This window comes from Vulpes lagopus, chromosome 9 (assembly GCF_018345385.1).
Source record: "Vulpes lagopus strain Blue_001 chromosome 9, ASM1834538v1, whole genome shotgun sequence".
Classification (NCBI taxonomy): Eukaryota; Metazoa; Chordata; class Mammalia; order Carnivora; family Canidae; genus Vulpes; species Vulpes lagopus.
The window spans coordinates 42,058,329-42,301,997 of NC_054832.1; the positions used below are offsets into that span (position 1 = coordinate 42,058,329).

The 243,669-nt window shown below is 38.3% G+C and overlaps 1 long non-coding RNA gene across 6 annotated transcripts; it reads right to left on the reverse strand.

Moving 5' to 3' along the window:
- Positions 1–40,220: 40,220 nt before the first annotated feature.
- LOC121499025 lies at positions 40,221–230,509 on the reverse strand. Of its 6 annotated transcripts, none has more exons than XR_005989971.1 (7): positions 230,396–230,499; positions 192,413–192,493; positions 192,229–192,315; positions 189,172–189,274; positions 66,472–66,623; positions 64,635–64,791; positions 40,221–40,913 (listed from the first exon to the last, which is right to left on the reverse strand). It is a non-coding gene; the product is annotated as an uncharacterized LOC121499025 (long non-coding RNA). The 6 variants fall into 6 exon arrangements; XR_005989972.1 differs by lacking the exon at positions 40,221–40,913 and adding an exon at positions 44,950–47,700 and having other exon boundaries at positions 64,659–64,791; XR_005989973.1 differs by lacking the exon at positions 64,635–64,791.
- Positions 230,510–243,669: the final 13,160 nt, after the last annotated feature.

Consider the following 243,669-nt stretch of genomic DNA (forward strand, 5'->3'; position numbering starts at 1 on the left):
TTGTAGTTAAGTTATATGCATTTTTTTGGGAATTAAATTATATAGGTGTAAATCAAATATAAATATATAAATATACACATATGTTTTTAAATTAGATGATCTTGTGCTCATTTATAGGCTGAAGAAAATGAGTTCAAAAGATAAACTATTTAAGAAGAGAAAATAAAGTATTTGAGAATAATCATGAAAGTGAATAGTAGCTACAAGAGTTACAGGACCAAGGATCCCTATTAGTGTGAGGCTGGAGTGAAGGAATAAAAGATAGGTAGAGACATAGATTATTTAGCCTTTAGCTGAACAAAAAAGAGAGGAATAAATAAATGTGCTATTAATTCTAGAAAAGTTTCAGAATTCATATCAGAAGAACTAAATTCTCAAAAAGAAAATGCCTTGATGACCTCTTGGTATGAAAAACATAGAAGTCTATCACAATGTGGCCTGGATGGTTCCCAAACTCTGTAGCCCAGGGATCCCTTTATATACTTAAAAAATTTCTGAAGACTCCAAAGGGTTTCTGTTCATGTGTGTTCTAAGTATCTGTGTTTACCAAATTAGAAATTAAAACAGAAATGTAAGAAATATATATTTAAAAAATTATTTAAAAATAACAATACACCAATCAAAAGCTAACAAAATGACATATTTTTATGAAAAATAATTATATTTTTTAAAACATTAGTGAGAAATGTTTTACATTTTTGCAAATCTCTCTCGAGTTTCTCCTAATGGAAGACAGCTGGATTTCTATACCTAACTCTACATTAGTCTCTGCAATTAGTCCCCTGTCAGGCAGCTTCTAGAAAACTCACTGTACAGTATTGAAAAGATGACAGTGAGAAAGGCATATAATTTCTTAATTACATTATTAAAACAGTTTTTCCTTACAAACCCCTTTAAAAGGTCATATTGACCCTGCATGTCCCCAGAGCACACTTTAAGAACTGCTATCCCATGGTTAAACCAAGGTTAAGTGGAATTACTCTGCATCATACGTAGAGAGAAGGAGGAATGTGGTTTCTGGAAGAGGCATTTCTGGAGGGAAGAGTTAGAAAAATATACCAAGGAGGGCTGGTGCTCAGGATCTGAGGAAGTATTTGGGAGAAAACCCTGAGAAAGTGGCATCCAGCTGGGTGGTTAGAGGGCTTGTGGCCAGGAGGAAATTCCAGGTCAGAGGGAATGGTCAGTGAGTGGTTAGGTTAGTAATGCCTAACACGCAATTTTAAGAATAGCTCCTATTGTTCTGGTTCCTAAATCCATGAGTCCGTGTTTGTTTTAGAACAAAGAATGGCAGCCGTGGGAGTGAGAATAAGGGTTTTTGCAGTAGAAAGTAAGTTTTCGTGTGAACAGTTTCAAGGGAAACATAAGCCATCATCACCACATTGGTAAAACACTTTGGTATTCATCACAGATGTATAATTATGGTTAAAATATTTTTCTTGAAAGGTCAAAGAGAAATATTACCTGGGCAGCAGACATCTGGGTATTAAGTAATCAGAAACAGAATGTTCGAGAGTTAAGTCAGGTCAGGTTGGATTGCTAAAACTTCCTTGGATACCAAGTATGGTATCCTGAGAGCGAGAGAGATGGTGCTGAGAGAGTAGCTGAGGAGAGTAACAGATATTTTTAATAGTTGCGGAGGGATATATCTAGAGGTATATAGATATATATACCTCTAGAGGAACAGAACCAATAGGATATATATTTTTTTTATTTAAGAAATTGAATTAGGTAATTGTGGGGAATGACATGTCCAAAATCTCTGGGGTAGACTGGCAGGCTGGAGATGGATGGGAGAGTTGATGTTGTAATCTAGAATCTGAAGGCAAGTCTGCAGGCTTTATTTCTTCTTCTTTGGGAGACCTCAGTCTTAAGGTTTTTCAATTGATTAGTTGAGGCCCACGCACATTATGGAGGAAAATCTGCTTTACTCAAAGTCTGCTGATTAAACAGTTAATTACATCTAAAGAATACCTTTATTACAACATCTAGACTAATGTTTGAACCTTGACGAGCCAAGCTGACACATAATATCAACTGTCACAAGGGGTATTGATAGGTTGGGCCAAGAACCAAGAATAAATAAAGAAACGCCAAGTAATAAGAAAGGCCCAGATGAGGCTGGATGCTAGTTTTCGTTGTCACTACTCTACATGGTTGCTAGGATTTTCTCAAGCAATGCTGAGGAGTCTGGATATAGGAGCAGGGAAGATGAATTGTGGAAAAGTCCCAAGGAGGAGGGAGCAAGGTGGTTAAGATCTGACGGTGTAAGGAGTATGAGGAAGATGAGCGATGGCTTATTTATACAATAAGGAGTCTGTATGACTGACACAATGAAGTGGTCGGGAGATCTGAGGGCTCTATGGCATAAAATACAGGGTTGGTGGGAGTGAACATGTGAGAGAATTGACCAGCTGGAAATATAGGAAACTACTGTCAAAGAATTAAATGCTGAAGTTTGATATTATGTGTGAGAAGGATGCAGATGATGACAAATCTGAGCAGTGGAGTGATTTCGATGGCCCCTGGAGTTGGAAATGATAAGGAGCTGCGGGATTTAGATGTTGGATGGTTCTTCCCCATATTCATTGGAGCCACCCAGCAAGGTGGCCAAACTTGGGTGATTGAGGAAAGTTGTGAGTCTCATGTCGATATTTAGAGTTAATGAGGGGCGTGATAAGAAAGTAGGTAGAGACAGTGATGAGAGGTAGTGGTCTGGGACCAGATGCCATGCGGCCTCGGAGTTGGATTGTGGAAAGTATTATGATTTTGCAACAGCCACATAAAGCAAAAATAATGCCAAAATCTCATGAGGCTTGTGGGGTTATGAGTTTCAGGAGAACGAGATGCTTCCACCAGAGAGGGTGTAGGGAAATGGCATAAAGGCCTTTGATAAAGGCCATGATGCGGGCAAAGTACATTCTGATGACGTGGAGGACGTAATTTGTTTTCTATGAATAGGAGTTGGAGAAGTTGCCACTAAAATTTGTCAGGGCAGTGGAGGTTCAAGAATTCATATATAGGAGACTTTGGGTAGAAAATTGGTTGGAAGTAGGAGCTTGGAGACTCATCTGTAAGCTGCCTTTGCAGAACAAGTACCTTGTTTCCTTTGATTGCTGGATGCAGAAACCTCTGTCATCCATCCATTGGCTTCTTGCTCATTTGGATGGAGGTGGGTACGGGAGGCCAGAAGAGTTTGCGATGAGAGAATGGAAGCTCTCTGGGGATAGTAGTTTAGCTGGCGGTGATGAGAGGTCCCCTGAAATGAGCTGGTATCCAAGTAATGACAGTATTTGAACAGAATCACAGCAGATGAGCTCCTGTAGCCGTGCTAAGCTAGAGTCGGGCGTAGGACTGGCGCGTCCAGGGGTTGGACACTTGGTTCATCCTCTGCATCTTCTAAAACTCAGTTCAGAAGTCACTTCTTGGAAAATGCTTTTCCCGACCCTCCCTCTCATATGGAAATAGTTGTTTCCTCCTTTCCCCTGACCACGTTTTTGTCAGAGCACATGTAACACTTTTTGGTTTATGTATCTATCTCCTATCCTCAAGTCCAGGCTTCTTGAAAGCAGGTGCTCTGTGTTACATGATGTTGTTTTGTCTGCGATGCTGAGTGGCCGGTACACAGCGACAGCATGAAAGTCGTCTCATCGCACCATAAGTGGCAAAGGTGAGGTAAACTCTGTAATTCACCTGCTCATGAGATAAAAAAATGTATCGAATGCTTAACTCTGTGCTAGGAACATGCTGACTCGGAGCTACCAAGGTGATCGTGACAGAACTTGTTTGTCCCCTCAGCGTGCTTAGGATTTAGGCACATTCTTGATTTCTTGGTTTCATTCGAGTACAGCAGGCACTAAGGAGAAGCATGAAAACTTTGATAAAGTCTCAGTGACAATGCCATGTGAGCTCAGGCCTCACTGGGCACACCGGACAGGATCTCCTGATGTCACAACTCCGTTGGTCCCTTTCAAGCAACGTTATGTATTGCCTCACCTCTCACTCCCATCTCGTGTATCTCTCCTGATATGTGCCAGCAAAACCATGACGCAGGGCACATGGCCCTTTTCCATTCAAGGCTAGGCTAACTGTCAGGACAGCAGGCATCACTGGGGCTGGAATCATGTTCTAGAAGTAAGGGGAGCTCTCCAGAGAATGGAACAGGCCCAGATCATGGTAGTCAACATGCTTCTAGGTGAGCTGGCAAAAGAGGAAGCAACTGTCAGCACTCGGGATGAACATGGGAGAAAACAACATGGCGCACGTCGGACAATTCAGTAAGTATGCAGAGGTATTTAAGCAGCGTCCTTCAGGCAGTTCATTTGATGAAGGAAAATGAGCCTCAAGCCCCGTGAGGCCTGAGACAAGCAATTACCCTCACTGCTTCATTGATTCTTCTCCCCTCTCCACTGTTCTTTCTCTTCCCTTCTTCCACTCAACACTGGAAGATCTTACCTATTTCTTCTTTGTCCCATATGAAGAAATACTTCTAAGGCTGACCAACTCTTCTGTCTTTCCGAGCCAGGCCACTGTGGCCTGTCCAGTCTCCTTCATCCAGCCAAAAAGTGACGCTAAGCCCAGAGCAAGTGCTCCTTCTCAGTCCCCTCAGGAAGCGATTCATCCCAAGAGACTCTTAAGGGATAATCTTTACACTCTTTTCTGCGTGCCCTTCATCATGATTCTATTGTCAGCCATGTGAGTTCAGCTGTTAACTGCTCACTTAAAAAAAAATGATCTCTCCAGACCCTCATTTTTCCCAGTAACAGCCTGACAAGCAAACAGCACCTGCCATTGCTCACAAATACAAGAAAATGGAAAACTAAAGGCGCGAAGCATGAGAATCCCACTAATGCTCGATGACTGATCTTGTTAGCACGCATAGTGCGTCCTCAGATTTTTCCAGAACCTTAGATCTCTCTACTCAACAACCACAAACACACACAAAAGCACTTTGGAGCAGGCTGCCTAGCACACCCCCCCCCACCCTCTGCCTGGAGCTTGATTGTCAGTCTCATACACAAACCCAGACAATGCTCTCAATAGGCGTCTTTGGGGGAGACAATCGCAGAAAGCATGATAACGGGATTTGTCACTCTGATGTGGCTGCTGTTTCAGCAAGCATTTCAATAATGAAAGAAAGTTTTACTAATTGTAAATGTGAATGAATTTCAGCTGTCTCTTAAAAAAAAATCTTTTGGAAGAAAGCCAATTAAGATCATCTGTCTAATGCATCTATTCACCCCCACTGCAACAATATGTCAGTTATAATAGATGTCTCATAAACTCAGACTTCTCAGGACAGGCTGCTGAGCATGCTGAAACAAGGCAGGGGTGAGAGCCTCTACCTGCGAAATGTTTGGAGGTGACTGATGAAACTTCTCTCTGTAAAATTTTATCCATAGGGAGGTAGAGGTAGGGGGCGTTTATGAGATGCCAATGCACCGATATGGAGTGGGTCGCAAAACATTGATCTACGGTGTCCAGGGTCAGTCTCTTTCCTACTGGCAACCTGGTGCACTAACTGTCGTCTTGTCAGGGAACCATGGAAGTTAGTTGTCAAATCCCTGGCCTGGCTACTGGATGCCTACTGTCTTCCAGGCAGAGGGGAAGCATTCACATTGAGGAGAATGCCCGAGTGCCTCCAGGAACGGAAGCATTGGCAATTGTGCTGACACATTCTCTTTACATGAAAGATCTTCACCTGCAGGGATGGGACTTCCTCTCTCACTCCCTCAGCTACTCCTCTAGGGCCGAACTAGCTGGCATTACCTGTTGAAGGCCAAGCTGTAGGTAGTCCAGTTAGGGCACGCTGGTCTGTTCTCTAGGGTCACGGTCAGGGTGCGCTATGCTGTACGTGTGATGAACTGAGCCTACTTCACTAATGTCCCCGGTCTTGTCATTCTGCCTACATAGCACTACTATTGCCTTTGCCAGCATCAACATCACCTCCACGAGCACCATTTGTACTAACACGACAACACTTTGTCAGCACTGTGGCTACCACCCACAATCACACCGTTGCCATCCTCATCACCTGTGCCACCAGAACCTTTAGCATTCACGTGATAACCTCCATAATGGCCCCCAAAGAGATCCAGGTTTTGATCCCTGGAACCTGGAAGTGTTACTTTATATAACAAAAGGCACTTGGAAGACGTGATTCATGATCTTGAGCTGGGGAGGTTATTCCAGATTATCCAGGGCTTCCGATCTAATCACAAGGGATATAGAGTTTCTATTTCCTAAATGACATTGTCTCTCTACCAGGGAAAGAAAGAAGTTAAGATTAGCAGCCTGGATATTGGTGCAGAAGTCCTAGATAGTAAGGCCCCTTCTCTTTTCAATCCCAGAGTGTTCTATGAATATGGTATAGAATTGACTTCAAGTTTACAGAAGGCATCTGTTCTGGAAGAAAACTGTAAAGAGGGACTGGCCTATATTCTTACCTCAGCAGTTCAAACCTCAAACAGGAGGCAAGGTATCCTTTTTCACCCAATTTCCCTCGACTTAGGGTCTTAGCCACGTACGGCCTATGCAGATGATTTTGAGAATATTCGGTCTTGGGTAGCTTACATGTATAAAAATCAAATAGATAGAGGAATGTTTTCTCAGTCTGTTTTTCTTGAAAAGAAACCTACTGAGGAAATTATCTGATGCTTCATACTCCCACGCATAAAAAGAAAGCAGCTAAGATAGGAAGAAAATCATCAATTTTGTTTATTACCGTTGGCAGGGTTTACTAACCAGCTATTTGCACTTGGCTGGGTCCTGGGCAGGGTGGCCTTGCTTTTTTAGAGCTACAATGAGCCTGAATAATTTAGATTAGGTGACTACACTAATTGAATTTACCACATAATTAGCTCACGGTTTTCACTTCACTTTGCCATGCAAATCCTTTCTAAAAAGTAAAACCCATTCTAATTTAACTGTTGTATAAATAATTCAAATCAAAGTTTGGTCAATCAATTTATATATTTATATAAAGAATATATCCCTTTTGAGTTATATTTTTGAAGATTAAATGTAGTACTGATGTGATCATTTATTTTTTCCTTTATAAAACTAATAAGATCACATTATAAACAAGTTGGAGGATTGACAAAAAATATATATAATCTCATCCCTTGGACAGAACCACATGTAGCAATTTGACATTTTTCCACTCATTTTTTCCTTTACTTAAGACTGTCACATACTTAAAATTAGAGTACAGAATAGGAAGAATTTAAAACACTTTAAGTAAAATATTTTTAAATGTTTGCATTAGTTTTCATTGAAAATTATGAATAACCATCATAGTGTAGACATATATTTACCAATTATGTAACAGAAATACTAAAAAATAATATTTAAAAATGTAACAAAATATTTTTAGCAATAACATTCTAAAACACAATCTTAGAAAATTGAAGTTACATCAAACGTGACTTAATTTGTCTTTTCCTACGCAGCATACTAAATTTACTTATTACCCATAAGACACGTATAACCATCATCACCGGTTAGGTGTAATGGAGTCTCATATGAGTGAACTGGAAACTCCACACTGACAGGAAATACCTGTCAATAGAGGTCATGTTTAGTACACATCGGTTCAACCTGAGAAATGTCATTCTTGAAGTTGAGCCTATGAGCATCACCATCAGTTTTTATATGATGTTTAAATATGCACGTGATGTAATGAGCACTGGGTGTTATGTAAGACTGATGAATCACTGACCTCTACCTCTGACACCAGTCATACATTATATGTTAAATAATTGAATTTAAATAAAATTTATTAAATATATATACATGTACAAATATATATATATTTATACACACACACACACACACACACACACACACACATCATACTACCAACTAAGCCTAGGCCTCTATAAAGGGGCTTTGATATTTTGTATGGGAATCAATGATGTTAAAAATTAAAAATGTTATTTTAAAATATAAGTTATTTTAAAATTTAAAAAATTAAAAATGTTATTTGTATGCATGTGAACAAATACTCTTGTCCTTTAAGATAACTCACTGAATATAAATGGCCCCACTTATTCCCACTTCTCGTCTTGCTTGCCCAGCTTTACAAGGTCTTCAACATAAAGCAGATACAGAATTCACTGCAAAGGCTTTTTTCTCTATGTTTCAGTTTCTCCATCAATAAAATGGAAACATCCCCTTAATACTTGTATAAAAATTATCATTGGAAGTGATTATCTATAAAGCATTTGGAATTACAAGAGTTCCTTAGGAAGCAAAGCAAATGCAACAAAATTCAAATTGATACACACAGAAATAGCAAACATATTATCCAAATAAAAAATACAGAGATTATCATCAAATACTAATCTCTGTAGCATCTTGGAGTCAGAGGAGACCACTGGAGGGGACAGAGTTTGGAATTAGCTGCTTGGGTTTATTTGGCTTTTAATCCTGGCCCTGTGCTCATGTGGTGTTTATTTAACCACTTTGAACTTGATTTTCTTCATCTGCTGAAAACAACATGATTGTTACCCAGTGGTTTACAGAAATGTATGATCTCTTGTTCTAGAGCTGTGCTGTCCAATCTGGCAGCCGCTAGCTACCCAGGACTATTTAAATTTAAATTTCTTAAAATTAAGGACAGTAAGAAATTTATTTTCTCAGTTACATTAGCCATAATTCAAGGGTTCACTGTGTGGTGAGTGGCTACTATATTGGACAGAGGACAGAAAAGATTTCCAGCACCACAGAAAGTTCTACTGGATAGCACTGGTCAGAGCATACCTGGTATGTGATAAAGAAAGCCGTATATCAAAACGTGTTGGAGGTAGTGAATTAAATAAAGTGAAGCATAAATATTTCTATACGGCAACGCACCTCGGAGCCTTTGGTCTGTGGAACGTGGACATCCCAAAGAGTGACTGACATTCTGGTTCCTTGTGTACTTAAACTCCTGCCTCTCATCCTTTTGTGTGTTTTTAAAAAATGACCCAAGTTTTGTTATTTGAGATTGTGTTTTCTCACTATTTTAAGAATTGTCTGTAATGCGAAAATATCACCCATGTAAGAAAAAAAATAAATTATTTATTTGGAAAAGATTCTTTGATCTCAGAGAAGGTAGGTCCAGCTCTTGGGGCTGACAGTGTTCCTTGAGACTCAGTTCTGAAACGCTAAGAGAAATATGGTTCATGTCTGGAAGATTTTTAATTCCTGATAGAAGAGATGGGCCTGCCGTCAATACTTGACGTAAGCTATAATAATTATTTGTGACTGCCCATTGATAGCATATGGAAATACTACTGCACGGCCTAGGTACTCAGTGTGGGCCTTCCCTGCTGGTGGCCCAGCCCCTAACGCCTCCCAGTCTTGGGTGGGTTAAACTGTTGCTGTTTCCCCACCATTGTTCACTGCCTGGGCTGTTGGAGGCTCACCGCGGGACTGTGCACATGGATGTTCAGCCAAAGACTCAAAGGGAGTCCTGTGCGGACCTCTGGGACCTGTCCTCTGTGAAGCTCCCTCCTCTTTGCCTCTGCATCTGCCAAGCTTGAGCTTTCTCATGCTCATACCTCTGCTCCCACCCCTCAGTGGGACTTCTGTCCTGGATATGGGCTCCCTTCCTCCCCTTCCTTCCCTCCTTCTTTTCTTTCCTCCCTCCCTACTTCCTTCCTAGTATTTATTTATTTATTTATTTATTTATTTATTTATTTACTTACTTACTTAATTTATTTATTTATTTGAGAAGGGGAGAGTGAGTGGGAGGGAGAGGGAGAGAGACTGTGAAGCAGACCCCATGCTGAGCCCAGAGCCAGTGACAGGGCTCGACTCCTGAGATCATGACCTGAGTTGAAACCACGAGTTGGATGCTTACGGAAGGGACTAAGCCACCCCATTGTCAGCCCCCCCACCCCAGCCCTCTGTGCACCACGGTTCAGAAAGTGCCTCCATCCAGAGCGTGCAGGGGCTGCAGTCCCATGTCGTGGGCTCTCAGCAATCACAGTCCTGCACCGCCCTACTATCTGATGTCCAGATCTGTTGTTTCCTGTGTTTTGTTCAGGCTCCTTGTTTGTAGTAAGAAAACAGGTTCGGTATCAGCTGCAAGCAGAATCACTTGTCACCTTTTACCACAAAGGGACACGTGCTGTGTGTTTCTCAAGTTGTTCATGCCTCTATAAAGGGCTGTTCCTGTTCTAAGGGAACTGGTTATCAGAGACCCTATTACCTATGTGATGATGAGGCGTTATTGTTAGTATTTGGCATTCTAACATGATTGTTTTCACTTCTTTATAAGTGCTTTATTATTTTGTTGGTTTTTTTTTTTTAGTGAACATGGGGAACTGGTTTGGGTTTTGGTACCAAAATAAAATGCATTATCGTTTTGCCTACTTGAAATAATGGGAAATAGTTTCCTTGGCCAAATAATGCGCAAGGTCTGAACATTGGCTGGCAGATGGCTTGATGCAGATAGGGCATCGGCTGTTCATGCACATGCCTTATCTGTTATTTTCACAATTATATCCTAAGGACCTAGAATAGTTCCTGGGGCATCGTGGGGGACCATGAAATATTAGTTGATTAAGTGAATGGTAGGTTTTCAAAATGGAATCTTCTATGATGATGATTGTAAGTCTGATTATTATATAATTTCTTTTGGATACTAGTTGCTATTTTAATTAAATAAATCCCATTGAACTACTCCATGTGCTGGGCTGAATTAACTAACAGGGAGCCATGCTCCTTCTCCATGAGATATCAGGGATTGAGAAAGAATGATATCCAGGAAATAAACACATTTAGCAGGACTTAGTAAAATATCAGTCGAGTTAGGTGGGCTATTAATTTTATCATCTAACTAGATATTTAGGGGAGTGTCTAAGCCACAGTCAGCTCTATCAGTGTCAGCTTTCTCAAAGTGTGGATGTATACTAAATCAGTGCTAACTTAGAGATGAGGACTCATTTTCTCAAAGCCCACGAATTTCTGACCAGGTCTCACCCCTAACATTTGTGTAGCTGAGGGTTAAGAGTACAAACCGGAGCCTACATATCACAGGTCCAAATGAGAGCTTTAAGTCAGTAACTAAACAGTTCAGTAAAATATGTGTTGTCCCGCTACCTTGATAAGTATATTTTTATAATGACTGGAACATCATGTTTGAATTTAGAATCCTTAGACTCCTCAGTGTTCATCTCCCAAGGTAGTGGGTCCATCTGTTCCCATCCCACGGCCTGTCCCCTGCTTTCCCCCCCAGCCTTTCTCTGTCCTGCCCAATGAGGATTGTTGGATACACACTTGTATACACCCCACCTACATATCTAAGCTCTGGCCACACTCTACGCAAATATTTCTCCTTTGGTCACCCCTCCCACATAAGGGCATTTACATCAGTGATGAATTGAGACATCAGAAGCACTGACCCAAGGACTCCTTAGTCATTCGGGCAGATAATTCCTTGGCCTAAGTGTCAGACATGATCTGGGAGGAGTGGAAATATGGCCTCTGTGTACACATCTCCCCTCAGTCCAATAGTCTTTTCCCTTAGAGAGAGGCATGGCACTGGAGATCCAAAGCAGGCTCTCTAAAGACCCAGGGCCAGGGCCCCTCTTGGCTGGACCTAATACACTGGGATTATAAATATATGGGAAAACGCAGAAGTTGAGAAGCAATTCACATAGTGGTTTCAATGGCAGGCACTTGTAGTGTCTGACCAATATCCGTATACCCTTCTTTCCTATAAATAGAACCCCGATTTTGTTTAGTCAGCAATATCCCTTGCAAGAAGCTATATCTCCAAGATGCTCTTGCAACTAGGAATCATCATGCACTATGGCTCTGGCCAACGAAACATAAGCACATTTTTTTCTGGGGATTCCTGTGAGAGTTTTGCTCTCTTTGGAATAGTCTCTGCCCTTCCTTCTTGGTGCTTTCTTTTTTCTTATCTGGAACACGTTCATGAACTTGCAGGTGAGATGGCATCTTGATGATTATGAGATGAACTCAAAGATGAAAGTCACATGGTAAAGCCGACACAGCAGAAACATAGAAGAATCCTGCAACGTCAGTGACATTCACCAGCCTTCTGTTAACATAAACCCTTATGATGCTAAAGCCATTATAAACGTGTCTAATAAATGAGTCCAAAGCAACTACTAATAAAATGCAATCAATTGACTTTATGTGATCCCTACTTGCAAAACTGTGTGTGTTTGCATGTTGCTTGTTAGCTTATGTCAATAATTGGGGGAAATGATCAAATTCATGAATTGTCTTTTTGTCTCTCCACTAGATTTTAAGCTCCTTGAACACAGGGGCTGAGTTTTACTTCTTATTTTCTCCAGTGCTTTTCATATAATGTGAAATAAAATCACATCAATGATACAAAGATAGAGATGTGTTAAAAGTTTGGATAAAAAAATTGTTCACTTCTGCAATCTGAGTTCTTTCCATTATTCAGAATTTTAGTAAATATCTTAGCTACTGTCTTTTTGGTGATAAAGAGGCCCTCAATATTTAGAATTATAAGTCACGTGCATTTGCATAAAATAAGTATCATAGGTACGATTTTCTACAAAAAAAAATAGGACCTTATGGAAAGAGCAGCATACACAACGGCAAAATTTGGAATCTGATAAAGGAGATTTACCAAGAAATATAACTTTCTTCCACTTAATTGTATATTTTATCTTTTTTGAATACTTTAATCTTTGATTTTTGCATCAAAGTCCTATTATATATACATACACAGAAAATAAGGAATTTCAAAAACATACCCATATTTTCACTTTCCTCTGTGTCTACTCAAAGAGCCAAATCACTTTGAAAAAAATAAAGGTTATTTTCCCTGGTTTAGAAAGTCTTAGATAGTAGCTTAGCAAAGAGACTGGGTTAGAAGTTGGTCAGACTTCGCATTTAGACCTTCTTAGCAAGGGTACTTGAATATGAAATCATCAGTCCTTTGTAAAAAGAAAGGTTTTCTTTTTTTCATCTTACTTTTCTTTGAATGGAGCACAGTTGGTCCATCAGATTCTGGTTCCTTTCTGAAATGCACTTTGTGAACAGCTGCCATAATACCTCAACATATTCAGCATTGTACGCTCAAGATGATACCAACTTGGTATGGTGTTCTGCTTCTGTTGACATCCACAAGTTTCTTCTCCCTTTTTCCTCTTCCAAATTAAAGGTCTAAGAAATAGTGTCAAATATCATCTATTACTTATTTCTTCAGAGGATCTGAACAGAAACTATTATCTCCTTCAAATCTTTTGTGCTATCTTTATTGAAAATTTTCAGGGAGAACTGAACCAGTGTACTTACTGTTGACCTCAGAGCTATAGTAGGACAATTTCTGCGCTAGAAAAATATAAAAAATAAAAGGGCTAGAAAGAAACACATTCAGGATTACAAAAGAGAAAAAGCCTACAGCATGTTCTGAGTAATGAGAATTCAATATCTGAGAATTCATCACCTAAGGCACAGTTAAAAAAAACACTGTATAAATGATGTAATTTCATATTTCAGTCACTAAACTCATGGCATGACATAAGAATGTTTTCAAAGAAGAAAAATTAGAATAAAAATAAGCTGTTTTCCTATAGGCTTAAGTATATTAGCATTCATAGGAATTTAAAACTAAAGACGGGTTAAATCTTTTTTTTTAATTATTTATTTATTCATGAGAGACACACAGAGACAGGCAGAGACATAGACAGAGGGAGAATCAGGCTCCCTGCAGGGAGCCCGATGTGGAACTCAATCCCAGGACCCCGGGGTCATGTCCTGAGCCAAAGGCAGACGCTCCACCATTGAGCCTCCCCGGGTGCCCCAATGGTTAAATCTTATGGTAAATATCAATCTTCATTTTTAAGCTTCAATTACTTAACTGGACATTAATTCTGCATCATCCTAAATGAGGAAAGGGAAAACCTAATTCTGTTTCCTCCTGCTAAGTCTGATTGTTCATTTAGTCACATACTCAATAAGGGTTTTCTCATTGCCTCTCTGAAGAGGGTCCTACAAATAAATGCCAAGCCGTGATCCATGAAATAATATCGGTACATGCTGCAGGGTGTCAGTTTGCTCTGAAGAAGCAAGAGATGACTCCTTCCACTGAGTCCTGGGTCAGGATGTTCCAAAATGAGCTGTAGCAGATGCCTGGCCAGAGTGGAGGTGTTGGAGACGAGAGGTGTGAAGAGCGTAGAAGAAATAAGAAGAAATCAATGGTTGATTTGCTGTTAGGGTTGAGGGAGAGAGAGACTTCTGGCCCCAGCAACCTGGTGCGTGGTGTTGCTATTTGTTGAGAGGCAAGAGTCTGAGAGAGCAGATGATGGACTTTGCTGAGCTCTAATTGCCCGGGACCCATGTGAGAGGAGGTTCCACGGGGCAGCTGGAGCCACAGGAATGGAGCTCATGAGAGGTGGTGCTGGAGATAGAAGCCTCTGAGTGACGGGCTGCCTTAGGAGAGGGCAGGGAGGAGGAGAGACATGAAGACTGGGACCGCCCGGCTGGCTGCTGGGCTGGAGCCTTGTGTGGGCAAGGAGAGCACAAGGAGGGGCTGGAGTCAGGAGGTCTTTGAATGCCAGGCTGAAGGAACTGGGTTTTGTCTTCTGGGTTCTGTGAAACAATTGGTGGGTTCTGTATAGTTCGGTGGCTGGGCCAAACCTTGGTTTCAGAGGATTCACCTGCAGCGCAAAGAAGCTAATGGCTGGTGACCCAGTTTGGAAGCACCAGTTGAGGTGAGGCAGTGAGGACCTGAGTGGACATCTGGAGAAGGTGTGGGGTCAGACACATTCCAGTGGTAGATTCCATAGGACTGGGCAACGGATAGGATGGGGGGAAGACCAGACCCGGCGACTGGGAAGACACTACGTACCAGGGAAAGGAGACAACGCTGGGCCTGACAAGAAGGTTTTAGGACTGATGTTGATTAAGGCTTCCCACTCGCACAGGTCGACTCCTGACCACAGCTCTGACGGGGACAGCTGTCGGGGGGCAGGCTGGGAGAGTCGGGAGTCACCTGAAGAGAAGCCCTATCCGACGCTGGGAGAATGTTTCCTTCCAGAGACTCACTGCCCACGTGGCGGGGTGTGGAGTCAAGAGACACTCAGGACACAGCAAGTGGTTTGTGTTTCAGTGGGCACCGCATACCCCTGGTGTCTAAGAAGTGTTAGGAGGATAAGTGACTTTTGGATTTAGTGGTAATGGGGTTAAACTGAACACCAATCCAGAACCTTGTATGGTCTCCTCCACGCATGCTTTTATGATAAGTACTTTAAAAAATTGTTTTCTTGTGTGTGTGTGTGTGTGTGTGTGTGTGTGTGTAACATATTATTTAACTCAGGTGTGGCATTCCAAACAGATTTCTGGATAACCCTGTTTCTGAGGACAGACTTATCCAAAAGGCTGGAGCAGTCTCCCAGCCATGCCAGTTCAAGGCTGCCAGTTTCCCACTCTCACTGGGCTCGTGCATGCACAAGGCCTCCTGCACCACTCACCATTCAAAGTGTCCCCTGGCTCCTGCCGCGAACATGGAACCAGGGTGGCGGCCTGCACTGCTTTGCAAAGAAAGCGCCTCTCAAAACTGGCTCCCAGGTTTGACTTACCTGCTGACATTTAAAAATAACTGAGTTGTTTACTCTGTTTTCATTTCTTGGAGGAAATCAAAGTAAAAAAAATTAAAAAAAAATTTAAAAAAAGATACTGTTAACATTTGAGATTTGGGTCCTGGAGCCCCACTTGGAGATGCATTTTTTTCTCTCTCTTTCCTTCTTGACTGTATTATTATTATTATTATTATTATTATTATTATTATTTTAACGAAAGGTTGTTATTTTTGTCGATTGGCCAATTAGGGGAGCCGGGGCAGGGGCCGCGACCTACTTCTAAGACTTGATTCTATTATGAAACCTCGGAGGCTAATGCTTCTTCAGTCTTGCCCCAAAGAGACATAAAAGGATACACTTGCAGTGAAGTCTCCCGGCAGATGAAGGAGCATAAACCATTGATCACAATGCGCAATGCTGAAAACTGAAAAGGAATCCAATTTATTTTAAATAAAACTACTCTGTTCTCCAGTGACAGATTCCAGAATCAGACAACAGAAAGGAACTGACAGCAGATGTTTTAGAGCCAAGACACAGAGAGACTGAGTAATAGTATAGAAAAGAAATTGCTTTGAACTTCACCCCTGCTTTAAATACTTCAAATCAATAGGGTCACAGAGCTCTTTAATAGAGTGATGAGGTCTTGCCCTAGCAGATCTGCACAGTGACAAGTTGATGTGCGTCCTAGCAGCAGGGTCATAAAAATGGCAGGCTTCTCCCTGAAAGGGGGCTTTGTGTGAGCGGGGTCCATTTGGAGTGACTCCCCTGTACGGCCACTCTCGAGAGCCAGGCCCTAATAGTCTCCATCTAAATGGGACTGACCTCATGAATTACCTCAGGAAACTTAATCTATAAACTGGCTTCTTCTCATGCAGACTGATGAATTCTTGTTTATTCCTAAATGGCTGTCACAAGACCTATTCATCAAACTCTTAAGGGGGGAAAGGAGGCTCACAGAAGCCAGCCTCAAGTGCAGCACCGTTAAATAATCATTAGGCTTCACGGCTGGTCTTGAGACCCACTCCAAATCCACAAAGCGGGCTTCTTTTTTATTTCTTAAACTATTCATCAGAACTGCATTTAGATGAGATTCTGACCTGATAAAGAAAAAAAAAAAAAAAAGAGTGCTTTTTGTCACTATCAGTTTCATGGCTGTGTTCTTTCTCTTTTGAGAGGTTCTTTTTTTTTTTTTTTTTTTTGAACAAAAGTAAAAGAAAATAAAGGCAGATGGCCAACTCTTTTCAATATCCGTTTGCTTTATTTGAGCAGTTTAATGTAGTGAAACAGAGTGAAATGTTGCTACTTGCTAAATGGTAAACAACACCATTACCCAGAATTCTGCTGTAGATTGGTACAAAACAGGGTGCTGGTGATTAATTAAACTGTTGTTGTAATTGTAATGCATGATACATAATAGATAGTGTGCCATGTATTTTAAAAGCAGCAAATTAGCAAATAATAACTTTCCTACATAGCACATCTCCATTGCTTGCCGCTAATGCATAAATAATCAAAAATAAAAGGCTATTATGCAACTACCTAATAAAACGAGTGTTTCTGATGTTCACCAGTCTGTAAACATGTGCTAGTCAAGCTACATACCATGGGTGCTGTGGGTCCGATGCCCCTGGAGGCAAGAGGCAGGATGTTCCCCCCAGTGGACTTTCCAGCACCTACTGAACAGGATGGTCCCCGTCCTGGTAACAGGCCGCCACGTGGCCGTCCGCATCCAGAGACCACGCTTCCCTGGGACGCCAGCCTGCTTTATGGAAATGGCTGCACAAATAGCTTGGATACAGAAACTATACAATGATTTTTTAAAAAGAACAATTTTATTCCACCCTGTTTGTATTTTGTCTAATATTTCGCTGTCATAATTAAAAAAAAAAGTGAAGTATTGAGCTGATCATTTCTCCTTCCTGATTCTTTCTATCTGAAGTTCTTTGACACTCAGGAAGCAAAGAAAGAGGCCCAAGAGGGTGTAATTTAGGTGAAGGAGGGCAACCTGGCCACTCATTTGGGATGACGGATAAAAATCCGTGATGGAAAGAAGGGGCTGTGGGATTCCCGTGAACACGAGGAACTTTCAGCACACGGTCTTCACTCCCTTCCCCAGTCTTAACTTAGGCTGAATGCTCAACCTTACATTTCTTTCCCTCTAACAGCTTCATTGAGATGTAATTTAAATACTGTGAGATTCACCCATTTTTACCGTACAATTCAGTGATACTTAGTAGATCTACAGGGTTTGGGGCAAGCACTGCCACAACTCAATTTTTGAGCATTTCTATCGACTTCAAAACATTCTATGTGCCCATTTGTGGTCAGTCCCTGTTCCAACCCCCAATTTACACAATAACTCATCTGGTCTCTGTCTCTACAGATTTGCTGTTTCTGGACCTTTTATACAAATGGAATCATACAATAAGCAGTCTTTACTGTCCGGCTGCTTTCACTTAGCACGGTATTTGCGATGTTTACCTATGTTGGAGCACACATCGGCCCTGAATGCCTATTTATGACTGAATAGTATTCCATTACACATCATGTTTCTCTGGCCACCAAATGATGAAACTTGAACATACTTTTTCATTTATTTTGAGTAGATTCCTAGCAGTGGAGTTGTTAGGTCATATGGTAGATTTATTCAACCTGGGATTTTAGAATTATCTCTATTTAGAAAATGATATCGGATTCTAAGACTGAAGAGCGATTAGTCACTTGTAGCCTGGTGGGACTGGGAGCTTCTGGATCTGCTTGCCTGTCCATCATTTCCAGCTGGGGGACCACAGCCACAGTCACCTTGCTCACTCTGCTGCTCCCCGCTGTGTGACTTCCCTTGAAATCCCAAAGGCAAAAGAGAACTGGAAACAACTAACTCAGACTCGGTGAGCACTGTTGTTTGGATGATGCAGATGAGCAGATCTGCGTAGACAGTGTAAGGATGCAGATCGGAGGAAGGACATCCATGTCTGGAAACAAGGAGAGGTTGGAACTGGTTGAGCCTCTTCCTTTTGATGTAGGAGCAGATGGGGCTAGGGAGGGAAAGATAAGGGAAAGGCCCCTGAGTCAGGCTCCTACGCATCCCAAGGAGACAGATATAAGACAGTAAAAACAAATAAATAAATAAATAAATAAATAAATAAATAAATAAATAAACCTGGCTCCCTAGCTCCATGATGTTAGGGAGTCTCCCCATTTAATGGCCACCAGGCTCACAGAAACCCCAGATGTAGAGGAATTTTGGGGAGGAGCTAGTAACCAGAGGAGGGAGCACCTTGTTGGTGCTCAGGATATGTCAGTCCACCTCGTTTGTCCTAACCCCCCCCCCCCCCTCTCCCCCCGATATTGACAAGAACTTTCCCGAGTTCCCTGGTCAGTTTCCTATAATAAGAGGCCTATCCTACAGCCCTTGGGGGCAACCCTGTGGACCCCTCTGTCTCCCGAGAGCTTCCTCTGTATCTCTGCTTCATAGGCCTCTCTGGCTTTGCTCACTCTCTTGTGTCCATGAGATTCATCCTTCGACTCCGTGAGACAAGAACTGTGCTCCCCGTATCACCTTGGCCCAGGGCTGCTCCACGAGGCCCCCTGCATGAACCACGCCAGCACATTGCCAATACGGAAGCCCCCTTTCTGTGATGCTGTTTGAAGGAGCTTTTCCCTCTCAGTTGCCTAAATATTTCCCCAGGAGGTCTGGGGCTCCGTGGCTCCCCCCTTGCTCTATCATTTATTTATTCCTGGTGATTAAGGAGGCCTCAGCCTGGTCCCAGTGGCTGGGGATTATTTTAGGGTAGTGGCCTCCTCTGTGCTTTCTACTACCTGCCTTTGGCTTGGAATGCTGGTCAACCTCACTTCGTCCTACCTACACTCCCTGTAAGTAAACACAGATGATAATTTCCCTAAGTGTAGTCTAGTAAATCTCTGATCGATGCTATAAAGCAAAATGTAGTTGATTGCTGCCTGGCATATAAGTGATGTTTTTCAACGCTCACTCTCTCCCTTTAATAGTGCAGATAGCATTTAGTCGATAAGAACTTGGGGAGTGTGTGTGCATTTGTGTGCGTGTGTGTGTGTGTTTATCCTTCCCTTCCTCGCCAGACACAAGATTCTGCTCTCTACCCCACAGGGGGATTCAGTAGAGCTCAAAAAATTAGCCAAGTGAAACAAGGACATCCTGGGAGCTGGAAGCGGTGTAAATCCCGCAGAGTGAGCTTCCCAAACTTCTGCAGGATATTCCGAAATTTCATGGAGCATAGACACTTCTTGGTGGGAGATGAGAACATTATGTACACAAGTAACTCTGTTTGCACAGGGTGTGTGCCACACGAGGTTCGGCCTGCTGTATTTGTTGCTTCCCTGTGACAGCATGAGTTTTAGAGTAGCATAAGGGCAGAGTGATGCTTTAGTTACCTAAGATTGTCCATGCTGGGGAGCTGGGCTGTGGGTGGCAGGGAGGCGGGGGGCACACATGCATCCAGAATAGTGAATCAGACAGAGGGCAGGGGTAGCTCAGTCACGGTGAAGCCAGGTTTGCAGCACAATTGCTCCAGATGTCTTCCTATCACAGCCCTGGCATTGTAACCAAGGGCTAGGATGTGCTTGGGGTGAAAATGGTATGAAAAAAGTTAATTAGTTTGATTCTTTGGGTTGGCTGGATCTGTGACTCACATAAGCGACTCTCACACAAAGGAGATTTATTTTAAGAATAAATGTGATGAGAATTGGAAGTCAAAGACCATCCAGAGGCCAGGAAATGCTAAGGATCTTTTACTTAGGGACAGCACAGTATCTCAGTCTTACAGAAGGTTGATCAACACTCGTTCTGTGTGCCCCGCCCATTCTCCACCTGTGCTGATTGGTCAGTTTGTGTGTCTTCTGCAGGACTGAGGAGGACAGAACTTCCCTGATTGGCCACATGAAAACCATCACCCTTGGGTTGAGTGCTTTGCTCCAGGTCACCTCATAGATTGCTTGCCAAACTGTGGATGATTCTGGAGCTCTTTTCACCGCTCTATATTCGTTGGACATTTCTGCACAAGGGGTGGGCAAGCACTACTTCCATGAATTTATAGAGATAAAGCTGTTCTTTGGAGAGGGAGAAATAGAATTAGGGTGGGAAGTGGATTAATCAGATCAGTGTAGAAAGCAAACGAAAGGGGACGGTTTGCAGTCTTGTGGCAAACAAGTAAACCAAACAAAAACAAGAAAGGATTTTGACTTAGATTTGTGACAACTGTTTAAGAATAAGTTCAGGACACCTGGGTGGCTCAGTTGGTTAAGCCTCCCACTCTTGGTTTTGGCTCAGGTCAGTGAGATCATGGGTCTTGAGATGAAGTCCAGTGGGGGCTCGCTGCTGGGCATGGAGCCTGCTTAAGGATTCTCCCTCTGCCTTTCTCTGCCCTTTCCCACCCTGCTCCCCCACTCGTTTGTACCCTTTTAAAAACAATTTAAAAATAAATAAAAATAAATAAATACATTCAGTAAGTGTGAACTGAGTTCTTACTTATATAAAATACTGTGTAGGTCCTGACTACCAAGAAAATAATAGGGGAGCATTAGTTGAGTAACCAGTAGTACTAGGAATTATCTGCTCATCTGTAAATGAAACAAAGGTCAGAGAAATTGATATCTGTTCAAAACTGAACGGCCACGACCTGTGGTGTCTGAACTCGAACCCATATTTCTAGAGCTCCAAAGTCTGTGTTCTCTACCAGACTGCCTTCCAAGGATGGATATGGCTGGTCTTCTCCAACTAGGAGCTTAAATATGATTAGAAAAATAAAAGGTAACTTTTCAGAGAAGAAGATTCGTATCTCTCCTGAGAATGCATATGTCAGAAATATTTTCTACATGTGAATTTTTACACTTTTCACTTTGTAAGTATAGGATGCCCAAATGCTCAGCATAGAATGTAGAAATTATGTATTTGGTATTTACTGTATATAGTTTTCAAATTTGTTTTCTCGGTGTAGCTGCGGATGAGCAGAGCCTCTGATCCAGATGTCATCAACCTTGGGGTGGCCTCCATCTAATCTGCATGGATTCCATGACTCTACAAAGCTCTGAGAATTTATTATTACATTTTTATTTGTTTAAGAGTCACTTCATTTAACAATAACCATCAATGGCTTTTACATTATCTGAATAAGACAAAATTCTATTGCGCTCCTTATTAACTTAGCTAATGAGACAATTTCTAAATGAGAAAATAATTCAAAGCCCACTAAACTGAAATGACTTTTTGGTTGTTTTTTTCCTCTTAAAAACAAGAGCTATTTTCTTTTAATAGATATGCAAAACTCAATTTTTCTGAGATGATTCAAAGAACTTGTGTTTAGACTTAACTCATAAAAAACAAAACAAAATAAAACAAAACAAAAAACTCTTAATATGAATTAAAAAAGGAAAAACCTGCAAACAACTGATGTGAACCCTCAGCAGTGTGACCACCACATGGGGGTGCCCAGATAAGCCTCCCAACATGAGTGCCAACAGCAGCTTCACACTCCATCTCCACCCCCCTGGAAGTCCAGTTTCTTTTCTCATCCTGGTGGCTGGGCTCATCGGGGTCTTGTTCTTTTTGAGAGAACTCTGCTCACAGTGGATGTGATGACCGGGGTCCCCTCTTCACCAAGTGAGTAACTCACTCAGGATTTAGAGCTAGTCTTTCAGTGTCATTGATCTACTTTGGTACAATCCTGTCCTGCGGGCAGAAGGTGTGATTCCCTAGTCTTCCCCCTTCCTGCGCTAAGTGCTGTGGCTCTGCTTGGAAGAATGTTGGAAAGAATTGGGAGGTTTCTTCACATGCTTACATCAACAGTGAACTAATAATGACCAATTTGCCCAACAAGAAAGAAAATATGTCTTTCTTATCTAGAAGAAGCCGTGCTAAGTGTGAGGTGCATGTCGCACACATATTTTTCCACAATTCTCAGCCTGCAATAGTCAATTTTCTTTATCTCCTTTTCCAGTTATGATCAATCAGAATGTGAGATTCTCCTAAATAGTTTCTGTCTAGGGAAACTGTGGTATCCTACTAGAAAACTAGTAACCCTCATGCTTTGTTCATGCGCATGGAGTTGCTTGATCTCAAGTTCAGCTCTCTCTCTCAAAACTCTTTGCCCCAACGCTGCTAACTTGAATTAACTTATTTTACAATATTTTGGTAGGTTTATTAATGTCATTTTGATTTATTTTTTAAGAATTTTATGACATTTTGGGATATTATAAAATCTTGAAAAATATTTTATTTGAATTATTTGTTCTCATAAACCGTGAGAAATAGAATGAAAGTCAAAATGAGTATGGAATGGAAATATGCTTTCCTTGGAGACCAGGTTTTCCTCATAACTGTTAGCTGAGGATAATTTCCTGTATTCACAAACGTGTTGATGTAACATCCCTTAACACTGCATTAGTTAATAGAAGTTCTATTTAAATTGTATTCCTTCCACCAGTGATGAATTTGATAGGCATGGTTTCTAAATTACTTTTACTGGTTTTGACTCCTAACTATAATCATTTTGATTGCAATTATTAGGCATTATAAGAAACTACCTCATTTTGAAGATTCTCCAACTTCGAGTTTTAAATTTCCTTAGAAAATATGAAAATTATTCTTCACATTAGTTCAGTTCATTATGGTTTATAAAGCTGTTTCAAATTCAGTATGGTATCTGATCCTCAAACCAATCATTTGAGAGAAGAGGATGGAGAGCTTCTGACTTTCAATCCATTGGAGAATAAGTGTTGAAGCTGAGATGAAACCTCAGGTCTCCATTCTCTGACTTTTATGCTCCTCTTTTCTAAGAGTCAATATTATTGGAAAATAGCATCTCAGAGGCAAGGAGTAACTTAACAGTTCCCATCTCAGTCAAGAACCCAGTGCATAGGGAAAGTTATACATACCAGAAAGTCTGGGGAGTTATCAAGGGAGTAACAGCTTGTGTTCCCATTATATGTGTGCAAACTCATCATTTTTGGTCAAAGTTATAATCCCAGCATGATTTCCCCTGGACACTCTGGCTCATCTCTCTTTGCTCCCAAGTGGTCAGTGTTCAAACATCAAGTAATAAGAATAAGCCAAATATAGTTAGGAAAAGAAATTTGCTGTGAAGAAATATAAAAACCTGTGCCACAGAGGTCCTTGTCCAGAGCTTTGGCAATATTGACAGGATTGATCACACTTTTATTGGTTTCTGCTCCCCCTTTAAAGCTTATGAAGTCTATCTCATGGGATGTCAGTCTTCCCTATTCACCGTGATTCAAGCATAAGTTAATAAAGACTTTTTCATGGGGAAGATGGCTAGGAGGAGTATTGCCATCAAATTCTGTACTCTTGGGATCCCTGGGTGGCGCAGCAGTTTGGCGCCTGCCTTTAGCCCAGGGCGCGATCCTGGAGACCCGGGATCGAATCCCACGTCGGGCTCCCGGTGCATGGAGCCTGCTTCTCCCTCTGCCTGTGTCTCTGCCTCTCTCTCTCTCTCTCTCTCTCTCTCTCTCTCTCTCTCTCTCTCTGTGTGACTATCATAAATAAAAAAATAAATATTTAAAAAAAAAATTCTGTACTCTTCCATGATGAAGTCTTTTATGGTCTTAGGGACACCAGGTGTAGGCTGAACAGATAGAGCCTAGTAGAAACACCCTCACCTCCCACCAACACAACCCAATAAACTTTTAGCTCCCTGTATTTGATTAGAAGTAAGGAGAACAAGATTGAACCAAAATACAAATTTCCATATGATGAATTTTGACCTGTTAAACAATGAAGAGTCATTGTAGTATGGCCGAATTGGATTTTGGGATATTAAATAATGCATATGTTTAGAGTTCACCAGGACCCCTGGGCTTTTGAGGTTCAGAATCTTAAGTCTCAAGCAAATAGGAAGGATTTGTATACTTAAGCATGACTGTGGGTGAATGTATGATAGGGAAAAGCAGGATTTACCATGTACCTTCTCCCTAGCTTCCAAGACTGGCATCCAGTTATCCCAGATTTTTGGGATGGGTGGGAGGAGAACATAAATGTGAAACAAAAAGTGAAGATATATTGTGGATCCCTGAGAAAGGAGATCTCTTGGCCTGGTTCCTCTATATCCTGAAAGCAGTATTTTAGAAAGATTAAATATGGCAGCTGTGAAAGGGAAGATTTAGTGGGAAGTGAAATTGAAAACTTACTTTTATACAGCACAGGAACCCTTGAGAAGCTTATAACAACCAATAACACAAAAATAAACAACTGTTGTTGAAAATAGACCTGGACTTTGCTGAGCTCACTACCTGGACCAACATCACATAGATTAGATTAGGATGAAGGATGTACTATCTGAAAAGGATGATAATGTGCTTAATTATATTAATCTGTATACAACTCTCTTTTACTTCTTAGGTCAATGATCAAGTATGCTACCACAGGGCAGCTACTAAACATTAGGGTTTTTTTTCCTGTATATTTTTCAACCCCAGACTAACCAAAAAGTAAGAAATTTTTATCAGTTAGAATTTTTGGATGCTAGCAGTAGAAAGCAGAATCTCGCTAATTAAAAAAAGAAAAGGCAACTTATTAAGATTATGGGAAAATTTCAAGACTGAAGACAGGGCTGAAAACAAGGCAGGGAGAGGGCAGGAGCCAGGCAACCTCCAGGGACTCAGGAACATCAAGTTGAGAGAATCACATGACTGTCTTTTCTAGGCCCTGTGGCAGGAATGAGTCACATCCAAACATATTCATCCTGTCATTCGGCTCATGATTTGTATTTTAAAGAGAGAACTTGGGTCACACGCTCACCACTCGGATAGGAGGAGAATGAATTGCCCTGACTGGCAGTACCACTAAGCTGTACGCGATGGTACAGAGGGAACGCCCCGCAAAGGAAGCCAGGTCCAGTCTCCAAACAGGAAGAAATTGGCGCCACAAAGCCAACTAGCAACACATGTTCCTGTGAGCTGTAGGCCATTTGGACATTTGCGAATCAACAGCAGAGGTACCTCTAGTAGCTATGCAACAGTTCCACCTGTTCCTGTACTTTCTGGCTCGCAGATTCCATTTGCACAAAGGATGTCGGAATTGCTCTCAAGTGCCAATTGCCTTTCAGAAGAAGGAATAACTTAACAGATCCTGAGATGCTAAGATTGGGTCTGAGCCAGAGATACTAAGTGCTGAACATTAACATTTGGCCAGTGACCATGAGGTCTCCTATATGAAGTCATATATCTCCTCTTAAAAGAGAGAGTGTCCTTCCCAATCAACTTGAAAAACAACCCCAACACACCCATTATTTAATGGGTGCTTTTGTAAATATCTTCTGCTGACAGCATGTTCTTCTGTTGTAAGGGAAACAGCTACTCCTCCGGTTGTTGCTGAGATCAGGACTAGGAACCTCAATGTCTGGAACGTCTCGGTCCTCACAATTCACAATTAAGTTATCCTCACATCTAAAGTAAATTATATGTTTTATTTATCAAACTAATCACCTGCATTCATGATCAGAGTAAAAGAGGTGCATTTTTCATGACAGTCTAAAATTTGGAGTCCAGAATGATGACCTTCTGACGTCAACTGTGCTTAGAGTCCTGCTGGATGTGGTGCACCCATATACCGGGTCTTTCAGTGGCACTAAAGACCTATCAACTGCTTTCTATATCGATGCATTAATCACTCATTTATTTATATCATTTATTAGAAACCAATTATTATAGAATACTCAAAACTCACTTAGGGACCAATTCATTTAAAAAATCAATTACGCAGTTAGGTAGTATAATGTACCAATTAGCCTAAATGATTTTAGGCTTTTGGAAACTATTTGTAATTTACAAATATATCTCACGAAGTTAATAGGAATGATGCATAAATAATTCAGCAACCTGCATTTTTATCCACCTCATTTCTTGTGACAGTACGAGCCATAAACACAGGATTGGAAGGGGTGGAGACTATAACTCATCACTTCCTACCTACTTCACTGCCAAGAGTACTTGGGGTAGGTGGTAGAAATATCACCTGCTATGGGCTCCTGCCTTCACGTAATCTAATCTGGAGGAGGCATAAAACCAGAACAATTGATTTCAGGCCCAGCTGGAACACAGACATAACATACAGACATATACAGACACAGCCTCAAATGGTCATGTGGCGTACACACATGCGTGTAGACACACAGAGAACATCGAAGATCTCATCACACCAGGCCAAAGGGGGGGACCCCTGAGTATCTGTAAGGAAATGCTGATAAGATCCATATGACAATGCAGTTCTCTGTTTCAGTCTTCTGTTTGTATTTTCTTCCACTGTGATGTTCTCCACTGCACTTAGCAGTTGTTCAGTTGTGTGTGTGTGTGTGTGTGTGTGTGTGTTTTAAATAGAAATATCAGGGGAAAAAATCCACAGGGTTTAATATCATTTTATAGTAGTTCCTACTATGTCCAATTCTTTTCTTTTTGGAGGAAACATAGAAGAATTCATTGTTTTATTTGGTCTTGCCCCGCCCCCAAACTTATTCCATCTAGTAGAAGTGTTAATAAGAAACTTCGAGCTTCAGAGCAGGTGCTAGTGCAGAAAGGCAAGAGTCCAAAATCATTCACAAGCTAAGCCATCAGCTACTGGACGGTGGAGTATAAATTCTCTGCTGGGGGAATATCCGAGTCCTGCAATGTCCCACACTGTTCTTCCTCCTTTAGGAGGAATCTGAAGTGAAATGTAAGCCACAGCCAATTTGTAGGAGAAAATAATACCAGATTTATTCAGTGTGTGATAAAAACCACATGTATGTCGAAGACAAATTTCATGCTCAGAATCCATGACATTCCTGGTATTTTGCTCAAATAGTCCTGTGAAATTTCTGGAATCTTGGATATTTAAACCACTTTAGGGCAGAAGCTACCGTCAGACACATGGGTCTTGGCACTAATTACACCTCTTTGATTTGTCTTTAAATGTTCAGTGCTGCAGAACTCCAAGGGAACATTTAAATAGATTGCTGGCAACCAGAAAATGGAAATACTAACAAAATAATCCCATACACTACTATATTTCCAAAGTAAAAACTTGGATTGTTTCAAAATATATCATTTTCTCAACTTTATAACATAGACAGCAGCAGAATTTCATTTTGAAACAGTGAAAGTGTATGAGGACAAAACACATCTTAGAGACAAATGATTATATTTGCATACACACATTTTTAGAATCATCATCATTCGTTAACAACACAGTTGGAAAGCCTTTTCTAAGACTCAGTCCAGCATTATTTTTCTACCTAAGTGGGTATTTATTTTCAGAATTTCAAGGTTTTGTTTTGTTGCCAATTTTGTAAAGCCAGTTGTTTCTTTTGTTCTTTCTTCTAAAATAATTAACCAATAGGAATGACATTGGATTTCACATCTCTTGGTAATGCCACAGATACGGTGGAGTCATCCAGTCCTAAAGAGGTTTGTCTCATAGAGCGTCCCTTCTAGAACATGGTTTCATGAGATGATAGCTCCTTCATTTTCAGTGGGATTAATTTATAGGGATGACGGATACTGTTCAGAGACATGATGATTGGGAAAATAACCCAGTTTAGGAATTAATAATCTGCTCTTGGGCAGCCCGGGTGTCTCAGCAGTTTAGCGCCACCTTTGGCCCAGGATGTGATCCTGGAGACCCGGGATCGAGTCCCACGTCAGGCTCCCTGCATGGAGCCTGCTTCTCCCTCTGCCTGGGTTTCTGCCTCTCTCTCTCTCTCTCTGTCTCTCATGAATAAATAAATAAAATCTTTTAAAAATAATAATAATCTGCTCTTAAATTAAAAAAAGCGGGGGGGGGGGGAGAAAGAAAGAAAGAAAGACACTTTATGGCCAATTAAAGAACTAGGAGGTGCCAGATCCATGCCCTTGTTCTTCTTAAATGTTTCTAATGAACATTGGGCTTAGAATCTCCCCCCATTCCAAGAGGAACTTGTCACTGTGGCTCCCAAAATAGAGTGACAATGTCCCCATTGAACAATATTGAAAGCCAAGAAGGAAGGAGGACCACTGGGGAGAATAGCAGGTGAGGGGCAGGGAAAGGAAAGGAGAAAAAAATGGGTCTCAGTTCTCAACCTGCAGGTCCTGGAGCCTCTGGAAATGAGCTGCTGACTCTTTTTCAACCCTATTCAACATGTGTAAGCTCCCTGACTCCTCCGGGGTGCCAGGGTGAAGACTGCAGTCAGCTGAGACCAGGTCGGGGACTAGCACTCCCTTCCTAAGATCCATCTTTGAAGGCAGTCTGTGCAGGGGGAACACCAGAAACATAATTAGCTGAGTAATTCAGGTGCAGGCAGTTTTGACTGAACCTCAAACGTTCAGACAAATCTGTCCATGGCAAAGAGCAGCCATTCCCAGAGGCAGGGAGGGAGCCTTGGCTCTCTAAAGTTCCTCTTCAGTTCAAAGACCCTGTGGCTTCCTGCAGAAGACCAGACAGGTGGCAAGAACACAGGATGATCCATGGTTATCAGGATTTTGCTGTTGTTGTCATTAAGATTTTGAGTGGAGACATTATATGCATCGTAACTAGGACCCAATTTCCTGTTTGTCTTGCAGGATCCATGAAGTCAACAAAATAAGTTGTTGCCTGTAGAAGAGGGTTTAGAGCATTCTAAAGAGGGTAGAGAAGGTAGAAGAGAACCCTCTAAAGAGGGTTTAGAGCACTAAGTTCTTACTCTGTGTGTATGAGAGAAAAGTACAAAGAACTTAAAATTCTTTTTAGTTAAACTACTTTCCCATAGTTTGAATGGTGATAATTCAGACTTAAAATTTCTAGGTTACCTGGGTGGCTCAGTCCGTTAAGCTGCTGACTCTTGCTTTCAGCTCAGGCCATGATCTCAGGGTCCTGAGACTGAGCCCTAAATTGGGCTCTGCACTCGATATGGAGCCTGCTTGGGATTATCCCTCTCCCTCTGCCCCTTCCTATCCTCTCTCTGAAATAAATACATAAATAAAAATAAAAATAAAAATAAAAAATGTTTAACTTTTAAGTTGGTCAAATTTACTTGAGCAGCAGTTCTGATTTTCAAAAGAAGGACAGAAACATTCTTTCCTCCCTTCCTGGTTTACAGTTCAGGTCTGTACTTCCAAAGTACCTCAGAAGATGGAAGAGATGTGCTGCAGCCTTAAGGTTGTCAGATTTAGTAAACAAAAATACAGAATGCTCAGTTAAATTTAGATTTTATATTAAAATACATGCATCTTAAAAAAATTTAAAAAATAAAATAAAATAAAATACATGCATCTTAGTATAAGTATGTTCCATGAAATACTTGGGACATACTTATACTAAATTTTTGTTTGCTCTCGTATCTAAAATTCCAATGTAATTGGATGCTCCTTATTTTATCTGGCAATTCTGACCATATTCTGTTCCGGTGAGTGTCTGAGTTGACAGGCGACATTCCCAGTGCTGCTTACAGGGCTAGTGCTTGTCAGACCTTTACCCCCATCCAAGCTCCTATGACCTCAGGCTTCTTTCAGACACAAACCGTTTTGCTTCTGGTGACAAACCCTAAAAACCAGGGGAGTTTAAGATTCCAACGATAAACATAAGGCAACCTGCTGCACTGATATCTTGATAAAATTCCCATTGTTTAGAACTTGAGGAACCAGTGAAACAAGAAGAAAGATCATGGGTACTAAATCCTCCTCACGACAGCTTGGCCTCTGAGATCGGATAGCCTTGGAGTTGAGTCCCTACAAGCCGTGTCAAGCAGGAGCCAGCTACTGAACTCTGAGTCTCAGCATCCTTGCTATCGCATTGGAGATAATGACAGATGATCATATTTGCCACCTCCAGAGGAGGATTAAATGAGATAAAGCATAGAAAGTATGGAGCACAGTTCTCGGATCAGCTGTCTCTATTATGACTTTTGCCGTCACTACCTTGACAACTATTACTATCACTAACATCGTGTGCAAGGCCTCGTGGCAGACAATAAAAAGCAACTGTTAAGGAGCTCACAGGCTGTTTTGGAAATAGACCAACTCCTAAAGAAATAAAGAACAATACAAGCCAGCAGGTCCTAAGTGCCAAATGAGGGTCACAGATGGGATAAACTACAGGAGCTCCGAGGAGCAAGGGACATTGGTCACATCCCTGGGAGCATATGAGGATAGAATGGTTTATGTCCTACCATTTTCCCCTGGGATCTTTCCTTTTAATGGACACCTCCAAATGCAGATAACGGATTACTTGTTAGAGCTCTCCCAGCTGCCTCTGTCTCCTCCGAATATCTCTGCAATGCCTCAGGTCTTCTCACTGACAAACAGAAGTGTTCTCCCTAGAATCACCAATAACTTTCTCCAGGTTAAACTCAAAGGCTGTTCTTTCTTTCTATAGCCTTCCAAAGAGTTGTTTGGACCATCTGTTGATCATGCATCATTCTTCACATTCTCTTTAAAGTATACTATATGAAAAAAAATAAAAAAATAAAATAAAATAAAATATACTATATGCATTTACTTGCTTGGCTCTCTCTTCTCTACCCTTTGCTTTGAATGTCAGTTCTGTGCCTTCTCTTTTTACTCTTTTCGACATGTCTTACCTTTTAGCTCATTTATGCAAGTGGTTACTGTCGCTCATTTTACAGGAATATTTTGTCCCTCCTAAAACAACCCCTTCCCATAAATGACTAAAGCAGCTCAGTCTCCATTATCTACACTCGTCATAATTGCACAGGGTTGAAGGGAGTATATCCTGGTAATGTGATACACTTGTGAGGATATTGGCAAGACTATATGTAGTCTTATACCAACGATGAATTCATAAAATTGGAATTGGTATGAAATTACCATTGTGCTGAACTGAATAAGGTTGACAGATGTCTACTAAACTAAATTAATATTTCCAATGTAATTGAATCATTTGGCAAGTTTCCTGAGCTGACACAAAATTCTCTCCCCCTGTGCTGCCCCAAAAAGTGTATTATTAGGTTGTCACTTCGATGAACATTGAGAAACAGTAAGTTTTGTTTTTCCATTTTCTTATTTTTTTGCAGTGACACCTATTGACCTGTTCTTGTCATTTTGTGAAGCAGGCATGCACCAGGGACCATAACATTAGGACAATAGAAGGAGGTGCGATATTCGAGGTGGTGGAGACTCAGAGAAGGAAAGTTGTGGGGAAGTTTTCTAATTTATCAACATAGAAGTCCTGGAACATTTTTTAAAAAGATTTTATTTATTTATTTGAGAGACTCTGCACACCAGTAGGGTGACGGAGAGAGAGAGAGAGAGAGAGAGAGAGAGAGAGGGAAAAGCAGATTCCCTGCTGGGCGTGGACCCCTCCATGCTGGGCTCAATCCCAGGACCCTGAGATCATGACCTGAGTCAAAGTCAAAGGTGCTTAATCAACTGAGCCACCCGGTGCCCCTGGAATATTTTTTTAAACAAAATAAATTGTGCAGCCTTAACAATAGAGAATAGGATGTTCTACTGAAGGGCAAAGCCTTTCCATAGCACCAATTATGTGTCTGTTTCTCCTGGTTCAAAAATAACTAGAATTCGAGTCATGACCTTCATCCGAGGTCTCACATGTAGCATGAGAGGATCTTAATGATATTGGACTAACACATCGGCCCATCTAAGCAAGACATCCGTTGTTTTAGAAAACTAACAAAGCAACAGAAGTGAGTGATTAAGGTAACCTACACTAGAAAAACATTTTAAAATGAGAAAAGTGAAGTATATGGCTCTGCCTGGGATTAAAGAGGATTTGGACATTAATGAACAATAAAGTCAAACCAGCTACCAATCAACTGATTGGTTATCTTTTAGAATTGAAGCTTTACTCAGAGACATAGTTCATGAGTCACTTTCCTCAGTCATTTTCATGTAGAAGGATTTTTCTTTCTTAATAGGAATAAAAAAAATGTCTCTAAGTCATATAAAGCTTTGTCATTTGCAAAGAGTTTCCTCACATACATTATGAAGGGAACAGGGTCAGCAGTCAGAGGATGTAGGTTTTGGTTTACACTTTACTATTTTCAAGGTCATCAGTTTTCCCAACTGTAAAAAGGGAATGCTGATACTACCCAGAATTATTGAAAGAACTCCCTGAATTTGCCTAAAACACTTGTCCATTGAGATGCATATGAGCATAAGGAATTAACACCTCAAGTACACCAATTATATAAAAATAATAATTATTATAATAAAGGATACTAATTTTGAAGGAAAAACAAAATATAGCATACTAGTTTTGTTTTTTTTTAATATTTTATTTATTTATTCATTGAGAGATAGAGACAGAGACAGAGAGAGAGAGAGGGAGGCAGAGACACAGGCAGAGGGAGAAGCAGGCTCCATGCAGGGAGCCTGATGGGGGACTTGATCCCAGGACCCCGGGGGCACGGCCTGGGCTGAAGGCGGTGCTACCGCTGAGCCACCCGGGCTGCCCAGTATACTAGTTTTGAAGCAAAACAATTGATAGACACATTTGTCTATCATTCAAGAATGCCTGTATAAAAAGGATTATCAATAAATTACATTAAGATATATGAACATCTTGAATATGGCAATCAACAAATATTTGGGGAGAGATTTTAAGAAGACACTGATGAATATGGAGATAAAAAGTTTCATCAAGTAACTCTGAAGTTTTTGTGGATGAAACCAAAGTTTCATCAAGTAACTCTGAAGTTTTTGTGGATAATATGAAAACCAAAGGCAAGGCTCTTCTTAACGTCGGGCTGCCTGTTGTGATAGGGCAGATTTTGAGCCAATATACCCCAGAACAGGCCTGTCATTTAAGGCCAACAACCATTATGACTAAATGATGTTCATGCCATAGGTGATAAATATTTTTAATTTCACCCCCATTTATAGTTCTATAAAGATGTTTTCAAACTTGTAAATAGTTGGCTGATATCTAGTTCAATATCACGATACTTCATCATTAAAGAGATTCACTATTATTTGTTATTTAATTACCTCATGAGAAAGATCTGTGCTGTTCTTTTGTCTCTTTTCTTTTCTTCTTTTCTTTTCTTTTCTTTCTTTTCTTTTCTTCTTTTCTTTTCTTTCTTTTCTTTTCTTTTCTTTTCTTTTCTTTTCTTTTCTTTTCTTTTTTCTTTTATTTTTTTCTTTTTAAAGATCTTATTTTTTTATTCATGAGAGACCCAGACAGAGAGAGAGAGGCAGAGACACGGGCAGAGGGAGAAGCAGGCTCCATGCAGGGAGCCCCATGTGGGACTCCATCCTGGGTCTTCAGGATCCTACCCTGGGCTGAAGGCGGCGCTAAACCACTGAGCCACCCAGGCTGCCCCCCATTTCTTAAACAACATGCATAATAAACGTACACAGAACAGCTGTAGTAGTTAGTGGTCAATATTCCCATTCCACGAAAATTTTTGGATCTTAAATGTTCTTGTATCTACATGGTACTAAACATCCAGATGAAAATATAAAAGATATTAAATTAAAAATCATTCAGATGCTCAGAAACATGTCCTATATTTATACCTTTGTTTATTAGTGTTCTTCTTTGTATATATTTTGGGAATGTCTTGAATAACAAATTAATTTTCATCCCCTGTTAGTAATTTGTTGATTCCCAAATATTTGTGGTGTGTTGACTGATTAGCAAATATCCAAGCAGGTAGTTGTTCATATTGACGATTGGAAGTCAGCAGAGGATCACTATCACTGATTTTTTTCCTTTTGCCTCAGGCTCCATAATGGTTCACCACAGCACTGTTGCTGATCCTGTGTCATTTGCAATTTTGTTACTTTGCTTGTAGTGGATTATTTTAAGATTTATTTTGATGGTGTAGCATTTATGAGGGGGTAGACAATGGGTCTATGAAGCAGAATAGAGAACCCAGAAATAGAAAAACATAAATATCTTCAATTGATTTTTGACAAAGGTGCAAGAGCAATTCAAGGGAGGAAGGACAGGCTTTCAGCCTTTTAGATAAATAATGCTAGAGCAATTAAACATCACAGGCAAAAATAAATGAACCTCAACTTAAGTCTTATAGCTAAAGCAAAAATTAAATCAAAATGGAATTAAATATAAAGCTACAAAACTTTTTAGAAAAAAACAGGAGAAACCTTTGGAATCTAGAGTTAGACAAAGAGTTCTTAGGCTTGATACCAAAAGCACAACCCAAAAATGATAAATTGGACTTTATCAAAATTTACAACTTTTGCTCTTTTAAGACCCTGTGGAGAGAATAAAATGATAAGTCAAGACTGGGGGAAAATATGTGCAAAACACATACCTAACAAAGTACTGGTATCTAGAATATAGTGAGAACTCTCAAACTTGGGCAGCCTCCGTGGCTCAGCGGTTTAGCGCCATCTTCAGCCCAGGGCGTGACCCTGGAGACCCAGGATTGAGTCCCACGGCGGGCTCCCTGCATGGGGCCTGCTTCTCCCTCTGCCTGTATCTTTGCCTCTCTCTCTCTCTCTCTGTGTGTCTTTCATGAATAAATAAATAAAATCTTAAAAAATAAATAAATAAATAAATAAATAAATAAATAAATAAATAAAATCTTAAAAAAAAAAAAAAAAAAAGAAAGGAACTCTCAAACTCAACAGTTAAAAAAAGAACCCATTCCAATTAGGAAATGGGCAAAAGACATGAAAAGACGTTTTTTCTGAAGAGGATATACAGAGAGGATATATGGATGGCAAATAAGCAATGAAACGATGGTAAGTGCCATTAGGCATTGGGGAAATGCAAATCAAACCTCCAAAGAGAGATTATTGCACAACTCTCAGAAAGGCTAAAACAAAAAACAGTGACAAAGCCAAATGCTTTGCAGGTGATGATGAAGGAGGTGGATCACCACAGGTTATGGATGGGAATGTATGATGGCACAGCCACTCTGGAAAACACTTGGGCAGTGTCTCAAAGAACTAAACATGCGACTACCATATGATCTAGTCATTGCATCCCTGGGTGTTTATCCCTCCAAGGCGAAAACTATGTTCACACAAAACCCCGTACATGAATGTTTTATAGAAGCTTTATTTGTAATAGCCTCAAACTGGAAACCAGTCGGGTGTCCCTTGATGAGTGAATGGATACACGGCCGCACATCCACAGCACGGAATTCTACTCAGCAATAAGGAACAAACTATTGATGCATGTAGCAACCTGGATGAATTTCCAGAGAATTACGATCAGTGAAAACAAAAACAAACCCCACAAAACTGAAAAGGTTATTTCAGCTCTTTTGACCGGATGGGGGCTCCCAGATGCGGGGCAACTATTGGGTGGAAGCAGGTGGTGAAAGGATTCACCTGAGGCAGATCAAAGGAGATAGAAGTTTACCGAGTACACCACACGGGAGGGTGTAGGACAGCAGAGGAGAGTCTGTCTGCCATGAGGCGGTGCGTGGGGGCTGTTTTTAAAGGAGGAAGTTGAGGAGATATGAGGACCTATGGACTTTCCCCCTTTTTGGCAACTGTGCCTGGTTGTAAGAGCCCATTGATCAGTTAGGGCCAATGGCTATTTTGAGGTGGGCCGCCCACTGGGCCTGTCTTCAGCCTGGGGGTGGGGGGTCACTGTGATCACTTGATCAAGTTTCCATTGCTCAAGCCTATGGTCCAAAGGTGACCTCTACAGTTCTACCCAGGTAGGATTCTATTGCTAAAACACCTTAAAAATGACAAAATTATTGCAACGGAGAAGATACGAGTGATTACCTAAGACTAAGAATGGGGTGGGGGTGGGAAAGAAGTGAGGGTCACTATAAAGGCCCAACATGAGGGACCCTCATACTGATGGAAATGTTCTGTCTCTTGACAGGTTCAATGGCAACATCCTGGCCGTGATCTTGTACTATATTGTTCTGCAAGACGATCGACAACCATTGGAGGAAGCTGAGTCAAGGGTAGCGGTGGGGGAATTTCTTTCTTTCTTACAACGGATCTCAAAGTTGAAAAAAATATAATTAAAAATAAACTTTAAAAATACCTGGTGTCGAAAAATTATTTATCTTGGTCACTGAATTTTTTGGTGTCCCCTTAAATTTGCATCCGAGAGGACCACCTTTCTTGGCACATGCCAGTGGCAGCTCTGCAAAGTCACAGCACCTGAGGGTGAGAGCCGGATGGATGGAAGCCAGAAGGAAGGATCCAGAGTGCCCAGGAAGGACTGTGCTTGTTTATAGCGATCGAATGCTTTCAAAATCTTAGCGGAAATAAGGCAAGAAAGAGAGAGTGGAGAGGACTGGAAGCCATGCATATAGTTCAGGAAAAGTTTATAGGCACCGGAAAGAGAATCTTCCTGGCAGCCCTTCCAGGGGGGCACAAAGAGAAAGGGCTATTATGCAAACATGGATATTTAGAGGAATGAAACAAAACACGGTTTTTGTTGTTGTTGCTCCGCTTCCATCACTCCCCCCCACTCCCGCTGTGAATCTTGCCAGGAGGAATCTCCGAATGCTAATGTCTTGGTATCTGACACAGTGAGTGATAATTGCACGGTGGCCAATTGATTTCTGACTCGCCCCTTGCAGATCAGCCCTGCGACTTTGCATTCATTCCAAGCCTCTAGGAGTTGAGCACAGCAACAGCAGAGCCCACCTTCACCCGTCAGATAATAAAGTTTAGTCATGCAGCTTAAAATAAAATAAGCAAGAAGCAGATGGCAAAAGGACAGAATGCAGTGTATTTAATCTGTCTGTGTTTGCAAGGAAGCAATTGTCTCCTTAGCTCCAGAAAACAGAGCAAGACAAACAGTAAAGCGCCCCTTTCCTGGGCACATATGACAAGCATTGAGATAGGTGATCCGGAGTTTGGGATAGTGTGCCCCCCTCCCCCCATCTTGGTGAACTGTTTCTCAGAACTGGGAGACTGGGCTGGCCCACTTCTCCTGGTAGGCGATCAATGGGGGTGAGGGTGGGGAGGTGGGGGGAGTTAGTGGCAGCTGGCTCAGTAAACACGGATCCAAATGATCCTATCCAAATGGAACCAATATGGGACCAGAGTGAACTTCCCAAGACCCGAGCTGGTCATCCATAACAGAAGGGCAGTCAGGGCAAAGGGGCAAGTGTAGGCTAGTAGGCTGCAGCTGCTGTGCAAACACAAGTGGGGAAGTAGCATCTCAGAGGTGTTCTTCCAATTTGGCTGGTTCAGAATCACTGCTATGTTGGGAGCAAGGCTGTGGAAAACACGACTTTGCCTCCTCCGGACAGAGATCTGGAAGGCTCGCTTGAGCCCTTTGCCCGCAATTTATTCTTATTCCACCTTGAGGATATTTCGTGACGTGTGAATTAAGTCCTACTGCTGACTGCTGGCGTGGAGGCATCGGTAGGAATCTACATACAAGCATGACCTAGAGCTGGGCAGCTACACTGTATGAGGCTATGCAGAAATGGAAAGAAGGGTGAAAAAATGAACAAAAAGGAGGTTCAGGCTCCTTAGGCTTTCCATTATGTTTAATCATATGACAAGGGAAATATTCACAAAAGCTGCATGCTTTCACAAAGGATCCATTCACATGGAGGGAACTTAGGAATGATCAAGAGGGGAACTGGTGGCAGTAGGTCTGACTCTCACCCATTGTTCAGCATCTACATCCTTGGAGAGTGTGAGCGAGTTCCAAGGATTGGGAAATGCCATGTAACCTACTAGTAGGGGAAAGCCATTCCCCTTATCCACACAAGCTGGGTTCGTGCTTGTGTTTTCGTCCTGGGCTTTGTGATCTACCACTGGGGCAGGAGCTGAAAGAGGAAGCCAATAAAGAACTCGGCTTCCCTTCTCATTATAGATCTGTTGTCAACTATTCCAAATCTTTGCCGAGTCCAATCCATTTCAGTGTACTTCCTTCTCTGAGTTTCTATCCCACAGAACGGGTAGCCCACATCTCAACACTGAGCCTTCTCATGTCTTCATTGTCAGTAACCTCATTCGTTCATCTCCTTGGCCAACTTTGCCTTGGCTCTATAGGAGTAATATAGTGCACCAAATAGCCATGGCGGCTAATTTTGTGGAATCTACCATTGGGCAGATTTTCATCGAAGTTCCTTCAAGACAAATATCTCTCCTGCATTCCCTGCACGATTTCTCAAAGACCATGGAGTGTATGTAAGTGGTCTCATCTGAAGATAAGTAATCTCAGGAATGCACTGAACTCATCAGGAGAGTGGCTCCTGAAGCAGGCTTTTGTTATAAAATTAGAGAGGCTGGGCACATAATCCTGATTATTTTCCGAGAGCAAAGAATGAGACTTTTTAAAATAAGGTTATTGGGAACTATAGTTACATCACGAGCAGTAAGAAATGAAATCCCACATGTCGATAACAACATTAGAGATTGCGACTTGGCCACTGACTGTGGTTATAACCATGCAGACAGGGGAGAAGGCTGGTGAGCACAGGGAGCAGAATGACCTGGACGCTCAGAGGAGCACAGCAAGGAGGGAAGGTGACCAGGTGTCCTGAAGCATCTGCACTAAGCAGCCTCCCAGGGCACTGACTTCCAGTGCTAAAACCAGGAAGGTTCTAGGCAAACAGGGATGAGTGGGCCACCCTAGTACTTGTTTCTGGAATCCAGCTTTGTTCCAGCACTTGATTCTATGAGAAATTCCTTTCTTTGTTCACACTTTCCTGATTTGGGTTTTTGTCACTTTCTTGCAAACTAGAATCCTACTGAAAAATAAGTAGGTTGCATTTTCCAGTTTCTAAAGAGTTTTGGATACTCTTTAAGATGAGATAGATGACATCCCAGCTCAGTGTGGGGGGAATGGACTTGGAATCCTGGGAATATGTATTGTGATCATACGGCTAATGGGTCAGGGGGGGAAGCTGGGTCCTGTCCCTCCCAAGGGAGGTTTGTACTTCTGGGAAGGCTCTTTCACGGTGCACAGGAGTTTTAGCATCCTGCAGAATGGATTCTGCAACGTGTGGGCAATCCATCCGTCACAGCCTGCCCTTTCAGAGAGACACCCACCCGCACCCCGACTTCGTGAGGTCTGGTGGTTGCGTGCATTTTCTATACCCTACACGTTGTTGTCAATTCTAGCATCGTCCCTGGTCTTTACTGGAGCTTCACTGCATGAAAAAGCATGAAAGTAAGAGTAACTAAAGCTCAGAGATAACCTCTCTTGGCGGCTCTACGTACACTACCTAACTTAACCCTCAAGGTAGTTGTGTAAGGCAGGCTTTTATTATTTCTTCTTACAGCTAAAGAACCTAAAACTTTGAGATTATGGAGTGGCTTTTCCAAGGCCACACAGCTATAGCCAGTGGAACCATGATTCAAATCCAAAGCTTCTGACTTCAAAGCCCATTCTTTTTTCCCTCACACATAATGCAACTTCTGGCTATGTACGTTGCACTGTCTTGGAAAATATAATTTTATTTCATGGGAGGAGAACTAACGAGAGTCTTTGCAAACTTTCAGGATGGAGAAAGGCCAGGAAGAATGTGGGGTGACCCTGGATGCCCCGTCTCTGGGCTGTTCCATGCAGTACAGCTCTAGAGGGGCTAACACAGGAGAGGCCCCAAGATGCTTGTTAGTTTCTGTTCACAGTTCATTTATACTTACTCTGAAATTTTCCCCTTTAGGTATTTGGAAGGCCCTCAGAATGAATAAGAAGTTCTTCCAAAGGAAATAAAACATTGCAAAACAAGGGAGAAAAAGAAATAGGCACAATCTTTTGATTAAGGTCTATCATTTATTTCATAAGGAAGAGGTGTGTATTATAAGATCGACATAATTGAATTGTAAAATTATTAAAAATACAGATGAATGAAAGAAATTGCAAAAACCCATCTCTGGGAAGATTTTGCTATTTATTCTTTCAGGTTACACACACACACACACACAGACACACACACAGAGTATTTAACCAAAAATAATATCCTATAAATCTGGTTTCATAATCAGTTTATTTCTCGCTTGACCATAAATTGTGAATATCTGTACACGCCAATGAGTAAAAATTTTTATTGTTTTTTCTAACAGCATAGAGCATTCACAGCTACCCGAATAGATGCCAGTAGTTATGTTTTTGTATCTGTTCTTTCCTCTTTCCCCTCCTCCTCGCCCAAATTCAGGCCCATCCATGAGTCATGCAGTGTCTGATGAGCTGAAGTATTTAGTAAGCTAATGTTCACTGTCCACAGCAGGAGGCCCGCACAGCTTGGCTGATGAGAAATGAACTGCCTGAAGCTATCTTTTAATGGCAACTAATTTCCCATATTTGATTCTCAGCTTAGCCAACTAATATCTAGTTCAAGCGTGACAAGGCATTCGCAGTTCCTTTTAAAAGTTCTCTATCTGAGAAGCCGAACAATGTGTTCAGGGCCATCGTGACCTTCTGAGATCTTGTCCTGGCTTTTCCAAGCCAAACTTTGATCAGCCGGAATCAGTGATCTTATACCAAAAAAAAAAAAAAAAAAAAGTTTAAGGATGGGTGTCTTTATATTGAGCCCCTTCTCTTTTAAATTTTATTTTCAGAGATATTACTGATGAAAATTGCTAGGTGACAAAGTTAGTAAATGTCCCCCAAGACTATTCAGAGACACCGTATTTCTAACCCTTAAAAATACTGTCATTTTCTCCATTTCCTCCCAACGGTTTGGTATCAATCGGTCTTTTTTACTCTTAATGCATTTAAGATATCTAATGTGGATTAAGCACCTCTATCCTTGCCTTAAACAAATCCTATTACTCTGTGAGTCTATCCCATTACACAGTGATTACTGAATAGAGCTCAACGTAATTGGATCCGATCATGTCCTAGTATGTAGAATTATCACTCAGGAAAGTTAGTATTTTTAGTTGTCACCAATACCTGTATTTCTGCTGTGTTTTACATTTAACTTTCCCCCTCAAATCTAAGAAGGTTCCATTAGCATTTTTGTAAATGGCCGTAAAAATTCTTAATGTTTTACTAGTGATAGTATGACCAGATTTAGGGGCGAGGACCACTTGGTCACACGTTTTGTAGGGAGAGAGGGAGGGAAAGGGTAGCACGGTGAACACTGACAGGACTGATGTGTAGGTGCCTGCGTGTGTGCAAATGTGCAGACATGCGTGTGTACACACACCTGCTGAAGCTTTTATCATCAAAGGGAAGTGCCACCTTCTGTGCCCCCCCCTCCTCCAGCCCATGACCTCTACTTCACATCCCTGGCTTCTGGAAACCAGAATTATGAATATTTTTATTTTGGACTAGATCACCATTTTTCAATTCTGAGACAGCCTTGCCACTTTATTTACACTTCAGCAAGAATGGCAATCTCAAATGGTACTATAAATCATTTGCAAAAGCCCAGACTGAAATAAGCAGCATTGCAAGCCTCCTAGAAGGGGAAAAAAAATCAGGAGGCTGACGGGGAGGGAGCGTGATGGGACGTGGGGCCTCACCCTAATTGGTGAAAGCATGACTGTGTTCGTGTCAATGAGCTGTTCTGGGGCGGTTCCCTTCAGAGAATTCACTTTCCCACAAAACTAGATCCAAGGGGTTCATTCCATTGCAGCCCCTTAGGGAGAAGTGATATCATTGTTTGCCTTCAAGAAAGGTCAGTCCCTACACTCATTCGTCCCCTGAAAGTGCCCAGGAAGCAGTTCACCTCTTCGCAGACTCACTGATACTAATCCATTGGCAGAATGGTTGTCTAGCGTGAAAACTTTTTGCTCTTCCGTGAAACCTAAGAAATTCCATCCTTTTCCTCAAACAGCCTTGCCTTGAAGTGGTACAAAACCACAGCACACAGTGGTTACGGGAAGCAGGCTCTGGAGTCTCCCTGCTCTGGCTCTGAACTCCGACTTTGCCATATGTTCTTGCCATGACCTTGGACAAGTTACGTGGCCTTTTGAAGTCTCAGTTCTGCAGTCAGTAAGATGGGGAAAATAATAAAAACCATCTCATAAGGCTGCCGTGAACAATAAATTACATAAAGAATGCAAAATTCTTAGGTGAGTGCCTGAGACATAATAAATTATTAACTGTTGTAGTTCCTATATTACTATTGCTACGTTGGAGCAATAAACTATGTTTATGTTTTCAGAGCCCAGTCAAGTTAGGAATAACTTTTAGATTGTAAGATTTTAGACCCTTGCTTTCACAGGCTCTGATTCCTCAATAGTTCACCTCAATTAGATGGTGCTCTCATAACTCATGCCCACCAACATTCAGACTGTAGCTACTGAAGACTTCCAAGGGAGCTCTGCCAATTTCCTTGTTTGCTTCTTTGGTTTTGTTTTGCTTTGGGCTGGATTCTAATAAGAGTACATTAACTACAGTCTTTAGATCCCTGTGCATTTTCTTTCTTAGCTTATTTTGGTGAGAAGGAAGAGACAGAAGAACGGCTTAAAAAGATTGCCATGGAAAGCGAAGATTGGCACTGACTCTTTGTGAAGAGTAGGAGTAATCAACTGTGGACAGAAAGTGACGTCCACAGTCCACTTATTGCTTGACAAAATGTCTGGTGTTAAAAAAAAAAAATGTCTGGTGTTTTCCTTGCTACACTAATGGAGTGGTCTCTACAGCAGTCTCTCATATATCATTAGCCTCATGTGATTCTTGAAACTTCAATTAAATTCATTAAAATAGAATTTAAAAAAATTTACTGAGTTCCCAGCAGCTACACTTCAAGTGTTTAGTAGCCACGCAGCTAGTGGCTACCACGTTAGCGAGGATTATGAGACCTTTCTATCAACATGGACAGTTCTACTGGAGCTCTACTTTCTAGAGTACTCTACTGTGTTCTACTTTCTAGAGCTCAGGGAGAAGAAGGCCATCTTCTGAGTAGGTGGAGGCTCATGTGCTGATCCTCTCCTCTGGCCTACAGTAATCACACTACCTAGGCTCAGTGCCTTGAAAATGCACCCACTCCTCAAATTTAGAAGACTAATCTACTTTTGAGGCAACCACTGGACCTTGGACTAGCCTGGAAGGGAATCTGTTAGATATGGAAAAAGTCAGGGAAATGGGCTTTAAGGGTGATTCTGTCCAGAATAACTTCAGTCATCTTACTTGGTGGTGAGAGAGATGAGTCCCAGATTGTCGGCCCCACCAAGGGGAGGGACAAGATACTGAACAGACCAATAGGAACAGGTGAGATAATCCTCCTAGGGTTCACCTTGACCGCACCATTTATTTAAAATCAGCATAATGTACTTAATATTAGTACTAGTAATACAAGACCCAATGAATAATAATAATCGAATTCAGTGTCCACATGAACAGGAAAGCTATCTTCATTTTGAGGAACCGTGATTTCATGTTTTGTAGTTAACCTAAATTTGAATATCTGGAATTGATGTGGAAGTTTTAATCCAGGTTTTCTGATGACGAATCCTAGGCTTTCTCCCCATAACTAGGATATGTTGGAGCTTTAATAATATAAAGTAACCGGTATCTTTGCCAGCGCGATCAGAGGATTTATTTTCCTCTTGGACTAGTGACTTATCTTTTATCAGTTTGAACATCCCATCCACACACAGAGACACAATTCTAATAAGAATGTCACAAATGTAATAACTATTATTTTATTTGTTTCAAACTAGGGTGCTCTGGGTGCCAAGCCAAAGTGTGTTTGTCCTATATTTCTCAAAAGCTCACCTGGCATATGCCAATCAGGTAATTGCTTGTGCAAACGCATCATTAGGTGCACAATTACCTCATTTGAAACACAAATTCAGGGCTGAGTGGAAGCAATCCCTGTATGTGCAATTTTGTGAGTGTACTCATCATTACACCCAATATGGAAAAATTAGCCCTTAAATTCTTTTCCCACCTATGGCTTTCTGTTTCCTTCGCTGATGATATTCATTAAAGTCAAACAAACATGATGTGTTTTCTGGACATAAACAATTAGTCACTTTCCATCATGGCTTCTTGAGTAAACATGTACATAAAACCAAGTTGTGTATGCAAACGTCACCTCGTTCTAGCCAAGCTGGGGAGCTCTCCTTTTACCCCAGGCTCCTGCTGACATTCTATTTCATCACTGTTTGCATGGAAACGATGAAGGCTTTATTTTATTTTATTTTTCTTTCCAAATACATTTGGCAAAATCTTCCAAGCTGTCTCCTTTACCGCAGAATATTGTCCCCGGCCCATTTATATGCTAATTGCTGAAGTGTTACCTTTTACTGACAAGTATTTACATGTTAATTAACTTTGGGAGGAGGGTTAGAAATACTAGTTTGCCCTGTTTAAAGTGATAAAGGGGCTGCTCTTTCCTTTCAAGAAGAGAACAAAGACACTATCATAAAAGGAAATTATTTAATTACCTCCTCCTAAGAAATAGAAATATGTTTTCCAACCTTTCTCTCTGTGGAGGAATTCTCTAGATTGTGACCTGAGGTACAAAAGGAGCAGGGAGTGAACATTCTTCCATTTAATCGGAGTTCCAGGTGAAGACATCTGGTGTGCAGAATCTAGGTCAGTGATAGTGGAGAAGAAAAACAAAAGGAAAGAAAGAAAAGGAGGCTTGGAAATGGTATATACTTTAATCAAAAATAACTCAAGAATAAAGAATTCCATGAAGTAAATAAATGGAATAAAGAATTTCATGAAAACCTCTGCAAGGGGATGAGAACGAGTCTCCGGAGCTCACACTGGTGTGTGTGTCTGTCCTGAGATCCCTGAAGGGCGGGGGTGAGGTGGGCTGTGATAAAGATGATGTTAGGTGAAGATACTGGGGTCAATTACAAGAGGTGATAGGCGTAGGAGTCCAAAATGGTAAAAGAACCAAAGCGAAGGGCACTTCCAACTTACCGAACAAAAGAACTCTTTTCTGTAAAGTGCAGGCGATCAAATGGGAGTGTTTAAGATAAACTGAGGAATATTACAGTTTTTAAGTGTATATTTGAGCCAAAGTCTGCAGGAATAGGGCAGTGCCAAACCTGAAGTGGTTAGGAGGCTCCCAACCCCCCCCCCCCGTGGCAACTCTGGATGACACTTTTATAGACAAGAGGAGGAAGAAAAGCAAGGAAACCATTCGATTGGTTATGGCTTAATTAGATGCATTATTTGGGAAAGTTTAGTTGGCTGTTTGTGATGGGTTGTCCTTAGGGTTTAATTACAGGTTAGGTTTTGGTTTGCTTGTGCCTACTGCCCTTCTTGTTTAATTAATTTAGTAGGATCAAGAAGTAGAAAGACACAGAAGGTCACCATGGGGAAGATCACATGGGGGGAAGATGACTCGGTAATGGTCAGTACTTGTAGTCTCTAAATCTAATAAACACATAAACATCCATGTTTGCCAGGCATTCATGGAGTTTTTTGAAATGTTCAGAGTTTCAGGTGAAAATCAGCTGGCATCAGGATGTATGTGGAGAACAGAGGCAAAAGAAATAGAGAAAATGGAACTTCCTTACAGCTTACAGCCTGTTGGCAAGTACTTGAGACAGGCAGAGCGACCTTCCTCTAGGAACTCAACTGCCTCAATGTTAATACTTTGCTAAGGGCAAAAGGCAACCCTAGCTGGACATCAGCCTGACCTCCAGGATCCTGTAGGTCTTCTTCAACACACACACAAAAAAATCCCTTTGGAAACCTCTTTTATCTCTACCCCTCCAAGTTATATGAGAACAACCATCCTCCAAATATATGGCCCAGCGCTGGCCATCTGAAGGGTCTCATAACTAAGGTTCACTGGATGGTGTAAATGACCCCTCGAACATTGCTGGAAACCTTGCTTCTAAACTCCTTAGACACTTACACATCCCTAACCCCTTCCCAACTTCAAAGTATATAATCAGCCACTCCTCCTGACCCCAATGACACTCTTTCTGCCCTTCAGACATATTCCCATGCTTTAATAAAACCACCTTTTTGGAACTAAAGATGTCTCAAGAATTTTTTCTTGATTTTTTTGCTCCTGGACCCCAAACAGTATCTTACACCAGGATGACTTGTCTTTGGTATCTTCTGCACATTAGCTCCAAACCCAGGGAGCAAATCCTAGAGATTCTATCTCCTGTCTTTAAAATAGGCTAGCGGAAAAAAATTTCCGCTCCCTTTTTAGATCCTCCTCACTGCCTTCCTCAACATCCTTAAAAATCTAGCTGCTCTTCCCGGCTCCAGCCGGCCCAGTCTCCAACTCATCTTCCATACTCCAGCCAGAGTGATTCACTGACTCTCCAGTTCACCAGTTTATGTATTTACCAGCCATTTATTGGGATTTCATCAGATCACAAGCGCAGTGCTGGATATATTTTACATGAACTCTTCCTCTAAGATGTTTGAATGGATTTGATACATGAGTTTCACACCCCTTCACCTGCTAATTGGTAGTCATTTTCATAAAATATAATAAAAATGTAAGAAAATATGCTGTTAGCTATAAACTTTGGCTTTAAGTTCCTTTATGTGCTTAATTCAATAGAGAAGATGGAAATGTTTTTGGTTTTAAGTATGTGAAGTTTACATTATTCTTCTCTAATAGCTTAGGTCTGTCTTACTGACAGAGCTTTCTCTAGTGAGACTACTGTAAAGGAGAAATGGGAAAATAGAAAGTTGTGGACCATCCTGACTTCTCTGTTCTTCAAAAGGTGAATGATGTAAAAATGGTGAGGTCAGTCTGGGGAGCAAAGCAGGAACTTGCGGACATTAATGTATAGAGGAAGGGAAATAAGTGGAGTAGACAAACAGTAAGCCCAAGGAATAGGGTGTGTGGGAGGCAGACAGTGGAAGGTGAGACAAGGCAGGCTATCGAGTGCAAAAAGACAACAAAATTCTGATTTCAAAACAGAGAAGTAGTCCCTGACAAAGAACATGAAGAAATACAGAGTAAATGTTTCATTTATTTATTCAAACACGCTTAAAATTAAACTTTGGTAATAGAGATCACTTTGTAGCTGAAGGTGATATGTTCACTTAGAAAGACTCTTTGCTATTAGGAAATCCGGTGTGCTAATAGGGTTTTAATTGTAAGTCTGAGCATTGTACGAAATCTCAAACTTCTAATCAAATGAAACAGTTTACATCAGTATTTGGTAGAAAGAATTTTCTGATTATGTACCACACAGAAGAGCATTATTGCCTTGTTGATTTCTTTTTTATTCCTTTCACATTTTGTTTGATCTTAAGCCAAAATAGGAAATAGAGTCTGAGTGCCAGAACTTGGAAAGATAATTAGGGCCTTTCCTCCAACTGGCTGGCTGTATAAAGGCAGTGAGAGCTTTTTCTCTAGGAAGTAGCAATCTGTAACAGAAAAAAAGACCAAATGTTTTTTGTTTTTTGTTTTATGCCAAATGTAGCTCTAGTTCTAGCAGTATTTACACTTCAAAAGGGCTCTTGTCTAGACAGAGGTATTCATGGTGAGATGACATAACCATCCTACCCAAGCCTGGTAGAAAGCCATGGGCAGAGAAAGATTAAGCAGTACTTGGCCATAGTTGAAATTTAGAGAGAATGCCATGCTGAAAAAATGTATTTATATATGTATTCAATAAATACTTGATGACATATTAGGTATTAGTGACATATGGCAGGCCCCGTCCTAGGTGATGGGAATCCATCAATGGACCAAACTACCCACCCTCATGGAGATACAGGCTGTTGGAACTATAATAAGTACTTGTTTGGTTGGTTTTTTAAATCTTGCTTTCAAATAGAAGTTATTACTACTTACTGGTTAGATTGGGAAAACAGTAATTTTTCCCATTTAACAAGGGGTAGAAAAGCTTGTCTGTCTCCCAAAGCCCTGATTCATCTACACCTCTCAATATATATTTGCTAGAAGTATATTCTAATTACGGACAATATATCGAGGAGAAAAGGAATAAATTCATTCATATTCTGCTTAGGAACCCACATCTAACAGGTAAGACTAAACATAGGAACAGACTCTTGGGGAAAGTTCTACATTAAAGAAGAATAAAACGTCTAGAACACTTGATATTTTGTTAACATTCCTTCATGATCCACACACACATAAGCAGCACATTGGAATCTTATTTACTGTTCACACTTACTTGAAAATTAAATATAAAAAGGCAAAAAAAAACAAAAACCCTTCACTTTTTCCAAAACTTCAGAGGCTTTTATATACAAAGGACAGAAAACAGTTTGCAGTGTGCCTTGTCAATAACTACAGTAATTATTTGGTATGATAAAAATGCTTGAAGATATGAAATAAACAAACAATTGTCCTAATTTTCAGTAAACATTATTATTTTGGGGTCTCTGTTCCTCAAGTATTTTATTGTTCAAAATGTTATCCCTCTCTCCTTTTGAATACCAGAGTTAATGACTGAAGTGCTCAAGACAGAATTTTCCTTTTATGTCGCCTTCTCAAACCCCACCGTTCACATCCACTTGAAACACACATAATTATAAAAGATGAGAGCCCAATTATTATCTTCTCTCCACCCCCTATCCTCACAGGTGCCTGGCTACTTCAAGAGTGCACGCTAATCACAGGGAAGATTCATTCTCAGTTCAGCTGTCTCATTTGATCAACTCATGACAGAGTCCAACAAAAGTGGTGTATCTAATGAAACCGATTTTCATTTTCTCTGTTTATAAAAAAAAAAACGAGGATATGAAGGGATAGAAGAAATAGTGAAGAACGACAGTTAAAAAAATAATTCTCTGACCTTTTATTTTCTTCTTTTACTTATTATGTGTGTCCCCCCCCCCCCCCCCCCATTGTCTGGGGCTTGTCTTCCCCTGCTTTTCTCCTTTATGAAAAGGGAATTAAAACGAAGCATGGTCTGAGTACTGAGATGACCTGATAGGGTTCCAGGTTTTCGGCTCCACTGTGGATCAGAATACTATGCTCCATCAAGGAGGCTGACATTGGCACTGTCGTCCAGGAAATCCAGGGGAGCCTTTGCATAAGGACAAATGGAAGGAAGCAAAGTCAGAATGCGTGCGTGTGTGTAAAATTGTGTAATTGGGTATTTTTGCTTCACATATAATAATTATACATTGCTGCCAATTTTTCCTCTTAAAGACTGCTATTATGTTATTCAAAATCCACTGCCTAGTAAAGCTGCAATTCACCTTTCTAATTCACCTGTTTTGTTTACCGTAACACAAAAGAGAAGAAATTGAGTAAACCTTCTCTCCTTTAACACCAGAATCAAAATAAAGTGATGTTGGAAAGAAAACAAGAACCTTGTGCCAGACAGATCTTAATTGCAAGTAGTAGAAAATCTGAGTCCAGTTGACTTTTAAAAAGGCAGGGTGGGGGGGGGGGTGCGGGTATCTTATAGAACCAAAACATCCTTAAATAGGCGAAGATTAATCCCATGGATCAACAGTGACCCTCCAAGAATACACTTCTTCCCTTGTCGTCTGTCTTCTCTAATCATAAGCTGGCTGCCCAGCTAGTGGGAACTATTTGTTCCTTATTCACATCCAGCAAGAAAAGGAAAGGATTCCCAGGGGAATCAAGTAAACTTGTTAACATAAACCCTAAGCAAATGTAACCAAGTGTCTGGTCCACTGGGTCACATTCTCTGAACCAATCACCACGATGAGATCTGAGTGGTGGTTAGCTGAGCCAATCAGGACCTGCACACACAGGTGGAGATTTAGAGTCCGTGCCCCTGCTTATAAGGGCGAGATACTGAAACCTGAATGATGGAAAATCCAAGCAAAAGGGTGAATGGATTCTGGGAGGTTCAAAATAGAACATCCTCTACTCAGAGCTGAAAATCCGGCAAGTCAGGCAATTCTCAAAATGTCACTCACAAGATGATGAACAGTGATGCAGTAAACATTAATTGAATAATACTTTGAAAATCTAGTAAAATGAGTTTTACATATATATAAGGTGAATTTTTATAGAAGCTGACTTTTACATAGGCACAGTGAATGTATTACACATGTATTTTTTATTTTCTGTACATGAGATCTTAAAAAAACCTTTGTGAGGAGGGACTGGCTCTCCCTGGACTAGCAAATTCCCAGAAAACGCAAAGTATGTCCTTGATTAGCCGACTTACCAATCTAGAGCCCACGTCACCTGTCTGACCCACACACCCAGGGAGGGAACAGTCCTCTCCCTTAAGCATCCCAGGGCACGTAGCAGGCACCTGGGGACCACTGCTACAGTGCGGAGCTTGCCGAAATCATTCTGCTTCTCTGCCCTGCCTTGCCTTTCCCACAGAAACCCCAATAAAGGCTCTACCTTCAGCTTTGCCCTTGCTTCTGTCACCTGACCAAACTCTGGTGCTTCCCTTTTGAGCCTGCCTGGCAGGACCTGTGACTGTAATGAACTGTTTTCCTAGACCTCTCCTGTGTTTCCTCCTTGTGGTTGCATTTGACTAACCATCATGTAGGAAAACACAGAATAGTGAATTAGTAGACTGGTTTTATACTTCAAAAAGAACAGGCATTCAGGTATGTGGATTATGTAGAAATTACATTTTACTCAATTATGCTCAAATTATGTAATGACTAGTCGAGTCACCGCTGTAATAAAGGTCAGTCTGCAGGTATGAAGCATCGGGGGAGGGAGGGTTGGGGACAGCAGGCTGGCAGGGCCTCCTGCCCATGGTAGAGTACTAGAGATACTCTAACGTTGACCTGCCACTGTAACACACTGACTGTAGGTGTTGACTGTAAGGTGCTGACTGTAACACAACACGGGCCCCCCTCTGTATGCCTCTGACCTGCCACTGTAACACACTGACTGTAGGTGTTGACTGTAAGGTGCTGACTGTAACACAACACGGGCCCCCCTCTGTATGCCCCAGAGAAAGCTCTAGATAGTGGAGATGTCAAAAGATCTTCAGCTTGAGCAACGACTTCCTCATTATAGTAGGTAGGGTGTGTGAATCTTACTCTACAAAGCCGGAAATGCAAGAACAATCACATTCCTCTGTTTTCTTCGAATAAAACTAAATCCTATTTTTCAGTGAGGACAGACAATGTCACCTTAGCTATCAGAAGATTCCTCATTCTCATTTTCCTTCTCCTCCTCACCTTTCTTCTATCTTTACCTCTACCTTAGACCAACCGTAGTCCCTTCAAATTATTCAGTCCACAGCCACCATAACCATAGTCCTTTTCCACAACCAGTCTCTTCAAATTGTCCAGTCGTCCAGGATTCAGGTCCCAGTAAGTTTTTATGCTTTGAAACAAAGACCTTCAATACAGTAATAGAATGTAAGAACCTAGCTCCTTTGATAGGAAAGGAGGAAATGCAAGGAGAATGAAACACAAATGGGGCCCTGGGGGGCTCAGTGGTGGAGCATCTGCCTTAGGCCCAGGGCGTGACCTGGGGATCCTGGGATCCAGGCCCACGTTGGGCTCCCTGCATGGAGCCTGCTTTTCCCTCTGCCTGCGTCTCTGCCTCTCTCTCTCTGATGAATAAATAAATAAAACCTTTATTTATTTATTAATAAATAAGTAAATTTATAGTAAAATTATTTATTTAAATTTTATTTATGTATTCATGAGAAACCTTTATTTATAAATAAATATATAAAATTATTTATTTATAAATTTATAATAAATAAAATTACTTATTTTAAATTTCATTTATGTATTCATGAGAGAAACCTTTTATTTACAAATTCATAAATAAAATTATTTCCTTATAAAATTATTATAAATTTCATTTATGTATTCATGAGAAACCTTTAATTTATAAATAAATTTATAATAAAATTATTTATTTTAAATTTTATGTATTCATGACAGAAACCTTTATTTATAAATTTATAATAAAATTATTTTAAATTTGATTTATGTATTGAGAGAAGCCTTTAATTTATAAATTCATAATAAAATTATTTATTTTAAATTTGATTTATGTATTCATGACATAAACCTTTGTTTATAAATTTATAATACATAAAATTATTTTAAATTTTATTTATGTATTCACGAGAGAAACCTTTATTTATCTATAAATACATAAAATTATTTATTTTAAATTTTATTTAGGTATTCATGAGAAAACTTTATTTATAAATAAATAAATTTATAATACATAAAATTATTTATTTATTTTAAATCTTATTTAGGTATTCATGAGAGACCCAGGCAGAGGGAGAGGCAGGCTCCCTGTGGGGAGCCCGACGCGGAACTCGATCCCCAGACCCCGGGGCCACAGCCTGGGCCAAAGGCGGACGCTCCACCGCTGAGCACCCCCGGGGAGGGGGCCCTAAGTACACACATGAGTAAGGCAGAGCGCACCGCCCCTCTCGCCCCCTGGCCCCGCCCCTTCCGCCCTGGCCCCGCCCCCTCGGCCCCGGCCGGGACCTCCCCGACGTGTGTGCGTCCGTCCTCGCGGGGGGGCCCCGGGCCAGGCCGGAGCGCGGGCGTCCTGGGGGTCGGGGGAGCGCCCTCAGGCCTCCTGGGCTGTCTGCACGGCGCGCGCGGACTGGCGGGGTCCAGCACGGTGCCACCGTGCCTCTCGCGAACGGACGGACGTGCTGCCCACCCGACAGACCAACGTCTCACGGCGGGAGGACGCCGGCCTCGCAGGAACAGCAGCGGGAAACCACCACCTGCAGCGGCCACCACGACCCGGAAGCTCCCGTCGGTTTCCGGGCAGCCTCGCCGTCGGCCGGGAAGGGGTCTCATCCGGGGAGCTCTGCCCCCAAGTGCGGCCGCCGGAAACCACGTCAGCGAGCGAGCTCCGCCGCCGCAGCCCGGCTAGGCCCGCACGAGGGGGGATTTCCGCCACGTGCGTATTTCCGCCACGTACGTACATATGTACGTAGGCACGCACTGCGCACGCACGTCGGCACGTCGGCGTTCGCTGACGCCCGCAGCTTCCCTCCAGGGCTGGTGCAGAGCGCCTCGTGCTTCAGTCAGCGTCAGCCTTTCCAGCAGACAAAAGCATCTTTTTTTTTTTAATTTTTATTTATTTATTTTTAATTGGGTGCCCTTGTCAGCTGTTTCTCTCTGAATGGGGCCTTTGATAACATCCAGGAGAAAAAAACAAAAAGAAAGGAGTGGTGCCGTGGCCGCCGCCTCATTTCCGTAACTGAGCTGGAGGAGGGAAGCGCAGTGCTCCGAGTGCGGGAAGCCGGGCGCTTCGGAGCAAGCAGGACGCCGCCCCGCGGGAGCTGCCCGGGGTCATTGCGAGACACACGCCTCCTGCCTCCTGCGTTCGTGCTACGGCCGCTCTTCCGCGGCGCGAGACCAAGCAGTTCGAAGCGCCGTCCGCTGTGGAGACCACGGGGGAGGGCGAGGGCGGAGGCGCCCGGCGTTTGAGGAGGTCCTGGGGAGTCTGAGGCGACGGGCAGGCGGCCTGTGTGCGCGGGGCGGCGTCAGACGCACGTGAGGACCGCGCCGTGAAAACGCAGAAAAGCCGAGGGGACGCCTGGGGGCTCAGCGGTGGAGCGTCTGCCCCCGGGTCCTGGGATCGAGTCCCGCCTCGGGCTCCCCGCAGGGGGCCTGCTTCTCCGTCTGCCTGCGTCTCTCACGGTTTAAAAAAAAAAACATAAAAGCCAAGGGGGCCACACTGTAGGCAGCGCGAGGAACCATGAGCGTTTTGGGAGCAGTCGTCAAGATAGACTGAAGAGGAACAGCCTTAATTAAAATAATCTTTGTTTTTTTAGATTTTATTTATTCATGAGACACGCAGAAAGACAAAGAGGCAGAGACACGGGCAGAGGGAGAAGCAGGCTCCATGCAGGGAGCCGGACATGGGACTCGATCCCCGGTCTCCAGGATCACGCCCTGGGCAGATGGCGGCGCTAAACCGCTGAGCCACCCGGGCTGCCCAAATAAAATAATCTTTACGGAAATCATGGAAACTACGTAAGCAACGATCCCCCGTGCGTTTCACGGATGCTATTTCTGCTCTTTTTGAAGGCCCAAGACCCACATACACGCAGAACGGCTTCCCGTGGTTCCAGGACACGTTTGAGAAAGCCTCGGGGAGCCCGAGTGATGGTGCTTGTTTCCTCCTCCCCAGGTGATTCTTTGTCCGGGATCCACACGCCCGTTTGGTCCCTTGGAGGCTCTGCCCGAGTCTCGTCTTGGAATGGGGTCAAGGAGACCTGGGTTTCTCCTGGGCACCCCCTACCCTCACCCTGTCCTAAGCTTCTCTTCCCTCCTCAAACACTTGCTAAACCTTCTCCTCCGTCCTGCGCCGCATCAGGTTGCACCGATGGATTATATTCCCTCAACGAATGTGCCTTCCACAAATATTTGGCCGCTAAATGAAAGAACGCTTTGCTTTCCTGAGGCTGCTCTGACAAACTGTCACACACATGGTGGCCCCAAGACAAAAAGCGTCATTGTCCTGCAGCGCTGGAGGCCAGAGGTCCAAAACCAACGTGGTGGCCGGTTGGCTCCTTGTGCAAGATGTGAGGACACGACTGTCTGGTGGCTTGCTCGCAGCTGCTGGCGGTTGATGGCAGCCCTTGGCGCTCTTCGGCCTACAGACGACGGCTCTGCCTCTGTCTTTGCAACGCTTTCTTTACGTCCTTGTTTCCCCCCTTTTTCTGTGCCTTGAAAGGATACTCTTATTGGGTTTGGGGCCCGAGGTAATCCAGTGTGACCTCAGCTTGAACTTCGTGTTGATCCTATCTGCCAGGACCCTTACTCCAGGTTAAGTTGTATTCTGAGGTTTGGGGGGTGTACATGAGATTTTGGGAAACACTATTCAACCCGCTACACAGATGAATTTGGACTTGGCTTGAGAGAAACTATCAGAGCTTTAGGGATCCTAGTGCACAGCTTATTTAATGCACCACAGATGTCTAACACGTTAGCTGTCATGTCGAAGCTCAAGACGTTTGGCCAAATCTTCAAATCGTGTCCGGGGAATTCTAGGTTATGGATGAGGCATCTGGGGGTAGAAGTAGGACCGTTGGGGAGCCCCTCTATGCATGACATTTTAACTAGAGCAGCTGGACTTCTTCCTGTTTCATAGATTGTGGTTTCATGTAGGAATGCATTTGCAAGGGAGGTTCCACTTCGGCAGTGATTGAAAATCAGTGGCTAAGAAATCCATTGCCCCATTTTTTTTTTTCAAAAGTGTGTTTTTAAGTCAAGAAGCACAGGTTTCAAAATGTGGCACAACAGCAACTCCATCACCTCTGAAGTATGGGAGGTACAGCCCACGGGCTGGTTAATTTCAAGAAAAAAGGTGGCTGTCAGGGAAGGTCTAGACCCTAAGGTGCTCCTTGGGTGGGGGAACCTCTTTTCACCGCTCTTTTGAAACCAGCAACTTCAAATAGGACCGTAGACAGTATTCTGAGAACAGAGCAAAGCACTTCATAAAAGGCTCCTCCCCCAATGCTTAGGGAGTGAATGTTAGTGAATGTTAGAGTCAGGCTCATTCATTGCCCTCATACTAGCAACTGGCTAGTAAGCATGAATAGTATGGGGTTGAGAGAAGTAGACTCAGGCTGAGGTACAGCGGTGATTATTCAGGGAGTTGGGGAAAGCTTCTTTAACTCACATTCAGGCTTCTAAGCCCTTCAGCACCCTCGGAGCAGTGAGATTGTTGAAATTACAGAGGCTTTCTGGACTCTCACATCTGTTTATGAATAACCCCAAACCCTAAGCTAAGCAAATCTATTTAACTCAATGTAATTATAAATATGAGCCTTTATTATTCAAATGACTTCTTCATATGCCAGGAAAACCACCTTGCAAAGCTTATTAGGAACCACAGAACAAAAATCTTTGTTCGCAGAAATGGCAGATGTCTTAAAGCAAAACAAAGCAAAATAATAATAAAATACCCAACCTCCCCAAACGGCAGCTTTTTATGCTAGATGAAGAATAGATATTTGACCTCCAAACCAGTGAGATGTCTGGAAGGGAAATAATGGTGGTTTGGCCACTTGCTGCTACGTCTTGATTAATAGGCTTCTATTTCTGTTGGTTTGGGATGCTCATTATGAAGTATTTCCTCTGAGATCATATGGAGTCAACTCCGAAGGTCCCTTTCCCCACTCCCTCCACCTCCCCACCCCACCATTACTACCAAGTAAAGAGTAATTCTAAATTTTACATTCTCTGACATTACTTTGATCTTAAGGGTATGCTGGATTCACATTCTGTAGTTTCTAATTAGGTTTGTTGCTTCGATTTAAATTTGTTTCTTTGGAGATAGGACTGGAAAGGGGTAGGGGCGGGTAAAGCACATGTTTTCATCAAAGCATCCTCTGTTTAGACTGATTTTAACTATGGGCCCGAGTGGTTTGGTCAAGGGGCTGTGTGGGAGAGTGATGGCACAGAGATGAGGGCTTGTTTCAAAAAGTCGGGTGCTGGTCTTCGGAGAGAGTCCGGGTAACTGGTAAAAGGCACAGTCTCTGGGTAAATTCAGCTGTCGTCAGTTGGTGATGTACGTTCTCAGTTGTGAGAATTATATAGATCCGTATGTGGACCCGCACCTGGCACTTTGTAAATGTTAGGTATGAAACAGGTCAGACAAGGGCACTTTCCGCCTCATCTCCATGATCAATCAACCAATCAATTGGTTAATTTCAGATGTCGGCATGAAATAAATAGGGAACAGGAAAGGGGCAAATCCCAGTTAGAGAAAAGAACTTGACTTGAGAGGATTGGAAAGTAAAGTGCGGGATCCCTGGGTGGCGCAGCGGTTTGGCGCCTGCCTTTGGCCCAGGGCGCGATCCTGGAGACCCGGGATCGAATCCCACGTCGGGCTCCCGGCGCATGGAGCCTGCTTCTCCCTCTGCAGGGAGGGAGTGTCTCTGCCTCTCTCTCTTTCTCTCTGTATGACTATCATAAATAAATAAAATAAAATAAAATAAAAAAAGGAAAGTAAAGTGCATAGCTGCTGGAATATTGGCGGGATGGCAGAGGGTAGGAGATTAGGCCAAGGAGGCAGATGGGGCCATGTGATGAGGGGCCTTGCAGGCCATGTAAGGGGGTTAGATGCTCCCCAGATGTAATGAGAATCCACTGGAAATGACATGATGAGATTTATGCTTTAAAAAGATCCTTTGTTTATTGTGTGGATTATGAGCTCGAGAGAGGCAGGAGAAGAATCAGGAAGGCCAGTTAGGGGGGTCAGTGTCATGGGAAAAGCACAAAATTTACAATTGAAAAATCTGTGTGACAGCATTGTGATCGTGGGTAAGCTTTCCGAGACTTGCTTTGCTCGTGCACAAACATGGGAAACGGTAATACCTGCTTTGCAGAGTTGTTATGAGGACGAAATGAGATAATATGTGTGGAAATGTTCAGTGAACTGTAACAGTAAAGAAATAGTTTACTATTTGTTACTATTTGAAATAGTTCTATGACTATTACCGAAAACGGTGTTTTTCAATATGGTTCTCAGACCATCTGCATCAGAATCACCTGAGGTCCTGATTAAAAGCACAGAGGTTTTTAGTTCAGACTTCGAAATTTCCGCCCACTTTTTCTGATCCTCCGTACTGTTGTGACTTCATCACCGTAGCGATGAAACGTTTGCAGGTTGGGACAGGACGGCCTGCTTTCCAATTCTAGTTCTGCCTTGACAGTTTTATTTATCTCTCTGTACCTCAGTTGTACCATCTGTAAAATGGGCATGATTAATTAGAGCACTTCTTTTATTGGATTCTGACAAGGGCAAGTGAATTCATTCCTTCATAAAGGGCTTAGAGGAGAGGTCAACTCATGGTAACCACTAAGTGCACGTGGGCTGTTGTTAGTGTCCAGGAAGGGTCTGACAGGGAGCAGATGTTAGTGTTGGACAAACCCACTCAGGACTAACCTTCTGACATGCAAAGACATGGTCCCTGTTTGTGAGGTGCCACAGGCTTGCAGAGATAGCAGACATACAAGCATGTTGATACATGGTGATGTCATAATTGGCACAATAAACATTAAAAGAAAGAACCGTAGATGATAGAAAATTCATGCTGGCGACTTTGGGTTTTAATGAGCATTCCGTGCTGATCTCTCTCTTTCTCTCTCTCTCTCTCTCTCTCTCTCTTTAATAGGCCTAGTTTAATATTCTTCTGTCTTTAAAACTGTTAAACCTGGCCAGCTTAAATGCCAGTTAAAATACTATTTAAATATTTGGTCCTGAGATATGAGCCTTGGAGAAGGAAGCGAATTACAAAAGCTTTATTCCCTTTACTTTTCTCATAGGCTCCTCCTGGTTTGTGTTCCAGTAAACATTTGTATTTATAGCTGACCGAATAAGCTTGCTTCAGCTTTAAGGAATTCGGTGCAGCCTGGCTTTGGATGTGGAAACACTGGGAGAGCTAAGAGCATGAGTATCGAGCTGAGTATAAAATGAAGTCTTGGATAAAGGATCCTTGGGAGTTTTTACTTTGGGTGTGGACTTCTTAATTTGGTGTTGGATCTTTGATGTAGTCCACGAAATAATGTATTAAGTACTCATTGTGGTAGAAGACATAGAAAATTTAACAAGATGTCCAGGAGGCAGAGCAGACACAAAAATGCAATATATGTACCAAGTGCTCTATGGTGGGGCACGGCCCATGAATACTGCAGACATTTAGAAAAGGAAGAGTCAGGAGCAGCTTCATGAAGGATGTGGTTCTTGAGCTGGGCCTGGGAGGAGGTTTAAAAAAAAAAAAAAATGTTTGATAAAGAGATATTCTAGTACTTGGTTACTATAGTGTACCTAACCAAAATAAGTGACTTCCCTTTATAAGATTCATCATACAATGAGAGAACATTTTCGAACTGATTTCTGGAACTGATTTCTTCATTTTGGACAGACCATATTATATGCTTATTATTATTTGCTTTTTAGGTTTTTTTTTGTTTTGTTTTGTTTTGTTTTTAGATTTTATTTTATTTATTCATGAGAGACACAGAAAGAGAGGCAGAGACACAGAGAGAGAAGCATGCTTCATGCAGAAAGCCCAATGTGGGACTCAATCCTGAGATCTGGGGATCACACCCCGAGCCAAAGGTGGACACTCAATCACTGAGCCACCCAGGCATCCCTGCTTTTTAGGTTTTACAGGGATGACACACATGGGCATCAGGAATGGGGGCTCCAGCATATTGTTTGGGGATTAAATATGGGCTCTACGGTGTCAGTATCCCCTAGGTAGGTTAACTGAACTTTCCTAACTCCCATTTTTTTTTAACTTTCAAAATGAGAACAATAATAGTACTTACCTCATTGATTTTTTGTTTGTTTACTGGTGAGAGTATGGATGGCATGTTTAGACATAGGATTCAGTAGCAGTTGTGTTCACATCAATACAAATGTTTTCTTTATATTGAAGAGCTCCACTCAAGAGAAGAAGTAGATTACATTTTTTAAAAATACCATCAACATAAAATTGAGACTCAGGTAAGTAAATCCCTTCACAGATTTACAAACTGAGTATTTAGCCAAGCCAGAAATAATATGAAAAAGGATTCTCATTCTATAACACCATATTTTCCTTCCAGATGTGGTTCGTGGCGATCTAGATCATGTCTACCTCCTCACTGCCAATTTAATCCTTGCTTAGTCTCATTTCCATCCACATCTACTGTGGAAGGCTCTCAGAGGTCAGTGTGTCCTTTGAAAAACCAAGTCCTTTTGACCTGTTAGAGCACTTGACATAATTGTCCATTTCTCCCCTGGAATAGTCTCTCATATAGGCTTCCTTGATGTGACACAGTTGGCCTGTGGACTTTTTTCCTAAAGCTTGGCTGTTGATATAACACCATCTTTTGTTTTTGTTTCCATTTCTGCACTCTGCCTCACTGTGACTTAATCGACAACTTTCTTTAATATTCATTAAAAAAAAAAACTAAACTAGATCTATTTAATAATTAGAAAAAATTCCATAAACAAGATGGGTATTAAATAGGATTTGAACAAAACAGATTCTTAAATTCTAGACACATTTCTGCTAAAAACTTTGATACTGAAATCCTCACTTTTTTTGTTGCAGAGGGATGCTAATGATTCTCAAAGAGGTGTTTCAACTCTTAGTGCTGAATGGAAACTTTCTCCTTAATGCAATCCCAAGGATTCCAATAGAGTTCTAATCCTAAACTAAATGTTACGCAAAATCAAATGTGTGTACTCTTTAAAATAATATTTTAACCACTAATCATCCTGGCCTCACAGTTCACAAAACACAAGCATGTAGAATGAAACAAATCCCTTAGCCTGGTGTGGAAGCCATAAGTAGATCTCAATTCTCTTCTTGAGCATTGCCATTATCCTTCTGCATACACCCTGTCCTGTGGTGAAATTGAACCACTCCCCCTTCCTACACATATCTGGAACTTTCCATATCTTGTTCATACTTACATGTTCTACTTAGAACATTACCTCAAATATTCCATTCTCCCTCTATTCTCAAATGCTGCTTGAAGCCTTTCTTGATTTCCTAACTTGAACTTGAAGTATTTGCTTTTTCAAAGTTTCAAAAACTTATGCTTTCCTTGGGCTACTTCATCATTAAACTTATAATTCAATATTGTGATTATTGTTCTCCGGTAGGGGAGGCTGCATTCCTTAAGGACTTAAATTTACTCATTCCCAGCAACTAGCAGATGGACTAGTATGCAGTAGGCATTTAGGAGGTATCTATAGAATTGCATTATTGGGTTGGGTTTGGGTGAATCTGGCTTATAGTAATCAACTGTGTGTGGTATGATAGAAAGGAAACTTACCTGGGAATCCAGATATCTGAATTTTCACTGTGAAATTGAGTGTGAATGGACTATTGGTTTCTCTGACCATTCATGATAATATTACATCTGTCTCTGTTTGGATAGCGGAAGGATAGTTTAGGCCTTGGGTATGTGAAAGGGCTGGAAAGAATGCCAGTGAGGGAGGCAGGAAGATTGTATGGAGTTCCAAAGGTAAATTCTGCCCTCAAGGCCATCGGTCATGATTTTCCCTGAGTACCCAAGGCTCTTCATGGCCGATACCTCTTTTATAAGAACAATGGTATTATACACTCTCCCTTAAGAGAAAATAACACTTGTATTCTGGACTCAGTTTAACTGCACTTCTCATTCTTAAACTTCCTGTTCCTCATCTATAACAAATGAGATGCTGTGTGAAAAATTTAATCAGTGCTGAGTAGTAGTCCCATAAACTACACCAAAATAAAATTTCTTTTCATAGCAAAGGAAACCATTAACAAAACAAAAAGGTAACCTAGTGAGAAGAACATTTGTAAATGATATATCCAATAGAGGGTTAATATCCAAAATATATAATGAACCTACACAATTTAACACCAAAAAAAAACTCCCCCAAAAATTCAGTTAAAAATGGCCTGAAGAAAAAAAAAAAAAAAATGGCCTGAAGATCTAAATAAACATTTTCCCAAAGACATACAGATGGCCAACAGACACATGAAAAGATGCTTAACATCACTGATCATCAGGGAAATGCAAATCAAAACCACAGCAAGGTGTCACCTTATACCTGTCAGAATGACTGAAACAAGAAAGACAAGAAATAAGAAGTGTCGGTGAGGATGTGGAGAAAAAGAAACACTTGTACACTGTTGGTGGGAATGTACACTGGTGCAGCCACTGTAGAAAACAGTAGGGAGTTTCCTCAAAAAATTCAAAGTAAAAATACCATATAATCCAGTAATTCCACTACTGCTTATTTACCCAAAGAGAAGGAAAACACTAATTGGAGAAGGTATGTGTATCCCTACATTTATTGCAGCATTATTTACAATAACCAAGGTAGGGAAATATATATATATATATAATGGCATATTATTCAGCCTTTTAGAAAATGAGGTCTTGTTACTTGTGACAATGTGAATGGACCTTAAGCGTACTATGCTAAGTGAAATAAATCAAAGATAGATAATCTATGATTTCACTTACATATAAATCTAAAACAAAACAAAACAAAAAACCAAATGAAATCAAAGAACAAAGAGGAAACAGATGCATCAACAGAGAACAAACTAAAGGTTGCTAGTGGGGAGGGGAAGATGGACAAAATGGGTGAAGGGAATGGGAAATCCGACTTTCAGTTATGAAATGAAGAAGACAGGATAAAAAGTAATGCATAGGGAATGTAATCAACGGTATTGTAATAGCATTGACCGGGGACAGATGGCAGCTACACTTGCGGTAAGTGCAGCGTCTTGTATAAACTTGCCAAATCACTAGGTTGTGCACCTGAAACTAATGTAACATTGTGTGTCAACTATACTTCAATCATAAAACAAAAGAATAAAATGGTTCAAAAAATGAACCATTTACTCTTGAATATCAAACTGCATCTGAAAAACATATGAACAATTCGGATCAAGCACAAGACCTGTAAGTCAAATTTTACCTACTTCCTTGGAATGAATGAGATGAATTTGGTTGCTACACTTTGCCTTTGTCCCTATTGCTGTAAATCTCTGCCTTCCCCTCTCCCCATCCATGTGACTGTGTCTCTTTTCATGATTTCTGATATCAGTGAACAAATGACCCCCAAGCACTTCTCACTGCAATCAAAACATTACTTTCCTTCATAGATTTCCATGGAAACAAAGCCACAGGGAAAGGGGAAGGAGCGGCTGGGAAGGGAAGGGGAGCAGGGGGGACAGGACGAAGACAGGCTGGAAGTGATATTTCCTCTGGACCTTAGGCACCTGGCTTGCACTTGGATTGCTTCACTTACTTGATCATTTTCATCTCACCGGGGACTATATTTGTGCCTCTCTTCTAAACAAAACTAAGTATTTAAGATCTTTTTGGCCACTCAGCCTCAGGTACATATCCGTAGAATGAAAAGACACAGGACTCATCATCTGGGTTTGATTTTGTCACTGCTGTCCCCTTAGTGTTTTGCTTCTTTCTGTTGCTGGTCCCCTTTCTCTCTGTTCCTGCTCCACCCCGATCCTCCTCCCTTGGCCCCTAACCATTTAGATTTATTATCAGTTCCTTGGCTATTTGTTCAATTAGGTCTTCAGTTCATGGTCCATGCCGAAATTTGATCCATGAGTCTTCTTTCTTGGTCGTGTCTGATTTCATTCCGTGATACCTTGCCCCCACTTGGGATTTCTCTGATATCATCTCCTTCAACAGCTTCGATAAAATGTATGGCTTCTTCTTCCATTTGCTCCCATCACTTTTAGGCAGTCATTATGCTTAAATATTTAGCCTCCATTGATTTTCACTTTGCACATCACCGTTTAGTTAAGACTGTGATGTCAAATACCCTTTACAGCTTTTTTTCATTCCTATGTTTTCCTTGCCATGCTTCTTTGCTCTTGCATAGAATTTCCCCAGAAATTTCCCTGGAGTGACTTTCTAAGATCTGCCTCTATTTTTTCTTCTTCTTCTTAGGTTGCAGACTTTTGTTTCAGTGCTTAATATTTTTTCTTTTTCTTCTGCTATGTTAACTATCACTTCTCTCATTTTTCCCCCTCCTTTCACTCACTCATGACCACAATTGCTGATCTTAATACAGTCTTCAGATTTAAGAAAGCTGATGAGATGGAGGGCAGGGTGGTTTTCAATAGCAGCTGCTCTAAAATTTCTGCTACATGTGGCAGCACGGAACAGAAAGGAGAAAATGTCAGGTAATATATCAGAAGGACCAATATGGTAAGAAAGCAAAATATTAGTCTTTTAAGCAGAATTCTGGACATGGGATTGCTAGGGAGTAAAGGTGAATGCTGGGGTGTCTGAATTTGAGATGGTGGTGTAGTAAAGAGCTTTGCTACTCAAAGTGTGATTTGTGGAACAGCAACCTTGACAACTAGATGCCTGTTAGAAATGCAGGATCTTTGGTTCCATCTCAGATCTACACAATCAAATCTGCATTTTTAACAGATACATGCATATTACAGTTTGAAAGCACTGGCATGAAGTAAAGCTTCCTTAAGATTTTAGGCAAATTTGGAGGTAGTGACTTGACTTCTTTGAATTTCTGTTTCACTCGTGAGCTGTGAGTAATAATATCTAACCTCTAAAGTTGTTGTAAGGAATAGAAATAATGTACAATTCCAGCAGTGGTCAATAAATAGTGACGGCTATACTTGTGGATTTCCTAAAAGATAGAACGGGGAGGAGATTTTAGTTTAGGGGATTTTAGGGGATGGAGTCTGACTACATTTTGAGTTCAGAGTCATTAAAAGGACAAAGTGCCCACTTCCCAAAATATTCCCATTTTTCTCTTTGCCATCTGAAATAAAACCCAACATTTCTCAAGCCATATAGATGAAAGCCAAATTATTTTGTGAATTATAAAGGTATGAACTCATAAGCAAATGTTTAAAATTGTGTATACAAACCAGAAAAATGGGTGTAATGTTCACCTTTGATATCATTTCCGAACTTCTCCTTCCCAACAGCAGTAATGACCGGACTTGGCCTTGAGTTTCAGTTCACTGACTAATTCTGTATGCTTGGCCAAGTCATAGACCCTTTTAGGGCCTTCTATTTTCTTATCTGTAATATATAGGAAATAATAATTCAGAAGGTTGCTTTGAGAATCAGATACAAATAATGTGATAGATTTATTATGAATTTGACCTCCCATTCATTTACCAAGTCATTCAACAAACGTTGACTGGCTGCCCATTAAATTCTGGGCACTGGGAAGAGCACCGGACACGGTTCTTCTCTCGAGGAGTTCACTGTCCTCAAAAGTAGACATGTAAAACCTAGCTCTGACCAAGAAGTAGTGAACACAGAAGAACTATCAGGCACCGTACTAGAAACACAATGGAATATACTTGCTTCTCAGGACAACTGAGGCTTTGAGAGGCTGAGTAACTTCTCCAGGGTGTGCAGTTAGACAGTGGTGGACATGAACTACAACAAAGCCTCCTTGTGTAAGCTGGACAGAGCAAGCACTGTGCAAAAGGTAGAGGCTAGGATCCTGGCAGAGGGCAGATTTCAGAACAAGATGGCTTTATCGGAAACTCCACTGCCCCTGGGGTTCCCTGTTCTGCATCTTTTCCTGAGAAATGAATTCCTTCCACTGTGTGATATTTCTCTTGTACAGATGCATCCCAGCTGGAGCTGGGACTGAGAAGTCACCTGCAGAATACTGTGTCTCACTACTCGCCTTCCATCCCCGTTAAAAAAAAAAACAAAAATAAATAAATAAAAATTCTGTGGTTAATGTTTTATGTACCTTTTAACTCTCCAGCAGCCATTTGGTCTCTGCTGTTTCTGTTTGGTGGCTAAATTTATATTTATTTTATGTGTTATTTCCTCTTAAATTTTGTAAGGACATGTATCTTCATGAAAAGAACAAAGGAAGAAAAACAACTTGTAAATTATCACAAGAAAAACCCCTGCTAAAAACAATAAGTTTGCTGACAGATGGCAAAATCAGTTGAAAAGCGAGTACCATATTTACTAAGTCTAACCCATTTAGTAAGCCAAAAAAGTGTTATCTAATTCTATCCCCTGTGTATGTGTGTGTTTTGGAATAAACAGATGCCTAATGAGCAATGTGTCTAGTGTAGTTTTGAAGGAACCTGGATAAACCCAGGTTCTGATTCAGGGTTTGATTTTGACAAATATAAAAGTGTATGAAGTCAAATCTATTGTAAATAAAGTTGTCAGAGCAAAAACAGCATTAAGATGCTGTCAAAGCAACATTATTTTTTAAAAAACAACACACCCCAGAATTATTGTACCACATAAATTCGCTTTCAGAAATCTCTCTATTATTTATATAGTCTCATAACAACTACAAAATACTTAAAAGAAGGCCACATGCCCTGTCAGCATTAGGAAGCCTGGATGTGAGCCCGGCCAGTGTAACAAGTTTGAATATTATCAAGCTTTTTATAAAACTATATTAAACAACGTGGGAACAACTCATCAAGACATACATTTGCTTATATCGTGTAGGGCATGGCTGAGACACAGCCTTCCCACCCTCACTTTCTTCCCTCCAAAGCCCAGTTTTCCAAAAGAAAGAAATGCTAATCCTACTATTGTCTTATTTTGAATTATGAGTTTTGAGACTATGTATTCAGATGGTTTTTCAGGATCCAGTCTAAACCGGGAAGAATAAATAAAGTCTGGGATACTGTATACATAAGAAGAACTTAGAATAGACTCAAATTCTAAGTGAACACATGTACCATGGTTTCTAGAAAGTGGACTTACAGGTTATTATTTAATGCTTCTGTGAGTTTCTTCAGGTGAAAACATCCCGAGCAATGATTTGCACAGGGTCGGTGTGGCGTAGATATTCCTCTCTGGGTAGGTAACAACATGGAGATAAAGCCGAAGAATTTCTTTTCTTTTTGGCCTTCTCTCTTTTTTAATAAAAAGTATGGAAACATGAAAAAATGATTAATCAAGTAATATCACACAAAGTAAACTTGAAAACAAGGAGTATTGTTAGAGATAAGGAAAACATGTCACGATGATCAAAAGGTCTATTCACTGGGGACACATAATCCTAAATGTGAATGTATCTCAGAACCTCCAGGTACATGAAGCCAAAATGACAGAAATAAAAAGTCAAATGTAAAAAGTACCCAATCATAATTGATGATGTTAACAATCTTCTCTCAGTAATTGATAGAATAAGTAAACAGCAAAGCAGAAAAGATGGACACCAACAATCGTCAACCGGACCTAATTGGTTAGTAGAAACCGATACCTAAGGATTGCCGAATGTACATGGGTTTCAAGTGTGTATGGAACACATGCTCTTACTGGGCTATAATTTTCATTTTTGTAAATAATGTTTTTTGGGTATTTGGCTGTTGCTATAGATGCTCTCGGTGCCTTGAGCAGACCTTCACTTTGCTACTATTTGCTAATAATAATAGCTTACAGTTGCCTCTTAGAGGATTGCCATTGGCTGATGGGAGCCACCTCAGCCTGTAGAAGCCACCCTGCTTGGGATATATAGAAGGACAGGCCACCCTACCAGAGGTAGCCCGTAGCTAGTGACCAGCTCATGTGGGGGTACAGCAGGTCAGCTACTTTGTGTCTGGGCAGGTCAAGCTATGGGGTGCAATTCATGTTCCAGAGCTCTTTATGAAATCGGGCTGAAGCTAGACTTAAAAAAAAAAAAAAAAAAAGAAAGAAAGAAAGAAAAAAAGGAAAAGAAAGAAAAAAAGGAAAAGAAAGAAAGAAAAGAAAAGAAAAGAAAAGAAAAGAAAAGAAAAAAGGAAAGGAAAGAAAAGAAAGAAAAGGAAAGCAAAGAAAGAAAAGAAAGAAAGAAAAGGCACAGAGCTTGGCTTTTCCTCTTCCTCATGCTTGCCAGGGACGGGAGCCGTGTATGTGGAGGACCGCAGGAAGGCAGTGGGCCCTGCCAAGACTTTCATTTCGGGTCACCCAAGAGAAGTAAGGAAACAAGACTCAAGTCTGCTCACTTTGGTCTTTGTTTCCTTAAGACATAAATCACCAAGAATAAAAGGAGAGAATCTGTCGGCTGTTTTTTTTTTTAATTTTTTTTTTTTATCAAAACGATGATAAACTGAATTATAAGAACAGAATAGCTTTAATTTCCTTGATTTAATTTCCTTGATTTAACCCTTTTTAAATCCAAGGTTACCAACAGGGTTGAGTTACCATATTAAAGTAGGCAGAGCTAATCCTGTAAAGCCACTCAGTGACATGCATTTTCCAGATGGTAGCTAGTGTTTTTCCCTTTCCCTCTAAAATACAAAAAGTTCTAGTTCATGGAAAGGTCCCAGAGAAAATTCTTGACTCCCTTCTGGGTAGGTTCAACCAAGATTCAAGTACAGAGTTCCCTCTTTTTTTCATTCCAGTAATTTGCTGAGCTGTGCTGTGCTGTGCTGCTTGGCAAGCTACTTAACCTTTCTGAACCCGATTTCAGAAAGCTCCAAAATATTTGACACATTTCTCCGGAGGCGCCAGTGGAATTAGTAAATGATTCAGCAAATGTGTTTTATGATTCCTGGAAAAGTAAGCTCATATTTTTATGTAAGTACCAAGTAATGTCAAATAAGTCTTATCATGCACTTTGCCCATCTATCCTAATGTACAATTTTAAATGAATTCTCTAGCTCTTCTTTATTTATGTGCTTATTTTATTTATGCCTGCCCTCTTTTTCAAAAGTCAATCTAATAGCCTTCATTTGGAAACAAATCTTGGAAAAGTTAATCATTGAGTATACTATACTAGTTAGTTCTTTCTCATTTTTGTTCTTCTGACTGAAAAACTAAAATATATTTGGTTTTTAGGAGAAGCTTCGAATATACAAATGTATGGCTTAGATCAGAGGCCAGATTTGGCTTACATGTAGCTGCCAACCTGTGATTTTGCCTAGGACAGAATCCACATTCACCCCACCCCATATACAAACTCTCTCTCATCCATTATTTATTCATGATTTGGTTTATATGCTTCAGGAGTTTTTTTCTTTTTCCTATATTTATTAGTCAGCAGAATAACCTCACAGAGAAATTAGCTATATATAACATTAAGCTGTAGGATAATAATAATAGTACGAGAGGCAATTTTATCCATCTGACCCCTCTAACCCACTGTTGCAACCACCCCTAAGACAACCGAGTCTTCCTATCTTCGTTTTCAAAATTTAAAATTTTATCTTTAACTTTTATCTTACGTTTACCTTCTTTTTAAAGCTGTTTTGCAAAGTTTTTATTTCAAACCCACAGCAAAGTACCATGCATACCCATATAACATTCACCTGACTTCACCACCTGTTAACATTTTGCCACCTTTGCTTTATCTCTTTCAAACACAATTACTTTGCTGAAATATTTGAAAGTAAGTTGCAGACAGGCAGATATTATGGCTCTTGACTTCCTCATACCTCAACATAAATCCCCTTAGAACAAGGACAGTCTTTGACATAAGCACAAAACCACTGTCACACTTCCAAATTAAGTGATAGAAGGATATTATTTAATACACAACTGTCCCCAAATATCTTTCAGCTGACCCTCCTCCACTCCCCAGCCCCAAATCAGAATCTATTTGAGGATCACACTTGGTATTTACTTGTCACATGTCTTTAGTTTTTAAAATATAATATGTCCCCTTTGATTTTTGTTTTTTATGACACACTATTTTTGAAGAGTATAGGTGTGTAGAATGTCTTCAAATCTGGATCAGCCAAATAGTTTCCTCATTACTAGATTCAAATTAAATATTTTGGCAAGAATATTACATAGGTGCTTTCTTGGACTTTGTATTCCATCACATCAGAGGCATGTCTTGTTATTGGTGATGTTCACTTAGATTATTATATCTCCCAGCTCTTTTTGCAACCAAGAAGTACCGTGTGGTACAATATTTTGAAATTATGTGAATATCCTGTTGCTCAATGATGTCCCAATCTTGGTGTGTGAGCAAAATGATTATTTTCTAATTTTTTTATGTCTCCCATGTTTATTAGTTATTCTTATTTACCTATTTATCTTCTCTCACACCTCTTTTCTTTAAATATTATTATGGTCTTATGGATTTTTGTTCATTTTTGATGCTCAAATTGTTAAGTAGTTTGACCAGTGAAGCCCATCTAGTTGACCTTTGTCTTTTAGACATCTCTCCATCCTTTGAGCACTTCAGAGCAGAATTTTCCAGGCTTACCTTGTGTTTTCCCTGCCTATACTTGGAATCAATCATGTCTCCAAGGAGTTTTGTTTTCTTTTAGAGAGATAATATTTAGAAACCAAGATTTGGGAACCAGGTATCCTTGTGGCCAATTCCCCCAGTGCTTCAGAGATGGCAGAAATCATGTAGGATAGACTTTTGAGGGAATGGAAAGGAGCTGTAAGGGCCCAGAGGTTGAGAGCCTAACACAGTTCCTGATGGCCCAAGTAGATTGGAAGGAGTGGATTCTATGAGCAACAAAGCTACTCAGTCTCCAAAATACCACCCAGGTTTGGGCAAGTTTCAACTCATTGATGGTCATGATAAAGCAAGGACAGAGGGTATTCTCAAAGTTTCATGACTTTTAAGCTCTTGTATAATCTTATGAAAAAAGAGAAACACTCAAACTGAGATTAAACTTTCTACCAGCCAGGAGAGACAGAGAAATAAAGATACAGGATGCTTCTTTGCCCCCACAGTTGTGAAGGAAATCCATTCCTATTTTGCAGCTGATTATGCTGCTCTAAGAAAGTTTTAGCTCTAAGAAAGTTTGCATTCATGTTTTTCATAAGGAAAATAATTATACAGTGTTCTTTGTATTTTTTCAACATTGACAGATGGTAAGTGAACAGCCTGGGAGGAGGAGAAATGACCCAACTTGCTTCTGCAGCATTAGAAAAGATATCAAAGCAAGAGGCAGACACTCCCAGTGCCAAAGACTTTGTTTTCTTTCTCCCTCATCTTATTCGAACTGATCACAAATTGCTTTATTGCATTCTACTGTGTCAAAGTAATTCCTTTTTACTTTCACATTGAAGAAATGTCTTAGCCTACCATAAAATGATTTCCTCAGATCACTTGAGGTTGGGAGTAATAGGTAATGAAAATTGTTCAGAAATCTGTCACAGTCATAACAACAACATATGGAAACACATAATATATCAATGTACTATTCAATATGAGAAGGCAAAAGAAAACTTTCCAATGAGCATTGTCCTGTGGACTGCAGACGATGCACCAGCATTAGGTTAGGGAAATTTTTTTTTTAAGATTTTATTTATTTATTCATCAGGGACACACACACACACACACACACACACACAGAGAGAGAGAGAGAGAGAGAGAGAGAGGGGGGGGCAGAGACACAGGCAGAGGGAAAAGCAGGCTCCATGCAAGGGTCATGATGTGGGACTCGATCCAGGGTCTCCAGGATCAGGCCCTGGGCTGAAGGCAGCGCTCAACTGCTGAGCCACCCAGGGATCCCAGGTTAGGGAAATTTTTAATGTGATTCCCTCTGACCTATCCAAGTGTATATAAGAATTATAATGCTTTACACAAGGCCAGATTCAGGTTGTTGGTTGATTAAACAATAATATTGAGAACATTCTGCATTGCCAATGAAAATCTTTTGTCCATTTTTATTTTTTGTTTAGCACATTTGTGGAACCAGTTAATGTAACAGCCCTCAAGGTAGAAAGTCTGGTGCCTAATCTACATATATTCTTTTTTTAAAAAATATCTTATTTATTTATTCATGAGAGACACAGAGGGAGAGGCAGAGGCACAGGCAGAGGGAGAAGCAGACTTCCTGTGGGGAGCCCGATGTGGGACTTGGTTCCAGGACCCTAGGATCACCACCTGAGCTGAAGGCAGAAGCTCAACCACTGAGCAATCCAGGCATCTCTAATCTGCATATATTCTTGAAGAAAAAACTCTAAAGCGTAGAAAATGGCTTTTACGTCATGTAGGGGTGGGCACAGTCGAGCTATACAGAGATAGCCTATGAATGATAAATAATCCATATATATAACTCCTGTTTTCAAGTATCTCAGATATCAAAATGAGAAGGGAAATGTGGACAATGACAATGACCAAAAGCTGTTACGTAATAAAGTACATGGACTAAAGTCAGAACATTTGAGCTTTGGTTCTAATTTTGTCATTAACTATGTGACTGTGGGCAAGTCACTTTCAGCAATGGTATTTGACAAAAAGGGTACATGTGTGGGAGTTTTGGACAAGATGACTAAGTCCTAATAATTATTTTTGCTTCTCTTGGCAACAAGCTTCGCACAAAAGTAACATGTGTTTAAAATAATGGAATATGATTTAGCAGTCCAAAAACTTCTGTAATATTATGTAGTTCTTTTTTTATTGATTGATGGCACATTCTGGGTAATAGGGTATATTTATTTCTATAGTGTAGCTGATGAAACTGATAATACTCATAAACGCTCACTTTTCCTCAAAGATCAGTATGTATGCTATACATATATAACTAGAATCCAGACTCTCTGAATATTAATTTTATCCACAAATATTTACTTAGTGAGTACTAGAAATGGACCAATACGTATTGAGTATTCACTATGCTAGGAAGTTTGAAAGCAAGGATTCTGGAATCAGAAATGCCTGAATTTTAATCCTGACTGCAATTTCCTAGCTGTGACTTTGGATGACTTCTGTGACTCTTGGGTGGCGGAGAGAAGTTTATAAGGAAAGGCTCAATTTTCTAAAGGTGAAACATATCTACTTTAATGCTTTCAGTGATCCTATTTCTGGTGCAAGTATACTACAAAATATTTATGAATCTGGATAATAAAAAATTATTAAGTAAAATGTCATTTATAACAATCAGAATATATATTAAACTTATCTTACAAATTACCTAAGTTGATGGCAGAAAAGCTCATTAGCTCATATGATGAGTATACACTGTGGACTAATATGGTCCTTAGGAGGGAAAGATATTTGAAATAGTAAATAAGAACCAATTCTCAAGGTAGAGAATCTTAAGCATTGAGTGAGGGATTTGGAGTCTCTGTTAGTAGATGATGAACGGACAGGCCATCCAACCCAAGATTCCATTGATGGAAGAGTCCACAGTATATTACACTCATTGTAGCAGATGGAAACCTTGAAGAGCCACCTCAAAAGATACTATTCTACGAGCCTCTGCTCCTGGAGATGCCGCGGGAAGCATTCTGACTTCACAGATCTGCCTGGGAATCCTGGATGGCTGCTCAAATCGTTTTCACTGGATGTATATGAGGGTCTCTGTCCTTCAAGCAAAGAAAAAGCCAGGCACCTTTTCAAGCAAAGAAAAAGCCAGACCTCCATTTGTCTTTTTGTTTCCTCTGGGTAAATAAAAATGGAACAAATAAACTTTTAACACTAAACCTGTGTTTTTTGTTTTTTTTTTTAATTTTTAGTTCCTGGATAGTTTTGAGATAGAAAAAAAAACAAACAAACAAACACTTGAGTATTAGAAATTTAAATCTGACAAATGATTTAATTTTAAGTTGAAATGTGAAATGGCAATATAGGAGGGTCTCCTGCATGAGACTGTGATGTGAATTCAATGGAATAATAGATGAGCAGCTAAGATATGACTTAGTTACCTTGAGACTGATCTCCCCTTTGTCATACATTCAAAAGAAAATAAAAGTGAATCCACATAAAATCTTCGAAAGATCACGGATATGTTCTCTGAGAGTCTCTTGAAAGCATTTTGGAGAAGGTTAGACAGAAAACAATCATCTTTATCTTTCTTCTCAAAGTCAAAACCCCCCACAGGGCAGCTGCCCCAATCTTTTATAATTCTCCTTAAACACCCTTCTTTAAACTTCTCTTTCTTTGCTTCACCTTGGTTCTTTTCTCTGTATCCCACTCACCTACTGTGGCCCACTCCTTATCCCATAAAGCCATCTGGTCTTGGTTCCCTTCAACGGAACTCCAATTGAGTAGTTTTTTTCCCCTAGTGATCTCCTACAACCCCATGACCTTATATAACATTATGTAACATATATATACTAATGACTACCAGATTACCCTATGCAACAAGCATCTACAGCATCTGATAATCACTACAGACTCGTATCCAACTACCAACTTAGATGTTATCTCCAATTAATATGCCAAAAATGTGACCCTTGATTCTTGTCATCCCAAATGTTTTTCTCTCCCATTTTTCCCCCTATATCAACAAATTGCACCATCATCTGTCATTTTCTTAAAGGGAAGAGTTAACTTAGCCTTTCTCTTAACCCATGCATTGAGTCTCTCAGGAAAGCCTTTCACTTCTAACTCAAAACATGTCACAAATCTACCCACTTCCATCGTCCTAGTTCCAGATGTAATCACTTCTCAAATGGTCTCCCGTAACAAACCCAAAACTAGACTCATGATCATTGACACTTGACAGTGGCCTTTTAAAACAGAAGTCAGAGATTTTTTTTTTTTTTAATTTATGTCACAGAGTTCTTCTGCCCAAAACTCTCCAATGGCTTCCATTGCCTGAAACTCTCCAATGGTTTCCATTCCATTTGAGCAAACCCAAATTCCTGCAGACCATAAAGCCTTACAATACCTGGTTCCTGCTTCCTACCTTTCCATCCTCATTGCATTGCATTTCCCCATCTCTCGCTACCTCTCAGACATCTTAGCTTTCCTTTTGTTTCATGCTTCCAACAGGCATGCTTGCACTTGCTCTGGACTCCTCCTAGTTTCAAATGACTGTCTTCTTTTTTGTATGGGTTTAAGTCAAATATCACATCCAGCAAGAGCTTTCCCTTAGCATGTTATCTTCCCTCAAACCAGGTTCCTCTATCTTATTTTATTAACATTAGTCAAAATTCTCAGGAATAATTTTGAAAATATGTGTATATGTATATTTGTTCATTTTCTGTCTTCCATTGGTCTTGCATATGTCTTATTTGAGGGTAAAAGCCAGGAGGACAGGGACCATAATTTTTCATATCTACAGCTATACTTCCACAGTTTAGGACACTTCATGGCAAAATAGATGCTTAGTAGTTGATAGTTGAGTGATTGACTGAATGAGGATTTTAATTTTTTTTTTTTTAATTGTTGCTTGCTTCTTCGGTGAATTGTTGTGTCTTCTAAGGACCCAGAGTTTTCTCTAGAAAACTTTTCTTCTCTATCTCCTGCTGCAATCAGAGATATTCAGATGGCCTTAGGCATACTGTGGTCTCTCTTAACTGCATGGTGTTTATCAAAGGTTCTTCAATAGTGCCTTGAAGCCAAGGAATTAAAAAATGTTTTTGGGAATAAATCCAGCAGCTTCAGACTTAATATTTCCAGCATTCTTCATGGTCTATGTCTATAATGAGAAAAGGAAGATGAGTGCTCACTAAGTTCTTTTCTTTATGTGTACACGGCTTGCCCCTCGTGAAATAATCTCATGAGTGTCACCAACCCCTAAGCACTGGACTATTCTGCATTTGTTAGGGAATTGCATAATGCATCCTGAGATCTATGAAGCACCAATAAGTCAATGGCTGGATCTGTACAGGAATTCCATTTGGAACCAAATCTGGTACAAATGAAAGCAAAGAAGCCATCAGATTCGTTCATTCTATTTCCTCTCGCATTACCTTCTTCATATTACTGCCATCCCTTCCCCAACTCCTGCAATAGCCTCTTACCTGGATTCTCAGCATGTACTCTTGTCCCCGTCAAGCATGCAATCATCTTTTCAAGCCTAAAATGGGATCATGTCTCTTACTTTCTTAAACATTTTTAAATATTTCCCATTGTTAGGAGTTAGGAGAAAGACCAAAATCTTTAATAAGGCCTTTGAGTAGGGCAATCGCTTAACTTCCTCAGCACACTGGAATGCATTTAAGAGTGAAAGGGTATGTTACAATTAATTATACTGGACAGCAGGCATCAACAGAGACATTTTAGACTTACTGGGGTGTATGTCATTTTACTCAGCCTTTGCATTTGTTTGTCCCACCTTTCCCTCAAGCTGCATGTCTCATCATACCTGCTCTTGCTTTCTTACCCTTCCTTAGCCACATCCATCTTCTCCAAATTTCAAATTCTGTGCCATTCTGACTACAGAAGTACTTTTCCCTCTGCCTGGATTATTCCTGCATCTTCAGCCCACCCTTCTCCTTCATAGTTATTTACTTTTCTCAAGTGGACCCCAACTCTAATAATCATGTGTCAGCTAATGATCATTTCCTCAGCAAACTTCCCCTGTCTGCCTCATTTAGCTAGTTCCCCCATTCTTCACTCACTGTACTAGATTGTTCACTGAAAATGTACTCACACTCCTTGAAGTTAACATTTACTGATGTGGTTATTTCATCCAGTCTGCACCCACCCGCCTCCAGACTATGGGAGCAACAGGAGACTTGGCATTTTTTTATCTCTGCATCTAGAGAAGTGCCTGAATCTCTGTATGTGGAAAGTGCCTGACACATCGTAAACCTGCTTACTTATGAGTTGAGTAAATTAATTAATACTGCCCTTACGCTCATGGAATTCACACAGGGGGTCTAAGATATATAGATACTTGTATCTATCTGTATATATACTGTATATCTATGCCTACATATCCCTATATTTATCTACTTATATATACACAGTACACTGGTAGGAATGATTGCTATTGTAGGTGATTTTTTAGAGTATATTTTTCTTTCTCTTTTAAAAAATGTTGAATGGAAGAAGTCTTAGGTGCTTGTCTACCTCTCTTATGAAACCATTTAAATTTTTGCTTCTTTTAGAGGAAAAATGGAGGAAAATGAATGTTTAGGTCTGCATAAGACGAGGTGACCAGCATGGGAATTAAAGATTCGTGGTTCAATGACTGTATTCCACATTCATAAAATGAATCGTCTTTAGCATATCCAATATTTTAATTTCAGACACATTCACAATCAATACTGATCATCACAGTCTAGTCAATTGTTCAGTGATCCATGTCAATCATGATGACAGCTGAAATTCATCGATTGGGTATGTCCTACACAGGCGGAGTTGCCACTGGGAAAAGCATTTTCCAGGAAGCAAGATCAGGCCTCCCCAGTTTGTAAAATAACTGGCAGTTGTCACATGAGCCCCCAGGTGGTCATGTCCCCTCAGACAACTCCTGCAGTTGAAGTGCCAAATTTCCTAGATGCTCTCCCATCCTTTCCAAAACTTTCTGAAAATTATCAGATATATATATATATATATATATATATATATATATATATACTATAAATATATTGTAGGGAGAATTCTAACTTTAGTTCTAGAAACTTCAGAATTTTAAGCATCATCTCTTAATATGCTAAAGGAATATTATGGGATTTGACATGGAACTTATGGGCCATCCTAAGCACCTTAAAAATAAAACCTATTGAAGGCTGTGATAAAGAATTAGTCTCACTCTCCAGGAAAGGTTACTGTACATTAGTAATTTCACAGTCAAATTTAGAATACTGCTTCCATTCCTTCTTAAGATTTCAAGAATCTCTTAGTTAAAAAAAAAATTTTTTTTTCTGCATGAGGAAGAATGGATAGGTGTAATATGAGAAAGCATCAAATAGTAGACAGCCAATATTGTTTTCAGTGCAAAATCTTACAAAAGAAAATTTCAAGAAAATCTTCAATAGACACAGAATCTGCTTTTAATAGTTTAATCATTACAATTCCTAAATTATTCCCTCCTAGACTTGGTTACAGTCAAACTACATGGAGTCAGTCTTGGCATAGGCCATTTGATCAGAGAGAGGGGGTGGTGGGGGGAGTCCAGATGAACTTTTTATCATCCCCTTCTTTCATCTCACACTGTGCATGAGCACATATACATACACAGGCACACATACTACCATCTGTTGCATTAAGTACAAGCTTTGTCCTCCCTTGTAACTCAGAGGAAAAGACAGCTAGGTAGAGATCAGTAGGTCACAAATCATGGAGGTTCTATCATACTTTGTCATCTTTGTCATAGCAAATAGCAGCTATCAAAAATGTCTGGCAACAAGGAAGGTTTCTTTGGGAAATATAATTTATATATTTATATATATATATTTATATATAATATAATATAATAATATAATACAATTTGTATGTTTTAGACTTTTGAGATCCCTATCAAAGCCCTACAGAGAATCTTTAATAGTCAGTATGTTTTCTCATGCTAAGTATGGAAAGAACATAATAGCATTAAAACCCTGCAATATGAGAATATTGGTTCTGAAGAAAAGTAAAAAGGAACATAATATGCTTCATCCTATGAAATACAATCAGAATTCAAAGACAAAAATCAGTAAAACAGTAGAATGAGATGAGAAGGAGATTGAAGAGGCAGGAAAACAAATTGAAAGCCAATACACAAAATTAGAAAGAAAAGCTAAGACATGAAAGAAAGAAAAAAGGAGGGAAGGAAGGGAGGAAAGGAAGGAAAGGAAGGAAAGGAAAGGGAAAGGAAAGGAAAGGAAAGGAAAGGAAAGGAAAGGAAAGGAAAGGAAAGGAAAGGAAAGAAAAAAGCAAAGATAAATTGATTCATTACAAAAAATGCAATTTGCTAACTCTTGGGATCATCACAGTGAATACAAAGGAAAAAGGCAAAGGGAACAAAGCAATAATAGCTATGAGAAAAGAGAATTCAACATAATATGTCACTGGTATCTTCAGAATAAATAACCCAATGAAGCATAAGAATTATACACAGAATGAAAAAAATTCCCCTGCGATGAGGAGATACATTGAATCTCCATAGTGAGAACACCTCTGCATCTCAGAAACCCAGAAAAATCACACAGAACCACATTTTCGCTGATTAAAATGAATGGCAAAAAATAGGGAAATGATATCACAGGCACACAGAAAACTCTTTAACTACATGGAGGGCTCCCCCACCTCCCGATCAGCCTGCTTTTGGATTTCTACACAATCAGTGTTAGAATATGAGGGAGCAATGTTCAAACAGTTTGGGGGAAAATAATTTAAGTATGAAGGCAATAGACAGGTAGTTCGCCACAAACTTGGCCTCAGAAAAAGAGAAACAATGATCTCCTCTCAGGAAAAAAAAAAAAAAGAAAAAAAAAAAAAAAGAAAAAGCCCATGTGCATTTAAATCACACAAAAGAAAAAAAAAAAGAATTCATAAATGTTAAAACTGGTAAAAGAACTATAACTGTTTCTTATTATTAGAGACTAAAGTATAAATTATGAAAAAAATTCCTAAATAATAATTATTATTTTAAACAGCATAATATGAATTACTAAAGTTATTAAAAGTATAAAATTATTAGTATAAAAATAATACTCCAAATATCCCAAGTCAGGAAGTGGTGAAGTGGGGAAAAAGTCTGACTGTTACCTTCACATATGTCATAGGAAGCAGCTAAAATGTAAAGTGCAAGTAAAAAGAATTGTCCCAACAGCTGGATGATTTTCATAATCTTTTTTTTTTTTTAAAGCATATAAGGACTTTTGAAAAGTAGTTTCCCTTGTGATTAGAATTTTTTATTTAATTTTAAGAATTATTTTAATAGTCATGTTACCTTCAGTTGTTTCTATTAAATCATGTAAAATTAATTTTAATAAGTTTTAATTTAGAGATGGTATGTATAATTTCATCTCATCTTACAAAAAATATTTTTTTTCTAACTCCTCATTATTCCTTTGGTCCGTGTGATCGTCCAGTGTCAACAATCATTGTTTCTGGGTAGTGGTAGTTTTTGTGTAATTCTTTTCAATTTGTGGTTACCAAGTTTATGATTTAGTGTACTGATGGATTTGAATTTTTAATAGTAAGCATGCATCTTTTTTAACAAGCGCAATCAAGTTATTAATCTGGAATAATAAAAAAGCAAGTTAAAATGTCTCAGTAATTTATTAGTTGGCATACTTTCATTTTTAGGAGGTCAGTGTACATTTTTCTACTTCTCTTTTTTATTTTCTTATTCCCTAATGTTCATGAATGGAGAAGTCTGTGGAGATTCTTTGCCAAAGATTAGTCTAATAATCGGTAATTCTTTTTTTTTTTTTTAAAGATTTTTTTTAAATTTATTTATTCTTGAGAGATAGAAGGAGAGACAGAGCCAGAGACACAGGCAGAGACACAGGCAGAGGGAGAAGCAGGCTCCATGCACCGGGAGCCCGACGTGGGATTCGATCCCGGGTCCCCAGGATCGCGCCCTGGGCCAAAGGCAGGCGCCAAACCGCTGCGCCACCCAGGGATCCCTTATGAAGTTATTATAAAGGTTTTTAAAAGTATATCAAGTTGCTGGTAAAAAGTAGTAGATTCTTCCCAGGTCCGATTAGTGGTTGCCTGGCTGTGTGTACTGTGCACCTAGAACAGAAAGGAGGGACCTCCCTGAATTTACTTCTTCACTGCTCAGGATATTTTGTCTCCTTTCTCTTTCAAGCTGGAGAACGGCCTCGAGCTGGGGGTGGAGGAGACCCGAGGGCGGTTGTACGCCAGGCTGTGAACCGTGTAAGCCACCTCACTGGGAAGCCATTTCCAAGTCACATAGTGTTGGTGATTAATGCTGTATTAGTGACACCTCTGTAAGTGGGTTACAGATTGTTGCTGTGGTGTGTATAAAGCTTATTGGATAAATGTCTTTAGGAAAGGGAAAGGCATTAGTCTCTTGGTGATCAATAGGATAATAAATTGTGTTTTGTTTCTCTACCTGGATTTAATGTTTACTTTTCAAATAAATGCTAGCTTGCTCATTGCTTCTCTGGTTTTCAAGGCTCACAGTGTCTTGAAACACTTACAGTCACTCTCCACAGTCAGCAAATCCCTAGCTTCTCTGCGGGACAGTCACACAAAAGGATAGAATATTAAAGCAACTAAAAGCAAAATCAGATGATTTAAGGGGTGAGTGTGGAACAGAGCTTTGATAATCTACTCATCAAGCAGCATGTGAATTCCAAATGGAACCAGATTTTCAAATAGAAGCATCCTCTCCCACCCATCAAAAAGACACCTGAATGCCCGCCCTCTAACATACGAAGGCCTTTGTGACATTCTTTAGGAGCAATTTTCCTTTTATCACATTGGCAATAATTTATGACATGTTTCTGACTACCTAGTACTTACAAATAGTGTTTTAAATTAACTATTCTATTCAGCTTTCCCCAGTTCAAATATGATCAGGACTTAAGACTCTGCAAGAGCCAATCTGGAAATGCCCATCATTAACAACAGGGTCAAAGGAAAGCAGGAGAGTTTTGTTGGTGTGGTTTCTTTTCCTCTTTGCCTTTTTCTAGCAGAGTTGCTCCTACAGAGGCAGTTTCCTAACGTCCAGAAAGGTCACGATTCAGCCACAAAAGAATGAGAATAGAGAGGATGAAAAAAAAAGAGTCACAGTTTCTTTCCTTACTTTTACTCCCAAGTGACTAATTCTGCAAAAGAGAAGTAATTTATTATTTTCCTTCCTTCCCCCAGTTCAGTGTGCGCAGCTGGCAGAAACAGGGGAGATTATCTCCTCTCCACCCCCCACCCCTTCTCCCCTTACCAAATAACTGCTATCCGGTATTGGTTGCATACATAGCTGATCAATGGCAGATTCTCTGTAATTATCATTAAACTTAAACACCCAAGTGTACCAGTAGTCCTTCCAGATGAGTGTGTATCACGGAGGCACAGAAGTGACTCACCAGGAGTTAATGGTCTTCCTACTAGGTGCTGGGCACTCTGCTGGTGTCTCAAATCGGAATGCAGCTACTGAGAAGGAATGAACAATGTAAAACCAGGGAGGAAGCCAAACTGTAGAATGGTTTTATTTTCCTCAGCAACGCCATACAGAATATGTCATTTTACCCATACCGTTGGGCGTGTGGATGCACGAGTGTAGATACAACGTGTGTGGCTTGCCATGGGTCGCATTTACGTGCCTTGTTATTCCTACATAAATAATGCCCAGCCCAGCTTTTGTTAATTGCTATTTAGAGTGATGGTGATTAAAGTAAATACAGGAGTACAAGTAGGAATGCTTTAAAATGATGGTGTAATCATTACTAATTCATTTTATATTTATTGTGGTATTAATTCTAATGAAACTTCTTGATATTAATGTGGGTGTTACAAGTACTCAGATTGAATTTTTCACTGTGAGTCAGTATTAATTAAACGGATGGTTATTATTACCTGTGTAATAGGCCTAGAAGGGATATTATTTTGGTGTTTATAAAAATCAATAGTAATGCTTTGATATAAAAGCTTGTTTTCACTCTTTCAGGTTGATTATGGGTGCTTCCTGATTCATGCACGCTCATTGTGCAATAATACAGTCAAGTAGATCCCAAGCTCATGACCCGAAGTTCCTGTTGGGTCTTCCTTAGCCACCGAAGAAAGACGAAACCCTATTGAAGGTTTTGTTTTTTTCTAACTCCTTGAACTATGGCTTGTACAGAACGCTCCCAGTTAATCAGATCTTTAGAACAATCAACATAATTATCTAACAGTAAGTTAAATGAGGTGGTAGAAAAGGGCTTGAAGACTATAAATTATTTTCTTAACCCCGCACCCGCAGAATATTTTACGGTATTCAAAGACCTTTCATGACCGCTCCCCTACTCTCATTATTATTATTATAATCAGCAAAATATTTTTAACAAGAAGGTATATAGTAGCTGACTGTAGTGAATAGTTAAGAAAATAGTTTAGCAGAGCAGAGAAATTCTTGCTTCTGGAGTTGAATCAAGGCTCTAATGCTTGCTAACTACACGCCCTTCTCAGGCCGAGTGTCATCCTTTCTAGGGGAGGACTAACACAGGCGCCCACACCTTCTAGATTTATGAAGCACCTTGCTCACTAACTGGCACCGCATAAGCTCCCCAGAAAGAGGGTGAGGAGGCTGGGTGCTGAGACAGCTCATCCACGGGCAGGAAGGAACCAGCTGCAGGAGGGCAGACCCTGGCATTTTCATAGGACTTTGCTTGGAATTAGACAGCAGGAAGGAAGCACGCCATTGAATTGGTCGAAGGAGCCAGAAACAAGCCTGGAACACTAAGACACTTGACTATTTAGTCTTGTCAAAAATGAGGGAAAATCAAAATGAACAAAACTTTCCGAAGCGCATGTCACCCTTGGGAATTTACTGCCAAAAGTGGGACTTTTATCAAGTTTTATATACCTGAGTTAACTGATGATTTGATTCACTTCATGAGTTGATAGGAAATTCTGGAAGCAAAAAAGTAGTAATTCTTTCAATTGTCCCTCTCAAATTGTGGCTTGCATTACACAGGATTAAGATAGCTGTCAAAATGTGGAAGATATCTAAGTTTAATGATTTGTCAGGAAAAAATATTATAATATGTATCAGCCTTATATCCATGTGGCATATGTATGCTCCTATATATATATATCAAAGGAAATACTATTGTAAAATAGTAGAGATTAGTTTTCACCTAATGTGAAATGACACATCTGTTATGTAGAGGTTTTAAATGTAGAAAATGTGTCTATTAAAAAAGCAAAACATAAATTTTGATGATTATTTAATAGTACACGAAATACATTTATAATCTCATTAGTTGTAATATAATTGCTTTTGTAATTAAAAACGCAAATTAAAAATTTACCATATTTTGAAAAATTAACCTTAATGCATAAGTATTGTTAAAATCTTAATACATGTGTTAAGTAATGACTGTTAATTTACGTTCCCAGTGGTTTCAATACATAGGTTTATAGTATAATTTAATCGTGGTGTAAACTGAAGTACTCTTAGTATCTAAGCACAAAGAATCAGAAGAAAATGTGAAAAATTTCAAACGGAGAGAAAATTGGTGAAAATATATAGGTTAGGCCATCACCAGTCACAAAATGGTGACTGGAGCGCTGAATACTCTCTAAATCCGCCAAAATTTAGCATATATTTTTTCATTTATTTATTTATTTTTATTTTTAATTTTACTTTTTTTTTTTTTTTTTACTTTATTTTAAATAGCATATATTTTGAAAATACTGATATAAGATGTACATGATATACTGCGGAGTTCTAGTAGTTTCTTCCTCTCTCTCTCTCTCTCTCTTCCCTCCCCACCTGCCTTCTGCCCTCTACCCTTGGGGAAAAATAATCCAAGGGGAAAAAGTCATTAGGTTCTTTGTTTCACTGGAATGCTCACTCCATACATAAAGTCAGTATTTTATTTGGTAAAAGATTTATTTGTTTGTTTGTTTATTTATTTATTTATTTATTTATTTATTTATTTATTTATTAGAGAGAGAGAGAGAGAGAGATTGAAAGAGGAGGAGGAGGAGGAGTGGAGGGAGAGGGAGAAGCAGGCTGCATCCTGGGTCCCAGCGTTTGGGTCTCTGTCCCTCAGGCCGAGGCCTGCGGGCACCCAGCATCCAGCGCAGGTGGTACAGAGGCTGAGAGGCACCCAGCACCCAGGGCAGGTGGTGCAGAGGCTGAGAGGCACCCAGCACAGGTGGTGCAGAGGCCTGTGGGCACCCAGCACCCAGCGCAGGTGGGGCAGAGGCCTGTGGGCACCCAGCACCCAGCGCAGGTGATGCAGAGGCCTGCGGGCACCCAGCATCCAGTGCAGGTGATGCAGAGGCCTTTGGACACCCAGCACAGGTGGTGCAGAGGCCGAGAGGCACCCAGTACCCAGTACAGGTGGCGCAGAGGCCTGCGGGCACCCAGCACCCAGAACAGGTGGTGCAGAGGCCGAGAGGCACCTGCCCTGGGACGCAGCCCCCACGCGGCGCCCCAGCCCGTATCTTAAATATACACACACTGGATGTGATGGGGGAGGGCCGGGTGGTGCAGAAAGGAAAGGAAGAGGGGAAAGGCAAACCCAAGCAAACCCAAAGGAGGGAGAAGGATGGACGTGGGTGCGTGGGTGCCGGGGAGGCAACGAGAGGAGGAGGTGGCGGTTCTGCAGGTGTGGGGACAGGCCCGGGGCTCTGCCTCCAGGTGGGACTGAGCTGCGCAGTGACTGGGGCCGGGAGGCACCCGAGCCCTTCCCCTCCCTCCTCGGCTGCACCACGTTTCCCCCTTTGTTCCTCCTCCCACCTCCCTTTGGAAGTCACACGGGGCAGAGGGACCCTAAACATCCATCCATGTCCTTGCCGTGGAAAGAGCGAGGCTATCTAAGCATAACTGTGTCCCACGCCTAGAGGATGCAGGGATGATCCACATTAGGTTTTGGAGTAGATGTTTGCTGCGTGGATGTTGTGGATATTTGAGAGTTAAGAAGGGTGCATATTGCAATTGATAAACAAAATGAGGTGTGAGGGGATTACTTAAGGGAACATGGCCCTGAGTTGCAGGTGCATGCGGGGCCAGGGCTGCTCACTCTGCAGTGACAACAACCTCGGTGCCCAGGGATGCCCCTTGGGTTTGGCTCATCCATCTCCAGGGTTGAATGATGTCAACACCAAAAATATCAATCCATTAAAACCTAGAAATAAATCTGTGTATATTCTCCTGGCTCTAGATTGCTGATGTTTTTTTTTTAAGTTAAATCTATCATATCACTACACTAAGCTACGCTCACATTCTTGGTTTCCTCTTTGTTTTCTTCTGACTCTCATATTTCATTCTCCACTTGTCAGACATCCCATCCCTCTTCCTGTCATTCTCGCTGTTTGCTACGTTATTGATGGCAAATTAATGATGTAGTCAGAGCTTTTAAGCTTCTCCCCTTCTAAAACCCGTACAATGGTTCTGGCCTACATTTTTTTTTTTTTTTTTGGTGGCTTCCAAATGAGCAATTGTGTATAAATTTTGTGCCGGTGCCTGGCACAGGGTAGTTACTCCTAGTGAGTGTTATTGTGCTTCCTTAGTTGGCATTACAAATGTACTTTTATGTAATTTATAAACAAAAAAAAGAGACCGTAGGCTCTTAGTGTTTCTTTCTTCCACCCTGAGAGAATGAAAAGAGGTGTCACTTCCCCCAGCCAAGTGGCACCGCTGTCTACAATAATGTCAGGTTATATGGGGGGGGGGTGTGTGTCACAGTTTGCAATGTGCATGCACGTTGCTGCTGATGCAGGTCTGACCTTTGAGTCCAGCATCCTCAGCCTCATTCACCATCGCTACGCACCCTCAGGCCCTCCGTTGCCGTCAGAAGGCAAGACTACCCCACAAAGCACATCACCACCACTGCGTCTAGGTGGCCCCTCTCCAGCGGTTGCTTGGACCTGAAAGACGCCACACTGTCTACCTTCTGATGAGTTGTCTCCATTTTAAATGGACCTGCTTTGGTACAATCCTTCAAAAACAAAAAGCTGATCATTACTGTGACCCAGAGAAAGTGTATATAGAGTCTGATTTTTATTCTTTGCACAAAATTTCACTGGTCACTGCCAACAGACAACCTGAGGCACATTGCAATTTTCAAGAGTTTACCTGAGCAAAGACGGGTTGGAATTGGGCAGGGCCAAACCAAAGGCAGTAAAGAGTCCTCAGCCCACAGAAGCTAGGGACATGGCTGTCTGCAGAAGAGGAGGAAGCAAAGCAAAAAAAAAAAAAAAAGAAACCCAAAACAACGACAACAAAAATTATCCGGTTGTCTATAGCTCAAGCAGTTGCCTGATTTGGGAAAGCGTAACTGGCCATTTGAAGTTGGTTGTTCTTACCCTTAGTTCTTTTTTGGATATCGGTGCGTTTACAGAAAGTACCTGTGGCTGAGGTCTTGGTTAGCTTACACAGGCTGCCCAGGCCCTAGAGCTGCTTCAGTGTAACGGGCTCCTTGTTTTCTGACTTTAACATGTTTTGTGAGTTGTCCTTTCTTCCTCTCTTCTCCCCAAGTAGGTGGGCAAACTGGAGAGAGCATGTCATGTACACGGCAGGTCAAGCAATTTAGCCACAGGCCGAACTCACCAGCCATGGGTTTACTAGTTCTCTTAAATACAGAGTAATGGAAATACAGAATTTTAGGGGGAGAGGGTCAGTGAAAGCCTAAATCTACTCTGTGGATCCAGTGATTAAGCCCCGTCTTTAACCCATGCCGAATGATAGTCTGGCCAGCATCGTGCTATTGCAGAGACCAGCCCCACTCCATTCCGCTCCAACCCCCTCCAGTTGGTCACGAGTTGACTAACACGTCTTGTGGGATCATCAGGGATAAAACAGTATCAGGCTATTTCATTCATCCCCGAAAAATGTCCCCCATGGCTCTCAATTTAAAAATTCAAGGGGGCACAAGAAAAGATGTGACCTCCTAACACTAAGAAACTGAAGTCATCAACTTATTAAAATGGAGAGGAATTTTCTTTAGCTTACTTAGTTCCTCTCTCACCTCTTTAAAGGCTGGTTTGAGCTGATTTGCTGAATAGCATCCGTGTCCCTCGGACATGCTACGCTCCAAAATAACCCCGTGTAGCTGAACAGGGACTGCAGAAGGAAGGGCTTCTCACTGTGTGGCCCTGTCTTGGACACGCAGGCCATATGCACGTTGCAGAAACACCGTACTTGCTCAGGGGTGCTCAGACGTGGCCAGATTGGCTACTTCCCTTTCCACAAACACTCAAAGATCACGCCTCTTCCCAGGCAGTACGCTGGAGGCCCTGGAGGCTGAAGGACACATACAGCAGGGAGGAAAACGCAGCCAGGACCCTCTCCTCTGTTGCTCTGCACGTGCTGTTCCCTTTGCATGGGGGGTCAGGGTAGCAAACAGTAGAAAGTTAGTTAGTGTGGAGCTGCTTTTTGGTCTGTCTGAGAATTCTGGAGACTTTTAGAGAATTAATCAACACGGAGAACTGCAGAGTCAGATAACAGAGAGATGGATTACCTGCCTGAAGCCCGATCTGGCCCACACTTCTCAATTCCTTCAATCAATCATTGCCCTTTATTGAAGGCTGTTTACTAGAAACCTGATGACAAACAAAATGCTCCTGATTGATACATCATCTCTCTCAGCTCAGCTTAAGCATTGCTTCCTCCGGTCAGCCTTCTGTGACCCAACTGCAGCCAGAGCCCCCTCCTTCCTCTGCCTTCCACCTGGCTGGTCTGGTTCCTTTGTTCTATGCTCTCATGAAATGGTTTGTCTCAGTGTGGGATTTAACGTTTGTGTCTGGGACGCCAGTTGCCAACGAGTCTTTCCTCTAATAATGATGATGGTGATGATGGCGGCGGTGATACTGTATATATTGAGATCTAACCACGGGTCGGGCATTGCTGCAGTCACACTGAGCATGCAGTCTCATATGTGAGAACTGAGGAGCGGAGGTGTAGATGTTCCTACCTCAGACCAACAGACAAGTGGTAATGGAGAGTGGAAATTGGATTGGGGGATGGGGAAGTCAATCACTAACTCATCAATTCACCCATAACCTGAAATCTGAGAATGGGACGAGTAACCTACAAGCATTGACATGGACGTTAGGAGCAGGGGTACAGGCAAGCAAGAGATATATGTGACTCTTATATATGTAGATTCATCCTTAATCAAGAGTAAATTTAAAAAAAATGCAAATCAATAACATGGGGCCTTTGGGGAAAAAGTCCTCGGCATGAGAAAAGTATAGTATTGTATGAAAGACTCAGAGGAACTTACACCATTACAAATGGCTTATTACAGGAAATAATAATAATAAAAAAAAAGGACTTCTTGTTTTCAATAAGAGAGGCAAAATCATGGCCTGCATAGAAAAAATAACAAAAAACATCATAAGGAGAGAGCAGATTAAGGCTGTAAAAGTTAGGTTGACATACAGAATGAAATAAAAAAGCAGATGCTTAACAAGCTCCCCCCCCAAATTATAGTAATAAAATCAAAACTAAAAAATCACGGAAACTGAAAAGAAAAAATCACAGAATTAAAAAAATCCGCGTTGGAAACACAAAATAATGGAATGAGTTCTGGAAACCTGGCGTAGCTGCATAAAAGGCCAGTGTGCAAGCCTCTGCTGGGGACAAAGGAAGGGACAGAGAGAGAGGATGCTGGGGGCATGCACTGCTGGTGGCCGCCCCCCATCCGCGCCACCTCCCCAGCCACCTACCAAGGCACAGTGGCAGGTGGCCACCCCTGGCCAATGGACAAAGATGGAGGCCCGCCCTGAGTCCATTCCAAGTAACAAGCCAGAACAGGGCTGGGAGAAACCCTCCTTTTTGTTCTTGCCCCCTCTTTCCTCTTCTGAAGGTGGTGAGGACCGTCCTTGCAGCGGCCACTTAACTAAGCAGGGACAGGGCCACGAGCTGACTCTGGCTGTGACTCGGGCTCCCTTGGCTGGACTCAGGATGCTCACACCCTAGGGCTCTTTTCATTCCTCTTGTAAGTGGACGTGGATGATGGGAACAATGGGCACCGAGCTCCGATGGCCTATAAGATCCCCACCATGGGCCACCTGCCACTTCTCTTTAGAACAGGGGAGCACCTGGGCCCCATTTCCTCAGCCTTTGAGGCCTAGGCTGGGACCCCAAGACATTGGGGGACACCCTTCAGGCCCCGCACTCCAGCACCCGACAGAGGTTCTTGGTAGAAGGAGATTTAGTAGGGTGAGCCTTGGGGCTGCCGAAATCCTGGGCAAGTCGTCTCTGCTCTCCTCAGTTCCCTGGTCTTGGTGAAATTCGAGGGAATCTCATTTGAAGGTCCTGGGGCATTTTCTTGCAAAGTGAGAGAATATAGCAACACCAAATAATTTACTCCTTTATGATCACATTAAAATGCGCTGCACAATTCTTTAATTACCATCTCAATCTAATTCTCTACGAAGTTTGCCCTAATTGCATCGTTGCTATGCATGGATGCAAATAAGAGGTTACTTGTTTGCCTCGTAGCAAACGACGGGCTCCAGGACGGACGGACTGCTGTGCTGTCCCGTTGGAAAGGCCAGCCTGGCTCCACCGGGGCACTGCCAGCTGTGGCCCCATCACGAGTGAGGGTAGCTTAGGCCCAGAAGCTAAGGAGCACATTGCTCCCCACCAGGCCCCCACCCCCACACACGTACACCCACATGCAGCAAAGAAATGCCCACAGATAAAGCAGTAGAAGGCAGAAAATTCCCCCAAGACCAGCAAGACGAGGTGCCAATTGGACATTTGTGGAGTGGCACCAGCCAGAAGGTATGGGAAACAAACAACCCCCAGCTGCTCTGCTTTGCTTTTGCAAAAAGATTTTAAGGTTGGTTCACAAACACAGGTGTGAGGAGGGAGAGAAAGAAGAGAAGAGCGAGAGGATGATCTCTGGGCAACTGGCAACCACAGTTGTTCTCTTAGGGATGGAGACTAGAAGCCTTGGGATCAGAGGGGGCCTCTGGCTCACTCCTCTTGGCCCTTCCCGTTGATTCCTGGAAGGCCCGCTGCAGCTTGAAGAGCTGTAGGTAGATGCTGCGGGAAGGGTCAGGGGTGGATCAGGTGAGGGTCTAATGCCAGGTTAAAATGCTTTTTCTTTCTTTCTTTCTTTCTTTCTTTCTTTCTTTCTTTCTTTCTTTCTTTCTTTTTTTTCTTTTCAAATCAACCAAATGGAAGATTTGTAAGTTGTAAAATTACCTCTCCTTAAAATCACGTTTATATTCCCATAGGAAATAAGTAAGAATAAATATTTCTTTATATGAATTTTTATATATGCACACATATGGGCACTTATTTTAGTTTATTTCACTTGGCATATTTTGTTCCCCTGCAAAAAAAGCCTTTGTTATGGAACACCTTATGCAAGTGTACTGTAGTCGTAAAACTCGGAAATCTGTATTTTTCCAATCATGATGTGGGCCTGGAATTTAATTTTGTAGATCGGATTATGTAAGTGGCCTAAATGAAATCTTAAGTTTTATAGGTCAGGGATGAGGCCTGGAGTCAAGAGATCATAGTACTCAAATGGTCCCCTCACTTCTGCTTGAGGGAGCTTCCGGGGGTGACGCTTAGTTGTACTTCCTTGTGATTCTTTGCACGTCAGCGAATTATTTCTTTAGTTAAATGGGCATTTGGGGGTCGATATACTTATTTTCACTGAAAGCTCCTGGAACATTCAGGCTTATGAAAATAAAGCCATTTATCTTAACATTCAGAGAAGGCAAAAGTGACTTTGTAGGCGAGTGAATCTCTTTGGCAAATTTTGGAATAAGTCATGTTCTCTCCAAATGCTTTGAGTATTAGGGTCGTGAATTTGGCATATCGTCAGCATGACGTTACTTTATCTCTTGACTACACTGGAGAGGATTCTTGGTACCTTGGATGGTGGTTTCAGAAGGACAAAGGCATATACTGGCTTCTTCTTTAACCTACTCTTCATAGATATTTAAATTTGTCCTGCTGAGCACCTATTTCCCCTTCTGTAATAGCATTCCAATTTTCCTTTATAGAAGCACCCTGTTTAGGATTTGCCAGTTAAAATACAGGACTCCCAGTTACATCTGAGAAACAACAAATTTCAGAGAAACATGGAATAACATATCAAAGTAAACATGTCCCAAATATTGCATACTTAAGCTAACACAATATTCATTGTTTATCTGAAATTCAAATTCAACTGGGCATCTTGTATTTTCATTTGCTAAATCTGGCAACTCTAACGCATTTCTACTCTCCGTGCATTTGGTTCAGGTGTGGTTGGTGCTGCCACTCAGCTGCTGGGGCAGGCATGTGACCTAGACCTGCTAATCAGAGTACGGCCCTAGTGATTGATTCAGGAATTAGGTCTATCATCATGCCAGGCCAATAAGAGCACTTCTTGGCCCTTTAATTGGAACTTGTGGTGGGAAAGAAGCCTTCTTTTCCATTGAGATTATTCAGGAAGCAAACCTGGAACTGCTGGAGAACGATATGTACAAAGAGCGTAAGAACGAAGTTAACACAGAGAACAAGGGACAAAGAGCCACAGAGTCAAGAGACGTAGAAAGAGACTGACACTTGCCATCATTTGAGCTCCTTTATGAGGCTGCGTTTGAAGCTCAAAACCTTATTTGAACCAAAACTTTCCTTTTTTACTTAAGCCTATTTGAATTTTGTAGGCATTTTGAAGTCTTCAATCTTAGTCCTCTGTTTTTAATTTGTATATTCTTGTTCCTTTTCCATGAAATGCAAATGAGATGAATTGCTTTATGACAATTTGGGCACACAGTGAATCACACATTGCTTTATTTGTAAAATTGGTTCTGGGTCAAAACCTCTTCTCAAATTGTTAGGAAATATCACACCATTGGGACTTTTCTGATACTTCCCTGAACGGTAAAAGAACTAGAGAGGATAAAGAACAACATTCCATTGGATGGATATACCATATTCTACTCATTCATTTATCTGGTAATAGACATTTCATTCATTTCTACTTTTTGGCTATTATGTATAGTGCTTCTAGAAATATTCATGTACAAGTTTTTGCGTGGACATATGTTTTCATTTATCTGACATTGCTCCTTGCTATCACTTGGTGTCACCATTAGGCAGGGTCTTCTCCTAGACCTAGGGCTCTGACACATGGCAAGGAAAGTCATTCCTGCTCATTTTTCTGTTCTAATTTCTTCCATCTCAAATCCATCCATCACTCTCAGGAAGACCTCTACAACTACTTCACTATATCAGTCAATGGTTGAAAACTTCTCATAGCCTGCCATTGTTCTCAAGATAGAGCCCCAAACTTTAGCTTTTAAGATTTTCGTTAATATGGGTTTTCAACGCCAAATAATATTTATCTGCTCCCCCTAGACACGACAAAATATCGGGATGATCCTCCTAGATTGTCAAGATCTTCCCTGCTCCAGTAGCCAGCCAGGCTCATTTCTCTTAGTGAACTTAGCTTTATGTTCACTTTCATCTAGCTGTCTTCACTTAGATGGCCTCCTTCCCTCCTGTGCATTTTTCTAAGTCCTATACGTCCTCTCTGTTATGTAAATCTATCACAGAGTACTTTGCCTTATCTTGATTTCCAAAGCATTTAATGTCTATACCACTCATGTTCGTATTTTTTTTTAATATTTTATTTATTTGTTCATGAGAGACAGAGAGAGATAGAGAGAGAGAGAGAGAGAGAGAGGCAGGCTTCACACCGGGAGCCCGACGTGGGACTCGATCCAGGGTCTCCAGGATCACACCCTGTGCTGAAGGCGGTGGTAAACCGCTGAGCCACCCAGGCTGCTCTCATGTTTGTATTTAATCACTAATTGTCTTAAATTGTTCTATAACTGCTGACAGGCATGTGCCCTATCTCTCTAGCCTTATGAAAGGCCCACAGTGGCAGGCATTGTGTCTAAAAGGAGGTAGATGTAAAAAGATGAAAAAATCCAATGATGGCTGACTTCTGATTCTAGTAATAGATGGTTGGGTAATTCAGAGCAACCTTTCCGATAAGGATTACTTGAAAAACTGGGCAAAAATATTTTAAAAGTCTGATTTAATCGCTGAGGTAAGATACCCAAATTTTTGCAAAAAGATAGCACTGCAGTCTTTTAAGTATATTCTGAGACATTTGAATATTTATTGGAACTCATACCTCATGTGACAGGCAACAAAATAAAAGTCCTAGATGGATTTCAGATCTAAACGTGAAAGACTAAAAAATAAAACATCTAGGAGATAATTTAGAAAATATCATAGTGGTTTCAGGATAGAGAAGTACTTGTTAAATAGTACATAGAACACATTTGACACAGAGGAAAAGTTTAATAAAACTAAGAAATTCTGTTTATCACCTTTAGAAGACTAAAAAGGGAATCATACATACATACATTCTCATACATAACCAAGAGCTGATAACTGGAACATTTAAAAAAAATTTAAAAAACACTCCTGTAAATCAATAAGAAAAAGGACAACCAAACGGAAAAATGAGTAAGTAGATGGAATAGGCACTTCATAAAAGAGATATAAAAATGGGTTGGCGTTTTCTACCAAATCAGGATGTTCCATTTCTCAATAGAAATGTGACACACTTTCAAGTATGTTCACAGCAGCATTATTGGAAATAGCTGAAAACTGGAAACAATTCAAATATCCATCAATAATGGAATGGATACATAAATTATGATTTCTTCATATACTATACCTACCACCATGTAGTATACAACAAAGAAAATAAAGTGTAGCTACACCTAAACATGGATAAAGCATAGTTTGAGTGAAAAATGTCAGACTCTAACTATCTGTATGGATACGCACACATATGCAGGCAGGCATATATATTTGTTTATACACATGCACAAACACACACACACACACAGATTCTATTTATATGAAGTACAAACAGTCAAAGTCTTTAGAGGTGAATGCTTGGGGGATGAAAACAGAAAGGAAGGAGGCATTGCCATATTTTTAAAGATTGTAGCTACTTTCTGTGGGGAGTGTGTGGATAACAATTTACAGATGACACTAAATGGGCCTCTGGGGCTCTGGTAATGTTTTATTTCTTGACTTCGGTGGTGGTTATGACTATATGCTTCTTAAACTTTACCCTAAAAATATTTTAAAAGACAGGACAAAGGGGAGGAGAAGGAGAAGAAGGTGTAAGTAACCCCCCCCACCCCCGCCGACTCTTTTGGTGACCTTAGGCAAATTGTAATATCCCTTTGAACATTATTTGCTCACCTATAAAATAGGAATCTTGTTACGTTATTCACAGAACTTTCATGAGAATTATGAGATCCTGCATGTAACAGCAATTGATAAAGATATAAAGCACCTTATAAATTTTGAGAAAAATAATAGTATTATATTAATATCGAATGCCGTTCTGGGACTGTAACAGTCATAACGACAGTCAGATCTTCAAAGACTATTCTGCATATGCATCTGAAACCTCAGAATAGAATTGAGTTAGGAGGAAACATTAAAATGAAATTGTTTTTAATAAAGTTGATTTCTTCCAACTTATAAATTTTTTATTTATTCTGTACCCTGAATAATGGTGGTGCTTCCAAAGAGAAACTCAGAGAATTTCTGAGTTGGTCAGGGCGCAATACTGCTCCCTCAGATCCTTGAATAAACATTCCTTGAATTGTTGCAAGGCTTAGACTAATTTCCAGAGTTGTTAAAAAACTGCTTTTGATAATTTTTATCCATGTTCCTATTGCTTTTACGGAGAAATGTGCTTTCAGAGGCCCTTAATCTACCGTTCTTGGTCATGTCCTTCTAATCTCCCAAATCCTGACATAGCTTCCTTTTTCCCTACTGGCATCCTGATGACTTGCCACTTAAAGATCTTCTATACAATGTCTGACACAAGTTTTTCCAGAGTAGTCCCATTAAAACAGATAGCTGATAGCCACTTAAAAAAAAAAAAATCTAAATTCAATTAGCCAATATATAGTACATATTAGTTTCAGACATAGTGTTCAATAACTTATCAGTTGCATATAACACCCAGTGCTTATCACATCACATGCCCCCTTCATGCTCATCACCCAATTATCTCATCTTACCACCCACCTCCCCTCCAGGAACCCTGAATTGGTTTCCTATAGTTAAGAGTTTCTCATGGTTTCTCTCCCTCTCTGATGACTTCCCATTCAGTCTTTTTCTCCCTTCCCCTATGATCCTCTGCAGTTTCTTATATTACACACATGAGTGAAACCATATGATAATTGCCTTTCTCTGATTGACTTATTTCACTCAGCATAATACTCTCCAGTTCCATCCACGTCCATATAAATGGTAAGTATTCATCCTTTCTGACGGCTGAGTAATATTCCATTGTATAGATCACATCCTCTTTATCTATTCCCCCTTTGATGGACATCTCGGCTCCTTCCACAGTTTGGCTACTGTGGACACTGCTGCTATGAACATCTGTATCTTTGGGGTAAATACCCAGTGGTGCAATTGCTGGGTCATACGGTAGCTCTATTTTTAACTTTTTGAGGAACCTCCATAGTGTTTTCCAGAGTGGCTGCCCCAGCTTGCATTCCCACCAGGGGCAATTGCCAACCTTTGTTGTTTGCTATCTTAATCATTTTAGCCGTTCTGATTGGTGTAAGGTGGCATCTCATTGTGGCTTTGATTTGTATTTCCCTGATGCCAAATGATGTGGAGCATTTTTTCATGTGTCTGTTGTGACAGCCACTTTCTGTCAGCACCACTCACTGCTTTGGAGACAAGTTCTTGCCTTTGTTTTTTTTTACTCCCCTGGTCACATTCTCTGCTTCTTTGACATCAAACTCCAAAAGATGGGACTATTCTGGTAAGATTGCATTTCTTGGCCACTCTAATGAACCTTATTTTGTTTAAATTTCTATTTAGCCAGTTACAGTGTTTCTTACCCTTTCATTCTAGAGTATCAAATGTCAGTATCTGTATGCTCCATCAAAACTTGGTTGAAATAACTATGTTCTTTAGACTTTGGCCTCTGTACTTTTCACTCCTCCACTACATTCCTCAAAAGGCTCTTTCTTTCCCCTGGTGTCAGCTGCCACAGCCATACTAATGATTTATAAATCTCCCCAAGCCTTCCCTGATCTAAACTCAAGTCATACATCTCTCAATGTCTTTAAGACACTTCCACTTTGATATATCTCCATTAACCCTAACACAACAGCCTAAATGGAACTCCTATGAAACTGGCACATCTATTGTCACATTCAAAAATAATTTTGACATCTAAAGGAATTTTAAAGGTAAAATAGCAGTCCCTACCAAAAAAAAAAAAAAAAGTTTCCTTAATAACAAACGGAAAAAAAATTAATCCCCTCTTCAACATTATCTTCTGAATCTTTTGAAATCATATCATGGCAGCTAGCCAGATAACTCACCCTCTCATTCTTGAAACTTCCCTAAACTCTCCCTCAAGCACAGCAGATGCTGGATATTGCCTCTCTTGTTACCATTCCCTCCACCCCACCGTCTCAGGGTCTTATCTATAAATAACTCTCTGTCCTTTCCAGTATGAATCAATCAGATCAGGCTTCTTTATTCTTCCTCTCATGCATTACCCCAATTCTACACAGTAAAGCCTTAGAAATTAACCTGGCAAAGATGGAGTTCTTCTTAGAGCTTAAGGGAGGAAAAAGGTAATGTGAAGAATCACATATTAATATTATTTTTTTCTATTAAATCATGATACTCCAAACTAAATAAGCCTTTCTATTTCCTTCCTCAAATGACACCCAAGCACTGGTCTCGTTGGTGATTATCATGACATAATCTTTAGGTTTTAAGTGGCTTCTTAAGACTTCATGCATGAACTTAGAAGCAATTTTGAAGAAAATGTGCTATTGTGACTTGAACAGATGCTTTGATTTTTTTAAAAAAAGAATTATATTATTATAATGAGACAGAGTATCCAAAATAACCAGTCATAAAGAAAATACTGTCATTACTATGACCAGAGCAGAGAATAAGGATGCCTACTTGTATTCAGATTCTTCAATAAATGTCTGAAATATTTGCAATGCAATTAATATTTGCAAAGATGATTCTTTGGATTGGCAGTGAAGGGAGATTTGGCAAAGGCTTTTGAAGAAAAATGGGCTTTGAAATGGTCTAGGTTACAAAAAAAAAAACTACAAGAGCAACCTCCAACATATGCCCAGCATCAGGTATGTGCATTGAACACCATGGATACTGTTTGCTATAGGCTTGTACACATGAGGAGAAGGAGTGTCTAGCACACATTTATTCATCAGGAAGCATTTCAAAAAATTAATGAGATTTTTAAAAATATTTAATGGGATGGTATAAAATACAGATGGAATTAGAAATTAAGGCCATCCAGTTGATCACGCAGGGAAGCTTAAACATTTTTGGGGAAGCTATAGATTATAAATATATTTTTTAAAGAAAATGCCTCCACTTTATATGATAGGAACATTCTTATAAGTGAAAATCTGAAGTGTAGTGGGATATAGTGACGACAAGCCCTCTTATCTGCATATACTTTTTAGAATTACTTATATTTTCAGCTTTTTTTAGGCAAAATATTAATCACATGAATATGGATTCACGTATAAAAGAATAAGTGAGGGAAAATGCCTATTTAACATCTCAAGGAAAGTCAAAAGTGAATTAGTTAATAAAATGCGAATAAAATAATTACTGCTCTTAGCTAATACTAACTCAATATGGCTCCTTTTTTGAGCCAGCCATCCCTGGGTGGCGCAGTGGTTTGGCGCCTGCCTTTGGCCCAGGGCGCGATCCTGGAGACCCGGGATCGAATCCCACGTCGGGCTCCCGGTGCATGGAGCCTGCTTCTCCCTCTGCCTGTGTCTCTGCCTCTCTCTCTCTCTGTGACTATCATAAATAAATAAAAATTAAAAAAAAAATTAAAACTGAATGTTTCTTTATGTTTCTTTTTCCCTTTTCAGTCATGAATCCTGAACATTTTTCCTTTGAAATATCTTTTGTAGAATTGACATTATGTAGATTGCTACAGAATTCAGCATCTTCTTTCTTAAATACCAAGAAATCAAGCAGAGACAATGACTGGAAGCTAACAACAACAACAACAACAAAACCAAAAATCAAAAAGAAAGGAACCCATTTCAATAGTCTAGAAGTAGAGCTAATCTTCAGACACCAGTATGGGATAAAGGATGCCAAAAGCAGAGAGGATGGAATAGGACACATATGGGAGTGGGCAGCAAAGAAAAAGAAATGTGGAAGGTAGAGAATAGACTCCGTGCATCAGATCTCAGAACGCATCTTTATAAACATACTTCCAGAGAATGAGGGCCCTCAGAACTCTAAAACAAACAAACAAAAATTATAATTTTATTTTCAAGAGTGAGTCCAGAACTGGGTTAGGCTTCTCCTTGTATCCACAAATGCTTTATTTCTAGCTCTGTCCCCAAACTCTAGCTAATTTCCTTTTTCTTTTCTATCTGAATTGTACCTATCTTTCTAAAGTTAACTCTTATCCAATCTGCTTTAGGAAGACTTATCTGAATTCTTTACTTACATGTTCTCCTTGTATTTAGTAATTCATTAGTTACCTGTATGTAAGTATCATGACTCTGAAGTGTAAGTTTCTGGGGGAAAAAGTAAATTTTTTCTCTGTTGGTCAAATATTAAACATATATGTGGTGGGAAATCAGGACATAACTGATAGAGTGACTGGTATATTTATGTACATTGTATTATTCATGTCATCTACATATAGTGTAGATTAATGAAAGGGCATTTTATTAATTTCTGCACCAAACCAAACAAGATATCTTCCAAACTGACACTTTTGGGGTGTTATCTGTCTTTGAATTGTTGTCTATTAAATTATGAAATAGCAACTCACTTTGCAGGAGACACAATATGCAATATCGTTATAATTGTTGGCATTAAGTGCTTATTGGGGAAAAGATCTTTCAGGCATCTGAAGAGATAAATGTGTATCTTTCCGATACTAGTTTCTGTTGCACACTCTTGAGTTGGAGACTATCATTTAGGAAGTTTAGTAGGACTGTTCTGGGGATCAATAAACACCCTTGAAAGGAATAGGAAAAAGCAGGATTGGCCCAGCGTGGAGTCAGTCAACGGTAGGGGAAATGGAAAGTTCTGAGGCCCTTCAGTTGAGTCTTCAGTTGAGTGAAGGGGCCAGATTGATACCCTGTATAAGTCCAAGTCACTGGATGCAGACTTTTTCCAGAAGTAGGCATGCCATGAGGTGAGTCTGCTTTATTTAACAAAGGTGGTGCTTCTCCTGCTAACTGGAGAAAGTAGTCCTTCAGTCTTGAAGAGGAATCTGGGCGGCCCATCACACCATTCATTACAGTTAGCATTTATGTTGTTATTGTTAATTCTTGTGATTTCTTTGTTCATGGAGATTTCTTCTCCTTAATTAGATTACTTTGTGGGTTCAAACCATGTCTTGTACCTCTCAGTCTCTCTAAAACCTGTCACAATGCCTATTCATCATGGGTATTTTTTAAAATATTTTATTTATTTATTTCAGAGAGAGAGAGAAAGAGAGAGCACAAGCATGAGCGGGGGGAGGGGCAGAGGGAAAAGCAGACTCCCCGCTCTGAGCAGGGAGCTTGATGTGGGGCTTGATCCCAGGACTCTGGGATCATGACCCTAGCCAAAGGCATACGTTAAACCAACTGAGCCACCCAGGCACCCTTCATCATAGGTATTTATAACTGTTTGTAACTGATAGTCATATATTAAAAGCAAGCTTTATCTTAAATTCTGGTATTTCTTTAAAATCATTTCATTTGACCTTAAAATGAATATAGGCTTTTGAATCAACTGCCTGACAAAACTTCATTCAGAGAAGTGTTTGGTTCTGAATTCGACAGAAAGAGGAAGGATGGTGTAGGTGTGGAGCTGCTCAGGGTGGATTTGATATGAGGCGATTACAGGCCATGATGGTAGCTGTCAAATTTCGAGGAAGGACTTCAGGAGGGTCCTGACCACGCTGTGTGATCACTCACAGAAGAGCGCTTTCATGGGTGGCTCTTTCAGATCCAACGAGTTCCAAGTCAAGTGCTTCCAGCAATGCTGACAAAGGTCAAAACTGCAAACCACCTGCTTAGTGTATTAACTGAGGCATTTCTCATTCATTTGGACCCATAGTTTATTCATCCAGCGTAATAGCGTGACAACTGGATTTGTATTTTTTAAAGTAAGTTCTGTGCTCAATGTGGGGCTTGAACTCATGACCCCTGAGATCAAGAGTCACATGCTCTACTGACTGAGCCAGCCAGGTGTCAAAAATTGTATTTTTTGGTGATCAGAACATGAGGCAAAATTAGTAGGAGGAAATAGATCTGAATTTAATTCCTGGTAGATATGCAGCTTTTGAGGTGTTTAAGAAGAAGGCATTGTGTGGCTTGGGAGCCACAAAGATCTGGATTACACAGGGCAGGGCATCAGGGTTATCCTTTAATTGTGATGCTGTGTTCCTGTCTGGCCCACCACTGCTACCTGGCTCCTGCCTCTCCATCAACCTGGTGCCTCTCCTGGTAGGATTCATTTTGGCTCCAAGGCTCGGATGCCTGACAGGAACAAGCAGCTGGGCCTCTCAGACTCTAAAACCTTGATCCACTTCAAAGTATTCACTGTTCTAACTACAAACTTTTCTTTCCACATCCAAACCCCAAAATGAAATAAGATTGTGGAAACTCTAAAGAGTTCCACCTTCTTTGCTTTCCTTTATGTGGCCGTCACACCATGTGCCCCACTGTATGATGTGTTAAGGTGTAGGTCAACCACATCCACATCCAAACCCCCTCCCAAATGCATCTTAAACTAAGCATCTTCCTAAGACCTGAATCTTAAGGAGAGCCTCCCATTTGAAATTCTTTATTTAATTTCACTTTAAGAGGAAAGAAAAGATCCCAGGGCAGTTAAATTCAGGAGTAGTGTAAAATGTAGAAGGGAGAAACTATATATTCTCCCTCTGATGTTAAAGCTTCGAGAAGGTATCACAAAAAAATGAACCACATTCTGACCTTGATTTGCGAATAAAGAACTTGTAAATATTTTGCAGTGGAACACCAAACTAAAGACTGTGAGGGTGGGCAAAGATCCTGCACCAGTCTGAGAGCCAGAGCAGGGCTGTGTCCCAAGTGCACATCTGGTGGCAAGAATCTGAAAGTCCTGGGTAGGGGTGTTGGGTGCCTGAGTCCAGCAGAGCCTCTTCTGTAGTCCCAGGGGGATTCTGGATCATTTAAGCTCTTAGGACAGAAACTCTTTCTCACACCCATCACATTGGCTTTGGAATCCTCCCTGGTCAGCTGAGGAAGCTCCAACCTCAAAGGGAGAATTGCTTTCCTGTCATGGGCAATGCACGGACTTAACAGCGAGAGGGAGGAACAGCAGATCCTTTATTTGTGGTGCCCTCTCAGGCTTTCCAAAGTGTCTCAACACCCTTCCTAACAGTGGGGCATCGACCACATCTGACTGCATTCATCACTAGCTGTAATGTGTGAAACAGATCTTTCACTTTCATTGCCTTTTATTTAAAAAAAAAAAAAAAAGAAGAATGGGATTTACATATGACAGATAGAAAATCCACCAGCAACGGGAGCATAGAGAAACAAGCAGGTGCTAATACATTTCCAAGAAACATTAATCTGTTTCTACAAATACATCCTGCTGTTCATTTAAATGAAATGATACTCTATAAATTTGCCACTTCAGTCACTCTCTGAGCTATGAAAATGTAATATATAACACCTTTGATGATCAAAGTGAAAGTAAGTTTAGAAATCCAATTTGTTTTTTTTTTCACCATTTACGCTCTTTATTTAACTTTTGTATTCCAGCTCTCCTTTTAATCAAGCTTCAATGCTGCTTACTCACCTTTCAGGTATATTTTGAAAGTTGTCATAAAGTGTTACAGTTGCCAAAAATAAAGTTCCATTCTAGACCAAATATATCTATAAATGAGAGGGGAAAAAAATCCCTGTTCCTGTCACACTTAAATATTTAAAATAACTTATTATTGAGCTATTTTTAATTTATAATTTGATCATTATGATCTCTTAAATCCAATCTCTTTGAGGGAGCCAGAGGTGACTTTTGGAGGAACTGTGAATAAGTTTCTATCTTTCTTGGAAAGATACCAAAGTTTCCTTTTGCCTGTGGGATAAAGTCTAAATCCATTCGAGTGGCATAGCGAGCCTGTCACCATATGATTCTTCTCACGTCCAATTTCATTTCTGACCACTTCTCCCCCCCTGCACTCATGTTCTAATATTCAGAATTGCTGGCGGCTCACAGTTAGCATCATAGGGATAATGGACACAAAAAGAGATGAATTTGATGTGAAGATTGGATTGCTAAGGTCAAGTCAGGGAGCAGACATGGCGGAGCAAAGGCAAGTATTAGAACCATCCCTGTGATAGGAGATGTAGCCCCATGGACCATACAGAGATCAATGCATTTGTTCTGCTGGCACTCAGATTGGCAATCATGTGTGTTGCAGAGGTTATAGGTATTTTAGTTGCCAGCCAAAGAAAGTCCTTCAGAAATAGGATCTCTAGTCCAAAATTATCCAGTCTGGAGAAGTCCAACATATCTGAAAATTTCTTAGAATTTTTTTAGTTGTATTGGCTCCTGTGAACAGGCCCATGAGCCAGGATGACCACAGTCCTGAGACAGTGACAAGCTATGATAAAATCCATTCAGACATTCCTCTAGGAACAACTGGGAGGTAAGGGAAAGGAATGAATAGATTTGGGCTCTTTATAGGGGTTCTTATTTCTCATAAAGACATTGAAAATAATCTCTCCTGTTATCTTGGTAGAGGATTTAGGTTCTTCCCAATCTTGGTGAGCCTGACTGGGGTTGTGAATGCCCTTACTGCTGTCACCATCCAGATGGCACTGGAAAGGGCCTCTTCTGTACCAATAGTTCCACTTTGGTGGGATGATCAATGGAGAATCAAGTGACAAATGATTGTTTTCTTGTAAGGGGTAGATACGCCAAGAGGACCAGAACTTGACTCGTGAAATTCTTTGAAAACACCAGAATATGGGTATCTAATCATAGAACCTGCAATCTTCATCCACAATTTTGAGAACCAGTCTCTAGGGACATGTGACCAAAAACATTCCAGAAGAAAAAGACCAGATGTGGACTACCTGGTTTATACTAGCTACTGTTTATACTAGCCCATATCTGAAATAGGCACCCTTTCCAGATATGCCCATTTGGTAACACAATCTGCAAATTGTCCATCCTGGCCATAATAGAGTATATCTATTTCCCCTACCATCTAAATTACTTACTTTTGGAGATAAACTTCAGGGATAGAAATCCTATTTCTATAGGATGCAGTGAAAGAGCTGGTCTTAGGGGTTAATACTCTAGTTTATTCTGAGAAACTGTCCAAACACAGTGCTGGATGCCAATGTGTCCCAGACTGGGACATCTAAGCCCTCCTGAAATAGATGTCAGAGCATGATTTAATTTTGTCCAATGTCTTAAATGAGAAAGAAGGAATTTATAGGTTAGTAATATGTGTTTCACATTGGAAAGATGACTAAATACCATGGAAGGCCAGTGACTTCTTATTATGAATTAACAAATCCCTACTCTAATGCCTGAAGAATGTTCCAATTCAACCCCAAAGTAGACTCTACCTCCTGTGATACCCAACCTTTCACTGGTCTTATCATGTGTCTCCATATGAGTAGAACTGCCATATAGGGTAGTTTCAGTAACGAACTGCATGACTACGATAGAAACCAATCATACTACAGCACAAGTATATGGTGCCTGTTGAGGTATATTAAGCAGCCTGTGAGGCTACAGGCGATGACCTTATAAACGTTCTCTGATTCTTACCTATGGACTTCTGAACCCCTTGGGCCTTCATGAAGGTCATTAACATAAAGTGGAAACAATGGCTTTTCATCAAACTATTGCAGGTGCTCATAGGGGGCAGAATGGCATTCCCCCTAATAGTCACTGTCCTTCTGTTTAAAAGGAGAAACTCTTTGCTTATTATGAGAAGAGACAAATGGTTCATAAAATGGCAGCAATGCCAAGTCTGCTTAAAGGGTTCTGGGAAAAAACTGAAATTAGGGTCAGGTTAAATTAGAAAGGAGAATACAAAAGCAGGTAATAAGCTCAACTAAAAGGTGTCTCAGGGAGCCTTGGGTGAGGATCAGTTTCAAGGGATAATAAGAAGGTAGTGAGGGCTCAACTGGGAAGCAGCAAAAGCTATTGTTCCAGAAGGCTGAGATCAGGAAGCAAGCATTGATGAAGTTTCAGGAGAATGGGACCTCTGATGGGTCAGTGAGTCACTCAGATAAATCATTTCTTTCCCTGGGTCTCTTTTTTGTGTTTTCATTCAAAAGCATTTTCAGGTAGCTGACAGTCCCCAGTTTCCTGCCTTTTCTTTGATTATGCTCCCTGGTTTACAATCCACTTGTCTGTCTACCCTGCTTTGTGTGTACAGACCTGACACCAGGGCATCTGTGCATTCCTGTCCCCAGGCATTTTCATTTCCATGACTCAATTTGCAAATGGGGCCATTGTTCACATGGGACAGAGGAGAAGGGCAATCTTGGGATGTTCAAAGGTCTCAGTGGCTCCTAATCCAGTTCTAATGCTTGGTGTTTGATGCAGTTTCCAAGGAGAGCTGTGACACAGGGCATTAATCTACCTTGTGACAGCATGGGGTTTTAATGCATTTTCTGTATCTGAAGAAAGAGCCTCCTATGGAGGTGGTGAAAGGAGTTATGGCAAAATCAATATCTTCATTTCGCTGGGGCACTGACAATTTGTAGCAATGATACGAGGGATCACTGCACAGGGAGAGCTTGTTGGACAGAATCTAATGCACAATACGTATACTTTTGAAAATCGACACAAAGACTTGCTTCGTGTGTTAAAAAAACAAAGGTGAGTGGGCTCCTCAGAGATATTATCTTTGTAGAAATATGTAGATAACTTATAATGCCAACGGCATGATCTTGGAGCACTGAGGTTTTCATTATAACTGTTTTGAGGAAGGCTGGTATCGTAGAAGATCAATTCTATAAAGCATGCTTAGGAGTCAGTGGAAAATATCCTGACTATATGCTGAGATGACCAAATAAAAGATCTGATGCCTGATCGTCTACTAACAGTACAGCCCAACCTGGATAACCAGGCACTAAAATGCCAAAAATAAGGCCATTCGGTCTAGTCATTGATATTGATGGATGTGGAAAGTTAGGCCACCTTCAAAGGTGTCATGGAATGAGGGATGAGTCAGTGTACTAACTAGACCAGACTCTTCAAGCCTTTCTCAACCGGGTATTAGATTTGATGTTAATATCGGTGCCACTAGAAAATGAAATTTAATGGCCAACCGCTGATGTACTTTGGTTCTTTTTATCTTTTTCTGGGTGCCATTGTTCAACTTTCTCTGGTTTCTGTGATATTCCAGTGTTATATGTGCACCGCTGTAATTAGCAGCGATCCTTAAGTATATGTCTCCATGCATCTGATATCTTCCAAATCAACAGACAAGGAGGATGGGTAGATGTATATTTTTAAAGACAATTATTCATTGTTTTGGTATCTTCATAGCCTCCACAAGGTTGAAATATATATGGGGGAAGCATCTTTGTACCTTATGTGGGTGCAGAATCTTGCTATCCAGAGGACTCATTTATCTCATCCCATATGCACATCAAAATAAAATAGGAGTGCTTAATTTTTGTATACTCCTCATGACATTTATTGTTTCTGCCTTTTAATTTTTCCTGACAACCAATGTTAAGGGCTAAGAAGGTCCTAATATTGGGGTGTTTTTAAGATTCTTTTTTTCTCCTGAGTCATAATTTTTTTTTAACCATGTCTTTCAGATAATGGTGGCTATTTCTAAAGTAGGGTAGAGACAGAACACATTCAAGATGCAGATATTCAAGAAAATATAGTCTGCGGCAAAATTCCCCAGACTTGTATTCTGTGGAAAACTAGTCTCAAAAGAGTTCCATCATCAAATAAGTTTGGAAGCTGCTGCATCGTATCTCCCTTCTTGGAGATTTACAGCAGACTTAAGAATATTTAAAGCTTTGGTGAATTCTGCAGAAAAGAAATGGGTTTAACAAAGCCCAGCATTTCTTAAACTTACTTGACAATGAAACTCATGTTTAAAAATTCATGAAATACCCATTAACATCCTGTTTTAATTGTGAGGAAGTTGCAGAATTATCCCTTACCCATGTGCAGGATGGTACACAGACTCTTGAACTTTCACATATATGGTCAATATGTGTAATGTCCTTGGCAGACGAAGGTAGAAGCGACAATGTGAATCCCTCTACCCTCCACCTTCTTTAATGACTTCATCCCTTTTCATTACCCTTTCCATTATTTCATAAAATTGCTGTGAAAAATAACCAACTAAATGGTCATTTGGCTTGTCAAATTAAACGCTGTATGAATGTTCTAATAATAGCCACCATTAATTGAGCACCCACTGCATGTAAGACAATGAGGCACTAAGTCAGACACGTAACATAAACGTTCTCTGTTCCATACAACTGGTAACGGGAGAGACATTGCGTCCTCACGTAGGGTGTGAGGAAGCCTCCTTGGAGAGGTCATATATCTTGCCCAAACTCACTTGCTGCTACACAATGAAGCCAGTGTTACATAATGATGTGTTTTGTCTCCCAAGTCCCTGCACTTTCACTATATCATACTGTCTCTCTAAATAACATGAATTTAGCCAGTCCCAACGAGATAATAAAATATGAAGTGATAAGAATGATGATCCCAATAATGGTAATTAATAACAATCAGAAAGGTATTAAAACTCTACATGTTGTCGCTGTGTAAAATTTATGGTGGTGCAATGTTTTAATAGTATAGAGCCTACTCTCCTTTCTCCCACCCCCACATCCAATTAATCACAAACTCAGGTTGATTCTTTTATCTCTACGATCCATCCATGGCCACCGACTGCTGCTCAAGTCACCATCTTGCCTGCTCTGGATTTTTACTACAACCAGTGCCTACCTGGCCACCCGGCCTTGCTCCGGTTCACTCAACTGCAATCACAATGATCTTTCTAGAATACAGAGCTGATTATCTGACTAGCCACTATTCAGTGTGAAACCTTTTAAGACTTCCATCGATGGTAGGCTAAAGGCTGAACTTCCAGGTTTTTGGGATCTTCTGGGCCCCGTCAACTTCTGGCTTCAAACTCCACACTCTCCTGCCTCATTCTAAGCCTTATCAATATCAAAATAACAGTTTCCCTGGTTCTAAAATGCACTTTTATATTTCATAACTTTACACCACTGAAATTAAAAGATGTGTCTTACAATCACTGGCTCATTGACTTAAGTGACAGCATTTTTCGCTTATTGGTGGTATAGAAAGTGAAGGGCTACCTGACAGTTGCTAACTTCATATACCTAGAGATTTTCCCTCATGCGCCACACTTTCTTATTTGAAGGAATGGTTTCCTGGTTCTTCCTTCTGCCTGGGGTGCTATTTGAACTCCGCTTTACCACCACTCCTTGTCTCAACTTTCCTGATGGAAGACTTGTAAGATTCTCCAAGCCTGGCTTAAGGATGCCATAGCATTACTGTATCCCATGTGTGGGTGGCAGTTTGAGAAGATGTCTGTAATTCTCTGATGCTCCTTCTTTTTCTATATGAAACCTAAGTGCCTTTCCCTTGAGAGTGGGCTATGTTGAGTGACTGGATTCTACAGACTAGAAATTGGTAGAAGTTACTATGTGTCATTACCCAGATTAGGTCATAGAAAGACATTGTGTTTTCCTCCTTGGTCTCTCTTGGATTGCTTTCTCCTTGGGTCGACTGGCTGCCTTGTCGTAAAAAAACTCCAGCACCTCTCTGGTCTCTACGGAGAGGCCCCGTGACAAGGAACTGAGGCCTCCAGACAAGAGGTGTGCAAGGATGTCATCCTAGAAGCAGATTCTTAAGCTCCAACCCAGCTTTCACATAACTGCAGCCCCAGCCAACATCTTGCCTGCAACCTGATGAGAGACCCTGAGCCAGAACCACCTACCTAAGCTGCTGCCCAATTCCTGATCCACTGAAATTGTGAGATAATAAATGTTGGTCAATTTTAGCCTCGATGTTGTGATTTGTAACATGGCAATAGATAACTTATATGACACTGAATTGGAATTGTTGTTTTTCATATCTGGATTTCCCCTGAGACTGAAGGACCCCGGAGTGCAGGGTCTGTACTCTGTTGTGTTACCTCTCCAGTGCCTAACATACTCCTTGGCCTGTACCGTAAGCTCAAAAAATTGTGTTGAAGGAATATTTACATATAAAAGAATTCTGTCCTGGCCAGTGTTTCAGTTTAGGCAACAAATCCTTCTATTTGTCACCAGCAAATATTTGCAAAACTTGATAAATACATGAACATTTATTTGTTTATTTATTTATGGTCCAAGGAAGGAGTAATTTAAAATATCTTTTCTTTTTCCTTTTTGATGTTTATGCTTTATTTTCCCTACTATAGCCAGAGTCATCGTTTAACACTGTTCTGCTTTTGGCTCAAAAATATTCAGTGGCTTCCCACTGCATAAAATTCAACTCTATTCTTAGAAACTACAAAGTCTACATGACTCAGCCCTTGCCTCTGACTTCACCTTCCACCATTCTCCAGAGACTCTAGTCTTCCTGTGCCTCAGAGACACCAAGCTATTTCCTTTTCAAAACCTTTATTCACCCTCTTCTTTTTGTCTCAAGTTTTCTACCCTATATTTTGCGAGGGTGGATCTGTTTTATATAAATCAAATTTATAGATGAGGCCAGTTCTTCAAAAAAATCACCCCATCTAAATTTGCCCTCCACCTAATGAGTGACTATTTGCCCCAATGCTCTGATGCATTTTTTTCCCTCTCTGTCAGAAATTATTCTATTTGTTCATTTGTTTTCCTTTCCCATTCATTAACTTGAAGTAAGTCTAATGAGGGGACAGATTTTGACTCTCCTGTTAGCTGCTGTGCCTCTGAACACCCAACACACCTTCTTACATGCAGCACCTAATAAATAAATATCTATTGGATGAATGGATAGGTGGAAGGATGGGTGAGTAAGTGATAGACAAGTAGTACATGGGAGAGACAGAGAAGTGCAAGGGATGTCCAGAACGTGTCTCCTGCCTGTACATCCTCTTCAACTCTACTGGGGCTGCTATGAAGACAGAGGTCAGGATTGGGAGAGGAAATTTGTTATTGACAAACAACATGGGACGTGGTTTCAGCAGAGCTGCTTCATAGCCTAGGTGACTTGGTGTGATGAGAGAAAGGCAGGGCCGCTGCATCACTCATGGGGACCCCAGGATGGCTCTACAACTTCAATGAGGGGCAGCTTTGGAAACCTCAGAGAGAACTCCTTTGGAGAGAACACTGGCCTTCTGAGGCCGGGCCTTGCCAAGTGAGTCCTCAGACTCCTTGGAGGGTGGTGAAAATGGATGGGAGTGGAAGATAGGGAAGAAGAGCAGAAAAAGTTGAATAGAGCAGGTGAGTCATGGCAAGTCTGGTTGGTAAATTGTTTTGTGAGTACATGTGAGCCAGTCTTTCAAGGACCCCCAGGTAGATTCTGTAAGGGTGTGAGGAGGGAAGACACTGGAGGTCCCATTTTAGGAAAATAATAGAGAACAGAAACGTGTCTTCAAGTCTATTCACAGACTAACAAATTTGGAAACTAGAGTTGTAGAGTATTAAACCTGGAGTCAGAAAATGTGAGTCTTAGTTTTAGCCCTTTCTCATTCTAGCTGTGTGATTTGGGGCAAGCTCCATACTTTTTTTCAAATCTTAGTTCTTCATGGAAATATAAGAATAATGACATCTACTGGAGGGCACTGTGGGGGTCAAATGAGGTAAAATTTTAAAATATATGTGTAAACAGTTTTGTAATTTATAAAGTACCTTTAATAATTCATTATTTGTCATAGTCACCTTTGGAAAGATCTGCCTATCTTGTACTGATGTGCTCCAACCCTTAGCTCTTTCTCATTTACATTAACCAGACACCTTAGGAATCGTATTTGTTTTTCTGGATCCTGCCCGTTGCCTAGGGTTTGCTGGAGTAGGAGTGGACATCTGACCTAAGCTTGCCCAATCAGATGTTTCTTCTAGGAACTTTTGAATTGGGAAAAAATTTCTCTAGTTCAGTCTACGTTTCTCTTTTGAATGACAAAGACCTAACCTCAGAAGCCATGGTGTGCCATCATAGATCCACATTGCCAAGAAAGGCAATCAACAGAGAGAAATGATGAAGCAGAGTTGTGGAGAGAAGAAGCCTGGACTCAGGGTGGATTTTCGATCCCTCAGTCCAGTCTGATTGATACCCTGGGCCTGGACTATAAATTCTGTCTTAATTATAAATGGCCCTTTTAAGTGAAATATGGTCAGCTCCTGTTCTGTTACAACAAAAGAATCCTAATGCATATATATGTATATATATATATCTACATACATACACAAATGGAGATGGCTAGCTCTGCCTCTGAGTGAGAGTTCTGGTTAAAGAAAAATGGTGGGTTGCAACCTTGAACACATGGAGCTCATTTCATAAACATGTGGTGTATCTGCTTTGTGGAGTAGTTGCTGGAGATTAATATCCGTATGGTGACTTAAAGTTTGCCAAAAGAAGCATTGTATGAAGTAAGGTGATAACTATAATAATACCAATAATAGTAATAACAGTACTTAATAAAAATCAAAATGGCTTAAAAACTCTACACATGGCTGGTGTGAAATGTTCAGCAGCAGATTATTATAATATGGGTCATCATAGCAGACTTACTTGGCTGTTAGTCATATGATCTAGACAGTACTTTCATATGGTAATATCAGGAGACATTGCTCCTCTGTCTGCACTCCTCTTACCTTTCTTATTTAAATGAATTCCATCTGTTTGGAAACAGTTTTCCTTTCAGAAGCCTGCGGTGGGCATGTTAGTAATCAGACAAAAGAAATCTATTAGTAAAAGAAAATAATAATGTTTACTCCTATTATTTTGTCCAGTCATCTTCTGGAATGTTTACAAATGTCCATACTGCTCTTCGACTACTATGAAAACTTCTGAGCAGGTTGTGGCTTTAATATTTCAAAAATTCATGTGTTAATGAATTCCTAGGAACACGTTACCAATGCTATATCTAATTTCCATCTTGCTCCACATAAATCTACTGCACAATTACTGCCCATACAACTGAAGCTTGCACGCCTGCAATGCCTATTGTTTTAGTAACAATAATTGAAAACCAATAATATTTTGTAAAAGAAACTCACATATGCATATGAAACTCCAAATGTGGACACATTTGGTTCTGAGCGTGACAATGGGGAAAAAATACATGGAGTCCAGACTGTGTTGAAGGATCTGAGACCTATGTTGACATAGCATGCACACAAAACTGAGCTTTATGATTTGTAGGGTCAGCATGAACACACATAGGTGTTTATGAACACAGATAAAGGGCCCTATGTTTTATAAGGGCCCTACAAAGCATACAATTCAGTTGTTCCCCAAATATTTCACACTGGTACAATTGCCTTCTAAATCCTATTTTGATTAAGAACTTCTTTGATTAAAAATGTTTGTACACCTGAGTGGGCTGAGCCTAGCTTCACTGATGCCTGCATTAAGAAACCGAGTATGTATTACAAACTCATATATTTGTAGGACGATATGTGAGAATTAATGGAAAAGTGTGAATTATATCATTTTATGTAATAAATTACAGTAATTTATTAAATTAGCGTTCTTAAGTTTGCTTCAACGAGTTATAAATTTAACTATTAAATAAACAATCCAGTGCCAACATGAATATGCTGAGACTTTAAAATACTTCCTCCCTGAAGCAGATGTCTTACAGGAATGGTTATGTTCATTTTGAAAATGATACCCTTCCTTATATAGTGTAAGGGTAAGTCACTTGGTCTAGGGCATCCCTCCCAACAACAACAACAAAAAAAATGGGTGTTTCCCATAAAACACTGCATCTATTTCCATCATTTTATGTAACGTATTTTATTTATCAGTTTTCATGTCCTTTTCTCCCTAGTGGACTACAAACTTCTTGAGGTTAGGAGCGGGTCTTATTCTTTTAATCAGCAGTGCAATGCATGGTGCTTTGCATGGAGTATTGGCAACAATAATCATTAGCTGAATGAAAGACTGAATGAATCAGTGAGTTTGGCTTTCAAATGACAATTTTCATGGATTTTTCTTATCTCAGTGGGATAAAGAATTATTATCATACACTCTATAGCGCTCAGAGGGGTTAGAGTCCTGCAGGATAATGAATAATCTAAAATGACTGTCAACATGGATTCTTTAAAATTTGCCCTCCAACAATTGGTTTTCTATAACTTTATGTTTATGGGTCTAGAAAACAGAAAAGTCCATCCTATGAAGAGTGCCAGAGAGACTTAATCAGAAACCAGGAAGAAAGAGAAATTTGAGGAGTTGAAGCAAGACCTCATAACCATTCTGTCTCTCAGGAACTCTTACAGCATTTTTGAGTTTTCTGGTTTTAGCAACAGTGGTATTTTAGTGAAGGACAAGCTGCAAAGGATGGTTCTTCGGTGAGCCTGTCTGAGACGCCTCATGTTGCTGCTCTTTGTTGTTCAAAGGGTTGGGAGAATTTACAAGCTTCATTTTCAGCAGTTGTTAGTTTTGCAAGAATGGGCTCCTTTTGCTCCTGAGAACACTTATATTCATTAATATCTTTAACCACTAGTGGTTTCCTACAATCACCTGGCACCACCACTTTTTCCAAGCTTTTTTTTTTTTTTTTTTTTTGATGCTATAAAGATCTGGAATTAGAAAAGATTGGTTCAATGTGAACAAACCACCAATTGACAGCATTTGTTTAACTACTACAGGCCTGTATCCATCTATGGTTGTGTCTGCATAATGCTAACTTCCCAGTGGATTTTGTGACTTTGTGTCACCATCAGCATAAGCAGAGAGCAGTTGGAGCCAGACTGATTCAAGGGGTGGTTTGTCTATGTGTTGAATCTGTTGGCTGCAGTCTCTCCTTCAACATGCAACATCCATTTACTCATGGGCTTAATAACATCCCAAATAGTTTGCACCACTGTCAAGCTCTACTCTCTTAATAACTAAGAGATAGAAGGTTCCAGAGCTTTACCCAGAAAGTCCAAGTTTTTACCTGGCATTTGAAAAGAGTGACCTGTGTGTTCCAGGTCAAGCTTGATTCTCCAGATCACTTTGTGTGTTCACAAAAACAGCTCTTGAGTTTCAGCTTGAGTCTCTTCACAAGATGACCCAAGTTTCTTTATTGTAGGTTCCTTGGGGATTTTGCCTTTTGTAACTCTTTGAGAGCACTTATCTGCTAGCAGTGAATAAGATAGCAGATTTCCTCCATTCCTCTCTGCCCTTCTAAGGCAGCTAATGAGATCAGAGCTGCTCCGTGTCTTTATCTACCCTTCTAACGTATCACAGGAGATAAGATATCAGGGTTTCCCCCAAAGCAAACCAAAAGGAAGCACAAAGAAACACTGAAGGATGAGAAGACAACACACGGGACAGGATAACCCGTGCCTGTAGCCTACCTGTTCATTAATCAGAGCCACAATCCAATCATATGTCATGAATAGGAACAGGAAGCAAATGAATTATAGTCACTTCGAATTAGCTCACTCAACAGGCCAGGAGCAAGTTAATTCTTAAGCACTGAATTCAGTCAATTGGTACTCAGACGAGGAGAGGCAGAAACAAATGGTTGAGTCTTTGTAAGGTTGTTAACCTGACCCAAGCTTGTAAGAGCAAATTAAAATTTTCAGTCTTTTCCAGTTCTTCAGTATGGTATGGATGCACATTTTCGAATGGAACGTCACTGTCTTACTCGTGTATGGGCCGGTCTCAGATCTCCACCACTCACTTGGACCATTTACATGCTTTCTGGGCCTGTGTTTTCTATTCCGTCAGATGAGGATAATAATAATTATAGCGATCTCTTTAAGGAGTAAGTGTAATAGTACATTTAATGCATTTATTAAGCACTCCGTTGGTACTATCATTATTTTTGTATATTCACATTTGAGACACTGGAAAATAGGAGCTTTGCAAATTTTTACACCGTTCTTTGCAGAGGTTGGTCTTCAATCAGGGATGGGCACTCTCTTGTCCATGTTTAACACATGCCAATAAATTTTCATGAGTTAACATCAACATCGACCTACGTGGCATTTATTTTGTCTACTATATTAAAATTAGGTGTTTGTTGTTACTTTACAATCTTGTCCCCCTTTTCCTTTATATAATTGATATGGGTATTTTACCCTCCTGGTAAGGAAAAAAAAAAAAAAAAGATGTTGATCCTTGCATTTCTGCACTTTGGTAATTCCTCTGAGAGCCATGGCCCTGATTTCCCTTCTGCAAAGTGCCATCTGTGTGCAGGGGATCTTTTGTCGGCTCCTTCTGTGATTCACTGTGACTCCTTATTATTGCAACTGGGATGGCCTTTTTTTTTTTTCTCTCTCTCTTTCTCTCTTCTCTCTTTCCTAATAAGGAACAGAACCAACACGACTGGGATCACTTTGAACACTGGCATTTCTTCTGAATACGGTTCTAACTAGATTTGTATTTTTATGCCGTGGGTGGAAATGCCAGATAAGAAGAAACAGATGAAGGCAGATGAAAGGAAGAGATGGGATGGGGAGGTCAGTTATTTGGATTTCCTTAGGTGGGTCATTTGTTGCAGAAATGGCAACCAGCTCTTAAAAAAAAAACAATCAACCAAACAAACAAAAAAACATTGGAGTTCAGTACCATTAACAATAGATAAAGAAAGGAGGCAAGTAGCTCTGTGGCGTTAATCTCACCCCTCACAAATAATGGCACCAGTGACATTTGACCATGTGACAGATGAGTGAGTGGAGAGCCCTGGGACTGTGATAGTGACAGTTTTCTTTTTCTACCCTTGTAAATTATTCAGCATTGGCACAGCACTGGGAAAACACAAACCTGAGAAAGGGTAAGGGAGAAAAGGAATTCTATTGCAAATGAGAATGGCTGCTGACAAGTCCATTAAAAAACAACAACCCAACATTCAAGCTGCGTCTGCTGCCTTCCAAATGTCCTTCAAAGGTTCGGTTCACTAACCTCTTTTAGACATGTAAGAAGGAGGCAGAGAAGAGAGGACAGCCCCTGTTAAAGGCGCCCCATATTGGTGTCTCTTTCTGCGTGTGTCCGTGTCATTATCAAAGATGGGATGGCACCATCTCCGAAGATCACGTGGGTTATTAGAGCCCGATGTCCTAGCCACGCATTTCCATTTCCATCCCAGTAATTGCATTCTGTTGACTGGATGCTCCCTGATGTTCTTGGTTAGATGTGATTACCTTCCGTCCCTTTCTTTCTGCTGTGTTAAAGCTGCCACCCCGGTAGAGATTGTTTTTCTGAACGTGGTTATAAAATTTCACAGACAAGTTGTAAAAATGCCATCGGGGAGGGAAAAAAAAAGAATGCCATGGCACACTGAAAAAAAAAAGGTTGAACTATATTATTGATTTTCAAGGAACTTAATTATTTCTCTTTTCTCCACTTGGGAGGGAGGCAGGGCAGCCTTCCCATCTAAACACCCCCAGCTGGAATGGGGACCCAGTAAGAGCTCTTGAAATGAGGCTGTGAACGAGAATTCTAACACTGAGCCAGACCAGTTGCTCTGCCTCAACCTTCTCTCCCAGGAACATCTGCTGTGCAGCTGGAAGGCTGAGGAACTGATGTTTTTACATTGAGTGTCCAGCAAGGGGGGCTAGAAACTACAGTTCCATTCCTGTTGGAGGCTATTCCCCTCTGATATACCCTGCCAGGGAAAAATCACTGGTAACATCTTGTATTTCTATAATAGATTTTATGTGACATTTTCAAAATATTTTACATTAATGTATGAAGCTTCCCTTGGTAAGGTATAATAAGTGAGCACTTCATCTCCATTTTCTGGAAGGGTAAAATGATACAACAGCAGGCTCAGTGAGAAATAAATCTGCTGCAGTATCGTGGATGGCCCCCAGATGTTCTTTCCTCTGCCCCCGCCTCCCCACAGCTCGAACATTTCTTGTCCACGGTTTTCTCTCTACACAATGGTATGATTTTCAAAGCGTGTCCTTTATCAGCCCTTTCCTGCCAGGAAATAACACTAGACTGTAGCAGCAACGTCACAGGAGGTCACATGGTTTCATTTATGGAGTCGTAGTGATTCAATGGTGGCCTTTCCACCCTTCCCGAGTGGCCTACATCTTATTTTAGGCTAATGTGTCCCTCTCGAGTCCCACTAGATGTGCATATCACTAATCTGGTGTAGCATGGGTCTGAGACACAAACCCCCTGAGGTTTCAATCTTTGATGTTCCATTTGGACTACTACGTCCCACTTCCTCCCCACTCACTCTGCACATGCACACTCTCCAACATTGCCCCTAAACAGAGTCCACTTAGATCTACATAAAAACTGTGACGTCTGTTTTCTGATAAGCTAGGTCTACCCAAATGCAAGCTACTGACACCACATGATCCAGAAATCGAGGCAACACAGCATCAAATCTTAATCTATGTGTTGGGACCGCGAATGGAGTCCTTTGAGTGAGGCATTTTCTCTAGGCCTATATGAGAAAATACCTCTGCCCAGATCAACTCCAGGAAAGCTGATCCTATGATTTCCATCCTCTAACTCTAGATTTCTTTTAAGTTCCTGTGTGATTCTCATCTGCCAAGTTCACTAAGTAGTGAGCATGGAAGACAGCGTATGGTTATAAGAATCTGCTTTTTGTAGCATGCCAGGTACGACTTAAGACCATCAGTAGCTGATATGCCTGTCGCCATTACCCATTAGAAATCAAAAGCTTCGTTCATTAAGGGTTTACATGTCAGTGGAAAATTAAATGTTCTAGATGATAACAAGGGTTAATTGCAGTTTTCTGTGTCAGAAACTGTTGAACTTGGGAGATCTCTCAGTGACTATGCATGGGCTTAATCTAGACCCCTTGTTCCACTTTGGAAATCCACCTATTTACTCTGGTGTCTACTGATCAAGAGAATGGAGGATCTTACTTTAACGGATTGGCATATAAGTACTAAAATACAGTGATAAAAGGGAAGTACACGAATAGATAGAAATAATTAGGCCAATGACAAGTTACCTGCCCATTCTTACACTTGCTCATTCTATTCTAGCAAGTCATCGTAGCCAGATGATGCATTAGTTTCACGGAGGGCAAAATCATACTCTTGTTTTTCCAGATGAAAGTCAGACCAAAAAAAAAAAAAAAGTGTCTTAGAGAATATCAATTGTATAACCTCTTTATAAAGAAAAAAAAAAGTGCAAACTCATGTGACAGATTACATAACTCTGCCATTTATCCTTCTATATTAGCACCCTGAATTTGAAATTTTCATTATCTAGAAGCTGCTGAACTGATCAAATTAAAATAAAATTTTCCGATTCTGCAAACACAGTTGACTATTTCCTAAGTCGAATAACAAACCCTTCACGTGGCTGTCAGTCCTGACACTGCTGAGAGCCCTCACTTCTGTTCTTTCTCCAGTGACTACATAAATCAAGAAGGAACTCGGTTGCTGGAGAGAGTGACACAGGTGACTTACTACCAAAACTGTTACTCAAGCTAACTTCAGAAAATACTTTTCCCTAAAATATAAATGAAAAAAAAAAAACACAGTTTTATAGGCACACACATCTAAAATGTGGTTCATTTTTCATTTTAGATTATATCTGTGTGGGGGAAAAACAGTTCTTCAAGGTGATTCATAGCAACGGGACTTAAAGAGAAACACAGAGTGGAGGCGTTGTTAAAACTTCAGACACCAGCAGGATGAGTTCAGTATCTGATTTGCTTGTGCAGGTTTGCATTTTCTACTAGCTTTATATTTTTTACAAGGTTTGAGAACTGGGATGCTGTCCCTGGGCTGAATGTCCCTCATCCAAGGTTGTGTTCAAGAGAAGACAGTCAAAATGGCAGTGGAAGTGGTCTTTCTGCTCCACGATGGTGTATAGGGCAGAGGCTGTTTTGGCGGAGATGAGGAAATAATAGGTGTGTTTGCATGTCAAGGGTGGGGATTAAGATTAAGAAAGAGAAAGAGAATTATGAAAATTATATGATTAGTCATTTTGTCATTATTTTTCTATTGTGGTCATATCTTGGGAATGACTTTATAACTCTGTAAAATACCCTAGTTTTAGCCCAAAGTTACTCTTTTAAAACTTAGCCCTGAAGATTTGCCTCAGATTGTACGGAATTCCCATGTTTTAATGTAATGTATTGATTTGCATTTGGGTCCCTGAGCTCTACTGGGGGCTTAGCCAAGTCGTCTGGCTACCCCAACTTTGAGGAAGTAATGAATTTAGAACTTCTCAGATGTGGCTTAGAGCCTAGGAGTAGGATGGGTAGTTGAAGACTAAATGCTGTTCTGAGTTGTCTGAGATTCCAGAGTGAGAGGCACTTGCTAATAGGAGAAGGTCTTGGCTGCTGAGGATTCTGGGACAGATGGCTGCTTCTACTGCCAGGATGGCAATGTCCAAGAATCATTGACAGACTGAGTGCTAACTCCCTCAAGAACATTTCAGAGGCCACACAGGAAGTGTTCACTTACTGAAACTTACATAGTATGGACCCAGACCTAGGCCTTGGCACTTCTCCAACGTGCCAATAGGTCACCCTTGACCTTTTGGTACAGATATTTGCTTCTAATTGTATTCTCATTGAAAAGCAAGAGTAATCATTTCACCATAAAAAAGTTCATACATTCAGACCTAGATGTAGAAGTCTGTGTCCCACCAGTTACAAAGACTGACATATCTGATTCCAACTGGAATGGGGAGGCCAAGAAAAACTAGATTCGGAGTTATGAAAGAAATAATACTTCTTGGATTCTATTTTTAAATTCATTAGGTGTGCATCAAATCAAGCTGTGAAATGCAACTATCAGCTACATGTCATTTGAGCCCTTTGGATGACTCCAGAACTGATCTTGACCTCCTCACATGTGAGCTCTGGAGGTTCAACTTCACCCATTGGTTCCCAACTCTTCATCCTACTCTTGTCTATGTCAGTGTCAATGCATTGTTCCACTTTTGGCATTTAGGCCATCTCTCAGAACCAGCCTCACTGACACTCCTATCAGTTAACTGGATCCCTGCTTTGGGGCTGCCTTAGTGACCTGCTTCAGGTGCCTGAACTCACATCCTCTGTTCTCAATTTATATCTTCTGCCTTCAAGTTTTCTGTTTCTAAAAGCCTAGTGTGAATTTTGGAATATTAACTATTCCTAGTTCCTCTTTTGATGAGTTTTGCCCAATTACACAGATGCCTCATATGTTTTTCTGCTTTTTGGAAATAAAATGAACACAGACAACCCACTTTGGTATATGTCTAATCAAAGTTCTTGGAGTTGACATCTGTGGTGTTTCTGTTTTTTTTTGTTTGTTTGTTTGTTTTGTCACCCAGAAAACATTTCCCCTTCTTCTAAAAATGGTAGCTTCATCTTCTTCCGGGAGACTGTCTCATTCCAGCTGTTTATTCTGTGTGGGTTTGGGTGATGTTGAGACCATCTTTGCTTCCACAATGAGCATGTGACCCAATCCAGTGAATGTATCCAATTTCTTGAACGAAACGATTGTTCGGTTTTGGGAGTGTGACCCAATTTTGGCCAACAAGAGAAGAGTCAGAACTTTGGCTCAAGGTATTGTTGGAGATAGGTGAAGAGGAATTCTTTTTCTCTGGACTTAGCACTGGGAGGATGTAGGGTGGGAGATGTTGGCAGCCATTTTGCTTCAAGTGGTTTAGGGAGCTTGTCCAAGAATGGAGCAAATAAAGGAGTGTAGGACAAGGAAGATAGAGATTCCGAGGCCTGTTGACATCATTTGGGTTCCTATATCCCAACTATGACAGACCCATAGTACCTCTGTTTTTGTTTGTTTGTTTGTTTGTTTGTTTGTTTGTTTTTGCTTTTTTTTTTTTTTTTTTTTCAGCTCATCAACTATTTTTGTCCTTGTCGATCTGTGTTGAGTTATCAGACACCTAAAGATCACCGACTATTTCAGGTCTATTTTCCTTATAACTGATGATATGGTGAGAGTCTCTTCTTACAGTTGGTGTACGGGGCTTGGACTTACTATCCAGTCACATCAAAGTTATAGAGATAGGATGAAAATGCAAGTCATAGACAGGCCACAATCATTGCAAGATGAATTACCCCAGGGAGTAATGTTCCAGACAGTCTGCTAGAGTAAAACTAGGCAGAGAATCTTTTTTCCTTTGTGTGTTGAGAAACCAGAGTCACTCCTTATCCTACTTCCACTTCCCATAAATGGTATGTCTGGAATAATGGATCGGGGATGGTAGAAAATGTAAGACATAGGCCTGCTTTCTCCATTAGACCATAAAAGTTCCTTTAGGAAAAGTGCTCTATCTAGTTTCCTATTGTATTCCTAGAAATTAGACTAGTACCTGGCACAGGGCTGGTATTCAGTAAGCGTTGGCTGACTGAATAAGTAGAAAATGTGTAAAATAGTGCTACTTATAGACATAAATTGCCCCATCCACCCCCCCTCCCCCGCCTTAAACCTATAAAAGGGCCTTACTACTATCAGAGTTGCCCCAGCACCTGGGTGGCATTTGTGTGACATACTCATCAGTCACACTGACAACTGTGAGCTAGTTCAGAGGACCTAAGACAGCAAGAATCCAACAAGGTTCCAAATTCACAGAAATGAACTTTCTAAGCCACTCCTGTTCATGGGATCCTGGGTGCTGGGAATCTGAGAGGCACAATCTCTCACTGTATCAAACACTGATATAATGAACAAATATTAGAGGCATGGTCTGAAGTCAAGGGATGTTTCACTCACTGATGTCTATTTGGCAATGGGGGTCTGAAGGTTTCTTTCTTTTAGGGTCTTGGAACATTCTCAGATATGGGGCTTGTTCCAAATTTAGCCAGCTGCAGGCCATGGGGGCTTAGCATAAAGGAAAAAAAATGAGGACTGCTTATATTTTGTGGAGCAAAGAAGCTCAAGGCTTCTGCAAGAGGGATTACCGTGCAGGCACAAGAAGTGTGAGATGAAGTGCAGAAAGACCGTGGCTGGGACTCAGCCTCCAGCTGGAGCTGCGGCTGACTCCTCGGCGATCAAGCTTTCACGGCAGATCATCCATTAACTTTGTCAAACCAATCATGATGCTCCCTGGGTTATCCACACTGAGAGTGAGGCAGAACTAATTAGGCAAACACAATCTCCAGGCATCCTGAAGACCACAGACCCTGTAGGGCCCATTAGTTCCTTCTTATACCAGCCACTCTCTCTAGTTTGGATGGATAGTTTTAAAGGAGAACAGAAATCAGAACGCGTGCAGCTGAGATGTGCCAGGGCTGGGACCGGGCCCAGAACTGCTGGGGCTGGGTCCAGGTGTGCAACTAGAAGCCGTTCTTTCTGGGAGGTCAGATGGAATGAAAAGCCAGCTTGAGTTGTTCAATAAGAAGTGCTGGGTCTTTTTGTGATTGGAGGTCAAGTTAAATAAAAGCAAAGTCGTTGGTTCTCTCTCCTCCTCCTGTGTCCTGGCAGTGAGCATCTAACTAGGGAAAACCTCAGATTATTAGTAACAACCTAAACAATGGCATCCCTCCAAATGATGATGAAACCCTAGGGAATCTTCAGAATGCACATGTTTTCTAGGACTTCAAGTAGTTCCTAGGGCTAGAAAGAGTGCACTTATCCAGCAGCCCTGTTCTGTTGAACTTACAGAAACTCTCCTTGAGAGCGAGGGTGATCACAGAAGTTTTGTTGAGACCTCACGAAGCAAATACACATGACCAAAGGGTCTGCTTGGGATGTCGCGGGAGCCGCGCTGGCTCCTCTGGGCATACAGCTGAGACAGGCTGCAAGCCAATCGTGTGAAGAGTAGAGGCGGGCAGAGGCTGCAGGTGCCTTCTCCTGGCAGCTCAGTGTGCCACCATGTCACTTGCCATAGAATTTAAAACACTCATAAGGAGAGAAGGAAAAACCCCTTAACATTTAATGTTCAAACAGAATGTAAAAATTAAAGAGAGACAGACAGAGAGAGAGAGAGAGAGAGAGAGAGAGAGAGGACATTTTAAGAATGGTTCTAGAAAATCCCAATGGCCCTGCTGAAATATTGTGGTTATACTATTTCCTCACATGAGCAAATAAACCAACATGAATTGTGAAGGTAAGAGGGTAAGAGTCAGTGGGGGACCCCTTGACCTTGACGTGCATTTTTCAAATCACCTGGATTCTCTGCAGAAATTATGTTGTGAACTATTGTTTCAAAGGCTGACATGACACATGGCATCTCTTGCTTCTTTAAATACTCTTTCTTGGTCTTATTCTCTGAGTTCCTCTTCTAGCCCATCAGGTTTTAGTCCTTGGCCTCTGTTCTTCTCTCAGATTCTTTCCCTTGGTGAACACATCCATACAGTCCTATTCAACTATCTACACCTTTATCTATTGGTTTTATTTCTGTCTCTAATCTTGTTTTCGAGTTATTACCTTCTTCTGTTTCTCTAACTGTTTCCTGGACATTTCTATGCAAATATTTTGCTAGCATCTTAAAATCAACATACCTATGATTAACATACCATCTTCCTCTCCAATCCTGGCTTCTTCTCTGATTTTGTTTTTAAAGATTTTATTTATTTATTTGAGAGGGAGCAGGAACAAAGGGTGGGGGTGGAGAGGTGGGAGGTGCCTAGGGGCAGAGGTTGAGGGAGAAGCTGAGCAGGGAGTCCAAACAGGCTTGATCCCAGGACCCTGAGATCATGACCTGAGCCAAGGCAGATGCTTAACTGACTGAGCCACCCAGGTGCCCATTCTTCCCTGGTTTCTTTCTTTCTTTCTTTCTTTCTTTCTTTCTTTCTTTCTTTCTTTCTTTCTTCTTTCTTTCTTTCTTTCTTTCTTTCTTTCTTTCTTTCTTTCTTTCTTTCTTCTTTCTTTCTTTCTTTCTTCTTTTTTTTTTTAACATTTTATTTATTTATTCATAGAGAGATAGAGAGAGGCAGAGACACAGGCAGAGGGAGAGGCAGGCTCCATGCAAGGAGCCTGATGTGGGTCTTGATCCCAGGTCTCCGGGATCATGCCCTGGGCTGGAGGCGGCGCTAAATCCACTGAGCCACCAGGGCTGCCCTCTTCTCTGGTTTCTATTGATGATTCTGTAGTATTCCTAGGTATCCAGTCCCAAAATAAAGAAAAATTTGGATTGGGTCCCCTTTATCTCTCACTGTAAATCATTATTTCCTGTTAGTTCTTCTTTGTATCTTTTCTGATTTCTATTTCTTAGTACCCCCTCTCTAACTGCCATTCCCTTCAGTCAACACAGTGAGTTTTTCATTCAGTTGAGTTATTAAATTGAACCCTTTGTTCAATTTGAGTTCATCTGAGTTTTTCGTTCAGTTGAGTTATTAAATTGAACCCTTCGAAACTGCCATTCCCTTCAGTCAACACAGTGAAATGGTGGGGATTTCAAGTGGATCATCCTGATACAGTAGCCATTCAGAGGTGTCTCTCTGGATTTATAGGAAATTAATGAAGTTTAGACTCTGGTCCTTTAGGAAACACCTCAACCTTGTGTTAACTCTCAATATTTGGAGTATTCCTGGTGTTCTGGAGTGCATAGGAAGATCTTAGCTTTCTAGTTGTGCCTGCACAGTTGAGGGGTGCCTGTAGTCATGTTTCTTACCCACCCCCAGGCCCCACTCCCAGATTTGGGGCAGAGGCCCTGAAAATATATTTCTGTGACACCACTTCAAATCCTCTTTGGAAGTAGCAATGGAATAAATTTTTAATCAGTCAACCAAGGCTTTAATGCCTGTACTTCACTTACTTGCTTCTGCCAGAAAGAAAAGATCTTTCAGGGAGGGTGTAGGACTGTGTTTTGCCCTCTGCTTTGACACAGTCAGACGACCTTCAGGGCAAGGCTGAAGGCCCATCTGTCTCATAGAGCTTGGGCCTGATTGACATGGGAGACTAATCCAGGTGAGGGGGTCCCTTAGATCATCAACTTCTCTTTGTACAAGCAACCAGAGACCCTGGAGCCGCAGCCCCTCCAAGTGACCTAAAGAAATGACTGCATTAACAGTTCTTCTGTGGCAATTATATCTGTTCCAAAAACTCTTTCCTCAAATCCTTTGTGGAACAAGTCAGCATATAAATAGATACATAAATAATAAATTGAAAATATTCCGATTGGTACCCTTAAAAAAATTCTCTCTGCTTTGAAAGCAAGACATTTTATATTTAAAACAAGTCTTTCTCTTCTCTTTCCACTTGAAAAGATCAGGATGAGGTTTTTTCTGCCTCAGTATCTTTTAAGTTTTTAGTTATCCAATATATATAATAGTAAAGAGACTAGTATAATGGACCCCCATGGACGCACCATCTACCTTCTACAGTTATCAGCACTTGGACATCAGGTTTCATCTCCTCTCCTCCCCGCTGCCCCAAGAATTTTTCTTGGAATACTCTAAAACACACTAGTTCACTTAGCCTGTAAATATTTCAGTATGCATATTGAACTGATAAAAGCATATAGAACCGTAGCTACCATGCCATTTTCACACCTAAAAGTTTAAAAGCAATTACTCATTTCGCTGAAATGGTCCATCCACATTCAACACAAATAATATCTCTAAAGCCTGTTCCATTTGTTAACAGGGCCCCTTCCTGCCCCCCTTTCCTGTGCCATTGATTTGTCATCTGTCAGCACCGCTTCCTACTCTGTGAATTTGACTGATGACTTTGGGTGGTGGTGTTGACCTTATCACTCCATCTCTCGTATTTTCTGTAAATTGGAAGTTAGACCTAGAGACATTTTAGATTCAGGTTCAATTTTTTTAAGCGAGACTATTTTGTAGATGATGCTGTGGACCTCCTATTGCCTCATATCAGGGGGCATACACTACCTGCTTGCCTCACTCAGCGTGGCTAAGATTAATCAGAGGAAACATCAAGACCACCTGTTGCTCCAAAAAGAAAGTTCCACGTGGGTCTGTGACGACCCACACGTGTCCCCATTTGATAGGTCTTTCCAGAAAGTGAACTCCCGGGTCCCGTGTTTAGTTACTCAAGGGCAAACAAGAAGTTCAAGGAGTCTAACATAGAGTATTTGCCTTTTAGAGATTTCTACGCCCGAGAGAGGGAGGTAGAGAGACGGAGATGTGCATGAGATGGGACTGAGCAAGTAACAATGTAAGCTTAAAAAAAAAAAAAAAAAACCAACCCCCCCCAAAAAAACCCCCATCAGTACAAACAAGGTACCGCATGATGAGCCAAAAGAGTTTTACAGATGCTTTTTGCTGTAGGAATACAAAAATGGAGCGAGGAATGTGGTCAGGCAGTTTTCCCTGAAGAAGTGGCTCTGAGCTAGATTTGAGGCATTCACAGGATTTACTGGCAGAAAGAAGGAACCAGATGGGGCTACAAAAAATGACCTGGCTTGAGACCAGTGGGAGACAGAGCTGCACAGGGGGATCCTGGGCCTGGGACTTTACTAGGGTTTGTTCCCTTGGCAGCACTTCCTCATGAACTTGGCACCTGAATAAGTAACCGTGTACACGGGGACTCAGCAGGTATCCCAAGTGACTCGAGCTGTCTGAGTCACTGTGGTTGGTGTCAGGGTCACATGTTTGGGAGGCTAGGCCGAGAAGTGACCTCACTTAAGGCGGTAGTTCCAAATTGAGTGAGCTGATTGCAAGTGGAGACTCCCAGCCTGCCACCCAGGGAGTCCGGCCTCAGGGGCTGCAGCCCAGGAATCAGCACTTCGGCCGTGCACCCTAAGAGAGGCTAATGCAGGGAGTGCAAGCGCTACGTGTGAGGAACACTATCTGGGGGAACAAAGGCCTGGGGTCACCGCAGACAGTCTGCGTGAGGGGATCATGAGAATTTTCTGAGCCTGCTTTGGTAACGATGATCATACTGAACATTTATGTGATGGGGGCCCTGCTGAGCTTCTCATGTGCTTTTCCGTGTTGAATCCCCACAAAACCACCCAAAGAGGTAAGCACTGTTTATATTCCCATGTAATTAACTCATTAATTAATTTATGTAACTATTTACTTCTTTATTTTTAAAGATTTTACTTATTTATTTGAAACAGAGACAGAGGGAGCACAAGCATGGGGAGGAGCAGAGGCGGAGGGAGAGGGACAAGCAGACGCCTAGCCTGAGCGGGGAGCCCGATGCAGGAGGCTCCATCCCAGGACCCTGGGATCCTGACCCGAGCAGAAGTCGGACGCTTAACTGACTGAGCCACACAGGCAGCCCTGTATCCCCATTCCAGCAATGAGAAAAACTGAGACTTAAAAGAACTAAGATCACATGACAACATGGGGAAATGCAAATTTAAATCTAGGTGTATTTGGCTTCAAAATGACATTTAAACATACAAATAGTGACAAAGTTTCTCCTGTCCAATAGCCACATATGAGCCAACTCTCCTAGTGCCACAGGGTTTATAGTCACTTCTGACAGAAGAAGATCAGGTTTTAGCTTACATGTTTGCACATTAGAAGAAGAAGAAGAAGAAGAAGAAGAAGACAAAGAAACCTCTGTTCACTGACAGAAATATAAATTCTCAGGTGAGAGGTGTAAAATAAAAGCAGGTAGTTTCTCGATGGGCAAAGAACTCATCCAGTTGCTCCATTTACTCCTCCTCCCTAGTAGATGTGCGTTCTGTTCTCCAGTCCACTTGCAACAGGAGGAATGCCGAGATTCCTGTAGGGGTTTGGTTGATAGTCCAAAATAGAGTGTTTCCAAAGATTAAACTTGCTTTTCTCACACATGGCTTTAAAGAGATGGAGCTGGAAGTTGAAAAGTATAACTATTTCAAGAAATGAAATGCAATTTTATATTTTCATGGTGTCTGTAAAATACTTTATAACATCCTAATATTTATATGTGTGTATATAAATATATATACATATATACATATATGTGTATATATGTGTGTATATATGTGTGTGTGTGTGTGTGTGTATATATATATATATATATATATATATATTCTTAAGATCCTTTGAAATTTGTACTATACGTCCATTGGATAAAAGCTACAAAGAGAAGAATCCTGTACTTTTGCAAACATCTCAGTTTCAAATAAGTGTTTGATAAGACTCTGTGGAACATGGAAATCTGGGAGGTTGTGGGGCATAAGAGTTGGGGGTGGTGGTGGTGTTGGATCACTCATTACGACTTTGGCCAATAACTGGTTTTAAAACATCTAAAAATGACTATATAGACTTCCTGGGTTGCTTGCCTTGAATGAAACACTACCAGATTTACTTCAAGCAAGTCATCACCTATTTACTATTTATTCTTTGTTATCTACTGGAGCGAATAAGAGTTTGGGGGAAGTCATCGATTGCACAAGACAGGGTGGATTTGCTCTTTGTGTGAAATAGGAAGATGCCTTGAATTGCCCAGTTCTGGCATCCCCATGCAGAGAAATACACTTTAACTACAAAACAGCGTGTTCTGAGTCTGTGTTTTCTCTGGATACTAGTAGCAGGAACACAGTGTTCATTTAAATTAAACCAGTTCCTTGGATAATAACAAAGTAATTAAAGAAACCACCAAGGAAAAAGAGCCAATTTATTTGAATCCTGTTCATAAAAACTACATCAAGAGCCTGAAGGTACAAAATAATGTGGATAAGATGGCAGATTGATGATTTTTTAAAATTCTGCGTGGGATGCATCTTGATATTAATTCAAATGAGTATCTCTCATCTGAAAATAATACAAGAGGCAAAATTTTTTATCCTTCTTAAGAGAAATGAAATTCTATTAAAATACCCAGATAAGAAATTGCTGCATAGCTTGAAGTCCACTTGACCTCTAGTAACACCTTAACATCAGAGCATTATGATTTATTCATATTTTCTACATTCCCATTGGAATAGAGGGGCCTTTGTCTTTAATGCATTCAAGAGTTTGAAATTCATACTGAATTATCCTAGATGGTATTACCTGAATCATAAGGAGATATTTTTGGGCATCAGTGAGTTTCCTATTTTGGTCAGTAACAAAAATCTAAATTTGAAAAGGTGTATTATGTTTTCACATTACCATTAGACAATGAACGTTATTTTAAAGGAAAAACACACCAGTAAGATGCCACTCTCACTTTTATACTCCCATCAGTGCAACAGTGAGAAATTAAATCTAGATCCCCGAGCAAAATTTCACGATTGCTCTTTGTGCATTTTAGCAAGAATGACTGCTCCTTTTGGAGAAACAGTGTTCTTGGCCATGCTCTGCTTCTCCCTCTGAAATATGGGTCCACTTGGATTGCATCTATGTCAACAAAGGAAGTAAAGAAAAGCAGATACATTAAAGGGTCTGTTGACTGAAGGGAGGCAACCCCGTTTTTGAAGAACAACTTATAGGAAATTGTCAATTTTGAGGAACTTAAAATGAACTAACTCTATTAGAAAGGAAAGATATACATAAAATGTGGAAAAAGGGTTCCTGGGCCCAATTCCACTTTCAAGGGTATGTACACCCTACACTAACTAACAATTCTGACACTGTCTACTCCCACCCACTTCAGACAGGTGCCAATTGCAAACCCAAGTTGTTACCTGTGCTTATGACCAATGTCTGTAAATCAGAGGTTCCTATTACTCCCTCTTTGGGTTCCATTAACTTGCTAGCATGGCTCATAGAATTCAGGGGAACATTACTGATTAATGATAAAAGGACAGGACTCAGGAACAGCCAGATTGAAGGGAGGCATAGGGTAAGGTACGGCACACTGCTCTTCAAATTCCTACTCTGTCACCAGCCCAGAAGCTCTCCGAACCTAGTCCTTCCAGGTTTTAATAGAGGCTTCATTGCATAGACAAGGTTGACTAAATCATTGGTCATTGGTGATTGATTTGATCCCCAGCCCCCTCTCCTTCCTGGAAGTCAGCGGGTGAAGCTAAGAGTTCCATCACAAGGTTGGTTCCATTGGCAACCAGCCCCCACCCACAGGTATTTCCAAAAGTCATCTCATTACCAAAACAAAGGACCTCTTTATCCTTCTCAACACTCAGGAAATTCCAAGGGTTTGGGGAGCTGTGAGGCCAGGATTGTGGGCAAAGACCAAATACATATTTTTAATCTGATTGACCAAATATATACTACTTATAAATCACTGTATCACAGTGTCCAGGTTTTTTTTTTTTTTTTTTTTTTTTACCATTACCGGAATGAAAAGCAAAGAACTTAAAACTTGATGCCATCAACATGAATTAATAACAACAACAAAATACTTGAGCTTCTTATTATGGGCAGTTCAATACGAAGAAAGAAGCAAACATTAAAAAAAATGTGCATTGCAATAAAAGAGAGAAAGAGAAAAGGTGGGAAGAAGGGAGTGGATTGGAAAGATAGAAAAAAGAAGAAAAACAGTAAGACTTAAATTGGGTGAGAAAAAAAAAATTGGGTGAGAAAATCTAGGAGGAAGAGGAGAGGCTGGTGGAGCAGGGACAATTCAGTGGACTTTCCCATCTTATCCTGCTCTCAGCCATTCCATCTTTTGAATCTGGTTGGAGAGTCCTGTATGCATTGATGGACCCCCTTTGAGACATCAAACTCTCCATTCTCAGAGTCTTCTATGCCCACTGGTTTGCTCAGTCCTAACCTACATTCAGCCAGGTGAGAGGGGTTCCTTGAAGTCAAGAGTGGACAGGAGGAAGACTGCAGAAATTTGACCTAAGCTCTGTTTGCCTTATGGAACTTGTGGAGAAGGAAATTCTGGTTGGTCACACACCTTGTTTTTGTGGATCTCAATTCAGGAATAGATCTCAATTCAGGGACATTCACTTTTAGAAAATCTGCTCTGGTTGACACAAAACTCAGCTAAGTGCAGGATTTAGTACGGCTGCCGACTCATTCTCTTGCACTTTCTATACTTATATTTTGAGGGTTTCAATGTTAGGGCTATTTTGCCAAAAATAAGTTTTATGTTAGATGCTTCTGTTAATCTCCTAGAAGTGATTTTTGCTGATTTGTAAGTATTTGTAAGCAAGCTTATATTTTAGAGGACCATTCTGGTGGTCATTCCTGGTGCAATATCCTGGGGTTTCTTTGTTTTTCTGAATGCTGGGACAGTGGCTATATCTGTCATGAATCAGGTTTCTTCCTAGCTTGTTTATTGCTCTTTTAAAAGCAGAGTGAACAAACTGCCATGTCCTAGAAGATTCTGATAGAACAACATTAAGCTATGCAGACATGCTAACATTCTCTCGTTGGTAAGAAAGAAAATTTGCCAAAGTAGGTTTGCCAATCCTCAAAATGTCAGTTGAGAGTCCTAAATCTGTACTTTAAAGACTAATGGAAGAAATCTCAGAGCCTTCAAACGAGACTCCTGAGCAATGAAATTATGTCCATGAGGTATTTCTCTGGCTTACAGTCAGTCAATGAACATTTAATCAACTTCTACTAAGTTCAGGGAACTGCATAGATTCTGGGGACTTAAAATTGGATTTAGACATAATTCTTACCATGAAGGATCTTACAGTCAGGCGAAAGATTAAGTGAAAACTCACTCTCATTCCTCTAACCTATTGGGGTTTTTTTGTTGTTGTTTCTTTTTAGTGTTTGTTATGTTCTAACTCGGATTTGTGCCTGCAGCCTAATTTTGTCCGTACTAATTTTGCTTCAATCACTAAGCATCCAGTCCTCTACTTGGCTTGAATTAGGACTTGGCTAAGTCACGGTTGATGTGCCGGTTTGTAGCGAACATTTTACAGGACATGGCCAAGATGGAACCCTGATTGTATCACTATTTTTTTGCATGGTTGTAGATGCACGATTTCTGGCACAGCGATTAAGAACAAGAGTGATTGTCAGCAGTGAGAGTTTCAGAGGGATGATTGTGACAGCATGTGGGGAACCTTAATAAGGGCCAGTAATCTGTATGCCATATAGATAGGTTGTGGTCGATTGATCATTCCTGATTTAAAAAAAAAAGTTCGCAAAATGAATCAGATGTCATGTATTAGAGGTTATAGTGTGACAGGTTGTCGCTTTTAGAGCTCTGCTATAAACCGTATAACCCTGGGCAAGTCACTTAACCCAATGTGGGTTATATCATGAGAACGATATTTAGAATCAAGGGATTAATGTCAGTAAAGTATTTATTATATACCACAGAGTCAGGCGCTATGAATATTATTTTCTCCCCAATGTCCGATTCTTATAGTATTTAACTGCCCTGACCCTAGGGTAGGTGATGTTCAATTGCATTATCCCTGGGATGGATACTTTAGATTATTATATGTGCAGTATTAGTTTCCTCTTGCTGCCATAATAAATTACCACAAACCTAGTGACAAAACAATACATGTACATTATTTACAGCTCTAGAGGTCAGAAAGATCCAGTTCAGACTGGATCTCACTAAGCTAAAATCAAGGTGTAGACAGGACTGTGTTCCTTCTAATGGCTCTAGGGAAGAATTAATTTGTCGTCCTATTCTGGTTTCTCGGGGCTGCCTGCATCCCTTGACTTGTGGGCCCTTCCTCCATCCTCAAAGCTGGCAGTACAGCATCTTTAAATCTCTGACTCTGGCTCTCTAGCTTCCCTCTTTCACTTATAAGATTAGTTGGGTAATCTGGGATAATCTCATCTCGAAATCTTTAACTTAATCACATTTGCAAAATCCTTATTACCATGTGAGAACACGTATTTGTAGGTTCCAGGGATTAGGACATGGACATCTCTGGGGGACCATTATTCTGCTTCCCATATATATTAGAAAATGTTTGGAGTAGTGCTTCTACGCTTCCCAAACTGATAAATGTTACAACTACTGCTTCCATGGCATGGAAAGAGAGAATTAGGTAGAACAGTGTTCCTTTGAATTTGCATTACTTTAACATTTATTATGTGCATACGTTACTGTCATTCATTCATTCACTCATTCATTCGATAAACACCCACCTAACAACTTGACCTCTTTAATTAACCAAGTCGGTTTCTTCTCAATTATATTGCAGAATCTATAAAGTCAAACCCCACATCAGACTATTATAATGACTCAGACTTAGTCCTTGTCAAAACACTTCAAGGGTTTGAGTATGGTCCTTGTATGTCGTGCAGGTCTATTGCTAATAAATGAATTTGAGCTAAAGAAATGGGAGCCAATCATCATCATCACACCCTCTGATTTGAGAGAGAGAGAGAGAGAGAGAGAGATAGTGTGTTCTTGAGATGTAGACGTAGAAGGAATCCAACTTTATCTATTTAATGGGTGAGAAGGTCTTCACTTTGGTGTTACAAATCAAGCGAGTATTGATTTCCCCAATATTACTTTGGGGAAAGAACAGCAGGGCTAACTTATATACTTGGATTTGGTGGAAATCAGGGTGGTATTAGCATTGTTGAGAGACTGAGGCTGGGAAACCAGCTATCTTTATGTTTACAAGCCTCAGGAGGCTGATGTCCTTGCTGCAGGTTGCGTTTGTTTGCTTTGTATCCTGTTAATAATCTTTAAGTGCCAGCTGAACAGTTTTTGTTTCCAAGAAAAGGTAGTGGTCACTTTTACCAGGTTGCCACCTCAGATCGCACGGTGCTTTAAGAATTTGGATGCTCTGCGATATGATTTCAATATCTGAATTAATTTGAATGGGAAGAGCAGTTAAATATGGATCGTTCACAGATTATTTCAAAAGGCAAGACCTTATTATTGCTAGCCCACATGTCACTAGCTGCTGAGTGACACTGCACATCACATTTCATGGAAATAAAAGGAGAGCTCCTTTGTTGTAAATTCATTCATACACTCTTGGGAAATTAGGACACACAACAGATGTAAATCAGCCTTTAATCCAAGTCCCGGTGTGGACAGTGCGGAAGAGGGAAGTGGCAGGAGTCAGGGGAAAAGAGAACTATAATGGTGTAAAGGCTAGGAGAGAATGCCCCGTTTCTTTGGTGGGGCTGGACCATTTATTTACATGTTTGCTCAGAGACTAGTTGCTCTCTACATTGTTGAATCCTCTGGCCTTTTCTTACAGGCTTCGGAGTGCAGGCTGACCCTGGTTAGAGAAATCCCCAGCAGGACCCTCCTGGCTTAAAATCCTAGGGCTTCCTCTTGCAGAGCCCACTTCTTTCTAAGCGATTCCTCCCAGAGACTCTTGTCTACTAGGCACAGGATTCCTGCAGAGCAAGACCCTTGGCAGGCTGTAGAAAAATTATTCATGCATTTCCTTAAAAATCCCTCTGGGTATTGCACACATCGAAAGGTACGCAATTCCCAACAGACTAAGGACCCTTTGGGGGCTGGGTCTCAAAGTTTGCACCCTCCCCCCCCAATACCTTGGGAATCTTCTCTCCCCCTTCTTCAGCTGCTTCCCCACCCGCTTGTTTCTGCATGAACCTCTCCTGGGCCAGGTAAAGTGGAGATAGCGATGCTTTACTGCTTCTGTTCAGCTGCTTGTGAGATAGTGTGTCTCCAAAGCAGTGCCTACAGATTTCCAATGCCATTCTATTAGCCTAATCACAGTATAATTCTACTTGGATACAAAATTAGCAGCAGAATCATATTTTACTTCTCGCTGCTAATTGGCAACAGTCACATGCTTTTATTAAACTATTCCAATCAAGTCTCCCCAGCATCATACATTCTGCTTATCACTGGGCCCACCTGCAGCCAGCTCTCTTCTTCGCCTCTTATCAGCAAAGCCAATTACTTTCTCCTGTGCTTGCTTTGTGGTTTTGCTTATAGACTCTACCACACCTCCACAACTAAGCCTGCAAGGGTATTAGGTAAATTCTATTCCTGATCCTCTCTCCCCACCCTACCTGAGTTACTACCTTGAGGTGGTCTGCGAGTTCTGGTCTGGCTTCCTTTCTACAAAGAAGTGTTCACAGTCTTACATTCACTTACATGTTTTCTTGCTTTTCTGGGTCTGTTTGGGGTTTCCCTCTTTGCCTTCATTGCTTTCATCCCTTTAGTCTTTCTTCCCTTCTCTGTAGTCAAGTTGCCAAAGTCTTTTCCAACTCTCAATGAAGAATGATTTTTTTTTTTAAATGCAATAATTACTTAAAATTTTCCTGTTCCAACAACTCCACCTTTTTATTAATTGATGTGTTTGTCTACAGAGATGGTATTGATCAATGAGGAAAGTCATTGAATGGAGTTGGGCACCCCCCCCCCCTCATTCATTACATGGATATGTTTATACTCTTTAGCCACTTGGGTCTCCGTTTCTTCATCTTTCCAGTGGGATAGTTATGCCTCCTTACAAGGATGTGAGCAGGGCCCGAGCTACAAGGTGGAGGTCATTGAGACCTGTGAGCATTTACTGTGTTAGTTTTCTTCCTCTTGAGGGTTTAGTAAATTTGTATGTTTGTTTTTAAAGCAGTCAAGTGGATTGGGCTAAGAAACTTTGAAGGAATGCAAAGATGAGTAAAATGATGTGCGACTCGGAGGAGTTTATAATCAAGGGAATAAGACCAGGAGAAGCAAAGTCGAAACCAAATCTAAGTAAAAACAGAACCCTACAAACCAGGCACTTAATTGATTTAAATCTCAAATACACTGTAACCAGAAGAATATTGCCTTCAGTAAGAAAATCATACAACTAATTTATTTGTTCCAATTTGTCCTCTCCTCTTTACTTGGGATCTACCCCTTAAGAAACCATACAATTAACAGCAATAATATCAACAGTAACATAATTAATATCAGTGAAGCACTATGAGGCAATAAAGTGGCATAGGAAATCAAAATGGTATCTATGCAATATTCATATTAAATTTAATAACTATTTAAATATTTATAAATTATCTGGCATTTTATATTTGCAAAATGCTTCACAACCACTTTTTATTAATTATTAGATACCACTTATCCCTTGGCACCCGAGTTTCCAGATGCAGCCGTGCTGACTTTTTTTTTTTTTTTTTATTAATCTTAAAGAAACATTTAGCGTTATCAACCACTTTCCTAAGTTCTCATATCTCAAGTATTGGGTAACATGGAAAAAAATAAACGAAACACAGTGGAGACAGACATTATCTTTGCAACCTCTGATTCCATCATTTTAGAGCTCAGAAAAGTGAAGTGACTCATCCAAAATCACAGAGGTTGTCTGATTACTGGATGCGCATGTAGGAGTCCTGCACTAGCCTAATCCCTGGCATTTCATTCATATATATATGGAAGTCAGAAAACTATGGCTGTGCAAACTGGTTCCATTACAACTGTAATTTAGTGACCAAATCTGACTGATGTGCTTGCATTTTCCCAGGGTCTGTATAAATCTGCCCTGTGTGACTAGAATGGTGCCTGGAGCTACTGACGTCCAGATTTGCCTAAATTCCCACTATAGATGGTGCTGCCTCAAGATCAGTCTCATGCATGACCTTTCTCCCTACTGTCTCTGGTCTCTAATGCCCTTGTTCTTGCTCCTTTAGAATGTGCGTTACTTGGTAAGAAGTTGTCCCATGTTTGCCTTCCTTCCCTAGATAATAAACTCACGCAAAAGACGGAAGCTATATCTTCCTATACTGCATGTTTTCCTTCCACATGGGCAATGCCTGGCATACAGAAGGCATGCAAACAGTTCGTCACTTCACTGTTGCTAGATGATGAATCCTAGGAGGGCAGGGGAATTGTTTGATTCACCTTTGGCTTTAGATCGGTGCCTAGTACAGTGTCTTATCTACAGTAAGGGTTTCCTGACTATTTATGAATGAAAAGAAGTATATGCAGGCATTTGTTCTGATACTTATAAATATCAGTTTTATAACATTGTCTGATGGAAATCAAGAAAACAATGATGAATTGCTAGCTAAGTAATCTTTCCAGCATGCGGAGGTCAAGCTGGGAGCCCTCGGAAGCTATCAGAAGCAGTTTCCAATTTGCCTTTCATACATCTGAATGTAACATAATGTTTTTTAAAAATCTATTTCTTTATTGTGGTAAAATACACATGACCTAAAATTTATCAACTTATCCATCTTAAAGGGTGTGATTCAGGGGCATTAACTGCATTCACAATGTTGTGCAACCACCACTACCACTTTGTAGTTGCAGAAAAGCACAATGTTTTTTTGTGGTTTTATAACACAGCTGTTTTATTACATTCGGCGGGTGGGGAATCAGATGTACAATAGATACAGTTCAGGTCTCAGGAAATAAATAGGAACTGATCAAGTCACAAAATTCTTCACTCCATTTCACTTTATTAAATTGTGGCCTGTGAGACCTGTTGGCACAAAAGAGAATAACATGGGTAGAAATAACCCTGGTTAGGACACTATTCTTTGAGGTTGACTTAGCCTGTCTGCTTGACCCTCAGGTCCTGGATTACAGCTGTTAATTGGAATCTAATCAGGCCACATATCTTTACCAGGAACATTAAAAGGGGTTTCTAACTACGGACTTCAGGAATGTGATTGTGGGTTCCCACAAACTGGAACTGGAATAAGAACTCTATACAATTTAGTAGACATTTAAGCTCAGCATAATTACATATACACAGCAAATAAAAAAAAAATAATGTGGCTCTGGCATTAAATGTCAAGCTTCATCATTATGAACAGGAGGAAATTTTACCCAGGTCTGCCCAAGGGAACTAACTAAACACCTATACAGGTGGTGGAAGACTAGTGGTTTTCATCCATCTTTAACATTAAACTCAGAACAGCCAGGATTTGCTCTAAGATCTGATTTCAATGGAAAGTGTCTTCCTCCGTGAACTATTCCTAAGAAAGCTGTATTTCAATACGCTGTGGAAAATCTAGCTCCAGTCTTTGAGTGGGGAGTTAGCTCTGTCTCTGTATTCCTCTGATTTTTTTTTTTCCTTGAATGTGGATGCATCCATCAATGGGAATAAGCTTTGGACCAAGTCTTTTAGATTCAATCTGGTATTAAAATCAACAACCCTCTTTCATTGTCCCAGTGACAGAAATTATAATGCTTTCTGTAAAGCAGTATTAAACCTCCCTTCTTTACAGCAGCTATTCAGGATTTTACTGTTTCACAGTTTCATTGCCACTTTTGTGCAGACCAATCGTTCTCAAATTTTGGCTTGCATATGAGTCACCCAGGAAACTCAGTGAAAATGCAGATTCTTAAGCATTACTCCTAGAGTTTCTGCTTTGGTGACTCTGGGATAGAACCTTAGAACTGGCACGTTCCTAGTTCCCCCTTAGGACTGCCATGTTCCTAGTTCCCCCAGATAATAATGCAAGTGGTCTAAGGACCACAATTTGAGAAGCAACCTAGGGATTTGTTGCCCAAAGTGCCAGCAGTTTCTGTGCCATCTCAATCTTAAATAACAGAGTTATATGAGAGCTCACCTGTGAATGTTTCTTTATTCCTAGCATCTTAGGAGTTTTCCACATTAATAGCTTAGGTTAATTAAACTATTATCCTGCAAAATGAGGTATAAAACCCAGGGTTCTTATAAAGACACAACTGGATAATTTAGGTAAAGGGATCAGTAAAGTGCTTGGCATTCTGTAAGCACTCAATAAACAGTTTTAAATGGTTTTTCCTTAAAAATATCTTATCACAATCATCATTAACTACAATGGCATATCAGCTTGGAATCACCAAAATGGGTGTAGGAGAGTGATTGTCCTCACACAGATTTTCCATTCTCTTTACTTTCATGGGGGAGTTAAGGTCATCTGAGTTCAAATTAAAGGTTATTAATCCTGGCTTCCATTCCATAAATGATATGCCATTGGATTCTGTTAAAATTATTCAAGGACCTCTGATTTCTTACAGCCAAGATACAGAGGAGATGTGACCTAAATATTTAAGAAGGATGAATTAAGAAATGTGATTTTAATCATAGGACAGTCTGGTGAGATTGTTGAGTGTGGCCTTTGGGAATAGAGAAAAATTGTTCTTAGGTATTATTGAATCAACAAACCCTTAAGTCTTATTCTAGCCTTGCCTATTAAATTTAATTATGTTATACAGTTATTGATAACTTCCTAATGACTTTTCCCCCCCTTCCTTAATTTATGGTATTTGTAGGGAAAAGGAGTACAAGGCAGATGTTAACCTTCCATGATTGTGACCACCCTCATGTGGGGTCATTTGGAAATGATTTGATATTCCCCTTGTTATCAGTGATAAGAAGGTAGTAACTATAGAGAGACAAAGATATTGATGGGAAAAAAAAAAACCCTTGTATTTGTATGTTTTTAGGTTTTCTAAGTGTTATCACGTATATCAATCTTTTAAGAAGGAGACTGAAGTTTAACACTCTTGAGTGTGAAGGTGCTTTGATTCTACCTTGATGCCCTAGAACTGTCATGGATAGAGAGGCCACAGATTTTCCACAAGTGTTTGTTTGTTTGCTTTTTCCTAAGATTTTATTTGTTTATGAGATAGAGAGAGCGAGTATGAGCTGGGGGTGGGAGGGGCGAAGGGAGAGGGAGAAGCAGACTCCCCACTAAGCAAGGAGTCCAATGCAAGGCTTGGTCCCAGGGCTCCAAGATCATGACCTGAGCCAAAGGCAGATGCTTAACCAACTGAGCCACCCAGGTGCCCCTTTTTTGGTTTTATAAAACCAAAAAAGTGGTTTTATAAAAAGGTAAACTTGTTTGGACCTAAATTTTGAGCCTCGTGAAATGACTCAAAAATCTTACAATGACTCCAAATAACTCCTTCCTTCTCACTTGGAAAAATGTACAGAACACACAAGTGTTCAGCTCTAAGATTTATGTCAATGCAAACACCCAGTAAAGGAATAATTTAGGGAAAAAAAATTGAACATTTCCAGCACCCGAAATGTCCACCCCACACCTAAGATGGCTCTTCTCAATCACCATCCTCTTATGTCTTCCCTGGTACCTCAGGTGACCACTGTTCTGACTGTTCAGGGTAACTATGTTATGCTTTTCTTTGTGGTTTTAACACCTAAGCACACATTCTTCCCACTCCCTCAATGAAAAATATTAGTTTTCCTGATTTTTGATTTTGCACAAATGGAATCATAAATATGTAATATTTTGTGTCAGGCTTTTTTCACTCAATACTATGTTTTTGAGATGTATCCATTGTGTTTTATGAAGCTGCAGTTGATTCATTTTTATTGCTCTATAATATTTCATTATTTGAAAATGCCACAATTTATTTTTCAATTCTACTCTTTTTTTTTTTTTTTAAGATTTATTTATTTATTTTAGAGAGAGAATGAGGACAAGTGCGGGAGAGGCAGAGGGAGGGTATCTTCAAACAGGCCCCTTGCTGAGCATGGAGTCCAAGGGCTTGGCTAAATCTCACCACCCATGAGATCACAACCTAAGCCTAAAACCAAGAGTTGCAGGCTGAACCAACTGAATCACTTAGGCGCCCCTCTCAATTCTCAGTTGATGGACATTTCCTTTCCATACTTTTCCACATTCATTTACTGTTTTGATACCTTTTTTTTTTGTGAAGTGCCTATACTAAGATTAAAGAAAGAAAAAAAAAAAAGCTTGTTTTTTTGCCATATGCTTTGTCTCTAAGTTACTTGGGGTTGGCCACTGTTTCTATTAACCACATAAGGGGGTCTGCTACCATTAGTTCTAGATTATCTAAGATGTTATTGAAAAAATTCCTGCAACTAATGGGCACCTCAAAAAGTCTAATCCCTTAAAATGTGCAATGGAAGGAAAAGTTTCCAACTTCTTGGGAAATATCATATAAAGTACTCACTTCATGGACATTTATAATGAGCATATATAATAATGAAAATTCTAAAGAGGACTGGAATAAAGGAATCTTAGCAACATTATTTAATCCAACTATTCTGAAATGTATTTGAATTCAGAACACCTAATACCATCTTGTGGAACAAATGTTCTATCAAGCACATTTTGGGAAAACCTGGTTTATAAGAGTCCCCTCTTGTTGGATTTTAAAATCATAGGTCAGCAAGTGGAGAATTATGATAAAAAAGCTTCAAAGAGGATATAATTATCTCAGAAAAAATTTTACAAAGGATTGAAAATGGAAAAAATGGTTCATTTAGATTGGTTTTCTGTAGTTTCTTTAAATATTTGAGTGATTAAAAAAACTAATAACTAATACTAAAGAATTTGATATAGAAATGATTATAAAGGTCAGATTTGCACATCAGAAAGCGGACAAATGCAATTATATTTCCAAAATCTATTAATGGCTCAATTAGTTCATAGATCAGATAATTAGGTGTTGTTCATTAATTTTTAAAGGCAATGACTTAGGATGAAGTAGAGTTGAGTGTATGGGTTTTTTTATATATATATATATATATTTCTTTTGTGGATTGTTCAATTTGGATATATAGGGAAATTAGGTTTTCCCAAAATTGTCACTTGTAAATAACAAAATTTCCTGAAGTGTAAAGGTTAACATTGACCTAAAAAAATCCTCAGGTTCTTCTTTACTCTTAAGTAAAAAGGGTGTAGAAAGATGAGCTGCCTAGAAATATTATTAAAGCAAATGGTCACACACACACAAAAAAATGGATGGAGACCTCTTCATAATCACTAATCTGCTCTTATTCGGAAGAAACTTGTCACTCTATTAGTGGAGTAGATTACTTATTATTGTTTGGTTATTTGTTGCGATTTTGATAAAAAGAGCAAAATAAATGGGGTCACTGAAATTGCCATCACCTTATAACTACCATGTCCCTCTAAAGTATCTATATGTTCTGTTTATGCATCCGTGCAAATGATATACACCCGTTGGCCCTTGATGTAGAAAACATTAGAATGAACCTGAGAGTGCGATTGGAGATCATTTTCTTTTATCTCTTTTAGCCTTGAGGCTCTTGGCTTTCTTTGCCCATCACTCAGGGCAATGGTTAGTTGCTGTCAGAACACAGCTATAATTGGGAAAGGCGCGCGCTAAACACAGAAGTTTGAAGGAGGTGAGAATTCATATCCAGCCTGGAAGTCTGGGAAGATTTCCAATCCTCCATTGCTGTACTAAAGCACAAAAGTAAATTGAATTTTATTACTTAGGTGACATCAATCCATATTTATACATAGAAGAAGCTCATTGACAACATCCTTCTTAAGAAACTCAGAGCAATGAAACTTTATTTGCCCCCAAGCTGGTCTTAAAGTTTGCATTCATTTTGGAATCCCTTCCATTTAAATTTCTTGCTTTTTTTTAAAATTGAAAATTATTAAAGAATTATAAGAAGCCCATATTGTTATTAAGAGGAAAACTTTTGTGATATAAATATTCTACAACCATCTGGAAAAATAAATGCAAAATTGGAAAGTGTAACTAAACTAAACATTGTTAATGATGTTAATTACTAAAATTGATGAGCCTATACTCTCAGATTTGAAAACTTTGTTTTTTTTGCTAGAATGGGCGGGGGCAGTATTTTGAACTTTAGAGGCTAGGATTTATGATTAAAACTTAATCACAGACTGCTATCATCAGTACTTTCCAAGCCACTGACTAATTTATACAGGATGGTTCTAGGTTTATTTTTTTATTTTTTATTTTTTTTCTAGCTGTATAGAAAATGAAATCAAGGAGTTCTCTACTTCATTTATCAAGGATATTTATTACTTCCAGAAAAAAAGACTTGTAAAGTGATTTGAGATCCAATTATTTTTCTGTCTTCAAAATATTTTGCATTAGGACTTGTCACAATTTGGGGGTTGTGAAACATGTGTGCTCCTCCTTCTTCAGGTAATTTCCCCCTCTCTTCCTTTCTGTAGTTTATTTCTATATGATTATTTCCTATAATTCCTTCAGGTAATTAATTGGAATTTTCTTCTTATTATTATTTTTAACATAAGACCCTATTTTTCCTATACGTTTTGGTATTTTTCTCTTCTTTCTTTTTTCATCTTCTTGTAATTATAGAGCCTTTTACGTAAATAACCCAGCCCCAACTTCTGTTGCTGCTCCTCTTGCCCCATGGTAGGCTGAATAATGGACCTTAAGGATATTTGAGTCCTAATCCCCAGGACCTGTAAATATTACCTCATATGGGACATTACAAATGTGATTAAATTTAGGACTTTGAGATAAGAAGATCATCCTAGACTATCAGGGTGGACCCTAAATGTAACCACAAGTGTCCCTTTCATAGTGAAGCAGAGGGGGAGGTTTGACACAGAAGCAAGCAGTGTAACCAGCGAAACAAGAGGCTGCTCTTCTTTCTGGCTTTGAGGATGATGAGCCAAGAAATGCAAGGAATGCAGGTCTAGAAAGTGGAAAAGTCAAGGAAATGGATTCTCCACTACTCAGCTACTGGAAAGAGCTGAGCCTATCCTATTGACATCTTGATTATGGCCCACTGAGACTTATTTCAGACATCTGACTTCAGAACTATAAGAGAATAAATGTGTGCATTGCCTCTAAGCTTGCGGTCATTTGTTGCAGTAGCCACAGAAAACTAATACACCACTCAAGAATTTATTGAATGCCATCTTTGCTCGAAAACTATTTTTAATACTATAGAATAGGAAGAAACATAAACCAGGACTCTGCTCTCAAGACTGCCTTTATAGAGGTGCCTGGGTGGCTCAGTCAGTTAGGAGTCTACCTTCAGCTCAGGTCATGACCCTGGGGCCCTGGGATTGAGTCCTGCATCCAGCTTCCTGCTTGGCAGGCAGTCTGCTTCTCTCCCTCTCTCTCTGCCCCTCACCCCTGCTCGTGCTCTCTCACTCTCTCTCACTCTCTCTCAAATAAATAAAACCTTAAAAAAAATACTGCCTTTATACACTAATTGAAGATGCAACACTAGAGAATATTGCTATTTTAGGGTAGACTGTACACTAAATAATATCACTAACCATGTCATAGATGTCAAAGAAGAGAAATGCTACCTTGGTTGGACATGTAAAGATACTTTAGGGAGACAACAGCCTTGTTCTCAGAGGTGGAGCATGGTACAGAGATAGAATGAAGGAAGAACAGTCCTCACGCTGGTCTGACTGTGGTAGATGTGAAGGAGAAGTGGCAAATGAGATTGATTAGGGAAAACGGAATCACAATGTGAAAGCCTTACCAGCCAAACAAAGGCATGGCCCTTGGTATAGCAGATAAAATAATAATTTATTGTGGGTTCCTCAAAAGTAGGAGTAAGTTGAATGTCAGCTTCCAAAGCTGCTTGTGCTGGGGGTGTCTGGAAAGTGGAAAGTTTGGCATTATATTTGTTACCTAATTTGTATGAGAACAACATTCATCCACTTAGCCCACGTAGAAATTTATCCTGAGTAGTAACATGGCAAAGGCAGATTTCTACAGTCAAATTCAGAAATTTGTATATTGTGAATATATATCTCTTCTTGGTTAATAGTTGTGCTTCACTGGTGCAGGTATTAGCAACAGAACTATAATGACATATCACCAGCTATGGGAACCCATTCTATAAATGATCTCTTCCAACTTTTTAAGTTTCAAATATGTACAGCTACATATCATTTCTTTGAACAACTTCATTCTGCCGGCATTAAAATATAAAGTATTAAGGAAATGAGTCCTTTCCATGTTTCAGGAAGCATACATAGTTAAGTCAGACTTAAAAACGAAAATTTCAGATTTCTGAAACAAGTAATGATTATAACCTCCAGCCTCAAGAGTTACCTACATAATTTATTTTTATTTCCATAAAACTTGACTGGAACAATCTGGAACAATGTGTTTCTTCAACATATAGAAGATGCACTCAAGTTAGTCCCTTGGTAACATGGATCTCATTGTTTTGGTTTAAATTTTTTTTTTTTGAATTATATATTTATAAAAACATACACACATACAAAATTATACAGATAATCATACATATACACATAAAATCATCTCATAATTTGTATTATAAACCATGAGTCATAACTACGAACATGATTTCTTTGAATGGCTTTTTGGCAAGAGATGAAATCAGATATAATTAGAAACCACCTCAAATATTTCCACTAAATTACCCTAACAGAATTACCCTAATGGAACTAGTATCTCAAGAATGTTATTACCCCATGGAAGGTAAAGTTGGTATAAATCAACAACACTACCTCGGGTTAGAAAATATATTATCATTGTTGTCATAGATAAGGAGACATCTTTCTAACCAAGGGAAGCCACAGCAGCCTGGGTCAAAGACTCTTCTAATAATTTCCTAATTGCAGTCCCTACATTCTTGTCTCAGTCCCTTGCTATTTGAAAGATTATTGCCATCTTTTGATGAGCATCCCCCACCTCCCACCCTGTGTATCAAAGTAGTATGCAGAAATCCAAGGGAGGAAGAGTATAGCCACATGAAAAATAGAGCAGAAGAAAATGTTCAGGTTTCACATGGGACCAGAAAACAAATGTTTAAGGGTGTAAAGATAGAACCATGGCATGCAGCCATGATGGTGTTGCATATGGCCCATTATGAGAGATATCTTGCGTTCTTGGTCAAGCATATGCATTCAGTTCTTGTGAACTTTCAGGAAGACAACACTATGATAGAAAATTGGGTAGGGCAAAGACTTGGCTCATCAAGTCACAGTCTTAAATCTCTGTGATGACATTTCCAGTATCTGCGACTCTCTGAATGCATAATTCATTTGTGTAAATACTCAATAAACTTGCTAGTTGAGATTCGAATTTCCTAAGTTACTGAAGTTCTTTTCTTAGTCTATTAGAACTACTGTGTTCTTTTCACAGTAATTTCTTCACAACAAAATCTTTTCTTTATTTTAATGTATGTCCTGTTGCACCGGGGCTTGCAACCTGTAAACGGTTTTGATGGTACCAGATTTTAACTGTATGTTTGTAGGGCATTTTTAACAGTCGTCCACTGGGTTTGGAGGAAAAGTGTGCCTTTTCTCCTCCATAGCTGAAGTGGAGACAGATTTAGGGTCATGGGTATGTACTTAACAGAAGTGGGGTGGGGTGGAGTGGGGGATGGAAGTGGGTATGGGGACAGTGGCCAGGGGAGTGGATATGAAAGAGGGGGAGATTTTTTTGAGCATATGAAACACTAAATATGAAATTAAATATAGATAATTGGAATTTGTTTTTAAAGTTTATTGGGAAAAAATGACGAAACCTTTTTTTTTTTGTTACTAGAAATTTTAAATCCATATCAGTCCGATGTACAGCATTGCCTGAAACTTCTATTTGTGGCTATCCCTTTTGGCCTATAATGTTCTTAAACTTAGGAGTATCTCAAAAAGGAGTATTATTTAAAAAAATCCATTCAATGGAGCGATAGCTAACTTTTCTGGGAAATCTTATTGTCAAGAAGAGAGCTAAACTCAGAATGTGGGTCCCGAGCCAGCACAGAGGACACTGACCTCTCAGCCTCTCACTACCAGGACCCGCCCAAACCAATCTGCCACACAGCCTTCCTGTTGCTCCCATCTGCAACGGGGTGCAACACATTTAAATAGCTGGAACTTTGGAATTCGTGCCAACATTATCATATCTGTTGCTGAAAACTTCATAAATATGTGATTTAATTGCAATTTCTGTTTTCTAAAAAAAAAAAAAAAAACCTCCTCATAATAATAAGTGAAATAGGATGTTAATTAGAAAGACAGAGAGAGAAAATGAAAAGCTTTCATTCTCACTGCTACACCACAGACCTGAGCAGCAGGCAATGTGTGGACTGAAACATAAAGACTAAAGAAAGAAAAGAGGTAAGAGTCAAGCAGTGTTCCCAGCTGGCTGCAGCATGTCCCTGCAGTGCCAGCAGGTTTGAACCAACAATTATTTGGAAAGAATGGGAATTGGTAACAGGAAGAAATCTACTCTCTTAGGTCTTCCAGGATGGACGCGGTAATAAAAAAATAATTGTCAGCTCCCTGAAACATCTTTCATCCATGGCGCTCATGGTATTTTATCTAATATTACTTAATTAAAATTCTTACTGCTTCTATATTTGAGGGAGGGAGTTGCCATATTTTACAGATTGAAAAACGGCTTTTAAGAATGACTGAGCATCTTGATCACCCTTAAGTTATAGTTAGAAACTGAAATAAACACCATTGCCTTCTTTCAATTACTAATCAGGGTTTACTAAACTAAGAAATCAAGATATAAAGTGAAAAAAAGTAATTTTTTTCAATCTAAAAGGCACAAAATTGCTAATGTTGCATCTGTGAAAAAAAAAATGATTCCTTCTCTATCACTGAATCAACTGGGTACCTTAATAATATTTCCACACAGCAGAGACTTTCCATTTATGTTCAGTCCTGAAGGCTAGAAAATATCAGAAACGTCTCTCACATTTCTGGGTTTGCTATGTATCCAGTTTTTGCTGTATTAAGAAAGATAATTAAGGGACACCTGGGTGGCTCAGTTGGTTAAGCGTCTGCCTTGGGCTCAGGTCATGATCCCTGGGTCCTGGGATTGAGCCCTGCATCAGGCTCCCTGCTCAGTGGGGAGTCTCTCTCTCCCTCTCCCTTTGCCTCTCCCCCAGCTCATGTTCACTTTCAAATAAATAAAGAAAATCTTCAAAAATAAATAGATAAATAAATAAAAGAAAGAAAATTAACCTTTGAGACATTAGTTTGTATATGCTATAATTACTAGAAATTAGTGACACCCTATTTCATTAAAAAGTGTTCAGTGTGTGTTTAATGAAGCAGGGTGGATCCTTCGTATGCAACCTATCCCTCATATTTTTCTTCTGGACACAAGAATAGTGAAGTATTAGTGATAATAATCATGGTGACATCAATAACAGCAACAGCAAGGAGAATATGGGTAAGCAGAGGCCAACTTAGAGTGTTTGCTTTGTGTCAAGCTTTGTGCTAAGCACCATGGGGTTCTCATCTTCTCCTCTTAGCCTCACCTAGGGTCAGGTAGTGCCGCCCTAGGTAATGGTAATTCCACCACTTACTAGCTTTCATACCAGGGTGAGTCACTTTAACTTCAGATGCCTTTACTTCCTCATCCACAAAATCGGGGTGATAAGAGGTTGTTGAGAAGAGTAAACAATTAATACAGAGGAGATCCCTAGAAGAGGGTGATACATGGTAAAGGCCTTGATACACATTAACTTTGATACAAATGAGGGCACAGATTCAGGGATGTTAAGTCAGTGGCCACTGGCCATTGGCATAGTAAATAGAAGAGCCGGGATTGAAAACCACTCTTTTCCAACTCCAAATTCTCAGGTGCTATTTTTCTAATAACACATGTAATTCTAATTGTCTGTAGCCTCTGATAAATTTTGAGTTTCTTAAGAACAAAGACTGTAACTATCTATCTTTATGACCCCAGGCCTTACCATAGGGCATAGCTCCTATGTTGTAGTGCGTGGCAGCTGAGATTTAAAATACAAACTAGGGTTATGTTTAATGAGAAAGGACGTACTTTTTAACCAAAATAATATAGATTATACTTCTTGGCTGTTCTTCCCATTTCCTTTCTTCTGTCAAAAGCCCTGGCTATTTACCTGGTGACTACTGTCTTAAATATAAGTAGAGAGATAAGAAGAGTTAGTTCACTTCCAGGCCATTAGTTGTACACCATTTATCTTAATTCAGTGCAGGAAAGGTTACACTGATAATTATTAGCTAATTCTTCCACACAGAGACCAATGTTATTTTCATATGATACTGAAATCCTTTATCTTTTGCATGGATTATTTGAAAATAATATTGCCGATTCATTCTTGAAAGCAATCTCAACATCTTTCTTTTCTCATCTATAAAGTCTTTCAGTACTGGCCAAAGGAAATGAAGGGGGTAGGAGTTCATGACAAAATTGAAACATCATTATTGAAAATATTGAAATATATGAAACAATCCCATGCTGAGAGAAGCCTCGGGAGATCAGATTCTTATCTTCTACAGGACAAGACTGTATAAAAAACATCCTCAAGAGATGAGTGTGCAATTGATTAATGGAGAAACTTTCACAAACTCCCTCAGGCTTTTGGTTCATCTCCAACTTCTAGAGAGTTTTATTTGGGTCAAAATTATAATGTCCATTTTTATGTTGCATGGGAGGAAAATGAATGTTGCTTGAACTGTCTCTTGGATTTGAACATCCATTAAAAACATATCATTAATAACAATCCATAATTTGTATGCATCCTATAACATATGTTGTTTTAGAACTGTGATTTTTTTAATGAAATGTCAACTTTTTTGAGGTTTAAGGAAGAATCTGGCAAAAACAACAATAGTAACAAAACCAAAAAATAGTAGTAGGTAAATTGAAAGAAAGGAAATATATTATAATTTTTTTCTTTTATTTTAAAATATATTTTCTTTTATATATTTTCTTTTCTTTTATATATTTTTCCTTTTATTATTTGGTGTTAATAATCCTTTAGTGCTATTCAAATGAACAAATCATTATTAATGCAGAACATCAGCTAGGAAAAATGGAAATGGCTTCATTCCCCGTAGAGAGACCAGTAATGCTCCAAGAGAATTGCTTCGAAAATGTGTGGTAATAATTGACCTGGAATCACTTCTCTAAGTTTTATGAGTTAAGGTGCCACTGCCATTTTGTTAGTGCTAGAAATTAGGATTTTGTGATACTTTCCAGTTATGCTATTCATTTTAAATGACATTAAAAATTATTTTCTGACAGATATGCATTTATTTTTAGCATGCTTCTTTGCTAAAAGAAGCACATAGAAATAGATGGCTTTCGATAGTCAACCTTGGGTTTCTATGATTGGGTATTGCAGTGGAAAAAACTAAGGACATCTATGTTTTGCCTCTGGTTCTGACAACAACTAATGTTCTCAAAAACTTTTTTCTCTTATTATTATTACCTTTTGGCTTTATTTTTATATACAAAATTGTGGCATGAGACTAGATAACATTTTTGGTCTTTCTAAGGATATTATAATATGTACAAGGAGTAATTCAAACTTTTTTTTTTTTTTTTTTTTTTTTTTAGGAGTAATTCAAACTTGTTCAACATCGTCCAACAAAACAAAACAAAACTTTTTTTTTCTAGCTTCCAGTTTGTTAATGTTCTTATGGTCAGCCACATTGCCACAATGGATGATTCTTCATTCCTTGAATTTGTCCTCTATTTTACTACTAAACATTTTTGCTCGTGCTGTGCCTTCAGCCTTCAAGGAGGTTTTCTCCATATTGCTGAAATTCATATTTCCTATTCAAGATATAAGTCAAACGTGCTAACTTTTAAATGCTAACATCTGAATGGTCTCCATTTAACAGACTGTGAATGATCCATTTCAAAATGATTTCTGAGGTGTGCCTAGGTATTCCAAACAAAAATCCAGAGGACTTTAGGACCTAGAGACTCAAACCATACAGGAAGTCAACACACAACTAAATCCTGCATAACCTCATGAAATGGAAAGTCAGATGATTTGGGTTTTCCAACAACTGATTTCTTTCGGCATCACGGTTGTCTCCAAAATGGAAATCTGGGTCTAGCCATGGAAAATGATTCACAAACACTCAGGATCTGCAAGCCTCCACTGGTTCTTTTATATATGAGATACTCCTTTACAATGAATGCTGTTATTTATAATTCAGTCTCCTCACATTTGCTGCCACCCATTTCTGGCTCTTAAATACTTCTTATCATGCTGCTTTATACAGAAGTCTTCCTTGTTATAGCAACCATCGTTTCATGGAAATCAGATATTCAAAGAGATTCAGAAGCACATTTGCATTGTAGAGATGTTGCTAAACTTGCTATTGAGTCAAAGGGGATCTTCAAAAAGGAGCCAGAATCCTGAAAAAAAGATTATTAATCTCTCATTGTGATTACTGTGTGGACTTGATGTGAAAAGAGGCAAGAGTGAGCAAAGACTTGCATGGAGTCAGGTAGGAGTCAAGGGAACAGTGTTAGCTTACTATTCCTTATTTTACTAGCTGAAATCATGACTCTCACTAACCTTAGCCGTGCAAAACTTTGAGAGGCTGAAATGTGCAAGTTGCCCTTACGCTATAGATATGCATGCCTATGTCCCACATCTCCTGCTAAATTCTGTGCTTCAAAACAGGGACCATCTTGCTTTCTTGCATATGGAAGGATCTCAATTAGGACTTATTAAATAAATCAATACTGGGGCCTTCTCCCTGTGTGATTATAGACGCCAAGGACAAGGTACTCAAAATTTCCCATTCCTTGTCGTCACAATTAAATTATTTCTAATAACATGTATAGACATCTATTACTATGTAGGTGTTAGAGTTCTGTGAGGTAGTACACTATCTTGAGAATTCACTGAAAAATTCACTGGAGAATGAGAACTCACTGGACAATTCACATGTGAGAATTCACTAGAAAGCTTTAAAAACCACTGATGTCTGCATTGGAGCCCCAGAGATTCTGATTTAGCTGATTAGAGATTGTCAGATTTCTTTTAGACCGGATATCAGATTTTGCAAATTTTAAAAAACTATCCAGGTGAGTCTAATGTTCAGCCAAGGTTGAGAATCAATACTGAAGAGCAACAATGGTAGATAGTTCCATGGTGAATGAACAATAGAATTCAATACCATAAGCTATTTATGGACAAGACTCTGTGAAGGACACACAGGTAAATAAGGCCTCAAAAAATGTATAATCTGGGGCATACATCACCATCATCCTCAGTCCAAAGAATGTATTAAGTGTCTACCATCACTGTATTAGGTCTTGAGTTAGATGCAAAGATTTGGTCATTTTGCTTATTTTAGTGATCATTTTAAGGCATTGGTTATTGTCCACCACAGCATAAAACATACAAAGTTTCTTCAAATAAATGGAGATGGGAAAAACCAAAGTATTCACTGAATCCCCCACCAGTAAATTTATGTAAAAAGAGTCAGACAGCCACCTCTCAGACCCGAAATGTCAAGCTTGTAAAAATAGTATTCTTGGGAGTTATATTTGATCATTTGTTAAATATGGGGATATAAAATGTAGAAATCCATGTGTAATGCTTCAAATCCCTAATCTGGTTTAAAAGGTCAGTTGAAGCCTAAAAGGACTTGACATTTTACCTTTAAAAGTCTGACTTTTGGACTTAAGACTTAACAACATTTCAGCCTGAATGACCCCGAAGGATAAATACAAAGCTGGTTTCAATTGAACTATTTAGAAAGCAGGGGATCTTCTAATTTGTAAGATAGCATTCAGAGAGCTTTTTCCATTAAGAACTCAATCGACTGAAAAATGATTTCCTTGGGTATTCCACAATCTTTCAATGCTTGTGTAAATTTTACGCAGGAGGTGGGCGGTGTGTGAGGCTCAAGATATAAAACACCATGGTACAAAGGAAGAAAACCACCTTATGAGCCACAGAAAACTGGTGATCACGTGTACGCAATGTGTATTGCCTCTGTTTACCAGTTTCTCCCTCAGGTGAAACACAATTCACATACCAGATACTCATTACAGTTTCATTTCTTGGAGCAAGTTCAATGGCTTTTTCAAATGATCATTATCATTAATTAATATTTATTGAGCACCCACTGGGTACATATTATAGAATGGCTGGTAGGCTATTATACAACAAATGTCTTACTATAAATTATGCTTTACGTACTTTTATTATATTTTCTTAGGACCAAGTGAACGTCTCTCCCATTTGTATAGTTACTGCTAAAATGTCACTCAGGTGAAAGCAACCAAGGATTAGAACTGGAATTCTAGAAATACTTTTATATGTTGTTTGCTTCTGTGTGTGTGTATGTCTGTGTGTATGTGGGTAAAGCATAAAACATAAAACTTAGGTCAACATTTGTTGGGATAATGTTAATTCTTTTATATCATTTAAAAATAAACTCTATATACCTCATTGGTAAGGTCAGTAAGTATCCTTTTAAAACGTGAAAATGTAGGGAGAATAAGCCAAAGTATAGTGATGATCTCACACGTTCCAAAAATTGCCTTTTACAACATAAAAATTAAGTTCTTCATAGAGTTAGAGTTTCTTTTCTCTACAAAGATGATTTCAAATTGAGACTTTCATGAGAGTATTTCCAAGGATTATCCAAATACAGATCAAACTTATTTTCATATTTCTGTACTATTCTGATACTCCTAGGTGAAATTCCCAAACTGAAGAAACGTTTCATTCTTCATACTTAACATTACTTAACATCACGTCCCTGTTGGAGGGAAAGCCTGAAGTGATCAGGATCCCACATAGCTTGCTCAGATCTCATATAAAATAATAGAAATTTCATATTTTTGTGAACATGATTTCTTTTAGTAATTCATTTTTTTGCAGATATACTCTTATGCAAGTCCCTAATATTTTGGGAATGCAGAAATGACTCAATACCTATCCTACCTTCAATTTGATTTTCTAAATTACCATGCTTTATAATTTCCACATTATTTTTTAACTTTAAAACTCTATTAACCTGGTAGCCCTTTATAAAACAATACTTGTAGATATCTATAATCTTCCAAGTGTGGAAATTGCTATTAATTTGTAGCAAAGACAAATTATGGAGAATTGAGCTGACCAATGTGAGGCTGTCCCAACTTTTCATGTTTAAATGTTATATTTTCAGCTGTATACCACAGAAGGGGTAAAAGTGAAGTTGAAGAGTATTATATTTTGTCAAGACTTTGGAGACAATCATGAATGGTGTCACAGAACTGTTTCTCTCTCTCTTTTTTAAAGATTTTATTTATTTGAGAGAGAGGGCATGCACAAGTGAGGGAGGGGGAGAAGCAGGCTCCCTGCTGAGCAGGGACAACAATGTGGCCTGAGCCCAAAGCAGGTGCTTAACCTTCTGAGCCCCCAGGTGCCCCCTGGAACTCTTCATGTTTTCCATGGCCTCACTCACTGGGATTGAGCTATGCATCCTAAAGTGAAGGAAACACACAGGCTGGTGTCCTTAATGGAAAGCACCATTATTCTGGCTCTCCTCACTCAGTAACGTGCTTATGACAGTGAGGTTCAGATACTGGGATGGGGGTGAAGAGTAGCAGATGTGGGCAGCCTGGGTGGCTCAGCGGTTTAGCGCCTGCCTTCAGCCCAGGGCGTGATCCTAGAGACCTGGGATCGAGTCCCATGTTGGGCTCCCCACAGGAAGCCGGCTTCTCCCTCTGCCTGTGTCTCTGCGCCTCTCTGTCTCTCATGAATAAATAATTTTTTTTTTTTTAAAGAGTAACATGTATAGAGGTGCTATGTTCTTATTTCAGTCAAGTCTTTGAAGGTGTGTGTCAAAGTGCTAAAGGGAAGCACAGGTTGGTAAATAAATCCCTAAGAAATGAATTGGACCATAGCACATCACATTCCATTTTTAAAAATAATTATGTCAAAATCAGTCAATCGGTGTAACAGAAATAAAGTCATTTTCATAGAACATTATCACAGGATCAATGTCTCTCCACTTTGAAGAAATAACCGTTTCCCCTTCACTTCGACACTTATTTTTGATAAATGCTTCAGCTTTGCCTCAGTATTAATTTCTCAGCCAGGTACTATTATGCTGTGACAACCTTCTATTCCATTGTCATTGTGTCAGGTTCTTGAAAAGGATAATGAGTAGATATATTTTGCCTTTAGAATGTTAAGAAATAAATGGCATTCTTATTCCTTATTTATCTATAGTATTTCTTAATTTCAGAGAATGGTTCTAGTGATAATTACTAGATTTTTACATTGATAGAAAACTGAAGTATATGTTAATAGTAGCATAATTTGATATTTATGAATTGTTTTCTTCTACAAATATAGAAATTTAGCAATCATCATTAAGATTACTCTATTAAAATCTGAAAACAGCACATTATTGCTTTGAGTAATCTGGTCCATTATCTCTTAAGTAATAGAGAGAGATGTGAGGAGCTTGTCTTACAGTCATACAGCTAACAGTCAATTTTCTAAAATCTATGCTCTATAGTTTCCACATGATGAAAGTCTCCTTTTCTGTTTCTTAACAGTTTCGTGAAGAACAGTATCAAGACAGAATAAAACAACCCTCAAGATATTGTTTAATATCTGAAAGTTGTTAAAATCAAGTAAATGAAATAATTGAGAGATTACTGTCTTGATCCACAAATAGTTTTTGGGGTATTTTTTTCTATTAGGCAGTTGAGAAAAATGAGCACGAATAGCACTGAAGTATGCTGTCGAAATCTACCCACCTTTCCGAGACAGTTTAAGCAACAAAGAAAAAACATCTCGTACTCATTGGATTTGCAAAATTTTTAGTTTCACAATAATAAATGAAGATTAAGATGTGGAAATTATACACTCAAATGTATCTTTGTTTGGAATTTAAATCTGAGAAACATTTGAGAGTCAAGTCTTGTAGATATCTATAATCTTCCAAGTGTGGAAATTGCTATTAATTTGTAGCAAAGACAAATTATGGAGAATTGAGCTGACCAATGTGAGGCTGTCCCAACTTTTCATGTTTAAATGTTATATTTTCAGCTGTATACCACAGAAGGGGTAAAAGTGAAGTTGAAGAGTATTATATTTTGTCAAGACTTTGGAGACAATCATGAATGGTGTCACAGAACTGTTTCTCTCTCTCTTTTTTAAAGATTTTATTTATTTGAGAGAGAGGGGGATCCCTGGGTGGCGCAGTGGTTTGGCGCCTGCCTTTGGCCCAGGGCGCGATCCTGGAGACCCGGGATCGAATCCCACGTCGGGCTCCCGGTGCATGGAGCCTGCTTCTCCCTCTGCCTGTGTCTCTGCCTCTCTCTCTCTCTCTCTGTGACTATCATAAATAAATAAAAATTAAAAAAATAAAAATAAAAAATAAAACAGCTTTATTAAAAAAAAAAAAAAAAAAAGAGAGAGAGGGCATGCACAAGTGAGGGAGGGGGAGAAGCAGGCTCCCTGCTGAGCAGGGACAACAATGTGGCCTGAGCCCAAAGCAGGTGCTTAATCTGGCAATGAATAACATAGCTGAAGAGATGCATGGTATTAAATACCCTGTAGAGGTCACAATAAATTAACTAGATTTACACACGTCAACATTAATAAATTTTAAAATAATATATATATATAAAACACATTGCAGAAAGATAACAATAAAAATGCTATTTAGTTAATATTTTTGAACCATGCAAACCAGTACTGTATATATATATATAATATATAATATACATAATACATAATATATTATATATAATATATAAATATATAATAATATATTATATTATAATATATAATTATTATAAATAATAATATATAATTATATTATATAATATATAAATATATAACATATAAAAATATATTATATATATTATATATACACAACATATATAATATATTATATATATATTTTTTGTGGATATGTATTTTTTAAAATAGCTCAGAATGACGCATACCTGGAATGGTACATTCCAATTTCAGAATTATGGTCTAGTTCGCAAGAAGAAAGAAATAATATGACTGATGAGGGTAAAGGAATTCCAGCACCATTTTAGTGTTAATTCCTTAAAGGAAAACCGTTCTCAAGGAAATAAGAGAGATTACTAATATTTGCAATCCTTTGTTGTAAGTAAATGGATGTTTGTTAAATTACTATGTGCCTTTGCTTTTATGTGTTAAATATTTTTGACGCCCAAAAGTACCTTACTAGTGAAACGTACAAGTTGCATCCTTTCCTACTCATCCTCTACCAGTATATTCGCTAGGTTAAGTACTTTCACATGCTCATTCTTTCATTAAATAAATGTTCAGTGGACAACTGCAGTTCTCCAAGTACTGGGCTGCATTCTAGCCATCCAGAATCAAATCAGATGCCTTCAGTGGCCTTATAGTTTAGCTCATGAACTACACAAAAACTCGTTAGCATTCCCTTCTCTTAGGAAATGCATTCTTCTACCAAAAATACTGTCCTTATCCTTGCGTATCCCTGTCAGTTTAATTTGTTGAACTAGAGCTTTGCTCATGACTAGAACTTACACTTCTACAAAATAGGTTCCTTTATGTCCACGGGGTGCATTGAGGACATTGGAACCACAAAGCCCCGCCCCGGATCAGTGGTTCCTAGACTTCTTTCTGGGGTTCATTCACACATCAGAAAAAGCTGCAGAGAATGTGAGCCATTTAAAAGAGGGTGATTAACATATATTTTGCTCCAATAATATTACCACCTACTAGCACTGTCATTTCACAGAAAAAAAAATTATACAAACCATAGCAGTATGATCTTTTAAACTAAATGCACTTAGCTTTTTGATAAATTTGCTACCTTGTCCTTATTCTTTACATTTTACTGTGAGTCAGGAAAAGTTTCGTCGTGGACCAGCCTTTGAAAACTACTTGCCCTAAATGATCCTCTTGTTTTTGACCTTGTGTAACCATATAGGATATGTGAGATATTGGGAAATAGACATATTTTCAAAAGACTTCTAGCTAGTTTGAAAGGGCCTTCCTCTCCTAACCACTAATGAAATTGCTATATTGCCTGCATGAATGCTTATCAGTGAAGGGAGGTGAATTTAAGGGGAATAATTATTTCAAAAGAATGTATGCTTCACTCAAAACTTAACATGGATGCTGATAATAAACACTGCATTTTTACCAGGCTTTCATTGTTTTTAAGACACCTATGCATGATCTCTCTCTAATGCTTAATACTGATAATAAAGCCCAAGAGGAAATGAGAACAAATGGGATCCTCATTAGGTGTGAGGTTCTATGTGCCCTTGCATATGTGCTGAGCATTCAGAGTCCAGGAACCAAAAGAAACTTTCTCAAAGATGATTTGAATCTTTACTCACATCTGCTTAAAATCATTGTATATGACACCCTTCAAAGTCATGGCAACATTTCTCAGAACCTTTTCTTCCTCCTCACATCTCCTACCTCTCTTAGCTGCTCCTTCGTCTTACTGGGGAATCTCTAGTCAAGTTTCTCCACAGCACCATGCTGACGTTCTGGGTCACCTCACCTTAGCTCTTTCACATGAACAGCATTTGAGCCACCTGGAATTCTTTGAAGTTTCTTCTCTAGTTTCCAGTGATCCAGATCCTCCTCAATAGAAGTCTGGACCACACTCAGCAAGCTATAATCCTTACTTCCCTTTTGTATTTTGGTATTGGTATCTTCCTCCCTAAGTCTCATGATTCAGCAGTACAAAATGCCAACAGATCCAAACTCTCCTTAGAGGAAGAGGCAAGTGGGGATATTGAGAAGAGAACATTGTCTGCAACTAGGGTTGGTGGGGGTGGGGGGAAATTGGGGAAGGCTGACAGCAGGTTAGGAAGAGTTGCTCAGATCATGAAAGAGATGAGAGCAATAAAACAAAAAGGAGTGAAAAAAGAGGCATGAGTAATTGATGGCATATGGTTATCAAGGCAAAACGTCAGCCCGCCCCCTCAGGAAGGTGATCCTGTGGCTCGGGGATGGATATGTGTCTGACACATATGTTCATTGAGGCCTTCGCAGCCACGGTAGATGCGCTTGTTCCCAGCAGAAACATTTGTCTTGTTGAGTTTAAAGAATGGAACTACCCTCTTCTTCCTCATCTAACTCAAATTTTCAGTTAGGAAAGTGACAGTGTTCTCTTTGACATGTCCTTTCATTTTCTATTCCCCGGGTGATGAAAACTCCCGTGGAAAGCTACAGGATGTGCATGATTAATACTCGGGGCAACAATGCAGGTGGACTCTTGTTTATTCTCAAGATTACTGGGGTCATGGGTCCATTTAAAAATCATATGAAAAGCTGTGGAATTCCAGGAGCATAACAGACCATAGATAGAAGATAAAGATGTGTTTCAGTCTCACTTATTTTCCAATCTGCCAGAAATGGCAGAACCTTTTATCCTGTTAGGCTTCTGTTGCCTCATACACAGATGAGAAGTGGAGCTGGTCCCTTGAAATACCGATGCCTAATGACTAGGAGCTTAACAGCTATTTTTTATTTTCTAAAATTAATAATAGTTTTTAACCACAAAGATGCAGATAAATGGACATAGCTCTAAAGCAAGTCATAATCCTAAGTGTAATTGATGCAAACAATGTGAAAAGCAGAAGGGAAAAACATTCCAAAAACCTCCCTCAAAAAACGTGATGGAAATATAATATGGGGGACCCTGGGTGGTGCAGTTGCTTAAGTGTCCAACTCTTGGATTTCAGCTCAGGTCCTGATCTCACGGTGGTGGGATCAAGCCCTGGGTCAGGCTCCAGGGCTCGGAATGGGGAATTTGCTTCAGTTTCTCTCTCTCTTTCTCCCTCAGTCCCTCACCACCATGCCCCCCACCCCGATGTAAATAAATCTTTTATTTTAAAAAAAGGAAATATAATATGTAAGTTTTTTTGTGTGGGGGGGCTTTTTTTTTTTTTTTGGTTCAATGTTTTTGTAAAAGGTTCTACACTACAGCAGCCACCTGAGTCTTATCCTCTGTCGGCCTAGATGTGTTAGGTCGGGATGCTATCAGACGCTACATCCAGATGCACTGCATTTTAAAGCACTTACTCTCAAGAACTTTTTGAAGTTCGCCTGGTACTACTTTACTCATTGACTCATGTTTAGATTAGAGTAACAAATGATCAAGCTGAAGCTCATTCTGAAACAAAATTCCTCTCCCCCCCCACAACATAGTGCATAAACCGAGCTGCAGCCTTTGCATTTTTTGCCATCTGGCCCACAGTGTGAGATGATATTAGTAGCATGTCAGGGAATTTTCCCTCTCTTTTCAAAAAAAAAAAAAAAGAGGAAAAGAAAAAAATAATCCTAATCTATAGTATGAAGAGTATTAAATGAAACATCTGCCTCGCTGAATGAGTAGATGAACTTTGCAGTCTGCAAGCTGCTGGCGTTTGTCAAGTACATGTTTACATTGCTGACTGCTGTGAATTTTCAAGATGGTGACATGAAATTGACTTACCAAAATATCTTATTCAAATCTCTTAAAACACATGTTTCGTTTTCTTTTTTTTTTTCTCCTATAACGTCCTTATTCTTGATGAAAGGCATTGCCGATGGAGACAGTGAGAGGTTGCTGAGATTCCAGGGGAGCTGAAGCCACTGAGCAGTTAAAGAAAAATTACATAATAAAACCTGCCAAGAGTTACAAGGACCTCTTGTTAATGTAGAACTAGAATCCTAGATGCTAAAAAAGATACCAATAAGAGTCAGAGAATTTAGGCAAATGCTGTCAAAAAAGAGCCAAGATGATGCTTCAAATATTTTAAAAGGAAGGATTCTTAACAGTATCTGCTTGATAGGCTATCATGAACTCCATTAAATTTAGTCTTACTCGGTGACTAAAGATGAAAGGAAGGACATTTCTTAAAAATCTGCCTAAAATAGAATCGCTTTGGACAAAAACCCCTTAGCCCAATTAGGGATTTGAGTTGCACTGAGGAGAGATCTTAGTCTGAGTTTCAAGTTTCTTTCTTTCTTGAGTGTGAATACCCCATTTTCTCTATCACTTCTACTGTCAACACACACACCAGAAGCAAAGATTTTTTTTCAACTTGTACAATAGCCAGAACCCAGAAATGTTTATCCAAGTATCCCTCTATAAAGGCCAGTAAACTTCCATTATTGAAAAAAAAATGTACTATGTTGTAATATAAGGCCTAGAGAATATATTGGAAACAAAATGTTTATGCCATAAACAGAGGTAAACCTATACTCATTCCACCCTTGAATGTCTAGAAGGCTGGCCTGTCACCTGAACTCCAATGAAATACAATTCTCTGCAGAATGGTGTCTTTTAAATCAGATGTACATTCATCCAGTGTCTACTGCTGCCGTATTATTCCAGCATTGCCTTCTGGACAAGTAGGGATGGTCTAATTTCCACTGCCTCAATCCATTTCCTTCCTTTCTTTCCAAAATGCAATCGTCATCTAATATAGATATATAAAGAAACAAATATAATGCAGAGCAGGGTAAGCTACGTGGGAATAATTATAGGAGCTGTGGGAGTCTATAGGGAGGATGTTTACTCTAGATGGTGGTGGTGGTGGTGGTGGTGGTGGTGGTGGTGGTGGTGCTGGTGCTGGTGGTGCTGGTGGTGGGGTTTCAGAGGAGGCCTCTAGGAATAAGCCACATCTAAATAGGTCCAAGCAATGAATTAGCCGGAAAGCAGTGGAGTGGGAGACCAAAGTTTCCAGGCAAAGGTTTAATTCAATTTCAAAGGAGTCCAGAAAGGGCTCGAATTATTAGAAGATCTGCAAGCAGTTCAGCACAGTTTTAGCATTTAGGGTAAGAGAAGGAATCGCAAGAGATGGTTCGAGAGCCACTTAGGGATAGGGTAAGAGATAAGACCAACTGTGTCATCCAGAGTTTGGGTTTTTTCTGAGGGCAATTAGAAGCCATTGAAAGTTGGTCTGGAGGATGACATCATCGGACTTTCACTTCTGCAAATGCTCTTAAGTGGCTCTTCCCTGGGGAGAGTATGTTAGGAAATAAGTAGCAAGACCTAGAAGTGGTGAGAACATCTAGGACGCCCCTTATAGTAATATAAATGGGAAAGGGATGTGAACATAAACTTGGAAGTGATACACAGGAAGAGGGGGCGGATGTGAGCCACCCGAAGGGACAACATTTATAGGGATGATTGGGTTGGTAGGTGAAGAAAAAGGGGGAAACAAATACTCTGAGACACCTTCATCTTGTTGCTGTGCCCAAGTCACTGCCATTTACTTCTCCCTCGAGTGTTGAATGACCTCTAATAGCTGCTGAGAGGCACATGTCAAGCAAGATTTCTTTGCACTGCGGTGAACGAAAACCAAGACAGTGGCCAAACTCACTCTAATAAGCACCAACCCAAAGGCACTCTTTCCACATTTAAAAATGTCCTTCATGGTCCAGTTGCAAAAGTCAGCCAGGATCCCACCATTCAGAACTGAGCAAGCACCCTTTCAACTTCGCATCTATAATTTCTGGCATGCATCTTGATTATGCATTTACATTTGATTTGGTTGCTGTGGCACATCTGCGTTTCCCCACAGCCTGAGAAACCTCCAAGGGCAGAGACTCTGTGTTTCTATCTTGTCCCGAGCAAGCTCCAAGCACCCTGACTTGTACATAGTAGGTGCTCAGCACAGGTTCGCTGGATTGAATGTTCCGCGTCCCCTCGGAACACATGTCTCCACAGCTGTCTTGAGAGGCAGCTTGCTCTTTGCCTTGTTTTTCCATCCAGGAGGCTAATGAGCAGAGAACTGAAACTTAGGACTGAGACAGATGCAATATTGCCTAAGACAATGGCAGGAGCAAGATAAATTAAGAGATTTCTCCCACTCGGATTTAATTTCTCATGTTCTTAAAAAGTGACGCTAGGAGCAAACATGAACCTAAGTCAAGCAATGAAAGAAATAGGAGGTACGAGTTTTTTTGTTTTTTTGTTTTTTTAATTTACTTATGATAGTCACACACACAGAGAGAGAGAGAGAGAGAGAGAGAGGGAGAGAGAGAGGCAGAGGGAGAAGCAGGCTCCATGCAGGGAGCCCGACGTGGGATTCGATTCCGGGTCTCCAGGATTGTGCCCTGGGCCAAAGGCAGGCGCCAAACCGCTGCGCCACCCAGGGATCCCAGGCACGAGTTATTTACCGATGATCAAAACTTCTTATTTGTGGCCACTATGTCTTTTTCCTTTCAAGATTCAGGTTTGCTATTTTTCTCTTTCCTGTTCTGAGAAAGAGGAATAGGGAGCTGCTACTTAACATAATGGCTTAGTCTCTTCTTAATGTGTATAAATGCATTAGAACCCTGCCTCCCCTCAATCGAGGACATCTGAGACGCACAGCAACCAACTGGCCTGTTCCTTCTTTAAATTGACTTATGGTTTAGTAAAAAAAAAAAATAAAATAATAATAATAATAATAACCATGTATGTATTTCTTCACATAGCCAGTAACTTGTAGTGTAGAAGCAGAAAATACTTCAAAAACAGCTGAAAGTGTGCAGCATTTTCCAATCGTGTACCACGGAGGCTGAGGGGTTCTGAAGAGTTGGATCTTGGGCTTGGCTTGGGCAGGGTGAGCTGGAGTGACAGGGAAGGTAGTGGAACCCCCACCTTCAGTCCAACGTGATCACTAAGAATTTATCCCATGTCCTTGTTCCTTCAAGGAAGGAATTTTGAGGCTTAACAAAACCCAAACTTGGATGGAAACCAACCCTCTCCCTTATGGATGACATACTGAGGTCCAAAAAGGGCCTCATGTTAGGAGTCCATAGCAGAAGGGCACCTGGGTGGCTCAGTCGGTGGAGCCTCTGCCTTCGGCTCAGGTCATGATCTCGGGGTCCTGGGATCCAGGCCCTGCATCGGGCTTTCCCCTGAGTGGGGAGTCTGCTTCTCCCTCTGCCTCTGCCCCTCCCCCTGCTCCTGTTCTCTCTCTCTTGGTATCTCTCTTTATTTATTAAAATAAATAAAATCTTAAAAAAAAAAGTCTATGACAGAAAGACCTGAATTCTAATTCCAGCACCATTTGCCTGGCAAGTGACCCCGGGAACATCATTTTTTGAAATTGAAGGTTGCTTTTTCTGTCACATGGGTTTCTGAAAGGATTCGATGAAGGGATTTAAAGAAAGCATTTACCACAGTGGCCGGCATGTGACAATTGTTCAGGGAGCACAGAGATTGGCAGTCGTGGTAGTGATAGCGGCAGACCCTTAGGGGAATGCACCTACCTACACCTAGAATGTGCATCTTTCCACTCTGCACGCAGAGTTTTCACCTGCGTGCCTCAACAAACAAGCAAAACGCTCTGCATTATAGCTCATCCAGAGGAAAATCAAAGTATATTTCAGGAACAGTGATGCTTTTCATTTTCTTCTCAGGATATACAGGTATTTTCACATCAGGCAAGAAAAGCACTTGGCATTAGGGATAGAAAATGTCTAACATAATATTCTGAGGAACCAATGTCTTGAAGTGACGTGTAGTGATTTGAGTGACAGGTAGAAATGCATTATTTGGGGGAAAAAAAAACCCGTTAGGTTATATCACCAGAGTGACACAATGTTAGATTGTCTTTTAATAAGGACGTATATTTTGGTCTCTAGGAAAATAATTTTTACAACATTAAATAAAATAAAACCTTAAAAAATGATTAAGAAAATACAAAGGGCTTTTGTCTTTAACCTGCTTTTTAAGTAATTACATATAGTTAGCTCATCACCATGCGTTCTTCCCACAGGATTACAATTTAACAATGAATCAAAATTCCTAGGAGAATTTGGTTTGGAGAAGAGTAATTTTGCAAGATTTAGAAACCCAAAGTTTATGCTTTATTCTTTTCTGGATCATATGATTTCTGTTCATTTTAATAAGGAGTGCCTAATATTACTTGCAAAAGTGGATTAATTTTGCCATAATTTTACTAATAGACTCCATTAGCAATCTGATGGTACAAATATTTCTTTTACCCCATCATTTCAAGGCTTAGGAATATGTTTTCTATAACATATTGTAAAAGATAAAAAAAATACAATAGTTTAAAGAAACTACGTTGATACACTGAATGAAATATATGTAATTTCTCATCCTCCCAAAGAGCAAAAAAACCCCACAAATTTGTTGAGTTTATGTACAGTTATGAATAAAATTGGTATAATTATGCTTTAATCATATAATTAAGTTTTAATTGGTATAATTAAGTTATTTTTACACAAAATTTGAAAATTCTTTCATGAGGCACCAAAAATATATTTTAAGAGTCTTGTTTTCAAAGACTTTAATGGGGCAATACTTGGCATTTAAAGTTGGCTACTTTCAGTGGAAGGTGAAAAGTAAAGGTAAGTAGTCTTTTTTTTTTTTTCACAAGATCACTTGCTTTCTGATTATTTTTTAAGATTTTATTTATTTATTTTAGAGAGAGAGAGACAGGGAGAGAGAGAGAGATGGCAACAGAAATAGTGAGAGAGAGCACAAGGGGGGAGGAGAGGGTGCAGCAAGGTCCCCGCTGAGCAGGGAACCTGACATGGGGCTGGATCCCAGGGCCCTGGGTTCATGACCTGAGCCCAAGGCAGACACTTAGTCGGCTGAACCCCCAACCCCCCCGATCTTCTTTTGTCTCTTCTATAAATGGCAGAAGTTGCCAAATAAAATCAAGGCCTGTTTCAGTGTTAACTCTTGAGTTCAAGTGTGACTAGTGGTCTCTCATTTTGCATCCTGGCCACCTCTTCCACAGAATGGGGTTATTACCAATTTTGATGGTTCGAGCCACACTATTGAAAAATTGCTTTCAAAATCTTAGTCCAGGGGGTCTTGGGATCGAGACCAGAGTTAAGCTCCCTGCTCATCAGGGAGTCTAACTTCTCCCTCTTCCTCCCCCTCCTCTTTCTCTCTCACTCTCTCTCTCTCAAATAAAACCTTAAAAAAAAAAAAAAAAACTTGGTCCAGTTCACCTATGATAACCATACATGGTGAAATTTTGTTCTCAGTGGAAATTTCAGAGAAAATTAGCTATTTTTATAAAATAATCATTTTATGCAACATTCATCCATTCAACAAATATTTATCCAGGACCAAGTATGTTACAAAGCACCGTTCCAGTCACTATGGATATAACAGTGGACAAAACAGGCAAAGATTCCACCTCCAGAATCAAACCTTCTGGTCACACACAATAAGAAATAATGAATAATAGAACAGCAGCCAGTGATAAGATTCTGAGGAAAAATAAATCAAGGTAAAGAGATAGGGAAGCAGTAGATCTTCGACTAATGGGCCAAAATTAATTCCAGATGAATTAAGCAACATAAAATTACTAATAGAAAACTGTAAAAGAAATCCTATGAAATGCAAGTGAATTTTTTTTTGATCTTAGAATGTATTATGTCTTTATAAATGTAAAAGCAAATAAAAAGCCCATGAATGAAAACATCAACCCATTAGACTACATAAACATTAACTACTTCTATCTACTAAATGAATTAATGAAACGAAGAGTCAAGCGGAGAAATGGGAAATGTTTGCCACCATTATGAAAAGGGAGAGGTGGTATTAAAATATAAAAAACAGGGATCCCTGGGTGGCGCAGCGGTTTGGCGCCTGCCTTTGGCCCGGGGCGCGATCCTGGAGACCCGGGATCGAATCCCACGTCAGGCTCCCGGTGCATGGAGCCTGCTTCTCCCTCTGCCTATGTCTCTGCTTCTCTCTCTCTCACTGTGTGCCTATCATAAATAAAAAAAAAAAAAAAAAAAATTTAAAAAAAAAAAAAATAAAAAAAAAAAAATAAAAAAAAATATAAAAAACAAATTAACGAGACACATCTTCAATACAGCATATAAATAACCCCTGAACTAAACAGATGACAGAAATGAACTCCCTAGAAATCAAGATATACAAGTTAAAATAACTTCAGATACAGGAAAAAAGATTAAAATGTGCACATTATAGGCAAGGCTGCAGTGAGATGCTCACTCATATACATAACGGCAGGCATGATTCAGTGACTCTCTGAAAAATAAAGGTGGAGTCTGTTAAGAACCTCAAACAAGCTCATTCTTATTTATTTTTTTATTTGAGAGAGAGAGAGAGCGAGCTCACAGCAGGGGGAAGGGCAGCAGGGGAGGAAGAGAGAGAATTGCAAGCTAACTCTGCCCTGAGCCTGGAGCCTGGAATGGGGCTCAACATAGGGCTGTTATCTCATGACCCTGACATGATGACCCTGACATCATGGCCTGAGACGAAAATAAGAGTCGGATGCTTAACCGACTGAACAACCGAGGGGCCCTTATACATGGTGTGGGGTTTTGTCTTGATGAAATAAATCATTATTTATAGATAGTGTGGAGAAAAGAATTGATTTATCTCCCACTTCAATGTTTCTGTTAAATCTTATCAATTCATTCAATAGCTTTATGTTCCAGGGACTTACTGTTCTAGGCACTGAGAATATAGTGGTGAACAAGACAAATAAAAGCTTTTCCTTGAAGAACAAACATATTTCAGAATAATATTAGAAGTTATCACTGTGAGCCTTGTAAAAATGACTAAAATTGAATCAGAAATGTAATGATCTAAAGAAATGATTGGGGAATGGAGAATCAAGTCAACAATATAAAAGGAAAGTTTGACCCAGACTCCTTAGTTTAAAAAGTTTGCACTGGATAGATCCATTTATTCCTCATGACTAGTTTTCCATGATTAACTTGACAAGGATCCAGGAATTGAGATCTCTATTTTTTTCCAAACTAGGGTAGTCAAAAGAATAATCTCAATAAACTAGCTATAGGGAGAGATTTTATTTATTTATTTATTTATTTATTTATTTATTTATTTATGAGAGATTTTAATCCACATCATTATTCTTTATCTTTTCTGAGACTTCCAACCAGAAGCCAGGTTGGACTAGAATGACTTCCTACTACGACTGAGGATTCTTTCTAATAAAATATAGCAAGCGTAGCCTCAAAAATCTCAAACACATGAAACAGCCGTGATCCTGATTATCTGCAATAGAAACAAAGGTCTTAGCCTGTGCTGAAATGCCCTGTGGTGTGGACTATGTTTCTACCAACGTTTCACTAACCAATAGCACAAAGTATGTATTATCGAGTACATTATAATAATAAAAATATCAAGACAACACTGTATTGAAACATTTTTTAAAGATTTGTTTTTAGTTGTTTACAACATAAATCTTGATTTAAGTACATTAGGATATTAGATTGAAATTTCTATTTATCCATTTCCCCATTGTAGCTAATGTTCTACGCATAACCAAACGGCACTTGGGTTGAATGTCACGGTATGCTTGCCAACATTCAGAGTGTTTTGTGTTAGCAGGGTGGTCCCAGCTAATCCTAAGCAACAATAATGAAAATCTGCTTCAATGTGGTGAAGGAGAATGAATGAACAGACAGAAAGTTCTTCGTTTGGTGCCTTACCCTAAAATCCTGGGAGGAACCAATTCAAAGGGCCATGCTGCTCACTGACCTGCTTTAATGAAGTGTCAGTCGGGAAATCCAGAACACTCACTGACTCTACAAAATACCCAAGACATACTAGCTGCATCCTGAGCCTCGCTAATACAGGAATTCAGGTAAGATTTTTAAAAAAATCACAATAATATACCATCATATCAATCACACACACACATATACACACACACACACATACCTGAGTTTCCTAGGTGTCTAGAACCTGAACACAAGAGAAGCTGTTTGAATATCTTTCCGGAAGCCTTCAAGTTTAATCAATGGGAAAAACAGAGCTAAAATCTTACAAAGAGATTTCCCTCATTACTCGTCTTCAGAATGACTCTCCTATGATGTATAGCTACACTCTCAGGAGTAATCCACAAAATTAGCTCAAGGGGATGTGCTATGATCTTTGTACTGTTAATTACTTTTCAAAGTGTGATTTCTTGGCTGGTCTCACTTTTTCTTAGAAAAATTTTATTGTTTTACCCATAGTAAGTATATCTCTGATTCATGATGAAAATGGATGAGATTTCAATGTAGAAGCAAAGACCAGCAAAGAAAATCCTCATTTTTTAAAAAAAGATTTTATTTATTTATCCGTGAGAGGCACAGAGAGAGGCAGAGACACAGGCAGAGGGAGAAGCAGGCTCCCTGCAGGGACCCCGAGGCAGGACTCGATCCCGGGACTCCAGGCTCAGGTCAAGCCGAAGGCAAATGCTCAACCACTGAGCCCTCCAGGGGTCCCTAGAAAATCCTCATTCTATCTTTTTCCTTCTACTTCTTTTCCTTTCCCTTCTTACTTTTTATTTTTCTTCCTGGTAACTAAGTGCTTTTTACAAAATACTTTTTAAAAGTATTTAAAAAATACAAAAAGATATAAAGAAGACAATTAAAATCCCCAAGAATTATACAGTTTTCCCTCTAAGTGAATACTTCTAAATTTGGTGTATTTTCCACTGTATTTTCATGATGTTTTTTTGTTTGTTTGTTTGTTCTTTTACATCACCAGTACTACTCACGTAGCCTTGCTGGACCAAAAAGAATGAACTTGTTTGGGGCACCTAGGTGGCCTAGGCCTAGTCGGTTAAGTGTCCGACTCTTTTTTCTTGTGACGAGAACTTCTAAGATTTACTCTCTTGGCAACTTCCAAATATGCATTACAATATTGTTGACTACAGTCACCAAGCTGTACATTATATCCCCAGGACATATTCATTTTATCACTGTAAGTTTTCCCTCTTGATCCCCTTCACCCACTTGGCCCGCCGTCTAACCCTCCTCCCCTCCAGCAACCACCATTCTGTTCCCTGCATCTGTGAATATTATTCTGCTCTGCTTGTTCATTTGTTCTGTCTTTTAGATTCCACATGTAAGTGAAATTATAGGGTATTTGTCTGGCTTATTTCACTTAGCATAACATCATCAAGGTTCATCTGTGTTGTCAAAAATGGCAAATGGCAAAATTTATTCTTTTTTTTTTTATGGCTGAGTCGTATTCTAATCACATCTTCTTTATCCATCCAATTGTTGAGGGACACTTAGATTGTTTCCATATCTTGGCTACCATAAATAATGCTGCAACAGACATAAGGGTTCAAATACATTTTTGAATTAGTATTTTTGTTTCCTTTGGATACATACCCAGAAGTAAAATTGCTAGATTGTATTCAATTTTTTGAAGAAACCTCTGTACTGTTTTTCCATAGTGGTTACATTAATGTACATTCCTATCAACAGTGCATGATGGTTCCCTTTTCTCCACATCCTCACCAACACTTATTTTTTTGTCTTTTTTGTTAATAATCATTCTAACGGATGTGAGGTGACATCTCATTGTGGTTTGGATGGATGACTGATGTTGAGATCTTCCCATGTACCTGTTGGCCATCTGTATATCTTTTTTGGGAAAATATCTATTCAGATCCTTTGCCCATTTTTAAATCTAGTTGATTGGGGTTTTTTGGCTATTGAGTTGTATGAGTTCTTTATGTATTTTGAATATTAGCCCACTATCAGATACATGATTTGCAATGTTTTCTCTCATTCAGTAGACTGCCTTTTCATCTTGTTGATGGTTTCCTTTGCTGTGCAGATGCTTTTTAGTTTGACAATTGCTTCTTTTTTCTTTAGTCACATCCAAAAACCATTGCCAAAACTGATGTGAAGGAGCTTACCAATTATGTTTTCTTCTAAGAATTTCTGTGGCTTGGGTCTTTCATTCAAGTCTTTGATCCATTTTGAGTTCGTTTTGTTTGTATAGTATGAGATGGTGGTCTAGTCTCATTCTTTTGCATATGGCCCAACAACATTTATTGAAGAGACTGTCCTTTCCTCATTGTATAGTCTTGCTTCCTTTGTCATAAATTAAATGATAACATATGTGTGAACTCATTTCTGGGCTCTCCTCTTTGGTTCCATTGATTTACGTGTCTGTTTTTATGCCAGTATCATACTGTTTTGATTACTATAGCTTTGTAATATTGTTTGGAATTAGTGATCGTGACACTAATGTCACGATCTTTGTTCTTCAGCTTTGTTCTTCTTCCTCAAGATTGCTTTGGCTATTCAGGGTCTTTTGTGGTTTCACACAAATTTTAGGATTGTTTATTCTATTTCTGTGAAAAATGCCATTGGAATTTGCATAAGGTTTGCATTGAATTGATAGATTGCTTTGGGGACTGTGGATATTTTGACAATATTAATTCTTCCAATGAGCTTGGGAGATAGCTTTCCACTTATTTGCATCTTCAATTTCTTTCATCAATGTCTTACAATTTTTAGTATATAGGTCTTTCATCTCTTTGGTTACATTTATTTGTAGATATTTTATTAATTTTTATGCAATGGAAATAAAATTGTTTTCTTAATTACTCTTTCTGATAGTTTGTTGTTATTGTGCAGAAACACGGTGGATCTTTGGTATGTTGATTTCTTATCCTGCAGCTCTGCTGCATTGCTTATCAGTTCTCATAGTTTTTAGATGGAGTTTTTTAGGTTTTTCTAAAAATAGAATCATGTCACCCACAAACAGTGACAGTTTTACTTTTTCCTTCCCTACCAAAGTATAATTTTATAAATGTATGTGACTTTTCCAATAGAATATCATTTTTTTCAAATATAATATTCTTAATGAATTCTTAATAGTGTAGGAAAGGAAAACTTTTCCTTTCTTCCCATCTAGGTCCTTGGCTGGTCTCATAATTAAATTGTTTGGCAGATCAACAGGAGAAAAATTTAGTTTTGTACAAGAAAGAATAAGTCATGGAAATATGAGAGTCAAAGAATTGACCAAAACAGGCAGCTTTTATACCTTTTAGATGAAGAAACAAATAAATTTGTGAAGAACTGACAAGACAAAGGAGTTTGAGCTTAGGGTAGTAAATTAATGAAGAAGTAACAAGGTTTATTTATTCAACCTTCTAGGCTCTACATTCCCTATCTCTGGTGATAAGGATGTCTCCCTCTCTCCTGGTACAGGGAGGGTATCTTTCACATGGGAAATTTATTCCGTACTTTCATGGGACAAAGAGGGGTCAGTGTGTCCTTCTTGCACTGGCTGTTTAAGTAACTTTAATTCAGAATAATCAATATGCCAAAGTGGCATATTTGGAGGCTACCTACCCTGAATCCTGTAAGTTTTAAAAAATAATAAAAGAATATATATTTTACAACTAAGTATTTTGCAAGTAATCAATCAAGGGGACTAAAATTGGAATAGAATACTAGGTGAAGGGAAAATGCTCAATTAAAATATATATATATATATATATATATTTCTGCCAGTCATTATTCCTTTCAAATTACTGGAGTTAGATAAAGCCCCTGATAGTTGCACCCTGCAAATTTAATGCTTCTCCGGCAGCTTACATATATCATGTTAGATAGTAAATATTTCACTAAGGGCATGGTTTCCTTAGTAGACTCCATTCAAGTGGCTGCTGCTTTAAAAGTTTATCTAAAAGATACATTATAAGAAACCTCTTCCTTGTACAGGAATTTTTCTGTATTGTTTACATAGGTATCACAGAGCGATGTGCTTGATACAAATTGTTTCAGTTGGAAAGAGCTCTTCCAAAGAAAACAGACAGGCAGCTGTTTGCATAGTGCATAATTTTTTTTTTTGTTAAATATGGCTGCACCTGTGTAAACACAAACTTTATTTCCAAGAAGTACCCCTGCAGCTGCAAAGACTTTCAGACGTAGCCAGAGCAGCTATTTTTATTGTACCGTGTAATGTATGTAATAGGTTTTGGTCAGTTGTCAGTCTCAAAAATCATATAAGAAGGTTCATTTATTTTAATATAGACATTTTATTGTATTTTTCTAAAACCTTAATGTGACGTTGACTTTATTTCCTATTTGTGCTTCATATTGACTTATTACAGACATTTAAAATTAGTCGGAGAACAGTGTTCCAGTCATGCAAAGCACATCAGAAAGAGCAGCGTTCTTCAACCATTCATTCATTCCTCCTTCACTTGTGCCTCCTTTTATTTTTATTAGGAGAGTATAGAAATTACAGTCATTGTACAAATGACTGGTTGACACAGACCTCATTTCTCTTTCAAAAAGAATGTTTACTATTATTGATGGAGGTAACTCTAATTACATAGCAGAATTACAACCATGAGATAGCCCAACAGAAGAGAGGATATTCCTTTCCACAGGCCTGCTGAAGGATTCCCCAGAACCCTCTAAAACTTCCCTCATGTGCAATGAGTTGTGCATCAATACTAAACGATATTAGAATATTAGCAAACAACTCTAATTTTTAAGTTTACCATATTTACTTATTGCAATCAATGTAAGTGGTTTTCTTAATGTATGAGTAATTTCATTCTTTATATGCTCTATAAACACAGTCACATTCAAAGAAATTGAAAGTTTATCTTTTGGATCTTAAAAGAAGATCAAGAAAGAGCCGTTATTTTACATACTTACAATGAACTTGTGGTATGGAAAGAGTCAAAGTATTTTTTAAGGACTGTAAACATTCTGCAGGAAGCATATCTTCTGCCTAAGAGCCCAGGGCAGACAGATAGTCCCTGTGGGCATTCAAGGAGATTCCCAATCTGCTTCTTGGGAAACAAACTGCTTCTCCCTCCCACAGGGGTGTGGATTGATGGGTACAGCAATTTCATTAAGAAGGTTACCTGTAAATCAATGGTTTCTAAAGTGTGGTCCCAGTACCCTTAGAGGGTTTGCAAAGTCAAAACTATGCTCACAATATTATGAAGGTATCATTTGCCTTTGTCATTCATTCTCTCATGAGACTGCACTGGAGTTTCCTAAAGCCTACATGATGTATAACAGCATTTTAAAATAAAACATGTTAATATTTGGAAGTTAGTGAACCAATGTTTTTCAAATTAGCATTGTAGGATGTTATAAGATCATCGTGGTTTTTTTTTTTTCTTTTAAAAAAGGTCATTCAAAACAATGGAAAGACCAAAGAGTTTTAATGCAACAGGTTACAGAACGTCCATTGGTATGGTTTTATATCCCACATTACCATTATTAACCTTTAAGAAATTACCACTTGTTGAGTTTCAGCAGAGTACTTAAGAATAATATCCACAATTATCTGAAGGGGCTATTAAAAACATTAGTGAATAATGACATTTTGAGGCATTATTTTTATTTTCCTTAATTTCTGACTCAATAGAAGACAAGTGGATTCATATATCTGTGTCTGCATTCCATCTGTTGTGCTATGTTATTTAGTGGATGCATATGAAGAAAATCCTGCCTCCTCCAGATTTTAGAAAAGGGAATATTTTCATTTTAGAAAACGTTTAGAAAAATGACATTTTAACATGTACTGAACCTGTTGTTGGTCTTTTGAAATAAGTTAATAAAGTGATGATTAATAAATTATTAATAAATGTATATCTTTAGAATTTAGCAGAAATTATCAATAAGTATATACATACATATAGGAAAAATCTCATTGGTGTCCACAATGATTATTTAAGAATGTAGATTTGAAGAGAATTGATGCTATGGATCATGCGTTGATACTCTAAAGAAATATGAAATAGCTGCATGCAAATCTAGAGCACTCAGTTGACTTTTTTTTTTTTAGTGAAAAATGAGCGTAGAACCCATGAACACATGCTGAAAGTTGAATTTGTAAAGTATGATTTCATTTACATACCCACCGACCTTCCCCATCCCCCATAGGTTTTTCTTTTATGATGTTGTGTAAGAGTGCGGTCACATGTCGGTGACTGCTCTGCCCATGGATACCTATGTATTCTGGGATCATATGGAAGTTAAGTTTTACATCACCTCCTCTCACACTGTGTTAGATAGGGCCTGGCTAAGCAATCAAAACAGATAGCCATTGCTACGATACAAACACAAACGTTTCTAATATTACCAAAAAGAAAAATTCATAGAGAAAGTGCCTAATTCAAATCTGTCCCTCCTTATCTTTTCACTCAGTCCAATAGTCAAGGATCCCAGCTCTGTATTGAGCCGAAGGACCACACTGTGAATTATTCACCCCGACCCGGAGAGACATTTCCTTCTACCAACAAAGGCCGCCGAGAATCCCTGACACAAAGACTTAGATGATCTTTGGCTATTCTCGCTGAAACAAATGTGTTTTAGTGGACTTGGAAGTCATTAATAATATTTTAACATATTTTATGTATTTACTCAGATATTTCTTTGTAAGCACAATTAACAACCTGGTTCTCAGGTACAGAATCCCACAAGCAGGCCCCCAGAGAGGACAATGCATAGTTGTCCATGAATGATGGCTGGTGGAAATGTACTCTTGGCTCCCGTGGATGGGAAGACCGTGGCTGGCTCTGGAGGATGCATTCTTTGTAATTTGTTGGCTTCGCTTGTATCCTCTAAAATCAGATTTCCCAATAGGGAAGCTGTCTCAGCCTGTGTAAGGGTCAATAAAAACCTTTCTATGATGAGAGCATACTCCATATGTTTAAGTGTTATACCCAACATCTTGTCTTGCGATGCTCACATTATTTCCTATGTTAGTCTTTTCCACACTGACAACAGTTTACCACTTATTCAGACCCAGTAGTTTTTCATATTTTCATTATCCCCTCTGTGATGATCTTTTACCTCCATTTCCAAATGTTCTTTTTCTCCTTCAGTGTTTTCATTTCTCATGAACTTTCATTTCAATCTGCTAGAATCTTTTAGTGACTTCCAAAATGGAGTGATTGCACTTCAGCAGAGAGCACAATGTTATTCATTAAGATACAGAGAAAAAATACTACTGCGGTACTACTGTTCATTCCTTAAAAATTTATTTTAATATATGTAATATCATGTTCATAGTATCCTAGTTCAAAAGCCCATGTATGTAATTTATAAATAAATATCCATATATGAGGATATATGGATATAGCACTTATTTTCAGTGCTATTATTTTTTACCATCCAAAATGTCTTTATATCACTGATTATATTTCAACTATTTTTCTTTAAATCTCCATCCCATGATTTCTTGAAATCCTCACACAAACTTCATTTTTATTCTTCCCACAAACTTGAAATTTTTGATTAAGTAAACAAACACTCTAAACACCTAACACTTCTAATTGTATTTTATTCAATCCTTTAAACACTTTGATGCATTCCTCATGTTCAAAGTAGATGATACATATTTAGCATAGAGGTGGTTGGAATTTTGATGAATTAAAAAAAAGTTAAGTAACAAAATGATCAGAAACGCCTAAATTTTTATAAATGGTCACTATTTGCTCGTCATTGTTGGTAATCTACTGGGGTAGTTTTTGTGTGGCCTCCAATGACTACCCGTTCTTTGGCTTTAGCAATTACATAGAAATTGCTATGCATACGCCCCACCAGAAACATAAATAAGATAAATAATCAAATGCTTAGTACTAATTTATCTTAGGGCTGATAGTCTTTGTACCATGAGTAAGAAATGCCCTAAAATGTGTGCTGTTCTGAAGGGGATAAAAATCTTTAGTAGTACTGGAACTCTAAGTGTGGCTTTTACTCAAAATATTTATAATATCAAAGTGGTCATCATAACTTGGTCCTGATTTATTAGAAATAAAATGGTAGGGTCAAATGCTACCTCAAAGGTGATCTAATGTTAACTCCTGGTTTTACCAGTGGAAAAAAATGTGAGTCTAGTAGATTAAGAAACTTGCTAAAGTTATATAGCTAACCTTGTACAGCTGCTTAGTAGCAAGGCTAGACCTTGAACCCAGCTCCTCATTTCCTAATACAGTACACTTCCACTAATTCAGGAATGGAGTCTAGAGCATTTTAAGAATTTTGTTTGAATATTACTCAAAAAACTGGATTTTTTTTGAAAAAATGAAATAGATTTCATTTCTAGTTTATTGATTTATTTTCTGAATCACTTAGTTACATCTACAGTCAAATTAGGACATCATAATGTTTTTGAAGGAATGAATGAGAAATATCATAACCATAAAAATTTTCCATTCCAAATAGACCCAGGAAGTTTGGTCTTCCAAATTTTTAATTATACCCTTTGCTTATAACTAGGAAATTGGATAAAATTTAGGAATACAGATCTCTTTAAATTCACTACAGTTCTCTACAACCTGACATAAACCCAGAAGAAAAGAACCCTGGAGTGGAAGAGACATGTGTCTGTTTTTCCCTCCAAAGGCTGTTTACAAACATCCTTAGCTCTGAGAGAAGGATGTGGATTGTTATTTATTGAATATTACATCTCCTACAATAGGCATTTTACAATATCAAGCTCTATAATAGTATTAAGTACTAATAATGGTCTCGTTGAGTAGCCTGCTTGTGGAATAAAATGGCTTTTAATGGGTTTCCAGTCTTTTCTTTTCCTTTAAATAAATTTACTGGAAATTCAACTTATAGTAAATGCAGATTCATTTCTTTTTATAGTTTAAAAAAATACAAAGGTGTGTCCCTGAGCTCATATTTCAGAAGTTTTAAATGACTCTCTGTATTTGATTTTTATTGCACTGTGAATGTTATAGCAATTTTGGGTTCACTATATAAACTGGAGCCTGTTTTATGCATAAAATAATGTAGCTCAATCTCCAAATACATTGCCCACCCATGCATGATAATTAATTTTTTATTGAACAAAGCCCTAAAATATAAAGCATTAGTTGATTATGTGTAACCAAATGATGTTAGATGTCCAAGGGCAATTATGATAAAATATTAAAGCAATTTTATATCAAGAAAAAGATAAAAATATACAGCCACATACCCTTGATTCAGTTACTTCCATTTTTTTTGGCACATTAAAAATGCATTTAAGAGCTGTCAACTCGATTGCTTCAAATATGAAGTTACTTTAGTTTTGAGAAACTCCAAGATTATTGAAATGTGTTTGAGACACCAGGAGTCCCCAAAAGTTACTGATGCTAAGCCTCCCATAAGCCAAGGCGAGCTCATGATCCTTTCTTTAATAATAAATTTAGAATCTTTATTAGAAAATGTGCCACAGTGCAGCACTCAGAGATACACTATGTTGCAGTAGTCTCTCTTGAAAAAAAAAATAGAAATAAGTCGCTTAATAAAGTCTAAATCATTCCTTAGGTTAGCTAATAGAAGCACCCGTGGTTATAAAATTAATCAGTCCCTGCTATTAGAGCAAATTGGTGAAGATTGTATTGACACATCTTCATCTGCATGTCTCATCAGAGGTGTCCGTGCCATTTAGCTACGAAACCCTGGAGGCTTTCCTCCGCACAGAATCTTATAACACTTCAATTAAGGGACACCAAGCTGCCAACCAGACAGCGGCACATTTATTTCTTGATGACTCCTTAAGTTGTGCCACAGGCCTATCATTAAGAGAATATTTTTCACAGCAGGTTGCAAAGATCCTCATGCCATTAAAAGGAATTGAAAAAGCATCAATTTGTTGTTTCCACCTAACACAGATATTTTTCATTGCTGGAACAGCCATTAAAAACAATCTGTTTTATTGCATTCTGAAAAGATCAGATGAAGTACACATAATGATTTATTTTAAGGATGACATTAGGATTAAAACCACTGTGAAAATGTAGTATTTGAAATAAATATTTAAGAAAACACAGTCTCAAATATGCTTTTCTTTTTTATACCAAGTTATTAGAAGAGATTTATTGATACCTTGAATCATAGCTTGAAAATGCTCCAAAAGAACGTCTTTTAAAAGAGGATGAGGAAGAGTGTCTCTGGAGAGTTATGTCTCGGGAGAATGGCATGCCTTAAAATTGTAAGTGGATATTCTTTGGAAATTAGCAAACTGGAACAGAATGCTTTGAAAACATAATGGATCAAATCCTGCTTTGGAATAATGCAATGGGGAGATTTTTGGGTGGTGAGGTAGGAGTTTAATGCCATTGCTACCTTGTAGAGTATTGACATAAAATAACTAGTTTTTAGTCACCAGAGTGGCAGGAATCACCCAATTCTGGTTAGTTATTTATGAGAGCTGCTGATTATGGGTACCTACCAGAAATTGCAGTTTGACATAGTGACTTCTTTTAAAATTTATTTTCTTAGTACCAGAGTTGGCCACTCATTATTTGACAGTCTGCCTCAGCAATAACTTAAGACGAGGCAACATTTCTGTCAAGGAGGCTTCTTAATGCTGCTGCTTAGAAAATTTCAGAAGTACTTCCTAAGTTATTTTTGACAAAACCAACTGGTTTCTGACAAAACCAAAGAATAAAAAAATAAAATAAATCATGTAATCCAGTAACGATTATACAGTATTTTGAATTCATCTTCTGGAGAAAAACAACAACACTAAAACAACCTCCTAGAGGAGGACTTTATTCCTTCTTTCTGGCTTTAAAACGCTGATCTGATCATGCTCTGGTGTTACCAAGGTGGGAGCACCTTATGTTAAAACTGACCTCCTTGAAGCCTACCAGGATCTCACCGCGATCAATGGGACTGGGTATAAAATAAGAACTGTAGTGGACACTGTGGTTGTCCTATTAGATCTGCCCTCCAGGACTGAGACATTTCTCTTGTGGCAGGAGGCAGGTCTCAGCTGAATTTATTTTCTGGGGATGGCCTGGAGCAAAAGATAGCCTCCGTGTCCAAGGGCACTGCTCCTGCCTAGAGATAGTTTGCACACAATGACTGGCCTACAAGGAGAACTGTAAAGGCTCTGTCTCCTTGCTGCAAAGCCACACGACTCTAGAGGACCATCTCAGCTCTGGAGTTCCCTGTGGGATTGGTGGATACCGTCGTTTGTACCCCAGTTCAAATCTTCCCTCCACCCAATCCTACCTTCCTCACTAAGCCATGGGTGTCAAACAGCTTCCAACATGCAGATCTTCCTCTCACATTTGGTCCCAAAGAATCAATGAAAGACAACAGTGCTTTGTTGTATGTAAGATTTGATTAGTCTGAATGGGTTATGCCCACAGGAGCAAATCCCAGGGAATTATGGAAGTATGAGGGCACCTGTTTAAAAACCAACAACCTTAGATATCCTTGGAATGCCTGAGATATTCAGAGGTCAGCTATGGTAAAATCTCTCTCTCTTGAATCCTCACTGACACCACCTTCTTAATGTCTCCTTGTTGCCAGCTTTCCCCAATGCTGGATCATTCATTTTCTTTGTGACTGACGAGATTATCTTCCACAAACTCATTTGATGTAATTCCCTTGTTGAAAGACTCTGGATGCTTACACATTGTTTCAGCATAAAATAGGAGGTCTTATCCCTTAAAACTCTTATTCTGGCATTTATGTTACCTCAACACCTATAATGTCCCTTCCCTGGTGACCAATCCCAGTATAACTTAGTATAACCCTAGTACCTCTGTTAAGGGTTCCTTGAATATTTTACTATTTCCAACATATGTTATGTTCTTCTGTGATTCAGTGTGTGCATTTGAACCTGTTGATCCTAAATGCCTTTTTCTCTAACGCCTTATCTTGTTAATAAACTTCTATTGATCCTGTAAGGCTCCTCAAATCTTCATTATCTTTTCAATTGTTCCCTGGTTCTCCCACCAAAATAACAGCTCCATATTTATTTCCCAACTTTGTGTGTTTATCTATCACAAAGCTGCTGCTCTATTATAATTCATCATGTTTACATTTTTTTTGTGCCCCATGAAACAGCGAATTTTTAAAGGGTAAGGACATGCTATTTAATTTGTAACTCCCGGGATGCCCGGGTTGCTCAGCGGTTGAGCACCTGCCTTTAGCCCAGGGCGTGATCCTGGAGACCTGGGCTCGAATCCTATATTGGGCTTCCTGCATGGAGCCTGCTTCTCCCTCTGCCTGTGTCTCTGCTTCTCTCTCTGTGTGTGTCTCTCATGAATAAATAAATAAAATCTTAAAAAATAATTTGTAGTTCCCAGCATTGCCCATAATGAATACTTAAATAAATAAATGGGGAGGTCTTAATTTAGGTTTTCTCCAAAGCAGAGTCTAAATCAGGACTTGGGTGTAGGTAGTTTATGTGAGGAGTGAATTTAAGAAGCAAGAGTGAGAGTAGAAGGAACCAGACAAGGAAGGAGGGAAATTCAATAATGGATTCATTGGTTATTGGGTGGCCACCACTGTGGATAGTGGTCAGAAACTCTGGGATCTTTCTAAGGCTAGAGTGGAAAGCACTTCCAAATTGTCCCCATGAAAGACAGGAAGATGGAGGCATTTATCTACGCACTCCATCACATACTGGTTGATGCTTGCTCCAGAGATATTAGCTCCCCCTTCCTTCCAGACTGTATTGCACGGGGTCTGGGTGAGATCCTGGGATTTAGAAAAAATCTTGAGGGGGGAATTGGAGAGAGGACACTAGCAGCATGTGCAGAACCACCGCAGCTGCACTTGAAATCACAGGCAGGTTTGGCAGATGTGGCCCAAGGTACAAGGGCGTAGCCATAGGGGATTATTTGACTAAGTTCTGAGATTCTCACTTTGAGAGAGCAGCATTGGACCTAATCAGGCACTCTGGTTTAAAGTGGAAAATGTAACTAAATAAAAAAAAAAAAAAAAAAAGAAAATGTAACTAAATGCATTTTCACTGCAACTAAACTGAAGCTTATGTGTGTCATGAATTCTTATTCTCTTAGTTGTACCCGGCTCTCTTTCCTTGTTATCTCCTTTGTTATCTCTTCAATGAATAATGGAGTGTGTATGAGCTTGGCAATATACTCTGTGATCCTCAATTTTCTCATGTATGAGAGGATAAGGCTTTATTTTATAAAATCATTTTCCATCTAGCCATTCATTCACTTATTCATTAAACAAATACCCATTGAAGACCTACTATGTGCCATTCACCACTATAGTCAAGGCTATGGATATAATGGAAAGCAAAACAAAACAAAACAAAACTTCAAATGAACACAAATTATTTACCAGTCCTTGACATAACGGATTTGGTGAAGGAGAGACACAGAACAAATAATCATACAAATAAATATGTTAAAAAAATATGGTCCATGACAGAAAGAAAAAGTATAATTTACAATTTTCACAAGGGTTTACATAAATAGGAGTGTGTGGTTGAGACTGGTGTTTAGTCAATGGTCTCAAACTATCTGATTGTCAAACTAAGACCTGCTTGAAGAGCGAATGATTGGGAGTTGGTGAAACGAGGGGATGGAAAAGTAGAGACAGCTCTATAAGTGAAGGCCATGAGGCAGAGGGGAAACCATAATATATTCTAAGGAAGGTGAGATTTCTCAGAACATGGTGGAAGAGGTGGAAAGAGTCAGTGCCAAGTAAGCCTGGAGAAGTAAGGAGAGAGAACATTTGGGAACAGGGAGATGTCATCAGGAGTATGAAGCAATGGGAAGGCTTTGGAAGAGGTACGTGATGTGACTATCTGGAAGATTCCTTTTACTTCTGCTTATGGATTGAATGAGTTTTGGAAAGTAAAACATGGAAACTGGACTATGGCTCTATTGAAGGATACTGATTCCATAAAGCCACTAATGTACCCTACATGGAGTTGATAGAATTTATTTGCATTCTCCTTTTCTTGTCTTTTGCTTTCCTTTCTTCATTTTTGTTCCTCCCTTAAGTTTTCCCTCCATCCTAAAAACTTACTCTTAGCATCTCGTAAGAGAACGTTATTAGGAGAAGGAAAGTGATGTTATTCGTAACCAATGGCTCATCACACATTTTCTGTCACGTTTCTATGTGATCTGTGCTGCTGAAAAAGGCAAAAGGGGATGCCAGGCAAGCTTGCTTAGGGTTTTATGGGTCAAGAAGAAGGAATTGTGGTCTTCATGGCATTTTTGGAAGTGAAGGAGCAGAGGTTAGGAGTCATTGGACAGATGAAATTATATGTAAAGAGAGGTCAAGGGTGTTGGGTAAGCTAAAAGAAGTGAATTAGAGATAGAGTAATAGTGACTTATGGTAGGGATGTCTGGATATGTGAGCAGCAGGGGAGGAACTGAACATACGCAATTTTAAAGAAGCATAAGATGATATGCTTTCATGATAGAAAAAGGAAAACATGAAGAAATTCAGGTAACAAGTATGGTGACGGGTACCCTAAACTGAAATATCTATATATGTATACAGGAGTTTTAATTCTTATCAATAATTATAATGATAATGAATTAGAAATATTTTAAAAACTTCCTAACAAAAATTGATTAAAGTGAATTTATTTTTGTAGAGAAATAGCACAGAATCAAGGAAATTCTTAGGTACAATATGCATAGGAATCACCATCTTGATTGCTCAAGGAAAAATTGAAAAGGATTTCTTTTTGGATACTAAAATGAGCTTATTAATAATAATGATACTACTTTATATTTTGTTCCTTTCAACTTTATTGAGGTATACTAAGTTGCACATATCTGAAGTGTGTATTTGGATGACTTTCACATAGATACACCTCTAGAATGCACAACTGAGGTAATACACAATTCCACAAGCCTAAAAGTTCCTTGTGTTCCTTTTGTGATACTTGGCTCCCTCCACACCCATCCCAGGAAAACACAGATGTGTTTTCTGTTACTCTGCATTAATTCGCATTTCCTAGCATTCTAAATAAATGGACTATTGCAGTATGATTCTGGGTTCTTCTACCCAGCATAATTATCTTGAGATTCACCATATTGTTGCATGTATTATTAGTTAATTCTATTTCATTATTTATATATACTTAGTGATAAAATAGAATTTGCCTATTAATGGACATTCACATTGTTCCCATGTTTTATCTTTTACAAGTAAAGCCCCTATGAACATTGAATGTACAAGTCATAGTACGGACATACACTTTATTTCTTTTGGCTCAATACTTAGAAATGGAATGGCCAAGTAATATGGTAGGTGTACATTTAAGTATAAATAAAATTCCGCAATATCTCCCAAAGTCATTGTATTATTTTATATTTTCACCTGTAGTTTAACATAAATATTATATAAGTTGGCACTGCCTTACACAAACTTAACAACAATACACCTATAAGCTCAGTATTATTTCCCCCTATTATGTAAAAGGAAATTAAAGTTCAGGAATGTCACCTAAACTATCTGTGGTCACAAAACAAGCAAATGAAAGAGCTGGAATTCAAACTTGTATCTGACAGTGTTCGAATGATTTTTCAGAATGCCTAGGGAAAGTTTTTATAAACCAAGGACTAGCTCTTACTTTAAATAGATGTGTTTCTCATCCACTGAGTTGCTAGCTCCTGCTTGACTTGGATAAATGGATAGAATGGGAAATTATTTTAGTCCAAGTGATCGCTCATTGGCCAGACAAGGTCGAGGTATAGCTTTATACGGTTGACTGGAATTTAAACTTGTGACCTGCCATCAGTTGGAGAAGACATATGTGTGTGTGTGTATATATATATATATATATATATATATATATATATATATTGTGTGTGTGTGTGCGTGTGTATACACATACATATATATAAACCAACAATCTTCTTAATTTAAGAGAGTGGCTCGGATTTAGATGAAGTGCTACTTAAATCTGCAACCATAGCCATGCTTTCATTGGTTTAATGGCTTTTCCTTTTTACTGTTGATTTTGTTTCAAAGAGCAGATAAAGACATAAAGATGCAAGAACTGGAAATCAAAAATAAATAAATAAATAAATAAATAAATAAATAAATAAATAAATAATAAAAAACAAGAAATACAAAACCAGCTGGGAAACAAAGAGAAGAGGATAAAGCACCTGGAGGAGATTAATGGACGGAAGTACTTTCTCTTTGTTTCCATTTTTAATAAGACAAACGCATTATGTAAAATTTAAAATGTGAGAACTGTACATAGCTGTATGAAACACAGACTACAAGAAGCTCTTGTGGTTTTTGATGCTGCTGTTGGCAGTGTTTCTTCTAACTACTGAGGGGCACTTTGGTTTCTATAATGTTGATCTCGATGCAAGCCTCTACGGTAACCTAATATCCAGTAGACACAACCATGAAATAACTGCTTCTGCCTTGGAAATGTAACATTTTTTGTGCTGAGACTAAAACTAATAGAAGACTCTAACTCTTTTCTTTTTAGAGAAGAATTGGGTGTAAGGGTGGTCTGTATTTAGGAGGTAGTGACTGATGGTCCAAAAGGTCAATAGTGGAATCACCATTTCTCAAAGCTTTTCATTTCCTCCATCTCTGCTGTCATCAAATGCAATAGCTTTCTAATTAGACTGAGCAAATACAAATATAGGACTCAGAGATAAATTTAATTTTCAGATAAAAAATATTTTTTCTTACTATAAGAATATTCCATGTAATATTTGGGACATACTTACGCTACAAAAATTATTTGTTGTTCATCTGATATTCGAGTTCAACTGAGTATCCTATATTAGTATCTGGCAACCCTATTGCCAACAAACTTAATCTTTTTTTTCCTTCTGACCTCTCTCCTTTCATTGTCACAAAATGGAATATCAAAATTTACCAAAGAAGTAGAACACCTAAATTTAACAGGAGCCACAGAAGATGGAAACAAACTCTTCAGTACAGTCTTTGAAACATTCTAAAGCAGCCAACTATGGTGTCATCTATTCATACAAGCGTAGTGTCAATAGTTTAAGTGGTAATTTCAGAAATAAATTCATTTTGTAAAATTCAATACACTTATTCTTTCTTGAAAAATATGCTGAAAAATACAAATGAAAGGACAGTACTCAAGGATAATAAATAATCTAATATTTAGTAACTAATATTATTGACTTCTATGTGTCATCTGTAGTAACAAGGAAAAGCAAAAACTTTTGAGGCAGAAATAATAATTATTATTCCCACTTCCATTCTACAGGCAAGGAAACTGAAGAATAGAGAAGTTAAGCCATTTGCCACAAGGTACACAGCTAGTGATTTATGGGGCCAAGCAACTTCAAAGCTCATACTCTGAACAACTACATTAAACTGCCATTTTTCAAAGGAACAGTAATAAATATGCATTGCCTACAAATAATGCAAATAAAAGATATTTGGGACTTCTATGGAAAAATAGTTAAATGGCCAAATAATATGTTCCATGTTTATGAAAGACAATGTTTACAACTTTCTCAATCGCTCCCAAATTCATATATAGCTAGAATGAAAGATCAGTTAAACCTCAAATCCTATTATTGAAGGAGTTGGCAAAATTATTCTAAAATTATACTGGAAAGATGCATTGGAAAAAATGTTTGAGTAAAGGAGATTAAGTAGAGGGAGTTTTGATCTACAAAATAGTACAGGAAGAATAAATATTGTAGATATCAATTTTTCCCAAATTAAATTTTAAATTTAATACAATTCTAGTAAAATCCAGACAGGTTTGTGTGCATATATATGACTTTATAAGCCTATTGTAAAATTATGTGACTGAGATTAGTTAATACATTTTTTTCATTTCATTCGACAATATTTTGCATGTCAAAAAGAAAAAGGCTCAATTAAAAAAAACTAAAAAAATAGAAAATAAAAAAATAAAAAATAAAATAACCCAAACTAACCACCATTATGTCATCATGCTTAAATAACTCAGTATTGTCAAAATACTCAGTGTTCAAATTTCCAATTATTTCCTAAATGTAATAATTGCTTTACAGTTCATTTTATTGACTCAGGGTTCAAACAAGGCCCATGCATTCCAACTGGTGGAAAGTCTATATAACCACTCCCACACTTATCCCCACTGTTTATTTTTCTTGCAATTTACTTGTTGAATAAACCAGGTTTGTCCTGTAGTTTCTTATGTTCTGAATTTTTCAGGTTGCATCCCATGTTGTAGTTTAATACCTTTTTCTGCCTTCTATATTTCTTATGAATCGCTAGCAGCATGTAGAAGTTCAATAAAATTCAGGTACAATTTTATTTATTTATTTATTTATTTATTTATTTATTTATTTATTTTTACAATTTTATTTTATTTCTTTTTGGGGGCAACACTACTTCCCAGGTGGTGGTCTTCCTTTTGCAAGTACATAAAGTCTCTCTTTTTGAAATGTTAGCAGCCATTGGTCATGAAGGACTAGATCCATTAATACAGAAGAAATTGAGAAATAGTGATACTCTATTGCTAAGATAATAATTCTTCCACATTATTAGCTAGAATGGTTCTATAAAAAGAACCATTTCTTCATCTACTGTTTAATTACCCAGAGTATAGTTTGAATAGAAAAGGCAGGATAAATTCTCAATTATGTTAGCTAATACAAATTTGATAAATAATAACAAGACAGAAAACTCATTTTCTTGGGTGTGAGACTCATTTTAAAGTTTAGTAATTAATGTCATCTGGTATTGGTGTAGACATATAGGGACAAAGCAATGGAATGAAGAAGCCCAAAACAAATATTTATTAAACTTTTGAAACTTTTTTATTGAATTAATCAGCAACCAGATAAAGATCAGAATGTTATCAGCCACTCAGAGACTTCCCTCTTGGGCCCTTTTGGTCACTATTCTGATGTCTAAAATTATATGTTGGTTTTGGCTGTATGGTATTTTATATAAATGGATTCATATGGTGAGTACTCTAGTATTTTGTGCTTTTTTTGGTTTAATATTATACTTGTGAAATTCATTCAGGTTGCTGCATGTGGTTACAGATCATTTGTTCTCATTTCTGCAAAATATTCCATTTTGATAAGCACTGTTCTAGGTACTGAAGCTAGATCAGATAAGAAAGAAAGTCTCTGTTTTAATGGAGTTTACCTTCTAGTGTATATATAATAATATATGGAAACAGGTGTATTTAGGGAGCCTGCACATATGCTTGAATTCTTGGGCAACTGCATAAATGGTGCTGGGACAATTTGTTATTCATTTGGAAACATATAAAAGTGGCACTCTGTGTCATACACACAGAAATAATTCCAAGAAATTTAAAGGTTGAAATGTAAAAGGTAGAGTTTTAAAATAAGAAATACTAGCTTATTAATTATCAATATTTATTAAACATCTACTTGTAACAAGCATTCTGGTAGGTTTCAGGGACACATCATTAAAAAATAGCATACCAAACTCCCGGCTCTCATGAAGCACACATTTAATGCGGCGAGACAATAAAAACATAGACAAGTAGATTGTATAGTATAGTAGAAAGTTACAAGTGTTTTAAAGAAAAGTAAATTTACTGGAAGTAGCAGTATAAAGTGTCTGGAGGAGAGGATAGGGTTGCAATTTTCAGAAGAAAATTCTTTGTGACCTTAGAGTAGAGAAGGGTTTCTTAAATAAGACTTAAACACAAAAACAATGATGACACAGAAAATGCCTGATTAATTTTATTGCATTGGAGAAAAAAATGTATACATCAAAAAATGCAAGAAAAGTAAAAAGGAAATGAGATACTTGCAACCCATATAGTCTTCCAAGGATTAGTAACCAGAAAATACAAAGGACTTCCACAAATTGATAAGAAAAAATACAAAGAACCAATAGGAAAAATATGGACAAAGGATACAAATATGCAGTTCACAGGAGAGGGAACCCAAATTATGACTAAATCTATAGGAAAAAAGCTCAATATCAAAGAAAACGTGACCTTAATTCATAATGTTATTTATTTATTTATTTTTTTAGTATTTATTTTTTATCTAGCTAATCAAATTACTTAAGATTCAAAAAGAAGACTTTCACTGAGATAGGTACACCCATGAACGGTTGCTGGGATTAGAGAGTTACCAGTATTCTGAATTTGACTTGACTGCTCTCCTCCCTGCTTTCGGAATCATGACATGTGCTTTTGGGTCACAACGGAGATGAGAATCATAGATCTAGGAAGCAACTGCATCCTGTTTCTATCTTGCGTCTTTGAGCATGCATGATACTAACATCTCCCTAACTTCTATAGTAAATAGCAAATATAAACCTTTTTCTCAAAGTTTTGAGATCTTTGACAATGAAAATGAGGAGACAATGGTATTCATGAACCAACGGAGCTTGAAATGCCACCCAGCCAAGGTGTTGTCTACTTGCTTTAAGAAAAAACAAATTCAAAAAAAAAAAAAAGAAAAAAAAAAAAAAAAGAAAAAACAAATTCAACTTGTGGATGATCCAAGACCCTTGTTTGCTATTTTTCTTCTGGATGCTCAGTTAATGTCCATTTCAATTTAGTGCTTATTGAAATCTTAATAGAAGTGATATAATTTAAATTTGTCAAAAAACATTGGTCATCAAAATTGGTGTAAAGATGGACTATACTGTTCATGATGCCAAAATGAACTTTCTAAAATGCAAATCTTATCACTACACTCCCCTATGCACTGTGTATTCCAGCCTTAATAAATGACCTGTTCTTCTAAAAACAGAAGATGCCTTTAATACTAAGACACCCTGTTCCCTCTATTTTTTATTCAACAAATATTTATTGAGCAACTATGGTGTGCCAGACACTCTTATAGGCACTGGGGTTTTACCTATGAATAAAAATTAAACTTTCTATTTCCATGGAGCTTATATTTAAGTGGGAGAAAGACAATAACATGAAAAAACATATAATATGTTAATACATTTGGTATTCTGAGAGCAACTTTTCAAAAAAGGATAAGGGGGCAGGGTGATGGAGAAGTGCTTTTTCAGTACTTTGGTTTTTAAAAAAGGCTCTCAGATGAGAAGAAATTTGAGTAAATGCTTGTGAGAAATGATGGAGAAGGCCATACAGGTACTAATGCTCTGTATTTGCCCGCAATATAAGCAAAATAGGTTAGTGTTATATCAGTTTAAGGTCTGAAATATGAGGCAAGTCCTAGCCTCTGAATAAAAATATGATTTTTAAAATACTCATTCATATCAAAGGATATTTTTCTCTGAAGTAGAGAAAATGTTACAGCTTTTTGAAAGTCTGTATGCTCTCCTGCTAGTTAAATTATCAAATCTGTAAGCCTTGGACCACAGAAACATTTAACTTTTGAGACTCAATATAGATACATTTCTTATTCTTACAATAATTTTTCTATGGGAAATGAAAGGGTCTGATATTTGATGTATTGCATACATATGACTTACCCATTTTCACCTCTTTGTATTCTCCGTGTGTGCAAGGGTTGGGTCCTGGCTCTACATACTGTCTTTCCCTGCTATCCTTTCAAGTCAAGACACTGAAGTCTGTAGGAGGATTACCTAGAGGCATCTAGACGCTCTTGGAAAACTCTTTAAAGTGCTTTCCAACTATGAATTGAGTAAAAAAAAAATGTAATAACTACATCTGAACTTTCTTGGGGACATTTAAAATACAAGTGGTGATTAAGGGATTGGTTGCCATAATTTTCTAGGTGGCCAAACCAGCCTTTCCAATAACCCTGCTTTCTCAGGAGCTCATCACAGGCTGATCTAAGCTACAAGTGTAACCATCACTCCAAAAACTGATGGCTATCTCCAAGTCCCTCTACGCAGCTACCTAGACACATAATTTCCTCTCAAGACACTCTGTCTTCTGAGTTTCTAAAATATACTGGGTGTCCAAAACCAACCATTATTCATCCCATCAAATCTTTCCTGGTAAAATGAAAAATATGTGATAGAAGGAATTTTCAAAGACATCCTGATCAGAAATTAAACATATAAAATATCCATGGTGCACTGAAGAAAAAAATGGCAAATTTGCTATTTGGAGATCGATTTATTTATTCATCCATCCATCCATCCATTCATTCATTATTCATTCAACAAGCACTTCTTGAACATTTACTGTGCATCGACTTCATGATAGTATCCAGGATTAAACAGTTGTTTCAAAATATAATCACTGTTCTTGAAGAGCAAGTAGATCACATAAACGCATAAATGATTACAATTTGGTGAGTATTCCCTGAAAGGTTTATGCAGTCAACTTAGGATGTAGAAAGGGAAGGACTATATGTCATTCTGAGTTGGGGAGATGAGAGAGTTGAAGAAAGCTGCTCAGAAACACTTTTTTCTTTGAATTTGAGTAATAATTCTAATTATCTAGAGTGTCAAAGCCTAGAATATTCCTCGCCATAAACACTGCATGGATTAACAAGTTCCCATTATTTGCTTATATGCCTTTCCTTTAACTATGTCATCAGTTATATAAAAACAATGGGGGTCACCACCTTTTCAGGCCATTCCCAGAAATACTCACCTCCTCCTTCTCTCTCTTGGCCAGTGGTTTTTCCAGGAATAAATGACGACATGGTCTCAACTGCTTAACAATATATGAAACTGCGGGGCCATTCCTGGAAATACTGCATTCGGAGATTGACATATGGTCAGAAGCCTGAACAGGCAAAGATTTCACTTGTTCCTCTTGGATCCCCGAAAATTGTCTTTCAAAGCAGAGACATTAGTCTCTGGAGGGAACCTGACCAGACTTCCAGAGTAAGGAAATATTTCAACTAGTTTGGAGGGTACAGTTGATTTCTGCACTGATTTCCTCCTAAAGAGTAGATGAGCATCCATAAAGGCTCATTCACGCTGAACTTTCAGTAATCGACGCATAAAGAACTTTAATGTAATTTGTTTTTACATAATGCAGGCTCATAAAATGCATCATTTTTCTTGCCCAATTCATAGTTGGAAGATTTATCATTAAGAGGTTTTATTCAAGGCCAGACTCTTAAAAAAAAAATCTGAACATTTTTTTTCTCATTCTAGCAAAATCCTCCCGTTAAAGAACTGAAGTGCTTCAAACACCCTAGTAATGGTACAGTAAATTACATTTTCTCATTTGGAACATTGTAATAGATTTCTCTACAGAGTGATTTATCATGCAACAATTAGGAACCCAAGGGAATTAGATGACCATTTTAAATTTTATCAGCTTGTTTCAATAAACTGTTAATGTGACCCTAATGTTTGGGAAGCACTTTAATATAATCAGATTTTGGTTGTTCAATCTACTGACATTAATGGCTACCTCATTAATCATAGCATTCTCGCTGAGACCTTGGAGGCTGTGCTAAGTTCAGTGGACCAATTCTTACAATAATAAAAACAGGCAATTTTCGACAGGGAAATATTCTCACTTTAACTACAAAGTGTGTTTTGTTATTTCTTAGGAATTGACAGGGGTAACTAGAAACTCTAAAAGCTTACAAAATAACAATTAAAAACCCTTTAGACTTAATTCCCAAATTGGTCAGTTAAATCAAGACCTCCTATAATCATTACCTGTAATGATTTTCTATTATTTAAAAGTATAGAGCTATACAGCAAGACCTAAAATAGGCCAGACGACAAATACATAATAAATGTCTGTCTCCCAAGCCTGGGTAGCATCTGATGGCTTGCACAAATCCTGCAGAGCTGAAACATGCCTTCAACTTTTAAACCCCTGTGGTTAATTCCTCAGTGGTCTTTCAGGAGGGATATGAAAAAAGGGACTACAGAGTGATTTATAAGATTTCAGGAAATTGTGTGTAAATGTAGAGGTCGACTTTAGTACTTCTGACTTTTTGCTCATTGTGATAACAGACACTCTCTCAGTCTCTTAAATGTCTATAGAACTGAAAGAAACAAGATTTTTTTTTTTTTTTTTTGAACCACAATATCACTGTAGTTTCCTGCTTGGGTGACTGTTATAAAACGCCTTTGTATTATATGTCATGACTGGAAAAAAGAATATAGTACCATCTGTTTCTAAAGTTATGGTTTTGTTTTATTAATTTTTCTTGTTAAACTTAATAGAATGTGATTGTATTGGAAACAGAGTTTTATAAAGACATATAGTTAGCCAGAAACAGGAAAATCAGATGTTTTTAAGGCAGGCTAAAATGCCCTGCTTTAAAAAAAAATTTCATTTTTGGTTTCAAGGAAATCTCATCAGTAAGTGTGTGGTTTGTATTCTGGGTTTTATATTATCCTCCAAGATTAAACAATAGAAAACACAGGCTTAAAAAAATCAAATATAAAAATTCATAAAAATGCAACCAAATACACCTTCCCAAAGCAGAAATTTTTTGGGAATGTGACATGACTTGACTCACTATTGATAGCTTTTTCAGTCCTTAACTTTTTTACTTACTTAAAATACATTATTTTGGATAAAGGGTAGAGATATTTAAGTTTATTGCATTGGAGAGTAGAGCCCTTTAAAACTGTTCTAGTGCACTGTGCCTTCCTAAGGTGGCCGAATGTCATCGCTCAGAACGGGGCTAGTTCACTCATTCAGTCACCAAGTACTAGTGGGCACCTCCTATTTTATAGGTGTATGTCCCCTAGGCTCTGGATTCTGAAAATAACTTGCATGTTCTGTGCATAATAGTGTTTTAAAGGTTGGAAAGAGGGGACATATACTTTGCCTGGCATTCACTAGGCACTTGCTTCATTCCTTCATGCTTGTGGAATGAATAAAGCACAGTCAACATGACAATTCTAGACACCATGAACCACGTAATTCTCAAGGGGGCCAGAAGCCCTTCACTGGAAGACTCCCAGTTTTAGGACTGGTTACCTGTAGCGAGGGATTATGTGGTGAAAGCAAAGATAAAGGTGATTTGGGTTTTTTTTTCAGATCAGTTAAAAGGTCTGGCCAAATTTGTTGTATGCCAGGTTAGAATTTTTAAGAGTTCTTCAAAAAACCAAAGAGTTTCTCTATTTGGAAAATGTGGAGACCATGGGAAGGCACTGCTCAGGTCTCCTGCTCAAAGAGCAGAGTTGAGTGACCGACCCCACCACTGTGTCCTATGGTCAACAGCCAGTGCTTGTCCAAAGGGACGCCTCCCCCAGGATGCTCCCTATTGGGATATGGTGCGGGTGTTCACAGGAAACAGGAGTCCACGGGAGGGCAACTTTGGCCTGGGGACTGCACTGGCCTGGCCCAAGCTTTCTTAAGACAGTGCTGCAATCTGAGACTCTTCGTAGCAAGCTTCCTTCCTTCCCTCTCTCGCTTCCCAGGAGTCAGACCAGCCTTGTGGTCCCCAGGCTTTCCCTGCCTCCTCCTGCTGCCTTTCCCTTTATCTTTCATTCAAGTTGCCCCCAGCAACTCCCTTGCATACCGAATCCCACCTTGCCCTTCCACTTCTCAGAGGACCCAAATGCAGAAAATTTGTTCAGCAATCCTTGCAAGCTCTTTTAATATACATGATAGATTAATTAGGAATTCACTTTGCTTGAAAGAGTGCAAACTGTCATTGGAAGGTGACAGTCATAATTACTGCTCTGCTTCTAAGCGTGTGGAAGAAAAAGCTCTATCACTCACCTTACACTTGTGTATCCCATTTTCATTATCGTGAGACATTCCCTTCACCAGAAGCAATTTGGGAGCGCTGTAGACCAGCATTGGCAGCTATTAGACAAAAGAGAAATACCATTTTATGCCATGTCACAAGTCACAGGCTTTGACTCTGTTGCTTGGTTTCAAGTTATGAATGGGTGATACACACTGGTGACATGTTGCAAAAACACATACGCTTGCCCAGTCTCTGGCCCAGATGATGCCTTGGATTATATCGTCTTGAAGAACACTATAAATAGAAGAAAGTGTAGTCTCATTAGAATTGCTTTATATTCTGCTAATGTTTTATGCCACAGAATTTTTCCGGGGCAACATTTTTCTGATTGTTCCTCTAGCTTATTTAGTCCAGTGATTTTCAAACACTTTTTTTTCTTCAAGCATGGATTCCCCCCGCCCCCAAACAAATATTTACCCATTAAACAAATGCAAGTAGTAGTATTTATTTGAGGGCCAGAGGCTCAAGCTTTCGACCCCTCTTTGTTCAGAGACTTCTAGAATTCCACCTTGCAGTTTGAAAACCACCATTTAGATTATTGTAATCTTTGGGATCACAAACTAAATTTATATCCTCACATGCTGTAGGAACGTATTTACGGACCTTGTTCCATATGGTGTCTTTTTTTCAACTGTGACAGAACTTTCTATGAATGACAGTGGAAATCACATATCTGAAGCGGGTAAAAAATTAATCTCGCTGGCACCAAAATTTTTCTTGGGAGATAATTGTCTTTGTTTAGGAAAATACTTTGATATGTCTTTTAGAGTGGCATCTGAGATCCTCAAGTCATAAGTTTTGAAGACAAATTTAAAAACGATAACTACGCTGTTCTGCCAAACAAATGTGTAGGAAATAGAGGGCTGGAAGGGAATAAGGAAGGGCTGGGGGAGAGAAAAGGCAGTGAGAGGAAGGCAAGACGGCAAGGGACAGAAGCCTGAGTTATATTTGTAAGAGGCAAACTGTATAATAGACTCCATTAAAATTTCAATTATATATCATAATTATATACGGCTCCCCCTTTAATGAACATCAGTTGCGGCTACAGATGCTTCAGTGCTTTATCTAATTTACTTCTAATCCACGCAACAGTCCCATATTGCACTCATTCCCACTTTATTGATGAGGATAAGTAAGACCAGGGCTCTCCATTTATATGTTCACTGTGTCAGACACATCCTTAGTGGCCACTTCTTGGTCCACACCCAGCACGTTAGAGGCTGGGGGTGTAGCCGGGAATGAAGGAGGTTGAAGCTCCTGGTCTCAGGGAGTTTATATTTATTCGCTTTATGCTGGTGATGAAAGAGTCAATTCTAAGTATCTATCTATCTATCTATCTATCTATCTATCTAGCATCTATCTATCTTTTTTTAAAAAATAAAATACACTCTAATAAGTCAAACTCTTAAAACAAGGCCACTCTTTAAGAAGTTAGCAGTCTTGGCTTTTCTACTTTTCCACGTCTTAGAACAGACCCGAGGTGGGTGGATAACCTACTAGAGCTGCACACCTTACCATGTGTTACTGATTACTTCAGGCCCCTTCCCTAGCTACTCACAGGACTTGGAACAAGGCTCTGAATTTCAAATGTCTTCTTCTGTGCTTGATGTGCCTAATTATGTCAGCACCAGCTGGAAGGAGATATTGACAGGAGAGTACAACACGGCTATGTTCCCTACATAATTCAAATTCAGTGGCAGGCTTCCACCTCCGTCTCCCCTTCCACCTCCATCAGCATAAAGTAGCACAAGCCTAGTGCTCCATATTCAGATGCACAAAGGAAAGGGCATGCACAGAGGTTTTGCTATGCTTTCAGTACTTCAGGACCAAAGGACCCTGATATCAAAATTATCATCAATAATTAAATTACGTAAGAGCCACAAGAAGTGCATACCACTTTGGTTTCAAATGACGTTCCAGTGCCTTATTAATTTGTACTCCTGATGACAAATTTTGATCACTTTCCTTCCCCTTCCTGGAGTGAAGAAGCGAAAGATCCCATCTGCTTTCATCATATTTGGAGCATTATGGCCTTAAGTCTAATAATGACTTAAGTAGATATTCAATAGCAGCATTTAGTTTCTGCCATGAGCATATAACTAAATGTGTCATTTACGGTCCTTTAAAAGGCAGTATTATATGCTTGTTTTTTGTTTTTGTTTTTGTTTTTTTACTTATGTAATTTAACAAACTTTATTGGATGCCCACTATATTCCTGATAATAATGGGGAAATGAGATACAGGGGATACAGTTCTCCTCTAGACGTTTATAAGCTAATGACAGACACTGACAAGCCGGCAAATAAGTTAGCTGAATAGACAGAAATCACAGAATGCAGATGGGAGCATTTGGGAGGACAGCCTAGACTTTGTAGGGCTTTTATGGGAGGCAGAAAACAAAAGCACCATCTAGTCAAATAGAATACTATCTAAAGAATCATTTTAAGTCAATGGACAAAAACTCAAACTGTGAGTGCCTAATGCAATTTGTTAAATATATATTTTGCAATAGTTGTGAAGACTAATCACTTCCCTCATAGATGTTGGAGCACAATGCATCTTTAAGAAATTCCGTATCCTTCAACTTCTATTATATGAACAATGTTCAAAGAAGAATACTGTTTTAAAATAAGTCTATAATAATAATTATAATATTACTATGTGAAATTAGTATGAAATGGTAATAAAGTGTTATATCCATGTAAGTGTTTCATATATGCCCCGCATACAGAAGTATACTCGAAGATCCCTTCATAGATGATGGGGCATGGAAAGCAAATAAAAAATCTTGCTATAGAATGTAAGATTGCCCAGTATTAAAATACTATAAATACAATTTTTTCATTATCGAAATAGGTACACTGATAAACTACATTCATGTGGTGCATATTTTAAGTCCCAAAGTTAATGATTTTTTTTTTTTGGTGTTATTTTGGTTCTTATACAGGTTCTTTTGTTTGCAAGGAACAGAGATTCATTCAGGTCACCTTGCATAGGGAATCCTATAAAAATAAGGAAAACAGGAATCTAAGCCAATCCTCAAGGAGAGCCAAAAAAAAAAAAAAATAAGCTGCTCTAAGCAAGAATAAGAAACATTGAACAGTGGAGCCTTGTGGCAACTGGAATGCAGCCTTTGAGAGCCAATGCAACTGTGGGGCTACCTCAGCGCTTCCTCACCTGCCTGGCCCCATCTCCTTGGTCAGCATCCAGTTTTTACCTGCCTGAGCCACCCCAAAGGGAGCATTAATTTGGGTATCAGTGTCATTGTGAGGTTAGACTCTCATGCCATCCCATCTCAGAAGCCTCTGAAGGTCCCGGCGTTTTCACCCAGCCTGGTGAAAGCAATGTGGCCAAAACGGCAGCATCAGGTGGTAGAGGTCAGTGAGGTAGGGTCATCCATGATTAAGCTGCTGCCTGGAGTTCTCTCTACAGGCCGTTTATTAGATTACTAATACTTAGTTCTAACACATCCATTGTGTGATGCAGCTTCTTTGTCATTGCTGATATGATCACTAAAATGCAATAAAATGATGGATTATTCCCAAAGGGCTCCAACTTTCTCAGGAAACATGAGCAACGTGTAGACAAAATTGAAAGCAGAAACAAGTATATTACCTCTTGCATCAAGCAAATGTTTTAAAAAATAGCATTCAATATCTGGCAGTATAGGATTCCGCTGATGAAATAAAAATAGGGCTTAAGGCTCTAGGGACTTACCAGATGAAGCTACCAACACAAAATGAACCTGTTAGTTGCCTCACTGAAATAACTAAGAGGAGGTCAAGAACAATGCACTCAATTCAATGTGTTAGCTATTCAATGTTTTCACTATTTCCTTTGTGTTCTGGTGTTGTATTCCTATCACTTAGAATGTACAAGCTCTAAGTGTGCAAAGTCGGGCAAATTATTGTTAATACTTAAAAATGTTATAACCTGATTGTTAATATTTACTGGTCGCCTCTAGAAAACAGTTTGGAGATTCCTCCAAGAGTTAGAAATAGAGCTACCCTATGATGCAGCAATGGCACTACTAGATATTTACCCAAAGGATACAAAAATACAAATTCAAAGGGATACACGCACTGCAGTGTTTACAGCAGCACTATTAACAGTAGCCAAGTTCTGGAAAGAGCTCAAATGCCCATCAATTGATGAATGGATAAAGAAGATGTGGGGGAATAATATTCCATTATATAGATAAGGGAATCTTACTCAGCCATACAAAAGAATGAAATCTTGGCCATTTCCAATGATATGGATGGATCTAGAAAGTAGTATGCTAAGCAAAGTAAGTCTGAGAAACACAAATACCATATGATTTCACTCACATGTGGAATTAAAGAAACAAAACAAATGGACATATGGGGGGCAAAATAGAGAGGCCAACCAAGAAACACTCTTAGCTCTAGAGAACAAACGGATGGTTACCAAAGGGGAGGTGGGTGGGAGGATGGGTGAGATAGGTGATGGGGATTGAGGAGGGCACTTGTGACGAGCACCGGGTGTTGTATATACGTGTTGAATAACTAAATTCTACACCCAAAACGAGTATTATGAATATTACACTGTACATTAACTGAACCTCCCCCAAACCAAAAAGGCTCCTGCAAGCCCCCCACATTTATTGACTGCTTCTTATGTTATTATTGTTATTATACTCTGCTAAGTTATTTTGATATATTAATTTATTTAATATCCCAGCCCAGTGAATTGTCAGGTCTTAATCAGCCTGACTTACAGATAAGGGAACTAAATCGTAGATAGGTGTAGTAATCTTCTCAAGGTCAATTCACAACTTGTGAGTGTTGGGGCCAGGACTTTGTGACAGGCACTCTGAGTCCAGAGCCCCTTCTCTTCATCATCACTGTGCAAGATCAGCTCCTAGAGAGAAATGTTTAAAGGAATAGGTCATCTCGACTTTGGAGGAAGATTTTACTTCCCTGTGTGATCCCGCTGAGAATATATTTTTTTCTTTTAGCTTTTAAATATCCAGGTGACCAAGAGTTCAGGAAGAAGAAAAAGGAGCAGCTTTAAAAAAAAAAGGCAGGAAAGAGAGAGGTTGCTTTTGCGACTCTGTGCTCAGGAAGATTGAGTTGACCCGCCCACAGGAAGACTTCTAGTTTTCCTACTCTAGACACACATGCACCTTATACCCTCCAACGTACTTGCCTTCCATTTTTATTACCTAAGGGTTTTCTTTAAAAAAATCACCTGCCCGAGTGGCTCAGTCAGTTAAGCATCTGTCTTCAGCTCAGGTCATGATCCCGGGGTCCTGGGATCAAGTCTTACTTCTCCCTCTCCTCTGCCCTTCTGTCTGTCTTGTGCTCCACATCCCCCCATCAAATAAATAAAAAAAATTTTGAAAAAAAAATTTAAGTCATCTTTTGTATGTGTCAATGCCTGTGTCCCATCAGGTCTTAGTATTATGAGATTCTATGTTCCCCAACTTGTGGAATGGAAGATGATTCTGGTTAAACTCATGTGAGGTCTATTTTGAGGCACAGCAATTGGGGAAAAAAAGGAGTGAGCAAGACTGTATCTGTAACTGTGTATATGTACGTGCATGCAGAGGGGGTATCTACGCGGTGTCAGGACTCTGACATCTGGGTGCTTCAACACGGTGCCAGTGTGCCTTGATTCAAGCACTCGGAAGCTTACTTGGAAGGCATGGGTTAAATAAACTGTCAATATTGTACGTTTCATACAAATCATTTTTTTTCTATATAAAAAAACTTTCTTGTCTCTTGGGTAAAAGAACTCTCTTCAATGGTCAGATTATTTTTCTTACTGCTGCTGGAATACTGGCTATTAGAAGAGAGTCTCCAGCAAAACCAAATCACTTACAACCTAGACTCTGGCTACTTTGACGGTATTTTTGTCCTAACGCCTGTCTAAAAGCAGGTGATCTGAGGGGCAATGTCTTTCTCCACTCATGGTTTCCATGATGAGGGATTTTCCATAAACACACACACACACACACACACACACACACACACACACACACATACCACCACCACCACCACCACCAAAAAACAAAACAGAAACCAGCTGGAAAGATACAAAAATAGCAACATAGTTTGTACCAAAATTCATCCTTTACCAGATTTCTTTTCCTTTCTCTTCATTTCTGTCTCAAATGATCTCTAACCCAGGAAATGGACTTCAGGCTCATTAAGTTCAGAAACAGCGTGGCATCAATAAGTTTTTTGCCAGCTGCTCTTAGAACCTAAGCCAGCTATGAAGCATTTAAATGTCTTTGAGATCTGTTCCTAGCCGACCTTTACTAGTAAGATTAAGTCCAACCTCAAACTTTTTGTACAGAAATACTCCAAGAAAAACAAAGTATCACAATACCATGCATTGTTCATAAAAAATTAATGAGTGTTAACATTTAGTGGTGTTTTCTTCTAATTATTCTTTTAAGGGAATAAGCTCTTCATTCATTCATTCAACAGATATTTTCTGAGTACTTGCTGTGAGCCAGACACCCTCCTTGGTGCTTAGAATTTTATCAGTGAGCAAAACAGACCACAACAGCTCCTTAGTGGGAAGCTTGCATTCTTTGCAAGTTATTTTAAAAACCTTTTGGGACCTCTTTTAGGGGAGTAAAGCTTACTGTCCGTCGTCCCTTTCCTTCTATGTGGAGGTAGGTCATTAAGACAGTGACGTCGGCCCCTCTAGCCTCTTGCCTCTCTTATCAGGAAAGCCCGTTTACCTGGTTGGTGAGTCTGGGAGAAGGAACTGGATCCAGGCATCCAGCTCCTTCTCTTCAAACAGCGGAATCATGCAATTGCTGTCCAACAACAGCTTTGCAGGGAGAAGCTCTGACCCTAGGAGAATGGTCTGTGTAAGTCCGGAGCTGCTGGTGACAGTATGGGCAATTTTGCCTGTCTATTTTCAATATTAAGAAGCCTATTTGCAACATTCCTATACCACGTCCTCAATCTAGACTTGATCAAAATAGAGGAAATATTTTGCGCTCCAGTTTGCCAGATTTTTTTTTTCTACTTTGTTACTTTGTCCTGATGTAAGTAAGGTATTAATTATTGGGACCTCTCAAACATCCCAAATCCTATTCCCCTTTCCCTCTTCCCAGAGAAATAGCTTCCTGATATTGGTATATATTCTTCTGGTCCATGTTTTGTGTTTTTTTTTACTACATTTGCATAGAACCATAAAAAAATTCAGTGTATTTTTTAAATTTCACATGTTACACATGATATATCATTAAATCTTACCTGTACTGATCTGTGTATAGCTAATTTGTCCATAATTACTGTATAATATTACATCATACAAATATAACAATTTTTTTACCCGTCCCCCTATGACAGGACTTCCTTTGTTAGCCTCATGTCTTTGCTCCAGCTATCCTTCACTTCTCCTGTTGCACAGTAAACTCAGCTCTTGGCCTCTGCACCTGCTGCTACTTCTGCCAAGAATACCTTCTCTACTCAGCTCATCCCCCATCTCTATTTCCGGTGCTCCCCACGTGCCCAACTCTACTATTTAGGACTCAGCTCAGACATCTTTCCTTCCATGAAGTTTTCTCTAATCATATCAGGTCTTGCCTTTCCCAGATTGCAGTAAAGACCCACATTTCAAAAATAAGACCTAAATTGGAAAGTGTTTCATAAAACTGGATTGAATTCTATGCATAAGTGAAATAATTGTGAGGTAGCTTTTATAAATTCTCTGCATGAGATCTCAGCAAAATTAACAGCAAAAGTAAACTTTCCTTGGTTGATGGTTAGATCTGTTTTTCCAAGACCAGATTAGCAAGCTAATTGGTAATGAAGCCAAATACTTAGCTCTTATTCTCTTTCTATACATCCCACTGAATAACTTCCAATTATAATAGAAAAGTGCCCACTAATTTAAATCTCTTAGTGATATCAGAGCTGGAGGATACACAGAAAAGCAAGAAATTTGTATTTTTTGAATTAGCAAGTGGGCAACATTTTGTTCTAAATAAGGGGCATTGCTTTGCAAAATGTACTTTGTTCATTTATTGTGATGGCTGTGCTCTCGTTTAAATTATTTATGATGGTGCTTCATACTATATTTTATAGTCTGAGTAACATGAGTCCTTACTGAAGCTCTTTGCTATTAAATCTTTCCTAAGAAGCATTCAAGATCACTGGTTTACAGAGAGGATTTCCAGAATTTGTAAAAAAAAAAAATTGTATATTTTTAGTGTACATCACACAAATTAGATTCAGTTCTAAGGAATACAAATCTCTACGCATGCCCAGGCAAGTTTTCTTTTATTTCATTATTTTTTATTTGGGGAAAACACTGTTTTTGTTTCTGATGCACAAGGTGTTTTGTGGGTAACACTCATTAGGGTTAATGGGAGTAAGATGCAAAAATCTCTCCTGCTTTGTGAGACATACAGGCCCCATAATGTTTCCAGGAGGAATACTCTGAAATCTTCATAAAACATTTATATCAGTTGGATAGAAAAAAAAAAAGAAGAAGAAAAACCTCCTTTAATAAAACATTTGCCCCTATTACACCATGCTGCCATTAGATTTTTATTTATTCAAGATCATACGCAATAAATTTGCATTATATGTACATTTTGCAAAGAATGAGAGCATATCAATGCCCTCATGTTATCTAAGGAAAGATAGCACTCTGAGCAATGAAAGCAAGGATTTTGGTAAAAATCTGCATGTTTCCTGACTGCCCTGGGTTTGTGTGCGTGGCATTCCTAATTTGGGTTCTATGTTCAAGCTATTGGTCTCAAATTAATATGATAAAGAAGCAGAGAAAGCTTACACTTATTTAACTTCCTGAGTGAGTGGCTAGTAAAATTATTAAAGTTAAAATTTATAATGGAGAAAAATTGTCAATTAAAAAAATTAAACATATTTGCAGAATAACCATACACTAAATTTATTTTTCAGTATTATCTTACTCTGATTGTATGTTCAATGTCATAATTTAGCTGGAATTTTGGAAAAAAAATGTAAAAATAATACAGTTTTTGAAATACCTAAATTAAAAAAAAGAAATTTGAAAAATGACAAAAGAAAAAAACTATATATTACTGCATATACATATATGCATGACAATAAATTCTAACAATATTTTTTTGGTCAGCTTTTGGTCTAGCAGTGCACAGTCAATGTATATATATCTTAAGTGAAATATGCCACTCTTTTTGAGGAAATGTTAAAATGTTGAACATCTATGTTCTCCACAAGTAAATAACACATTATATGGCTACATTATGACCAGATTATATCTATTAGTTACTGCTGTGCACCATGTAAATCTCTAGATTCCCCTAGGAAATGAGAAAATCATTTCAGACTTCAATAACTAACAATCAGTTATTGCTCTGGGCAATAATAAAGCTGAATGCAATTACCTAAAGTGAAGTTAGCAGTGTAACAAATGAAATACAGATTTTTTTTCCTCTCTTAAAATAAATGTAGCATCTCCTCATCCTATACTACTGTGTATTATAATAGGGTCTTCTAAACAGGATATTGTCTGCATAGCCTATTTGAGATTTAAAATATATGTGATTAAAAGTTATAAAGTCACTTCCTGTGGTACCACTTAGATGGTATGCTATCACCTGATGGGTGCTCAAAATAACAGTAATGATAATAGCAAACAAAAATCAAGTAATAATATCCACAGAATTGCAAAAGATCAAACATTTATTTAAAAGATTTATTAGAAAGGCTTGTGCCCTTAAAAATAGTGAATTTGATTGGTGAAAATGTTATAGCTTCTTCCTAGTTTTCATATAGCAAAATGGCTAGAATAAAAAATGATAAGATCATTTTCAGAGTTAGCTAAAATGGGCTTACATATATATTATTACTCTACATTGTTAAAGTGTTTATTGAAATGAATGTTAAAAAGAAAGAAGTGGCTCACAATAATGGCTAATTTACAAATTTTACTCTTAGAATTTCTTTTTTTTTTCCTGTAACATTACTTATTTATCCAAAATTGATTTCTAATTCATTATTTGCATATATTTCCTATTTGTCACAACAGAATGCAATTATACTGAAACAGATTTCCCAGTAGAAAGTTAATCCTGCTGTTTCACATTTTGTTTAACCATTTTTTATGTATAATTGTAGTCTGTGTTTTGGCATAGACCACTTCTGAAACAGTAGATTTTCTGGCAATTTGGCTGTTAGCATACATTTGATGGTGAATATAGCCTTTCATTAGCTCTGTATTCAAATAGCATTGCCAAAGTATTTTTCATGTTCTTTACTCATTTCTGTTTATAATAAATCCTTGGAAGCTTGAAGCTGACATCTGTTTTCTGAAGTAATCCTTTCTCTTTCCTCTGTATGGGCACATACTGACTTATTATTGTAGGGTTGTTTATTAGAGTTGGGCTGCTAGCAATTATTATTATTTAAGAAAAATGGATTGTTTTGTGGGGAAAAACACATAGGAAAACTGCATGAATAATGTTACAAAAGGATATGTAAAAATTGGCACCTACAAACACTGACAGCATCTGCTTAACTGCATATTTATATTCTGTAGTTTTATTATATGCTGAGTAATTTGATGCTTCTATTTCATGGACCACACAATATTTTAAAATCAAATTCATGCACGAGAATAAAATCATTGTGGAACTGACTTGTATAAAAAATTCTGTTTTAATTCCTTTATCTCATTCAAGTTGGTTCCTCTTCTCTATCCTTCCCAATCTCCCTTTTCACTGTTGTCCTTCATTTCTATTAGAACTCATTACACACATCCTGTGTTCCAGGTCACCAACAAATCAGTGCAAAGGTCAGTAAGATATAGTTCCTCTTCACGAGGAGCTCACCATCTAATAAGGGAGACATATATATAAATGGACAATGATAATTATCTTTTTTTGATGATGGCCATTCTTACAGGCATGAGATGATATATCACTGTGGTTTTAATTTGCATTTCCATAATGACTAGTGATATTGAACATCTTTTCATACTCTTGTTGACCTTTTGTGTATCTTCTTTGGAAAAATGTCCTTAGGACATTTGCCTATTTTTTGTGTTTTGCTAATGAGTCATATGAGTTCTTATATGTTTTAGATATTAACTCCTTATCAAAAACATGGTTTGTAAATATTTTTTTCTCATTCTGTAAGCTGTCTTTTCACTTTGTTGATGGCTTCTTTTGCCATGAGAAGCTTTTTAATTTGATGTATTACTATTTGTTTTTTATTTTATTGCTTATGCTTTAAGTGTCATATGCAAGAATCATTATCAAGACTCATATTAAGGAGTTTTGTTCCCATATTTTCTTCTAGGAGTTTCATGGTTTCAGGTTTTACATTCAAGTCCTTAAATCATTTCAAGTTAATTTTGTGAATGATGTAAGATATGGTCCAGTTTCCTTCTTTTATGTGTGAATATTTAACTATCTCAGCACCATTTATTGAAGAAGCTATCTTTTCTTCATTGAGTATTCTTGGCTCCCTTGTCAAATATTAATTGACCATTTATGCTTCGGTTTTATTTCTGGGCTGCTTTCAATTCTGTTCTATTGATCTATTTGCCTGTGTTTATGCCAGTATCACATTCTTTTGATGATTGTTGCTTTAAAATATTGCTCAAAATCAGGAAGTGTAATAGTTATTTTGCTCTTCTTTCTCGGGCTTTTTTTTTTTTTTTTAATTTTGGCTTTTCAGAGTTCCATATAAATTTTAGAGGAGTTTATTTTCTTTTTTCTACTCTTTTTTTTCTCCTGTAAAAAAATGGCATTGGAATCTTGATAGGAATTGCATTGAATCTACAATGGCTTTCAGTAGTATCAACATTTTAACAATATTAGTTCTTCTAATCCATGAACATGGGACATATTTTTATTTATTTGTCTTCCATTTCTTCCATCAATGTCTTGTAGTTTTCAGTATAAAGAGCTTTTACTTCTTTAGTTAGATTCATTCCTAAGTGTTTTATTGTTTTCAATGTTATTTTAAATGGGAACTGTTTATTTCTTTTTCAGAAAATTGTTAGTGGGGACAGCCCAGGTAGCTCAGCGGTTTAGTACCACCTTCAGCCCAGGGCATGATCCTGGAGACCTGGGGTCGAATCCCATGTCAGGCTCCCTGCATGGAGCCTGCTTCTTCCTCTGCCTGTGTCTCTGCCTCTCTCTCTCTCTCTGTGTCTTTCAGGAATAAATAAAATCTTTTTTTAAAAAAAGAAAGTTGTTAGTGTATTGAAATGCTACTGATTTTTGTATGCTAATTTTAAATCTTGCAGCTTTACTGAATTCATTGATTAGATCTACCATTTTTGGTTGAATCTTTAGGATCTTCTATGTATAGAGCCATGTCATCAGCAAGTAAGGATAATTTTACTTCTTACTTTCCAATTCTGATACCTTTTATGTCTCTTCTTCTCTGGTTGCTCTACCTAGAACTTCTTGTATCATGTTGAAGAGGAGTGGTGAGAGTTAGCACCCTTATCTTATTCCTGGTCTCAGTGGAAAAGCTTTCAACCTTTCACTGTTGAGAATGACATTAGCTGTGGGCTTGTCACATATGGCCTTTATTAAGTTGAGATACGTTCTTTCTATGCCTAATTGGTTAAGTTTTTATTATGAATAAATGTTGAATTTTATTGAATACTTTTTCTGAGCCTACTGAGATTATCATATGTCTCTTTTCTTTTTTTGCTATTGTGATGTATCACGTTGATTGATTTGCATATGTTGAACCATCTTTGTATTCTAGGAATAAATACCACTTGATTGTGATGAATGACCCTTTTAATGTGCTGATGAATTTGATTTGATAATATTTTATTGAAAATTTTGGTATCTATATTCATCCGGCTTATTGGCCTGTAGTTTTATGTTCTAATAGTGTCCTTTTCTGGTTTTGGTAACAATTATTTTTTTATGTTGGTTTACAGTCAAGCCAAATAGTCAAAGAATTACTAAATAAAGCCATGTTAAATAAACATGTCTATTCTTTAATCAGGGATTTTCTGTAGATGGGTACTGTGGAGACTGTGCATTGCCCTCAAAAAAAAAGTTCTCAAAATGTAAAGGTCTTAGAAAACTTATCTCAGTGTACCATGGACAATTCTGAAGAAATTTAGCAAAGGCCATTTGGGTGATTCCTCTTGTGTCTGATGTCACCTTCCTCAGACACTCTCTTCATATTCCCTTTACATACAGAGAGAGATTCACTACACTGGTGTTTTTCAAATTTAGCATGCAGCAGAACAACTCAAGGGCTTGTGAAAATGCAGACTTCTGAGCCCCAAATCCATTGTTTCTGGTTCAATAGGTCTAGGATAAGGCCTGAAAATTTGCTTTTCTGGCAAGTTCTCAAGTGATGTTGATGCTGCAGACTTGGGTACTACATTTTGAGAACTGCTGCATTATAACATTTAGGAATATTTTCTATCTTCTGATGGAGAGGGTTTAGCAAAGAAACCAAACCTACTGACAAGATGCTATTAGAGTTCATGATTCAAGTAGGTACATTACCTTTGTTAGGAGATGGTGAATTATTGCTGCTTTGCTGCCTGCTCTGGTAGCAGTGTACAATTAATTAACAACAAACTTTGAAATATATTTGAATTTTGATTTAAAGTTAAGGAATAAAATAATCAGAATTAGAAACTAGGAAAATTTTTCAGTAGTTTGTGCAGTTCAGTTAAACCATTTCTGGGGGGTGACCAAATGGGGCATTGAATATTCACAATTATAATCAAGAGTTTACTTTCCCAAAACCACTCTTGTCCACTTGCAACTACCACTTCTCCCTTCAGTTTATATACTCATAAGATCTTGGCACATGGACCAAATCTTGGACACTCTTTTTACCTGACCATCAACAAGGATATTTCAAACTATGCATTTGGCTGGACTTAGGATGTTTTCTGGCACAAAGAAAAGACAGAATAGTAGTCATTTTTAATGTACAAAAAAAAGTTGAAAAAAAAAAAACTCAACAAACCAAACCTTTGCCCTTTCAAGACCTACAGGTCTTGACTGATCTAATCAATTTTGAGAATCCAAAATCAGCCCATATTTCCTCCTACCCATTTCTAATTCCTATCACATTTCCCAGCACCCCCCACCTCACAATGTCTTCCTTCATACCTCTACGCTGAACATCTACTGCACACCCTCTCTAGATATTTTTCTCCATCTTATGAATATTTCCCCTCTCTCCCCACCCGATTCCCCATCATCCACTTTAAATTAAGGTTGAATCTCATCTATGATAGTACTTGTATTACTTGAGTCAAATTTCTAAACTGTCTGGTTCTCAGTCGCTTCCTTTATAAAAGAGAGTTCATTTCCATGTTACAGTTTATGTTAGTAATGGTCCAGTGATAAAACTTTTGTAAAGTACTGCTCAGTGTTTGGGACAAAGTAAACACTTAATTTCCTTCTCTTCTTCTCCCCTTCCCACAAGCTGTGCTCGACCACAGCTACATTGCTAGGATCTCTACTTTCTCATCCCTTCCATCACCCCTCTGACACATGAGGGGAACCTGAAAATGATAATGGTAATCTAGGATGATATCTTCTTAAAAAGAAATAAACTATTTTTAGTTTAGAAATAAACTAAATAAACTAATAGAAATTAGAAATAAACTAAATAAATATTTTTAGTTTATTTCTAAACTAGAAAGTTTCTTCTTTAGTTGCTTTGTTAAACTATCAGCTTTTCTTATTTGCATCTTCTCTCATAAAGACATTATTGGTAGGGGGGCAATTTTATAGGTAAAATAGTAGGTATGGTGTAAACAGGTTTCCATTCACTTCCATTACTTTAGATCAGGAAAGAGGAACAAGAGGAACACCTGTAGATAGAGGGGTCACCACACACACACACACACACACATGCACACACACACACACAGAGTTTATCAAAGACCACATGGACATCCATGATACTCAGAATCCTTCACATGGCATTGATATAAATTGGCCACTAAACTGAAGCATCCAATCCTGTAATACCATTCAGGTAAAATACTAAGCTAAAATGTATTATGGGCTATGCCATAGGTGACATGCTTCAGAGTGCATGGAAAATTTGTGTAGCAAAACGACTTAGGTCAGGGAAAGTTGAATTAATTGTTAAGTTCTTTTCAAATAGTATGAATGTGGCAAATACTTGCACAATAAAGTATTATTTTCTAAGAATCCAAGCACCCATTTTTTTCTCTCTTCATGTTTCAGTTTGTTTCTAAATTTTTTCATCAATTAATACAGTATTTTCAATAGGTGCACATAGTGGCTGGCAACATCTTACAATATTATACTACTTATATAACTCCAAAATTTATATATATATATATATATATATATATATATATATATATATATATATGTGTGTGTGTGTGTACACACACACACATATATAGCTTTATGGAATATAACGCTGATACACCAGCAATGAATGTTGTTAAAAATAGAATTGCAAAGGTTTTATCTTTCTAAAAATATTTAAAATATTAGAGATTTAATTACATTTTCAAGAAGACATTTTAAATTTAGCTTTATTTAAATGATTTCTATTTAAAATTTATATGTATTAGTTTAATTTTATACTTTTAAATTTCAATAATTTTGAAAATTTTAAAATAAAAATATGACTTCGAAGATATACCAAAATAATTTTTAGGTTAGATTTCTCTACTTTGATTATGAATATATATATTTTTAAATTCCTTAATATGTCTAGATCATTGGGAATGAATACAAGTGGAGAACATGATAGAAACTGAAACTATAAAAATGGAATTCAGAAAAGAAAAAAAATATATTAAAAAAATAGAAAATCTACAAGAAGAAATTTCCTTAAGTTTTTAAAAGTTGGAAAAATGGGAGGGGGCCAATTTTTACAATGTGTAACTCACATCAACTTCATATATAAAGCATTATATATTTTGTTTTATTTAATGGAGATTTAGCTACTGCTCAAAACAATGATGAGAAATAAAATTATGTTCACCAAACTACAACTTGAATTAATCAGTTGAAATCTCATTTCTTTATTAAAAGAAGATTTAAATGCTGGTCAACAATGAGAATAAAAAATTATTTATATCAAAATCACCACTCAGAAACAACAATTCCAAATCTGGTCTGCCCATTAGAAGATGAAGAAAGTTATATTAATGAAGTAAAAAAACTGGAGTGAGAAAAATGAGATCTCTGGAACTTCACTGTTAATATTTGGTGATGATCTTAGAGGATGGCCATCAAGACCTCTGACTTCATAAACTATTCTAGCAAAATATGCTCCAGTTTAAACTAAAATTACAATATTCCACTGGATAAATGTTTACCAACTTCCATTAAAATGGAGAAAGAAATTAGGATATGTAATATATAAATGGCCAGGGACTAAGTATTTTTTAACTTTTGTCATAAGTTTCAAATCAATAGCCAAGTCTGTTATTGGCCAATAGGACAAAAACACTTAAGGTTTCAATTAAAAGAAAATTAAAATGTCACTTGCAAATAAAACACAAGCTACTACTAGAGCCGTAATAAAGATTTAATAAACAGCAATAGCTAGTATTCAACAAATAAAAGCAAACACTCCTGTATATTGGCATGATGGTTGTAAAACAATAATAGACTTTTTAAGCCATATACAATAATGCTTTCAGGCACTAACAGAATAGTATTTACAAAAAAGAATAAGCACTTTTAAGTTTTGTAAAAACAACTTTAAAGTGTGATATTGGAAGAGACAAACACATAAGACTGGTAAAAAGATAATGGAAGACAAAATCACTATCCAGAATGAAAAATTCAACATGAGTTTAACACTTTAAAAGAAAAACAAATTATACATGAAATTTTAAAAACTAAATATTGCTCAATCAACCAGAGTGCACCAAGGACAAAAGTCAAATTTAACAAGAAATATTTATTATACATATTGTTGAGTTAGCAGCAGCAGAAGAAAAAATAAAGTTAATGACTATTTCATTAGTTTCACACTTATTACAAAACACATTTGTTTTGACTAAAGTAAAGAACTGAGGGAAAAATGATTTTCAATTTTAGGCGAATACTGTTGATTTTATGATAGTAACTCTGAAATGGTTAATAAAGAAGAAGGAAGAATTTGGTCAACAATCTAGAAGAATTATTTATGCCATAGATGGCACATAATTTAAGTTGATTACTAAGAGACATGGCCTCAACTATGCTTATGGTGATAATATTCTTCAAAGTAACTAAAAAATTATATTTGATCAAAAATGTCTGGGTTTGCTACATCTTGAAAATATGTCAAATTTCAAATTTGACTGTAGCAGTACTCTGGAAAGCTGGAGGGAAATGCCTACCAAATGCTGTTAACGCAATTATATTTGTTTATTCAACATTTCAGATGCCCCAGAAGAATGTGATCTGGCTCATATCGGTATGCTTGTTTTCTCTCTCCCTTTCTCTCTCTTTGTCTATCTCTCTCAACCACACACACACACACACACACACACACACACACACACACACACAGAACTCTGAATTTCATTAAGTGCTACTAAACTATTTCTAACTACTAGTTCATAGCTCCCTGAAGCTGGAAACTGATTCTTCATTATATTTTCCAGCACTTCAGATGCCCGGAATATAGTAAGCACCAAATAAATACTCATTTGTGTTTGGATAAACTTTGTCTCATGCCTCTAAGTCTTTGAATCTGATAGTCCTACAAGTCTACATTCCTCTGCTAAAGGCATATTTCTTTTCCTACCTGAGATATTCTAATGGTCTCTAGAGATATTTTTGTAAATCTTTTCCTAAACTGAGATAGATGTTCTTTCTTCACTGTTCTTAGCATCCCTTGGTTTTCACCTATTAAAACATATTAACCTCTCTTGAAAATGTGATTTACTTGTTTGACTTTCCCACTGAAAAGTATGAGTACCTTAAAATTGTTATTTTACTTTTGTAGCCTCACTTCTAAAATGCTAACATAATAGAGTTTTAATAATTATTTATTAAAACGAATAAAAACTAATAAAATTTACTATTTTCTTTGTGTTTGAGGTATCAATAATAATTCTTTCCAAGTGCTTTTGTAATTACATACTTACCGAGAGCTGACCTTTTGTTACACATAAAATATTTGACCTTACACAAAGTGAGGGAATTTCATTTTTATCATGGTAGTTTTCAAGTTCCTGACAGTCTTTGATGAGAAATATAAAAGTTTAAAAATTATTGATTTAATTTAATTTTCTGCTTTTTTACTGTCCTAACATTAATCCCTTAGAAATTTCTCAATTTCTTTCAGTAAACTGCTCTCTCACCCAACAATCTTCTTTGCCAATTGTCTTTCTTAAAGTGAATCTAAGTCCTCACACTGAAGCTTATACTCATTTCCCTCTCTTTGCATTTTTATTATAACTGAAAATTAATGGAAAGAATTAAAATGGATATGGAAAGAGAATTAAAATATATCAATATTAAGTAGGCTAAATATTTAATATTTGATTACATAATGTGATCATTAATCATTTATTCATTTATTCTACAAACATTTACTGAGGGATTATTAAGGGCCAAGCACTGGGTTGAGGACTTTCTGTAGGATTAAAAAATGAATAAGTTAAAGTTACTGTTTATTAAAGTTTTAGCAGAAAAAGTTTTAGTGTTGGGATTGAGCATTTACATTTTTTCACTTGTATTGATAACTGCTCTTGTTTCTCATACTATATACCTTTATCTATCTATATATGATCTATTTAAATGTTCAGAAAATTAATGTTATAACTATTTAATTAATTTGTCTGGATTAATGGGTATTATAACATTTCTAGGCTTCACTTTATTTCATTTTTGTAAGTACTGTTTTATTGATAGAAATCTCTTAATATTCTTTCTTGGTCTATTAGAACTAGAATGATTTCAGAGATCAAATTCAAATTTTCCACATTAATGGGTAAGAAAGTTGAAGACTAAAAGTCAGAATTAAACCCAGTTCCTAGACTCCTTGTTCATTCTTTTCTTTTTTCATTCATTCTTTCATTCATTCATGCATTGATTCATTCACTCAACATATATACATAAAAATCTACTATGTGTAGGTACTAAGATACCTTTTCTTCAGTGCCCTCCTGCCTATTTACTAGCACTGAAAACATCAAGGAAATGGTCTCCATTATTTCAAAATCTAAGAGTAAATCATGAACACTAAACCTCACTTCTGATGACTAGATGTAAGGACAGAAATTGAGCTGCATTTAAGATGATATACCATTACCATGATTCACTTAGAGAAATAACATTGTGACCTAGATATCCAGAGTCCTTTAGCCCTCTAAGCTTGATAAAGTTTGAGATGCCCTTTATTTTAATATATAAATAATATTTCTAAAAATCCTATCACAAGTACTGTGGAAATACCAGCAAGATCAAGTGATTTTGAGAATTTCACAGAGGACTTTTTTCTTTACTCCTTTACACAATCTGAATTCCTAGTGCCAGTCTCTTGATTTTGGTCTACTATGTTACTTCCTGTGGGCCTCCTCTTTCAGTTCTTCTCAGTTTAACCATTCCTTAATACATTACTAGAAAAATATCCTCTTTTAAAATATTTTACTGAAGGTTTATAGGAAATGAAGGGAAATTATACTCTAGCACTGCAGAGAGACAGTGTGTAACTGAGTACTGGTCATTATAAACTTATCTAATTGTCCTCCACATAAGGAATTTCTCAGTGGATACTAATGCTCATAAGTGTCATTCTGTATCCATCTTAATTATGTGCACCTCATCTCTTTCAAAGTGATTTTCCTATTTCTCCATTTCTTTAACCAACATTCTTCCTCTTGCTAGTTAAGAATTTCTATTAATTTATTTTGAAGATTATTTCAGTTTAATTAATCTAATATAATTAATTTAGTCTCAGTATCCACTCTGGTCATAATTCTAGGTCTATCTGTGCAAATTTACAAAGGTTGCTTATTAAGCTTTCTCAAAAATAAAATAATAAAATAAAATAAAATAAAATAAAATAAAATTAAATTAAATTAAATTAAATTAAATTAAATTAAAAACAACTGACCAATCTATCTGAGGTCCAAACTCTTGCAAATTAATAATGCAAACAAGTAGAATCTTCCAGAACTTAGAAGAGGTCAGGCTCTCACTTTTTTCACTATACTAATAAATAACTGGTGTTCAGATGATTCAGAGAATTAATCACAGTTCTTGATGTCAACGTGATAACACTCTAGCTGTTCACGTCCCTTCATTTGTGTACCTTTTTCTTATCAATCATTAACCTCATATACAAGTAGCTCCTTGCTCCTTGATGTTCGACATGATTCCTCTCATGTTACTATAATAGCATCTATAGGACACCCTACACTATATTGCCCAAGAGATTGTCTTGATTTCTGGTTCAAGGCAGTAGGCTACACACATCAATATACCCTCCCCAATTTATTGAAATAACAAAAAAATTAAAATGCCATAAGAACATTGGAAAATAATAAAAGGGTACAATCAATAGACCAGTAATTTTCAAGAATTTTTGTAAAGTAGAAGACGGAATAGAAGGACAAGGTTTAGCGTGGTACATGCTGAAGCTGGGTAAGCAGACAACATAGATCATTCAAACCTTGCAGACCATGGAAAGGAACTCAGATTTCATTTCAAGTACAATGAAAAGTCATTGAAGAATTTTAATTAGGGGAGTGACATGATCTGATTTACATTGTTAAAACACACTCAGATAGATTCTGGGGAAATTGCATTCTGAACTCAAGCCCAGGACACTCACATTCCCAATTTCTTATCAACTATATCTCTGAATGGCAGGAAACAGGGTAAGTAGCTTGACAGAGCTGGAACAATGTGTACTCATTCAAGGTCTTTGCCAATATATTTGGAGGAGAAAACATGTAGAACATGTTATCCTGGGGGTGGGGGAAAGGGCACTGGAATTCAGGATATTCCAGGATGCAGAAGGTCTACAAGGAAAGTCACACAGATGGACTAAGATAATTCTTATGTCAAGACTGGGAATGCATTAAGACTTTTACCTGGAGAAAACACAGATGAAAAAGCCTCCTACTAGTGTTGTAACAGAAACATGACAGTTGCTAAATTACATACCATTCGCTCACAGGATGGCAATTCATGTACCTTCTATTACTCTTAGATTTCCTATCACATGAATACTCCAGGAAACCCGACCTAGCTGCTAGGGGTGAATGAAGACATGAGTAGGTAAAGAAAAATATTGGTACTTTCACAGGAATGAAGAAAAACTATTTATTTATTTATTTAGGATTTTATTTATTTATTCATGAGAGACACAGAAAGAGAGAAAGAGAGAAAGAGAGAGACAGAGACACAGGCAGAGGGAGAAGCAGGCTCCATGCAGGGAGCCCAAAATGGGACTCAATCCTGGGTCTCCAGGATCACGCCCTGAGCTAAAGGCGGCGCTAAACTGCTGAGCCACCCAGGCTGCCTGAAGAAAAATCTTTAATATAGATGCCCCTATGAACTAGAATTGCAAGACAGATACATAACAATGTTCACTAACTTCAACCAGAAGAATAATATCATTTTAAATATAATAAATTATAACATATAAATGACTACTTGTTTTCAAATTAAAAATAAATATTGGTAGATGAACTGAAAAAAGATAATTACAATTGAGAATGGTATCAATGATATGGAAGACTAAGAGGAAAATTACTTAAAAACCAAATGAAAATTTTATGGAAACAGCTAAAAGGGAAAAGATTCATAGAGGATCTAAACTGAAGTGAAAGGAGAAAGTGGAAACAACACAGACAAAAATTCTTTGCTTTTAGCATTGTTTTTATCCTGCAGATTGAAAGAGTTCACCAAACCCTAGGCAGAGTAAATGGAAAAAAAGACACATATCTTGATAATATTTCTGAATTTCACTAAAAGAGAAAAATGTAGAAATTTCCTATCAGAACAATTGAATTGAAAACAAAGGAAGAAAGATCAGATTGACATTGGACTTCTTATCTACAATACTGGAGACAAAGAAATACTGGAATAACATACATTAAGACAATAGGAGAGTTGTCTGAAAATTTTATATTTAGCAAAGATATCAGGGTATAAAAAATGACATTTAAGTAAAAAAAAACAAAAACAAAAAACTCCACTATAACCAAATAAAGAATGAATTACAAACCAGACTCCCAGATAATGGTAGGAAACTATATGGTAAGCAATAAACTTTCAATAAATATAGTTTAGTGAACATAATTAATAATATTGTGACTGAAATAGTAACATAATAAACATGGATTTTTGGAAGAGCAGGAATGTATTATGATAGAAAATCAACAGTACTCTAGAATTAAAGTTCTAATCTATCCAAATAAGGAGTTTGGCAGTGGGTACAGGAAAATTAACAGCATTCTAAGAGAATTATTTTGACAAGGGTTGGAAAAGTAGGGCAGTGAGTAAAAAGAGTGTTGTAACAACAGAGTCAGTATCTCATTTGATATAATACAATAAATATATATTTTCATTGAGTGTTAAGAATGTGAAGGACAAGGAGAAATATTAGGACTTCTAAACTAACAACAGTAAAAAAGGGAATAAATGATCTAGGGGAAAAAAAAGAAAAAACAGAAGCAACAAAATAAAATAAATGATAAAAATACGTTAATGTTGAAAGAATAAAAAATAAACATATAACTTGTTCCTCTAAATATGAGTGGATAAGTGCCACCTCTTAAAGAAAGAAGTTGTCAGCTTTGTGATTATTTTTTATGACACGTAATTGAAACAAAGGGATTTTTAAGAAGGTGAAAAATAGATACCAGGGATATACTAAGAAAAGGAAAGCAGTCATCTCTATACTGAGAAAAGGAAAGCAATCATCTCTATAAGAGATTCATTTGGGATCCAAAGACATAAACAGGTTGCAAGTGAAAAAAAAAAAATGGGAGAAAAAAAACCCCTTACTGCTATACACACTCTTTAATATTAATAAAAAAAGATAAAAATAAAGGAACACAATCCTCATCTTAGTAAATTTTAAAAATTTGAAAAATAGTAGAAAAATGGAATTAGAAAAATAGGATTAGAAAAATATACGTTGAGATTAATAAAATATTAAGAAGTACAAAGCAAGTTATCTGGAAAGACCAATAAAATAGTTAAATCCCTTACTGAACCTTACTGAAGGCAAAATTAGGAGAGCAAAATACATGATTTAAATATGTTTAGAAACATAATTAGAGATACATATAAAATTAGAGATATAATAAAAGATTTTTTTTTTAAATTTTTATTTACTTAGATAGTCACACAGAGAGAGAGAGAGGCAGAGACACAGGCAGAGGGAGAAGCAGGCTCCATGCACCGGGAGCCCGACATGGGATTCGATCCTGGGTCCGCAGGATCGCGCCCTGGGCCAAAGTCAGGCGCCAAACCGCTGTGCCACCCAGGGATCCCTAATTAAAGATTTTTAAGAAGAAAATGGAAACTTTAGGAAATAAATTTGAAATATTGGAGGAAATGATATTTTTCCAGCAAAATTTTAGTTAATAAAATCTAACAAGGGGTGCAAAGCTTGAGTAGATCAATGATCATGAAATACACTGAAAACTGTATTTAATATCAATAATTTTAAAAAGGCATCACACTCTCTTGATATGCTGTGTAAACCTCTCTGTGCTTAGGTTTTCTCATCTGTAAAATGTAAATAATAATGTCTACCTCAGTGAGTTTCTGTGATGATTAAGTTAACATACATAAAGTGCTTAGAACAGTGCAATATATTAAATTTCATATAAATGTTAGCTATTCTTATATTGAAGAAGATACAATCCTAATGCTATTTAAATGATAGAGGCCATAAAAAATAAAGATGGAGAATTCCTCATTGAAAAAAATTCTTAAATTTGATTATGATAAGATAGAAAACTCTAGACCAATTTTCCTTATAAATAAAGCTATATTAAGTATAATATTAGCAAACTGAATTTAGCATTTTAAAAATAATCATTATTAGAAAATATTATTTATTCTAGAAAACTAGAATGAGTTTATATCCATAAGTGTAATTAATCTCATTAATGAATTAAAGGAGGAAATCTTTATGAATGTGAAAATGCTTAAAGTAATTTTATTAAATTTAGCTGTCATTCCTAGAAACCAAAATAGAAAGAAACTAATAAAATATAAAAAAGAATGACTTCACAGCAACAGAAAACACTCATTTTAAATAGTCAAAGTCTATATTCTAAAAGTAGGAACAAGGATTTCTCCTGTTACCATTATTTTTTTTTTTCCTGTTACCATTATTATAAGCCCACCCACAACATTATCTATGATCCTCCATTGTTTTATTTTTTTCATCAACACTTAAAACTGTATAATACCCTGCATATTTTATGTATTTTCCTGCTTTACTGTCTATGTGATATTGACTTCCAGAATGTAAATTCCAGGAGTAGACTTTCTGTCTGTTTTATTCTCTGCTATATCCTCTGAGCCTTAAACAATGGCTGGCACAAAAATTAAGTAAGTATAATTGAATAAAGCAGTAAGTAATTTATTCCATTTTATTTTTGAGGTAATAACTAATGCAATAAGATAAGAAAATTGGGTTAGAAAAAGTCAAAATTATTGTGATGACTGCATTTATCAAGAAAACCTAGGAACTCAAAATAAAAATTTAAAGAACTACTAGAACTAATGAGCTATTTGGCAGGAGTTGGCTTTTTATTCCAGAAATTTAAATTTGAAGGAATATTCAAATCTCCATAGTAGTATATAAAATTAATGTTGAGTCACTCTTTTAATAGTAACCTAAAAAAATATTATGGGCCCTTGCTTCTAAAATCCCTGGAGCTCCTTTAATTCACTTTTCTCAATTCTATAATCCAGTAATACATTTAATTATTTTTGCCTAAGTTAATGAAAGGCAGTTTTTGTCACTTGAGGTAACACATCCTACCTGGTACAACAAATAAAAGTTGACTTTTAGGTCTTTTTAAATTTAAAAACCAAAAATACAAATAGAACTTTGGCAAATCTGACCAAAAAATTACAGAGGAAGCACAACGAGAAATCACAGGAAATAAAACAGGAGCATCACAGTAAAAATAGCATCAATCTTAGTCCCATAATTGACTGAAATTCTTAGAGAAGCAGATGTTCTGGCTAATTTACTTTTCTTATTAATTGACAAATAAAAAAGAAGTTCTCAACATTTGAGAAAATTTTCATGAAATGTATTTCTTCATTTTGTTATTTTAATATGTGATGTAAAGAGCATAATACATAGTTTCTTTGGATTCCCAGCAGTATGTTTCAATTTTACCACATTCTGGCCAATATTGAATATTGGTATAGCACTATTCAATTTTTTAATTTACGTTTTTATATATTGCTCTTTCATGACCTTAGTAATTGAGGTATTAGTCTTTTTAAAAATTAGTTATTACAAATGCTTTATTAAAATCATTAACACTTATGGCAAACTTCCCATTATTCATTGTCTTTTAATTCTCTGATTTTTTAAAAACAAACAAGAGGGCTTTTTTTTTTTTTTTTTTTTTAAGATTATTGACTTATTTATTCATGAGAGACACAGAGAGGCAGAGACATAAGGAGGCTCCCTCTGGGGAGCCTGATTCAGGCCTCGATCCCAGGATCCCAGGATCATGACCTGAGCCAAACGCAGAGGCTCACAACTGAGCCACCTAGACATCCCAAAGAGTTTTTTTTAATACTTTCATGTAGTCAGATCTATATTCCTTTACAGTTTCTTTACTTTTATGCTTAAATGGTTCTGATTATCCAGATATCGTACCATATTTTATTCTATATATTTGCAATATCTTCTAAGTTTTACTTTTGATGCATATGAAATTTATTTTCACTTTTGGGGTGAAATAGCTCTAAACTGATTATTTTTAAATAGAAACATTTTATAGACTAATCCTTTCATTGCTGAATATAACATTATCTTTATTGCATATTAAACTAAATCCTCATAGCTAAAGAGTTTGTTCATGCATTGTCTGTTCTCTTTCACTGATTTGTCCACATATTTTTGCATCTGTAAGTACTAATTTTCTTAGTTTTTATTGTTCATTACTTTTCTAAATAAGATTAAGAATAGTTTTTATATGTCTTACTGTCAAAAGTGAATAAATCACTACTATATTTTGTTGGAATGGAATTAAAATTTCAGATTGGAGAAAAAGGGGTAGATTTTTACAATCTTTTTAATAAAATTTAATTTTTATAAAATTAACTTCAACATGTATTCATCACATCATATTCTAAGGTATAAGAAATTGAATAAGACATCTGGGTGGCGTGGTGCTTGAGCTGTTGGCTTCAGCTCAGGTCATGACCTCAGGGTCCTGAGATCCAGTCCTGCATTGGGCTCCCTGCAAGGGAGCCTGTTTCTCCCTCTGCCTGTGTCTCTGACTCTCTGTCTCTCTCTCTGTCTCTCATGAGTAAATAAATAAATCTTAAAAAAACAGAAATTGAATAAGACATAATCCCTAATTTTGAGAAAATTACAGTCAATAAAATTTGCTAAGTGTTCAGAAAGAAGTATCTTTTGGTGTAATGAGAATACAAGGAACTGATGCATGGGCCAAATGGATCTTGGGAAGCTTCTGGAACAGATGATGCTTGAGAGGACCAATTTATTAAGTATAAATGTTACCCAACTAAATGTTGGGGATTAAGTAGAACACAGTCAATCTAAAACAGAATAATTTTAGATGAGTTAAATCACTGAACTAATCATAGTACTTGAAAATAAGATTGACTTCATGTTTTCTAGTATGAAAGTAAAACATAAAATGTACCTAATCAATCTAGTGCCCTTTTTGATTTAAATGCCAGAAAATGTGGCATGGAATTTAAACACCATGTATCCATACAAACATACATACTTTTCTTCTTTCCTCCTTCCTTTTGTGACAATGAAGAACATATTAAAAAGAATATAATTTCACCTTTTGGGATATAATAATTTCAGAAAATATAAATAAGTATGAGGTAAAAATAAAAATCACCAAAGCTCACTATGGGACAGTCCCAGATTGTGATAACTTCACATTAGGTCCAGAGGTGTCTTAGAGACCATAGGCCACCAATGGAGGATAGGAAACTGACTTATTAAATACCAGCCTGACTACGTTTATAGATATGCCTAAAATAATACTTAAAACCTGTCAAACTTTAAACCCAGCATGCTTATCCTTGGACCTGACCATCATACTTCTACAGAGCATAACTCTTGAGAGGTTATTGATCTTGGTTATTCTAGTTGACTAAATTTAAAAGATTCCCTTTTGGAAATGCAGATGACAGTTGGTTTACTGATGGCAATCGTATCATGGAAAAGGGAATAATAAAAGCTGGGTATGCTATAGTATTCACTTGTGTTTTGCAATCACCAAAGCCTTAAATTGAATATTTATACTGACTCCAAATATGTCTTCCTAGTTTTACATGCCTATGGAGCAATTTGGAAGGAAAGCAGATTATTATCAAGTCATAACTCCCCAATTTAATTTAGGCCTGAAATTATGACTCTTCCTTACGCTGTACCCTACCTAAAGAGGTAGGTATAATTCATCTCAAAGGACATCCAAAGGATATGACCTTAGAATCTAAAGGAAACAATTCAGTAGACTGTACAGCCAAGCCGACAGTAAAAAAAAATAAACAAACAGTAAGTCTTTTACCAGTCTTAATTCCAATCAAGTCCATAAATCCAGTCTACTCAGACCAAGAAATTCATGTAGCCCAGGAATGAGGATATTAAAAATAATGCACAAGATTGGCTTGTTAACAAGGAGGGAAAAATCTTTATAACCAAAGTAACCAATGGAAGGTAATACAGAATTTATACAGGCTACTGATTTGGGTAAAAAGACCACAGAGGTGACAAAAACTTTGCTAACAGAAACTGTCCCTAGATTTGGACTCCCTTGGTCCTTACAAAGTGACCATGGACTGTCTTTTATTATACAAATTAAAAAATGGGCCTTCTAAAACTGAATAGCCTGTGATATCTTAACTACAGTTAAAGGAGGCCCCAAATTAGATGACTGTCTCCTAATGGAATCCAAGGGTTATGTGGCTCTAACTTGTGTCCATGGCTTCTTCCAAGCTGGATAGGCTGCTGTACTCTGGGTTTTGCCTGAATGCACAGATGCATTATTAAAATCAATACTAACCCAGCCAACCTTCTAAATTTAAAATGATGGTGGACATGTTCTGTGTCTTATTGGTATGACCATCTAACGTCCATTTTTGTTCCCTCTTTGTGACTGGATGATGTTGTTTGGCACATGGAAGCTCTCAATAATTACATGGTCCTAAATGACACTCAGCATTTCTCTACTAAATACTGAAGTAACACCAATGAGTAAGGAAGTTTTACAAAATAGAATGGTGTTAGATGTTTTGACTGCTGTACAAGGTGGAACTTGTGGTATCATAAAAACAGAATGCTGTATATACATTCCAGATTACCACAAAAGTATTTCTGGATTTTTAACTGACTTGGATGCTCAAAGTGGTGCTTCAAATGATCCCTCCCTTCCCTTTAAGGATTGACTAAATTCCTGGACTAGAAGAGGATTTTTTTTCAAGCATCAAAGGACTCTTATTTGGGCTTGTTTTTTCTTTTTGTTATACTTATAATGGTTTACTATTTTCTCCCTTCTCTCTCCACTTGGTGTCAAGACTCCTTCACTGTCATAACTTCAAGCCAACAGATGATCTTTTCCACTTGGGGAGATCCACACATGCAGTCTCTCTTGGACTCAGCTGCCTCTACTTTCTTAATATATATTCTGTATATATTATGCTTTGTGTAATGCCTCCAAGTGACCAATATTGACCCATAGGTAGGGACATTTCTATGCCCCAATTCGGCAAGAAGTTACAGAAGATGAGACCTTCCATCCTCAGCAACCTTAAAGATTTAAGAGTTAAAACTGCTCAGGGGGAATGACGTGGGAAACAAAGGCAGAAGAAAAATTATTAAATTTCCTTACTACATACAGCCCATTGACAAGTCCTTGAAACAGGACATTCTTCTAGGGACTCAAATGCCTTGACGTTAATACTTTGCTAAGGGCAAAAGGCAATCTTAGCCTGTCCGCCAGGTTCCTGTAGGTCTACTTTAACATATAAAAATTCCTTTGGAAACTTCCTTTACCCTCCCACCCCAAGATCCATGTTGGGAATCATCTCCCAGGCATATGACCCACCGATATACATCTGAAGGGCCTCATGACTAAGGTTTTATTAGACAGTCATAAACGACCTTTTCCCAATAATAGCTAGCCCCTCTCAAGATCCCGAAAACCTTGCTTCCAAAATACCTAGGAGGCTTACACTAACCCCCTCCCAACTTGAAAGTATACAATGAGCCACTCACCGCGACCCCATTGCATCCCTTTCTGCCCAGGGGTCCTGTCCCTATGCTTGAATAAAACCACTTTTTTGCACCAAAGATGTCTCAAGAATTCTTTCTTGGCCATTGGCTTCAAACTCTAATCTTTCCTACATCATTGTATATTCAAATCACTTAATAAGAATTAGTTTGCTAGGTCTAAGGCCACAAATACCTTTCCAGTAATTCGACTTCCCACATAACCCTGATACAGGGAGAAAATTTGCTAGTCAAATAGAGAAAAAATATCTGGTGTTCTTAGCAATTAAATTACTACTATAAATTATTAGTCACTGTAGAGAATATTGGATTGTTACTAATTTTGGTAAAATGACAAATCAAGGTTCCTACCCTGTAAATATGAGGGGTCAGAAGCTGGATTATGCTCATGACCACCTTATGTGGCCTCTTAGCGACTAGATCCTGGGCATGAAATATGTAAAACAGTTTTATAACAGCAGTAATGATGGAGAAAAACTCTCTAAAGGCCTGATATACAAGAGAAGTCATTTAAGATTTCTTTCAAAGTCAACATGACTGTACATAAACTTTGTTCAAACCAAAAGCCTGATTTATGGCCCTCCGTGCATGCATTATATGTACATCTGCTTTGTGAATCAGTAGCCTAAAGGAAACCCATCTCGTCCTTGAGATAATCAATCAATGCTCCTACTCACTGAATTCGTTAGGATAAAACTTGTGATTTCTGCCTATATGCTAATCTATAATCCTTTGAGCTTTTACAAGATGTAAAAAAAGCATATAACTCTGTAGAAACTGTTCATTGTTCAGATCACTTTCTTCCCCGTGAAGAGTATGTTTCCTGGTCAGTTGCCCTAACTTGGGCTTGAATAAAGCACTCTTTCTTACTTTTAGCTCAAAGATTTGTTGAATTGGTGTCAACAGTAACAACAACAGAAAAGCATTTTACTTACATTTTCCTCAGTTAACTAACATATTTTTGGTCAAGTTTGTCAGACTCTGTGACAACAAGGCCTGAGGGAAACTTGGAAGACTTTAGGATATGTCAGACATGGACAAACAGTTAAGTACATGACATTAAAGGTTAGCCTTTGGTTTCCCATAGCGAATAGGAACTGAAAATATAGTAAAGTAAAATCTCCTCTAATGTCTCTAATTTAAGCTATCTCCCAGTTTTGTTTTGTTTTTTTCCCTACCAGGAATAAATAGGTTCATTGGATTTCATCTACTGAGAGTTTCATCTAGGAGTTGTCAAGGCAATAAAAAACAGAAGTGGAGGAAGAAATAGGAGATGGAGTCTAGAAACTATTGAGTAGTCATAAGGAATAGAGAAAATATGGTCACTAGCAAAATATGCAATGAGCATTTATTGTACAGATACTAGCTTTCTCTCTTTTGCACATATAGAGTCATGCATACTTCAATTCACATTTAAGTAAAAAAAAGCTATGTATTTTAGAAATGGCATTATAAAGTTTGGAGAATAATAATAGTTATACAAAATCTATTACAGTGTCAGTTGACTTCAAAAAAGAAAACTAAAATACAATAAATATATAGTAGTATCTGACTTGAGTCTAGGAAAAAATAAGACAATGCATTTATTAACCTTTGGACACATGACAGGTGGAGAGGAATTGGTCATGATAATTAGCAGAAGAATAATTTATTCTACATGGAATAAGCTCAGTTAGAGGTAACAAGCGCTGCATTATGCATCATAGTTGAATATTACTGCTGTGGTTTCCAGATTTTATAGAATAAATACATAAAAGACATACATAGTCAAGAAAATTTTTGGAAAAATAATGAAGAAAATGTAAGGGAAAGACAGGGAAAGCCACAATGGAAGGTAAGAGGAGAGAGAGAGAAAAAAAAAAAAACATTTTTCAGCCTACCTAAAAATTGTCACTTGGGACTTCATTGAACCGGCACATCATTTTCCAATTTGCATGAAAAACAATTTGATCTTAAGTTTCCATTTAGGTGATTAAAAACAAATTTGTAAATGTTAAGTAAGTAATGACTTTTTGCAAAGGAGGTATGTTTGAAAGGTAGGCTAATGTCTATAACAGTATAAAAAGGGGAACTAAAGAATTAAGCTCTTCTTTTCAATTCTTTAATGAAGAATTTTAGCTTAAGTAAGACCCTATACTTAGGTTTCTTTCTTATTCTGATATCTAATATAATATTAATAGCCAACTGAATTCTCCACTTTTCAGACCTCTGCTTAATGTGACCTTTAAAAACTCCTTTCTCCCTTTTCTTCATTTGAATCTTTGTCTTCCAAATCCTTTGCTCATTACAAAATGGTAAGATCCTGTCCCCTGCGATGACTTCATTATTTTTTACCTCATAGCTCATTTGAACCTTCTCAGTATAAGAAAGTGTTAACTAAATATCGATTCTACCTGTATAGTACATGTGAAATTCAAATATACATCTGACATTTAAACACCATGATTTGCACAAGGATGCTAATGGACTGGATGAAGACAGGGCCGAGTGGAAATAGAATGCCACATTGTTACTACAGCAATTTTTCAGCCATCTTTTCATTAGTAAAAATAATGCCTCATGCTTCCTAATTTATAAACACATTTTCATGTATTATTTCAATTTAACTTTCCATTTCTGTGATTTAGATAGACATTTTTTCAGGTGAATGAAACTTGGAGAGAGGTTGAGTGACGTCAACTTTACAAAGAGATAGTAAAAGAATCCAGCACTGAACTAAGATCTGCTGAGCTGAGCTGATCAGTAAATCATAAACTATTCTTGGGTTTAATCTTCAATTTAAGCAAAGATTGGATGTTTATTTTGAAGATCACATGAAAGGAGCATGCAAAAACTTAGGCGAGGAAATTAAAAAGACCAAATGTCATTGACCAAATGACAGCTGTGGCAGAAACAATGTTATGTGGTTATCAAACTTTATTTCCTTTCCACCCTGGGCACCCAGAGTGTGCAGAGTGTGCAAGCCTCCTCTCTTCCAGTACATGAGACCATGTATGACTAAGTTCTGGCCAATGCAATATGAAAAATTTGGAAATGATATATACTGCTTCTGTGTGTGGTCCCTAAGAATGCATCCATTTGTTTCTCTGATTATTCTTTTGTACTTCTGCTTGACAGATGCAATAGATTCACCCAAGATCTTCAATACCTAGGAATAGTGGCACCTGTAGGTGAAAGAAGCCTGATTCTCTGGGTGACTTTATGGAGCAGCAGCCTCGCTGTCTTCCTGTATCAATTATGGACTCAGCAAGAAATAGCCCGTGACTCTGTTAAACCACTGAAATTTGGCACTTGTTTCTTATAGTAGTTACTCTACTCTGTACTCTATTCCTACAGCTGAGGAATATTTTGTTCTGACCTGAGTTGAAGTTCTCTCATCTGCTGTCTTCCTGTACTTTGTGTCTGCTGTGGCATTACTCCAATAGAGTGACTTGAAGAGACTAGTAGTGTCTTACCACATAGATAGCAACCCTGCTCCTCTCTTCAGTGCAGCTAGGTCTTACAGTGTAAATGAAAGTAATTTAGAGTAAATTTAAATTTAAAAACCATATAATTCATAGTACAGGCTTCACTGTATTTGTAACTTTTCAAACATCATCTTGTATAATTTTTATAGCAGCACTGTGAACTGGATATTATTATCCTAATTTATGGATGAGAACTCTAAGGCACAGAGACATTAAGTAATTTGTCCAATCTGTCACAATATAGATTGTACAGACCTAGCATTTAAATTCAACTCTGAAAGGCCCCAAAGCTCCTTGAAATGGATTGTAGCAAGGTCCATCCTTCTCTTAATACTTCCTCGAGGCACTACCACCCCCACCAATGAGGAAGAAGAGCCTCGATATCACATCATAACTTTACCTTCCTTCTGAGTTTATGATGTGACTCCCTTCAGGAAGCATAACAGAGGACAGTTGGCTGTACAGAAAAGAGAATATAGTAGCTCCCCTTGATACCTGGGGCATCTGGTACTGCCGGAACACTTAAAAGACCAGTATATCCTTAATCTATTCAATTGTTTAGAAGTAGAAAAATTATTTCTCTCAGATTTTTGCATCAGTTCTAGTGGATGTTCCAGCATGATAAAATTGCCCTGAGAGCAGTCAATCATGATCTCTTCCTCATCCTGGACATTTCCCACAACTGAACAACATATGGTTAATTCAGTGTCAGAATGCTGAAGGAATTTTTTCTCGTCCAGTATTCATGTATTCGGCTGGCTGACAAAACACTTTATTGAGTTTGCAGAGTACAATTATAGTTAACATTCCACAACAAATATATTATATATAAAAACATGATTTCCATTGAAATTCAGAAAATATACATTGCTAAAATTAAAGTGGACCAACTGTCTAGCTTTTCCATTTTTAAGTCTAATTGAATCTCAAAATTATGTTTTCCATAGAAAAATCCCCAAGTAAGGTAATATTGCAAAAGATGCAGTTGTTAATTGAGCAGATTTCAAATAAAAAATTACCAAAGAGAAACCAGATTTCCAAAATTAATGATGTCCATTTACTACCTATTGCTAATTTTAAGTATTTCTATTTTGTCTTCATTTATTGATTTTTCTAAGATTCTTAACAAAAATAGAATATCTCATTTACCTATTTCTGGATATTATGAAAATGAGGCTTTATTGTATGTTCTGTAATATAAAATGAAATGTATTATTTTATTTTCATAAGGAAAAATAATGCCTTAGAGATATGGTAATATATAATATGGTAATATGTAATATAATAGCCTAAAACACTATTGATATACCAGGATCAAAACGACACAGTAGGTAAATTCTGTATCCTATCCTTCTGTTTCAGTTTCTTAGAGTTCAGAGTAAAAATATTTTTTAAGTATCCAGGATTCCATTGGAAAACAAGAAGGATATCCCTTTTTGGTCTAGAAACTGTGAGAAATTTTAAAAGATCCAATCAGATTGCATTCAATAGAAGAAAGCTCACCTGCAGCCAAGGACACATTATATTAGGACGTAATGGAAGAAATAAAAAACAAATAAACCAGAAACTTGTTAAGAAAAAATTAAATAGCAATATTAACATTAAACCAAATAGAATTTAAGGTAATCAGCATTAAAATGAAATGATATGAAATATAATATAGGAATTTTAGCAGTATAGACCAATAAAGGTTCTTTATGTACCAATCAGCATAGTTGAAAAATACATAAAGTAAAACTGATAAACACAAAAACTTAAAGAATCTGCAATCACAGTCAGAAACTTTAATAAATACCTTTAAAAACTTTTTATTTGCTGAATTGAGGATATAAAAATCAGTAAGGATAAGCAATCTGAAAAACAGTATGGAGTTTCCTCAAAATGTTAAAAATAGAACTACATTACAATCCAGCAATTGTGCTACTAGGTATTTATCCAAAGGATTAAAAAATAGTGATTGGAAGGGGCACATGTACCCTAATGTTTATAGCCACATTATCAACAATAGCCAAGCTATGGAAAGAGTGCAGATGTCCATTGATTGACAAATGGATGAAGAAGATGTGAAAGAATGAAATCTTGCCATTTGCAATGATATTGATGGAGCTAGAGTGTATTAAGCTAAGTGAAATAAGTCAAAGACAAATACCATATGATTCCATTCATATATGGAATTTAATAAACAAAACAGATGAATGTAGGGGAAAAAAAGAGAGAGGGAGGCAAACCATAGAAGATTCTTAACTACAGAGAACAAACAGGGTTGCTGGAGGGGAGGCGGGTGGGGGATGAGCTAGATGGGTGATAGGTATAAAGGAAGGCCCTTGTTGTGATGCAACTGATGAACCACTAAATTTTGCTCCTGAAACCAATATTACACTAGGTGTTAACTAACTGGAATCTATTTAAATTTTTTTTTAAGATTTATTTATTTGAGAGAGAGCAAGTGAGCAGGTGCCTGAGTGGGCATGCATGCAAGTGGGGGACAAAATCTTCAAGTAGACTCCCTGCTGGGTATGGAGCCCAATCTCACAACCCTGAGATCATGACCTGAGCTGAAACCAAGGCACTTAACTGACGAAGCCACCCAGATAGCCCTAACTCAAATTTAAATAAAAACTTGAAACATAAATAAAATCTAAAAAAAGCAAAACAAACAAAACAAAACAAAAACAATAAAGGGATGTCTGGGTAGCTCAGTGGCTCAGCGACTGGGTGGCTTTAAAGCGTCTGCCTTTGGCTCAGATCATGATCCTGGGGTCATGGTCCCACATCAGGCTCCCTGCATGGAGCCTGCTTCTCCCTCTGCCTGTGTCTCTGCCTTTCTCTCTGTGTCTCTCATGAATAAATCAATAAAATCTAAAAAGAACAACAAAACAAAAACAAAAACAACCCAAACTTGAAACAACAACAACAACAAAAAAAACAAAATTAAGAGTTTAAGCAAGGTATAATATATGTTAATTCTAGATTCACCACGAAGAAAATGAAGATTATAAAATATTTGTATAACATAATTAACAAACTCGATCTAGTAGATACACATAGAATTTTATAGATGTTTGTATTCAATAGAGGGTTTAAACACAAATGGGACACCAAAAGAAAAAAAAAAAAAACAAATGACTATGTACTAAACCACAAAACAAATCTAAAAAAGTCACCAGAAACTGGTATCATAGAAGCCATATTCATTGAAGATATAAGAAAATAAGAAATTAACACAAAAAATTAACTCACTTCCAAGCCCCCCCCCAAATCTACAAACCTATCAATTAAAGAAAATGCTTTTAAATAATTATTTACGAAAAATATAAATCTTTTTTTTTAAATCTTAAACTATTTTTAAAGAATAAAACCACTACTTATCAAAATGTATACTTTGTGTAGATGACAGAACTCAGAGAAAGATTTATGAATCTTAATTCAATATTAAAAACAATAAAGACTAAAGATATGTAACAAATATAGAACAAAAATAACATAAACTTAAAAAAAGAAGTCAGGAGAATTAAAACGTATAATAAAATAACAAATAGAAAAATACAAAAAATTCTAAAGTTGATCAACAGAAATAGCAAGATTTTTAGAGAGAAAAATACAAAACTAACTGGAAAATATGGTCATGAAAAAAAGGGAGAAACCCATTAGGAACTCAAATGGACAAAGTTACTGAATAAAGTTTAAAATATTGTAAGAAAATGTACAAAATTATATGCCATAAATTTTAAAACTACAAAAAAATGTATATATGTTTCAAGGAAAATGTGAATTCCCAGGTGTATTCAAGAATTAGAACGATTGAATTAAACCTTTAACCTTACAAGAAATTGCAAGCCCAGAAAATTTTTGCCTAGATAGTGAGCTCTGGCAAGAATTCAAAACTAAACTATCTCTCTTCTTCTGCAAAGATTTCCAAAGCAAAGAAAATAAGGTATAAAGCTCCTAACTCAATTTATTAACCTAGTGTGCTCAGTAGCTACCAAAAGTGAGCAATGCTAGCAAACACCACACACACACAGATACACACACACACACACACCATACACACATCTCACAACCTGCCATTATATTTATAAAATAGACACAAAACCATTTAAAATATTAACAAGTCAAATTAAGCAATATTTTTAAAAAGGCATGACTAGGTAGTGTTTCTTCAGGGTAAAGTATATTCCCATATTACAGTATCTATTAAATGTAATGATAGTAAAATGTTATTTTTTTATCTCAATGAGTAATGATAAACATTTAATAGAAATAAATATTCATTTATAATAAAAGCATTTAACAAAAACAGATCTAGAATAGAATATCTTTAAAGTACCAGATATTTAAGGGAACACCATATTCCAATGGTGAAACATTAAAAATATTTCAAATTACAGTTAATAGCAAGATGAAGATTCTCTCTATTGTTCCTATTCTGCAACATTATGTTGGAGGTCCTAGTTACTGGAATAATGAAAGTAAAGTGGTATCACTTAAAAAGGAAGAAATATCTCTGTCATTCATACACGATGCCAAATTCCAAGATAGTCCATTACTATTTGTACATGATCCCAAATTTCAAGATAATTAGCAAGCACAATTGGCAACAGCAAGTGGAATGGCTTGATACAAGATCAATAGGCAAAAATCAATAGCTTTCCCACAAACCAGAAGTAGGCAATTAGAAAATACAGCAGCGTGTAGTAAATACCATGCATAAAACTACAAAACTATAATATTCCAAAAAACAAACCTAAAGAAAAATGTGCATGACCTGAATAGAGAAGATTATGAAATTTTAGTTAATAAGCTATAAAAAAAGACTAGTAATACGTATGTTAATAAATGAGAACACAATATTAAAAAGGCATCTAAAAATCAGTAATATGAGTGAAATGCCCACCAAAATGTCAACAAGATTTTCATGGAATTTGAAAAACTGATTTTAAAATACATGTAATAGTTGAGAGCTCCACCCACATCTAGTGATATGATTGAGCCTAAATACCCAAATTGACCTCTGGAATTCATTGCTTAATTCTTAAAACCTAAAACAACTAAAAACAATGAAAATTGCTTAAATATCTATATATCCAAAGAGTTAGTAAGATTAAAGCATTTTACAACCACAAATATAAGAGAAGTTATGGCAAATCTGATTTTCCAAAGATGAGTATAGTAATTCCTTCCACCCCACAAATCTGCAACGTGACCTCAACATGCTGTGAGAATCCCAAGCCATACCATACCGTGAGGCTTTGTATAGGTTCTCCTATCAACAGCTCCAGCTACGTGCAATGCAGCTTTCAAAACTTCTGACCCAGGTACCAGATATTTGTGTCAAAGGGCTTAGACCATTCCAACTACTAGCCATTCAGATCCTTCCTTAGCAGTTCAGACTCCCAGGAGAGACCTCAGATACTTTGGAACAGACACTTCCTGTGGAGTCCTGTCCAAATTCCTGACCCACAGAATTTTTGCTCCTAATAAAATTATCATTTTATACCACTGGATTCGTGGTTGTGTAACAGTAACAGTTAATTGGAACAGCTGTATTTTAGCAAGTAGCAGGAATACTGAAAGTGCTTTTGCCCAGAAACTATATGTCAAAGGTAGAAACTTTTGGTGGTTCTCACACCCTTTAGGAGTCAGGACCCATCCAAGGTGGGAAATATGATAGGAAACTCTCAAACACTGAATTGGGAACCTCAGGGTAAGAAGGAGGCAAAGTTAAATATACTCATGCCTCTATCTTTAAAGAACTGTTGTTGCCATTTCAAAGCAGAGAAAAGAAAAAAAAAATCCCTGAGAAGTTGTACCTACAAGCTAGATTTTACATGTATGTGCAGACGAAAGTTGACATTCTTATGCTTCAATTCAATTTTTTTAAAGACCTTATTTATTTGAAAGAGAGCGAGAGAGAGAGAACACAAGTAGGGGAGAGAGACTGACAGAGAGGGAGAAGCATACTTCCCACTGAATAGGGAGCCTGATGTGGGGCTCCATCCCAGGATCCTGAGATCATGACCCAAGCTGAAGGCAGATGTTTAACTGACTGAGCCACCCAGGCACCCCTCAATTAGGTTTTAAATTATTCTATAGTCTTAACTGCCCTAACACGCTTACTGGGGTGATACAAATCCTCTCTGAAAGATTGCACCTTTCTCCTACAACCAAAAGGTTCTGATAATTTATTTTCAAGTACAATTGAGTACCTCAGAATTTCTGCTGTCTGTTATAAGTAAGCAATGGATATCAGAGCTAATTATCAGAGCTAATTTTCACATGAAACAAATAAATTCAACTGTATCTATCAAATACAAATACAATGGTGGACATTAGGCAGCATAGGACATTGATCCTCACTGAGATGAAAAATTTTGAGGCCAGGGCTCTGAATGCCCTAGTTTACTGCTTGGACAGTTTCTAGACTACAGTGTAGGGAGAGGAGACCCAGCCGGAGGCTGCTGGTACTCCTCAGTCAAGATGATGAGTTGGGTATCTGGTGAGGCCAAGGCAACTACAGTTCACAGGAAGGAATCTCAGACCACAGAAACCTGAAGAGAGTTCTGTATTGACATAGAAGTTCCCTCTTCAAATTTTAGCTGAGCACCTGTCAGTGAGTGTGTGACAAGAGACAACCTGAGTTTGAGAAAGAACTACTTGAAAGAGGCAGAGGGAACAATCTATGGGGCTAACACAGTCATTAACAGTTTATGTTCCACCAGGCAAAGTGGAAATGCATCATAATTCAAAGGGCATTGGTTGGAATAAACACAAATTTGGGGTTATTAGTGGAGAAAGATTAATAGACTAAAGTCTGCTCAGCTTCTGCAAAGAAAGCCTGAAAACGATTAAACTATTCCTAAGTAACTACTGTATTCAAGAAAACAGCTCAAGAATATTTCAGAAATACAAACATTTCTAGCATTCAACAAGGTAAAGTTCAAAATACTTGGCATTCAAATTAAAAAGTTGCCAGGCATTCAAAGAAATAGGAATATATGATTCATATGATGAAAACAAAAAATCAGTCAATAGTAACAGACCCAGAGGTGACACAGATGATAAAATAAGCATATAAGAATAATGAAATAGTTATAATTATCTTCTAAATGCTAGAGAAAGCAGAGGAAAAGAGGTATTTGTTAGGGAAAGGAATGAATGATACAGAAAAAGTTAGCAAATTGAACTTCTAGGTATAGCAAGAAATTCCTTAAATGAAAAATACACTGGATGAGATCAACAACAAAAAATATGAATGACTTGAAAATAATGCAATGGAGCAATACAAACTATCAAAAGTATATACAGAGAAAAAAATATGAACAGGTCAAGTAGTCTAATGTGTATGTGTTTGGAGTCCTTGGAGGAGAAGGAGGAGTAGGAGGATAGAAAAAATATTTGAAGCAATGACTGAAATTTTTCCAAATTTAACAAAAATCAAAACCACGTAGGTCCAAGATACTCAACAAACCCCAAACATAAGAAGCATGAAGAAATCTATATTATAATCCAATTGCTTAAAGGGGCTGATAAAGAGAAAATTTTAAATGCATCTGGAGAGAAAAGAATCATTAGTTATAGAAGAATGAATATAAAATGATAGCAGATAGCAGACTTCTTGTCGGAAATAACTGCAAGGCAGAAGAAAGTGGAGTAATATCCTTGAAATGCTGAAATGAAAACCACCAACCTGGACTTCTATACCCAGCAACAATGTCTTAAAAACTTAAGACAAGATAAAGGCTTATTCAGTCATACAAAAGGATTCACCACTACAGGCATCATAAGAAATGTTCAAGGAAGTCCTTCAAGCAGAAAGAAAATAATACCCAGTGAAACATGTATCCACGCAAAGAAGTAAACAGCACTACGAATTATAAATATGTAGGTAAAGATAAAATACCTTTTTCATATTTTAAGAATATTTCTAAAGGAAAATTATTAAAAGAAAAATAATAACATAGTACTGAGTTCATAACATACATAGAAATAAAGTACATGACAATAACAAAAAGCCTGAGAAGTGTATGTATATTGTTTTAAGTTTCTTTTACTATATGTAAAATAATATAATTTCCTATCAGCAGAAATCAAGGAGGCCATAAGAGCAGACCACCTGGGGCAATACACGTTATACAACCAGGTCTCCTTGGTCAGTTGCTGATATGCAGAAGAACTGAAATTATACAATTCATATGTCACAGCTCATACGTGCATACGCGTTTTGTTCTTGCTAAAACAGTAGTCACACCACACAAAACTAACTCAACTATTCTTATTTCACTTCTTTATATGTGTACATTCTACCAATATTCAACTGATATTGCCAGTGACTTTCATAACACACTTACCTTGTATTTTGTGTCATGCTGAACTCTCACATGTCACCATCTGCCAGAATTCTGGGCTCACGGGGCATCCTGAACTCTACATGCAATGGGACGCCAAGGAATGGTTGCAAAATGCATACCATGTGTATCTCCTCTGTTCATGCACATCCTCCATTATCCAATTAGACTCCCTTTACAAAAGAAAAGTTCAAAGATAAAATTACTAAGAATTTCTTGATGGCAACAGTAGAGCATTCAGCAAACACAGGGCCTTTCTGAGCATGGGGTCCTGTGGGCCCACATAGTTCTCATGCCATTACTCTGGCCTTGAGTGGTATATTCCGGAGCTCAGTAAAAATTAGGGGGAAGTGTTGGGTTTTAAAGGACTGCCTGGCCTAACACATAGTGGGACTGGCCTTATCCATCCTCTTCGTTCACTTCCTTCTCTCTTTGGCCCAAGTAGAGAAGATAGTGTTGTCACCCTCCTGGTTGTGGTCATATCATGTGACATGATGCCAAAGTATGAAGAAAGTTTCTGGTTCCCAATGTTTACCCAGGCCAATAGCCAGGGCTTCAACTGCACCTGGTCAGATAGTGTGAAAGGCCCTGGGGTTAACTTCAACATTGAAAATTATATAATTCATTACACCAATAGGAAAAGTGGAAAAACGTTATGATGATTTCAAAGGATGAAAACATATATTTGATAAAGCCAATATTCACTTGAAACCAAAAGAAAAATTCTTTGAAAGCTAGATGCAAAAGGGAACTCCCTGAACCTGGTAGAGAATACCAACAACAACAACAAAAATTCATAGCTAAGAAATACTTAATGATAAAACTGATGTGAAAATGTTAGGGTTCAGAGTGAATGGTCTAGAAAGAATTCAGTGCAAAGAGGTGTTTTTTTTTTTTTATTTAAGGTATGGGGGCATGATGAATGGGCAGAAGGAGCTGCTTTGGGGTTGGAAGGAGTGGCTGATTATATACTTCCAAGTTGGAAGGGTTTTAGGGATAGTGTAAGTCTCTATGGAATTTGGAAGCAAGGTTTCCAAGATCTTGAGGGGCTATCTGTTGTTAGGCAAAGCATTTACTACCGACTAATAAAATCTTAGCGATGAGACCCTTCAGTTGCATACCAGTGGGCCATATGTTTGAAGAGTGATTGCTAACATATATTTTGGAGGGTACAAATAAAGAAAGCTTCCAAAGGAATTTTTCATGTTAAATGAGACTTATTGGGTCCTGAAGGTCAGGCTAATGTTAAGCTAAAGTATTAGCATTGAGGCAGTTGACTTCCTCAAGGAAGGTCACTCTGCCTGTCTCAAGGACTTGTTGTAAGGAAATTTAATTTTTTTTCTTTTTCCTTTGTTCCCCACATCAAAAATGTGTAAAGCTTTCCCTTGGAGAATATGGGAAAGACAAAAAAGCCTGACAAAGAACTGATAAATATTGAAAAGAAAAAATGGTCATTATTTACAAAATGATCTTGTAAAAAATAAAATGATGTAGACAATTCAAAAAAAAAGTTTAGCAGAGTTTTAAGACAAAATAAAAATTCAAATATCAATGTGAACTTCTGCTTCATGCCATGATAGAATAGTTAGTGCCAGACTAGCCCTTCGACCTTAACAACTGGACAAAATATGTGAAACAATATTTTCCAGGCTTTGGGCAAGACTTAGCACATGACTGTGATTCCTTAAAGAAATGAACACTTGACATGAGCCCAGGTTCACTGCAGCTCTCTGTCTGAAGCCAATTTCCTGATCATAGCATAAGGAGCTAAAGAACAAGCAAAGCACATCAGTTTCACTGATTTGCAGAGGCAGATTTCAGCATTTGAGGCTGTCAAAACAGCTGGAATCTGCAGGATATTGGAGAGAAGACACATTAGGAAGGATCCCAAAATCTGTTTGGGGGTTTCCTATAGGTCCTTGGCCAAGGAATAGGCCGGACACATGCAATGAAAGACCTAGCAAGGCTTACCAAAGACCAGTGGCTATGAGATTAGGAGAATAAAGATATTAATGATTGATCAGAGCTGAGAGCCGAAATTCCAGCCCAAGTAGAATGAAGACACCTCAGAAATACTCCAGGAATAAAATGGAGACAGCAGAACAACCCCAACTTAAATGCAAGGGCCATGTTCTAAAGTAAGAACTGCTCTGGACCTATACCATCAGAGCTTAAAACCAAGCTTGGACAAAACAGAGGGGAAACAGAGTTCAGAATTTGAGAATAGCCAATGCAAAGGGTTTTGGGAATCATTTTGGAATTTCCATGAATCCACCTTCAAAGAGTATAAAACCAGGCCTGGACAAATGCAAGGTGATTGGATATAACTGAACTTGCTACTAGTAAAAAAACAAACAAACAAACAAACAACAAAATAAGAACAACAACAACAACAACAACAACAAAAAAACCACTTCTCAGAGGAATTTAACATACTGTAAGGCTCCTACAATGTATCATCTACAATGTTTAGTATACAATAAAAAGTTACCAGATATGCAAAGAAACAGGAAAATATGACCAACAGCAAAGAAAACAGCAGTCAATAAAAACTGATCTTGAGAAAGCCTAGGTGTTTTAATTACTAGATAAAGTGTTTGAAACAAATATTATAAACATGTTCAAGGACTTAAAGGGAAAGAGCCTTAATGAGTGAAGAGTTAAGGAATCTCAGTAGCAAGAAATATAACAAATAGAAATAGAAATGTAACAAACATTTAAATGGGAATTCTATTCTACAGTAGCTGAATTAAAAATAAATTACTGAATAAGCTTAAGGGAAGATTAAAGACAGCAAAAGTGGGCATCCGATTTGAAGAACAAAGAGTAAAGGTGTAAACATTACCAGAGCTCCAGTGATCTGGGTGATATGTTATCATTCATGTAACTGGTATTAAAGAATGAAAGAAGAGATGTTAATTACACTTATCTGGTGAGAATTGCATAATGTATATAATTGTCAAACCACTATGTTATACACCTGAGGCCAATATAATATTGTGTATCAACTATATACTTCAATAAAAGATAAAAACAAGAATGAGAGAAGAATGACATTGGGCCAGAAAAGTTAATTGGGAAATTATAGCTGAAAAATTTCCAAGTAGTGCAAAGCCTTGGCTTATAAATCCCAGTTAAGTGAAATCAAAGTAAGATAAATGCAAAGAGAAGCACATGTATACACCTAGACATGTGAAACTCACAAGACAGAAAAACCAGGAGAGCATCCTGAAAGCAGTCAGAGGTACAGAAAAAACAAAAAGGTGGATTGCAAACAGGTACAGTAAGATAAATAATGGCTAACTTCACAAAAGAAACATGGTGGCAAGAGGACAATGGAATGACATATTTAAAGTGCTCAAAGAAAAAAAAAAATAAAAAAATAATAAAAAAAAAAAAAGGGATCCCTGGGTGGCGCAGCGGTTTGGCGCCTGCCTTTGGCCCAGGGCGCGATCCTGGAGACCTGGGATCGAATCCCACGTCGGGCTCCCGGTGTATGGAGCCTGCTTCTCCCTCTGCCTGTGTCTCTGCCTCTCTCTCTCTCTCTCTCTGTGACTATCATAAATAAATAAAAATAAATAAATAAATAAAAAAAATAAAGTGCTCAAAGAAAAATTACTTTTGCCTTAAATTTTTAAGCAACTTTCAAAAAGGAAGGAGAAAACAGATTTTTTTTTTCAGATAAACAAAAACAGAGAAAATATCACCAACACACTTGGACTATTAAAGAATACTAATTCTTAACACTGTTTATTGAAGAGACTTCTCTCCCCATTGCATATTCTTAGATGCTTTGTTATAAATTAATTGACCAAATATACATGGGGTTATGTCTGGGATCTCTATGCTGTTCCTTTAATCTATGTGTCTGTTTTATGTCAATTGTTTTCATTACTATAGGTTTGGAATATAGTTTGAATTCAGGGAGTATGATGCCTCCAGCTTTGGCTAAACGTAAACTGGTTGTAGCCACTGTGGAAAGCGGTATGGAATGTGCCTCAAAAACTTAAAAAATAGAACTACCATATGAGCAAGCAATTCCACTTTTGAGTATTTATCTGAAGAAAATGAGAACACTAACTCAAAAAGATACAAGCACCACTATTCATTGCAGCATTATTTATGATAGTCAAGATGTGGAAACAACCTAAGTGTCCATCGATAGGTGGATAAAGAAATTGTGCTATGCATATATTATGTGTATATATATATATATGTGCACACATATATATATGTATAACGTATATAACGTATATACGTGTATACATGTATAATGCATTATATACATCTTATATATGTGTATACATGTATAATGTACATGTATATACGTGTATATATGTATACGTGTATAATTCATACAATGGAATATTACTCAACCATAAAAAAGAATGAAATCTTGCCATTTGCGAAGGTGGATGGCTTTTTATTTTAATTTTTATTTATTTATGATAGAGAGAGAGAGAGAGAGAGGGAGGGGCAGAGACACAGGCAGAGAGAGAAGCAGGCTCCATGCACTGGGAGCCCGATGTGGGATTCGATCCTGGGTCTCCAGGATCATGCCCTGGGCCAGAGGCAGGCGCCAAACCGCTGCGCCACCCAGGGATCCCGCGAAGGTGGATGGACGTCAAAGGCATTATGCTAAGTAAAATAAGTCATAGAAAGGCAGATGCCATATTATCTGCCTTATATGTGAAATCTAAAAAGAAAAAGAAAACAAACAACCCCCATCCCCCCAAAAAACAAACAAACAAGAAAAACAAGCTCATAGATATAGAGAACAGATTGGTGGTTGCCAGAGGCAGGGGCAGGGGGTGGGAAAAAAATGTACTCTAATTGCATTTTCAATCCAGCATCTATCTATATCTATATCTATCTATATCTATACCTATATCTCTTAATCCTATATCTATGTCTATATCTATATCTATATCTATATCAAAATCTTGGATTCACTCTTCTATGTATTCATTATCATTTTTGAAGATCTACCTAGGAGGTTCCTAACAGTGAGCTAAGCACTATACTATTGAAGAGTATTGGGCTAGGGAAGATGGATGCTAATTAAAAAGTAAAAGTACACAATAAGCTTTAATGACTTTTAAAAGTAATTGTTAAAAATTTAATCTCCCTGACCCTCAATTTCCTTATTTCTGAAGATGACGCAGGGTAGGAAATGTAACTTCAGATAAATGTTGCAAGAAATAATTGAAATGTATCGACATACTTTGTTGAGTCCAAAGAAAATGTTCAAAAGTAAAAATGTATGTATGTGTTTATTTGTACTTATTTTTATTTGACATATATATGCACACAATAACAGAATCATTTATAATCTTGTATTTTGTGTGAAATGAAACTTGAAAGTTGGAGAAGATAGAAAAATATACTAATTCTACAATATAAAGGGAATTGATGTTATTCAAGATGTAGAAAAGAACAAAAAGCTCCAGAAATGGCAAATATTTGAGAAAACATAAAAGACAATTCTCTGTTTTCTTCAAAACAGCTAACCATCTAGGTCAAAAGCAGATACATTTTAAAGTGAGGCTTTATAATGCATTTAAAGGAAACATATACAACAGTAATACAAAAGATGGAGTTGGGCCAGATGAATGGAATTACACTGTCGTAAGGTTCTGACATTTGTGAAGTGTGATGTATGAATGGGAAGTGTAAAGTAATATGTGTGAAATGTGCAACTGTGAACTCCAGATCTGGGCCGCTGGGGGTGGAGGAGAAAACTAAGGGTGTGAAGGAGGGGCACAGAGGATCACTCAAATACATAATGTATAGACATAATATGAATCTTAGCAATAATTTTAGGATATATATCATCAATTCTAGAATTATAGAACACTATCCAACAAATGCTGAGTACACATTCTTCTCAAGTACCTTGGGAACAGTCATTGAGATAAATCATATGCTGGGCTATAAAATAAATTTCAATAATTTTCAGAAGTTCGAAATCTTACAGAGTACATTCTCTAACAACTATGGAATTAAATCAAATGTCAATAGTAATAAAAGACATTTAGAAAACCTCCAAATACTTGAACTCAAAACAATACAATTCTAAATAATCCAATGATAAAACTCACAGAAAGAGAAATTTAAAAATATTTTCAAATGAATGTTAATTAAAACACAACATATCAAAATTTATGAGATATCACTAAAGCAGTCCTTAGAGGTAATTTTCTAGCTTTCAATGCCTATGATTTTAAAGTTTAACTATTTATTTATTTATTTATTTATTTATTTATTTATTTATTTATTTTTTAAAATAGGGCCACCATGTTGCACTATGTCACTCTGGTTTGGTGTGGGGAAAGCACTATTTATTTATTTATTTTAATTTTTTGATAATCACAGAGAGAGAGAGAGAGAGAGAGAGGCAGAGACATAGGCAGATCCATGCACTGGGAGCCCGATGTGGGATTCGATCCTGGGTCTCCAGGATCGCGCCCTGGGCCAAAGGCAGGCGCCAAACCGCTGCGCCACCCAGGGATCCCAAGTTTAACAATTTAAATCAATTATCTTACTCTCCACCTAAGATTATGGAAAAATAAGAAAATTAAGTAAGTAGAAAAAAAAGAAATAATAAAAAGAAATCAATGAAATAGAAAACAAATGTGGGAAAGTTAACAAAGCCAAAATTTGGTTTTCTGAAAGGTCAATATGTTTGAATCTCATAAATACTTCAGTTAGGAGGACAAAATACAACACCTTGGGGGAAAAATGTAGTATTACATTTTTATTTAGAATGTGGACATGCTCTACAAATCTCTGATTCTACTCTCAATTATAAACCAAAGAGAAACTCTTATAAATCTATACCAGGAAATTTACATAAGAGTGTTTCTAACCACCCTGTGTATTACAGCACAAACCCTGACATAGCCCCGAAGCCCTACAATAGAAGAACAGATAGATGAATTGTAGCATATTTGTGCACTAGAGTATGATAAGGAATTAAGTCAATTATAGCTATGCAGATCGATTAATTTAATCAAAAATTTATTGAGTGTCCATTAGGTGCTTGACACTGATCTCAGCACTTGGGGTACACCGGTTAAGGACTGACAGGATCTCTACCCTCAAGCAACGTACACTCTTGAGGTAGAGAAAGATAATAAGTAATTCACATGATAAACAGGTAAATAATGTATAAAGTACACTAAAAAGTGATGGACGACTAAACAAAAGAGCAAGTGAAGCCTTGGTAAGTGGGCTCTGCAGTACTTGAGCTGGAGAAAGTGGGCGGTAAGATACGTGGGGAGCGCACGAAGGTTGCTGTTATCACTGTGATACTCAAAGAATATGATTTTGAGGTGCCTTAGAGATAGTGAGTGACAAAAGCACATACAGATGCTGTGCCTCAAGTCCATGCTGTAGCAGTGAAAACTATAAAATCCTGCAGTTGCTCTTTTCTCCTCATGTGAGGAATTCAGAGGCTTTGTTTTGAGAGGGAAGGGGTATGAGATCAAAGCAGTTTTGTTTTTTTTTTTTTTTTTTTTTTTTTTTTTTGCAGTTTTGATTAATGAGTCACCACCTGGATATAAGGCAGCTATCAACTGGAAAGGCCATTATTATTATTATTATTATTATTATTATTATTATTACGTGTCCCCTTAAGAAGAGAAAAAAATCCTGTCAGGGAATTATTTATAAACTGCATCCTGATTTCGGTTTAGAGTCATTATCATACTGGGTTAAATTTTCAATAAACGGAGAAAAAAAGTAAATGTAAACAGTTTCAACTGGCTACAAGATATACCTTTTACCAACATGTCATTTGTCAGTTAAAGAAATAGCTGGCATCTATTCATTGAAATTATATCCTCAAAATATTTTGTAATATGTGTTTATAACTTATTTTTTATGGTTTATTAATTTTATGAGGTTTGTGAAGGAAGTTTTTCTTTAGGAAAAGCATACCCATTTTCAAGGTTTTATTATAGCATTATGGGCTAAAAACCACAATTTTCAAGCTCTATTACACAATGTTACTTGATTAATTATTTTTATAAACAAGTTAATTTATTCTTGGTCTTCTTATTTGGCTATAATTTTAAGATCTTGGTGTTTAAAGACATTTACTAAAAAAAAATAAATAAAATTAAGACATTTACTTTGCTATATGGCAAGGTTTCCATGTATATATATATATATATATATATATATATTTTTTTTTTTAAGCAGAACCTTAAATTTACGTCTGAGAGTGTGTATTGCATAGTAGCCTATTTTATCAATAAAGATCAGCAGTTAAAATAGAAAAAAATGAAGACTTCGGGGATCACAGGGATTTCTTAAATGAATTCACATGAAAAGTCATTTCTTTAAATGTCTTAAACAAAATGCACTTTAAATGCCTCCCTGTTGGGCACCTGAGTGGCTCAGTTGGTTAAATGTCTGCCTTCACTCAGGTTATGATCTCAAGGTTCTGGGATTGAGCCCCACATCAGGCTCCCTGCTGGGATTGGGGGGAGCCTGCTTCTCCCTCTTTCTCTGCCCCTCCCCTCCTATTCATCCTCACTCTCTCATATAAATAAATCTTAAAAAAAAAAAAAGACCTCCCTATATTCTAGGATGACTGAACAGAAATAGTAATATGCATAGCCGACCTACTAAGCAGCCATTTTCTGGCTACTGAGAGGGCTAATTTCGATATTTAAACTTTAATATTTAAGGGCAAAGCACTGCTGAAAAATATCAAATAATTTGATATTCTATTTATTTTAATATGCCTAATGAATATCATATATTTTGACAGAACCATAATTTCTGCAAATGATCCATATTGGTTCCCCCAAATTTCAAGCTATATGCATATTCATCTAAAGTGTTAGCACATGTAATTATTAGATTCCAATTTATATTTCAACCTACTACAAATTTAAATAAAGCATGTCTGTCATTACATGGCAAAGGAATAAGCATATTCATAACATACATCTGGATGTTTTAATTTTACATTAAGCCATTTACTTCTTCTTTTTTTTTTTTTTAAGCCATTTACTTCTTATTCAATGTCCCTAAGATACATTTTATTTCATATTAGGTTAGTTTGTACTTCATTATTTCTTCTAATGTATATTTCTGCCTACGGGGAAATTTCAAATTATATATGTTCCATGTATTGGAGCAGAAGCATAAGTTAAAAAATGAATAACTGAGGCATGGATAATGTGAGACTCTCCTACTCCAAAGTGGAGAACTAGAAATATTATTTTTTAGAGTTTAACTATTTGGATAGAAGTACTATAAAACTACATTGCAATGGTCATATTTGTATAGGGTGAAGTGGCTAGTGTTCATTTTACAGAACAGCAAAGTGTTTGCAGCACAACTTGCCAGGACAAGCTATCTCATGAGAAAATGTTCAAGATAAGAAACTTAGTGACAGAGACTCATTATTCATTGTTCTGGCCTGATTTCCCCATTGCGGGTAGAGTTTTGACGTGTATTCCTATGGATTTGTAGCGCAGTATTTTCTACTGGATGTTTAAATAGATACCAAGGTGTAGAGTTCCAGAAATTTGAATGTATGCTTCAAACATCTGGAGCTATACATATGGGAAATATACAGCTGTGTTTATTTCAATGATTACACATTTACATGCATACAATACATTTATTTAAATGTATAATCTCTTATATATGTGAGAATATTCAAACAAATGCATTTGCTGTACTTATTTGAATATGCAATTGAAAAAGGATTCAAATAAATAATTCACCACTTTTATTTTAAATCTTAGAGTATTTATTTATGTAACGTGCTTATTAATATACAATCATAGCTCTTTCTTTTTAGTCTAAAACCAAATATTTTTAAAAGATTAAAGAAACATAATGGTGATCATGAGTCATACAAATCAAGAAATTCTGGGGAGAGGTATTCATCGTTAGTGAGCTTTCAGAAGAATCTGAAAATTCAGCAGGACAAGAGAATAAAATCAGTTGCGATTGGAATGTTTCCCCCCCCCCCAACAATTTTATTATAGTATAGTGGATATTTTAAACATTTAAAAAATATTATATTTATTTATTCCTGAGAGAAAGAGAGAGAGAGAGGCAGAGACACAGAAGGAGAAGCAGGCTCCGGGCAGGGAGGCCGATGTGAGACTCGATCCTGGGACCCCGGGGTCACACCCTGGACC